The 288,358-nt window shown below is 31.0% G+C and overlaps 4 protein-coding genes and 2 pseudogenes across 7 annotated transcripts; 2 read left to right on the forward strand and 4 right to left on the reverse strand.

Moving 5' to 3' along the window:
- Positions 1-76,465: 76,465 nt before the first annotated feature.
- ath (ATP-dependent RNA helicase DHX33) lies at positions 76,466-134,562 on the reverse strand. Its single transcript, XM_075356401.1, has 13 exons — positions 134,028-134,562; positions 123,182-123,314; positions 118,850-119,015; positions 115,498-115,631; positions 113,017-113,201; positions 107,416-107,491; positions 106,942-107,135; positions 105,910-106,039; positions 99,482-99,613; positions 97,157-97,311; positions 86,037-86,208; positions 80,848-81,048; positions 76,466-76,854 (listed from the first exon to the last, which is right to left on the reverse strand). The coding sequence occupies exons 1-13, from the start codon at positions 134,216-134,218 to the stop codon at positions 76,651-76,653; spliced, it is 2,073 nt and encodes a 690-aa protein (XP_075212516.1). The 5' UTR covers positions 134,219-134,562; the 3' UTR covers positions 76,466-76,650.
- Positions 134,563-154,332: 19,770 nt separating this feature from the next.
- LOC142319296 (protein FAM234B) lies at positions 154,333-200,007 on the reverse strand. Of its 4 annotated transcripts, none has more exons than XM_075356403.1 (8): positions 199,853-199,987; positions 195,375-195,567; positions 194,133-194,397; positions 183,627-183,920; positions 176,734-177,036; positions 165,334-165,689; positions 161,676-161,865; positions 154,333-154,937 (listed from the first exon to the last, which is right to left on the reverse strand). In XM_075356403.1, the coding sequence occupies exons 3-8, from the start codon at positions 194,389-194,391 to the stop codon at positions 154,738-154,740; spliced, it is 1,602 nt and encodes a 533-aa protein (XP_075212518.1). In that variant the 5' UTR covers positions 194,392-194,397; positions 195,375-195,567; positions 199,853-199,987; the 3' UTR covers positions 154,333-154,737. The 4 variants fall into 4 exon arrangements, with proteins under 4 accessions (XP_075212518.1, XP_075212520.1, XP_075212517.1 ...); XM_075356405.1 differs by lacking the exon at positions 195,375-195,567 and adding an exon at positions 197,315-197,445; XM_075356402.1 differs by lacking the exon at positions 195,375-195,567 and having other exon boundaries at positions 199,853-200,007.
- A 480-nt stretch (positions 200,008-200,487) lies between these two features.
- Positions 200,488-233,015, forward strand: LOC142319297 (uncharacterized). The gene is made up of 7 exons (XM_075356407.1): positions 200,488-200,838; positions 203,774-203,850; positions 212,860-212,941; positions 219,766-219,955; positions 221,267-221,388; positions 222,123-222,438; positions 228,854-233,015. The coding sequence occupies exons 1-7, from the start codon at positions 200,779-200,781 to the stop codon at positions 229,426-229,428; spliced, it is 1,422 nt and encodes a 473-aa protein (XP_075212522.1). The 5' UTR covers positions 200,488-200,778; the 3' UTR covers positions 229,429-233,015.
- A 657-nt stretch (positions 233,016-233,672) lies between these two features.
- On the reverse strand, positions 233,673-234,737 carry LOC142319971 (cAMP-dependent protein kinase catalytic subunit 1-like). Its single transcript, XM_075357650.1, has one exon. The coding sequence runs from the start codon at positions 234,735-234,737 to the stop codon at positions 233,673-233,675; it is 1,065 nt and encodes a 354-aa protein (XP_075213765.1).
- A 7,252-nt stretch (positions 234,738-241,989) lies between these two features.
- Positions 241,990-261,815, reverse strand: LOC142319972 (cAMP-dependent protein kinase catalytic subunit beta pseudogene; annotated as a pseudogene).
- Positions 261,816-273,347: 11,532 nt separating this feature from the next.
- Positions 273,348-278,609, forward strand: LOC142319973 (cAMP-dependent protein kinase catalytic subunit alpha pseudogene; annotated as a pseudogene).
- Positions 278,610-288,358: the final 9,749 nt, after the last annotated feature.

Raw genomic sequence — 288,358 nt, forward strand, 5'->3', positions numbered from 1 at the left:
AGATCGACTGACATTATCTGTAATCTCTTATCCCTTGTATCACCCATCCTCTCGTTATTTTCAGAACCCATCCTTTCATCATATTAGACACCCAATAAAATTCTCCTAATTCAACCAGAAATTTTTTCTTGTTAAACAAAACTAAAAATTTTAATAAATAAAAAAAGGGTGAAATAAATAAACCCATATCTTTACAATTAACAATTAACATTAACAATTATTCTGCAAAAATTCTTCAAGTAATATTGACAAGTTTTGCGTCAGATAACAGGAAAAACTCACCAATTAGTAATATTCGAATAAGTTGGTGCCAATTATTGCGTTTTTTCTTTCTATTACACGAAGAGTACATCTTTTTCTCCTGTTTCCCATCTATCTCAATAATTTTTACATTAATTTGCAAAGAAATTATGAAAAATAGTGAGTCAAATGAATCATACTCCTTAAATCACATATTTAACTTAATTTTCGTTTTAACTTATTTAATAACAGATTCTATTTAATAATTAAAATAAAATTATATTTGATAATATTTCCAATATTGTTACACACACACACACACACACACACACACACACACACACACACACACACACACACACACACACACACACACACACACACACACACACACACACACACACACATACACACACACACACATATATATATATATACGCGCGCACACACACACACACACACACACGCGCGCGCGCGCGCGCGCGCATGCACGCACGCACGCACGCACGCACGCAACCGGTATAACCATTTTTAATAGATAATTCGCTAAGAACCTAACAACAAAAATGCCCAATAATGTGCATGTTCATTGTTTAAATTTTTTAACGTATCTCATATTCACTTGTCTACTAGGTAAATTTCAAATACTTACTTTTTGTGGATTGGAGAAAATAGCTTCAACCGTACAACGTTTAATTTCATTTATACGTACATCATGAAATCTTCCATATACACATATAAAAATGAATGTTTGTTTGTCCCGTAAGCGTTCCTATAACATTCATTCGACTGCGATGAAACTGGTGAGTTGTGCGCACGTCTGTGAAGGGTTTTAGACTAGTTTAGACTCGCTAGATGGCGATGCGGTCGAGACGCTTCGAGAAATTGTATTTATGGTCCGATTTGGCTCATATTCAGAATATGTGTTACTTATACGGAAAGAAATACCTCTGCAGAAAATGGATCCGCTAGATGGCGCTGGGGTTGAAATATTTGGAAACATTGCATATATGGTCCGATTTGGCTCATATTCAGAATATATATTAGTGACGTGGAAAGAAATATGTTTGCAAAACCTATACCCGCTAGGTGGCGCCGGTGTCAAGATGTTAACGAAACAATAAAACAATACACAAACAGACTTTCTTCTTCTATCTGTATATTTAAAAGGCAATATTCTTATGTATGTCCACTATAGACTAAAACTTACTGGACCGATTTACGCGCGGATTTTTGCAAATTGGTCCCCGTTGTCCGGAGAAGGTTTAAAGCTATTGAAATGCTCGATCTTCGACTAAATAATCAAAGAGTAGTTTGAATTAAATCCGATAGGTAGAGCTGTTTTGACAATTGAATTTATTTACATTTTGACTTATAAAGTGAAACGATAAATTTTGCGAAGTTCCGTAATGCTTTTTAATGTTTTATCGTACTTTCAATTATGTTCATTTAATCTACATATATAATCAAATATAGTAATAGAGAATCATTGTCGGGTCTGCTAGCAATTAAATAAAGGTTATATGGGCCTAAATATTTCACCAAAAGTCGTCCCATCTCCCTACAACAGTCGCGTAAATATTAACTGTAATATGGTATTTTATCTTGTTAGGTGGTTTTGTCAATTTTTAGTAGCCTATAATAGTTTTTTGAGATGTATTTTTTTATAACACCCTGTCATGTAACTACTTACTACACTATTTCTTTTTCTGTTTAGCCTTCGGAACCACCGTTAGGTATTACTTCAAAGGATGAATGAGGATATGTATGAATGTAAATGAAGTGTATTCTTGTACAGTCTCAGGTCAACAATTGCTGAGTCGTATTCTTTGAATTCTTAAAAATGTTTTAGTTTATTTAAACATATAATGATAATTTTTCAGTAAAATTTCATTATAAATTACCCCTACCCAAAAAAAAATCTTAGATAACTTTTTTCATGTTATCATTATTTTCTATTATATAAGAATAAATACCAAAGTCAGTACCAAAGAATTACAACTTTTTTGTTAGTTTTTTTCATATACAGTGACACATTATTATTTGTGATGACACTTATTATTTACGATACAAAAATATTAAAAAATTACACATTGACAATTATTAGTCATTAATTATTAAATTCCAATTTATCAATAATATTAAATCAGAAGTTTATCGTAGAAAATATGTCTAAAAATAGTCTAAGGTAAACTAAACAGAAATAATTAAGTAACCAGTATTTGTAAATTAAAGCGTAAAATGGTAATATAAAATATATTTCTTAAATTTAACTTAGCTTTTTGTTACTTAATGGAATTCTAGCTTCAAATTTAATTTAGTCAATGCGTAATTAAAATATTCATGATAACGTCCTTATTATTTTTAAAAAGGTTCAAAAATAATAAACGTTTCTTACGTCCAATTTTACGTTACTATTAGATTTAAAATATAAATGTTTTATTTCATTTGAAAATAATTCTTTACAGAATGTTTTATTAGCTCGGCCGTATGAAACACGTTCTTGTTAGTTTAAGTGTGATGTAACCTTTTATATTTTTAAAATATTTTATCATCCAAATTTTTAAAGTTTAACGCAAAATATCTCAAAAAGTTTCATAAAAGTTAAAATAATCATTTAAATCAATTTCTATTTTTAAAACATTTTAAAATAGTAAACATGCATAGAATTACCACACAAAAATCTTTAGTATTTTAGTCTTAATTATACTGTTTTTCCAACCAGTTTTTCAGCTACTGTAGGTCTGGGGGTGTGTACAGGCAAATGCAATTACTGCTAGCGGGCTTGCCAGAGCTGAAGGTGTAGTGCAATGAAAGTGTAAACCGGGTCTGTAACAGACTCAGGTCGACCACTCCTGAGACGTGTGGTTAATTGAAACCCAACCACCAAAGAACACCGGTATCCACAGTCTAGCATTGTTCAAATCTACATAAAAGCAACTGCCTTTACAAGGGCTCGAATCTTAGAACTGTTAACTTCAAAAACCAGCTGATTTTGCGACGATTAGTTTAATCACTAGGCGGGTTAATCTTAATTATATTATAAAAAAATATTATTATTACTGGAGTACTACATGACCCAGTTTTACATGGTCAGTTTTACATGGTCACAGGTACTTCCGCGCTTACCTCCATGGCATAGGGAAAGCGCCGTCCCTCCGACTGCCACTATTGCCCCGGTGTACGGGACGACGCTGAGCACACCTTTTTCAAATGAGCTCGGTGGGCGGCAGATCGAGAGACAGTAGAGGCGGATTTCGGAGCACCGAGCTCCTCACAACGTGGTTGAGATGCTGCTCTATAACCTGATCAGCTGGGAAAGTGTAGCCAGATTCGTCGCCAACATTCTCAAGACCAAAAAGGATGACCTGGATAGTCCTGAAAATTAGGTAGCGCCTTGTCAGACTAGTATAGGAGGACTCGACCGGAAGTAATGTGTTAAACGGTTCCGGGTCGAGTCCTGGCAGAGAGGGGGTGGTTTTAGTCGGTAGTCTGCTGATAGTGATTGAATAATACCATCAGCGGGAGCCCGACACTCCGTGCGTAAATGAATTTCCACCTGCCCCCGCAAAAAAAAAAAAAAAAAATTATTATTATTATTTTAAATAAAGCTAGTATAAAACATTTGTTAGTTTTCTACAAAACCATTCCAATACTCAATTTTTAGTTCAAAACAAAAACCAAGGCTTTGTTAGTTTGATTTATTTGCGCTGAAATTTTAAAGTAAGTAAAATTTTAACTAACTCACAAATTACTCAAAAATAAAAATTATTACATTTTTTTGAATAGACAGTTACTTCTATTCAACTCTCAAATCTAAACACTTCACATTTAGTGAAGAAATTTTATTTTTCTGATTTTCCTAACTGTCAGCTGACGTAATTTGATGTCATATTATTAGTAGCGTGTTGTTCTGTACAACATTAGTACCAGCTTTGTTAGTATAAACAAGTTTTTTTTTCATTTCTGACGAAGTTTGTACTTTTAATAATCAACTCAACAATAACTAAGATCTACAGTGAATTTTTATGATTTTATGTTTATAAAAGTTTACGTGAAGTTACAAGTTAAAAAAAAAAACTACTTTATAATCGGACGAACCATTCTGAAAGACCAAAAAAAATTTAGTAAATTTCTTACCGTGTATAAAATTATTTTGTAATTTATCATGTTAATAAAAACATAAGAAAGTACAGTATTCATATTTAATACACAGTACCTATCTTGCAACTTACTTTTGCTTGATCTATTATGCACACAGGCCCTTTCTACCTCTTTTAATTAGCCACTTTGCTGAATTGCCATTTTTTTTATGGAAAACTAGAATGGCCCTTAAAACAGGTTTTGTTTTAATTATTCATTGTAGTCATAAATTTTACGATTATATATTCAGTGAGGCTACATTTGTACAACCAAAATAAATTTTAAAACTTAATTTTTAATGATATATGATAAAAGCTCGTAAAAATGAACCAAAAATAGCTTGTCAAAATAGAAATTTTCATAGTTTCCTCAACTTGCTCGTTTCGTTTTATGCGTTTATTAAATTAGGGTGAATATTATAAACGGAAAAGAATAATAAAACGTCTGCACTTAACTTTCAAAACGTAGCAGGAAAGCTTTTCATGTCTTAGACGTAAACGATGATTTTATTTCTTTTTTCGATTTATTTATTTCTTTTATTACTTATAAAATTGCACATTTTTTTTAACCATGAGACTTAGAAAGTATATCCGTTTCACACAGATCATTATCTTTAATCTTATCTTAACAAATATATACTTGGTAGCACATAAATAGTAGGTTCACAATGTAGTGTTCGTATCTGCATTGTTTGAAGTGCCATTATATTAAATGCTGAGATTAACAGAGCATGCAACGTAATGCACTATATGTACCATCGGAAAGTCCCTTGATGGTTGTACCACTATACAATATGACTCATTCAGCTCATTATTAACGAGAGAATAGAACATACGGCACCTGGAGCTCTGAGTCGTGAGTCCTGTTTCCAGAGACTACATCAAAGATGCTTGTTGTCGTATATTTGTTCATATCGTGAATGTCATTAATCTCTGTCGTTTATTAACGGCCATTCGCTACGATATCACATTTTATTATTAATAGAATACACAAGGGAACATTTTCAACGCCGATGACAATGCCCATCTTTCAATGTCTCGATTAATAAAATTATTTAAGATAAATGTTGTTTTGTTCATACATACTACGAATCAAACAAACAATTACATGTTTCGTGTAGCCTTAAACTAATATTACTTATAATAGATTTGGCAACCTATCATATATATTAAAGCTGAGGGATTAATAACAACACAAAACGAACATTTTGTAGTAATAAAATATGAATAAAAATTTTACGATTCGTATCATACAGAAAAGTCACAAATTTAAAAACAATAGTTATATTAAATCGCTGCAGCGAAGACATGTTTGCTTCTGTAAACACAATGATATATCACACTGGGTCAGAACAACAGAATTAATTTTCTATAGGAAACTTTAAATAAAATATTTTATTACTTGCAATATCTTAGAAACACGTAAAGGAAACAAAGAATAATATTTAAATAATTATATATCAAAATTTCTCGTTTCTAAAAATAATTTTTCATAAAATAACTCTAAACTAAAAAAAAATCTTGCGCAGTTCTGCGCAAGAAGACAGACTTTTCAGTATTTTATTTTGTATAATATTTTTTGTAAAATTATTTTGTATAATTTTTTGCACCAGAAATACGCAAAATATAAATTAAATGAGAAAACTAAATGATACATAATTATTTTTTATTTACTGTTAAAATATATTATCTGTTTATAAGATAATTAAATTATTATAACCGCATTTTGATAAAAAGAAATTAAAAATAACGAGTAGACCCTACACACTAGCATCAAGTTTAAATTCGCTCACCACTGTTACTCCTACATAAGCCCGTATGAAAAATACACCAATACAAAGTCAACACTAACTAAAATTGAAATTATGTTTGTTGTCGATTTTAAATTGAGCGTAACTGAAGAACGACTCCACCAACCTTCATAAAATTTATACATTTACAATTTCAGATACTATACAATTACAGACTATCTAAATTTCAATGTAATTGATCTAGTAATTTTGGATATTTTAGATCCATACATTTTATACACAGACCGAAATATATATATATGGAAATTACATTTTAACTGAATAGTATTTTTGCACTCATGATACCTCAAAACTTATTCTACTTCACTTCCTAAAAAGTAAGTATGTATATATATATCTGTGGCGGAGTGGTAGCATCTCGACCCCTAATCCGAAGGTACCGGGATTGAATCCCGGTCAGGTATGGCATTTTTCATACGATACATACTTTAATTTTCACATTATCACATACAAGCTTTTTTTATAAGCTTACGTGGATTCATCAATCGATAAAAAAAATAAATAAAATGTAAAATAAATTAGAAAAAATACTATCCCTCACTGTTTTATGTTTACCTTAAAAAAGGATTAAAATTAAAAAATAAAAATTAATTAAATTGAAATATTAAACTCAATTCGTTAGTGTTTTTATAATCTGTAAATATCTTATAAAATATTTTTAAATATTATCGATAAATTTTCTCTAAACATGAAAATACTCTAGTAACAAATTCTAACTCTGAAAACAAATGAAATTTTACCTACACTCAATTTGTTTATAGGTAAAAAAAAAAATTCAACTATTCACTCATCAATTACAACTGTGTAAATTATCTCTCAAAGTCCTTGGAAAAACCGCTACTTGTATCCTCTACGATATCACCTGAGTATAATAAATAATTAGAACGCAATAAGATGACCTCCAGAAATTACATTTCTTTCTGGCAGATTATTTTATGTTATCCCACCGGGTTGGTCTAGTGGTGAACGCGTCTTCCCAAATCACTTGATTTGGAAGTCGAGAGTTCCAGCGTTCAAGTCCAGTAAAGTCAGTTATTTTTACAGGGATTTGAATACTAGATCGTGAATTCTTTGGTGGTTGGGTTTCAATTAACCACACATCTCAGGAATGGTCGAACTGAGACTGTACAAGAAAATCATTGAATGACTGAGACTGCACAAGAAAAAAAAAATAAAATCATTGAGCGTTCAAAAAATATTATTTTGTCTAATGATTTTAATTTATATTCGCATTTTTACCTTTATGGATTCTCACAGAACACCTCTTCGAATTCTTCAGTAATATTCTATGAGCGCACAATGGTTTTCTTTTTACAAATGTTGAAAATTATTTTGATTACTTATAATCACTGAAAAATTATTTTCTACTTTTTAGAGCAATTTCTTTTTAAAAGAAAACCATTATTTAATTTTTACTTTTTAGTCTCTCGCTCGCACTTGCTCATTCAAATGTCATCAATTCATATTCACATTGGTTTATAATTTTTACTCATTCTAACTCTACTAGCGCTGCGTTATTGCACGGTTTTTTTTCTACTAGCACTGCGAGCTTCTGGTGTTTCTTCTGCTCTTATTTGTAAAATATAACTACGCATAGAATGCAAGCGTGCTTCACGTTGTTCAAGAGTTTCTTCATTTAAGCGTTCGCGATCTTCATCAACGCTCGCCCGCTTTGCCTTTTCACTTTCATTCGCTCGCTTTTCATAGTATCTTTGATGCATTTTCTCCAATCGGCTTTTACGTTGTGTTGCAGTTTCTTTTCGTTTGGCATTCTTTGGTTTCATTTTTTGTTCCCGCAATAATCTTTAATATCCTTACACGAAGAAAAATGATTTTGTTAAAATAACAAAAGACGGGATGATAAATGATGTTGTCATAGCAACAAAATTCATTTACTTACGATAACAAATCGGTTTGTCGCCGTAACAAAATCAGATAACTTATAGTAACAAATCAGTAGCGATTAGTTATAGTAACAAATTCATTTTTTTATTGTAAAAAAATCGTTTCGCTGCCACAACAAACCCTTAGTTACCGAAACATATGATTTGTTCCGTATGTAAACAAAGAAATATGTTTTCACAATGTCTGCCATATTGGATTTAGAACGATATTAAATATGCTATATTATATTGTCATCAAAACCAAAACTGTGTGCAATCATTCATCTTGATTGGATAACGGGAATTTTTGTCAAATTTCAATTACTAAATTTGACCTATACATGATTTTGAACGTAAGAAAACCTTTGGAAAACAGACAGAACGCTTTTAGATGGTGCGCCGGTACAACACTGTGACATCAAATTTGCGTTTTATATCACATAAATAACAAAATAATATAATTTTTAATAGCTGTACCGACATATATTGTACCGGCATTTAACCGTTTACGATGAATTATAGATACTGGACCTCAATTTGATTTACTAGAAATTATCAACGTCTTTATGAAGTCAAATTAACGGATTACCCCAACCCGCTAGTGATATGTTTATCTCACCTCGTATCTCCCAGAATATCAGTAAAATATAAATAAATTGACGAAGGTGAGAACATACATTAAAATAAAATTAAAAAATATTTATTCAAAGGTTGTTGTAGTTAATTACTTCATTCAAAAATATATCCATATTACAATCCTTTCGCTAGATATTCTTTTTTTTATGTTTTTCAGACCAAATTTAATGCGCAGCGTATTTTAATATACTTAAATAAATTATCATTTAAGTATATTAAAAATATTTACTTTTCATCAAAATTAAAACTATTATAAAAGGATTTTTTTTAACTGTTGCATAGGTGTTCTTTTTATCAAACTGTAAAGAATTTTCAACAATTTTGCGCTGCTTCCGATCAAGGACAAAATATTACGCTCCCCGTTAATTTATTGATAATTATCACATTATTTAATCCACAAACTGATGTTTTATTTTTAAATATAAAGAGGAATAATTTACTTAATTCTACTTTAAAAATGCCTTTAGATAGTCAACTTGGTTTCGTATCATGATGTGAAAAAGTAAAGGAAATAACAAGCATTGATACTGACTTGGGATATTGATATCCCTAGAGAACAAGCAAGTTACGTACTACAAGTTCAGCAATCTTATTTTCTTTTATCAGTTCAATATTATACTGCTTCCCAGTTTCTTACAAACACAAATGTATATATATATATATATATATATGTGATTAATTTATCACATCACTTAAAGCATGTACGTAGGATTTAAGATATGGAAAAATATCATGCTTGACAGGGATTCGAAGTGAAACCGTCCATATAAAATGCCGAAATGCTAATGCTATATCACGGAGGTCGACATATATTATTTAAGTAAATATTCTTAACAAAAAATATAAATCTATTTTTGGACAAATAAGTTTCATATTCTGTAGCGAAGACTGCGTTCAACAAAAATTAAAACGAATTTGATCTGAAATCTAGTCACAAAAATACAAAAAAGGGAGAAAATTATAGTAGTAAAAAAATCTCTATAGTCTAATATATTAATTAACTACTGAGCAAACAATTCAGTAATTAAACTGATCAGCGATAACCGTTATCGACGTAGTAATGTTGGCTTGCAGTCGTGGTAAAGTCGGTTTACAGTGTTACAGCGACGAATAATTGTGGAACGTTGTTCAATATAAAATCAGATTCGATTAAACACATTCATATAATATTGATATTTATAATTAAAAATACTATCTTATAAATCCATAAAATAAAATTACCTTAAAAAAGCATTTGTTACGTACATCCTAAAATTTTATAAAAATCGAAAACTTTAACTTACGAAGTTTATGTTAGCAAATAGCTAACACAATTAAATTTTACGAGCTAGGTTTATATCTCAATAAATAGTTTAAAATAAATTAATTTTCGTTTCAAGAAAAAATAATAAAAATATTAATTAAATACCAAATACAGCTGAATGTGTACTTACATCACCTTAATGTATTTAACTTTCTCGGCCTTTCATCCGGAGGTCCCGGGTTCGAATCCCGGTCAGGCATAGCATTTTTACACACGTTACAAATCATTCATCTCATCTCTGAAGTAATATCTAACGGTGGTCTTGAATTTAAAAAAAAAAAATGTATTTATCTTAATCATTATTGTTTCAATAATTTATGATATATGCTCATCCGACAAAAAACACTAAACCTATAGCCCAGGAAAAATAGAAACAATTTAATGCGAAACTTAAATAATATTTCTAAAGAGATTTTTTAATCGGAATACATTTCATAATAAAACGTAAGAAAATTAAGAAAGTCCAGAAAATTATAAATTTGTACTTCTTTATCCGGATCTTAATATATTATAAATCAAATTATTGTTAACTTCTACATCTATAGTCCTTGTCAATTTATCTGCATACCGATTTATCTGTCTACGACGAATCTCTCATTCACTCTCTCTTTTCTCTTTCCTTTTTCATCTCATTTTTATCTATGTATTTCATCATAAACTTTGTTTAGGCGCGCATCTGTGTGCGTATGTGTATATTTGTATGTGTGCGCGTTAATTTTTATAACATTTTGAACTTCATTTATGCGGTTCAAGTTTATTGGCCAGAAAGTTTTAGTTCAAGTTCAGTTTAATTCATGATTTGTTTTAGTTCAAGTTTTCAGTTTAGGCCAGGTTTATGCGGTTCAAATTTAGTATCAGAAATCAACTAAACTATTTACCAGAAATATGTCTTCATGGAGAAAAAGGAGACGCCAAATACAACATTAAATACAGTAAAACCATTTTAACAGTATTTTCGATATTTCATACCAACAAACTATTCCTATAGTTTTTAATTCTTTTACTCAAGAATCTCAAATACTCAATAAATGGATCTAAAACTATCTCTTTTATTTTACTGACAAATGTTTAAAAGCTGTGTGTCTATTATTATGTTTTAAGTAATAACGTTCCTTTCAAAATTTTGTATTTACTAAATATTTAAAGAGACCGTTATATTTCACTCGTTAATGACAGTAGCGAAATTTCCAAATCAAAATAAATAAAATTTACAAATAGGAGTAATAAAACTTTTAAATAGGAAACTTTACATTGATAAAACCCAGATAGGTTTTCATATTAATATGAATGATACCAACAAGTGTTTCTTTAAAAAGATGTTTACCCATCTACAGATCAGTTATGATGCTTGAAGAGAAAATCTTATAGTAATCATATGAACTTTTCATAATCACAACTCGTCCATATCATATTGTCGTATCAATACGCTAAAAAAAAAACATATATATATAATAACATATAATACAGTAGTTCCCAAACTTTTCCGAGTCGTGGCGCCCTTTTTCAATAAAAAATTTTCCATGGCGCCCTAGCCTAAGTAAAAGCATGACCACTCCTAAGTAAGAGATAAAAATAAATAAAATTCGTGTATCTTCATTATTTTTTTTTTTTTTTTTTTTTTTTTTACTTTATTAACATTAAATTAATAAATTATAAATGTCTTGTTTCAATTAATTATGAAGCTTTTACAATATTTCGTAGCGCTCCTGTGAAGAGGCCGCGGCGCACAGTTTGAGAATCACTGATATACTATATTCTTTGTCGATGAGTTTAATGTTTAATAATGCGTTTCGTAATAAAGTAAAATATCAAGGTGGTCTTAAGCGGATTTCCAAAGAATTTGGAAATCGCTGCTGCGTCCGGTCATGCGTATTATACACATATGTATGTATACGATTTTTTCGTCCGCTCTACCAAATGTTAACCAATTTTGACAAAACTAGGTGGAGTGATGTAAAGGTCTATTGATTTTCAAGAGAATCGGTTCACAGTAACCTGAATTAAACTAAAAAACCGGGGTATTGGGTACATTTTCAGTATTTTTACTTCCTTGTACGAAGTAAAGGAAGTATTGTGATCGCGAAAAATTTCGGTTTTCAGATTTCAACAGAAACATCCATTTTGACCATCCCTGAATCCATTTTGACTAGTTGCAGCGTGACGTCAGTAAGCACCTACGTATGTACGTATATACGTACGTAAGTATCTCTCATATCTCAAAAACGATTAATTATAGGATGTTGATTTTTTGGATTTAGTATTGTGTAACATCTAGTTCTGCACCTCCCCTTTTTATTGCAATCGACTGAACCAAAAGTGTCCAAAAAAGCCCAAAATCCAAAAAATTTGGATTTTTGACACTTTCTTAACTGCAGTAATAAGCCCTCATTGAAAGCTTTTCAACTATATATCATAAGTAGTAATTATTTTCATTGGTTCCAGAGTTATAGCCAAATAAAATTTTATTTATTGAAATATTTGGATCTTACAAGGGGAAGCAGACAGTTCGAATCCGACTTCCATTTCCATTTTTTTTAATTTATATATTGATTTATTAATAATTTATTAACATCTGATTGAAAAAAATATGAAAAAAAATCAGAAGTTATTAGTGAAATAAAATTCTATGTATTTTTCATTTTAATTCAAAAATGTTTACAGAGGCTAATAAGTTATTAATAAATCAACATATTTAAATTAAAAAGAAACGTTAAAAAAATATACTATGTGTATGAAGTCGGATTCGAACCGATGTATGCGTGATTAAGGATCCAACTTGTTCTGACTTACACCATATAACTATTTCGGCGACGTGAAACAAATTAATATATAAACTAATATAAAATGCTGATAGGGACACCAAAAAAATGTGATGCATATGGTGTTCACTACAATGCAACTGTGTAACTGTCCACTTTAATAAAGAATTGGAGGATTCTATCTCACTTTCAAATGAAATAAGTTTAAATGAAGTGCAGCAAAAAATGTGTGTAAGTAATTTAACAGGCGAACAAGGAAGTCATGTAGTATCCACATCAGATTTTTTGGTGACAGATAACGAAGAATATCCTTTATTCGACCTTAAATTGAACGTAACTCAAGAACGACTCAATCAATCGTCATCAAATTTTTACATGCACAACTACACAGTGTTGTAGTGTTTTACATACACTACTACCGCATATCTAAATTTCAATCAAATTTATCTAGTAAGTTTTTAGATTTTCGAGCCACAAAATGTTAAACATAGATCTATGTGTATATATATACATACACGAAACCTCAATCTAAACCTCATACCTCAAAACGTAAAGAAGATTCATTTTCACACACCCCCCCTCCCACACACTTCCACCATGCTATAAAAGTAATACCGTACTTTTCTTTGAAAAGTCTATAAAAACCGCAATTACATAAAAAAAGAGCTAGTTTCACTCTAGCAATTTAATTGCGCAATAATCCAAAGGGTGATCTGGTATGAGGGAAACGCGTTGGAGTCCAAAAAAAATAATTTTGAAGTATTAATCGTAATGAATACATGATAGTAACATAACATGAAAAAAAAACACCAAAAGCAATATTATTTTCAAAAAAATTACAGCAGTGCAACATCCTTTCTTTCTTAATTAAAACTATATATTTAGTAATGAATTTCATTACTAAAATGTATCTTTTAAAACCTGATAACTAAAGAAAATACTCATTATTGCTAGTTTTTAACTCGGCTCAATTATACGCTCGCATGAAATGGGGAAAAAACGTTAACACAATTTCGTAATGAATATTTATTCTCTTATCTTTTACCATTATTCTTCCATTATCCATCCTGGGAAGGATAATGGTAAAAGAAAATGGTTCAAAAAATATGGTAACAGATATTTTTGAACCAACGGTTTTTTAGTTGTTGGTCAATTTTTTTCTGATAAATTTCAGCCGTTTCGGTCGGATATTTTCTTTTAAAATTTATTATGTACTTTTTGTTAAGCTGAAAAATAGTATGGGTACAGTAACTACAGACGACCATTAATAAGTCACCTATGAAAAATTTCTAAATAAAAAAATAATTATATATTTTACGCCATTACTGTTGATGTATTATTAATTTCAAAAGAGAATAGTAAGTCATCACTTTTTTAAAAATAGAACCGTAGAATAGTTACGAGTATACTGTCTACTTACTATGTGATCATTGCATCATTTCCTCATTACAGTTGTCGATGTGTAGCTTTTGTTTTAATAGATTTTCCCAAATAAATTTTACCGGTCATAATAATGTTTACAAATGAATTTAGCAGCAATCATCTTTACTTTTTTTTTTTTTAACAGACATTCCTTACTGAAACAGCTGTTATTTGAAAAGTGGCCAGTAACTGAGTAAATGTAGATGGATGGTCATAAAACTGCCCGTCGGAAAAAAATTAGGTACCAAGCTGTCATACAAGTACTTTTAGAATTGGCTACCTCAGTCACACGGATGCAAAACGGATAGGTTGAAAGGTATTAGAAAATGGCGCTTTTTTAGGTTTTTTTTTTAATCTTTTAATGATAAACTTCAGTCGTCTAATGAATAGTTAACAGAAACGTAACTAAAGACTAAAATACGACTACCCTTGATTATTTTATTGTAATATGAAGCGCGTTTTTAAGCCTTATTCTCACAGGCAAAAATAAATCCAGACTAATATGCGCCTTCATTTCCTATTATTTTCAATTAATATTACTACCATTTATAACAATTTTGTTTTTCATTATTGTATTTTATATTCTTGTCTCAAGAATACATTACTTAATTTATTTAAAAATATTTTTTTTTAAATAACTTTTAATTAAAATATTAGATAATAGAGAAACATGTTGTCAAAATCAACAAGCTTTTTTTTTGTAAAAACTCACAAGACCAATAAAAAATGTTTTTATAATCCTTTTTTATAATCCTACACAATTACTTTTTCAATGATTTTTACGATATTCATTTCAGTTAATAAATTTAACTTTTAATAACTAATATCGAAGCTGTACATTGTTACTGCGTGATAGATGATCAGTTTCCGTCGTTATGGACCGAAATGCAAAGAGTACCAGGTGCTAAATAATTCGTTCCATATTTTTTCACGACCTAACACCTTCTCTAAGTGGCAGATGTAGTTACTCATTATTATCTCCTTTTTTTCAAAATATTGCCTAACATTAATTAAAACTGTTGCTTTTATACTACCTCAGAAAACGTTTTTTTTTTTTTAATTTAAAAACTTTAATTCTAATAATTATATTCAATAATGGTAGTAGAATAGCAAACTGACTACAATTTGAAATGAGTCAAAATTAATCTGTAACGAGCCTTAAATTTTAGATGAGTTTAATTATAATTAGCTCATATTTATATACAATTACTAATATTCTACTTACATTTTGCAATCTTAGTATTTATTTTAACGTAAATCATATCACAGTTGTACAACAGAAACCTTTGTAATCCTAGTTTTGCCACTATATTAAAAAATGTTAAAAAAATTTTTCCCTTTTAAATACGTATTATTAGCGAGCGAGCGAGCGCGCGCGCGCGTGTGTGTATGTGTGTGCTAATAATACAGATTTAGAAGGGAATGGACTGATACAATCATTATAAGATTTAAAAAAACTTTGATTTACAAACGATAAATTATTTATCGAAAAATATTATGCCGTAGGTAATTCAGATTTAAATGGAATTGATCAGAAAGAACTCTGACTTAATTCTCAAATTAGTTTAAAAATAAACAATAATAAACACTTATTTGACAGAATTATGAATTCATGTAGTATTGTTTTAATTTACTCATTTTAATTTGGTATCTCAATATTATCGACGGGCGTCGCTAGCGCCCCCTCTAGCAAGTATAATAACTTGACAGAGAAGCAGCAACGCTACCTTAATCATTAAAACAGGGTTTCTCGACACCTTCCTACCTTCAAATTCATTTTATTAAATAAATAAGAATGATTTTGGATATATGAATTGTGTTTAAGAATACTGAATAAGAATGCAATGCGCAAAACAGTTTTTCGATTAGCATTCTTGATTTTTTATTTCGCGCCTCAAAGTCCCTTAGTAACTACTCTAAAAATATCTTTTTTTTCTGTTTAGTCTCCGAAACCACCGTAAGATATTACTTCAGAGGATGAATGAGGATGATGTGTATGAATATAAATGAGTTGTAGTCATGTACAGTCTTAGGTTGACTATTCCTGACCCACCGGTTTGATCTAGTGGTTAAACTCGTCATCGCATATCAGCTGATTTCGAAGTCGAAAGTTCTAAGTTTCAAATCCTAGTAAAAGCAGTTATTTTTATACGGATTTGAATACTAGATCGTGGATACCGGTGTTCTTTGGTGGTTATGTTCAATCATCCTCTGAATTAATACGGTGGAAGTATTACGGTGGTTCCGGAGGCTAAACAGGAAAAGAGAGAGGTTGACTATTTCTGAGGTGTGTGGTTAATTGAAACCCAACCACCAAACAACACCGGTATCGACGATCTAATATTCAAATTCCGTATAAAAGTATCTATCATTACTGGGATTTGAATCTTAGAACTCTTGACTTTGAAATCAACTGATTTGCGATGACGAGTTTATCACTAGACCAACCCGGTGGGTCACTCTAAAAATATTCAGACTTCAGAAGTGGTCCGACCGAGATCAGCTGATACTGATCGGTCAAGAACGACTCAACCAATTTTCCTCAAACTTTAACATGCATATCTAAATTTAAATGAAATTGATGTAGAAGTTTGGAGATTTTTGAGCCTCAGAATGTTACATACGGGCATATATATATAAAACACATCCCGACAAGTATTTTTCATGATTTATTTAATATTGAACACATAATATTGAACACTGTTCACACGTAGAACCACGCTTTTTCAAAACATATATTTGTCTCCGAATTTATTTTTAAAATTAGTAATCATTTAAAAAAAAAAAATTATTTAGGAGCAAGTATGACTGTATGGTCCGCACTACATGGAACTCTATGAACAATTCCATTTCAACTCCATGCAAATAATGAAATCAAAACACATTCTGTCGAAGTTAAATTTTCATTCGATCATTTTCCTACTACATGAAGTTTCTTTTATATTTCAATATAAAACATTTTTCTGCATACAACTGTATGCCTAAACATATTTATGTTCAGCTAATTGTTTTTTTGGAAACCATTTATATACTAGATCTCAACGAAAGTGATGCATTCGTATTCTTAATAGTGTTTTTTAATGAATTATTAATTTTCATCTTTATTTTTTCATTTGTATAGTTTGAATTTCATACGATAGTGAAATAAATGAAACTAAGTAGAAGGAAAATAATTGAATAAAGGTTTAAGCTTGACAGAATGTGTCAAGCTTTAATATATCATAATTTCATTCGTAATCGGATTAGATAACTTCTTCCACTAACACAAATTCAGTACCATTTTTAACTTCCAAGAAGATTGAGGCTCTATATTAGAAATGCATTCATGGAAAAAATGCTTTTTACTCGGGTAATTTAGGTTGCTCGGCATCCTGTGCATTTTAAATGGAGCAATTAGATTTGTAATAAAGAATACTTTCAAAAGATATCTCGAATTTGGTTAGACAACGTATTTTTCTTCCATTTCATGAACTGCGGCGGGACTCGAATATATCACTTTTTCTTCAAAAAGTTGGGATACGAATTGCGACGCTAGCACTTAACGGAGCCTTTAAATTTACGAATGATCTCGTACAAGAACTTGATAATGTACTTGAAATAATACAATTTAAAAGAAAATATACTACAGCTTGTTTTAATAGTAAATGCTCTATGTAAATGAAAATACTGAAGACGAAACATTTTTTTTAATTCCCATCACTTCATTAAAAAAATAATAAACGTATTAGTTTACAATAGCTGCTAATAAAACACAAAAAACATGAACAGTAGGAAAGTGTTGCAAATGTGGCAACAAAATTTTTTGCATAAAACAGAAATAAATTCGATTGATAAAATCAAATTTAATGATAAAAATCGAGGGTTGCACCTACAAAGTAATAAGTGCAATATTTTATCACTAATCTTCGATTCGTGGTCATTATACTGATTTTATTAAAAAAGGAAAAATATGGTATGAAGTAAATGATATGACTATCAACAAAGAAAATGGCCGAGAAATTAAAAAAATGTATATTTGTTTGTTCTTGAAAGGCAATAAATTTTAATAATAAATCCATAAAATAACAATCAGTAATTTATAAAAAATAAAAGAATAATCTAACAAATCGTAGTGATATCAACAAAATTATAATGAAATTGTAAACCGTACGATAAGAGTATTGCAGATATTTCTTCCACTCAAAAAACAAAAATTTCTGTAATATAAATAAAGCTGTTTTTAACAAAATGATACTGATATAAAAAAAGGTAAGACATTTCTATTTTCAAAATCTGTTATTAATTTAGAATTTTGTTTAAAAAAAATACATGTTAAATATATGCAATAGACAATATATATACAATAATAGGTAATAAACAATGTTTAAACGTTCCATATAATAAGTAAAAAATATAAAAATTTGTTACAAAACTCCTACCGGCCCGATTTCATTTTTTAAACAGTGAATAATCATAATACTTGTATTATTTCTGTAGATGTGATACGTATTACATATAAATGAAATGGGGCCGGTAAGAATGCGGCCGGAGTGTGTGTGTCTGTGTGTGTGTGTGTGTGTGTGTGTGTGTGTGTGTGTGTGTGTGTGTGTGTGTGGTTCAAATCAGAATCTGCAGGATCCTAAAACGATTAGACCTAATGGAACAAGCCATAATGATACCTGATAACACAAGTAAGAACCCAGTTCGTTTATAAGCCTGCAAAATTACAAAATAAAAATATTAAATTGCTCAAAAAATGCATAAATAAATGAAGTGTTAAAAAAAATCTGAGTAAAAGTAATATAATTATAATCATTATTAAATTTATCGTAAAAAAAATTATCAGTGCTACAGAGACATTAATTCGTACTATAACAAACATAAGATAGTTTTAATTAATTATAACGTTAATTCGTACTATATTTTATAAACGTAAAACATAAAATGATTTCATACAAAAAAATTAATGTAGTGGCTCAAATAAATAAACACAGTAGACAAATAAATAACAGATGAAATAAATAATTAAACAACAAATTTAAATAAATAAATAAATAATAGCAAAAGTAAATGAATATGGCAAATTAACAATAAAAAAATTTAAATAATAATAAATACAGGTCTGTATCATTTTTGTGGCAACCAGTAGCAGGTGTTCCGCATGCTGCATTGCTATAATGCAGCAGGCACAACTATTAATTGCTATAACTTGTAGGGAGGACCCGCCTTTAGATTTTACATATACTATAATTATGAACTAAGCCACGCAGTTTCATTGAACAAAAGAAATAAAAAAATTATTAGTAATCAGGCTAAAGTAATTTAATCCCCATTAATACTGGTAATTTAAACATTATCATCAAATGCAAAATATTTTCGGATAATATATATATATATATTTCTATATATATATTTTTTAAATTAGTTTTCATTTTTAATAATGTATTTTCATCGTATAATTTTTAAACAACTCTGATAAATAATAGAAGATTAACTCATTAACAAATTTAATATGTAGTTATTATTATCTGTATAAAAGACAGAGAAGACTAGACTAGGAGAAGACCAATTTGAATTCAGGAAAAGTATAGGGACAAGGGAAGCAATTTTAGGCCTCAGATTAATAGTACAAGGAAGATTAAAGAAAAACAAACCAACATACTTGGCGTTTATAGACCTAGAAAAGGCATTCGATAACGTAGACTGGAATAAAATATTCAGCATTTTAAAAAAATTAGGGTTCAAATACAGAGATACAAGAACAATTGCTAACATGTACAGGAACCAAACAGCAACAGTAATAATTGAAGAACATAAGAAAGATGCCGTAATAAGAAAGGGAGTCCGACAAGGATGTTCCCTATCTCTGTTACTTTTTAATCTTTACATGGAACTAGCAGTTAATGATGTTAAAGAACAATTTAGATTCGGAGTAACAGTACAAGGTGAAAAGATAAAGATGCTACGATTTGCTGATGATATAGTAATTCTAGCCGAGAGTAAAAAGGATTTAGAAGAAACAATGAATGGCATAGATGAAGTCCTACGCAAGAACTATCGCATGAAAATAAACAAGAACAAAACAAAAGTAATGAAATGTAGTAGAAATAACAAAGATGGACCACTGAATGTGAAATTAGGAGGAGAAAAGATTATGGAGGTAGAAGAATTTTGTTATTTGGGAAGTAGAATTACTAAAGATGGACGAAGCAGGAGCGATATAAAATTACGAATAGCACAAGCGAAACGAGCCTTCAGTAAGAAATATAATTAGTTTACATCAAAAATTAATTTAAATGTCAGGAAAAGATTTTTGAAAGTATATGTTTGGAGTGTCGCTTTATATGGAAGTGAAACTTGGACGATCGGAGTATCTGAGAAGAAAAGATTAGAAGCTTTTGAAATGTGGTGCTATAGGAGAATGTTAAAAATCATATGGGTGGATAAAGTGACAAATGAAGAGTATTGCGGCAAATAGATGAAGAAAGAAGCGTTTGGAAAAATATAGTTAAAAGAAGAGACAGACTTATAGGCCACATACTAAGGCATCCTGGAATAGTCGCTTTAATATTGGAAGGACAGGTAGAAGGGAAAAATTGTGTAGGCAGGCCACGTTTGGAATATGTAAAACAAATTGGTAGGGATGTAGGATGTAGAGGGTATACTGAAATGAAACGACTAGCACTAGATAGGGAATCTTGGAGAGCTGCATCAAACCAGTCAAATGACTGAAAACAAAAAAATAAAAAATAAAAAAAGATAAACTACTTAAAATTGTTCTTCAGATGGTGATAATTTCATAACAATTAATGAATGTGCTTATAAAGTAGATACAACGATTTACCCACCGGGTTGGTCTAGTGGTGAACTCGTCATCGCAAATCAGCTGATTTCGATAACGAGAACTCTTTCGATTTCAGCAGGGTCAAGAACTCTAAGGTTCAAATCCTAGTAAAGGCAGTTACTTCTATACAGAATTGAATACTAGATCGTGGATACCATCTACGATGTGGATGGGTTTCAATTAATAACCACACATCTCAGGAACGGTCAACCTGAGCTTCAGGTTGACCGTTCCCATCATTTACATTCATACATATCATCCTCACTCATCATCTGAATTAATACCTTACGGTGGTTCCGAAGGCTAAACAGAAAAAGAAAAAATATATACAAAAGACCGATCAGATTGAAATATAAATAAACAATAGGTTTTATTTATAATTATTATTATATTTGAATTATTTTGTTATTTATGATGTTACAAATAACGATTATTTGTAACCGTTCCAATAAGATATATTTTATGCGTTTGTTACAGTGCTTTTTTTGTTCCGCAGTAGTTTTTTAACGCTGAGTATTAACTTTTCAGTTAATACTCAGCAGTAAAATGAAATATGACAAAAAAGAAAGAAAATTTATCGGGAAAGAAATTTAGTTCTAAATATTTTATCGCAACTTTAAGCTTGATATTTTAACCTAAAGCAATTAAACTACTTTCTAACGATCTAATAATTTAATTTTCCTCATTAATTTAAAATACATTAAAAAGAGAAAACATAAAGATCCATTCTCACCGGTTCCACTATAGTGGATTTCGATATAAACATTGATCTAATTAGCCACTACATAGAGGAACGAGTTTTAATCATCTTTTTTCCTGTTTATCCTCCGGGAATCACCGTCAGGTATTACTTCAGAGGGTGAATGAGGATGATATGTATGAGTGATGATATGTTTGAAGTGCAGTCTTGTACAGTCTCAGGTCGACCATTTCTGAGAGGTGTAGTTAATTGAAACCCAACCACCAAAGAACACCGGTAATCACGATCTAGTATTCAAAACCGTATAAAAGTAACTGCCTGTACTAGAATTTGAAGTTGGAACTCTCAACTTCGAAATCAGCTGATTCGCGAAGACGCTTTCACCACTAGACCAACCCGTTGGGTCAAATTTTAATGACCTTAGATCATTGAAATTAACGCTTTCTTAAAAATAATCAGTTTCCAAAGAGAAAGTGAAGTTTTATTTCAATCATGAACCTTCCTTGTTTTTTTTTGTGGAAAGTCCATAAAATTCGCTATGAATCCGGCATATCTATTATTTTCATTCAGATTACATCTATTTTTCTTTTGAAGGTCTTCAACATCTTTTTTAACGGTAGCTCATACTATATAACGTTTACAAATGTAGTATAAATATCACAGCGTTTGAATTTTTAGAAACAAATTCATTTTTATAATGAGTTATGTATATTTTAAAGAAATACAAAAACCATTTTTTTTTAAATTATTTTATGAAAAGTACTTTCATGTTCAAAATATGTGAAAAAATAGGTAATTTTTCTGAACAATAAACATTCTGATATTTTATAAAAATCGTACCACGGTTGAGGAATTAAGCTTTAAAATTTGTCACAGTATACATGCCATTCCTATATTATTTAGAACTACGCTATGTAACTTTTACGTTCAACTTTAGTAGATTTACTTCATAAAAACTGAAATGAACGTCATGTTTTATATTTATTAGTAAGAAAGAGAGAAAATGTTATGAATTATTAGCTTATGAAACAGGTAGCTATTTTCTAGAAATTTTCAACCTCTAACGCTACCAGGTCAATCGATCATGCCGTGGATACGATACTACTTATACCAGAAGTTAAATGAAAATTCTGATTCAAATATTAGAGGAAACATCGATATAACTGAAAATTTCTTTTCAGATGAAAATAACCACTGAAATTCAAATATAAATTTCTATCAGTATTCTGATCAATCCTTCCCATGTTTACTCGGCTCTTTCTTTACTTCTTGAGAATTAATTTTTAGGGTAAAACATAAAGGACATTATTTGATGAAGTATAGGCTCGTGAAAACAAACACGCTATTACCTGACTTCTACGTTTTTCAAGCCTAGTTATAGTGAGGAACTAGTTATACTAACAATAAATTTTACGCATTAACTCAGTTTTTATTGTATTTTAAGGGTTATTTTTCATTTTATTGCATTCAGAGACATACGTAACAAATATGATACACGGAAAACCTTTTTATCAACATCTACGTATTATGGAAATGTGCTGAAAAACAAATTAAAGGTCAGCATAAAGTTATTATTTGGTAATTAATAGATTTAATACGGGTATTAAAGAAATAAATAGAAAAAATTATCTAACATAATACAGATTCTCTATTTTAAATTGCATAAATGGTTACAACGATTGTATCACCCTTTTTTCTACTTGAAGAACAAGAAATAAAAAATTATTGATTAAAATGAGATTACATCAAATTATTGAAACTTTTCTCAAAATGAGATTCATTTTATCTATCTTAAATACCCAAAAATAATGAAAACTCTTACATTTCTACATACATGAAAATACGCGGAAAGGTGAATTTCGTATCGTTTTAAGCCCAGTAGATGTTCATCAAAATTACTGACCTCAAATATTAATTATTTTTTAATAAATCATTAAGATTACTTAGTATCCGAGTATTTTTCACCTTTGACAATAAAAGAAATTATGAATTCGCTTATAAAACCTAATTTTATAGATAGCAGTTAAATGTACAAAAAAAGGAACTGATATTTTTGGAAAACACTGTTTTGTTTACAGATGTACAATTTCTTAAAAATTAAACTACTTAATTTACCACATCAAATCAAAGGATTTAATGCAATTTCCAACAAAAAAAAAGTAATTTTTGAGTAAACAATATCTAAAAGGTTGATCATATCTACAATAACAAAAATGTTAGAAAACGTTTTTCTAGATTGAGTCTAAAAAATGGTCCAATAATATCTTTAATTGATTTAAAACGATGTAGATTTTTCTTAAATTATTTAAATAAATTACAATTTAACTTGTAACTAGTAGAATTGCATAACATTCTATAAAACCGTATTGGTATATAGACTTCACATCGTTCTATAAATTCTTTATATTTAACTATCTTCAAATTTCCAGTCGTATGTTTATTTTTTAATTTATCATAAAAGTTAATAACAAAACTATAAATATTATATTCAAATACAAAATTACTAGTGGAAATTTGCATTTAAGAGGTTTAATTCTGTAGCTCTTCAGATTAATTCATATTATCAACTAATCACAAATTTAGGACAATGTATAATTGATGAGCTGCATCAATCATAATATTGTTATACCTGTATGGTATCTACGTATTTACGTTCATATCCCTATGACATTAATACACTAAATGACTGATCAATCGTTTGCATTAAATTCATATCGATGAAAAATTATATCGATTAATTATAATTTAAGGATAATCTCATTTCAATCCTATTATAATTTATCAAATACAGAAATAATTACTTTATCGACTAAAATTAAAACTAAACAATACATTTATGTTAACTACAATACATATACAGCACATTAAAGATGCAATCTCTATTAGTAAATAGCGTTTACATAGAAATGATAGGAAGTTATAACTCCTTTTACGGTACAGCTTCACTTCATAAAAGGAGTGATAACAACATTACCTCAGAGAAAGTGGATGCAGTAGACACATTTAGAACTGCAGCATCTGTAATACGATTATTCAGTAATAGTATTTCAAATCAAACTTTATTTAAGAGTATTTTCAAGCATAACTTTTTAACTAGTGAAAAGTAACAACCAGAAAATATTATTACCACATGGGTGGGAAGTTGGTACAAGGCTTCAAAATCATACACAAAATAGAAAGACTGAAAAGACTGAAAGACTGAAAATAGAAAGACTGAATGTAAGACTGAAAACTCACAACAAGTTTTCATGAACCATCACCAAATAGTATAACAAAAAGCTGATTAAGGTGATTCCTTAATCAATACAAAAATGATCAACTCTCAATCGTATATAAAATTAAATTAAAAATCTTAATTAAAAAAAATGTTTTTGTTGCTTAAATGAATTCTTTGAAAGTTGATTGGAATGTTCATATGATGTTAAATCAGATGGAAAAGTTACTATTTAATTATGAATATTCATGTTTCTGAACATTTATAATTATGAATTAAGATTTTAAAATTAAATTTATTTTATGTAATTTATACTTCATAAATTTCAATTTTATGTAACTGTATTATTTGTATGTATTTATATGATTATTAGTGAATTATAAAATTCTTTAGTATCAAAGTTCATATGTTCGTTTTTAAGTTTTTGTTAATTTAAAAACTTTTTACAGAATGAATTGGTATTTGGCATAAGTTATTTTAATGTATCTTGATACAGATATTCAACAGTGGTGTCTTTATTGTTTAAAAAGAGAATAAATTAAAAGATAGAAAGATAAGGATCATTTTCATTGATTATTGATTATTTAATTTAATTTAATATCTGACCAGTAAGTCTGTCTTTTTTCAACTGGCTTTTTAATTCTGGTGGTCTGCTGAGATAAAGCTTTTGAAATTCTTTTATTTTACTATAAATCTCTCATTACTACCATTTACTGAGAACTTTATAACTTTATACCACCCCTAAACTGATATCTTTATTTTCTGAATGAATCTTTCTATTAGTTAAATTTGTTAAAATTCTCTTATATTATATTACTCCAGTAATATTTATCTGCTCTAATACAATAATAAACTATACTTTGAAATCTATATTTTATTACAATGTAATTAAATTCATTACAAAATAATGTTATTATTTTTATTAATAACATTTAAGAGTGCCCAAAAGCTATTTCTATATTTTTCAGTTAGCTTCTGTAGGCACTGTAAAAAATGTACATCAAATCTGCCCCATATTTTATTAGGAGAACCGTATATTACCATTCTAATTTTCTCTTTTTTTAAATTTAATTTCAGTAAGTTCAGTGATTCAGATACAAATTCATTACTTAAATAATTAAAACATTTTTCTTCTATATTATACTTAACATAAAAAATCTACACCTTGAAATTTATATGAATTCCTACTATAAGAATAAATTCTAACAGTAATCTGTAATATAAAATTAATTTTGTTTTTTTTTTTTTTTGAATGAAACCTTCAATAACGGATAAAGTTACAATTTTCATAATATTTTATATATCCATTTGATTATCATAATTTATTTGACTGTTATTTTCAAGGTAAAGGTAAAGTCAATGTAGTTACATTACTAATACATCTATAAATTCTTATTTATTTGAAATAACTGAATACTTATATGTTAAAATTTTAAAGTACTTTAAATAAAATATTATTTTATTAGTGTTCTTAGCCACTTTGAACATTTTGTGTTAGATTTAGATCTATTAGCCTCAACATATATCCCTTTCCCTCAGTTTATTAACTGTGCATGTATTAATGCAGAAATTTTGCTTTCTATACTACAGCTAACAAAATTATTTTCCACAAACCTATTTTTTTTAAAAAGATTTTCTCAACTTTAATTCAATTTCCATTTTTTTTTATCCATTTTCCTTAAGAATGAGACTTTAATTACTGAAGGTAAAGTCAATGTAGTTACATTACTAATACATCTATAAATTCTTATTTATTTGAAATAACTGAATACTTATATGTTAAAATTTTAAAGTACTTTAAATAAAATATTATTTTATTAGTGTTCTTAGCCACTTTGAACATTTTGTGTTAGATTTAGATCTATTAGCCTCAACATATATCCCTTTCCCTCAGTTTATTAACTGTGCATGTATTAATGCAGAAATTTTGCTTTCTATACTACAGCTAACAAAATTATTTTCCACAAACCTATTTTTTTTAAAAAGATTTTCTCAACTTTAATTCAATTTCCATTTTTTTTTATCCATTTTCCTTAAGAATGAGACTTTAATTACTGAATTTACACAGATTATTACAACTAACATACTGCATTATATATTTTTGTCAGATTCTTTAATGTACAAAATGTGTTTATTGAGATATTCTCTTTTTAACCCTTCACTAATTCTGCCCCTACTGTCGGAACTTAGAGTATATGATATTCCAGTGCCTGCGATGGGATGAGGAACGCGGTGACTGTGTTGCCATAACTGGGCATCTCAAGGTCCATCGTTGGAATGAAGTTACGCAGTCTGGTGGACTTCATCACTGTGATGGATTTTGTGTCGGGAATTTACATTCATAAATATCGGGAAGCGAGGGGGTGAGGGACAGCTCCGTATGGAGCTGTCGTTCACATTGCTTGCATTGATGGGCAATGGTGATGAAGTGGAAATCTCAAGCCCCTGAGCTAAAAGACTGAGTCCCAGCAGAGACGTCCCTTCAGGGATGTTCCTTAGAGGTGAAGTACAAAGCACTAAATCCCGATTGCTGGGTGATGGAGGCCAGAAATGGGATAACCGGGCCTGGCGTTTTCCTCATCTGGCAGCTAGAGGCAAAGGCTTCTCTCAGAACCGTGTTCATGCTTAACTGGGGGTCTGGTTTCTGGAGACAGAGTAAAAAAAAACCTTTCACTAATGAAGTTGATATTTAAGGTTTACTGCCTTTATTTTTGAGGTCATTAATTTATTTGTTAAATTTATTTGAGATTTATTATTAATTCAGTTAGCTTGTGGTTGACTGGAACCAAATCATTTAACGTATTATTTATCACTAATCCAAAAAAGATGATCACATATTGTGTTACTTGTATTGTTGGTCCTTCCTTGTACTATTATAAAAATAAATTTTAGTGAATTCTTTTATTTGATTAATAAAAAATTCTACAACACTGATTAGCAATATATTTAGTTTTAAAACTGTGATCCCACCAGAATTATTTAATTTGCTTACTACATCATTGCATCTGCATCAACTGTCTGCAAAAGCAGTAATTTCATTTACTATTTTTTTTAATTTTTGGCTGTTTTTAAAAATGTTATAATTTCTAGCAGGTCATTAATATTACTGCTTAGTTTCTTTAGAGGATAATTATTTGAATTTGCTTTCAGTTTAGGTTTATGTTTAATTTTGTTCTGTTGTGTATTGTTTTTAAACACACAATTTTTTCAGTCTCCATTTGAAAATTTAAACATTTAATTTTTTTGTAGGCTTCTAACACATCTTCACCAATTTTACAGATTGTGTTTGTTATTTTACACTTTACTTCTTTTACTTACTTATTTACGAATTCTATCTTATTTTTAAGTTCGCCCTGCACTTTTATTAATTTTGTCACCTTGTTTTCTAATCTTACAACCATTGAAGGCTACCTGGGGCCGTGAATGACAAATATGTTTCAACAGTATACTACTATTTTGTTAAAAATTCATATTTCATGGTGAAATGTTTCATATTTTTTTATTACCTTTTAAACCAAGGCAATGTATTTAAACTATGTATTTGTTTAACAACAGAATTTAATGTAAAACTGAATAAATAAATTATGAAATGAATTCAGTTAACACAAAAACAGAGAGGGTGAATCAGAATATCAAACTGACATTAGGCTTATTTTACTTGAAAATAAAAATGAAAAAATGATATATTACCCTTTTAAAACTGCACAATTATTTAAACAAACCATGCATATACAAATGAACTCAGAAAACCTTTATAAAATCAGAAGCTTGATGAATCACAAATTAAATTATCACCTAGTTCAATTTGAATGTTTAATAGTGTCCTATGAACTTCATAAGACACTATTAATTATTATTTACCTAAATATAAATTATTTTTGACTATTTTCTGTTTAGATTTTAATGATATGTAATAATAAAACATTGAAATTATAAAATGGTTAAGGTAAGCCTTGTTTTGTAAATCATGTTAAACTAGGTTTTAGTAATTGTTGAAACATAAAGTGTTACATTTATTTTTTGTTGCTTTATCCTATTACATTAAATATTCACTACTACATATTATTAAAATTCAGCAGAAAGTATTATTTTAATGATAATGAGAAATTATAAAAAATCTCTCTTTTCTTTACAGTACCATGCACAAATAACTCTTGCAACATACAGTTAGATACTAGATAAACCTCTTTTAAATTTAGAAAAGATTAAAAATCTACTATTTTAACTTTTTTAAATACAACATGAATAAAATTTTTGAATACTACAACAGTACATATCAGAGACTTCAACAGGACAGGATTCTTATAAAGACTTGAAAAGTTCTGCATTGATAATAAAACTTCATTAAATTATGACCAAGCTTTCTAATATCATTAAAATAAAAGATTATTTTACTTATATTTCAGCAAATATAGATTATTCTAAAAAATAAAATAAATAACTAACAAAATTATTTTTCACAAAAAAAGTTTTTGTCAGTAGTTAACAAAATGTTTATAGTAGCATTTATAAAAACACACTTGTGAACATACACATACAGAATTATTTTAAAAAGAAAGAATAAAATTGTAATTCTAAAAATATTAGATCTGTTGCCCGTAAAGATGTTATTCAAGACAAATACTCAACAACTTTTTATACTACTAAGTACTTGTGACAAGGTGCAATTCAGATCAATGCAATATAAGAGTTGCACTCTATTGTCTTTCCCATCCTGTACTTTCCCATTCAAAGTTCAAGGCAGAAAAAACAGCTTTTATCTGACCTCGTCTCTTTATAGAGGCTTTACAAAATCATGTTTCATTGTATTTATTTTAATACTTGTTTTTTAGAAGAGCCACATTAAAAAACACCTGGATCTTCATTTTACTGAAAAATAATCTCAAAAAATGTTTAAAAATTACTAAATATCAATTTTTAAACATTTTTTAAAAGATCTATAATTGTTCTCTTTAATAAAAAAAAGGGGAAAAATATCCTGGGGGTTCACAACTCATCAGTAATTTGCTACATTTTGTATTAAAATCTAACATAATTCGTTGTTACTTTGTTACGAATTTAATAGGCATACAAGGAATTCATTTGGAGTCCACATCAGATTTTTTAGTTCGATTAATTGTCGTTTTTTTTTGTTCAATTTAATTTTTTTTTTTTTTGCAGTCGTGTTATTTAATATTTATAACTGTTTTTATCATTTTTATTTTTCAGTGGTATTATTTGCAATTTTATTATCCTTATTAATTTTTTAAATGTCATAAAAACATACACATAAAATGTACAGAAGGTTCAGCCCTCTTCATGATACAGCATCTAAAATTAGACATGTCTCTTATGAAATTTTTTAAAATTTTCCTAAGTTAGTCGCCCTAATATACAAGTTACATCAAATCGCATTATTTTAGGTTAGTTAAACATAAAACCATATAGATGTCAGATTACAGATAACCATCCAAGCTGTACAAAATGTTGTTACCAAGATGTAGTACTTTTGAATTTATGAAACAAGAATAACATATGATGCAAAATCCCGAGAATATCATGGTTTTATCGATAGTTATACGTTCATTCTGTTATATTTTATAACAGGTAGGAAAAGAGTAATTAAAAAATTTATATTAGAAATTATTTTCAGATGGGATACAAGTTAATTATTTTACCAACATAAAAAATAAATTATTAAGCAAGTTAATGAAGTTCAAAATACAGGATTTCATAAACAGATTACAATTGTTAATCAATATTTAATCTTAGCAAAACTTCATCCGGAATTCTCTGGAGAGATTTTATACAATTATATACTTTATGATTTTACTGGCAAATAAATTTTGTGGTCCTATTAAATCTTAAATATTTTTTTTAATCCTGTAATCTCTCCGCCCTGCAATAAACAGGAATATTTCCAGCAGTTTCCAGCTTAATAAATTTTTATATATTCTTACTTCCGGCGAAGGTTTTAAAAGTATAATATCATAAAAAAAGGACTGTACCGAAATATTAATTTAATCAGCTTATATCGATGAATTGATTAAAATAAAAAATTGGCAGCCTAAGTTTAAAATTTTGAATCGGTTAACAATTTTTTCTTTAATATACGATAAAGAGCATACTTGTAAGACAACAATAATATTAGAAAATACTGAATTAATAAAGAAAAATTCGAACATTATGCAGTCCCCAGTAAAATTATTCTTCAACGACCCACCAGCAATAATTATCTTAAATAAATATATAGTACAGGGTTCTAAGAAAACCGACTTAGATAAAAAATATTACGAGTACCTTATCTATATCATTCCATGCTACTCACTGATTCACATAACTGCTTTTAAGCAACGATCTACCATTTCCTGTAAATATTACAGTATAATGTGACAAAATCCAGTCTTCAAACATAAATTTTGTATATATAATTAACAAAAAAAAAACTGCATCAAAAAGAACATATGGACTAGAATTTATAGACAATAGATTGAACTAAAAAGCGAAAAACATGTATCTAAAAACTATTTTTTTAATGATAATTTTTATAAATACAAAACTTCTTTTACACTTTTCAGTTCAACCTATTATGTATAAATTCTAGTAGATATTACTTTTTGTCGTAATTAAGATTTTCATTTTTTAATTGCCTTTTTTAGTTTTTGGGAGCCCTGCGCCGCTCGCGAGCTCAACCCGACCGTGATTCCACGTTCATGGCATTGCGTCGCTGATTTAGTGCCTATCTCATGGTTAATTATATATCTTATTTATTTACTAGTCGTCAGGAGGATCCGTCCCCTGTACCTTCGTTTTGTTCATTATTCTCATGATTATGAGAATAATACTGTTATAAAATAAAAAGCAGCCTGAAAAGCTATATTTCCTCCATGTTTTCCTCGTACTTAACATAGAAGTACTGATACGGTTGTGCTGTAGACGAAACTACAGCTCAAGTCTGGGCGTAGCGCTCTCGGACAGCTGGTAACTGAGAATCACGCCCTTCATTTGTTTCAGAGGACCAAGAGGAATACTCTCGTTCTTTTAACAGACTTTCAACAATAAGAAATGTTACTTCTCTTTTTCGAAGGATATTTATTAAATAAACTGCAATTTATTATAAATTATATGGCAATTATATAAATTGTTATTATAAACAAATTTATCCAAGTCGTTTAAATGCAAAAATACGTCAGCTAAGTAATTCAACAGCAACATATACTCATTATACTGTAAAAACATTGAGATTGGTGTTTGTTTATCCTATAAAAATATTAATTCATCTTGCAATTCCAATAAACAGGTTAACACTTTTCCCCGCAATAATCATCCGACTTCTGTAAGAAAAAGAAGAGATTTTTCTTTTCTAATGGTCAACTTTTAACAATTTTACAGCTTTACACAGAATTTGTTTGAGATTTTCTGGCATATTTTTTGCGGCAAAAGCATGTCTATAAATGATGCAGTGCCTCCATTCCGCCCTTGATGTAAGACGATCTTTTCTTTTTCAGAAATCCACCGTTCTTTCTTGTTATCGTCTTTGCACCATCACTACTTACTGCAATACATTTTGTCTAGTTTATGTAACAGTTGTATGTAACTTCATAAAAAAAAACATCAAAAAAACGTTGTCCTGTTTCATGACCAGGTATTGATTTGCAAAACAACATATTTTTTTTACTGATTTGTTCCTATCGCATTCATATCTCTCAAAACATAAGAACTGAGAAATGTTTGCCACATCTGTTGATTCATCAAACTGAATATTAAAAACTTCACTTGAACTCACTTGGTGATTATCTCTTATCGCGAACATCGACAGCCTTGTCATCGATTCGCCTTGATACTGTGTCGTACGCACGATTGACAAACTAGAAACGCAATAACGGCATATGTATGAGGCATTCCAGTACATGAGCTGGTTAAAGTGTTTGAAAACAAATTGAAACGTGTGTAGTGTTGTGTTGATTATGGATGAGGTCATTTTCAACACCTTTTATAAACTATTCCAGTTATTATAATTCCGTTTCTATAAAATAATAAATTAAAAATACAAAGTAATAATTAAGAAACTTTCGTCAGTACACCTCCATAATTCCAGTGCACAGCAACTTTCCGAACGCACTGTATTAGCTTGACTTAATACTATAATAAGGTCTTGCAGGGTGGGAGAGGTGCTAGTGCAGTGAGTTTGGGAGTGGGTATATCCGAAATGCATCAACATATGATTTAGTTATGAGAAGCTGAGAAAGACTCTACTCAATACAAAAATTATGATGATCTTAGCAGAAAGTACATATATATATATATATATTATACTATATTTTATATATATATATATATATATATATAACATAAAAAAATATGTATAATCATTTTTACTGTATTACAATCTCATTATGCTGTATTAAGTGTATTAATCATCAAATTTAAAATATACTGCTGTATTACAGTAAAATGATCCAAAAAATATGCATCATTATTTATCATTGATAGAAATTAATTTATATGCAGTGACTCGCATCACAACTTTGAGTTTTTGCTTCAGTACACTGTAATTTTAACTGCTGATACACTGGAAAGCTCTTAGTTAACAAAATGCAACTTGTATTGAAAATAACCCAGTTACAGGATTGATAACTTTCAAAGTGTTATTGGATTTGTACATATACGAAGAGACTATTCATGTTGTCGACAGTGAAGATTGTTGTATAAAAAGATTAATTTTTTAATCACAAGCAAAACAGAATTTAACTTTAAAATGATATTTTCAGTGAATGCTATTACGTTTAATAAAAAATATACAGAGATACTACTTAAACAGAAAGATCTAGAGAGCTAAATTTAAATGTTTTAATGATTTTCTGAGTACATTACACCGAAACCAATAAATTTTATACAAATAAAACAACAAAAGAGATTAAAACTTTACGTATGAAGTAAGGTAATGTTTTAGGTGAAAAGTTTACCTGTGAATGGATTTACGTTGAGGGCCGGTAAATTGGCCACCTAGATCACTGGACATAACTCCCTTACATTTTTGTATGGGGATGAATGAAATGTGAGGTATACAAGCAGAAAGTAGACACACGTGATGAAATGGTCGCTCGCATTGTCAATGTTGCTGGTTTCATCAAGAAACGCGAAGATATCATTAGGTTGGTGACCGAAAATTTAAGGAAATGAAGTGATATGTGCATCGATATAAACAATGAATTTTCGAACAATTATTGTAAATTATTATGGTATAAACCACAGTGAGTAATTTTAAGTAAATTAAATGTATTTTAATTTTTCATTACTTTTTAAGGTAATTTATTGTATTAAAAAGTGCTGTTTTTAATTTCTACAAATTCATAACATTTTCTGTTAAGTTTTATTCTGTTGTATTTTTAATAATAAAGTAGATTTTTTTTAGAACCCTCTTGCCAAGAACTTTCATTTGATACCCGAACTGCGGGAATTTGAAAAAAATTTTGAGTCCGACATTTTGACGGCTAGCGTCCAACACATTGTTCACTTCGTGACGTTACCAATCCTACGTCACCTGCAATTACAAAATAAATCCAAGGATACCTCGGTTGTCAAAATCGGTTGAGCTCTTTGGGCTCTAGATTGGAATTAATGAACAACTCATACATATAGACATCTGAAAGACATTACCCTCCTCGTTGCTTTGCTGTAGTCGGGTAGAAAATAAGCAGATGGTTAAAAAAGCAAGATAGGATAATATTGTTAATATTTACTTTTTTCTTTATTTTGAAGTCTTGATCTGAAGTTATGATTCCTCCCAGAACCATATAAAAATGTAAGCATTATTTTTCTCTTTAATGAACAATATTCAATTAATATTACTTTATAATGAATATTTTCGAATAAAATTTAATGAATAAATATTGTTTAATAGTCTACAAAATGTTAAGAAAAATGATTATTTAAATTTTCCTGTTTTTATCCTAAACCAAGTACAACGGATGATTAAAAACACTTATACAATTAAGATTAAAATTAATTTGATATAGTCACAATAATTTTAATTCAGTTAAAAAATAATTTTAAAAACTAATTAGTTAATAACCAATTTTTTAATATTTATTTTCTGTTCTTCGGGATGAATTCTAATGATATTGCTTAATGTTATGTTTTATTACTTTTTGATCTACTCATGAATAAATAACCCATTGATGTAAAAAATAAATCAGTTATACTAATAATAAATAAGTACAGTGGAAGAACATAAATTCTAAGTATTCGAAGGAAATTGAATCAATTTAAGTTCAATGACAAATTATTACATAGATATTGAACCAGTTAGATATTGAACAGAACATTACAACAATACAATAAATTTCAAATCTAGTTTGGGAATGCAGTCCTTATAAACAGTGGCATGCGGTTACGCACGCGCGTACACACACACACACACACACACACACACACACACACACACACAAGCCCTCACAAATAAGTGATAGAGCCCATAATTTATATCAGGCTAATGCCTCTTTTCAAGAACATGTTATGTCATTTACTTATTGGTAACAAGTAAGATTAATTTCCATCATTAATCCTTCAGAGTAAAACAAATTTTCGGTGAGTTAAATTAAAAGCATAATAAAAAGCATCCGTAATGTGGAATTTTTTCCGTAGTTATATTTTTTTAGTCGTGTCAACCTTTACTGGTAACATTAAAAAAATAGCTTCTTCGTTGAAAGTCAATCGATCTTTTCTTTCTTCTACTGAATTATGGTCGTAAGATTAGGCAATTTTCATTACATACCTGTAGTACGACAGAATCACTTGTTGACAGGAAAGTATTTAACCCTTTATGCGGAGGTAAAAGTTTTATTCCTGTTATTAAAGAAGGTACGTTATGATGATCTCATCTTACAATCTGAAGGCCCTTTCGTAAAAATGTATTATATTTTTCTTAAAACTTTCCATAACAAAATATTAAAGCATTATAAAGCACAAAAACCAAACAATTCTTTTTTAATGAGAAATATAATTTATCTAAATGGTAACAAAGAAGTTACTGTTTTTATTAACAACAAACGTTTTTTAAACTTCTGCACGAGAAACACCACCACTCACGAATATTTAAGTGTTACAACATTACAATACTTATAAATAATTTTTAATTATTAAACTGAGCATAGTACCAGATAAATCTAATAAAATACCATTTAAACAAAGCAAAGATTAATTAACGTGTTAATTAAATCTCGTTTTAAAAAATATAATGAGATTCAATTAAACCGCCCTAAATTAAAAAAAAGAAGATTATATCATATCTTCTTTAAGTTTTGTCTTCAGAAGTCAGTCATTTTAATTTAAAAATTCATCGTCAAATTAAAAACAACCACCCACGACTTAACATTAAAATTTTAAATAATAATTAATAAAAATTAATTTTTTTATTATTTTCCTAATGTGTAAGGTACAATCTGTTCAAGTAGTGAACAATAAGTAAACTCCCCACGGCCCAGTGAGATGAGGATGACATGTATGTCATGTAGATGAAGTGTAGTCTTGTACAGACGTGTTGTTAATTGAATCCCAACTACGAAAGTACAACGGTATCCACTGTCTAGTATTCAAATTCTTACAAAACAACTAGCTTTTACTAGGACTTGAAGCTCGGAACCTTCGACTTCAAACATCAGCTGTTAGAAATTAATCTGCGACGAGTTAATCACTAAACCATTTAAAATTTTTAATTTAAAAAATATAATTTTTTTTCAATTTTTCGGTTTATTTATTTTTTTTAAATAGATAGATAGGCTTGTAAATAAATCAACTCTCTCTCTCTCTCTCTCTCTCTCTCTCTCTCACTCTCTCTCTCTCTCTCTCTCTCTCTCTCACTCTCTCTCTCTCTCTCTCTCTCTCTCTCTCTCTCTCTCTCTCTCTCTCTTTCTATCTATCTATCTATCTATCTATATGTATGTATATATATATATATATATATATATATATATATATAGTAGCATTTCTGTCACTTCTTCGCCCGCTCTATATGGTTGGTTACTTGCGTTTCCCATCTTGGTCAATTTGTTTTTTTTAATCAAGTTACCAGAGGTAGCTGCAACGAGTCGCGTCACACATACAATAACAGTGGCAGTGGTTGTGTTGGTTGAGCCACCGAGCTGTACATTACGCATTTGCAAGCCCAAATTTACTGAATATCTTTTTTAATATAATCGGAAATGGGAAAAAATTTGCATTCATTGTTCAAAATTTGCTTACCTTTCTTCACCCCTTTCAAGTCGAATTTCAAAAAATCTAGAAATTGGTTTTTAGATATTCACATGAAGATTATACATACCAAAAATAAAGTTGTTACATAGATCTGTTAACAAGAAATTCAAAAAAATTAAATTTCATTGTTACTCTATTTTAACCGTTTAAACTCGTAATTTCAAAAAATCATTTTTTGGTGTGCGCTTACACCCTAAGAACATGTATACAAATTTTCATCAATTTATCTTCTTTTTTTTGCTGGGCATTCATTATGAACGACTGACATTTTTTATATATATATATATATATATATATATATATATATATATATATATACTATCAGACCCGTCACAGCTTCGCTCGCGCTATAAGGTTATTTGCGTTTCTCGTCGCGGACAAAGGATGCTTAGCCAGTCAGGGCTCGTTTAACTCGCTCTTCCCATCTATCCAGGGGGCTCTGCTCTATACAAGTCACTGTGTATTGTAATTTCCTCACAGCAATAGTTTGGTCAGTGCTTGCCTTAACTTTTGTAGGAAATTTTGTCAGCTTCAATTTTTATGTATACAATTTTTCGCTATGAACGGTAGTTTCAGAGATGTGAGCGAAAGACTAAAAAATGTCACTTTTAAAGGCCCCCTCCCTTGAGCTCACTCCCCACCAATCAGGACATTTTATTTATACAGATTTGAATACTAGATCGTGGACACCGAAGTTCTTTGATGGTTGGGTTTCAATTAACCACACATCTCAGGAATGGTTGACCTGAGACTGTACAAGACTACATTTCATTTACATTCATACATATAATCCTCATTCATCCTCTGAAGTAATACCTTACGGTGGTTCCAGAGGCTAAACAGAAAAAAAAAGAAGGCCTTAAGTTTGAGTAATGGGTTTCAAAACAGTCGGCCTCCATCTTAAAAAGAGTAGTTATAGCTGGTTACCCATCTTTCATAACAGTAAAAATGTATTTTGCCCGATTTTTAGCGTTACCCTACAACCACTAGGCGGACCTACTTTGTTTCTCATTTTTTAAAGAATTTTTTTATTATTTTTATTTTATATTTTTTAGTCAGGTAACCAGAGATAGGTGCGGCCAGTCGCTTCGTACAAACAGTAACAGTGGCTGTATTTGATATGCGCCACGCCGTACACCGTTGCACCCTTAAAAAATTGAGATTCAAAAAAACCGAAAACGGTTTTTAGATATTTATCTGAAAAGTATTTGCAAGCCCCAATCTAGTGAATATATTGTTAGTACAATCTGAAATGGGGAAAATTTGCAATCATTTCTTTTTTTTTACCTTTTTTCACCCCTTTCAAGGTCGGATCTCAAAAAATTTAGAAATTGGATTTAGGTATTTACATGAAAATTACACACATCAAAAATCAGGTTAATACCTTCATTCGTTTCCGATAAATTAAAAAAAGCCGGTTTTCAAAAATATTTCAAACACCATTTTTTTATCGCGTTTGTAAATACCGCTATAGGTGTACTGTAAATTATTTATCACAAAATAAAAAAAGCTGACAACACATTTGTAGGACTTTCCCGCCACACGGTATTTTTCTTATGCACGGTTTACACATACAACTTAATTTAAAATATTTATCATTTTATTTAAATTATATTTTTTGTTTATTTAACTCAATGGTTCTAATTAAAGCGCGCACGCGCATACCGTATTTCATTCGTAGCGGCCACTTTATTTAAATATTATTCATTTATTTAATTCTACTGCTCACCTGTGACGTTACAACATAGCATTCGACTATGGCAGCTGTACGTCAGTGCTACACTAGTGATCTTTGTGGCGAGAGGGGTTACTAATGACACACTAACCCACTTAGTCGCTAATTTATTTAGAGTATTTTGTGGAGTGAGAGTGCGATTTTGCAATTTTTTTTTGAAATATTATTTTTTAATTGTTACAAATGAGCCTAAGAAAAATAAGACCTTTATTAGGCGAAATCTCGAAATACTGAGGGTGATCTTGCTCTACAACCTCACCCTCTTGACCTTTTCAGTTGAAAACTTAATGGCAACAATCTCCCGTATATAGAAGTAATCTGACCAAGTTTGGTCAAAATCGTCGAGTAGTTCTGAAGATATCAGGCGATTTAGGGTGCGACATCTAACACCGAACACGTACCTACGAACATCTGGAAAATTTCCATCCGGTTTTGTTTTTGGGTTCCTTAGATCTCAAAACGTAAAGATCCGGTGAAAAACGCACTGCCCAAATTGGACCGATCACCATACCATACTTTCCCTTCTAGCGCTAGGCGGGAAGGTAAAACGTTTCTCATTTGCCAAAAGCGGCATCTAATAGGTCTCATCTTCGGAAATGAATACACTATTTGTAAATAATTAAAAATTTAATTAAATTTTTGGCACCATATTTAATTTTTCATTTCTGTATTTATATTAGTTAAGTCAACAATCAGCACGTAAAAATCTCTGATGTTCTAAAATAATTCGTTTTACATATTAAAATAGTTGACTTCTAAAATGTTATGAAAAGTATCAATCTTCACTTTAATATATCAATTTCTTTGTTTTCTTTTAACAACTTCAAGCTCACGCCAAATTACAGTCGCTTATGTGAGATATATTTTTAAACGTGTGAAAAATGCCGAGTCTGACCGGGATTCAATCCCGATACATAATTATATTTTGCTATATTCTAAATTTCACATTTGCTAACATTGGCTGATTCGTCTTCTAAAGATGACTTAGTTTTATCAGTTCTTTGTATATAATTATATATAAAAAGTTTTTAGGAATTGTTTACTTTAAGATGAATATTTGTTTCAGATTATTATATACGAACATATAAGTGTGTTTTCTTTATTACCTTCTATTTTCACGTATTACCAACAATAATGCGTCTCTTTTTTATTACCTCAGTGAAAGAATAAATATAATTTTAAAAATAATAATAAATATAAACTTTATAAATAATTATTATTATCTTATAATAATAATAATAAACTTATTACTTATTCAACAACCAATCGAACCTTCATTATATTTTCGTTTTCTAAATGCGTTTTCATTTATATCCACTATTTGTCTAAGACCTCCGAGATTCTTAAACGACAGATTAACTATCTTCTTAAAAGGTCTAATTTAAAAACTATTTTTTTTTTATATAATAAATTAACGATGTAGTGAAAGGCAAACGTTACACTACCACAAAAATATATCATAAACGACATTTATAATTATACGTGATATGATTTTTATGCATACTTTGTGGTATTGATTCAGTTTTTCTTTAAATAAATTAAAATTTTCAAGAATAAATTATAAAATAACAAGGTTAATACAATATAAAGCGCTACATTTTCCATCTTGTGTTTTGCAAGAGATATAAATCTTCAAAGACAAGTTTAATCGTTCAGGATGACTGCTAGACTGCAGTTTTTCACATTGTACCAAATTTTATTAGGAACAATGAATTCCTATTCTTTTAATTATTGATTTCTAATACTCTTAAATTGTTCTCGCCTGAAAATTTATTAAATTCTAACGTTTAATAAAGTTTTAGACTTGTGATTTACGAAAAAACTGATTACACAGTTGTTTGTGATGCACGGCTTACACACACAACCTAATTAAAAATATGAATCGTTTTATTTAAATATAATATGTTTTCATTTATTTAATTCGATGATTCTAATTAAATCGCGTACGCATACCGTATTTAATTCGCGCGGGTGTGACGTTACTGGCGGCGACGGTTGGCACCAACTAAACTAATGTAGTTTCACAACTTACATAGAACAAATTTCGCTTTTATGTTCAGCAGACTGGTGTAGCCACGAGGCTTACGCACCAGGTACCGAGTCAACCGGGCGATCGAGTTCGAGAACCCAGCCAAACCGATTTACTTTTTTTCACTTTAAATATTATTCATTTATTTAATTCTACCGATCACCTGTGACGTCATAATATAGCGACGACTTCAACAGCATTTTTGGGGGTGAGGTGCGACTTTGCAAAAGTTTATTTTTTGCAAATATCGTTAACTATTAACAGATGTGCCTAAGAAACATATGACCTTAATTAGGCGATATCTCGAGATAATGAGCGTGACCTTGCTCTACAGCTTCCTTGACCTTTTACGTTTAAAATTTAGTAGCATCAATGCCTCATATATAGAAGTAATTTCACCAAGTTTGGTCAAAATCGGTCCAGTAGTTCTGGAGATACACGGTGATTTATAGGCCGATACCGAGCACACGACATACGACAACATCTGGAGAATTTCCATCCGGTTTTTGGGTTTTCTTAGGTATCAAAACGTCAAGATCCGGCGAAAACCGCATATACCCAAATTGGACCGATAACAATATTTTCCCTTCTAGAGCTATAGTTCTGCTGTAGCGCCATCTAAACGGGAAAGTAAAATGGAAAAACCATTTCCTCATCGACGTCAAGTTTACGAATAGGAGTAAAGAAATAATTCCAAATATGTTCAAATTAACATGTCTGACACGCACCGAGAATCGAACCTGAGACCAACTGATCTACAAGCGTTGTACAATGAGAGGCAGATGTCAACAGGGGAAAACTGTTTAATAGAATAAACTCAAACTGACTGATGTTTAAATTGATTCTCATTACGTAAAAAATATCAGCTGATTGAAAATAATTAAAACTATTATAAGCTATTTTAATTATTTCAAAATGTTGGCTCCGCTTGAAAAATAGCATGGAAAAATAGCGTAGTCTGATAAGATTTTTATTTTCCAAAATCGTAAAACCGGCCGAAATTTACTAAAGATGTTAATACAGTTTGGTAAAAACTATATTAAGTGAATTGAACAGTTTAAATCGGTTACAGATTTTCATTGTAGCGAAACACCTGTGGAAGTTTCGACTGACGCTTTGAGAAATCGTATTAATGATCTTATTCGCAAGGACAAATGTATAAAAATTTGGGTTATCGCTGAAATTTGTAGTGCGAATATGGGAACTGTCCATTGATTATCCATGATAAGCTGAATTACCAAAAATTGTGTTCAATGTGAATTCCGAGACGGTTGATTCAGAATCACAAAGACACTTAAATTCATATTTGTATGGAACATAAAAGATGCTTTGCATGTATTTCTTTTTTTATATCACATAATAATTTGTGATGAAACTTGAATTCATGCGTTTTGAACCGGAATCCAAACGTCAAAGTATGGATTGGAAAAATCCGAGTTCGCCCGCCACAAAAAAAAAAGTTCAAAAATTACGCGTCAGCTGCTAAAGTAATGCTAATACTCTATAAATTTTTGGGTTTTTCAAAGACCGAATTTTCTGTGATTATTTACAATTAACAGCGAGTATTATTTTGATGTACTAGCAAATAAAGAGAAATCCGCTGTAAGGAGGAAATGTCCCGATTCTCTCACAAAAGACTTAAATTCTCCACTTTAAAAATTTAAACACTTTAAATTCTCCATAATAACGCCCAATCCCATATCACTCAAAAGATACGGCAAGCTTTTCAAAAGTAGGAGTTGGAAAGTGTTGCCATATCCAACTAACAGTGCCACTCTCAAAACGCTTTTTTTTTTGTCCTCTCAGAGTTTTCAATGGAACCAAATATAACAATAATATACAAGTGAAGAATGCGAAATAAGAACAGTGCTAACAGCACCAACGTGAACAATTTTTTAGTACTAGAATAAGAAAGCTTACAGATGGGACGAGTGCCTAAATGCAGTCAGGTTGTATGCTGAAAAGTACTGTTAATTTCCTATAACACTGAATAAATAAAAATTTTTCTAGTCATTTGTCCCTTTAATTATTGAAAGACTCTCGTAAAAGTCAGAATGCTAAACCATTAATTACATCAGCTGACGGTTTAGTTTTACTTTTTATCTTGTTTTATTTGGCAAGCTTTATAAGAATCTCCATTACGGTTCCTATTGTATGTTTTAGATTCGTTTTAATCCAACATTATCTTTTGATCATATCAAAAAAAATTTATCAAACATCTGCAAGTTTCTGTTGAGCAAGTGGAGCAAGTTTCTAATAACTACTTTTTTGTTCTTTTCCCTCTTTAATGTAAAAACAAAACAGAAAGAAAGTTTGTAGTCGGTAAAAAGCGATTTAAACTTACTCACGGGCTTTTTAAAAAGTATAGTCCGTATTCAAAATACAGCTTTCTTTGAATTATTTTTCAATAAAACCTCTCTTTTATGGATTTTTATGGATTTAATTTTTATTGCTTGGAAATAAATAATTTATTCCAATTAAAGCAATTATGAAATTTTGGTTACCGTTTTTAAATATTGGTTGATATTAAAGAGAATAACAACCAGAAAGAAAAGAGAAATAAAAGGAAAAAATAGGAGGCTGCACATGATCCAAACTTTTAAAAACGTTGTAAATCTCAGAAAAAGAATTAAGGTCGCGAATATATAAAAACGAACTAGCCAAAAATATTTTTCAAATAAGCCGGAAGATTTATATCTTACTCAATCGACAACATATAATTTAAATTTTACTTTTTCATAAAGTATCATTTAAACGATTTTAGATTGTTTTGCCTAATTGTTCTACCTAATTTTGAGTGAATAATTTCATTATAAGTTAAAGTGATCACAAAGTTAACTATTGTTCAAACTTTACAAGACAAGTTGTGGACTAGGTAGACGTCTAAGTGCCAGCATTTCGTGATCTAATTAACTTCTAAAATGAAACTTATTGCTGTTTAAACAAATAAAACGCTTCATTCAATAATTATAAGTTTTTTTGTAAACAATTTATTATTTTATATATATATTTTTTTTTAATATCTTCATATTAATACAAAATTACATAAAAATATCGTGTCTTATGAGTTTTATTTGTTTAACTACGACAAATTACTGTTTTACAATTTGCAGTTTAATAATTATACAGACTATAATTATGAACGAAACATTTTCGTTCAATCAAATTAATTTTAAGTTGCAACTGCGCAATATCCTGATGATAATAAGAATTAAATTAAAACTTTTACTTAATAAAGTATAAACATTCGGGAAGTAGTATTCATATTTAGAAAATGAATCTTTAAGATTATGTACTTTAGGAATGATTAAAAAAAATCATTCATTATACCTCTGTACTATTTCTAATATAGTACATAAATACATCAAAAACAGTGAATACGAAATAGCACTGAACACTAACTAAAAGCAATTCTGGTAGGAAAAATGCACATAATTTGCCGTACTGTTTCTGCTATAAAACGTAATAACTTGCTGGTACGGTAACCTATTTTTTTCTTTTCAATGCTGTAATTTTGCAAGTTGGAGCTAACCCCAGTTTTTTCATATTAATGGAAGAATAAGCTGATAGGTTAAAATCGCCTTAATATCAGTAAATAAATAAAATTTATTGTGAGTATAAATTTTTAAATTATTAGCAGAAACTGTAACTACAGATAAAAGTAAAACATCAGTAAAAATGTTTCAAAAAAGTAAGACAACACTCAATGGTAACACAAAATGTTTTATAAACAATACCGCATCAAAACAATACGGTACCATTTTTAATAAATGTAAAAGATTTTTTTTAAACAACGATACTTTATTAAAATAATCTAAAAAAATTTAGATATAAAATTACTTAAAAATAAAACGCTAATTATAATTTTTTTTTTAAATAAATAAAATTTATGTAAAGTTGAAATAATATAGGGTACCCAATTGTGAGCATTAGTTATAAACTGCTGACAATCATCCGCCACAAAAATAACCCCATATATCAAACAAAACAATAAATATCGCAAACAGTATGCTATATCTCACTCGTTCAGGCAATATGATTTTTAGAAAATCGTTTTTAGTATGATATTTAAATTACTGTAAAAGTGTTATACAGAACTTCAGTGTTAAATTTTCACGAATCTCTGAAATTATGGAAAGCATTTATATAAAATAAATTATAATGTTTTGCACTGCTTGCTCAAAGCACAAAAAAAAAATGAAGACATCCGCAAAACTACAAAATATCAAAAGTACTGCGTAAAATCTCAAGGATAAGAGTGCTGGTTTAGTAAGGCAGACCAAATTTTTAAACTCTGAACGATTAAAAATCAAATTCTAACCTGACCATCTTATTTAAATTCATCAGTGCTTATTATCCTAGCTTTAAATTATTTTTTTACATGTAAAAATTCCTACCGAAATACCGCTACATTATTCTTTCAAAAAAGGATAATTTAAGACTGAAATCAAAATTACCAAAAAAATATCAATCAGTACCTCAGGCATTGTCAGGAAGATCCCTCTTTTTAATTCCAATCTTTTTTCACAAACTGAAAAATTTCCACATACAAGTTTCTAGTTAATAATGCTAAAAAAAAAAAAAAAAAAACATGCAATTCAACTACTACATTTTAGTTGACAGTATTTTTTAAATTAAATAATAGCAAGTTTTCCTTAGGTTAGGACAATTAACCCAAACTTACCTCAGTTATAAATCGATACAAGAAAAATATAGGCTACTCAAACAAGCAAACTGTAATAATGCTGTCTGTCATAGATATAACTTCTGAATACATACGAAATGAAGGACAACTTTACCCATCAAATTTGTTTGATTATGACTAATTTCTAATGATAACTAATAACCTTATTGTAAAAACCTTTTTAATAATTAAAAAAAATATATTATTTGGTCTAACTCAAAAGTATATTCAAAACTAGGAATTTTGTTGATCTGAATTTGTTCCTCTTAAATCAAAGTAGGCGTAGATATCCAGTAATCTACAAAGAGTTACATAGATGAACAGGAAAGATATAATTTAAAAACACGTCAAAGTCGTCGTATTTGTAAAAAAAAATAAGAAAATTTCCTTTTGATTAGAAACAAAAAATTATAATAAGTATAGACAAAATCATTTTTATTTAGAGTCCAATTTCATATATGATGGAAAACTAAAAGGGTAACATTTCAATTTTTATGCCTTGGTTAAAATATTACAATTAATTCCATATTTTACTCTTTGAATAAAAAATAAAGATTACAAGTAATTCACATAGAATACAATATGACAAACTTTTATCAAAAACCATTAAATACAAACTAAAAAAAAGCTAACACCGTTGTGGGACTTTCTCGTCGCACGGCTTTTTTCTGATGCACGGCTTGCATATACAACTTAATTTAAAATATTTATCATTTTATTTAAATATAATATTTTTTTGTTTATTTAATTCAATGATTTTAACCACAGCGCGCGCGCATACAGTATTTTATCGCGCGGATGTGGCGGTACTAGCGGCCACTTTAAATATTATTCATTTCTACCGCTCACCTGTGACGTCACAACATAGCACACGTCTAGAGGAGTAGTCCAGCCGATAAGTGGTATGTGGGGGTATGTAAGACGGGTAGCTGGGTTAAGAACCCAATTTTGATGGGGTACAATTTGTGGATCCAACGATGTGCTCACAGAAAAAACTGCAACGAAAAAGAGCCACTTTACTGCCTTCTACAAAATTTCAAAATTACTATTTTTTGGAGGGGAGATGTAATTTAGCAAAAAAATCTGTACACAAAAGATGCTTTTTTTATAACTGTTCATAAAAATATTTTTAAAAATGCAACGAAAATCACCCCTTGTACTACTGCCTTCTATAACTCTTCAAAATTAAAACCACTTTTAGGGGTGGAGGTGAAATTTAGCAAATCTTTTTTTACAAAAGTTGTATATTAATATTCATAAAATTATCAAAAAAAAATATAACCTTAATAATGCAAAATCTAGAGACGACTTCGTTTTTCCCCTGTAACCACCACCCGCTGGCCTTTTGATTTGAAAATTTAATAGCAATAATGCCCCTACTATAGAAATATTATAGCCAAGTTTGGTGAAAATTGGTCAAGTGGTTCTGGAGATATAAGAAGATTTACACAACACACACACATATATATATATATATACGCACAACATATACATGCACATGTACATACAAGTACGCACATTTTGATGCCATTTTTTCGGTTTTCACGGGTCCTTCGGGGTCAATTCGTCATACATACATCTATCGTACAACTTATTTATAAATTATAATAAAATTATAGGAAAACATTTGAAAAATGAAATAGCATTTTAACGAAATAGTCTCAAGTTTCCGACTGCATGAACTGATTTTCATTTTTGCCCATTAAAATAAAAAAAAGGTTTTTGAAATTTTTTTCTTTACGTTACGTTTGTTTATGTTACGTTTTTGTTGTTAGTGTTTTTATTTGTTGTTTTGTTTGTTTGTTACGTTTTTTTTTATTTTTCTCTATCGTGGATAAAGTACGAGAAATAAAGTTATAATAAATAATAATTATTATATATATATATATATATATATATATATATAAATTATGTAATGAAAGTGTTATACTTTTCTCTTTTATGGTCCAGAATCAATTACGTAATAACATATTAGGAAAGTGTTATCTATATTGGAAGATTATAATAAATTGGAATTGAGTCATTAATTATAATCCAAAAACATACTGTGAGGTTGATTCCTAATGAGTCTAGGCTAAATTAATCGTTAGCTAGTTTTAGAAAATTAAAAATATTACCTTTAAGACAGTTTTATATCTTTAGATTTATGGATAATTTCTATTTAAGAACAGGACGTGTTGAAGGAGATCATAATATTTTAGTGTGGTAGAAATAAGGGAAAAATTATTGTTGCCTTTCCAAAAAGAGAAAATTTCTAAAAATTGTATAATTATACGGCTCCTAAGATTTGCAACTTAATATCTGATGATATCAGGAAAGCTAGATAAGAAAAAGATCACTTTAGAATAAAATATTTGAGATGGATGAGCCAGAGCGTTTCTTCCTATTGAGTGACCAATTGTCATGCTTATGAGGTTTGATGATTTGTGACGTATTACAGGATTACTTGAGTTGTTTAACGAATATATGGTAACCGCTCTGGATTTTTATTTATTCAATATATGAGATATACAACTGGTGTGATGATATCGATTGTGATATGACATTTGTCTTCTATATTTGAATGGTTGATTGGGTACTTTTTCGTTTCTCCTCCCTCCCAAAAGTTTGCAAATCTTTCACCTACGAAAAACTCAGAATAGCAGGAAATATTGATATTAACAATATCTAGGTTGGAAAACTAACCCAATAACCCGGTAAGCACACTAACATGCTGTTTTATACCGGTCATTTTTGGTTATTAAACGAAACCTAAGCTGCTTTGCTTGCTGACCTCGACTAATTAGCAGTAATATTTTGATTATTTAAATAATAAATAATTGCAATAATATTGAATTTATTCTTTAAATAATCAAAAAATTAATGTTAATTAGTCAAGGTTAGCAAGCGAAGCGAGCGTAGGTAAATTTTGTTTAGATTATAAAGGAAATATAAATGGTTATAAAAATGGTAACATAAATGGTTATATCGGGTTATTGAGTTATTTCTGCAATCTGGTTATTATAATATCAATATTTTCTGCTATTTTGAGTTATTTCCAGCTGAAAAACTTGCAAACTTTTGGGGAGAGAAATGAAGAAGTACCGTTGATGGTTTGATTTTGATTACAGTAGTAAACGTTAATATGTTACTTGAATGAAATTTTATGTTTCTTTAATGAGAAATAGGTTATACGATAAGTTTATGGTGAATACTTCGCCTTTTTTAAGTTAGTAATTAAAGAGATGATTTACTTTTTCTCTCTTTATATTAATTTATTATATTGCTGGTAATCTGGTCAACAGTCCTACAGGCTCGATGTATGTTGCGTGACAGAGGAGATTTCACATTGAGCACATCACATGTGCTCAGTGTGAACTCCGTCCGAATATCAATTCCCTCCGAATATCCCCTCCAAATATCCCTCCGAGATTATCTCTTAGAGATACCTGATTTCCAGTAATTTGGATTATTTTTATTATTATTAATTAATTAATAAAACGTAAAATTCGTTAAGCGTTACTACATATTAATTTTTCGCTTTTTTCACGTTTTATAACTACAGCTACTTAAAAATTTATAAATAGCTACCCAAAATTTGTTTTGAGATGATACTGGAATTAGCAGTACATAAAATTTCATGATTTCATAGTAACTAATATGAAAGGAAATGAAATAAATATTTTCTGAAAGATTGCTTTTCACGCACTTAGATGTGCTGAGTGAATTCCCTTCTTAAGGGTAGCTTTCAACCTAACAGGAACAGCCATCGAAGCTTTATGTTTCCATCACTTGCAGCCTGTGCAATCTTCTTTCAGTTATTATTCCCTTTAAATGTATTTTTAAGATTAAATGTATTCAAGATAAATTTTTAATAATATTCATTATGCGTAGGAGATGGAACGTTTAGTAAGAAAATAAGTAGTTTACTACCAAAGTTGTTTCAAACTGTGTGTATGACCTTATCCCAGGTAACAAATAGCATAATTTGTTTTACTTAAAGAGGAGCGTACTCGGCTTGAAATTTCTAAATTTATAGAAACAAGGATTGTTGAAATTAACAATTAGCTTGTTAGATTAACAATAATTAGTTTGTTAAGATTAACTCCCCTCTGGAATTTTGGTAAAATATGTTATTTACCCCCTGTTTATTATATGATTACGCCCTGTTGTTTAATAATAAACGAATATACATGCCGGCACAAATGGATAAAATTGATTTGTCTATTTCATATCCGCTGAAAGGCAACAATATGAAAAAGAAATTAAATTTTAATAAGACGATAAAGGTGTTATATATACGACAAAATGTTATACAAATAATTTTTAAAATATTATTTTTTTTTTATGATTAATTCTCTATATAAGCTCGAAGCTTGGACACGGGAATATGAAATGGAGATTTTATTACGTATGAAAAGTACATGCCTGACCGGGATTACCCGAAACCTCCTGATGAAAGGCAGAGACGCTACCTAAATAAACATTATAGTTAAAAAATCCTTAAGTAAATATTAGTTTGTACAAATAACTAGTTATAATTTGCAGTAATCCAGAGGAAGTTCAATTTTTTTCTAAGTATTGTCCGAGGAGATAAAGAAAAGTTCAGATATTTTTAACAGAAATGAACTGTTTTATTTGCCCCTGGAAGTACAGAGTGGTCAACGTTAAACCGAAGCCATATGAAACCGCTACCCAACAGTATTTATGAAAGACTCGCACAACAAGCGCAACTAATGAATGTATATGTTACTACTGATCGTTGCTGCCGTTTGTCAGTGCAGGCGGTTACGTGTCAGTGCTGTATACGTTTTCTTGCAGTGTAGTATTATGAGTGCAGCTGTGTTTGTGTAAAATGCCTTATTCAATCCAGCAGAGGATAGCTGTTGTTGAGGCCTTTATTCGTTCTGGATCGTTTTAAGAATCAAGTTCAAGTATTCGTAGAAAAATTTCCGAATGCCTGTATCCCAGCGAAGAGTAGCATACACGATTTAGGACTCCAAAGACCATTGCCGATATTGAAAGGAGAATTACTGCCGGCCCAAAAAAAATCACTACGCAAGTTATCCCAGCAATCTTGTGTTAAATATACATCCTGTCGTAAAATTCTTCATGAGCTAAAATTGAAATCATAACGCGTTACAGATGTGCAACAACTGAAGGAGACAGACAAAGAGCTGTCAGCAAAAGACGGTGGCCTCCACATTTTCCAGAGTTCCTACTTGTGATTTTTTCCTTTGGGGCTACTTAAAGGAGAGAGCTTATGAATCTAATCCCCACAATATTGATGAACTGAAGGTGAACATTCAACGAGAAATCAACGCAATTGACAACGTTTTGCGTCAGACGACTCTCAATATTATCAGTCGAGCACAAAATTGTGCATCGATACCCAGGGTGTCATTTTGAACATCTTTTGTAACAATTAGGTAAATAAATACAAGATTTAAATATGTTTTATGTTTTTCTTATTTAATTTATTAGTATCATTCATAAAATTTCTTTCCAACATAACCTTCCGATTCTGCAGCGGTTACGTTATGGGTTCGGTTTTATGTTGCTTGCTCTGTATAACATACTTCAAAAATAACAGTTTAGGTTAGTAATATTTTAATTTTTGTTAAATAACAGAGGTCAGAGGGAAAATAATGGCCGTCCTTTTTGGAGCAGGGCACTTTTAAAAACATGTTTTAATTTTTGTTAAGTGAAGGTCGACTTTTATCGAAGAGGTTCGACAAAAATGAATTTTATTTTCCCGCCTATGGCGATATATGCAGCTACAGCTATAACGGAAAGTATATAGAACGATAAAAAAAAATAATTTTTAAAAGAAAGTATTTTTTTAATTTTGTGTCTCAAGAACATATCTTTTAAAAAGGAATTAACAAAAAAATATATTTAAATATATGTAAATAACCTGAAGAAAAACTTTTATTCTAGTGCTCCCAAGTCCAAAAAATCTATTTTCGTCAGACGAACATTTGTGCGTATGCACGTGTTTATGTTAATCTGTTATTTGGTCTTATAAATCTGGACCCCCCATTGACCGATTTTCTTCAAACTTGGGAGAAAGAATGTATTAATTTTTTTTTTTTAAATGGAAAAAGGGGTGTTCTGTCCGAAATAAAATTCCAAATCTTTATTGAGATATTTTAGCAAAACGTTTTTCTTACAAAAGTTTAACTTTTTTAATCAAGCTCACAAATTACCAAAAGTTTTTATTTAATACTAGCAGACCCGGCAATGCTTCTTCGCTATTGCTAGATTTGAGTATATATATACAGATTAAATGAACACAACTGAAAGTTTGATAAAACATTAATTAACAAAATGTACATTACGTAACTTCACAAAATTTAAATTTCCCTTTCACCCTTTTCCTTTTTCCCCTTTCCCCATTTTTCTTTTCCCTTTTTACCATATTCCCTTCCAATTCCCCCTTTTCTTTCTCCTTTCCCTCACCCATTTCTCTTTTCCCTATTACCCTGACCCTTCCTGTTTCCCCCTTTCCTTTTTCCTTTAATTTCTTTTCCCCTTTCCATTCCCATTTTTCCTTTTCCACGTTTTCCTCTTTTTCTTTTTTGATTTTCCCCTTCTTCACTTTTTACCTTCTTCTCTTTTACCTTTTTCGATATTTCCCTGTTCCCCGCGCGTAAATCGGTCCAGTAGTTTTTTAGTCTATAGCCAACACACAAATCGGAAACAATGAAATGGAATCGTAGAATATTTAGTATAGCGTGTGTTGCTTTTACGTCCAATAGATAGCGCTGTTTTTCAAAAAAAGCATGTTTTTACCTGTCACAAGTGTGACATGTATATAAATAGTAGATATATAAAAACACACTCGTATTTCAATCCAACGTTGTGTCAAAATTTCAAAGCAATCGGTGAAGAACTTTCGGAAATTTAAGATTTTGAACAAACGAACATTTACATTTTTATTTATGTAGATTCACCACCTCCTCAAAAAATGACTACATATTTTTCTTTTTTTAACTATATCTTGTTTCAGAAAAAGAGTTAATGAAAGTTTTTGCATCTATATTTTTAAATCAATAGACCTTCAAATAAACAACTTTTTACCATCGTACTCCAATGACCTGTGGTAACAAAAAATATTTTTTTTAATTTAAAAAAAAAATTCCTTTAGTCTAGTTTAAATTTAAAACTAACTCATAAGTTACCCGTTGCATTTAAAAATTTTAAATCTTAATTTTTTGATAGCACTTAATCTTTAGTATTTCTTGAAAAAATAAGATAAAACTTTTCACCCCTTTATAGAAAATGAAAATGTTTACTTAGATTTACGGCTGTATCTTTGTATTTTTCAAATAATTTTTAAAAAGTTATTTTTTCCTTGAGTATAACAAGCCCTAATATGAAAAAATTTCACAATTTCAGATTTTTAATGCACAAAACGTATTGTTTTAAATAATACAGTTACTAAAATAGCTTAAATACTCCTTCCCTGATGTGGAGGTCCAAGTTTAAAAAAACGAAATTAAAAAAATTATTTCTAATTTCAATTTATTTAAAATCAACTTTAAAGAGTACTTTAATCGTTAAAAAGAGCTGATGCATTAGCCCACAAATTTTCAAAAAGTAGAAAAAATATTTTTCGAAAATGGGGTGCTAATACATTAAGTTAATAATTTTGATTATTGCTTTATCCTTTTGAACATCTTGACTTCAAAAATTAAGTCAAAATCATCCTAAAATTTAGAATATTTACGAGACGAATTCAGGTCAAACCGGAAAATGTAGATTGCATAATATTGACAGCTTGCATTCTACATAATTATATTAAAAAATATGATACAAACTACATATAAAAATTCAGATGCAAACTTGAATGATATTCCGCAAGAAACAGCACTTCAAAATCTGCCTATGTAGAGGAGAAATGCAATTAAAGATGCATTTAGAGTAAGAAAATTGTTTACAGAATACTTTACATTAGAAAATGGGAGTGTACCATGGCAAGACGAAAAAATTTAAGAACTAGTTATCTTTTACTTATATTTACTACAGTGCATACTTCCTATACATTAATTTGTAATATACATAACATAAATATATATAACAAAAAAGTACTTACCTTCTAGTTTCAGTTCTTTTCCTATGCCATTCCAAATATGATTTTTAAAACGGTGTCCATATATCTTTTACGCAACAAATCAAACAGTTCAGGAAAATCAAATTAATGGATGAAAAACTAGATTAGTTTTTCATCCATTCTTTTGGTTTCAAACAACAAAGGCAACTTCCAACAACAGAATCGCATCAGTTCGTCAGTGAAAATTAACAAAAATATCGTTTACGACTTATTTAATAATCACGGCGGACACCGCAGCAGCACTGATGGTAAAAAGCGTCATTGTGTCGGACTTGTCTAAACAGGTCAGTTCAAAATAAAAGCAACAAATTTTTATTTTGACTGACACTGATATTGAACTAACACGGCACTGATGTGTGTAAGTAGACCCTAAATGTGCTTCAGTTTTTTATACAATAAAACATATTATGAAAAAATTGTATTGTATGGAATGTTTTGATAAAATCTCTTTGTTAACTGTAAACTTAATATTCCTGTATCTATTAACATGTCTTTTAACAGTGCTACTTAATAAAATTAGTGCTTACAAAACACGAGCGCGCGCACACACACACATACACAAACAAGGGTTGAGTCTATATTATCTCTATTTTTAGCTTGAATGTTACAAATATTTGTTATTTTCCGTAAATGTATAACTGATAATGTAAACATATTATTTATTTATGTGTTTTTACCAACCTCCAAATATCACAAAAATTAGTTGATTCCGTCATTTAGATGCTAAATTTAATAAGAAAATCAGTAAATTAATTACATTTTTATATTCGTTAAACTATACCGGGAGAATGCAAAAGTAGGTATACAGTTGTAAAGTTCTAGAGTTTTCTTAATAGTTGTAATATTTTGTTCATAGTGCGTTATTTATTATGAAGTAAAACAGTACCTTTAGGAAGACACGATCAGAATTACAATTACAATTAAGTAAAATCTGTGAGGTGTTCAAACTGTCGGCCTTCACCATTTACACATTCCTTCTTTTTTCTTGTTCAGCCTCCGAGAATTACCGTTCAGGTATTACTTCAGAGGATGAATGAGGATTATATGTATGAGTGAAGTGTAGTCTTGTACAGATTCAGTTCGACCATTCCTGAGATGTGTGGTTAAATGAAACCCAACCACCACAGAACACCGGTATCCACGATCTAGTTTTCAAATTCGTATAAAAGTAACTGCCGTTACTGAGACTTGAACGCTGGAACTCTCGACTTCCAAATCAGCTGATTTGGGAAGACGCGTTCACCACTCGACCAACCCGGTGGGTTATTTACACATTCCTTTCAAACTTTCTTTTTCCTGTTTGGCTTCCGGTAATTACCTTTCAAATAATACTTCAGAGGATGAATGAGAATGATATATATGAGTATTAATGAAGTATAGTCTTGTAGAGTCTCAGTTTGACCATTCTTGAGATGTGTGGGTAATTGAAACCCAACCACCAACAAAACACCGGCAGCCACGATCTAGTACTCAAATCCGTGTAAAAATTTACACATTCCTGCAGTCTAGTTTTTAAACTCGAGCACACTTTTGCACAGAGGTTTTTATACTTCTGTGAATACCTTAATTTGATATACCTATAATACCTTTTTATATAAATAATACCTATTATAATAATTATAATATAATACTATTATATTATAATAGTATTAGATTATAATACTATTATTACAATACCTATTATAATAATTAATACCTATTTATATACCTATATTTTTTATACCTTAATTTCTGGATGAAGCCAGTTGCATCAAATTTATTGCGTAATCTGTAAATTGTTAGTCTACTTGGTGGAGGTGTACCAAATTCTATAGCCCATTTTCGTCGAACCATTTCAGCATTCTCAGTCTTTCAGTATTGTTTGACTATCCACTTCCGTTGGTCGATGGTTAAATTACCAGCCTTGTGTATCTGAAAAATACTAATATGTAAGTAATTAAATAACTTACTAAATTAAGTACCTAATTAAGTAAGTAATAATTAAGTAACAAACAATAAACAAAGTTATAGCTATTATAACTGTACACCTAGTTTTGTAGCTCTCCGTATTGTAGTACCGAAACAGACAATAACGGTAGATGTAGTGCAACGACTGATTGTTTTATTCCTGTTTGGACATGTCTGTGTACACAGCAGCAACTATCTTCGCGATGCGTGCGTCTAGTAAATAAACTGCTCAGGGACAATTTTATTTACTAACATTTCCAGTCGATTGCGGCGGGCTACAACAATTTCTTAAACCCTCACTTTAAAATATCCCCTATTAGACCCAAGGTACTACATCTTTCACTTTACTTATCGTAAATTTTTGAAAAATTTAATTAAAATAAAATTAGTATAAAATCTGATGTCCATAGATTTAAAAAGTTTGTTCAAAAATAAAATTTTTCTGCTGATTTAAAATAAGCCTCAGATGTTATAACCAAACAGTAAAAACGAATTTGTAATTATAATACTTTCTCCGTAAACCTACTATTTGAACTACTTTATGAAAAATGGTACTATTTTAAAAATTTATAATCAACTTAATAACCTACATAAAATTCAATGTAACAATAATAACTTTATACTTTTTCCATATACTGCAACTTAAGTCCATTGAAATGAATTGTAAAATATTTTTCTAAGTTGTAAACGAGTTATGATACAGTTTGATAGTCTCCAGAATATCTATAGTTAGGCCTTGATCTGGTTGATTAAATATGATAGGAAAAGTAGGGCTTACACTTACACTCTCTAAAATGCAGTATAAGTTCTACTGTAAATAAATAAGCAATTTAAAAAACATTTTTTAAAAATTTTCATATTTTTGTTGTTGAGCATCCACTTGAGTTGAGCCTGTGTCTACTAAACTTCAACTTGTATAACAGGATAGTATGTGACAAACATACATATATGGCATATGGAAGGGATCTTTTTGACAAATAACAAAATTAAAAAAAATTATTTTCATTTGTTATAATTTTAAAACAAATTACCATTCAGTATCTTATTATTGTAACACTAGAAAATCTTTTACTGTCACCTGATTGGTTTAACGTATTTCTCTACTGGATGCAACTCTAATTATTTATTTATTCTAAGTGTTTGATGTCAATATGTTTGCTACTTTCTACACCTTCTGAAACTTACTTTATATATGTTGTAATTTGTCTTTTTTCCTGCCTTTCTAAAAAAACCTTTCTAAATTATATATGTAATCCTGCCATTTTGCATGTTTTTAATCCAACCCCAAGGCTTTTTCTTCTTTTTTCTTTGAATACATTTTTTTTTTTTTTTTTGTTAACTTCATCATTTGTTTTGTTTGTTAACTTCAAATTTTATAAATGTACATAATTTACAGAATTCATACATAAAAAAATTTCATTATTTTATTAATTACTAAAAGACATTCACGATTGAATTATAAAGGTTTATTCTTTTATAATTTGCTTTCCTAAGTCTTTTTATTTTTCCCTTTTTTTTGCTTTCCTAATGTTTTTGTTATAGAACTAATAGTGTTGCAATAATACTCAAATATTTTTCAATATTTCTTAACATTTTCTTTATTTTCTACTAACTTCTTTTAGAATTAAAAAAAAAAAAATGTTATTTAACACTAACCTGCTTTTGAAATGTTCCTTATTTTTATCCAATTTTGTAATTTTATTGCCTAAGTAGGAAAATTCCACAACTTCTAGTATACTATATTTCTCTTACATTGTAACACCTACCTTCGTTCTTTATCTGTTTAGCCTCTGGAACCACCGTAAGGTATTACTTCAGAGGATGATATGTATGAATGTAAATGAAGTGTAGTCTTGTACAGTCTCAGGTCAACCATTCCTGAGATGTGTGGTTAATTGAAACCCACCCACCAAAGAACACCGTTATCTAGTATTCAAATCTGTATAAAAGTAACTGGCTTTACTAGGATTTCTACCTTAGAACTCTCAACTTCAAAATCAGCTGATTTGCGATGACAAGTTCACCACTAGACCAATCCGGTGGGTTTTGAAACACCTACCTGCTGTGGCCAAAATTGTTGCATAATAAATACATATTAACTTTATAAGAAAAGAGAAGTTTTTTGTGGTTTGAAGCCAACGAGTCAGCTGATTTATAATTAAACCATACTGATACATATTAAAAAAATATTACAATAAACATGCTATAAAAGCAAATACATTTAGAAAAATTTATATATATATTTATTTATAAAAAAGGATGATCTTGTTGAAGAATTTTAAGTTAAATATTAAAAATAATTTTACTGAATATGTTTAGTAGAAAGTTATGTATTTAAGTGATAAAAATTTAATAAAAAGGATGTGCAACTATGAATGAGGTAAAAGAAATTAATTCTATATATTTAGAAAATAATTATAAGAATTAATGTTAATAAATAATTATTTAATTAAATAAGAATATTTGAGTAAACACCAGTTTGGCTTTTCTTTTAGATTAAGAGGTTACATTATATTTAATTTTTACGCACAACTTTGTTTCTAAGATGCTATGATTTACATACAAAAATTATTTAATTTCAAATTCAATTTAAAATTTGCGAACAACTTTCTCCAGAAACAAACATATTTATCTTACAGTATAATATATTTTTAATTAGAATAAATAAATAAAAATAAATTATTCCAGAAAGTTATCCATTTTTTATCATAAATTCATTTATGTCCAGCAATAAGTATGATAAGCCAAAATTACAGCATTAACAGCCTTCAAAGTGAACCATCATTCAGGACATATAAAACCAACCATGGCCTCTAAAAACATATTTTGTTTTGGAAGTTTAAAATAAAAAACTTGACGAATAAAAAAATTATTTTTAGTTTGGCATTCTATTACCTTAACAGAAATTGGCCTAATGCTGCCACAAGGTAAATAAATGTTACAAAAAATTGTATTTTAATTACTGAGTAATTCAGTAAGCAGTTGTGCGCAGACTGCAAATTTAAATTTAAAAAATTACACTAAAAATATATTTAAAAAAAGGTGGTGCTTAAGGCATACAAATAAAAATATCTTCATAATTATTAAAAAAAGAAATAAAACAAACTCGTTAGGTTTAGGTAATCATTAGGATTAGGTTAACATACTCGTATGTCACCAAAAACATTGTAAACAAAATAGTAATGAGAAACAATTCATTACAATTAAAAAAAAAAGACATCAATTGCTTTCAGTACAAAAATTTCAACTGATTAAAAGTAAAAATGATTATAGAATATGAAACCAGATAAATTACATTACAAAAAAAAAAATTGTTACAAACTTAATAAAATTTAATCTTACATTAAACAGGAGTTTTTTAATCCCCTCAGCAAACATTTTAACAAATTCAAGATTATTTATCAGTAAAATAAAACGCTATTGAAAACCTCTAAGCTCAAATTTCTCTTATGCAAAATTTAATTTGTATATTTAAGAGAAAACTTACAATGAAAGAATCATTAGTAAAGATTATTGTTCTTCATAAAATAAACAATTTTAACTAAAATATGATTAGATATTTGAATTAATGTATTATAATATTAATTAAAACGCCTTTCAATAAAACATGTGAAAAGAAATTTACAGGTAGGGTAGTAACATAATAGATGCTTTATAGCAGTCTAACTTAAAAGGAATTTTAATCTTTTGTTTAAGGCTAAGGTAATTACTGTTATTCTAAAAGTCAATGTAATTAATTATCAGAGTTTTAAAATGCTACAGAAGCAAAGATTATTTTAGCTGATAAATACATCTATTTCAAATGTAAATAAAGGAATAAATATTCAACAAAATTAATCCGCCTTACTTATTTTACACAAGACAGAGATAAATGTTCATTGAAGATAGAAAGAAATGCTTCTATTTAATGAATTAATTTGAAATTACATGAAAAGAGAATTAGAAATACAGACGGTCGATTCGTATGTGACACGACTTTCATTTTTCCAAGCATGAATCATAAATACAAGTGCACAAGAGTTGAGTTAGTGATTTGATTCAGGACAGACATGTTTGTGTTGTTCTGCTACAGAGCGTTGGGAAAGTCGCTGTGGAGTATGCTTCACAATTGTGGTGCCTTCTGCTCTTTCGGCGTTAGGTTGGTTGCCCGGTGTTCTTTGAGCATTGCTCATTATTAAACAAAGACATCAGTTGATTTGTAATTGAACGTGCTTCGTTTCGTGTTAAATTCCGTGTTTCGTGTTAAATCGTTTAGTGTTTATCGAAATCAATAGTTGCGAGAAACGTAATGGTTCTTTCAATTGAGGAACTCATTTTTCTTGTTGAACACGTCTTTCGTAAAGGTGGTGACAAGTATACTGATTTATTGAAGCACAAGTTTTCTGAAAGGTTTCCACATACTACTGGTTCTCACCGCAATGCAGTTCGAACTCTTATCGAAAAATTTCGTGCAACAGGCTCTGTTGAAGACCACCCAAACTAAACGAGCATTGATATTTAGGATACTGCGGCCGAACGTCCATCAAAGTCAGTGCGCAAGTTAACTCAGTAGCAAGATATCGTCGGACTTGCTTCCACACATAAAGCTGTAACAAAAGAACTGATAAAAGTAATGTGTCTTCTAGAACTAAAACCTACAGATCGTAAAGTCAAATTATTGTCAATGGTTTAAACATTTGACCAAAATTTCGTAGGTTTTCTCGACATTACGTTGTTTACAAATGGAAGTGTGGTTTCATCTGGAAGGGTATATTAATTCACAAAATCTGCTGCGGTAGACAACTAACCCTCATGAATTACACGAACAATCTATACACGAAACGAAAATTGGAGTCATAGTCGGTGTGAGTAGAATGCGCATTGTGGGTCCAATCTTTTTTTGAAAAATACAGCTAATAGTTATCGTTACTGTGCTGTTTTAACAAACTTCATTAGTCAGTTAACAGAAATGGAAATCAATTACAGTTGGTTACTACAAGATGGTGTCACATCAAACACAGCTAACAGGTCAATGAATCTTTACAAAATTTCTTTGGTGGAACGAATCATTTCGATGCGTTAGTGGCCTACACGATCGCCCGATCTTACTCCCCCAGATATTTTCTATGGGGAGCAGCGAACAAGTAGTGTATCGCACAGACCACGCACGATTGACAAACTAGAAATCGCAATCCAGTATACATCAGCTGATTAAAGTGTTTGAAAACAAAGGTTGAAACGTGTGCAGTATTGTATTGATGTTGCAGGTAATTTTTAACATCTTTTATAAAATATTCCAGTAATTGTAATAACTGTTTCTACAAAGTAATTAAATAAAAAGACAAAATAATAGTTAAGAAAGTTTCGTCATTACACTTCTATTCCAGTGCTCAGTAACTTTCCGAATGCACTGAACTCTCTATGTTCAGTACTTCAATACTTCTATGAAAGTATTACGTTGCTGAACTTTTGTTTTATATTAGTGTTAGAATATATTGGATCTGTACAGCTGTGGAAGAGAAAAGTCAGGTATTACATTTTTAGAATTAGTAGAAAACCAAAAACTGTTTTTGTGGGTTAAGGATTTCATTTACCTATATGGTGTCATACCCACATTTGCTGCTGGTTTATGGCATCAGTTTTTTTTCAAGAAATGTTAACTTTTTTTAATTTATTGGTCACTCAATAAATTCTATTTCATAAACTATACAATAGGTTTAACATTTATACTAATGGCCGAGTAAACATTCTGGTTAACTTGTTTATTGTTTTAAATTTATATCCTGTTTACAAATAAAGATTTAATTTTCAAATAATCTGAATAATTCTTACGATATAATACTGCTATTAGTATTATAATATTATTATACATACTAAGCAAACGCGGTTTTCATTTTTTCATTAATATGGCAGTGGATTTAAACAAGTATTTGAATACCTAGAAAAGCAAAAAGTAAAATTAAAGAAAATACGAAGCAAGTCATCCGGAAAGATATAAACATGTTAAACATAACATACTGTCTATTCTATATGAACAAAAGAAAAAGACTGAGAACCTGAATTAAAAATACAATGAACTTCGTCAAGACAAAATTACAGATGCTCTACGAAGAGAAAATAATTTAATTTTTTACGGTATGGCTGAAGAAAAGGACGATAACACCGGAAAATTAAAAGACACCATGCTAAATTTGCATAATGGGCATGTAATTAACATAAGTGGAAATTAATTAAGAATAGACGCTAAATCCAATCGGAAACGTCCAATTATGCTGTCATGTTTGTCTATTCTAAAGAAACTTACGCTTTTGCAAAACAGTGCAAAGGGCACTGAAATATTTATCGCGGACGATTGTGATAAGGAAATTCGTGATAAAAGAAAGAGAAAGGTGATCGAATTATGGTCTCATTTGTAGATTGCCGAACATAGAGTTAAAATGAAATATAACGGACTTAGGTTATGTTAACAAATTTATAGTGAATGAAAAGTTTTTATCTTGAAAACCTCGACGCGACGCTTGCTTAGATGAACTTGAAACACGTGTAAATTCGGAAAAGGAAGGAAGAAATCAGCGAAAAAGTAGAAGGCTGGTTGGTAAAACAAAGCAGACAACAGGGCGAAATATCGCAGAATTTTCGTCCCCGAAGCGCCCCCTTCCGGTAAACCGAGCTCCGTCCAGTATCTTTAAAAAGATACTGTTCTTTGGTGGTTGGGTTTCAATTAACCACACGTCTCAGGATTGGTCAAACTGAGAATGTACAAGACTACACTTCATTTACACGCATACATATCATCCTCATTCATCCTCTGAAGTATTATCTAAACGGTAGTTACCGGAGGCTAAACAGGAAAAAGAGAGTATCTTTAAAAAGATTCTGTTCATTCAGTAGATAATTTTCACCGTAATTTGAATATTATGTCACATAAGGTTTCAGGAGATACAGGCAAGGTTTATAATTCAGATTTCAAAGACTTTTTAAAAATAGTGTGATATTTTCTTACTAAATCTAAAAGGAAGTGTATCTTTTTTTGAAGGAATATTTTTTTGTAATACAACAGGAAAGTTGTTCACTCATCTCTGGTTAAATAGAATTGAAAACTGAATTGACTGTCATAATATTTTGACAGAATTTCAAGGTTTCTGGGAAATTTATTCTACTAAAGACAGTATTTTCAATCTGATAACATAATTAAAATCAAATGTAGTAATAAAATACAAAATGTGTAAGCTTTCCAGATAGACTTATCAGCAGCTTTTGACAGAATAGACGGCTACACATTTTTCTACAAATTATTTGAAATTGACATATCATCTAAACTGATAAACACAATATACTAAGAAATATTTATGACGACCCATGCAAGATTGTGGGGACATGAGGGGATGTCTGAAATTTCTGAGACTTACACAGGCATGAGTTACACAGCCCATCACTATTCTCACTTTTCATTAATGAAATTGAATACTACTTGAAGGGAGGTGTTAATATAAAAGAATTAGTTGTTAGGTTACTGGCATACGTGGACGACATTGTCCTAGCTTCTGATACTAACTGAAAATAATAACACAGAGTTTAGAGGAATATTTCAATAAATTGAATTTAATTTAAAATTAAATTCAATAAATTGAATTTAATTAAATTGGAAGTTAATTTAAACAAATTATGGCAATCAGAAACAGCAGTAGATAAAAAAGTCTGAAAAATGGTGGTTTGATGGTAAGCAAATTGAAGTAGTAAATGATGGAATAAACTTATTTATCAGACTGTCATGGGAGATTCAAGAAAACTCTTCAATAGCAAATTTAGCACTAAATACTTTTAATAATTTGCTATTGAATAATAATATTGGGTTTGATGCAAAATTGCAAACTTTTTAAGCAGTTTCTAGATCTATAATGTTATGGGTCACAAATGTGTGGAGCCAGCATATATGAAATAGTGGAGAAAATCTATTAGTTTTTCTTAAAAGAAATTAATACCAATGAATGCTTCTCATTACAACTTGTATCTTGAAACTGGTATTTTCCCTATTTTTTACAAACTTTAAAATTCCACTTCAAATTTATTCAAAAATGTCTTACCCTATCGCCTCACTGCTACCCAAATTTTCTATTAAATAAATTAGTTGAGAGGAAATTGTTTTTACACCAAGAATGAAAAAATCTTGAAAGGTATTGAAAGGTACCTTCCATGAGTTTCATGACCAGAAATGTACAAGTCAATAATTTATTAAATAAAGTCGAAAGTAAATTATGTGGATTATAAACTGAAATCAATCAACAGTCAAAGATTGGTGCATTATTATCTGAATATGTACAGGAATTACTTACAGAATAATCAGCTTTGTAATATGTTTTTTCAAAACAAGAACAGAATTAATTCATTTAAATAAACATTAGTTTCAACTGTAATGTAAAAATGATTTCCTGTGTAATATGAGGAAGGAAGATGTCACTTTTAAGTTGAATGTCCAATGCAAGCACAGAACTAAGCTAGAGATATTTCCAAAACAGAGCTCTTTTAATTAAGGTAGCATTTAAATGAAAAACAAAGTAAGATTTTAACTTGTTATTGTAAATATACTTGCAATTACCATTATAGTCTGATAGAAGAACTCAACTGCTAAAGAAAAACAATTTTTTTTGTAGATTTTTTTTCATTTTGTTTTGCTCCTTTGCTATAAATAAATTTTCTGATATTAAAGTGTAATGTATGCCAATGAACTGAAGAATTAATTCTGTTTTCTATTTTATCAAAGTAGTTTTGTGCAAATGGAAGATCATTTTAAGTAATTATTACCGTTAGGCCTGATACATTTGAAAGTAATGTGCTGGTCTGAAGAGATAAAAAGAATCTTGTTTTTAAAAATACTATACATATAATTTTTTTTTCAGTTTCTCATTTTGTTTCTTTTATTTATTTTAAGCGTAGTTTTATTTTTTCTTTTATTTTAATTATTAATTTTTATTTATATTCATTTACTTGGATTCTATATCGTTACGAGGTGGATGTTAATTCAAAATTTAAAGTATTCATTTTGTGTCCTATTTAATTGATAATACTTTTTTATGGAAAAATTCTATGTCATCATTGTAAAATACTTTGAATTACTGAGATCTAAAAAAGAGTCTGAAAAACAAAAAAAAAGGATCCCTCCTTTTTACATGTATATATTAACATATACTTCCCTGTTTTTGATTTGGTTTTTATAATTAAGTTTTTTTTTTCATTTATTTTAAACTTTGTTTGATTTTTAATTTTCTTTTATTGCTAATTTCTATTTTAAATTCTAAGTTAAGTGATTGATGCAATTTAAAATCTAAAGAATTGTTTCTGTTTTCTATTTTATTAAAAACAGTTGTACGGTCATTTTTTGTGGTAAACTCCTCCAGACACCCATCTGACCATTGATAACACAGCCTGCTATATAAGATCAATTTTGTATATAGTTTATAACAAATTTTTGGAAATGTATTTTGTTTTTTTTTGCGTTAGATTGTATATAGTTTATTCAAGAAAGGCACTATTATTATCATTACTACATGGGCACAAACATAAGATTTTTTTACTTGGTAACAAATAAGGAAATTTATAGTTTTATTAAAAAAAATTATCTACATTTTATAAGCTTGTAAAAGATAGCTTAAAGTGAAAACATAGATGCCCTTTCACAGTGCCACAGTTACGATAGTGAAGAGCATAATAAAGAACTTCATTTCACTACTAAGATTGAAGGGAGAGATGAAAGCTTTTCACTCCCTTCTTCAATCAAAGTCATTTTATAAAGTATCTAGAGTGAAATCAGTAACAGATTACATTCCTGAGTAAAGTTATCTTGTTCAAACCACTTTTTTAAAACTGTTTTAGCATTCTTAATGACTTTTTAATTAGTTTTGTATGTTGATCATACATTGTTATTAACCTACAGAATTATGAATTCTTAAAATATTAAAAGTGAAAGGATATTTATTACAGTGAATGAAAAATTAAAGAAATTTGTTACACAAAACAAAAAACTATGTAATAAAAAAAAATGAACAAAGTTTTTAATAAAACAGTTTGTACTGAAAACAAGCATGTTATATAATGTTCATTTTACGACTACTATTACTTTATTAATTAAATTTTTAAGTTAATTTAAGTAGTTTTCTTTTACATTACTTATTAAATAATACAGGTAAGTGAAAATTTCATCTAATGAAAATCTAACTAGATAAAAAAATAATAATAAATAGGAACTGTACATCGCATTATTTATGAAAAAGTTATACACCATGAAAATCATTTTACACAAAAGAATAGTTAAGACTTCTCTAAGAAAACCAACCACAATTTTAACGATTTTGATTTTTTGCACACAAGTGGTTTCATTGACAAACATGATTACCTATAATGAAATCAACATAATGTAAGAATACATGTTTATTTAATACAACGGTGAATAAAATTTAACACATTTATCAATGCTTAAAAAAAATTAGATCAAATACTTTCCTAGTTGACATTTAAACCTGCTTATTAAAAAAGACAAAGAAATATAAATAATACGCTTTAGAAAACATGAACTGTAATTTTTCAGTCCATATTTTAAATTTAAGCATTTAAACAATTTAGATTTTTTTTAAATCGATAACTTTTTTTCTTATAACTGTTCAGACTTTTAAAATAAATCATCAAATTATTTCTTAAAGAAAAACTTGCTTGAATTTTTCACTACAATCTACAGCTTCATATAAGGAATTATTTCTCCATCAGAAATTGTTATAGAATCTATAACATGAATCACTTTTTTTCTGTTATTATCACTCTTATCTTTAAGTATTTCATCTTCTTTAAATTGAATATTAATTCCTGTCTGTTCAGATCCTTTCCTTATCAACGACTTCATTTTTAATTTGGTTTCTGCTTTGTTTATCTTTACCCTAATCTTAAATTTTATGTTGCATAATGAAACATAATTAAGGTGTATCATATTGCAAGTATTACATTTAACCAAATGAGAATTAAATCTTTATGACACATTACATACTTTAAGGTAATGAAGTGATTGATGCAGTGATGCTAATGAACTATTCTGTATGTATAGTTCTTTCACTAATACTATAAAAAATTAGAAATTTCATTTTTGATAATTTGTTCAATTCACTCAATAACTTAGAATTGAACATTTCATTATCATGTCTGCTATCTTACTCTATCAGTACTGCTATCAGTACTCTAAATAGTAGCTGTAACTAATAAAAATTTGAGCCACAGTTGGAATTAGGGATTTATCATTTAACGGATAATAATCAAGATCAATATTTTGAAGAGATATATTTCTGTCTATAAAATATCTTCAACCTTGATTTCAATTATATAAATCAAATTAAAAATACTTCCAATTTTATTATTATTACTAACAATAACTAGTTAAAAAATAAATGATATTATTGCATCTAATTATACCATCCTTCAGTTATTACAAACAAATAGAATAAACAGTAACCAGATCACATAAAAAATAATATCAATATTTATTCATATTCTTTCTCACTGTAGTTAAGTCTTGAGAAATTTCACTGAACTCTTTATTAAACCTGCAATAAATAAAATCATCTCCCTATCTGCATTTCTCAATCCGTCTTCCTTTTTCTTCATATTTATTTTTCCACAAATTTTTAAGTCTTAGTTTTTAATATTTAGCAGTTGGTTAAAAGTTTTTAATAAACTGATGAAGGATCACCAATCAGTTTCTTTATCACACTTACACATAGAATGGAGCTCACTCCAGTTTTATTTAAAAGTGGGTTTTAACACTACTCTAACAAGTAATGTTGTAACAAATTATGTCTTATACTTCCACAAGGATAACTTTGTGATAGATTGCACTAACACTAACACGTATAAGTGGCTACTAAACTAGAAGGGCAGAATGTTAATAATCTGATAGGATATTGCAAACCTATTAATGTAAATCCATGATTGATGAGAATCACACTAAATTAAATTAATTCACTAATAATCAAACAACTCTATCGATTAAAGTATAACAAATCTTGTTAAACCAAATCCTGTCCTTCCAGATTACTATAATTCCTATAGATTATCCATAATTGTAACTTCACCTATAAGATGATTTTTTTTAAAACAACAAAAAACTTTATAAGTTTAATTAAGTTTTCCCAAAAATAAGATAACTAACAGAATTGATTAGGTTAGTTTCTCATAAAAGCTAGCCATTTATCTAAAAACATTTCAATTAAAGGAAATCAACTATTTAAGTTGTTTTCTTGAAAAATCATTTCAAGAATGAAATATTTCATATTATTATGTTTCATAAGTCTCTAATAAAAATTCAACACACTTTAGCTGAAAATGAAAGAAATTGTTCTGATAATGAAAATTAGCAACTTTTCTTAAAATTACCAACAAGTGGATGAGGTTCACAAAGAAATCTACTGATGTTAGTCAGACTCTAGGTGTTGTATCAGCTTTAACTTACTTTCCAAACTGCAAACGAGTATTAACAAAAATACGAGGGTTATTTTTTTTTAAGGTCCGATCAGTCATGAAATTAAAACCACAGTGAAAATTAAAAAATTTTTTATGGATAACATTATGGATTTTGCATTGAATAGGCTTATATTATCAAAATAGTAAATACAAGAGTGCAGGCCTTCAAGTTCAGCTAAAAATAATGAGTAAATTGCAAAAATTTATTAAGAAGATAAGATATAACATTTTTAAATCATTAATTTCTATAATGAAGTGTTCATTTTGTATTTTTTTAAACAATTTTATCTCTTTTCTTCCTTTATTAAATTCTATCTTGCTTTTAAACAGGCCTGAATAAATGAACTTATGTACACATAATTTATCAGATAATACAAGTATTACATAATTTAAAACATGTAAAAAATAATAATAAAATAAAAATTGAAAACCTAAAAGTAAGATAGAATAATAATCATATTTACTCACACATGTTTTTTCTTAAAAACCAACATGAAATTTATGGGTGCACATGATACATGGGGATTTCCAAATGAGGGTCCATACCTACATTTACCAATGTACTACATATTGTAGTACAACGTGCTAATATGTAGTAAAGAGTCTCGAGTGGGGTCTCAAAATCCACGGATTTTGGCTCTTTTTAGATGATAATATAAATTTGCTAGAATGTCTGAGGTTCCAGAGGGAATGGAATTAGAGGCAATATTTCAGAAGACTACAAAAATTGCCATATCCCTAGTGACTACGCCATCTACTAGTACTGCTGATCTAACTGCAAACATGAAGAAAAGTAAGGGGCTTGAGGCAAAGTCGAAAAAAGGCCCAGAGTTCCGAGTAGTGACTATAGTGAAGAGGCCAGTTCTGAGATTTATTCCCTGATGACAGAAATATGTGCATAGCAGAAGTTATGTAAAAGCTACCCCTTCAACTAAGCGGGTAATTACAGAAGATGTTAATAGGGTTTTTAGCCTAGTGAAGGATGTGTCCAAGGTCCTGGAAGAACTGTGGGAAAAGAAGGAAATGCTAGACAAATATACCCAGACTGCTAGAACGAATATGGTTACCTTTCAGGATATCCTCAAGACAGGGATCTTTGAGGAGGTTAAAGAGGTGTTATTTAATCGATGGCTCAATCAAATATTTGAGTGGACTACTGAAGAGACGGGCTTCCCAGAGGAGGAAGATACTGCAGCCAAGGTATATATTCTGGATTCAAGTTGTGACAGAACCAGCCCTTTTACAGCCCAGGTGTGTTCGACGTCCCCTGGAACTAGATTGAAGCTCAAGCAGGGTGCACTCAGCTCTGGCATGGCAGGTAAGAAATGTCTACTGTTGAGATTCTTGGAGAATGTGAGCTGTCAGATACTGGAGACACTTATGTTCTTGTTGTCAAAGGAGATGGTCCTGAGAGCTGATTGCCTTTTGCAGGAGTTGGATATGATACATCTCGCTGAGAACCGTATCTGGTATTCGCTATGACAAAGGGCAAGATTGGGAATATAGCAAGAAGGTAATCGAATTTTCAACCATCATAAGCAAATTTATTGTGCAGTATATCTCCTAGTGAAACACATGGACTTGCTGTGCGGTCACAGCCAATGTCCTCTACGGAGATAGTTAGACAGCAGAGGGTGACCTATGCCAAATTACTGCACAGTGTCAAGACGTCAATGCATGAGGATAAGGCCAAAAGCATTCCTTAAAGAGCGCATTATGACACAGAACCTACGGCTATGGTCATAAACAAAGGGCTGTCATCAAGAAGGACAATATTGCATGTAAAAGATTTGAATGCCAAAGTTACTTGTGATGAAGTCTTGCATGCTGTTAAGAAGGCCTTCGGGGGCGAATCAGCTGCTAGGGTCACCTCCCTGAGGCCAGCATATGACAAGAGTCAGAATGCCACAGTGGTGATAACATTGGCTGAAGCAAACAAAGTATGATGAACAGCAGCCCTCCATATTTTGTTTGCTTGGTGGGTTGGAATCTTGTTGAGTTGATTAAAGAAAACCGGATACTCACTGTTATAAGTACTGCGGCTTGGATGGGTTTAATCGGTGGAGATCCACTGAGCATCAGGCCAAAACTATTGTAGACACGGTGTTGCAGACAGAATTGATGCTGATGGTCCTATAATGCCTAAAGGGCTAACGGCAGCACTGAGCGAAGAGTCCTGGTGGGCTCCTGGATGAACTGGGTAAGAGACGTGTTCACTGGTGGTCGCCTGATATTGCCACTAAGAAGGCGACAGCACTGACTGCTAGGCAGAAGTTACAACGGGCCACAAGAAGAGGTGGTACAGCTGCTGGTGGAATATGGCTGTACGAGAAACATTCTTTTTTCAATGTGTAGTGGGAAGAAAGCTGCAGAGGCTAAGCCTGTGGGGACACCAACATCCATAGTCTTAAAGAATAAGACTCCCTATCGGGGTGAGAAACGTTCCGAGTGCGACAATAAAAGCAGCTAAGGTAAAAGCTTGGGAAGACCTTATTACTAATTTGGAAGCTGAACCGGTGGGGAGGGGGGCGCACAGACTGGTTATGAATAGGTTTGGTAGACCTGCTGCCTGCTCTCGCATTGTAGAACACTGGGGCGGTCTTGGAAGTCTTTCCGGTGCCTGAGTCGGAATGACAAGAGACGCACTTCATCCATACACGTACATTTACGATTGGGGAACTGGGAGATGCTGCCCGGAGGTTGCACCCTACAAGAGTCCAGGAGCTGATCTAATTCCCGGTACGATTGTCAAGACACTTGTTTCACGACACCCATGGATCATCTTAGATGTGTTTAATGCCTTGGGAGCCTGTTAGAAGGAGGCAAGAATGGTTTTAATTCCGAAGAGCGAACCACTACAAGACAGACTCTCGTATCACCCCATTTGCCTCCTTAAACATGGTTGGAAATTATTTGAATGTCTTATTGTCAATAGCCTTAAGTCAAGGAGAATGGTGGACTCTCCCCCAACCAATAGAGCTTTGTTCGGGAGAGGTCCACTACTGATGCCCTGAGGCATGTCATAGGATGGGCACCTGACCGTGCTGCCGGGACCTGGCGTCAAAGAAGGATCCCCTTAGTGGTCCTCTTAGACGTCAGGAATTGACGTGTGTGCCTTGAATTTGGTAGTGTGCCTTAGCATGTGATTAATGAAGCCCTATAAGAGAAGAATATTAATGGATATTTGTGTTGCCTAATTAATAGTTATCTCCATGACTGACAGGTTAAAACAACACAGAAGATGGAGAGGTGTTGTTTGACATGTATGGTGGGGTTCCACAGGGGTCGGCCTCCTGTGGAACCTTGCCTTTGATGGCATGTTGAAGTTGGGCTTTCATGGGGATGTTGAGTCTCAATTTTGCCAATGACCTAGCTCTCCTGGTTGCTGGCAAAACTGAGTTGGAAGTTGAAGAGGCTACTAATATAACGGTTAGGCAAATAATCTGTGATTAAAAGCAAGAGATTTGAATCTAGTTCGCTCCGGCTAAAACATTAGCGGATGCATTCATCAGGGGGAGGCGAATCAGAGACATGTCTGTTGAAATTAGAGATACTAATATACCCACATCGAGGTCTGTAAAATAACTCGGCATGTGGTTGGAAGGGAGTCACCTATACAATGAGCATATAAAGGTCACCGAGTCTGCTGAAGAGACTATTGTTAACGTGAATCGGCTCATGAGTGATCACTGCGCATCCAGAAGACGGCTTATTCTGAGAATGACCTCTTTGATTATATTTTATGTAGCCCCAGCTTGGGAAGAGGGTTTCCAGAAGAAGAAGAATGTGGATAAGATATCGGCATTACAGAGGTGTATGTTGATTAATGTAACAGCCTCCTTGTATAACAGTGTCTAGAAACGCATCTGAAGTAATTACGAGTATTCCTCCAGTGAAACTAAGGGCTCAGATGCTATCACGTGTATATAATAGGATGCCTAAGATTGAGGTTAACGTGTCTTACTTGATGAGTGGTAAGACAAGTGAAGTGTCTCTGCAATGGGAGAACGGACGAGGTGAATAATTCTATGGGTACATGAGTGGATGCAGAGAGGCTTTGGTGAGGTGGGCTTCTACCTTTCCCAGCTTTTGACTGGACATGAGGATTTTGAGGCCTACCTCCATCACTTTGGTAAGCAAGAATCCCCTGCGTGCAGGTACTGCAGTATGTTAAATACACCTGAACTGGGTTTTGTGTAATATGTGGGACATTGTCTGACTGAGTCTGGGGTTGAGCTGGCTCACCCCTAAATTGAGTTGCGAGTATATGCTTACTGGAAGGAGACAGTGGGAGTCAGTCGTGAATTTAGCAACACGCATCCTAAACTAAAGATCAGGATGCTAGGGAATGGGATGGTGTATGACAGGTAGAGACTTTGAGGGCAGCTTTGCACAGGAGAAGGCGGCTCGCTAAGGTGGGTCACCTTTGATGAGTGACTGAGGACCCCTCTTGCTCTGAGGAAATAAAACTAGTCCAGGCTGGAGCCCTCTCTCACTGGAAGGCACTAGTTAGAGGCAAGGCAATGTAAAAACCAGAGTCCTGGCTGAAGCCTCCCTCATCGGTGGGGGGCACCGGTTAGAGACATGGCAACTTAAAGGACTGAGTCCCAGCTAAGAGGGTGATCCTCCATGGGGAATGACATAGCCAGATCTCACAGGGTTACCCTAGGGGTTAGAGGCCATGGCACCTGCTGAGGCTCTCCAATGCTCTGGCATAGGACCAGCTTCAGTGATAAGGGTTGGGAAAAAATAGATTGTGTATTCAGTTTATACTTAAAAGTTTTTCAAGTTTGTATTTTAATTGAGCTAGTAAAAATTAGTTATGTAAAAAGTATGCATTTATTTACGGTCACAAAAAATTAAAAGATATTCTTTCAGCTGAGGAAATCAGTAATTGTGCAGCAGGCCGTAAACATAATATTCTGAAATTGTGTATAACAGATTGGAAAAAGAAAAAGAGAAGCTTACGGATAGTAGCAAAAGTAGAAAAGCATTTTGCGGCAGAATTTGGAAGTTTCCTCAAGTAGAATAAAAGTTATTTTCTTACATTCAAGACATTCCTTGCTCAAGCAAAGATTTGCTGTTTCAACAGAAATGGAACAATTAAAAGACATGCAAATCGTGAGGGAACTTCAAATACCAAATTCTGAACCAAGACAAGAACAGTTAAATCGTTTTATGAACAGGTATGAACACACATCTATTTGTCAATGTTTGCTGTATACCTTTGAGGAAAAATTAAACAACTGTTTATTTATTGATAATATTGTTTATTTATTTATTTAGCATATGGCACCAAAACACAACACCAATTACAGACAAAATTACAAACAAAAATATAACAGACTAATATATGCTACTGATTCTGGAGTCGCCATCAGGAAATATTCTGGATTCCCTTCATAAGCTGTCCTAGGGCAAACTTCTGTGATGTGTCCAAAAGTTTGATTTTCACCACACTCACAAAGGGGTGTCGATGTTTTACCCCATTTATACAGGAAATAGGCGCACCTACCATGCTGGGTTCATATTCTGTTTAACGTTGACCATGTCTTGCGTGGCCAGTCAAAACCCGGAAGCCTTTGAGTAATACATGGGATTTGGTTATTCTGCTTTGTGATCCATTCTTGATGCCAGGCGTCAGTTAGGTTAAATCCATCCTCGGTGGCAGCAATTGCTGTTTTGATAGGTGGCTTTCTAGATCAAAGGTGACCACGATGGGCATCCTCATGTATTGGTAGGTTTTGATTGTCCATAATCTTCTTGTACTCTCTTACAAGAACGTTCATACGGCGCAGGTTTGGGGGTGGTATGTGGCTCACTACCAGGAGCCATTCCACAGGAGTAGACCTGATAACCCTGGCAATCATTCTCATAGTGTTATTAAGTTGAGCATCAATTCTATGAACATAAGGGCTGTTACGCCACACTGGCGCACAATATTCAGCAGCCAAGAAGACCAGGTTCAGAGCCGATGTGCGCAAAGTGGAAGCCGATGCTCCCCACGTTTTTTCACAAAGCTTATGTATAATGTTGTTTCTCGCTTTCAATTTTTCTGCAGTTTTCATTAGGTGCTCCTTAAATGAAAGCGTTCTATCAAGTGTCACGCCTAGGTATTTTGGTGTCTTACTGTGAAAGAGCTATGTATTCTTGATATAATTTTAAGCTCCCTATTAGTAAACTTGTTACTCAGATGGAAGCTTGACACCTCTGTTATATTGACACCTCTGGGATTTTTCCAGTCACCACCGTTACTAATGACACATGCGCGCGTGCACACGCATGCACACACACACACACACACACACACACATATATATACCTCACAATATGTTATTTTATTTAAGAATAAAAAAATTAATCAGAAAAATAAATGTACTATTTGTAGGTGGTTTTCCTCCTTTCAGGGCTTAGAACCACAATGAAATTACAGAATTATTAATTAATAATTATACTTATCGAAAAACATTAATTGTAACATAAGTTTTTAAGAAAAAATTTAAAAAATGAATATTAGGCTACAATAATGGTATATAATTATATAGTCAAAATGCAGGAAATACATACCTTAAAGTAATCACGTCTTTCTTCTGGTAATATTGGCTGTTTGTGCCAAGTTGCACCACTGTTTTTGAAGGTCATGTTCTACTCTTGACATTATGAAATTAAATGTTTCTGGAGTCATTCTCACGTATTTTAAAAAATGGTCTTTATAATTTTTCAATTGCAGAAAAAAATGATACTCGCTGTACAATTTTCTCTCCTTATTTATGTCATTAATTCTCTTGTCCTTAAAAAACACAACTTTTTGTAAACATTTTCCATAAGAAATTCATCATCACTGTTGCTACTGAAGCTCATCTTCAAATATCGACAACTCAACGAAGATTTAGGCGCATACTCAACCACATTTACAGTACATGATTTCACTGTGCACACTCACTAACATGAATAAGTTACCTGCGACCAGTGCCGTACGCAACCTGCAACAGCAACCTGCGGCCAGCTTTGCTGTGTGCTTACTCTAATAGAATAAAAGATGACTGTTGTATTTCTGGTTGCCAAAAACTGTTTCATGACAACAGCAGTTTTTTTTCACATAATGTTGTGTGGAGCAATCACTTATTATTAGTAAGATGTCTGATTCATGTCCTACACCCAATTCACAGTTTAGAAACTCAGCGGTAATTGAGTTTAGAAACTCCAACTGTCCTCAAGAAATGCTTCAACTTTTGGCAACATTTTCAAGCTTTGTGGAAATTAAACATTTTTTATTGCAAAACAGGAACTAATCTCCTTATGTTTACATATTGTTCTTATTTATTTACATTTATTTTACATGAGGTTGCTTAAAAATTACCAAAAAATCATGGCATTTGGCAAGCTTGTATTTAAAAAAAATAAACACAATTGAAGTGCTACTTGTAATGTTACAATAAGTAGTGAAACAGTATTACAATAAACTACTTAAAAACTTACAATAAATCCAATACATAATTGAATGTTTCTTCTATCAGTTGAAACCTTCTATTTTTGCTACCACATGATAAAAATGCAGTTTGGAATGTTTATTTGCAGTAACATATCAAGTGTATTAGGATTACTTAAATAAAACTTAGTTTCAAAATCCCCCCACAAATAAAAGTCAGGATGACAAATGGTGACCACAAACTGTGAGTAATTAGGTAGTCCAAAATTGTGTAACACTGCTATTGTTGAATTTGCTGTATGGGTTGTTACTCATCTTGTTCTTTTCAATGGTGTGATTCATCACTCTAACAGTGCTACGAAGATAAAGAAGTTTCTTAATAATACTGTGACATAACTTTCTTTACAAAAGATATACAATTGATAATTCTCTAATGAGGCATGGTACACCATACCCTGACTTTCACAAATTAAAAGGCTGCTCATGAAATACATGTAATTGTGAAACTCTGACCACTCTAAAAAATAGTAAGTTAATAATTAAGGAATCAGTAGATAACCAAAAAGACAAATGGAGAATGATAGAGGAAATTGAAAATCCAAGAAAAATATAATAGAAGATATGACAAAGGACAGAATAAAATACCAACACCAATGGTAGATACCTCTTAGGACAAAGCGCCTAATGAGGATCATGAATTCAATAAGTATCTAACAAATAATTACTTTATGGAGTAAGAGAATTAAAGACAGGATAAGCTAGAGAGAAAATACAAAAATGGAACAAATATGAAAATAGAAGTACTGGTGCAAACAAAAAAAAAGTACAAATAGGAAATAATACTAATAAAAATAGAAGGGAACTAGAAGAAATACAATAGCAGTTGCAAAAAAAGACATACCCAAGAAAATAAAATATGTTTTAATTAAAATTACATTTTTATCACATAATTAAAATACAAATATTTACCGATACATGTACACCATCCTATATTTATAGAACATATTCATGACTGTAAAAAAAATAGAATTTGTACTCAGGAATGAGATTTGTTAATATCTTAGGCAACATGGTAACCTCATAAAATTCAATCTTGTGATGGATGTTTGCGATGTGGATGTAAGCGAGCATAATTGGGCATTACTTCTTCTAGCCAGTCAGGATCAATTGGTGAAACATGTTTCATATACACTCTATTAGTCTGTACTAGTTCAGCATAAAGAACACATGGAGGTAAAGAACCAAACACAGCAGATGATGGATGAATACAAACTCTCTGACTTGACCCAACCTTTAACAAAAAGTTTTAAGTAATATCAATATTTACAGTTAACATATTATAATAATAATTATTATTATTATTATTTGTTTATTTGCTTTGTTTGTGCAACAGAACAGTTACACAAAACCTTTGTATGTTGCACAATATCACATAAAATCACAAAAGAACAGCCACAAGTCAACAACCCACATATAAATTAAAAATACAATATTCAAAACACAATAATAATAATAATAACAATTATACAGTCAAATACAAAAAAAATAATAATTAGAACTTTAAAAATGGTAGCTATGGAGTGATAATAAAAACACATAGATGAAAACATTCAAAAACAAAAACACAATATTACAAATACATTCCAAATAAAACAAGTTATAAGCAATAATCCTTAAAAAACAACAATAATTTTAAAATCATGAAAGTGAGCATTACACAAAGGACAATAATCCATCGCCATGTAACCCTCTCAAATTTTTAATGAAGATCTTCCCAAAAGCTTAGCTTATCCTGGAACTCCACTGCAACACTGGTACACCACTCAATCGGAGACACGGTGGAACCAACCGGTGTCACAAATTGCCTAAAAGACCTCACTGACCTGGCCTGAATCATTTATAAAAATAATAAAAAGAAGGGGACCCAAAACAGAGCCTTGGGGCACTCCAGACTTAGCCAAGAAGGATTCCTCAGACATCTGTCCACCAAAACACACTGAAAAACGCCTGTCACGAAGATAAGGGGACAGCCAATCATTTAAACGATCGCTGAAGCCGAAGCCAAAACAACTCTTTGATAACAACAAATGATGAGGCATCTTGTCAAAAGCTTTGGTAAAATCAAAATATATCACATCTACTTGACCCCTATGCTCAATTGCATTAACTGAATCCTGCAAAAAGGCGGCCAAATTAGAAGCTGGTGAACGACCTTTAATAAATCCATGCTGAAATGACGATAACATCGGGAGAACATGGTCATAAATATGTCCAAATAGAATCCACTCAAAGACTTTGGAAAAGGTACCGAGGATAGAAATAGGCCTGAAATTATCCAGAGAAGGGACACCAGGCTTAGGTATAGGAGTAATAACTGCGTGTTTCCATATGGAAGGAAAAGAAGAAGATGACAAGCTCCAATTAAACAGGGAAGCCAGGATAGGAGAAACAATCTCATTTAAACCTTTGATAACAAACGCAGGAATCCGATCCAAGCTGACCGCCTTGGATCGGATTTAAATTTACTATTATTATAATAATAATAGTAAATTTACTCTTAAAACTTTTAACTTGCAGATCCAGTCAATCTTATTAAAACAAGAAAAATATGTATGAACTCAAAGAAAGTCAGACCAAAAGCAAGCAAATCTATACTACACAGAGACCAAATCTCAACTCTAAAGATATCCTTTCTCACATAAAAGTATTTTTATCCAAATGATGAACAGTCATTAGCAACTATTTTTCAATATTTCTTGAAGACTATGTTGAATTTTTCTTTCCAGAAAAATGTGAGAACTAAATGGTTAATAAATTAACAACAATGACAGTATGATATGTTTAAATGTATCAAATAACAGAAATAGTATGTTTTAAATCTCTTTACTTGGCAAAGGTATAATAAGGTATGTTGCAAGGTTATTACAAAACATAATGTTTTTTAGTTACAGCTCTTACATAAATCAGTTAATTAGAAATGATGGCATTTATCATAAGCAGAGATCCCTGACATATTAAGTATAGCAATTATTACTTGTAATGTAGGTACATGAAACACTGGCAATCTTTTTAAAATAAGGAAAGAATGTACTAAAAATATTTGTTAAGATATTATTTCATGATTTCCAAACTTAAAATTATCACCCGCAATTATGATCATAATTATCGTAGTATTTCAATAAAAAAAGTCTCCATTAAATGTTGAACAATGTTAAAGACACCTTAAGACTGAAATAGTACCAATGTAAAAATAACAATAATTAAACATAAAACAGAGACTTAAGTCTACTTTGTAGATTATTTTTCTTTTTTAAGGTAAAGGTTCAAATGAGAAAAAGTCTTGACATCAATTAGAAGTCAATTGATCAACTGAACTATAAAGAACAGCATAAATGGGTTGGTTAGTTTGGATTGACAATTTATTTCTAATATTTTTCCAATCTTGTTCGCAGCATAATTAATCAACATAAAATAAGCATTATCATTATATTCTATCAGTTTCAAAAGAAATCAAATAAAACATTATTGCTTGATTATTAACAATCTTAATGATATTAATGTTTGTGTTTTTACTTAAGCTGTTTAAAAGAAAAAAAAAACAAAACCTTTTAAATGAACCAGACGAAATCTCGCAGCTGTTATGAGTGGATTAATCATCGGCCGGCAATAATTACAAGCAAGTGAACATTTTTATAAGGAGATATTAATTATTCACTTGATTTCAAAAATTAATTCATTGATCTCTACTTGTAAGGTTTGTGGTAATACAGAAAGAATTCATGATATATTCAAATGGCAGCGTCACTCTAATCAGTGGCACCCAGTAGCCACTAAGCTATCCTAATTTAATGTAATCACAAATCCAATAACCCTCTCTTTTTCCTGTTTAGCCTCCGGTAACTACAGTTTAGATAATTCTTCAGAGGATGAATGAGGATGATATGTATGAGTGTAAATGACATGCAGTCTTGTACATTCTCAGTTCGACCATTCCTGAGATGTGTGGTTAATTGAAACCCAACCACCAAAGAACACCGGTATCCACGATCTAGTATTCAAATCCGTGTAAAAATAACTGGCTTTACTAGGACTTGAACGCTGTAACTCTCGACTTTCCAAATCAGCCTGATTTGGGAAGACGCATTAACCACTAGACCAACCCGATGGGATAAAAATCCAATAACCCTAGTCTTGAATGAAAATAATCTGATACACAATTGATAAAAATAAACTGACTGTCTCTAAAGATGATATACACTTTCTGTAATGTCAGTCATACGTGATACTATAGTACATTTTAAAATAAAAAAGATTAAATTAACAACACAACTAAATTAAAAATTTCTAAATAATCCATTTAAATCACCTGTGATTGGTTGGTTAACATTGGTTGGTCACAAAATTAACTGAACAGTGAAAATATGGTCCAAAAGAGCACAATTTCACTTATTTTATAATTTCATATTTCATCATAATGAAAGGTTAGGAAAACAAAAATAATTTTAAGATTAAATTCTGTTGCCTATGAAGCTAAGGAATGCCTCATCTTTGCATTACAGAATAACACTATCCCGCTAGTTAAATTTTTCCTTCATTTCTATGAAACAAAATTTTACTACATACACGTATGCTCAAGGACCAAGAATTATATTATTATTTTTTTAAATAATTTGACATGAACCTACAGGTTTTTAATTATTTGCATACCATTTTTTTCTGGTCACAAGAAAAATATTATTTATATATTTAATTATTATAATGAAAACATAAACAGTCTAAGAAGCCGGCTGAACCCTGTCATACACCAATCCAAAAGAAAGATTACAATAAACTACTAATAAAATGCAAACATAAGACTCTCCTGCAAACTAAAACTACAAATCAGTATTAAATATTGCTTTCTTTTGATGAATTTCTCATGTAAAAATCTTAAAATAGTAGGTTTCCAAATCTTGAAAATATCATGAGTTAACTATTAGACATTAATATATTTTCTTATAATCAGAATTGTTAAATAGAATAAATTTTGGGAATTTGTAACTGCTGTCTTTCCAAGCACTGTGACCTCAGTGTTAAATATTAATGATGTTAATAATCAATTTGCATAAAAAATTTCATGAAGATAGATAACAAAAAACACAATACTAGAATCGCAAAAAATTACAAGAATATTCTTGAAAAATAATAAAAAAGTCAGTGAATATACAAATCCACATTTAAAAAAATTAAGATACAAAAATTGATTTATACAAAAAATCCTTCAATAACTGGGTTGATTACTTACAGTAACATAACTTTTATCACGTTGAAGCTCAGCAAGGTTCATAAAAAGCCCAGTTAGAAACACCTTCCGTACTCTCTCCATATTATTTCCACAAGATGAAATCACCAAATTATTATTACGGCAGAGTTCAGTCAATTGTGTTCGAACCTCACTTGCATATTCCATATTCCATGAATTCATAAAATTATCAAAACACCACTTCTGAAAATGAATTAGTACAAAAATATTACATTTTAAAAAATAACTTCATACCGTATGAGTATCAAATAATTGAAACTTCTTATGAAATTTTTTACTACATGAAAATAATCTGATACACAATTGATAAAAATTAACTGATTGTCCCTAAAGACATATACTTTCTGTAATTTCAGACATAAACGGTACTATAGAAAATACAATTGGACCAAATTAAATTAAATTAAATTCTTTACTATTGAACCTTTCTAACACTCACTATATCTGGTCACATCTCTCAATTATAAAGATTACTGTACTAATAGTAAAATTAAACAAAAAAAAAAGTCAATATTATTCACCTCAATAAAAATTAAACAAGTTTTACTCTTAGCTATGAATTACAACAAACCAAATCAGTATTAAAATAAGGGTCATACTATTGAATCTCACAAGCATAATTAATTAGTACATCATGTTTTTCAAACAATCCATTTTTTTCCTATGATCTGTTGTGCAGTGAATTATAATCAAATTTCTCAACCACAAAGGTGTCTAATCCCAAAATTTTGACTCATCTCCAGACATAGTTTGGAGATGCTATCCTGACAAAAACTCGAGTGTTTGATTGGGTCAAAAAATCTTTTAGTGAGCCATGACACAGAGAACAAAAGTCACGAATAGTTATCTGCATACCAGTATCAAAGATAACAACATTCAAGCCATTAACAACTTTGAGAAAGGTGAGTGCTGCTAAAATTGAATTAGAAATGGGCATAAATGTTCGGAGTGTACATACAATGTTGACAGACACTTTTGGATACAGCAGTGTCAGTGAGATGGGTTCCATGTTTTCTCACTGAGGCACATAGAAATGTCTGAAAAGACATCTGTCAGCAGCTTCTGAATCATTTTGAGGAAGGAGAGCAAGAGAACAAGTATGGAGTGTTGGAATCATGGGGGGGGGGGGGAATTTGTTGGAATCAAGAAACACCAGAAACACTTCAATCGAGAACCAAGAAACATTTATCAACTGGAAAGTTCTGGCAACTGTGTTTTGGAACTCAAAAGGTGTCCTGCTGATTGATTTACTGCATGACTGAAGTACAGTAAATGCAGTATACTACTGCCAGTTGTTGGATGACTTCAGGTCACAACAAACAATGTCAGCAATTGATTTGCAACATCTTCCTTCTCTATGACAATGCATGGCCACATACAGCAACTCAGACTCCGATAAATTCACTAAAATTAAGAGGACACCTATTGAACACTCACAGTACAGTCCAGATTTTTCACCGCTTTTGGATTTCCACATGTTTGGTTTATGGAAAGAAGCTTTAGGAGGGGAAGATTTAAAGACAATGCCGCAGTCAAGCATTATGTGCACAACTAGTTGTTGGGGCAGCCATCCTGTTTTTTTGATAAGGGGATCAGGAAGCTATCTATCTGTTGGAGAAAATGTATTTCTGTTGAAGGAAACTATGTACAAAAATAGAGTTATTTATTTATAATTTCATATAACATAAAAAAATAAAGCTAAAGAAGACTATATAAACAAATTCTGGTTTGTGTTTGAATGACTCTTGTAAATAATATTCATAAACTAACTTCAATTTCCCGCTTAATTTACACCTTAGTTTTTCAAATTTATCTGCCATGTTTTGGTTCCCTACGTACTAAATCATACTGTATATACAAATAATTTTTCAGACATATTTCTATAACATTTATTTATTTATCTGATTGAATATGTCATAGTCATGTAATTTACAAGACAGAGACGTCATAGTTATTCATAAACACACTGTCATAAAGCAAACAAAACCCAAAAATCAAACATGTTAAAAACTGTAGATTTTTATACAATATAACAAACCTATATCAATGGGCAGTTCCCAACTTGGAAAACTAAAAAAAAATTGAAAATTTTAAAATCCACTTCACCAGAAATAATTTTCTTAATAAAATAAACAAACAGCATTCTTTCTTTATTTTTTTGTTTAGCCTCTGGAACCACAGTTAGTTATTACTTCAGAGGATGAATGAGGATGACATGTATGAATGAAGTGTAGTACTGTACAGTCTCAGGTCAACCATTCCTGAGATGTGTGGTTAATTGAAACCCAAGCACCAAAGAACACCAGTATTTGGGTGCAAGCAGAAAACTTACTAAAGCACATTACTAGTTCTAATCCTTTTTTTAACCTCACAGAGCACATCAATTGTCCAGCATCATTAGTGTAGCACGTGTTTGTCACACTTTTACTTTATGTATAATAGCAGAATGCATTGAACAATCTTACTGATAAAGTTCTGCTGTGAGTTGTGATACACAAACAGAAACAATCTGTAAGATTAAGGAGGCTTTCATGAACAAAGCACTAAGGGTTACACAGATTAAAGTGGTATAATTATTTCACAATGGCCAAACTTCAGTTAAGAATAAAAAACAAAATGTAGTTTTGTTAAAAAGTTTTTATTCAGTTTTGAATAAAAAACAAAGACTGTTAACAAAACTGAAATCCAAACAACATGCTAAGTTTGATAATGGAAAATTATCGGTTGAACATCAAAAAAATTCCAGGACACAGAAATCAGCAAAGGTTACATATAGATGATTTAGCAGATGATTTCTGGATGCAGAGAGGCCATGAAATTTGTTCCAAAACTGATTTTGCATTAACATAAAGAGATTTGTTTTTTAGACTGCATAGAATATGGGGAAGGCCAACAATGATCCTACTTCCTTAAGACCATGATAACTGAACTGGTGATGAAACTTGGGTGAAAGTTACAACCCAGAAACCAAAGCTAAGTTCTAACAATGGAAGTCACTATCAGTCCCACAGTCAAAGAAAGCAAGATAGGTGAGGAGCAAAGTGAAGGTGATGCTTGTTTTTTATACATTTTTTATTGAAGAATTATGCATCGTAATAAACAACATAAAGCCAAACTGACAAAAAACCAGTAATATAGGATGTTCTGCTTTGTCTTCATGATGTAATTTGGTATAAGAAGTGAGACATGGTAACTCATCCAAGTGGCAGTTGCATTAAAATAACTCACCTGCCCATTTATCAATTCTAATTCAGGATTTCTTAATCATGCATACAACTTCTCAGACTCACCAGGCTCCTGAGGATTTTATTATTCCCAAGGTGAAGATGCTGCTGAAAGAGACAATCTAGCCAGAATGACAAATATGACACCCAATGCAGGTAGTAGTCATTCCTAAAGAGGATTGTAGAAAATGTTTCCAGCAATGATAGAACTGCTGGTTCTATCACTGCTGGTAAGTGTGTAGAATCACAAGGGAAAAAACTGCTTCAAAAGAGATAACTGGAAGCTACTTGGTAAGATATTTTATTACACAGCCTATAGTCAAGATACAATTTGAACAAACTCATACAATGTAACATAAACAGATTAAAAAGCAAACAAATACAAGAAATAAACCAAATTTTCTATAACAAAATACCATAAATAAGAGAAAATCTAAGCCTATGCTTGTCGAATTCATGTACTGAAAATTTTATGATTTATAAAAATCTTATTTACAAAATGATTAATAATTAGTTTTAATTTTATAAGAATTCCTTCTATGAATAACAAAACTGCTCTAGGAAGAAATCTCACACATTTTTTTAAAGAATTCAATGAAATTCCCTTTTTTGAGCTGCATTGCAAGATTTGTTATTTAAAGACAAACCTGCATAAATTGGTGTGGTCTACCACACCACCAACTCTATATAATAAAATGATAGCTTTCTGCCTGTTATCTAGTAAATTCTATATTTAAACTGCAATCAGGTTTTGCATTTTTCACATGCTACAATCTTCTCTCATCACTAACTAATTAAAGTAATATACAAATTACAAAAGAGTTACTTAAGATGAATAAATCTATATAAATAAAAATGTATATGTTCGTTTGTTCAAAATCTTAAATCTCCAAAAGTTCTTCACCAATTGCTTTGAAATTTTGACACAAAGTTACATTCAAATACACACGTTTTTATATACCTACTACTTATGCACCTAAGATGGTGCATAAAACCACCAGCAGGTAAAAACATGCTTTTTTTTAAATCAGTGCTATCTATTGGACATGAAAGCAACACACGCTATTATTAAATATTTTACAATTCCATTTCAATGTTTCCAATATGTGTCCACTATAGGCTAAAAAACTACTACACCGATCTACACGGAAAAATCAGAAAAGGGAAATAAGGAAAAATCAAAAAAGGGAAATAAGGAAAAATCAAAAAAGGTAAAGGGTAGAAGGGGGAAAAAGAAGAAGGAGGAAATAGGGATTTATAGAATGAATCTCTCAGTATATTTTTCTAGGATTTTTTAAAAAAATATTATGATCATCAAAAGAATTACACTAAAAATAAAATAAATTTGGTTTAATTTTTTCATTTTTATATCTAAATGGACTTACTATGCTAAAGCATGGCATTTGTTGCCATACCAAAAAACATTACAACAAATGTAACCTGATTATATAAATATAACCAATTTTTTTTAAACATCATTAATCCACATTCTGAACAAAACAGTATCACAGACAAAACTGCATGGTGTTATTAACCCCCTTATAAACAAACAAACACACAAATTACACATATTTATAATGAAAATCACCATCATCATCATCATTATTGGTAACTTCCATGACTGGAGTTTAGTTGTTGTTGTTCTACATTCTATTAAATCTGAACTCTCTTAGTTTCTTTATATCCTTAAATCAAAATTTCTAACAGCTGTTTAATGTGTTTTCTCTTTATTCTTCCTCACTACGTTTTCTCCTGCATTTTTCCTTTTACATAAATTTTTATATTCTTAATGAGTTTATCATGTAAAACAAGTAGTGCAGAAAATAAAGCTCCTACATGCAAAACAAGTTAAATGATGACAAACAAAATCTGACACAAATAAAGAATTACACTTTAAATTGTTAAAGAATTATCACTTAAGTAAGTAAATAGATAAATAAACTGTACTTTTTTGTTCTTCATGTTGTTAAAGCAGCGGTAAATGTTTAACAAAGTTATCAAATCCCCAGAAGATGATAAAAATTTCTGCCTAGCAGCAGCTGCTTCTTCCTTTTTAGCTGGAGCAGACACAAAAACAGACTCAACTGATAGAAGTGATACAATACTCAGTACTTCTTCACTATAACAAATATAACACAATGCAATAAATCAAAAAGATTATATATATTACGTAAATTGATGTTTTAGAATAAAACTGTATTGTAAAAATTAAAAATTCCTAGCAACTTTCAAATTTTACAGATGACTTGGTTTATTGGTATATGTATTGGTAGTATTACTACACTACCAACTTGTTTCAAAACAGCCAGTTGGGAGGCGCATGATTTTGACCAATGGTGTGTAGTGATAACCATAGCATCAATCAGAATGATTGTAGTTTTGTTCAATACCATTTGCTTACACAGGCAACCAAAACTCAGCCATTGTAACAGTCTGGAAACTACAAAAGAGCATAGTTGTACATTCAGCGCAGAGCACTATCATTGAAGAAGCTAGCATTCCAGAAAGAAGAGCTAGAAGATACTGAACAAAGAGGAACTAGATCACTTCACCACATTTGACCACACTGTCAACCTCTATTGCCAACTACCTGCTGCCAACCCTCAATGGTACTTTTCAGAATCGCTTAAAGGTTGAATCAAACTTCTCAGGCAAGGCTTCAGATACAAGCTGTCAAATGCCAAACCAAGAAAATTCTTTTAGGAACCACAATGATTAGACTCCCACACTTTCTTAACTGTTATAATTGCTAACTCCAAGAACTCTCAGACCAAACAGCTCTTCAAGAATTAGGTTATTAAGGTGGATGACATCCTACCTTGACCACTACTGCTGACAGCCCTGGTAGCTTACAGAATGGCCATTTTTAGAGCCACCAACATTCACGGTATCTTTCACGTGCTATCCAATGCCAGTGAAACTTTTACCAAAGGACAATGAATTCCCATCTTCCCTGACATTTTTGTCTGTCACCCTAATTATGTTACAAGATTTTACATTTAATTTTATTTTCAGATATATCAACAGACAGGAAATGGTTATCCCAAATATTAAAATTTTAATTATTTCACTAAAGCTTTAATTAGTTCATGGTTTTAAAAAAAACTATAGAAGAGGTAAAAACCTGTCCTTGAATATTCCTTTCTCAATTTAGTTTTCCCTAATCTACACCACAAAATTCCATTTAAGACTTTGCTGATTTTCCCTGTATTAACTCTAGGACTCTTTAATTTGGAACTTCGGAACTTTTATTCTGGGTCTTTGTTTTTCCTGTAACTTTCAATAACTACTCATAATTCTGTTTGGAATTGTGATTAGAATTTTTTCCAGTTTTACAATACTTCTTTTGTTTTGCTGAAAAAATATTTTTATTACTAAATTCTTTTACTTCATTATTATTTAACTTAACTATCACTTGTCAGTTATCTAACTTAACATAAAGAATAGATAAAACTAATATTACTGTTCTTGTACTATATTGTACTAATATTACTATTCTTTAAAGAATTGAAAAAGTAACTTTTAAATCACAGAATAAAAAATTATCTTTTATCTCAAGTATAAGAATGAGTATAATCTCATTCATTAATATGTAACTATCTTGATTGCTTGAATAATTCATTTTATCTGCATATGACTGAAGACAAAAAAAAAATGCATATATACATATACATTTTTTTTTTCTTCAGTCATTTGACTGGTTTGATGCAGCTCTCCAAGATTCCCTATCTAGTGCTAGTCGTTTCATTTCAGTATACCCTCTACATCCTACATCCCTAACAATCTATTTTACATATTCCAAACGTGGTCTGCCTACACAATTTTTTCCTTCTACCTGTCCTTCCAATATTAAAGCGACTATTCCAGGATGCTTTAGTATGTGGCCTATAAGTCTGTCTCTTCTTTTAACTATATTTTTCCAAATACTTCTTTCTTCATCTATTTGCCGCAATACCTCTTCATTTGTCACTTTATCCACCCATCTGATTTTTAACATTCTCCTATAGCACCACATTTCAAAAGCTTCTAATCTTTTCTTCTCAGATACTCCGATCGTCCAAGTTTCACTTCCATATAAAGCGACACTCCAAACATATACTTTCAAAAATCTTTTCCTGACATTTAAATTAATTTTTGATGTAAACAAATTATATTTCTTACTGAAGGCTCGTTTCGCTTGTGCTATTCAGCATTTTATATCGCTCCTGCTTCGTCCATCTTTAGTAATTCTACTTCCCAAATAACAAAATTCTTCTACCTCCATAATCTTTTCTCCTCCTATTTTCACATTCAGTGTTCCATCTTTGTTATTTCTACTACATTTCATTACTTTTGTTTTGTTCTTGTTTATTTTCATGCGATAGTTCTTGCGTAGGACTTCATCTATGCCGTTCATTGTTTCTTCTAAATCCTTTTTACTCTCGGCTAGAATTACTATATCAGCAAATCGTAGCATCTTTATCTTTTCACCTTGTACTGTTACTCCGAATCTAAATTGTTCTTTAACATCATTAACTGCTAGTTCCATCTAAAGATTAAAAAGTAACGGAGATAGGGAACATCCTTGTCGGACTCCCTTTCTTATTACGACTTCTTTCTTATGTTCTTCAATTATTACTGTTGCTGTTTGGTTCCTATACATGTTAGCAATTGTTCTTCTATCTCTGTATTTGAACCCTAATCTTTTTAAAATGCTGAACATTTTATTCCAGTCTACGTTATCGAATGCCTTTTCTAGGTCTATAAACGCCAAGTATGTTGGTTTGTTTTTCTTTAATCTTCTTTCTACTATTAATCTGAGGCCTAAAATTGCTTCCCTTGTCCCTACACTTTTCCTGAAACCAAATTGGTCTTCTCCTAACACTTCTTCCACTCTCCTCTCAATTCTTCTGTATAGAATTCTAGTTAAGATTTTTGATGCATGACTAGTTAAACTAATTGTTCTGTATTCTTCACATTTATCTGCCCCTGCTTTGTTTGGTATCATGACTATAACACTTTTTTTTAAGTCTGACGGAAATTCCCCTTTTTCATAAATATTACACACCAGTTTGTATAATCTATCAATCGCTTCCTCACCTGCACTGCACAGTAATTCAGTAATTCTACAGGAATTCCTGTAGAATTACCATTTTTAAATTGGGTGTTGGCAATTACTAAATTATACTTCGTGCAAAACTCTATAACTCGGTCCCCTCTTTCATTCCTTTTGCCCAGCCCGTATTCACCCACTATATTTCCTTCCTTGCCTTTTCCAATGCTTGCATTCCAATCTCCAACTATTATTAAATTTTCATCTCTTTTTACGTGTTTAATTGCTTCATCAATCTCTTCGTATACACACTCTACCTCATCATCATCATGGGCGCTTGAAGGCATATAGACATTAACAATCGTTGTCGGTTTAGGTTTTGATTTTATCCTATTACAATGATTCTATCGCTATGCGTTTTGAAATACTCTACTCTCTTCCCTAACTTCTTGTTCATTATGAAACCTACTCCTGCCGGCCCATTATTTGAAGCTGAGTTAATTATTCTAAAATCACCTGACCAAAAGTCGTCTTCCTCTTCCCACCGAACCTCACTAATTCCTACTACATCCACATTTATCCTATCCATTTCCCTTTTTAAATTTTCTAGCCTACCAACCTTTTTTAAACATCTAACATTCCACGCTCCGACTCGTAGAATGTTATTTTTTTAATTTTCTGGTGACCCCTTCCTTAGTAGTCCCCACCCGGAGATCCGAACGGGGGACTAGTTTACCTCCGGAATATTTTACCAAGGAAGGCGCCTCCATCATTGTTATATGAAAATGCAGAGAGCCACATTTTCTTGGAAAAAAAGCAGCTGTAGTTTTCCATTGCTTTCAGCTGCGCAGTACTCAGAGGACTGAGTGATGTTGATATGGCCGTTTAAGTCATTCTGACTCACGCCCCTAACAACTACTGAAAGAGCTGCTGCCCTCTTTCAGGAATCATTCCTTAGTCTGGCTCTCAACAGATACCTCTCCGATATGGTTGCACCTTCGGTCCAGCTACTCTGTATCCCTGAGCACTCAAGCCCCCTCACCAACGGCAAGGTCTCATGATTCATAGAGGAGGACATATATATATATATATACACATTACAGTAAATTTGATTAATCTGGTGATTATGCATAAGTGCCAGTGAATTTGATTAATCATCTACAATGTTATAGAATTTTAAAAATATTAGCACTTTATGAAATATACCATTCATTTTACCTATTCTCCACATTAACATATTTTACATAGTAAAATAACAACTTAACTATAAACAGTAATTACTGAATTTATTATTTATTTAAATAATCAAAACACACTGTTAATGAGTTGAGGTTAGCAATGAAGCAAGCATAGGTTATGTTTGGTTAAAATATCATAACTTAACCAAACATAACCTACACTTGCTTCGCTCGCTAACCTCATCTAATTAACGTTAAATATATGAATCATATAAGCTATTCTCCAACACTGGAGGCGATTAATCAAATTCACTGCAACATATAATATATATATATATATATATTTTACTGAAATTAATATTTTTAAGATTCATATTATTCCTCAGTACTGTTAAATTATATTTAGATTCTATTAAATAAACCACTGTACTGTTAAATTTATATAAATTCTATTAAATAAACCACCTAGTACAAAATATTGAGATAAGACATATTTTACCTTAATTTTTCATTAAAGAAATAATGAAAATCAGCTGCAACTCTTCTAAAAAGTATACATAAAGTATTTATATACCAATATCATTGAAAACATTACTATACCCACTACTGCAATAAACATTAATTCCAGCAGACAAACCTAATAACCACATAATAAAATATTTAAGAAACAAAAATAATAAAATAAACAGACCGGAATTTATAAAATTAAATGAAATAATTGCGTTTGTATTTATATAAGAAAAACAAATACATTCTTTAAAGCTAGATTTCTTGAACAGGATAAAAATTACAAAAATAATAAATTAAGTTTATCTAATATGACAGAATATCTAATAAACATTCTATTTCTGACATTAACAAAAATTTAGGAATATTAGAAATTAAAAAAGACGACATATCTATATTAAATATATTACAAAAATTTTATGTATATAAATAACTGCAAAAGATTGCAGCACCTGTATAAGTAATATGCAATTCTCATTACTTTAGTTTTTTTTTAATATTTATTATCCAATAACAGTGTCAAATAATTTGCCACCTTGGTTTTAACACCTAGGTTGGGTTTAAATCATTCTAAAAATTATTTTATTCGCTGGTTCATTGACTTAAATAAAAGTCTAAGTTTTGATTATATCCCTAATTATTTTTATTATAGTATTCAAACTTATGCTTCATATAATGTAACATTGTTATAAATTAATTATATATGACTGTTAAATACATGTTGAGTCTCTGAAGGCTGATACTAGACTACTCTAGTATTTGATAAATGTTTGGAGTAATTGCCAACAGCCTAAGCAATTAATTTTAATTTTTTTGTAATTAGGTTTAGGCAAAGAAGTGAGTAGACATCCTATGAGAAAGTGTCTTAGAGATAGAGGTTCTGGATCTCTATGATCTACTGAAATAGCAAACATAGGATGGAAATTAAGACAGGCTTCAATTTGTGTTAAAACTTTACATAATACCTCAAAATTAAGGATCGTGTGTACACGATGCATATGAAATTTAACACTTTTGTTCACGCTTTTCCACAAACTACAAAAATGGGGTGATGAGGGAGAAATAAATGACCACGTTGTTTTTTCACATGTAGATGTTTCATTAACTGAAGCATCAGTATTAACTTCTACAATTTTCCAGCAATTCTCAAGTATAGTTGAGATTTTTATTAGTGTTACAAGCAAGAAAAGATGTTTATTAGTATTGTTGCCCTTAACTTTATTAGGAAGATGACCACAAAGTATATATCCTAATTTAGTTTCCTGAATTTTTTCTTATCTGGAATTTCAGATGAATTTCCCGAGCAAAATAAGACTCAAATAGAATTGAACTCCAATCAGTATGTCAATGTTATTTGCTATGTTGAAGTTGGGTTCTGCTAGAAACATATTACAAGGAAGATTAAGATTAGAAATGTCAAATGTGGTTGATGGAAGGCTATCTCATATATCAGATAAAACAACACATTGCACCTTGAATGAAATGTTCTTACACTGAGAGTGTAATGTAAGTGTAACACTGTATTTGGATTGAGGTAATGAGTTATTTATGCCTGAAATAGGGAAATTATTTTTAATGAGTTTTAAGTCTTTATTTTCAGGCAAATTTATATGTTTTATAATAATTTTATCAAATTTGGCTTGTTGGTATGATTATACAATAATATTAATTTATAAAAACCACTTACCAACAACCAAAAGTTGCTAGTAAGTGGTTTTTATAAATTTATGTGCAAAAATTTGCCTGGCGACCAAAATCTAATAAGATTCTACATGAATGACGATTACCATATATGTATGTCATCGGAGTTACATATGACTGTTGATAAAAATGTATTTTCATTTGACTGATTGTTAAATGAACAAGTATTATGTTCAAGCTTATTGTTATCTAAATTAGAATCATTAATTTTGTCCATGTGAACGAGTGTATTATGTTTTTAGTACAAATTGTACATAACTTTTTTGAGTAACAATCATTAATAGAATGGCCTTTATTTAAACAAACAAAACAAAAATTATTATGCCCCAAAAGTCTCTGCGTTCATTGATGGATAAATTTAAGAATGCTTTATATTGTTGTAAATGATGGTTTGACTTGCAAAACAAACATTGCTTAGAATTAATTTTTAATAAAAACTGGCATTATTTCCTTTATATTGCTTATGAGGATTTAAAGTAAAGCGTTTGGTTAAGGATTTGGTTGAATTACTATAACGCTGTCCTTTGATTTTGTTATCTCTTTTCACTTACATGTTTGAAGTGAATGAATTAATATTTTTGAGAAGTTGTCTCAAAATAAGAAATCTGATAAAATCTTTGAAGGTGGGTAAAATCTTTCATTTGACAACTTTTCCTTCCATAATCTTGAAGCATTATAATCCGCTTTTGATGTCAGAAATTGGAAGACAACAAATTCATACTTGTTTACAAGTTGCACTGCTTCAAGTGAATTCACATTTGAGGAAATTCCATTAATAAATTTGGATAAAGTATTTACGGAATCTCTTTTTATAGAATCTGATCTTAAAATGTGCTCAGCATTATGAAATGCAATTATATACTTGTAAAATCATACCTTTAATAATTCTAGAGCAATATAATTTCTGTTAGTTAATGGCAGATCTTTAATGATAGCTAAGGCTTCTTCCTTCAAAGAAGAATGCAGATAGTGTAATTTTTGAATATTAGTTAAATTATTTCTATTATGTATTAATAAATATATTAAAATAGTGCTGCCACTCTTAACATACTACCTCTGAATGCAGGTATATTAATGGGTTATAGTTGTGTTTGTTTAAATATTGTATTTGAATTAATTTCTTTATCGATGATTTTTTTATCATTATCATATCATTTATTAAGTGTTGCAATTTGCGTTCTATAATATCCAAGTCTTGCTCAACTTGTTCACAACCCAAAGATAAATCATCAACATATTCAACTTCAGTTCTGATTAAACGTCATATTTGTCTTGCAAATTAAGAAGATTCCTTAACTTAATTTGTAAATCAATTCTATCATCTTGTGAGGGTTCAAATTTGTCAGTAAAAGTGTGAATTCTCGTTATAGAGGCCTTTACTGAGCCTCTTTGTCTTATTAATTGTTTCAATTTCATACTATTAAATAAATTAAATCAACACTGTGAAATATTAACAAAGTAAATTAAATGTGAAATGAATCAATGAAATTACGTAATGATGAAACAATGTAATAATAAATTAAAAAAGATATTACGTAAATGATGATTAAGATCTAATTGTTACGATCCCTTTATTGTACTAATTTTTTGAGTATTAAGGTGTTTCAAATTTTAGATTATATCCAGTTGTGAAAGATCAAATGATGATTCTTCAAAATTGCAGACGATAATTCTTCAAAATTTTCAAATTATATCTGAGGTTATTATTATTATATCTGCAGCCGGAGGACAAAAAATTGGAATAATTTGCCACCTTGGTTTAATAGCTCGATTGAGTTTAAATTATTCTAAGTATTATTTTATTCACTGGTTCATTGAAATAAATAAAAGCCTTCGTTTTGATTATATCCCAAATTATTTTTATTATAGTATTCAAACTTATGCTTCATATATGTAACTTTGTTATAAATTAATTATACATGACTGTTAAATACATTTGAATCTCTGATGGTTGATACTAGATTGGCTATTCTAGTGGAAGCCAGCGTACAGTAAAGCTTTGCTTTTAGCATGGAGGGTGCCGAGTGCAGCCACCCGAAGCTGTATGCAGCTGTCCGAAGGACTTTTAAAATTTAAAAGTCTTTCTTTAAATAAAATTTAAATTTCCTCATTACAATAAAATTTAAAGTTCCTCATTAGAATAAAATTAAAAATTCCTCCTTTTAATAAAATTTAAAGAAGATGAAATGAAACCTGAGTCTTAACAAATGGAATTATTTCAATCGTGACTGATGGTGCAGGATCCTGCAACAGTACTTTCATGAAAAATTAAGGTAAGATATGTCTTCATCTCAATATACTGTACTACACGGTTTACTTAACAGAGTAAACTTAAATATAGTTAACTTAAATATACATATATATATATATATATATATATATATATATATATATATTATGCGCATGCACATATGCCCATGTACATACAACACACACATACACACACACATAGAGAAAGAGAATGAAAGAAAGAGAGAGAGAAAGAGAATGTTTTTCAATATGTACTGCCTAAATCTTCAGAACTAGGTTCCAGTCCAAATTCTTTTACAGTACAATATTGACACTGAAAATTTTCAGAAGTAAACACAATAAACTGGGTGAACAATATAACTTAATTTACAATATTCTTCAATTTATAGTGTCTTTTTCATATAGTGATTTTTTAACTTATTGCTTAATCACACATTAAAACACACGTACATTTCCTGCAAAAGAAATGGTGGAAGATAGTATGAATTTTCATTTGTTTTTTGAGCTATGAAAATCAAGAAAATGATTGCTTTCTCCAAGCAGTTTTACAGCTTCTGCCAGGTCTGGGTGTGTATTATAGGAAAATGAAATTACTGCTACTGGCTTTCCAGACCTGACATAGTTGCAGATGTACTGCAACATAAGTGTAAATGTACTGTACTGGTAAACATGTAATCTGGAACAGACTCAGGTCGAACATTCCAGAGACACATGGATAATTGAAACCCAACTACCAAGGAACACCGGTTTCTCCACAGTCTAGCTTTCAAATCGATATAAAAGCAATTGCTTTTACAAGGACTCGAATCTTAGAACTCTTGACTTTGAAAAGCTGATTTTGCAATGATGAGTTTCACCATTAGACTAACCCCACAAATTAAGCTAAAAATTATAAAGATGATAAAATAGAAAATGTTCTGGTTTCACATTTTTCATAGATTTATCATACTACATCTAAAAACATAAAAATATAACTTTTTTTACTGTACATTATTAAGAATACATTTTTTTCATATTTCATTGACATATTTGATGAATTTCATCAAACCAATAAAAAGAAGCAATTTGTTACATCTTTGCCTTCTTTTTTAAGAAGAACCTTTCTACACAATTTACCAACTCAATTCTTTTACAATTTTCAAGATTTTAAAATGTTAATATTGATGCTGGTTAACGTACCAACCAAATTCTAAGTAGAATTACAAAAGTTTAAAGTGCTAAATAAAATTAGTTAATATCTACAAAATGAAAAGTAACAAAAAATACGGTAAACTTTGGAAAAGTATTTTAATTGAAAATAAAGGAGACAATCTGACTATCAGTATTCTTTCTTTTATTCATAACTGCTTTGGTGAAATTAATCGCATTTAATTAAAAAGTTAGATAAGAAAGTAGTAGTTTATAAAATTAATCCTACTTTGATCATCTTAAGTTTTTTCAAAAAAAAACAGTGGAAAATAATTACAATATTTAATATTTCTTTCACGTGCAATATCCCTAAAAATAGATAACAACTTTTTATTGATTATAAAACCTTATATTCCACAAACTTACCAGTGCTTAAAATATGTTCATATTTAAAATATGTTCATTGAGAGATCTGAATGCATAACATACAAAATAAACAAGTTTTTAACCTATTTAGACAAATAAAAAAAAGTTAAAATAAAAGATCCATATTCAGTATTCATTAGTAATAAACTGATTATTTAAAACTCGAAAAAGTTTGAGAACATCACAATTCATTTATTGTCTTGTTGAAATTTAACTTTAATAAGTAATAAACAAAAATCAAAGAGGGCAACATAAAATAAACTAACCACATGAATATATGAAGTAGAAATATCAGTAAGAATGTTGAACACAAATGTTTATAAAAGAACTCTGATGCTCGAATCTGTTCCACATTCTGTTCAGATACTGACAGCGTGTTTGATAACTGCCCCTTTAAGACATTGCCAGTTTCCTTGAACTGATTAAACCACTGGAATATTGTTTTATTCATAAGCGTGGTATATTCACATCAATAATTTTACTGAACTATGATAACCAATCTTGTTTCTACAAACCAAATCACACACTGAGCTTTCTGCTCCAATGTTATATGACTGAGGGAGACTGCCGACCAGATACGTAATGAAGGTCATAGACTGATGCCAACCATGACAAATATTTGCAATGAAAAGCTTTATAATATAACGTAAATATGAAAACCAGATGCTTTTAACTGATTCCATTATTTCAATACTTTTTTTGGAACCAAAGGGTTCTTTTATAAACACCCGTATAAATATTTTTTTTAAATAAGAATTTTCATACTTTAACTATAATATTATTTATTTAAACTGCAATAATCAATCATATCACCTTAATAACTAACTACATTAAAAAATACTTACAGGCACCCAAAGTCACTGGCAGACAGAATAATTTTGGAGAATCGAGGATCAAGAGGAAATTGAGACATTTTTTTACCAAGTGCTGTTAAGTGAGGATTTTCAACACATTCAACAGCTCCAAGTTGATGTAATAAATTTATAGCTTCTACAACAGACTGCACAAAATAAATTCATTAAAATTACAGTTAAATATCAAATAATTCATATAAGGTGTCTACAGAGTTTTCGGAAAATAATTTTGTGGCTTTATTCTACCTTTCTGATAATTATTTATCAGATAAAGAGTAATCACAGATTATAAGATAACTGAACATTAAAAAAAAAATCCCTTTCGGCACACCAGAAGGCAGAGGTAGATTTCACCAGTGCTAAGTAGGGGATAAAAAAATGTCCACCTTAAAGTTAAGAAAAACTTCAAATTTAGTCAATACAACAATGGTTGCATGTGAAAAAAGTTTCACATGTTTGTCATACGACAAGCCCATCTTCTTACAATTCTACAAATATTTTGGCCATCCCTTGCTATAAGGGTTGGTCATAACAAAAATTGTTACAGATAAAAGTTTAAAACGTCCATTTTAAACTGATTCAATACTGTGGCTATTAAGGGAGGTATGACTTTTTTGTCTTTGAAACCCTATTTTTTCCACTCCCTGGCCCAATGGTTGGCACATCAAACAATTTTCTTAAATACGTTTTAGGCCCTTATCCAAAGAATAGTAGGAACTTTAAACAAATTCAATATTTTACATACTTAAGAGTTATAGCAATATTTTGTTTTTTTTTCAAAAAGCTCCCAATTTCCACCCCCATGGTCCGATTTTGCCCATTAAAAAACTCCACCAAGATTTTGGGTCATTATATACTTTATGTATCAATTTGAAAGTGATTGGTGCTAAATTAGAGCAGTTATGTCCAGAAGAAAGTGATATATATATATATATATATATATACATATATAAATTTTGAAATGATGGTGGTTTTGGGGTCTGGGGGATGTGAAATGTGAAGATGTCGAAATTTTCCATAAGTCAAATCATGGTACTCATTACAATAGGTAGCTTTCTTATGAGATCTTCTGAAAAATGACACTGGAGACTTATTTGTCACATGCATTTCAGGCTTACAAATAAATTATTATTTTATACTACCAGGCTATCAATAAGGAATTTACTCCTACTTCAAACAAGATAAGATAAAATTTATTTTATATTTAAAAATTATTTCTGTAGGCAATTTATATGGGATATGTAAACAATTGTAACTTTTTTGTTGTATTCTGAAAATCAACTTAAATTTCAAACACCAGTTTCTAAAAATCAACTGTTGCAGTTTTAAATAGTTGCCCATAAGCACACAATTTTATCTAATAAAATAGTGTATATTTACATATTTTTATGTAATAAAAGTTTCTTTGAATATTAAATTTGATTCAGTAATTTTTTTATTTAGAAAATGTACACTAATGCCCAATTATAGTTATCATCCTCATTTACAATAAGAAATAAATTTTGTTGCATGTAGAAAATACCAAGCTTTTCAAACCCAGAACCTTCCATAAACATTTTTATTTTATGTTAAAAATGTTGTGTATTTTTTGCCTATAAGTACCATTTACTTCATTTTATTTGCAAAGAGCTTTTTAAAATTAACTTTAATTTTTTATCAGCAGCATCTGCAAATAAGTTCAGTTTTTGATATGAAGATCAGTTCCATCACATTATAGGAAATAATTGGCGTAAACCCAAACCCAAAATCTGTAGATATAATGAATTAGCTTGCTTCAAGAAAGTCACATTAATTGATTAATGAGTAATACTGGTTATTAAGATTAAATTTACAGATTATAAAAAAACATTACATAGATAAATTAATGTATATTTATTCATTTAGTAAGAAATTGCATCATAATAATATCAATTTACAGTCAATATTTTGAGATGAGAGGTGGATTTTGAAGCATGCAAATAATACTATGTATAACTTTCCAACAATTTTTGTTCATTCTTTAACTAAATTTTTTTAGAATTTTTAGACATTTCAATCTTAATCAAAATTTTTGGAGAAATTTTCTAACTTTAACTTAAATATACTTAAAAATGTTGTAATTTTTAGTTACCACCAAATTTTATTTCACAAGTCTTTAAAACCAAATTTAAATGTTTGAGGATCTATGAATGAAGAAAAAAATAACAAACAAAAGCAATTATACAAATAAATGTGTTTTGAGTGGGAACTAGATTCACATATAGTTAATACACCATGTCTTATCTTTACTTAGTTTTATAAATAATAAGATATAAACTGATAAGCATAGATTCTTACTTCTTTTGGTGGTTTGTCTAGAAAATCAAAATTCAGTGGATTAATATTAATCGCTAAGAGTTGCAAAACAACACTAGATAAACTGCACCTCTGAATCTCTGGGATGGTGTTTTTCAACATTCCAGCAAACTCCTGCAAACACATACAATTTCTTTTAATTATAACACATTACTTTCTTAAGAATTCAAGTAAACAGAAATGCTATTTCATTTAACATATTAAATGAGGCTGCAATCATTTGCTGAGTGGTGCTAGCCACCATATTTGTTATGCCTTCTTTGATCTGCAATTAAATCACTCAGATTATTACATTTCAGTTAGTCTTGAATAAAAATCACAGCCAGTAATTAATGTTTGTAAATGTCTGTGTTAAAGATATTAATATCATTATTGATATGATTATATGATTATTAATGTGAGGTATGATATTGTAATAAAATAGAATAAGCATGAAAAATCCCCTATAATATTCTCTGAACATGATTTCTTTACACATTAATTATTTCCAAAATAATTGCTAATTACACTATCCTAGCTAAGATTATTATTCAGTATTAACAGAATAATCTGGTAGCATAAAAATTCCATAGAGAATAAAATTAGTAATAGTTCATCTTCTATTCAGATCACAGAGGCAAAAATCAATGTTGAAAATAACTGAAGAGTATATAAAAATGTATTATTTCTCTAATAATTAATTAACAATACAAGATGATAATTTTTAATGAAGTTTTGCATTATTTATTTAACTTCTTTTTAATTCATTTTACAAATGACTGTTGACAATTAAAAAATAAATGCCTGCTATAATAATCCTAATTACCACACAAACTGATAAATTTGGTTGTTTGGAATATAATTTCATATTATTATCATCTAAAAAGTAACTTCACCACCCCTTCCTAATTTACTTATTATAAATGGTAAATTTTCAATGGCTGGTAAGTGGTTTTTTATGTTTTAATTTCTTAGTTTTAATATCAGTGCATACTGAAGAAATGGTATCTTTTAATGAATGTAAATACTAACTATATTACAGTCTGGGCTATTAAACTTGCCTAGCAGTAGTAAGTAATTTAGTAGCACCGATCAACTAAATCCGTTGTGTACTATTTTTAAATATCTTACTTTATTTCTTGGAACTGAACAAGAAAATATAAACTCATAAATACACACAATAAAAATACACATTTTAAAAATTTATGAAAATAAACATTTTTTTACAAATATTATTTATTAGAAATAAAAATTGTTAAAACATTAATGATTGCAAAATGTGAAAGTGAATCATTACTTATCACCAATACTGTATTTAAACTCAAGTTCTCTAAAAAGTGACACAAACAAAAGGCATTATGAAAGTTTTGCAATATGACCTTCATTTTTTATAATTTATAAAATAATTTCTAATACATATTCAACACTTCTCCAACCTTTGAGACCAGTATTCAAAGAAACCCTACCATATTTCATCGGAGATTTGGGCACAATCACTGTTCCAAACCCTTAGGACATCAGCACTCATAAAAGGCTTCCCTTTCAGTCTGTTCTTCACCTGGGAGTGCAGTCCATTCCAGTTACATGGAGTCAGGTCAGAACTGTAGAGAGGATACACTCTTAACAGTTTTATTCCAGTGCTGGCCAACTAATCACAGCAAACACTGGAGCAGTGCACTAGAGTGATATAATGATGAAGAAACCATGTGTCCTTCCTTGAGTTTGGGCGCGTAGCTTCTTGAGAACTGTGGCAACTTTAGGCAGGCATTCCTCAGTATACCACTTCACTTTGTAAGCCTTTTAACATTTCCAACACAACTTCCTTTAAATTCCTCTCGCACTAAAAAATACGGCCATCATTCTCTTCTTCACTGATCTGAATTTCAAACAGCCACAAGTGTCTCCTTATTTTCAAACACCCACATTTTGTTCTGACCCTTAATCGGAACATCATTATGGTAAAGAAAAGTTTTCTCACCTGTGATAATACTGTTCACATAAGGAAATTTCCCATTTACAAAATTTTCAGCATTTCATGAAACCTCGATACATCATAACATGTCATCTGATCGTCAATCAAGTTATGCAGCACTCAAATGGTACAAAGCTTTTAAACTTGAAGTTGGTCTCGCAGAATAGCATTAACTGCTCATGAATTAATGCTCAAGGACACCTCTATTTGGTGGTAAGTCACTTGCTTGTCTGAGCATTTTTTACTAATCAGCAATGCTTCCCTTTAACAATGCTTCCCTTTAACACAAAGACAGAAAACCTGACGTTGGAGTCAAAATTTTTCACTTTCAAATTCTCTGTACAATCTAAATATTGTTGTACAATGAGGACAATCCTCTCCAAGCGCAAGAGTCTCATTTTCTCTAACTGTTAACACATATAATACACGTAAAATTGTAATCCAAAATTGCCCCCCAATAGTCAGTTTCAGTTTCTGGCATGATGACATCACTATCTGTTTTCAATAACATAGCTAAAAAGCAAATAACACTGAGAAAGTGACTAGAGTGGCTATAGTGCAGGTTGGGGGGGGGGGGGTCTGTCTAAAACAGATATTAACTTCTAACTGATCCGTTCCATCAAATTGCAAAACCTCTCTAGTGCCCTTTGTAATTTACCAGTCATTGTTTAATTTGACACAAGGTGAATATGAAAACCAACCTCCATAAAACACAATTATTCATTCTAACATTGAAATGAGAGCAGAAAAAAAAATATGTCAGAAAAGTTTAGCATATGAAAAATATTTTGTGAAATTTATCAAAGGTAAAATAAATAATAAATTTATATCATCTGTGCATTGGACACAATAAAAATATACACCAAGCAAGACATAATCAGCAAATATAATTTTCATGCTATGACAAACTCTCTCTTTTTCTGTTTATCCTCTGGAACTACTGTAAGGAATTACTTCAGAGGATGAATGAGGATGATATGTATGAATGTAAATGAACTGAGTCTTGTACAGTTTAAGGTTGACCACTCCTGAGATGTGTGGTTAATTGAAACCCAACCACCAAAGAACATTGGTATTCATAATCTAGTATTCAAATCCATATAAAAGTAGCTACCTTTACTAGGATTTGAACCTTAGAACTCTCGACTTCAAAATCAACAGATTTGCGATTATGATTTCTCCTCTAGATCAACCCCGTGGGTTATATTATGACAAATTAGAGGAATTGAAAGTGAAGCATAAGTTGCATATTTTCCTGAGCAGATATCAACATACAATAGTTAGAGTTTTTTTACATCAGTGATTGGGTCACTTCTGTTCAACTGTGGCGGTCCAACCCCTTTTCTGAAGCATGTTTCTTTGAACTGTAGAGTGCTTCTATCAAAAACAGATGATAGTTCAACAGTAACTTGCTGAAGTTGAACCACTTGACATACCAGCCGCTATCTAATCAAAATATACATGTTTAAACCTGCCTGTTTACACCAACTCTCAAATTGCTATGGCTGTGACAATCAGTTCCTTACAACTTGTTCAAATGGTCAACACAGAAAAATTCATAACACTAGTACAGGAATCCTTGTGTGACTTAACCAGTAAGGAATATTCTGAGCAGGATTTTAAAATGAATGACTGGAAAGAAGTGTATGAAAAAACTGTAATTAACTCGGGGTCAATTATCCAAGGAGGGAAAAATTGCAGAAAGTGAGTTGTTTCTTTTGTATTTTTTATTTTAAGCTACATAACAAGTACAAATTAAAAATAATTTTAAAAATCTGGTCTATTATTTTCAGCCCAACATGTGATTATTAAAACTGCACTTGGAACTATGAGTAAGTATAAGTTGTAACACATTATATTATTCTGTACTGCCAGTCAATGCGGCCATCAAGCGACATAAAATAATTTGCAAATAACTCACACTTTGCTTAAATTGCAAAGTTTCACTGGTTCAATGTCATAATAAGCATGTCATTGTAATTGTAACAATCTCTTTCACTAATGAAGTTATGTAACGCAAGCAGCTTAAGTAATTATTTCAGCAAACTCTCATCATACTAATATTGCTGTATTAACTCCATTTATTTGATAAGATTTTGAAGGCACATACAAAACAAATTGTCTAGTAGGTGTTTTGTAATTGAACACTTTACAGATTACAGTTAAACTTTTCCTGGGATAAGGTCTCATAAAGTGTTTGGCTAAGCCAAAAATTTCATCACCAACAATGACATACAGCATGGGTGGATTGGTAGTGCTGGGCTACCTTCGAATGAATGTTGATTGTTTTATAGTCTTTGTCCAAGAACAGATTATTGGAAAATCCAGCCATCTCCTTCTTCTTGACTATAAGCCCCAACATCAACTGATGTGAAACAATAGTTTGCATCAATAAACGCTAGTAATACTATAGAAAAATAATGTTTGTAATTAAAATACATTGAACCACTATTGTTGGAAGTAGTAATTCACATGTGTTTACCCCAATGCAATTTGGTAATCTGAATTATCAAAAAAAAATAACTTTGGATATTTGTCTGATCGTGTGTAGGTGTGAAAGTTCTTTATGAAGTAAATTTTTCCAAATGGCAATGCAAATAATTTTTACGATGCTGGAAATTGTTGTAATGCCAATTACGAACTAGTATCATAAAGCATGAAATGATACTCCTGTCACTAGGTACCTGTAACAAAAAGATTGAAGAAAAATAATTTCTAATACAGCAGCAATGTTTACAATTAATTTTTTATAAAATTGCAGTAATTATTAGATTACATTTAATTATAATTATTACATTATCTATGTAGTAAAATGATGCACGCTGATTTTGTTTGAGGTTACAGCCCTAACTTGAAGAGTACTTCTAATCTAAGAAATTCAGGTTTTACAAACATTTAAAAAAATGTAAATAAGCAATTATAAATAAAAATAATTTGATAAGATTCAATTACATGGAATTTATTTGCAAAATATTTAGCAATGGGACCTGCTAAGGTATGATTATTGCACTGAATTAATTATTGTAAAAAATTGTTATAACAAAAAACAACTTCTTTTTCTTGGTTTTTTTCCAGTTAAACAAATATGAACAAAATGGAAAAGCATTAAAGACAATTTCCAAAAAAGTTTTCACTTTCTAAAAACCATTAAATCAGGTACCCAGTTAAAAAAAAAATATTACTATGACCTGCTGTCTTTTCTTCTACCAGTGTTTGAAGAGTAGCCACTACCCAGTAATTTAAGTTATTCTACTTCACAAGAACTGCAAAACAAAACAACACGCCAGCCTGATAGGTTGATAGAATAGCCAGCCTGATAGGTTGATAGAATAGCCAGCCTGATAGGTTGGCTGAAAAAAACAGTCAATAATGACGACGATTCAGCAACTAAACCTCGCAAGAGTATGTTTCATTACCACAGCAATTTATAGTTTATTCACCAGAAAATATAACAAACTCAGACAACTTATTGACTTTCACTGAAATTCGATTTAAACTCAGACTTTTTACAAAATTTACCAAAAATTAATTAACTTTCAAAATTTATATCTTTTGTATTTCTGTATCTTTTCTAAATTTTTGTATTTCATTTCTGCAGGTACAATGCAATTATAACCTACTTGTAATTAGGCAATATTGTATTTTTAATTATCTTTAAATATATAAATTGATACATACCTTATAGTAACCATCAATCTTTAATGTAGCGAAATATCATTTCCTCTTCTATTCCCCTTCTTTACAATGTCAGTTCAAACAGTCATACAACTTCATTAAATGTTTTTACAGACATTCTATAATATTTGAAAAATTCATCCAGATTCTGTAATAAGTAAATCTCATTTGAAAATCTCTTATTGTCAGCCTTTTGTAAATTAAGTAACAGGTGTACCCAATATCTTCTCTTCTTCCTAACAGTAAAACAGCAGCAACGAGTTCATAGTCACTTATTTGAAACATAGTTGAACATTGTGAATATTCCATGAGTGAGCATTTGCTGCATCATAACAGCTGTGTTTTAACCGCAATTTTATAAAAGTAGTAGAAAGTAGCAGTTCTCAATGGACAGCAGTGGAAAAGCAGCAACCCAACACTGATGTAAACCAACCATTATTGTTAACTTATTTATTTTGTAGGTTTTTTAAGTGTAGAGATTACTGAATATCTGCTTGGCAAATCTTTTTATATGCTTTAATCAGCGAGACAAGAATTGAATTAACATGCTGCAAGCACTACCAGCCAATAACTAAGTTCAGCCTACTCGATATAGTATATTCCTCTTCTCACAATAACATTAACAATTCTGTAATTAACACACCCTAAAATTATAGCAACAAAAACAACAAAAATGATTATTCCATTTTATGATACAAAACCTTTCAACATATTAAAATTAATTATTTTACAAATGATCAAAATGTTCAATGAGACAAATGAGAAAATTAGTTCAAAAACTAACCAATTTAGTATATACTCTATAACAGAATCCAGCACTTTCTCTTCCAGCTCGTCCTGTTCTTTGCCAAGCCTGTGCTTGTGATACACTTTGAACACGCAGCACATCTAGACCAGTTCCAGCATGATGTGTCCTATTAAAGCAAACAAAATTAAAATATAAAAAGTGTTACAGACAATTTACAATAATAGTAATTTTATAATAATTTTATGAGCAGGAAAAAATACATCAGATTTGCATGGTTCAGAGATATAGATTAGACGTTATAAAACATTCTTTCATAATTCTTTTTTTAAAAGTAGCTTTTAAAAATCGTTAAATGAATCACTAAAGAATGTTTTAATTAATAATTTATTGTATTCAACTGGAAAATTTGTTCCATCACATTGTTGGGTTAATAGTAATGGTAATATAACCAAGAGAAATCACTATTATCTTATTATTATATAAAATGACAACCACTTCCAAGATAAATTTTTCCTGTTTAATAACATTATTAATCAACATCATGCTACAAAATAACAAAATGTAAATAAAAAATTCTCTGCAGCAAGTATGAATAATTGTTTCTTCAGACAGGTAAAATGACCTTCCTCTAAAATTGTTTCTATACCTTGAAAAGTATAATTCAGTTTGCACTTTAGCTTTAATTTAGGTAGTATTATTAGCCCAATGAATTATCAGTTAAGCACAGATTGAATATTTTTAAGAGATAAGAATTAACATTTTTATCCAAGTTATAATACAATTTAGTTACATTTTTTAACCAAGTAAGATGATTAAGTAATGAACAAAATACTGAGTAGTACTTTTAGTACTACTAAAACATGTATTGTAGTACGACTCTTCAAAATAGGCAACTAAGCCACAAATAATATACATTAAATTTCTTCAAACATTTGTTTCATACACTATGTATTTACTCAACATTAATATAAAAACTGCATTTGTGTAGCAAGGATTTTATTTAAATTAATTGACTATTTATTGAAATTTTTAGTGTTCTTAAAAAACAAAAAACTCTAAAAAAATTACCTTGCTTTAACCATTCCACTATCTATAACATACTTAATTCCAGAAATGGTAACAGAGGTTTCTGCAATATTTGTACTAAGGATTACTTTTCTTGTACCAGCAGGTGCTGGTCGAAAAACATCCAGCTGTCTGCTAGTATTAAGTGCTGCATATAAGGGGTAAACTTTCATTGGTGGTCCACTACACTGAGGATCCTAAAACAAAATTAAACAAGCCATACAAATGATATATTTTAATATCAGTAAGTTATATAAAACAATAAAAACCATAATACCAACAATAATAATACACAAGCACAATATAATAAATTAACAGTAGAATCTTTTTTAAAAATGGCTAATTCATCATATTAGGCTAAAAAAAAAAATGGGAACATGGTTTCCAACTTCCTAATATCATGAAGGTTTAGTAAGAAAAGTACTAAATTGCTGAGCAACCCTAATATATTATTAATAAAGAATTTGAAATTCTTACTTTCAATATTGAACGTATAGAACTAGACATTGATTCTATTTCTTCTTGGCCAGTAAGAAAAACCAAAATATCTTCACTGAAAATAAAAGAAAAAAGAATTAAACTTACGTAAAACTTATGAATATTTTAATTTTAGTCATCTACCTCTAGAAACACAAAATATATATATATAAATATTTTTTATTATTTATATATATATATATATATGAGTAATCAAATATAAACAGGATTTTTGTTCCTGAGCGTCTACAGTTGGTAAGAATGGGTCCGCGCTTCTAGTAAGCATGGTGGAGTCATTACAAGTGGTGGGAGGCGGCCATTCCACACTCCCAACCAATTCGTCAGTAATGCTCACGATGTCAGAACAACAGGCACACCCCTCCACTACACAATGCATAATTATAAAATTTCTTGCTCATTAAGGAGTTCAAGCAATGGAAAATTTCTGGAGATTGACTGCTCAGTTCGGGGACCAAACATTGTCAAGGATTTGTGTGTTGCCTGGCATAAAGAGTTCAAGGAAGGACAAGAACAAGTGGAAAATCAGGAACACAATCCCCATCCTTGGACCAGCATTATAAAAACATTCGCGCGGTTCAAGACATTCTTGAAGACAACTGATGGGTGAGAGTATCCAAAATTGCAGAACAGGTCGGAATAAGTCATGGGAGCTGTCAGCAATCATCACAAATGACCTACAGTTCCATAAAGAATGTGCGAGCTGGGTCCCTTGCCTTTTGACCACAGATCAAAAGTTGAGACATTTGGAGGTCTGACAAAGGCTCACAGCACGGTTTGCAAAAGAAGGTGATGCGTTTTTGTGTAAGATTATCACCTGCGATAAAACGTGGGTCCACCATTACACTGCCCAGTTGAAACAAGCCAGTATGGAGTAACGGAGGAAAGGGAAGGCAGCCCCAGTGAAAGCCATGACTTGACTGTGAGCTAGCAAGGTTCTTTCAACTGTTTTTTTCATCCGGCAAGACATTCTCCTGACTGATTTTCTGCATGAGTGACACAATCAATGATCCTTACTACTGTGAGCTGTTGAACGAGGTGAAGGCTGCATATCACCGCAAAAGACGAAATCAACCAAGTTGAGAGGCCATCATCCTCCACAATTCCAAGCCTGTACTGCAGCTCTAACAGTCTCAAAACTAGAAGAAATGCCCTGGAATCAACTTGATCATCATCCTCCCTACAGCCCGAACCTATCGCCCTGCGATTTTCATTTGTTTGGGCCACTTAAGAAGCTCTAAGAGGACAACAATTTGAAGATGACAAGGACATGGGGGGATTTGTACACAGTTGGCTTCTGACGCAATCACCTTCATTCTACAATGCTGCAATAAAAAATCTTCCTTCTCGCTGGGAAAAATGTATTTCTAAAGCAGGAAACTATGTCGAAAAATAAATTATATTTTCCTTTTATTTTTCAATAAATAACCTGTTTATATTTGATTTATATTATTTGAGATATATATATATATATATATATTAATTTATTAAAATAAATAAACTTTATTTTTGTTGTCCATATCTTCCTCTGTACTAATTAATTCCAAAAGCACAAAACAAACCTCAGCAAAATCCACCACAGTATAGAATCAATAAGAGCTCTTACCTTATTAGTACTTTTATTTTTTATATATCAAGCGCTTTCAAGGAAATTCCTCATCATCAGTTGATTAAAGTTAAAAATTAATTACACATTAAAACATTGAAACATTAATATTATTACATAATATATGCAGTCAAATAATTATTTTAATTAATTATTTGACTGCCTATATTTTGTCAAATATGTAATATTAATGTTTTAGTGTTTTATGTGTGTAATTAATTAATTTTTTAATTTTAATCAACTGATGATGAGGAATTTCCTTGAAAGCACTTTTGATATACAAAAAAGAAAATAAAAAATAAAAATAATGAACTAAGGAAAGAGCTCTTATTCAGTACTCTGATGGATTGTGTAGAGTTTTGTTTATCCTTTTGGAATATATATTTTTATTATATATATATATATATATACATATATATTATTTTACTGAAATTAATTTTTTTAAGATTCATATTATTCCTCTGCACTGAGAAATTATAATTTTAATTCTATTAATATCGACCTCCTAGTACAGAATATTGAGATTGCCTTAATTTTACCATGAAAGTACTTTTGTGGAATCCTGCATCCTCAGTCATGATTATTTTAATATTTTTAACATACAGTTTTAATTAAATATTTCAATCTTGACTGAGAATGCAGGATACTATGAAAGTACTTTCATGGTAAAATTAAGATAAGATATGCCTTATGTTATTTTGTACTAGGTAGTTTATATTAATAGAATTTAATAATAATAGCCTTTATTCTAATAATATTTATAAACAAACTTAAAATATTTGGCAAAAGACAATATAATCTTTGGTCTGTGGCCATCAGAGAAATTGTAGAAATAAGAAAAAAAAATTATTATTAAAAATTAATTTCCAAGACACTTTTTACAGTATTTACTTAGTATTGGCCAAACATTTCCATTAAGATACCTCTTCAGATCCTCCATTTCCCAAAATTCCTTGTTAAAAACTGTAGCTTTATCTCCTGTAGAATAGGAGAAAATGTCACAAAATGGGTGCCAACAACCAATATTATCTTAAGAGAGAGAGTAATTTAATTTTATTAAGATTTATATACGTTAGACGAAAGGGCATAATTCAATAAAACTATTACGTTATTTATTCCTGAAATTTGACTAACATGATATCCTAGGTTATCTGTTATTATTTTACACCAGCATGCATGGACACATATATCACTGCCATTGAACAAAATAACACTGAACCTTTAACACAACATCACTGATGTCTTTGTCTTACTAGCTTTTATTTTTATGCATAACTTAAAAGACTTTCAGTAATTTTTAAGATGTTTTTCAAATACCATCAAATGGTGTAATAAACACTAGTAATCTTGATTTTTAACTTATTATTACCCATTACTTACAATACCTAATCAAAGATCTCTAACTAATTTTAGATGTGATGCTAAAATGAAATATTGTTTTTGAACAAGCATTGCAAAAAGTTAGCAATTGTCTTCCACTGCCAATTGAGTATGTACAAGATGCAATTTTAAAAATAAGATTTAGAAAAATATATTTTAAAGGTAAAATTTAAATCCATCCATGAAGTGTTTTATTATAAAAATATGTAATCATTCATTTGTATTAGTGTACACAGACATACACATATACATACTTAAGTTCAAACTGACACAATAAATAATTAAAAGTGCATTAAGGAATTTATTCTAAAAGGAAATGTTATATTATTTTTATTAAATAATTTATAATTTTTAAATAAATATCTCACATCACATAAAATGTTTACAAAAAAATTATTAAATATTATTATTGGTTTTCAATTATAGTAGGGCCTCCCTTAACCAAGTCTCTCTGTTAAGAGAGGCTTGGTTAAGGGAGGGATACTGGTACCTCATGGTACCAGTATCTGGTCCTATTTTGTAAGAAAAGGCTATTTAACTTGATAAAAGACTGAATGGTCCAGCTACATTTTCTGCCCGGAAAGGTTGGCGGGAGAAATGTAGAAATTGTTAATTATCTGCCGATACTGACAACGCTGCTAATTTTATAAAAAAATTTTCTGCTCTTGTTCAGAAATAGAATTAAATTTGCCATCAAAAACTTTAGAATCAAGGGAAGAAGCTTCTGCACTCAGCTTTAAATTAGTAAAGGGCAAATAACCGTTCTTGTCTGCAGTAATGCTAATGGTGACAACAAAGTATCTCTTCTTGTGATTGGCAAAGCTGCTAAATCTAGGGCATTAAAAGATTCAAAATTAGATTTACTGCCTGTTAAGTATGCAAACCAAAAATCAGCATGGATGAGTGCAGACATTTTTGAGAATTGGTTTAACCACAGTTTTCTCCCACACATGAAAAATTATCTAAATAAATTGTTAAATTGTGACAGATAACAAAAGAGGTTAATGAAATCTCCAGTGATGAAGATGAACCGATTAATGAAAATGAAGAAATTAGCCACATTGAAGGGTCTATATTTTTCATAGAATGAAACGATGTTCCTTTCCTTGACTTAATGGTAGTACAAAACTGGCGTGATCACACTCCTATGGACCATGTTACTCAGTTAAGACAAAAGAAAGTGACAGACCTTTTCGTTAAGAAATGAAAATAAGTTTATGCGAGTTGATCCAAGAGTGATTAGAAGTGACTATTGATTTTATTATAATACAGTAAAGTAAAATAATGAATTATACTGTTATAATCATTTTCAATTCAGCACATGCTGCTACCAATTCAATATTAATATGGTTAGTTGCCCGAATTCAAGAACAAAACTTAAGTCTCTGTTAACCGCAGATTCCATTATCCAAACAGACAACACCCCCAATTACCTCAGTTAAGAGAGGCCATATTGCATTAGTTAATTTAATTTAAGTTATTATTAATTTATTATGAAAAACGAATCTACGAGCTAAAATAGCACAATAAATTAATTATAACTCACTGTCAGCAATATACATTCAATAATAAAACAAACAAAAAATATATTAAAAATATCAATATAAAATAATTAATTAACATATAATAACCATAAAAATAATTAAAAAATAACAAAAGCTAAATAATATGATCCTAAATAAAACATTATATAATATTTGCACTGAGCCTGTCACAAGTGCTGAAGTGAATAATTTTGCAAACTACATCCCTGACTGACATCAGGCAACAGGAACAGCAGTATGCCAAAAGGGTGCATTTATATCTGGTATAGAGCCACAGCAATAGCAATAATAAGTGAGCTTTAAATATTAACAAACACTTTAAAAAAGTAGTAACCTCTAATTAAAATTTACATTATAATATATAATGTAAATTATATATTATAGAACATAATTATAACATAAATTTACAAATTCTCCTGCTCAGTTAAATAAAAAAAAAAAAAAAATACAAAAGCATTTATTTATGTATAAATACTGTGAAAAATAGCATTTATTTTAAATTCTAGACAAAATTTTCATTTCTTAGATCAGATTTATTTATTTTATTTTTTTTTTAACCTCTGCGACCACTGTTAGGTATTGCTTCAGAGGATAAGATGACATGAATGATATGTAGCGTGTGAAAATGCCGTGCCTGACCAGGATTTGAGCATGAGACCTCCAGATGAAAGGCCGAGATGCTACCACTCATGCCCAGAGCCTGGCAGATCAAATTTATTAGGTTATTTTGTAATAAAACTAACACAAAAAAATGTTCACTGCATACAGACTATTATGTTGAGTTCTTGATTTTTACTGTGATCCCATAAAACATAGACTGCAAAGTTATTATAATACACAACTGACAAACTGCAGCATTCTATCCGTGGTAAAACACAATTATATACATTTTTTTCATTATGAGAAAAATTAATTGTAAAATTGTAAACGTAAATAATACATAGGTTAAAAAGGCAACATAACTTAAGTTTTGCTGAAAAAGAAAGAAAAGAAAAGCATTTCAATACTTCACATTTACAAATTAAATACACTGCAGATTGGCCAAAAACTCACTTTGCAGGTGCATCCTTATGTATCTGAAATATGGTAACTAGACAACTAAAGCAGTAATCATCCTGTGGTTCAACTGCATGAAAAACTTCAACAGGATATTGCCTTCCTTCCAAATACACAATGGAAGCATTGTTAAAATACTTACTAAAATGATCTACATCCATAGTAGCTGACATAATTAATACCTGAAACATAATATAATAAACAAAACAATAGACATAGTGACACAATTAAGACAGACAGACAAAGACAGAGATAATGAAATCAACACTATAACTATTTTCTGCGGCAATTTTTTTTTTTTTTGCACAGTGCAAGTTTCAATATGTGTAAACTCATTTTAAAGTTCCATAAATTTAATGGATGGGAATGACAAAACATTAATATCAATGTAACAAATTTACAAAACATAATGATACAAATTAAAATATGAATGCAACATAAACTTACTTTAACACTTTCATTTGTATTAACCCTTTCATTTTTAAACTAAAAATAATGATTTCTTAGTCAAAAACTCAAAATATTGCTTTTCATACCAATAATTACACCATTTAAAGTACATTAGAAACTTTTCACTTGGTCCAGTAGTTAATTTTTATATATTTATTTTTAAAGAGTAGCAGTTTATTGTGACCAAGATTAAGGAAATGATTAATAAATAATGTTACAGAAATAGATGTTGGCAATTCAATTAACTCGTCCTTTGTTTTATTTTTTATATTTTAAATATGATGTAGACACCACATGACTTCCTTGTATGCCTATTAAATTAGATATAACATTTTTTTAAATTGAAAAGTACATAAAATTTTATTTCACAATAACTACTGTTATTGAATTATTATTTATTGTAATTTTTTTTACAATCAAAGGTTAATAATTATTAATAAATCAATAAATTTAAATTTAAAAAAAAAGTTATAAAAAAGGAGATGAGGTCTGATTCGAACCAATGTTTCTTCCCTTGTAAGATCCAAATATTACATTAATTAAAATTTTATTTGACTATAACTCTGGAACCAATGAAAATAAGTACCAGTTTTGATATATTGTTGAAAAGCTCTCAATGAGGGCTTATTACTGCAGTTAAGAAAAAGTCCAAAATCCATATTTTTGGGGATTTTGTGCTTTTTAGGAAACTTTAGTTCAATCGATTGCAAACAAAAGGGGAAGTGCACAACTAGATGTTATAACAGTCTTAAATCCAAAATTTCAGCATCCTACGGCTAATCGTTTTTGAGTTATGCAAGATACATATATACAGACGTCATGCCAAAACTAGTCAAAATGGATTCAGGGATGGTCAAAATGGATATTTTTGTTGAAATCTGAAAACCGAAATTTTCCGCAATCACAATACTTCCTTAATTTCGTACAAGAAACTAAAAACAACTTCAATACTGATTCTAGAAGTATCCGTCAGAGCCTCATACAACTAAAATTATGAGTTCAAATATCACTTATTTGTTTACATTATAGAAATCAGTGTAAAAATTATCTTTCTATACCTAAAAATTATCTTTAGAAAGAATAACGAACTTTAAGAAAGGATACACAATATATTTTCATAAGATAAGAATATGTTTTATCAAACTGATGGTAAATTTTTTAACAATGTTTTCAATCCTGCTAAAGAATTATGAAATTTGTTCAGTGAATTTTCTTTCTTTTTTAATATATTTTTTATATTTATATTTTATTTTTTAAAATTGGAATATAATCATAAATTAAGTAAATTATGCCAGACCAAATGCTTAATAAATTATTTAAAAACATTATGTTACGCAAAAAACTAAAATTAATACACATCTGATAAAGAGACTTTTTGTTCCTTAAAGAACAAATATCAAATTGAGCTATTAATCAAAATTACTTATTACTGTTTAATAACAAATTAATAAATTTTAAAAAATTATGAAATAAATGTAATGAATAATTGTGATTAACAAATTTATTAGGACTACACTTAATCTAAGCCAAATAAAAACTGCATATACAATAAAACAATAATAGTCAGTAACTGTCTCTAAGTGAAGTCAATATAGATGACCCATTGCAGTATATTATGCTTGAATATGTTAAAAATAAAGCATTCTCCAAAATGCTTCATAACAGAAAAGATCAAATCATATTAAGAGAGAAGTCCTTCCAACTGTGATAAAATCCATACATTAAATACACTGATATAATTAAGATAAATATAATAGACAACTAACAGAGAGGAATTCCAGTGGTTAATGAAATATCACAATAAGCAACTCTTTTATATACGGGGAATGATATCACAGAACATCACATTAGTATGAGGGATTTCAATGATTTTTCAGAACATTATGTGCATGACTTTAAACTAACTTAAAACAATTACAATGCCTGAAATCACAAAATAATAAACACAGAATTCCAATATACATGAGAAACAAGCTGAAAACTAATTGTTTTTCCAGTTTTCAAAAATGAGGAAAGAACTCAACCAACCTTAAGTGGTGAAAGGTGATGTAACAAACGATATGCTTGCGCTTTTTTTACAATTCCAAAAAGAACATCAGTATGAATAGTTCTTTCATGAGCTTCATCTAACACAATAACATTATATCCCATCAAATACTCATCTATAAAAGAAAAATTAGAAATGCATCAGGAAAGTAACATAATTTTATTAAAAAAAAAAAAGAAAAGTCTAGTAGTTATCAAAAAGTAGAAGCTCTGGATATAAACATACAATAGCCAACAACATTTCACTGCTGCTCAAGTCGCAGTTATGTAAGCACTAACAAAGCTACATAGAAAATCAAATGTCAGACTAATAATATATTCATAACACACCCTTTTACACCAACCACCTTAAAGGTATTAGTAAAAACCAAATCACTGGTCTTCCAGCGTTACCTCTACAAAAGATCAGCAACTGTTAGTTCTGCCAAAAGAGATATATTCTGATCAGGATCCACATAGGAATCGTGTTCCATAGGGTTCAGTGATGGTGCCAATACTGTGGAATATCATTTACAATAAAATCCTGTCTCTCACACTTCCTCAAGCGGCAGCCCTAACCAGGTTTACTGACAACTTGGCATGTGTAGTGACAGCCAAATCGGAACAAATGGTAATGAACACTGAGAACAAGGCAATAAATATTACTGTCTCACACTTGCAGATCAGGCTTCACCTTTTGCCACAGAAGATCCAAGTGGTCATGGTCTCAAAGGTAAAAGCTAACCCTAAGCTGACCCCAATTAGGGTCAAAAACTCAATGTTTCAGAGACACATAACTGAGATATTGGAAAAGACTGAAAAAATGGCAGCCACTATCGGTAGCAAAATGACCAATATCAAAGTGAAGAGTCTTATCAGAGGTGGTGTTCTCAAAAGTGTTGTACGGACACCATTCTGTTTGTCATGCTGAATGGGAGGAAAGTCCGTATAATTCTTAGTCAGATGCACAGGGCAGTCCCCCGTCAGTTATGCTGCAATTACTGGATCATCTTAGGGATGATGCCGCCAGCGCAGTGACCAAACTTGCACCCCTGGATCTGCTACTTGGGAAGATGGTGGAGATGTACTGGAGTGGAAACTAGAAGTAAGGTACATCTGAAGGCATAACTTGTCTGCAGGTAACAAAAGAGATGGGATCAGCTGACAGAAATTAGATGACCTACACTGATCCTGGACCTCCAGAGATGACTGGACTGCAGTCCAGTCATCTCTGTTTAATCAGTTTAATCAGTCAAAGTTGCTTCAAAGCATACCTGTGCATGCGGGCATTAAGACCCTCCATGGAATGTGACTACTGCAGAATGGAGGACATTACACAACACACACTGTTTAAGTGCAATCGGTACTTGCAGCAGAGGGAAGCATGCCCGAGAAAATTTGGTGTGCTTCTCCAAATAACATCATGGGGACTATGCTGCAAACCAAACAGGCATGGCAAAAGATGTTTAAGATGTTGGTCAGGATTATCTACACAAAATGATGGAGGAAGTACAGTTATGAATTCTCCCAGATTCTCCCATGGGACTGTATTCATATTAAAATCAGGTCAGTCTCCAAAGAGAAGTAACCAAAAATAGTATTAAATTCACTAGTGCTACATTTAATCTCTTGCAAGTTTGAATCTGAACTTGAATCATTAAAAGGCATTTGCTTATTTTTGACATTTTTTATATGAATGAAAAAAAAATCAGCATTATTTAACAAAATTTTAAATAATGTTAAATCCATAACATTTACACATATTTACATTTAAAAATCAAGATTTTTCTTGGCTTTATAAAAGGCAAAATTTAATTTTTGGCATCAATTTCTTGACTTTCTAGATGATAAATATTAAAATAAAATCTCCAAATTGCTTTACCACATTATTTTCACTACTTCTGTTAATGTACTAATAAAATTGTTAGTATAGGTGATCTGTGTAATTTTGCTAGTAAAATTACTGTTGATAATAATTTTTTTTTTTATTTAATACATATTTGTTATTAACATCCTATAGTTATTTTGTTAGAGTATCATTTACATTGCATTTTACAAAAAGTAAAGTTTTTCAGCAGATGATCATTTCAATTTATATTATATCAAATTCATTAAAAAATGAGTTCAGGTTACTACATTTTATATAAGTAGTAAGGGACAGTAGGTGAATGCTGAGTTCCTCTTATTAGAATAACACTGCCACTAAAATGTCTTATGAACTGCTCTCATTAGAACAAAAACTTTCCAAGCCATTTCAATACAAATATTGAAATGGTTAGTTTAACTTAGCGATTAAATTTGAACTAAAATAACAAATCATAAAAAAAATTTTTACTGCAAAACTATCAAAATTTTATTTTTTATGAAACTGATTAACAGCTATTCCATGTTATTATTAACAGTGAAACAAAAATAATTAAAAAAACAGTACCTATGTTATCATCTACTGAACTGATAAAACTCCACTGTTATTCTGAACAATTTTCTGAATTAACTGTGGAAAATATAAATGAAATGAATAAGGATGATTGGAAACCATACTGCAAACATGTAAAAAAAAGCCGAACTGAGTATTAAAAAATAGAACCTCAACAAAATGACAGATAAATTTATCATGCATGTAGACAGTGGTAATGAAAGTGACTATTCTGATGAAGATAGAAGATGGTGAACTTGCACAGGAACCTGACATACAATTTAAATTTCAAGTGTTAATAATAATAGTAAAATCAACAATGAAAACAATCGTACAAAAAAAGAATCTGAAAATTCTAAATAATAAACAAAAAAGAATTGTACAATATTGTACATCTAATTTACTGTAATTACAGATAAGATATCCATTCAGGCACCAGCTAAGATTTTTTGTTTAAAAGTACACCTACATTAAAATTCTTGTTTTTGCAATCTTTATTTATCGAATTGTTAATACTAATTACATAATAATAAATTATAACTAATAAAACATGAAAACGGTAATAAATTAAAGATGCATAAATAAAAGTATGATTAATATATTATTATTATCCTATTAGATGGGTGTGTTTCCAGGTTTGGTATTAATGCAGTCTCGACCTTCTCAAAGACAAATTTTTATCAACATTGTATGCCTTATACCTATCTATTTGCTTCACATGTAAAAAAAAACAAAAAACAATTTTTTCTACAAAAGAAATAACATTTATAAGTAACAAAAAAATATAAAATATACATAAATCAGAAATTAATGTGAATGACTGACAGTTGCAGGTAAAAAATCAATATTCTTTTTCATTTAACTTCCATCTTAATTTTCAAAATAATAAATTCAATAAATTAAAAAAAAATAATAATAAATATAAGAAGTTGTTTATACCTAGCATAGCTTCACGTAAAAGCATTCCATCAGTTAAATATTTCAGTTTTGTAGAGGATGATGTACAATCTTCAAACCGTACACAGTAACCAACAGTACTGCCAACAACTACATCCATCTCTTGGGCCACACGTTGTGCTACTGTAACTGCTGCAACTCTACGTGGCTACAAAATATAACTCTTATGTATTAAAAGTAACAACTAAATTAGTAATTTTTTTTTTTAATCAGTTTTAAAATAATTATAAAATAAAGTACCACTTACCTTTGGGGCTCCTACTGGTGGCGAGTGGCCACGCTGCCAGAGTATGGTAGTACCACTTACCAGCTGATTTGACTTAATATACAAAAATAAATCAAATTTTTCTCTAAAAGGAATGTAAAGAAAGAAACTTGATCTTAATAAAAAATTTTTTTTTCTAAGAAAATAAATCATAAATCACACTACTACCATACAAAATAAAACCCTGAATGAAATTTAAATTTGACAGCACTGTAAAAAAAAATTAATAACGTTGAAAACACTGAAACTTTCTATAAAACTTTCAAATTAACTTATTTATTTTATAGATTAATTATAAAAATTCTTCATTTATTTTTTACCACCATGAAATCTAAAAGTCCACAGTTCCTGAACAGAGATTTTTTTAAGCATGTATGTTTTAAATAAAACAAAAAACAAATTTAACAGACTAAAAAATAATAATCAGCTGACATAAAAATTTCAAGTTTCCAATTTTCTTCTTTCTTTATTTTTTACAGTCCTCCAAAGGGCTAAATTATTAATTTCATCAAACATCTAGGGTGATTTTTGTATAAGAAACACATTCAAGATGTCTTTGGATAAAGTTCTCTTTGGATAAAGTTTGTTATCACTGGAATAGTTAGAATAACACATTATTTGATTGTAACATTTAGAATAAAAAATAAATCATGAAATCAAGTGACAGTTACTGTACATGCTACAACAAAAATTTAAGACAGGCAGTTGCCTACAGTTTACCACAGAAAGTCCAAATTCAAAATTTTTCTGCAATGGTTATAATAGCTCTGAGTTCTTCTACTACCATTCAATAATAATTTAATTAATTACTTTAATGAAATAATTCCAACAAAAGAAAAACATATTATGATCAACTAGCAAATTAGGAAAAAAAAGTACTAATTTTGAGAAATTAGGAATTTCTATGAGAAAACAGACATTGAACAAGATTAGAAGCTGTAGAATATGAAAAGTTTATAATATGAAGTGGATGATGAGAACTGTATAGTGAAGCATATAAATGATGTAGCAGTCTTCATAATTCAAATTCTGAAGGCAGTCCTGCCAACCCCTACAGCAGAGTAATATCAGCGTGTACAAAAAATATCACGGTTTTAAATTGTTATATCTATTGGATGAGATGTAGTGTTGATAAGGGCTAGAATCAAAGAGCAAGAAAGTACAGTCTACGGCGCATATGTCTGTAGACTGATTCCCTATCTTTCACCGTGACAGCATTCACTAGCATAGATGTGATCACTAAACAGAAAGCCTTTTGTGTTTTGTACTTTGTTAAATATGAATCAGTAGTTACAGTTCAATATGCATTCTGTAGAAAGTTTATTTAAGAACCTCCAAGTGATAATAACATTCGTCAATGGCATAGCAATTTGAAATCACTCGATATCTGTGTAAAGGAAAGAGTACATCCCAACTCCGTTGGGGAAGACCCACCTTGTGACGCTTCTGAAAGGAAATGAAATGTAATCCTAAAACATTTGTCAGGAAGACTAGCTGCAAACTAGCATTGCCAGTGATGACAGTATGGAATGTTTTAAAGAAAATACTTTCATATTCATTCATATCATTTACAGCTGTTACAAACTTTGAAGCCTACCGACTATGCTGTCTTAACAATGGAAAAGTTGTAGCACAAAGATTATGACTTCATGCTGCATCATTATGTTTAGTGATGAGTCAATATTCCATTTCAGTGGAAAAGTTAACACACATAATGTCCATATCTAGGGGTCAGAAAATCCTCACGAACTCTTACAATGTGAAAGATACTCCCAAAATTCAATGAAATTCTTAATTGGGGATTAAGAATTGAGAACTGGGAATCCCAACCCTTAATTGGGATTGGTTGAATGGCATTTTCCCCAACCACTGAATTGGTCAGCATAGACCCCCATGACAGAGCTTGTTTGTGGTGGCCTCCACGGTTATTCAATCTGACCCCATGTGATTTTTTTTCTTTGGGGTTTTATAACAGATCTGTGTATTTTCCTGTGCTACTAACTGATCTTCCAATTTGAAGCACAGAATTGAAGTAGTTGTCATTTCCATTACTCCAAACATGATGGTTAAAGTACGGGACGAACTCTCTTATCAGTTGGATGTGTGCCACATGATAAAAAGGTGCTCACTTTTAACACTTTTAGGGAAAAACTGCAAGAGTTACTCTTTCTTTTTATTTGTGATCTATTACTGTAAAGTTAAAAAATATTAAAAGGCTTTAAAACCTCCAATATTATTTTTTGTACACCCTGTGTAGAATGTTCTCACTTTCATCCAGAAATTTCTGAGATCACATACCAGAAATTATTTTCTTATTTTAAAAAGTGAAAAAAGTAAATATACGTTTGTTCCAAACATATCTAACATATTTTTTTCTCCAAAAGCACCTCAAAGCAAGCAGTAAAATTTAATAGAGCACAACAATGGAATCTAGTGCATATGTTTTTTTATAACCTCATAGAACACATCAATTGCTTTCCAGTAGCTAATGTGTGATGCTGTAAATGATTCTTGTCACTTATTTATTTTACGCATAATGAGTAATGCTTTGAACAACATTACTGCATCAAGTTCTGGCAAAAAACTTGGTGATCCCCACAGAAAAAAAAATGTAGGATTAAACAGGCTTTCAGGAACAGAACTAAGGAACTACTGGTTCCACAAATTAAAGTTTGGTATAACTGTCTCCAAAATGGCCAAACTTAAGTTGAATGACCTGCATACTGGTAAGCCAACAAGCCAAAATTCAAATATCAATAAAAATCAACAGTTGGAAAATCATAAACATAACACCCAAGAAATTCCATGATATTGGAATTAGTGGTGGTTTAATAAAAAAAAAATGTTAATGGATGATTAGGGCAAGCACAAAGTGACAACAAAATTTATACGTAAATTAAAGCGACCAACATTGCTTTAACTTGAATGGAAAGTTTCATTTCTAATTTATCAGAGGACATTCTGGATTTCACCAACAGTGGTCGTTATTTCCTTAAGACTGAGATAACTGATGATGAATCTTGGGTTAACAGTATAACCCAGAAAATATAGATCAGTCATCATAGTGGAAATTACAATCATCCCTGATATAGAAGAATAAAGAAAATTGAAAGTGATCCTTAATAACTTTTTCACCTCAAATACGCACCAAAAAATACAACTGTCAATAAACAGTACTTCCTTTGAAGGTTTTGCATCATCATAATGCATTTCAGCACAAAAAATCAGAACAGTGATAATCACATAACTGACCATCTACAGGATTTTTTGATCCTTTGATATCACTGATAGGGACCTGATTTGGCATCTCTCAGAAGATATGATTATCGCAACAGAGCTGGTAGCCATTCCAAAAAGAGACTAAAAAAACGAATTCCTTCCATAGGACTACTGAGTTCTGCGAGAGTCACAAAGGAACTACTTAGAAGGAGAGTACTTGGAGTGAAAGCCACTAGGTAAGGTAATTCCTTATCATGGACTAAGATTTGATACTTCTTAAACAAACTTAATATTAAACGTAACTGTTCTCAATCTACATTTGCAAGCATTAACCATTTATTACAATAATAATAATGAAATTTCACAAAGTGCAATAAGTTAAAATTAACTTATTATAAACTTATGTATTATTATAATATTATATTATTACTATTAACTTATAATATTATTATAGGTTGAAATTATCTTATAAAAGGCATCTAAGAGGTTAAAGTTCCAAATGATTGGAATCAGAATCCTCTTAAGTTACACTGAAACTAGATGGACAAATATAACTAATGTTATTTTTATACATCTCCACAAGGAAGGAGGATATGGTTTAAGCTATCCATACAAACAAAGAATAAATACATCATACTGATTCAGCAATGAAGTTCTAAAAATGCAGCTGATTTTATTGAGAGAAATTTATATCTAACAATTTGACAACACAATATGGCTCATGAAGGCACTCTACCCTCCGAATGAATAATTCAATTATAGAAAAGTGCAATCTTGATCCAAAATATCTGTGCTAACTAAAAGATCAATTAAACACAACTGTAAGTTACCTGAGTAACACCAATCATTTTGCTTCCTTCTAACTTCAAGTCGTGAATAAAATGAGGAATCTGAGTGGTTTTGCCACTACCAGTTTCTCCTATAATAATAAGGCTGGAATGTTTATCAACTTCTTCAAGCAATCTACAAAATAAAATACATAATAGAACATCAGAAACCAAAAAACTAATGATAAAAACACCATAGCCACAGTCCAACATTTTACTTTCCTGGCTATAGTAATATATGCTGCTATAACAGAAAAGTATCAGTCAAAAATATAAATCAGTCAAAAATCTCTTTTTAAGTTTTGTGCCTTAATAAGACATTTAAATAGATTTTGCAGTAATAAAAAGAAAAAAATTTATTCTAATTCTTCCAAGTCCAAAAAATCTATTTTTGTCAGACAAACGTTGGGTACATACATATGTAAATACATACATACGTATGTTGGCCTGTATTTGTTCTTTTAACTATGCATCATGTAGACAAATTTTCTTAAAACTTGGTAGACAGATACTGCCTTCAGGAGGGGGGGTATGTATTAATTTTTTCCAAAAATTGGAAAATGGGGTGGGGCTATTTTGTTTGAAATAGAATTTGATATCATTACTAGGACACCTTAGGACACCCTCTACATGGGAAAATGTTTTTCCCATGAAAGTTAAAGTTTTTTTATCAAGATCACAAACTACCAAAAATGTTTATTTAACATTCATCCCACCCATCCCCAAAAACTGACTATATTTTCTTTTATATATCTTGCTTCAGAAAAGGAGTTTTTCATCTAAATTTTATACATTAAAAGGCCTAAAAACCACCATAAAAATATTTTGATCATCCCACTCCAATGATGTGATAAAAAATATATTTTTTTAATTTAAAAAAATTTTTTTTTTAATTTTTATCCATCTCACAAGTTACCCTCTGCATTTAAAGTGTAAAATGTTAATTTTTTGATAGCCCTTACTCTTAAAATTTCTTGAAAAAAATTTGACAAAAATTTTCACCCTTTACCTAGAAAATTACAACTTTATTTATTATAAATTATGGCCATATCTTTGCATTTTTAAAACAATTTTAAAAAGTTCTTTATTTAAATTTATTACCATAACATAGGGATTATTTTATTAAAAAAACAATTTTACCTGAATTCTATCTTTCCACTGAGTATGGGAGCCCACAAAATAAAAAAAAATCCCTTTCGGCACGCTAGAAGGCAGAGGTAGATTTCACCAGTGCTAAGTAGGGGATAAAAAAATGTCCACCTTAAAGTTAAGAAAAACTTCAAATTTAGTCAATACAACAATGGTTGCAATGTGAAAAAAGTTTCACTTGTTTACCATATGACAAGCCCCATCTTACAATCCCAACAACATTTTGGTCATCCCAAAATGATTGGTTATATTAAAAATTGTTTCAGACAAAAGTTTTAGGTAATGTTTAGAGGACTAACAACCACTTTAAACCGATTCGATACTGTGCCTAATAAGGGAGGTACATTTTTTTTTTGTCTTCGAAACCTCATTTTTTCCACTACCTGGGCCAATGGTTGCTGACATCAAAAAACTTTACTTAGGTAAGTTTTAGGCCCTTATCCAAAGAATAGAAGTAACTTTAAACGAATTCGATATTTTACTTAATAAGAAATTTATGATTTTTTTTATTGTTTTTGTTTTGGTAATGTTTTTAGGTAATGTTTAGAGGGCTAACGATAACTTTAAACCGATTCGATACTCTCCCTATTAAGGTACGTATGGTTTTTTTGTCTTCGAAACCTCATTTTTTCCACCCCCTGGGCCAATGGTTGGTTATATCAAAAAACTTCACTTAGATAAGTTTTAGGCCCTTATCCAAAGTATAGTAAGAACTTTAAATGAATCCAATTTTCTTTCTTAATAAGAAAGTTATGGCGATATTTTGTTTTTTTCGAAAAATCCCCCCCCCCCCATTTCCATCCCCATGGTTCGATTCTGGCCGTTAATGAACTCGACCGAGATTTTTGTCGAGTTATTTTTAGAGAACAATTTGAAAGTGATTGGCGCAAAAAAAAAAGTGATAGGCAGTTATCGGGTTCACAAGAAAGTAAAATATATATATACATAAATGCATATATAAACTTTTGAGATGATGGTGGTTTTGGGGTCTGGGGGATGTAAAACGCGAAGATATGTCGAAATTTTCCAGAATCATGGTATCATGGTACATGGTACATTACAATAGGAATCATTGTACATTACAATAGGTAGCTTTCTTATGAAATCTAACTAAAATTAAATGAACACAAAACAATAGCCCCACAATTCAACTTTCATTAAGTCTTCCACAAGTATAAAAATAATCAGTTTCTTTTTTTCTACTTAACCGATTTTTTGCCAGTGGTGTGAAAATATTTTAGAAAAACCTTTTTCTAAAATAATTTTTTTATAAATTTCTAAATAATTTTCTTCACTTTTTACAATTTGGCCTTACTTTGTTAAGTTCTTTGATCACCCTAACATAAGTTATAATTGATTACGTTTTTATTTTTTAAGTTTAGCTGCATTCAAACTTACTGTAATTTAACATTCCGTGTAACTGATTCATTTTATAATATATTTGGATAGCAGAGTATTATTTTAATTATATCTCTAGGTTTTGTTTTTTTATTGTCAATTGATAAATATAACTTGTTTTTAAAAATCATTACAAATAGCAGTCGTTAAAGATAATGGTGCGATGACGCACATTTGGCATAATGAGTGATGTCTCGTGAGCTAGCATACATCGTAATAGGTTATGTTGGAATATTCTCACAGTATTGTGTTGCATTGTTTTGCTTATACATCGTTGTAGTTTTGTTTAGTCTTAACATTTTATTGAATTGATACAGCGTTTCCTTTTGTTATTAAATTTTGATTACGTATTCGGCATTAATTTTATAATTCATAGAAATTTACTCAAGAAATATCTCAAACAATATTACATCGTCTTTTAGTATAGTGTTTATTTACTATGTACATGCATTAGTTTTACAAGAGTCGAGTTGATTTCATTATAATTTAAGTATTTTTTAAAATGTGGAAATTTTAAAAACCGCTGACGCTTGACGAATTGCAGTCCATTTTAGATGAAGATAACAACATATCGCAAGCAACTGCTATTGACGCGACTTATATTCCACCTAAAGTTGATGAACTTACAGATGAAGAAGATTTTGATGACAATTTGCTAATCGAGAACCCTTCTACAGCAACAACTGATATAGCAGGTACGTTTGAGATTCATGTACATACAGAAAAAGACATTGATGCTGAAATATCAATTTGCAAGGATAAACCAAAAAAATCTAAAACTAAACCCAAAACAAACATTCCAAAATGGGAAAAAATTGAACCAATTTATAAAGAATTCCCAATTTCAGTAGAACATAGACAAATAGAAATTTTAGAAAATAAACTGGCAGGAAAATCACCCCTTGAAATATTTTTCCTTTATTTTGATAATGATTTGTTGAATATGATTTTAGAGTTCAGTATAAAATATGCACATGACAACAATCGGCATGATTTTTCTTTAAATAGTGCGTTACTAAAAAGATTTATTGCAATTTCGATACTGACTGGTTATCATACGTTACCTCAAACAGAAATGTATTGGAGTAAGGAGAAGATAAGGTTGTTGAAATAGTCAGAAATTCAATGAGCCGTAACACCTTTAGAGCAATAAAAAGGAACCTGCACCTTTCCGATAACAAATTGCTTGACAAGAACGATAAATTTGCAAAAGATTCGGCCATTTTTTGATGAAATAAACAAACGTAATTTACAGTTTGGCGTTTTTTCTCATAATTTATCTATTGATGAAGAAATGGTGCCATATTTTGGTAGGCATTCAGCAAAAATGTTTATAAAGGGAAAACCAATCAGATTTGGATTCAAGCTTTGGTGTTTATGTAGTTCTGATGGGTATTTGTACCAATTATACCATACGGAGGTGCTAAAAAAGAAAAACCTGAATATGGTCTGGGGACACAAGTAGTACTCGATCTGTTAAATGTTGTATCCCATCCGAACGAGCATAGAATTTATTTTGACAATTTTTTTTCGACATATGATCTATTTAAATTACTCAATGAAAAAGGATATTGCGCTACCGGCACTGTCAGAGAAAATAGGCTTCCTAATTGCCCACTAAAGAGTTCAAAAGTATTGCAGAAGATGGATAGAGGTACATTCGATTTTGCATTTGATAAAAAAACTAGTTTTGCAGTAGCTAGATGGAATGATAATGCAGTGGTGAAAGTTGCCAGTAATCACAATGGAATTTACCCATTAGCAAATACAAAAAGATATAGCAGAAAAGAAAGAAAAGATATAACTATTAGTCAGCCATTAATGGTAGCACAATACACGAAATTGATGGGTGGCGTGGATTCTCATGATAATGGCATTGAAAACTATAGAATAAAAGTGAGTGGAAAAAAGTGGTGGTGGCCATTGTTTACTAATGCTACCGATTCTGTTATAGTAAATTCGTGGAAACTATATCGGCTTGTAAACCATGATAAAATCAGTCAAATTGACTTTAGGTCGTACCTTGTATTATTGTTGATCAAAAGTGAAGAAATAAAAATACCACAGTACATCGCTGAAATTCGGAGAGATAATGTTCCTTCTCCATCATTGGCAACCAAAGGTCGGCCTTCAAAAATTAGTTTTCCGGAAAATATTCGTTTGGACAAAGTAGGACATGTTATTTCCGAACATGCAAACAAAGCTAGAAGACGATGTAAGCTGTGCAAAAACCACACAATATTTTTGTGTATAAAATTTAAAGTCCACCTGCACTCAAAATGTTTCAAAGAATTTCATTCACCGCAAAGAAAATAAATACACAATAAACTAAAAACAATTTAATGTAGTTTATTCATAGTTGTTTTTTCTAGTTTTATAAATAGTTTGGTTTCTTTTTATGTTTTTACAAAGTTAAATTTTATATTATGCTTTTGGCCAAAGGTGCGTAAACGAACCATTTTATTACTAAGCCATTACTGAATTTTTTGTTGATATGAAAATATTTCTAGCTTTATATACTTACAAATGGATGAAATAAAGTAATTAATAAAAAAAAGTAGTTTTTATTTAATTCTGGCAATTAATGGGTTAATTAACACGACTGTAAAATTTAGAAATTTTTTTACTATGATATTAACAATTTTACTTCATTGTTCGAAGTAAAGGAAGTATTGATCCTGAAAATTTTCGGTTATCTGATTTCAACGGAAATATCCATTTTGACTGGTTTCGGCGTGACGTAGGTACGTATGTACTTACATATCTCGCATAACTAAAAAACGATTAGCCATAGGATGTTGAAATTTTGGATTTACAACTGTTGCAACATCTAGTTGTGCACCTCCCCATTTGATTGCAATCGATTTAACCAAAAGTGCCCAAAATCCTAAAAAATTGGATTTTGAACTTTTTCTTTACTGCAGTAATAAGCAGCTCTCATTGAGAGATTTTTATCGCTATATCATAAGTGGTACTTATTTTCATTGGTTCCAGGGTTATAGAAATAAAATTTTAATTAATGAAATATTTGGATTTTATAAGGGAAGGCACATTGATTTGAATCAGACTTCATCTCCTTTTTTTTAATTTAATTATATTGAATTTATAATTAACCCTTGACTGTAAAAAACATTTTACAATAAATAATTATTCAATATAACAATAAAAAAAAATATGAAAAATACCATTATTTATTGGTGAAATAAAATTTTATGTACTTCTAAAAATGTGTAAAGTAATTTAATAGGTATTATTACACATGTGTACATATAACAGACTTCGTGAAACATCTGATTTTTTTATATTAATTTAAAATTATAATTTAGAATCGTATTACTTTTGGATCCTCTAGTTTAATTTCTGTTTAACTTTATTTAATTATTCTGGAATTTCTGTAAAATTTTATTTACATTAAAGTTACCTACAGAGTGACTGAAAAATAGACACTCACGAGGCATACAAGCCTGATCTTTAATAAATTGCAAAAAATTCTTATCTTTAGTTCATTACTGCTCTGATATTGTTGGACAATATTCTCCCTAAGTTGGAGTTGATCATCATTTTGTTTATTTGTTTTTTTGTTCCCAATCACTTAATCATTATTTGGTTTGATAAAATTCCTCTGATCTTAATTTGTGTACACATTCTATAGTTTTCAAATTTTCTCTCTCTTTATATTCATCATTCTCTCTTAATTTTTTTATTCTTCCCTTGTTCTTAACATTTTCTTCCTCTTCATATTCATCTTCTTGTTGTTTTTTTGAGATATATTACTTCATGTTATCTTTTTCTTCCCTGTATGATTGTTTCTTTTTAATTTTTGATTATTCACCAAATAATACAATAATAAAAACTGAATATTTTACACTGTAAGGTCAAAATTAACATTTGTAATCAGTATCCTGAAGTTCACTAAACGGACTAGTTTAATTATTATTAACTTTTATCTACACGACATACCAGAAATCTGAAACTTTTGTTAATCACCAACTCATAAAGGCACGAATAATACTGATCTAGTAATACGAATAATAAAGGGACTTTTACTCTATCCTAATTCATGTTAAGATTGTTGAATTAATAATTGTATAAATATAAAATGCTAATAAAAACTAATATTTCTGCAACTTTGTAACTGTCTACTTTATTAAAGAATTAGAGGATTGTAACTCACTTTCAAATGAAATAAGTTTAAATGAAGGGCAGCAAAAAATATGTATATGTAATTTAACAGGTGTGCAAGGAAGTCAGGTGGTGTCCACATCAGATTTTTTTAACATGATTTGGAAATAAATACTTTTACATAAAAATGTGAAAAAAAGAATTCGGTTTTGGTTATTGCTTTTTAATAAAAAGTAATCTTTTTATCATAAAGATATTAATTCATTAAATAAAGCTTAAATGATCAAATTGAAAAAACCATCATGCATCCCCTGAGTTTTTTTCAAAAATCAATTGCATAACTGACCAGCACCGGCCAGAAAGTTAGGAAATTTATTATTGGCTTTTTATTATGTGAAACAAATAGTAAAAGGTATAATAATACAAATTATTACATTGTACAATCTCCCACCACCCACTGTGTACATCAAAGAGTTTGAAAGAAAACACCAATAATAAAAGTGGTAGTAGTGAGAGACTGTCAAAAACATCGATAATTTGTTAATAGAAAAATGATTTAATGAGTTAATGATTTTTAAACAACTTACAAATAAAACTAAACTTTAATCATAAAAGTAGTAATAGAGTCACTTACGGCCTAGTTAATAAGGGTCCCATCAACCTACATCAACCCAAATTTATATTTAAAAGTGACCAATAAGTTACAAATAAGACAAAGACCCCTACAATTTTCCATTGTATTCTTAAAGCAAAAACAATACCAAAAAACCAATGGAAACTGCAAATTAAGATATGACTGCATCAAAATAATACATAAAATAATAAGTTGTCTGTCGCTTGGGCAACAAAATCTAACAATATTAGTTAGAAGGACAATAATGGTTACTCAAAAAATACTCATTGACTATAGATTACATTATTAATTTTTCTAGATGGTTTGAAATTTTGTGTTTATTAATAAAAACTGGCGATAGAAGATCTAAAATTTTTATTGAACTTAAAGTTATACTTACACTTTCATTATTTAAATCCTAAGACTAAAAAACCTTAAATCCTTAAGAAGGTAATAGACATCAAGGACAAAAACAAATGTAACAACCTACATTAGATTCATTGACAATGAAATGCAACTAATCACAATTAGTTCTCAAAGTTAATTCAATTTACATTAGTGAAGAGACTGGGGGAACATTTTATTTTTAAAAAAATATTCATAGAATCTTTCCTCATTTCCTTCATAGTTTCAGGTCTGGTAAACAGGCATCCCCAACAATAAATATTTTTTATTATTAGTTTCTAATTACCAGCTTTCTCAAAACCTAACTGAATAAAAAAATGTAATTGCAATAACTTTTCCTAATGTTTTCATTAGTTTTTCTTGATTTTTAAAAAGCAATGTCAATATTAGCAGGTATAAAATCATATAAACAACGTTAACAACAAATTATCGTATAAGTGGATTTCAAATTAAAATCAAACAAGAAATAATGTTTTAAATTTGCAAACTGCAGATCAATAAATAATAGCATTATATTCGAATTCATGATCCTCAAAACATTGACTTTAGTAAGCAACTAATATTATGTACCCTACATTAGAGGAAAACTTCCACAAATATCATTTTCATGATAGGAAGATCATTTCAAACACCTCTATAAGGTCACAAAGAATCCAACATCCAATAGTCAAATATAAACAAAGGTACATAAAACAGCATTCAGTAATGACCCTATAAAATATTAATAACCTAATCTAACACAAAGTTTAAATTTGGACAAAACAAAGGATCTAATAAGTATTAATTTTTATACAGTAAGAAGAGACCAGTAAGTAAACTGCTCTCATTTCCATCAATAAATTTTTTATAGATAAGTAAAATATTTTTGTAGTGCGAAAAAAAACAAATTTTCACCCAGAAAATCCAATGAAAATTTGTGCTATGACAATCTAGTTAGATGACTGAAGAATTCACTGCAATTTATTATTTTGTGAAAAAATTTAAATCTTATTGTAACAAAGTGGCCAAGTAATTCCATGAATTCCATAATTTTCCAAATTCATAAGGCCCCTTTTCACTAAAAATATTTTAGGAAAACAAGAAATTTCATGATGAATTTATTTTCGAAACACTTTATGCAAAATATGTTCCAACACTGAGCATCAAATTTCATAAATTTTACATGAATAAGCATTAAATTTTATGACCTCTTCATGAGATTCATAAAATTGCCTAAATTTTATGGCTTTCTTGCCTGTCAATTTATGACACTCTAATAGTTGTTTTTTCTTTATTAAAATGTTATTTTGGCTTTAATTACAGCTGACAGTATAAAATTTTTTACCAAGTAGCATATTAATGCTACTATATCAATACAAGAAACAAACAGATCAGAGCAACATTCACTGCACGGGAATATTATATTGGATAGTCTGTAATATATTTAGTACATAGAAACCACGTAATTGAAAAAATATGAACAGGATGCTTCCAGGGAAACATAGTCAATGTAGAGATAACACGAACCAAAAGAATGGGTAAACTTCATGGATTATACAAATTTTCCTAAAGTTTACACTTAAGAGATGATCTAAAACAAGATTACAGGTATTTAATTCACTTATACACCCTACATCTGCATTTCAGTGAATCTGCAAAGGTTATGAATTCTACTTAGCAGAATATATAGAGTACATTCATAAAATTCAGTTTGTCAATTAATTTTTTTTTTTTGTTAGCTTTATATTAACTAATTTCTTGGGTTTTTTGGCAGGGTCTCTGATGCCTTGGGCAGGAGTAACGGGCATTTACACCATTAACCATGAAATTTTATTGTACAAAAAAAAAGTTAATAAATGATTTACTGACAGTATAAAATACTCTAACATATTAATGTTTGTAAGTTACATTAAACTGCTTAAGGAAACTGAAAATGACACAAATTGTCATTTCTTACAACAGGACAAAATAGCTTTTAAAGCACATCTTTTATCTGCTGTAGGGATAATTCTCTTAAACTAAGTAACATAAAATACAAATTTGTAGTGACATATTCACTTCAGACTTATTCAGTAAACTTTACTGCATAGATGTGATGATGGAAAAAACAACAGTTATAGCTTAAAAGAACTGAGTATTGTAATGGATTGTACACTAAAATTTCACAAGTATATTTCTAATGTATTTCATAAATCAACTCAACTGCTGCACACTCATTTGAGAATTTATTTTTGCAAAAGGAAATAGCATAATCCAGAAGAGCTTTGTAGAAAGAAATCTGCTAGAATCTAATTTAGAACAAAGGAATAGAAAGCTTTTCTTAGAAAAAATATTTGTGTGGATTATAGCTAAAAAAAAAAAAACATAAAGACAATTTGAAAAGGAAAGAAAGTTTTAGGCAAGATAATTTAAATAATTATTCAAAAAAATGTATACACTTGGGTATCTAACCAATCATGGCCAAGCACCACGTGTCAATCAAACTGCAGGCATGACAAAGTTCAGAGCCAAGTAATATAATATAGTCCAATCGTCCTCGAATCTGGTCTGTTCCTTGATTAATTTATTTTTATAATATTTTATATTGTATTTCTCACTTGCATATACACAATGATTATGCTCAACATTGCACAATCTACTAAATTGTAAGGTTGGTGATTAAACGGATCATTTAGTACATAAACAACAAACAGATTACAGTAAATCACTGATGTTTTCACTTCCCACTTGCTGTCACTCATCTCTTACTCAATTTCAACAGCATTTACATAAAATGACAGACACATTACTTACATCACAATCCTTAACATATATATCAAACTGCTGGAATCAACAAGGCAACTTATGCATTGGTAATTAATTTATTTTTTCTTAAGACATAAAATCACTTAGGTAATCCTGCCTTTGAGGCATCTATAATATCTTTACAGATTGTAAATTTTAACAATAAAAATACTGACCACCACTATACATTATAGCAATACACAAATGAACTACAAACAAAAGTTACATACATCAAAGCACAGAATTGATTTCATTACATGAGTATAACATTAATTTACATGCTAAGAAGAAAATAAACATCACATTTGACAATATGTAATTTAGAAATTGCATATTACAAATATAATACATCTATCACTATTATAATACAAATGAAAATATAGTAAAAAATTACTTTACCTTCGTTTTACTTTGTAGACCGGAAGTAATTTACGCTGTTGTAGAATCGCTGATATAGAATAAGATTTGTCTTGTAGCTTATTTTCAACATTAGACTTTTTAGGGCTACTGTTAATATTAAAGAATATTTGTGCAGCTGGCCTCTTAATAGCCAAACCAAGTTTGTGTTTTATTTCACTGTAATTACTCATTTTATTACAATATTTCACATCAGTTATATTAATTCATTACACCAATTCATTGTATTAATTCAATCCATTTTTGCAGATATATCTGCAATGTATTGTATCTAACCTACAAAACAACAGCACATGGAACGTCACGTTATATGATAAAAAATGTTTTCGGCGAAGTTGTTATTACAATCTATACGAATCTTTAAACTCTTTCAAAATATTAAATGTTATTACAGGTTCTAAAAACACAATAATATTACAGGTTCTAAAAAACAATATTTTTAACTCATCAACTTCAGCAGCGTGCCGCAGTAACTAATCAAACGTCAGCACTGTCACTTAACAAAACCGCAAATACTGTTTTTTTCGGTTTTTTTTTAGAGAAGTTTAATAACTTTACTGCATTTATTATAAACGTCATTTATGATATAAAAAATGACTTGAAAAAGAAATATTAAAAGAAAAAGCCATATTATAATTTTTAAATATTTTATTTATACGCACTTTTTTATTTTTATTTTATTTTTTACTTTGTAAATCTATCGACAGATGAAGATTTTATAACATAACTGTACTCCGGAAATTTTATTCTTATAATAAAAATATAAATACCTCATTATTAGAAAATAAATTTCGTTAAAAGTCTATAAACATGACGGTTAAGATAAATTGATCAAAAAGCAACATCGAGATGAAAAATAGTTTATACCTTTAGCAAGTGAACCACTGACTTCGATCACAAATATTTACAGTCTAGGGAAATTTCAGGCAGTGAAACTCTTTACAAATATCCTAAATGCATTATAGTTTAATTACTATTGCCAACGAAAAATTACAGTTTGAATTGGGTGAGAGCAAATGAACTCTCAACTAACCCTATCATAATTTTCTATACATAAAATACAGAGACTACAGTTTTAAGTGGCCAAAAAGTTATATAATATTCTTCACTCGCAAACTAAAAACAATAAATATTTTTCCTATCACTTGTATGTTTTAGCATGATTCAAATGAAATATGGTCCTTGGAGATTGGCTGAAGAACTGATGATGAATAGGTTCTACCACTAAATGCTGGTTACATTTATAATGCTGAATAGGACAGAGTTCTTGTACATAGTTGTTCAGCATAACTATTAAAGCCTACTTCCATGAGTCCTTGACTTGACTGCCAGCCAATCTATGATGGCAGTTGCAATTAAATAGCAGGATGGACAAAGGTAAAAAGCAGATTCTAGACTCCTTCAAATGAAGACTTTTTGGCAACCGCAATGAAGAGGACATATTGCTGACATCCATGTATTGTAAAAATACGTATTTTGAAAACAACAGTTGTACAAGGTATTTTGGAAAAATAACCGAACCATTAAAAGAAATAAGAATATGACTGGCGATGTGGAATTTAATAACTGCATTGCAACTTAGTAGAATGAGAGAACTCTCTGATAAAACTTTTAAAGTTAGATCTATTGATAGTTAGAAGTTAGATCCAAGGTCTAAGATCTATTGTGAAGAAGAAGTGTAAGTGAAAGGAAATAAAAATATTTAAACAAAATGACTGATTTACGATAGCATTCAATTAACTTTAAAACTTACAAATATCTGAAATCACTAGACCATGTTAATAATGTTAATTTACAGAAATGCATGTTTTAAAAAATCGTATAAAAAAGGTTAAAAGTTTTTTGTTATGAAACTGTCATTGGAAGATCTGCCTTTCTAATTTTAACAGTACTTACTCTCCTTCATGTCAGAGTAAGTTAAACACAGAAGGGAAAATGGAGCTCTGCATATGAAGTAGTTACCAAAAGATAAATTTTTCTTTTGGAAGCTATTAATTTCATCACTGGTAGATAGTACATCTCAGTGACTGTTTCTGCTTGACTCAATATCAAGTGCAATTTCTGACAATTCTAATCAGTTGTAGTACAAAATTGCATAATACCAGGTGCAGCAGAATCGATTTCGAAAGTTTGCAAGATCACGTCCCACACAGAAGTGTAGGTAGTGGAGTGGGGAGAGAACCCTTTCGAACCCCCGAAAGTAAAAATGTGCCATATCTTAAACATATTCGATTTTTTTTTTATGCATCAGTTTACTACAGAGAATAAGTAAAAGAATTTTGTAATGTTTTGGTTGTTCATGTTGTTTTAAAACTTAACCTATAATATGGTATATTCTTCACTAAAAACTGCTGGAAAATCACCTGGACAAAATCTTGTCTACAAAAAGGTTATTTTAAAAGTAACTTCTTAGTTTGTTACATTAGTCCATTTTTATGCATTTAATGTCATTATAACGTCACCTCACTGAAAAACTTCAAGTATTTTTTTTTAATTTCCCATGTGTTTTAAAAAGTGGTCCAAATTTTTAAATTATGGTGTAAATAGAAATAGGTGTTTTGTTCATCCCATAACCTTAAAATATTGAACTGAAACACATATCCATACTTTTCTGATAAGTTATTAAACTTTTAAAAACTGTATTATGAGGAATTAATTTGTTTTCAGGTTCAGAAACAGGTATGCTGAGATTTTACAAGCAGGATGCTAAAAAAAGTTACAAGAAACATGAGCCAAACAATCTAGCTAAAGTTGTCAAAACAAATAAGATGTCTTTAAGGAATACTCCAGCTCTGTATGGTATTCACTATTCTGTTATTTAGTGACATGTAAAGAATAAAGATATTAAGCAATCTGGTGGTCAAACTGTCTTCAGCAAAAATGGAAGAAAATATTAATGTATATAGGCTTAAGATATGCTCAAAATAGGGGTACCCTATGGACTCAATGGATCTTCAAATGTTAAAGACTATTTAGATGTACTCACTCCTAATAGATGCGAACGATCTACTGTTTTCTAATCTAAACTGGCCAAAGTCCGAGTATGCGACGACAGATTATTCGTTCGTAAGGCCGGAGCCCGGGTATATGTCGGGCTGCTACATTTAAATGCGTTGTAAACAGTGATAGGCTTATACTAATTGCTAGGCTTCTTAGACTCCTTTAATAGTTCATTATGATTCAGTATGAATTTCAGTTCAACACACCAGGTTGGTCTAGTGGTGATCGCGTCCTCCCAAATCAGCTGAGTTGGAAATCGAGAGTTGCAGTGTTCATGTCCTAATAAAGGCAGTTACCTTTATACGAATTTGAATACTAGATCGTGGATACCGGTGTTCTTTGGTGGTTGGGTTTCAATTATCCACACGTCTCAACAACGGTCGAACTGAGACTGTACAAGACTACACCTCATTTGCACTTATCACATATTCTCTGAAGTATATACCTGAAGGTAATTCCCGGAGGCTAAACAGGAAATAGTAAGAAAAGCGTTAAGTTCAATGCAATCTAGCGAATGTTTTAGGTAATAACAATAAAAACAAACACCAACGTAAGGTTACTTGGCGTTGTTTACGTGTTTTGATTTGTGTTCTGGTTTCTTTTCTATTATTTTTTTTAGTTTAACGTTTTATATTGTATGTGGAGTGTTTTTTAATGTAAATATGTGTGATCAGCGGATAAACAAAAAATAAATCGTTCATTGTTTTACGAGATGTATCTGATCCGATATTTTAAGGTGTGATAGTGAAGGATATCAACAAAATAAAAAAATTATGAAACCCAACCCGAATATATAGGTCAGTTTGGTTTTGATTCTGGTTCAGAAAATTATGAGTCTGATGAAGATAGACCCAGACTTCGATATCAACCCGAATATTCATCTGATGATGAAGGTTAGGACTGACATTATTTCTCAGCCAGGCCCTTCCACTGCCCCGCAACCACAAATAATTAATTCTCCAAGAAAAGGGATACTAGTGCTAAGAAAAAACGAAATTGTCAGATACAGATTTAGGCTGGTTATGATGACCTACTTTACCTAATTTTGAAGAGATATGTGGAGTTACGGTACCTTCATATTAAATTTCTACATCCCTAGATGAATTCTCTATTTTTTTACAGAAAATATCGCAAAAATGATCAAACTAGAGACAAATAAATATGAAAAATCCCTTGTAGATAAACTGAATAGAACAATAAATTAAAAATATATAGTGTATGGAGCAATTAGACTGCTGTGAAAATGCATGAAATTTACTTATTTTTTTCAATTACTCTTCACATGTGTTACATGAAAAACCCCAAAATTAGAGATTACTGAGCTACTAATAGTTTTATTTTTACTCTGTTTCCAGGGTCTGTAATGTCCATAGATATATTTAAAGATATTTTATCAAATTTACATATAAATTATAGTCTTTACATACCACGAGATCAATCTAGCCATGATCCACTTCACAAAATTTGACCTTATTTAGATCATTTATTTGTTGCTTTTTCCAATTCATTCTCACCTTATAGAAATCTAACTGTTGATGAAGGTATTTGTGCGTATATAGGATTTGTTTTCGTATATAAAAAATAAACCTGATAAATATGGAATAAAACTGTTCATTGTAAATGATGTAGCAGCAACCCATATACTGAATATCAAGGTGTATAATGGTGCCTTCCTCTTTCAGAGATTACTGCAAAAGTACCTAAATAAAGGTCATTGTGTTTTTATGGATAGATTTTATTCATCTCCCACTTTCTTTGATTTCTTATGGGATAACAAAACTGCTGCTGGTGGCACCTGCATGCCAAGTAGAAGAGAGTTACCAAAAGAAAATGTAATATATAAAAAACTAAAAAAATAAATGAAATCATATTCATGAGAAGAAAACATTTATAGTGTGTAAAATGGAAGGATACAAGAGATGTTATTGTGCTTTTTACAAAACACCAAATGACAACAACTGAAATCATTTTAAAAATGAAAGGGGGAGAAATAATAAAGGCAAAGCCTGCTGCTATATTTGTAAATATAGCATATATAAATATTTGTAAAATATTTACAAAACTGATGTTGGTAGTTTTGATTAGTTTGTTTATTCAAACATAAACAGATGAAGTGGTGGAAAAAATTTTACTTTTTACTATATCTTTGACAAATGCCTATATCTTACATTGTGCCACAAGCCCACCATTTCAAAGGAATAATTAAAGGTCTTGGAGATTTTTTGTTACAAGTAGGCACTGATTTAGCAAAAAAAAGGTGCAGCTTTTCATCAGGCTGAAACTCCCGCTGCAATTACCTCAAACCAACTGTTCGGTTGCCATTTTCCAGACAAAATCTCCACAACTGAGAAGAAAAGTCAACTAACTCAAATCTGCAAAGTATGCTCAGAGAAAATAAAAGCTTCTACAGGCAAGTCTGGGAGAAAAGAAACAAGTTGGTGGTGCCCTGACTGTTCAGTACCACTGTGCTTACCTGCTTGCTTCAAATTGTACCACATTTTTTTCATTGATTATTTATGTAAGAGTACTGAAAAACGAATCAATTTCAAAAATTCGTTACTTGTTTTACATTTATTATAAATTTTTGATTTTTTGTCATTATAAAGTGTGAAATTTTATCTTTTAGACAGTATAAAATGTCATTTGTAGTGATTACAACAATTTTGTATGTTTGTTGACTAGTACTGTGCACCTTTACTGTTTTGTTTTTATGAAATTTGTAGGAGATTTAGATGGCGACTACGTTTTTTGTAAGTATTCTATTACAAATATTTTTATCTTTAATAATAGCTCATTTCTTTCTCATTCAGGTGATATAGCATATAAAGGTTACATATATGCACTAGCTTATTATAATTTTTTTTAGACGCCTCAAAAATGCTCAGGCTTCTAGTCTAGTCATGTTATTAAGGTTTAGGGCTGAAAGTGTTAAACATTTATTGGATGCAGTTGTGGTAAATGGCCCGGAAAATGTAAAAGCTGGCTTTAAAAAATGCAGGATTTGGCATCTAAATAAGGTAGAAGTATTGAAAATGCTTCCAACAGAACCTCAAGAAGATGAGGCAATTGATTCTAGTTTTGTCAAAGTTTTAAAAAGTGTGACATATGAAGGTGCCAGTAATGGAGACAATAAGGGGAAGAAATGAACAAATAAATGTGGCTCCAGGCAAAAGTATTACTGCTGATTATTCAAATTCTTCTGAATCTTCTTCTTCAGTTAGTGTTTATGACAAAGTGTCTGATGTTAATCCATTCTCAGATATGAGTGATGCTAATCATTTATGTGATGAGCTAACAGAAAATAAAGACAATCAACACGATTCTGAGAAAAATAAATTGTCTTCAGATTACCCATACATTATGAAGAAGGAGCACATATATGAAGAAGACTGGTTAGCAGTAAAAATTATTTATGCTACTACCAAAGCTGGTTCATCTCAGCAAAATAATCATTCGTACATAAGACAATTGATTACTAGTTCCCAATCTGGAGAATTTGAAGGAAAATTCCTTTGACTTAAGCCTTCCAGAGAATTTCCTGGATTCATATATGGATATCCAAATGTTAAAGACATCTGCAAGTTCACGTTTAGTCAAGTTATTGGTAAACTCAATCCTCCACATCAGGATAAAAGAGGACTGTTGAAGTTTGATATTAACATCAATGAATTTAAAAATTTCTATCAACCTTCATAAAAACTATTCTGTAGATCCCCATCTTTAAGATATAATTTTTAGTTCAAGAATTTATTTGTATTTACCTATACCTTGTATTACTTATATTAATATTCTTAATTGCTATTAATAAAGAATGGATCAAAGAACAAAAGAAACAAAAAAAGAAAAATGTGTATTTTTAAATTATATAAATAAATATATCTATCAAACAAGGCTGCTTCTATTCACCCAGCTGTGTTATGTATAGGAAAATGCATTCCTAATATTGTCCTCTATTGTCCCCATTGGAGGTTGAATAGACACAGGTAAAAAAAAATTACAACAAAAATTTTTCACTATTTGTACTGTTCTCTGAATCTACAAACCAAGACCCATGTTTTTGATTCTAAACTGAGTCTATAATGTTATTTCTTTCCAAGTTGCTGCTATAAATTGACAAAAGTGTTGCTATTCACCTCATTTTATAGTATCTGAAAGGTGAGGTCTACAAACATCAGCTCAGACCCTTGAACAACTTAAGGATACGATAATGGTATTTACTACTGCTATTCCTTGATATGTGTTGGAGAAAGTAATGCAAAACTTCCAGGAACGTCTTTGAATATGGTTTGCTTGTGACAGCTGCCATTAATTTAAAAATATATGTTAACAAAAATTCATTATATGTGCGTTTTAGAATAAAAAGTTTTTTTCATATCTTTTACTGTTTTTCATTTCTTAACCTGTGAAATATGGTACTTCTTCATTCTGGCAACACTTTGTATATTACTGTAATTTAAAAATACTCTTAATTTAAAAAACAGAATTATTTAACTAATTTTTCTTATTAAACGTGCTGTATTGAAGAAATATAATCCTGAAAGTATTGATAATTAATATTTCTGAAACCATTAACATACTGCATCAAAATTATAAATATAAATTATAAAAATTACATAAGCTTTCAATAGCATTTGTCTCCAATACACTTATAATAATTTTATTAAATGTTTTGTATAAAGCAGTTGTTTTTTAAATCGAATGATATGAATGTTTAGTATAGGTCTTGTTAAATTTGGATCAATAAAAGTATAAAAATTAAATTCTTACACTACGTATTGTTTTTGAAATAAATATATTTCACTTGTACATGATTAAATTTATAAAATATCTTGGCTTTGGCTTCTTTCAGAACAAAGAAAGTAATTATTAAAAATAGATGATGCATTAAACTATAATATTTGTTTGTAAAATTGATCACTTTCCTTGCTGAAGCAGAACATTGAGCATAGAAAAAATGACTCATCTGAGCTTTATTTAAGGCAAGTATTACTGAATTTTTTTTTTAATTGAAAGATAGTTTTACTCCCAGACATGACTATTTTAAATATATTAAAACAATGCAAGTGAGAAGAAAATATATTTGCTGTTTCTTGTATTAGAGTAAGCTATATTATATGACAAATTTGTATTCCACAAAAATAACTGTGTGAAAAAATGTAAGTCAAGGGTTAAGTTTTTAAAGTCAAAATTGTTTTAAATGAAACAAGTTTTGTTGAAGGTTAAAATTGCAAAGAAAATTTGAAAAAATTTATTATGAAGAAAATTTTACATATTACCTGGAAGGAAACACATAATTTAATTCTTATAATTTATTTATAACAGAAGGTTTATTTACACTTTTACATACTTTTCAAGTTAGGAGTGTATGAAACCATATTATTCTACCTTTAGTTTGAACTAATACTTTACAAAGTATTATTAACAACAGTTGTTTGTTTAAAGTATACTTGAACAATAATCCAATATTGGTTTAAAGACTATTTGAACCAGTACTGGCTATTAACAGCATATTAGTGATATCTTTTTATTTTACATTTGTTTTCTTCAATGTAATAAGAACAACTTATCAAAAGCCAATAGTATATGATCCAAGTTAAAGGTTAAAAGAAGAACAGGCAATTTCAGTAATGACCAGCAGCAGTTTATTTCTGTTATTTTTGTAAGCACAGATACAGTGGATTATAATTTGTTTTAATCTTATAAATTTTTTATTGTGTTATAATACCAACAGATACTCTCTTTGAATAATTTCACACCTATGATTTGACAGAAAATTAGATTAAATTGTACTCGCACTAGTATTATCAATAATAATTTTATCAACTTCATAAATTCCAGACATGAAATAAATAGCCATATGATGATTTAGTAGGTATATTGACTAGCACTATGATTAAAGCATGGATGTTTTGATCCTCACTCATTACCAGCACGGGTTAGATGTTGCTGAGAGTTACAAGGTAATCTCCAAATCCTTTTTTCTCAAAACGGATATAGATTGATACATTAAGTGGACAAAATGTATTAAAAAGAAATTAACACCAACATTTTCTGACCATCTATTGGTAATAAAGCACTGCACAACATATTGACAATAAAAGGGTTTTGTTGAATAAGAACTCATTTTTCAGTACTACTGAACAATTCTGGAAAAAGCAAAGTTTTTTTTAATGAAGTCTGAACCTGTTTTGGGTCTTTTCTGTTTTCCACCCGCAATGGTCTTTTTTACGTTACATATTAGTAATTGCTCGTGTTATAATTATATGGTATGTGGAGGTATTTACAGAGAAATTATAAGTGTAATCTAATCAAACTTAACCTATGCTCGCTTGTTAAGGTTAGCAAGCATTGGTTAAGTTTGGTTAGAGTATATTTATAATTATAAGATGAGCAATTACTAATACGTAATGAAAAAAAAATCAATTGTGGGGAAAAACAGAAAAGACTCCCTATTTTTAGGTGCTCTTCAGTATCTGAAGAGAGAAAACAATTTATTGGAGTGTATATTTACACTCTTTATTATATAAAGTGGATGAACATAAAATCAATAATGTGCCCCCCCCCCTCAGACAGTATCTTACCAACATAGAAAGACCACATAATCAGGGGTAAGGGAAGAGGTAGGTCATGAAGATGATGTAAAATGAGAAAAAATTGATCAAAAAGTGGTTGAAGGCCTTACCAGAAACTGAGTATTGACACTTGATTTGTTGGGAGATTAGGTGTCTTTAATATAATGGGAGGGCACATTATTGATTAATGATTTTATGCTGTTTCTTGTAAGGCCTTCAACCACTTCATTTTGATCAATTTTTTTCTCATTTTACAATCCCTTTGTGGGCACATCATCTTTTCTTCATGACCTACCTCTTTCCCTTACCTCTGATTATGTGATCTTTGTATGTTGGTAAGATGCTCTCTGGATTTATGCTAAAGATATGAGGACTTACAGAGTTAAAGTTTAATTGATATTTTGGTGTGATTTAATTAGGGATAATTCTGCCTTTGTACCTTCCAAACTGGACGTTATAGAAAAAGTACAACTCGGGCTGAAATAATTTTCATGTCTTCAAATTTATAATTCTCATAAATTTTTATTTCTAAATCCTATTTATGTGATTCATAAATATACATTCACTAAAAACTGTTCCATTTTGTTTATCAATTTTCTTAAGCTAGAAGAATGGCAAAGATAACTATGATAATTGTTTAATACGTTGCTATTTTAATTAATTATAATAAAGCAAATTAAATTACCATTTACAGATTAGTTTTTAATATATTATTAATTGTTGGGGGCAAATCTAATTAATTCAGGAAAATATTGAAAAAAAAAGACATTACTTGTATCATTAATTTCAGTATTTTATATTTAATTCAAATAATGAGATCATTACAATTGTTTCAGAATGTAAATCAAAGTATTAAAGAAACACAAATGAATCTGTTAAAAACAGATCAAAAAAACTAATATTATTTACAAATTAAATCTAATAAAAACTACATTTAACTAATCATTCTGTTATTCTTACATAAACAAATGTTAAAAAACTTAACAAATTTGTAATCATATTACTTTACAGAACTAAAGGTTACATATAAATAATTACAATTAATATAAAGCAAAACCAGGTTTACAAAAGTAAGATAATAGCATATAGAGCTAATATTGTACAGGATAATGTACATAGTTGATTTTTTAAAGAAATATCTATCACTAACATATAGTATGAAATGATCTGTGATAAAATATCACAGTCTAATTTAATACATATAAAATTGATATCAATATATGTTTTCTGAAAATCTGTAAATGACAATGTCAATGGTTTTAAATGTAACAAAGCTATTTTCATGTACAGTGGAACTCTGATTACTTTTCATGTAGCTTAAATTTACCATAAATCTACTGTTAAAGATTGCTAATACTAGGAAAAGTGTCCAGTTATTCTGCATTCAGCAATGGCAACAAAATAATCAGAGAAAAGATTGATAAAAATGAAATCGACAGTTTGTTGCATCAGTGGTGGAAGGAACTTTAATTCTGGAATTTAAAAAAAATTTACAGATGTTACATATTGAAAATTTTCAATATACTGATAACTGAAATTAAGTTACAGCTCAGCCATTAAAAAAGAATAAGGAACTGAAGCTCAGGCCTCAGTTTCTTATTCTTTTTTTCTAATTTAAACTATTCTTAAGTTCAAAATTCAAATTAACGCAGCATTTTATAGACTTGTATAAAAGATTTAAATGGCAGAAAGGCTCCTGGAATAGATGGAATACCTGTAGAATTACTGCGCAGTGCAGGGGAGGAGGCGATTGATAGATTATACAAACTGGTGTGTAATATTTATGAAAAAGGGGAATTTCCGTCAGACTTCAAAAAAAGTGTTATAGTAATGATACCAAAGAAATCAGGGGCAGATAAATGTGAAGAATACAGAACAATTAGTTTAACTAGTCATGCATCAAAAATCTTAACTAGAATTCTATACAGAAGAATTGAGAGGAGAGTGGAGGAAGTGTTAGGAGAAGACCAATTTGGTTTCAGGAAAAGTATAGGGACAAGGGAAGCAATTTTAGGACTCAGATTAATAGTAGAAGGAAGATTAAAGAAAAACAAACCAACATACTTGGCGTTTATAGACCTAGAAAAGGCATTCGATAACGTAGACTGGAATAAAATGTTCAGCATTTTAAAAAAATTAGGGTTCAAATACAGAGATAGAAGAACAATTGCTAACATGTACAGGAACCAAACAGCAACAGTAGCAATTGAAGAACATAAGAAAGAAGCCATAATAAGAAAGGGAGTCCGACAAGGATGTTCTCTATCTCCGTTACTTTTTAATCTTTACATGGAACTAGCAGTTAATGATGTTAAAGAACAATTTAGATTTGGAGTAACAGTACAAGGTGAAAAGATAAAGATGCTACGATTTGCTGATGATATAGTAATTCCAGCCGAGAATAAAAAGGATTTAGAAGAAACAATGAACGGCATTGATGAAGTCCTACGCAAGAACTATCGCATGAAAATAAACAAGAACAAAACAAAAGTAATGAAATGTAGTAGAAATAACAAAGATGGACCACTGAATGTGAAAATAGGAGGAGAAAAGATTATGGAGGTAGAAGAATTTTGTTATTTGGGAAGTAGAATTACTAAAGATGGACGAAGCAGGAGCGATATAAAATGCTGAATAGCACAAGCTAAACGAGCCTTCAGTAAGAAATATAAGTTGTTTACATCAAAAATTAATTTAAATGTCAGGAAAAGATTTTTGAAAGTGTATGTTTGGAGTGTCGCTTTATATGGAAGTGAAACTTGGACAATTGGAGTATCTGAGAAGAAAAGGTTAGAAGCTTTTGAAATGTGGTGCTATAGGAGAATGTTAAAAATCAGATGGGTGGATACAGTGACAAATGAAGATGTATTGCGGCAAATAGATGAAGAAAGAAGCATTTGGAAAAATATAGTTAAAAGAAGAGACAGACTTATAGGCCACATACTAAGGCATCCTGGAATAGTCGCTTTAATTTTGGAAGGACAGGTAGAAGGGAAAAATTGTGTAGGCAGGCCACGTTTGGAATATGTAAAACAAATTGTTAGGGATGTAGGATGTAGAGGGTATACTGAAATGAAACGACTAGCACTAGATAGGGAATCTTGGATAGCTGCATCAAACCAGTCAAATGACTGAAGACAAAAAAAAATAATATTTTGAATTATGAAGATAAGAACTCAATGACTGGGTAAATGTTGACAATAAAAATCATATTTTCAGAAATTGGAAACTATTTTGGACAATTTTCAAACTGAAAACATTAAAGAAGAAAATGGAACTGCAAATTAAAAATGAGCAATATTACATGAATTAGAGGGATAATTTCTAGCAGCACACAGTAATTTAATTTAACTTTCAAGATAAAAGTATAGTAAGGAACAGCATTATTTTCTAAAGAGCTTCCAGAATACTGAAAGAAAAGCTTACAGACTTTAAAAAGTTATTAATACAGTAAAAAAAGTAAATAAATAAAACAGATAATAATCATACAACTTTTATATTTCTTTTTTACAACTAATACTTAATACTGTTTTAACAGATTTATTACTTAGTATATAATAATAAATAAATTAATGTAAATTGAATGCTTATAATTAAATATTGGATGATGAATCCAAATTGGTCTTATAGTATTAAAGAAATTGTATATTTTACTTATCAGTAGTTAATTAGTGTATCTACCACTCTATCTTCTGTTTATTTATCAACACAAAGGTAAACATGTTTAAAACCTATTATTAATTATTGCCAATGTTCTAATCAGTAGAACTACCATAGTACCTCTCCATCTACATCCCAACCCCATAGGGGAAGACGCCCACCTAGTGTCGTTCCGTTCACCACACCACCCTGTTCCTAGCCTTGTTGGGCTTTAACGGGAACCTCTGTATCTACATCAAAAATACTAATATGCAATAAAATCTATTCTTCCTACTTTGGTTTTTATTTTTTTAACTGCCATTACTTGATATAATAATCAGCCACTAATGTCAATAGTATGAGTAAACTCTGCTTTGCGCTAGTAATTTTGACAATCTACAAGAACCAGTACATTGAATTTGGATTTGGCCATCAGCATTTTACCTTATCCTTTGATTTCTAGTCTGCTGTTCTAAGACATTACAGATCAATCAAATTGTAAGGAGTAACTTTTAACTTAAGCCAGTAATTGTTACTGTTTTACTTTCAAACATTGTAGCTATAAGGAACATATTGTAATAAACTCAGTATAAGGCAATTAGTACAAATATCTATATACAAATGAAACTAAAACATATGATTTAATATTTTGACCCAAAATGGTATTACTTAAAATTCAATAAATATGAAATGCGGCAAAAATTTATTTACATTTATCTGCTTTTGGAACTATGTAAAGTTGTCTTTACATAGACAATGGCATCTTATGCTATTTGAAGATTTATCAACTATTGTAACTTACATTTTTTTCTAGCACTGTAACTTAGACAGTAGGTGAATTGTAAAAATAGAGCTTAAGTAAAGTGCAGATTATAATTTTACTCTTCACCCAGGGTCTTTATTATTTCAATTTCTAAACATTTCAATCTGCTTATTCCCAACATCTGGAACAATTCAAGGAGTAACAACTTGAAAATAATAAAGCATGAAGTGAAGATTAACTCTAAACAGTCAAACTCATATCTAATTAGCCAATACTAGTATACAAAATAAAATTGAATGTAGTTTTCAACTGGCTAGGTTACAGTACAAAGTTGAGCTTTTTAAATTCATTGAACATTCAGTTCTTACCTTAGGAATCTTTTTAAAATATCACATCTTGATGACTCTGTACCAAGAACAGAAGTGAAATAATCCTGAATAAACTATTAAACTACAGTAACTATTATTTGGGATGGTAACTATAAAGTCAGTGGAATGGAAACATTTTTCAATGATGAACAATCTTTCTGTTATCACAAGTTCTAATCAGTTCACTTAATCAATTGACTACTGTACTATGTAAGATGATTTTTTTCCATACAAGGTTACTTTACAGACTTATACAAGCTCTTGTTTCATTTACTAAGCTGTATCTGTCACTACAAATCAGTTCTTAAAGATAGATTTTGACTGAATTAATTATGAAAATTGCCTATAGATGCTAAAAGTATATGGAGTGGTCCATGATTTTTTTCAGAGGTACCTAAATAAAATGGAAATAATCTGAATGTAGTTGCTCTGTTTATATTTATTTGAATGATGTATGTCTACTACTAGCATAAGTCTTTTAGAATATGACCATAATAATAGTTCAAAGTGGTCAGTTCAAACACCACTGCATATCTTAAACAGCTGTGAATTGCCCCACATGTTTTTAAAGACCTACTTAATATTTATTATATCACAGAAATTACATGATTTTATTCTTATGGTTTTAAGTATAGTCATTTATTTATCCTGGGTATGGTCTACAGTGTAACTTCAAAGGACATTAATTCTACTGGATCTGATTGGTACCTAAATATAAACATCATGTATACTACCTTCACTAAGTATTTTAGTTGTTTTCTATGTAGTCGCATTACCTACCATAAGCCTTAGTGTTTCTTCATCTCTTTCCTCTACTTTGTATACTCCTTTCTTTTCCTATCCACAACCAGGGTGGTTGAATTTTTTTTCTAAACAAAGATCTGATAAATAAAATTATGTTTTAATCTGTTGATTTGACAGGATTTAAAAAAAAATTAATTCTTTTCAAACATATATATGAATATAAACCACCAAAACACAGTGATTACTTACCATATTATATATATTTATATGAAACTAGTTCCTGTCGCACCTTCACCTGCGCTATATGATTACTTGCATTTCCTGTAGTGGTCAATCTTTTTATTTTATGTTTTTTTTGTCAAGTAACCGGAAGTAGGTGCAGCCAGTCACACATATAGTAGCAGTGGCTGTGGGTTGGGCCACAGTGCAGTATTTTGTTTTCCACGCCAAAAAAAAAATCAGAATTAAAAATCCCTAAAATGGTTTTTAAATATTTATCTAAATGCATTTGCAAGCTCAAATCTATTGAATATCTTGTTTACTAAAATCGGGGTTGGGAAAATTTACAATCATTGTTCAAATTTTTTTACCTACATCCCCTTTCAAGGTCAGATTTCAAAAGTTTAGAAATTGGTTTATTGACATTGAGATTACACTGACCAAAAATCAGGTTGATTTCTTCATTTGTTACCAAGAGATTAAAAAAATTCAAAAATCAATTTTAAACTCAAAATGAAACTCAAAAATTCTAGACTGGTTTTTAGATATTCATAATCAATCTGTTCAAACCCAGCTCACAGTTCACAATTCATTAAAGTTTGTGCTTCAATCGGCAAATCTCCAGTACTACACTATATATATATATATATATAGTCACGATAGGTCAGGTAGTTTTTTGTTTATCCCAAACAAAAAAAAAACCCTCCCTTTGTAAAATAGGATAGATAGATTAATTTATTTAATTTTATTATTATGTAACATTATTCATTCAACTGTTTTGAATCATTTAGTTCAAACTCTGTTCACAGTTCATCAATTCAATTAATTAAAGTTTTGCTTCAACCAGCACATCCCCACTACTACACACACATATATATATATATATATTTTTTTTTTTTGAGATGAAATATATCCAAAAACCTCAGTTTTACCAAGAAACATGGGTAACAATATTTTAGCGATAGATCAGGTAGTTTTTTGTTTATCTCTAACAAAATATCCTCTTCTTCTTTATACAATAGTATAGATTTAATATTTTTTTCACAATATTAATGTAAAATTTATTAATTATTATGATAAAACTGTAATGACATCTAGTAACATTTTACTTTTTTTTTTTAAGAAAACATAATAGCTAATCAAAGTGAGTTTAGTCCTCATTTATTTATTTGATTTTGTCTGTGTCATCTGTCATTTATAGAATTGTGGTATTCATTTTTCAAAATTAAATAAGCTGAAACTAATTTAAATAAGTTAGATTTGAACTGAATGTTTATTATTTTTTTAATATACAAGAATCTAATGTACAAGTATATAAAAGTAATAACTTTTTCTGAAATGAAAACAACTCAAAGAATATAAATTTATGTTATTAAATTTTTTTAGCTATTCCTGAATACAGACAACTTAAGAGCAGTTCTTAATTCACAGAATTATACTAATGTTATATGCAAGGATATTTTATCAACACACTTCTTAGATATATTTTTATATAACATATAAAATATTATAAAAATATAATTTTTCTTTTATTTATCTAAAAAAAGAATGTAAATGATTATTACTGCCCAAACATCAAATTCATTAAAGATTGTAAACTTAGTCCTAATGAAATTTTATCTTATCAAAATAGTAATAATAATAAAAATTGCTTTCAAAAATAGAAAAAGTTCAATAACATCACAAAAGGAATTGTAAAGAAACTCCATAAAAAATACTATTGATAATCAGAATTTAATAATAATTTAAATATATATACAGATAATAAAAAAAAGAAAAAGGACTAAAACGAATACATCATACTAATCTGTTTTTTAAAAGAAAAAATTTAACTGCATGCATATTTTATTTAGAACAAATTATCGCTAAAAAAGCTCTAATTTTGCATACTTATATTTGAGCTACAATACTGTATGCATAACAGGTAGATGGAACATCAAAAAATGTATCAGTTAACCTAATGTGTTCCAAATGCTAACAACAATCCAGAGGTCTCGGGTTCGAATCCCGGTCAGGCATGGCATTTTCACACACGCTACAAGTCATTCATCTCATCCTCTGAAGAATGCCTAACGGTGGATCCGGAGGTTTAAAAAAAAAAATGCTAACAACAAAAAAACAACTTCATGATGAACATCCTAACCCTGTAAGGAAGACACCTGTCTTGTGAAGCTTCCGGTCGCCACCCCTCCTGTTTATAGCCCTAATGTGCTTTAGTGGGATCGTCTTTCGCCCTCTCATTTTTTACATCTCATAGTAATAAGTCAGGCCTCAGGCCTCGTTGGTATGCCAGTAATGTAAATGCCTTTGTAGACATTTACATCAGTGTTTTATAAACTCTGCTTTTGCCTTCGTTACAGGCCTCATCCAGACATGTTGAATGTCCTACATTGTTGCCCTCTGAACTAGCTAACCAAGTTTGTGGAAATAGAAACCCCGCGCCTAGTTCTACATTTTATAGCGCTAATTTGTGTGTAAATGTCTCATAAATTTGAGGCAAATGAATAATAACATGCCACCAGAAATGTTGTTTGCAACAACAAAATTTATTCCTAGTTCCCTTAGTGAACTCAACTTCAATTCATACCCTTGACATGGTATCATTATGGACTCCGGTCTGGTCTACCAGGGAGAGGTGAACATACCTCTACTTCATGATGAACATCTCAAACAGACAATTAGATTCTAATTCTACGATCGTTTGCTCACTAAAGTTTCTTTGGGAAAACAACATCATCATTTTAAGCCATCACAGAAATTGTTCCAATTTTTTTTTTTAATTTTACCAGTAAATCAAATGGCGCATATTTTTTTTAATAGTCCATGATAATTTTCATTAGTATTCATATTTTTCCATACTAATTCAGTCAGATCCAATTTATAAATTAATGACAGTAATCACAAACGTTAATGATCACATATTTATTATACATGGAAATTCTAAAATACTCTTTCATTTTTATAGTGGTTTAAAATAAATACAATTAATACAACTTTCTAATTTTACGTTGAAATAATTTTTTGTCTAAATATCTTGATCTTCATACAACAACATGGGATATTATTAGTCACTAATATTATATTATCTGGCGAAGCATTAAGGCATTTATTTACATATAATGTGAGAACACTGTTTCCCTAGGGTATTGGGATTGATCAATTTTAATAACCATTTAGTGTAAGTTCATTAATTATTTAAATAAAAGAGGGTAAATCAAATATAAATGGGATTTTTGTTCCTGAGCATCTACAGTTGGTAGGACTGGGCTCGCGCTTCTAGTAAGCTTGGTGGAGTCATTACAAGTGGTGAGAGCTGGCCATTCCACACTCCCAACCAATTCATCAGTAATGCTCACGATGTCGGAACAACAGGCGCACCCCTTCACTACACAATGCATAATTATAAAATTTCTTGTTCATTAAGGAGTTCAAGCGAAGGAAAATTTCCGGAGATTGACTGCTCAGTTCGGGGACTAAACATTGTCAAGGATTCATGTATGTGCCTGGCAAAAAGAGTACAACGAAGTACAAGAACAAGTGGAAAATCAGGAACATGATCGCTGTCCTTGGGCCAGCATTACAGACAAAAACATTCACGTGGTTCAAGACATTCTTACAGATAATTGACGGATGAGAGTATCCGAACAGTTCGAAATAAGTTATGGGAGCTGTCAAGCAATCATCACAAACAACCTACAGTTCTGCAAAATGTATACCAGATGGGTTCCTCGCCTTTTGACTGCAGATCAGAAGTTGAGACATTTGGAGGTCTGCTTTCGCAGACCACCAAGGTCTGCGAAAGCACACCAAAGGTGAAAAGGTGATGCATTTATGAGTTAGATCATCACTTATGACAAAATATGGGTCCACCACTACACTTCCCAGTCGAAAAAAGGCAATATAGAGTGATGGTGGAAAGGGGAGGCAGCACCAGTGAAAGCCAAGACTCGACTGTCTGCTGGCAAGATTCTTTCAATTGTTTTTTTGACCGGTGAGGCATTTTGCTCATTGATTTTTTGCATGAGCAAGCACAATCAATGCTGCTTACTACTGTGAGCTGTTAAATGATGTGAGGGCTGCATATTGCTGCAAAAGATGAGACCAACCGATTCGAGAGGCCATCTTTCTTCACAACAACACCAGGGCCCATTTTGCAGCTCTAATGGTCTCAAACTAGAAGAAATGCACTGGATTCAACTTGATCATCCTCCCTACAGCCTGAACCTATCGCCCTGCAATTTTCATTTGTTTGGACTGCTTAAAGAAGCTCTAGTAGGACAACAATTTGAAAATGACGAGGGCGTGGAGGGATTTGTGCGCAATTGGCTCCTGACGCAACCAGCTTCATTCTATGATGCTGTGATAAATTTAAACCTTCCTTCTTGCTAAGAAAAATGTAGTTCTAAAGCAGGAAACTATGTAGAAAAATAAATTACATTTGCCTTTTATTTTTCAATAAATAAACTTTTTTTAAAAATAAAATCCCATTATATTTGATTTACCGTTGTATTTATGATAATATTCCAAGTTCACATTAAACAGCAAACACAAGTAAGATATTTTTACTCTTAATTCATTTTTGTTTAATGACTTATGAAGAACACAACTTTGTGGTACTTCCATTATTAGTATTAGTTTCTATATCTTATAATGTAGATTTTTTTTAAAACAATAATTTTTTTTAAGCTTTATTCATCTGTCAAAATTAATATGATAAATTTAAGTAACAAGTTAACATTAGATTATGATAATTGTAATTTTTAAACCTGTAAAAATAAAAGTGAACTGATAATTTTAAACCAATTAAACTGACACAATAATTTTTTTTCAAAGAAAATGAAACAGGTTATGACACTATGACAGGTTAAAATGAATGAAATAAAAAAAAAAAATACTATTAGAATTAGATGGTCACTTAAGTTTTATGACCACAGCTAATTAATTATAAGCATTCAAGGACTATAAAGAGGCACAATAAATTACACAAATATCTATTAATTACAAGAAGAATATTTAATTTTAATTACTAAAAACCTATTGGAATACTACTAATTAAATATTTATAACTGTGAAAAAACTAAAATAATTTTAATAGAAAAGACATTTTAAAAATGTTTTGAGTAAAAATTCTTATTCATTTATTCAGTCAGGCAGAACACTTAGTCGAAATTTGTTTTAAGAAAATTAATAAAAATAATATATTCCTTCTTTGGTAACTCAAACTTCAGAACTTTGGTACAATATTTATATTATATTAATAATAATAGACACAAAAATAATACACACAAACAGTAATCACATAATATAAATTAATTGTATGGAAATTATAAACCACAATATTCATAAATGTAATAAAAGCTATTATGAAGAAATCACAGATAATATAATCACTGATGAAGAATTGGCTCATATAATTTGGATAGCTCAGACTGTAAACGTATTACTCGTATTTTAGATTGAAGTTCCCAGTTATTTGATACAGGAGTCAGTGAAGAGATATCTGGTAAAGTTGGATCGATTCTTTTATAAGACACAGAATAAGATATAAGTTCTTGAGAACCATCATTATCCAAATCTACAATCATCACTGAAAAAAAAGTTAATACATCATTATAAAATTAAGTTACTTAAAAAAAAAGCAAACAACTTATTAAAAAACAACCAAGAGAATATAAAATTAGCATACTTCACAAACAACAAAAACAGATTTCAATTCAGTACTGCATCTGATTTGCAACTTGGTATAATTTCAAAGTTTTTAAAAAATAAGTGACTGCAGTTTGTAAAAAATTCAAATAATCTATTTTTGTATAATAACATGTCCTTACAACAGAACTAAATATTATTTTTATTACTTCTGTGAATAAAAAACTTGTTGCCTTTCTTCTAACTGAATGCTCTTGTATTTACTTAACAACTGCAATTTAATGTAGTTTATTTCCCAAAACAGTTTTTGTTGCTAATGTACTTAGTTAACCTTTTGCATAGTTTAAAATGTGGTTATTAATTTATACATTTAATTAAGTTTTTACTGAATAAACTCTAGGATAATTAGAATAATTAAAATATCTTAAGAGCACAAATTTTTTAATGATAAACTTATACAGAGTATATAATACACTTAGGCAGATAAAAGAAAGTAAAAAATCCAAGGATGGACTTCAGAAGAAAACCAATAAATTTTGAAACCAAGATATGCAGGTATATGAAATAAACAGATTTAGAATACAAAAATTTCACATTCAATAAAAAGTATTTATAAAAAAGGAACAAAGGTTACATACAATAAATTAAAAGTGTTACATCAATTATGCAAAATAAATTAACTTATGAGAGTCTTAATACTAAAAGTATAAAAAATTTTAATGTAATAGATTAATTATCAAATACAATTACTACATTTCTTAAATTTAAAGAAAAACAATTTTTTCATTAAAGAAAAACAAACCAACATACTTGGCGTTTATAGACCTAGAAAAGGCATTCGATAACGTAGACTGGAATAAAATGTTCAGCATTTTAAAAAAATTAGGGTTCAAATACAGAGATAGAAGAACAATTGCTAACATGTACAGGAACCAAACAGCAACAGTAACAATTGAAGAACATAAGAAAGAAGCCGTAATAAGAAAGGGAGTCCAACAAGAGTGTTCCCTGTCTACGTTACTTTTTAATCTTTACATGGAACTAGCAGTTAATGATGTTAAAGAACAATTTAGATTCGGAGTAACAGTACAAGGTGAAAAGATAAAGATGCTACGATTTGCTGATATAGTAATTCTAGCCGAGAGTAAAAAGGATTTAGAAGAAACAATGAACGGCATAGATGAAGTCCTACGCAAGAACTATCACATGAAAATAAACAAGAACAAAACAAAAGTAATGAAATGTAGTAGAAATAACAAAGATGGACTACTGAATGTGAAAATAGGAGGAGAAAAGATTATGGAGGTAGAAGAATTTTGTTATTTGGGAAGTAGAATTACTAAAGATGGACGAAGCAGGAGCGATATAAAATGCTGAATAGCACAAGCTAAACGAGCCTTCAGTAAGAAATATAATTTGTTTACATCAAAAATTAATTTAAATGTCAGGAAAAGATTTTTGAAAGTGTATGTTTGGAGTGTCGCTTTATATGGAAGTGAAACTTGGACAATTGGAGTATCTGAGAAGAAAAGGTTAGAAGCTTTTGAAATGTGGTGCTATAGGAGAATGTTAAAAATCAGATGGGTGGATAAAGTGACAAATGAAGATGTATTGCGGCAAATAGATGAAGAAAGAAGCATTTGGAAAAATATAGTTAAAAGAAGAGACAGACTTATAGGCCACATACTAAGGCATCCTGGAATAGTCGCTTTAATATTGGAAGGACAGGTAGAAGGGAAAAATTGTGTAGGCAGGCCACATTTGGAATATGTAAAACAAATTGTTAGGGATGTAGGATGTAGAGGGTATACTGAAATGAAACGACTAGCACTAGATAGGGAATCTTGGATAGCTGCATCAAACCAGTCAAATGACTGAAGACAAAAAAAAAAACATTTCTTAATCAGGCACTGTTTCTGCCAAGGCAAGGTAACATGTTTCAGATGTTAAGCAACAATGAAAAGGTCTGAAACTGAAGACGCATTATATATCGGCAAAGATGGTTTGAATGATTTAGAAGATGAGTTGGAATATACGACAATAAAATACTAGATGAAGCTGGAGTTGTAGGTTTTCAACTGTTAAAGACTAACCAACATACCAATGAAAATAACAAAGGAAGATGAAATTCAGCTAAACTACTGAGTTAAAGTAGTGTTTGTTTTCATAGTTATATAGTTCTAAAGAATTATATTTATTTATTTTATTCCAAATAAAACATGGTGTAACATTGGTTATGTTATTTTAGGAATTGAGTCAGCTGCTGATCTGGTTTCATTTGTGATGTCATACTGAAAACATGCTGCCAACTGCAAATATTAGAAACTGGCAAGGCAGCTATTTTATTTGCTGGGGCTCAGTGGTGTGGTGACCCCCACATTTTTCTTTCTATGGATGTGTTCAGGAACTCTTGTTTTCTATCTGAGGAATTTAAAAAATGCTAATAGATGGTAGGCTGGCGTATCTACAGGATAAAGCAAGTTTATTAATGTCTCACAAAATCTAATCCAGGTTGTTCAAGCCATCTAAGATTTTATTTATAACTATCCCTGTATTTTTATTTTTCAAGACATAAATAGGTATATTTTTGTTGTTAAATGAGCAAATATTTAGTTTAAAAATAAATATCCTTTCATCATTTTTACATTTTATTAAAACCAAACACCTTAATATAATAACTGAACTATTCTATGAGGAAATGAATTGTCAATAATAAAAAGAGTTATAATAATCTTAAAAATAATTTCTCATTTCTACTACGATCTTTTTCTCTACAAGGGCAATTCAAAAAGTAACCTCTGTTTGGGTATAAATAAAAAACCTGCATAGATAAAAATATTTTATTATGTAAAACTTAAAACCACAGCTTTTAGCTATTTTTCAACAGTCACCATTTAAACTCAAGGCATTTTGAAGTTTATTGTCGTCATTGAAGTGCTGCGACACAAATCATTTGACACAAGTCTACTGTGAAACTGAAGAAACTTAGATGAGCCATTCAGAACAAATGTTACAGTATGCTGTCATCTGGTACTGTTTTTTGCATGGCAATGCTCGTCCTCAGAGTACTCGAAGAACTCAAGAATTTCTGAATCAATCAAAATCAAGGGGACATTTTTGATCATCCCCTTACAGCCCGGACTTGGCACCAAAGTGATTTTCATCTCTATACTCACATGACAGCTTGCATCGCAGCACTTCAATGAGAACAATGAATTTCAAAACAAAATGCTGTGAGAGGTTGGCTAGGTACAGGCAGCTGAATTTTATGAAGAAGGTAATTGTAAATTATTGAAATGCTGTGACAAATGCTTGTATTTAAATGGTAACAATGTTGAAAAATAGTTAAAAGCTGTAGTTTTAAGTTGTATATAATAAAATATTTTTATCTATGCAGTTTTAGGTAGATTTCATAAGAAAGCTACCTATAGTAACAGGTCCCATGATTCGACTTCTGGAAAATTTTGACATATCTTCGTGTTTCACATCCCCCAGACACCAAAACCACAGTCGGCTCAAAAGTTTATATAAACATTTATATATATATATTTCACATTCTTGTGGACATGATAACTGCCTTAATTTTGTGCCCATCATTTTCAAATTGTTTCTTAAAAATAACTCATCCCAAACACTTGGTAAAGTTTGTTAATGGCCAAAATCGGATCATAGGGGTCTTTTTCGAAAAAAAAAAATATTGCTATAACTTTCTTATTAAGTAAAATATCAAATTTTTTTAAAGTTCTTACTATACTTTGGATAAGGGTCTAAAACTTATCTAAGTGAAGTTTTTTGATATAACCAACCATTGGCCCAGGAGGTGGAAAAGATGGGGTTTTGAAAATAAAAAAAATCATACTTCCCTTAATAGATACAGTATCAAATCGGTTTAAAGTGGTCGTTAGTCCTCTAAACATTACCTAAAACTTTTATTTGAAACAAATTTTGATATGACCAACCCTTACGGCAAGGGATGACCAAATTATTGCTGGAATTGTAAGAAGATGGGGTTGGTTGTATGCTAAACATGTGAAACTTTTTTTCATATGCAATCATTGTCGTATTGAGTAAGTTTGAAGTTTTTCTTAACTTTAAGGTGGAAATCTTTTTTATCTCATACTTAGCACTGGTGAAATATACCTTCACCCTCTGGCGTGCTGAAAGGGATTTTTTTTTATTTATAGCCAAACAGAGGTTACTTTCCAAACCGCTCTCATATTTGGAAAGTTATATATTTATTTAGCTTTTGTGGGAGATGATGTATTCTGTAAAACCTTTGTCATTTTTTGTGAATATCACCCTTATTTTAGATTGTCTAAAAAGTATTGAGCCTATGAAGGCCAAAATTCAGAATACATTTATTGGTATTGTAAAATAACATTATGAGACCACATATGCACCATTTTTATCAAGAAATTTCTGACATTTTTCTGGCAACGTTATAATCCTGTCACATAGAACTTTAGAGGTTTCTGGTCAAAAAATTGTGACAAGTGGTTTTCGCAGGACTCTTTTGAAAATAAGTTAACACCATTCAGGAAATTCTGCAGAAACAAAAACAAATGATAGTCGGATTTTATGGTGGATGCATTAAAACCTCCCAGTCAAGTACTCTCAATTTCTGATGGGTTGTTAAAAGATGTATGCAGTCTGGCATCGTCAGCATAGTATACAATTTTTTATATACAAATTTTTTGTTGACCAGTTCAGGTTGTTTTTTTTTGAATTGCTAAATGCAATCATGCTAATTGTCAACAGTACAGGTCTGAGTCTATCGTTCTGCCTGGCAGCAGCAGCTTGTGGTGCACAATGCTCTTCCAATCTCACCAAACGCATAGGATAACCTTTTTTTGGACATTAGTGTAGGCTTTACCACAGCCTGTGGAGCTTCTCTTTGTTTTGACCAAGACCTTTTTCACACACTGTTGTCATAGGTTATCTACTTTTCATTACTCATGATCAACCGCTTCAGAAATGGCTTGATTTTGTTATGTTTCAGTAGAGATTTGCAGATAAATATTAGACGATAAATTTTTCTGAGTCGGATCATGCCACATGATCTGACACGAAAAATGTCAACAAACTAGCATGAATTGGAGGTATGATCATTTTTTTCAATTCTTTTAAGTCATCTCACAAATGTTTTGAAAGCAACTTCACAATTAAACATTTCTTTCCTTTATAAAAAAATAATTTTTTCTTTTTAATTATTACACAAAAAACAAATATTTATATTATAATTATGCAAAAAACCACCAATTTTAGACATGCACCTAACCACCAAAAACAAATGTCACCTAATTACCAATGTTCATCTAACTGACAAATTAACATAAAATAATGAGCACAAAAACCAACAGCAAAGGCATCTTCATTACTACTGCACTGAACTGAGCTCCATAGTTCTGGTGGCTAAGCTAACACATTGCTTTAAGCTACACAGAGCTTGGTCTCAGTATTCATGTAGCATGTACCTTAAAAATAAGCATCAAGCCATATGCTGTACACCAAGTAGTAGCTACACCACTGTAGCTTCCATCATCATTAAATGTTCTTATTCATACTTATGTAGATCTGCAATTTGTTAGACGAATTATATACATTTTACTTTTCATTTTTCATTTCTAGAAACAAAAATAACAACATTCATTGAGAATGTTTAACAATAACAAATAATTTATAATGGGAATTGTAGTTAAAAAGGCTGTCATAACTTTTTGCCTTGAGCTTTAAAAATGAATAATATCCAAGCAATAATAATGTTTAAGGCATGAAATTTTTAAACTACAGTTATAGGCAAAAAGTTTGTTGGTGTTACTTTTATTTATAGTTTGCGTTTGATTTATTATTTATTTTCTTCTAATTCTTTTTTTTTTCCTTATATTAGTTTTTGTTACAGTTTTTTTATAAATATTTCTCTTCTTTTTTTATATTTTTCTTGTTTGTTTGTTGGTTCTTTTATATTTTGGTTATTTGAGGATGATTTTTTTTTTGTTTTGTCTTTTGATTTTAAGTTAATTCCTTTATTGTTTTTTTTTTTTTTTTTTTTTTTTTTTGTTTTATGATGTTTTAAGTTTTTTATATTTTTATTTTGGTTTAATTTATTTTTATTTTTTCAGTTCTATATGATTTTTAAGATTTTATTCTTCAGGTTTTTTTTTAAATCGGTTTTTTAGTTTTTGTTATTTTAGTTATAGACTAGTTGATTCTGGTTGGTTGGAATATTTTGTTTCAGGTGGTTTAGTTGGATTTTTTCGATGGTTAGGTTTTTTTTTTGATAGGTTTACTTTAAATATTCTTAAGTTTAAAAAAAAAAAAAAAAAAACAATAAAGGAATTAACTTAAAATCAAAAGACAAAACAAAAAAAAAATCATCCTCAAATAACCAAAATATAAAAGAACCAACAAACAAACAAGAAAAATATAAAAATTTTATATAAATTTTTTTATAGGTTATACAGTATAAGGAAAAATACTATTGTAAGCATGAAACTGGAAATACGAATGATTTCTAGTGAACTTTTGTTCAAATTTTATTATCAAAAACCTTATATAAAAACCTACACTTATTTTATCATTCTCACCACATCATGTATATAAATAATGCTAATTTAACATAATAATATAAAATAATATTTTATCATTTTTATCACATTAAGTTATGCAAAAATACACTTACTTGAATCAGTTTGTAAATTTAATTCTGGCTGACATCCTTCAGAACTGCAAATTTGCATGATATCTGTCTGACTAGCATTTACTATTTTTACAATATCATTGTATTCACCAGTTTCATTAAATGTAACCAGTATTACTCGTTCACTAATTTTTTCCAGTTTTATCTTAGTTTTATTTATCTTCCCTGGAGTCTAAAGTGAAAAAAATATTATAGGTATTTTCAAAGCTACAACAGAATTACTTACCAAAATATACACAATGCTAAACTCTTTTCGAAATACAGTTTTAGAACAAAATGCCTCATTTTCCACAGTAAAAAATATTAATGGTCAAATGAAAGATAACAGTGTCAGCAGAAGTTAGAACGTACAAAACACTACAGAACCAATAGATATAGCAGTTTTTAAGAACTGTACATAGAGGTTTTAAAGAAGCCCTCCAAAGAGTTTTGCATCTAAATGTCACAGATATACAACTAAATTAACCTTTAGGAGTTGGATCAAATAAACCTTTTTAAGTATATACCAAACACAAATAATTTTGTAAGTTGCGTACCCAACACTCCTGTGGTAGTTATATCCGTTTAGCCCTTCATATTCTAAAATCTATGTATCATTCTAAAATCTATATATATATATATATATATATATATATATATAAAACAGAATGCTTGTGGGTTCATTTGTTTTTATATTGAAGTATAGTTTCATCTTATCGTGTTGAAATTTCACATTAACAGTTTCAGACAAGAGGAAAATTATTATCGACATATCATTTTGTAAAAATACCTCCACCACCTCTTCACAACCCCTTAAGAAAAAATTTTAATGTCTAGCTTTACAGTTTTTCACGAATATTCCAAAAAAAGTAAGAAATCGATCAATAGGGGAGGTAATTTTCTGAAAACCCCAAAAAATTTTGATTTGCTCAGTTCTGAGAGCCTTCTTAGTTCTGAAGTTATTAACAATCAAAGTCGAAAATTGGTGTACAACTGTTAATTCTTTATCCTGATATGAGCGGAAGTCACCATTTCAACTGCTACCTCCTCACCCATTTTCCACCTCACTGCCGGTCTCATTTGCTCAGTGTTACACTATAAAAAACCCTGCAAGCTGAACTTCAAACAGCATCGAAACTGAAGATCAAAGAAGCGTTGAGAACTCATGCTTCACATCAAGTACGATTGTGAAACCACTAGTTATAAATAAAATATATTTTTTAGTTTTATAAGACCGTCTTACAAAATCTGCAACAGACAGCAGCACTTGTGTAAATTAATATGTAATTTTCATTATTCTAGTATTTTTACTTTTAGATTTTTATTATACAATAATAGAATTATTTTAACCATGACTGAGGATGTAGGATCTTGCAAAAGTACTTTCATGAAAAAGTAAGGTAAGATTTTTGTTATTTCAATATTTTTCACTAAGTGGTTTATTTAATAGAATTTATTAAAAAAAAATATATATAATTATATAGTTTTTTAAAGTAATAATTATTTACTTAGCTTATTATCAAACATTTTTTTAAACTAAATGATTTTCAAACAAACTTTATTTGTATTAATTTCTTACTTTAACATTTTACTTTATTTTCTTTCAAAGTTATATAGGTAGTGCATGGTCATTATCTCAAAAACAACTCTGAACTTTCAAATTCTGTTGAAATCAATAATTAGAAAATTAAAATATCTGTTGTAAATTTTTGAATTAATTAAACAAGACATTTTCATTTGTTTTTAGAAAACTCTTTTAGTTTGGAATGGTTAAAATATTATTAGTATTCAATATGTATGTTTTTTTTATTTTATTTATTTAGTCTTTACAAGTTGATTGCCTAATTATAGTTGTTATTTTTTAATTAAAAATTAATTTTATAGCATGTATGACATAATGTCAAGCTTCACTGGGACTCAAAGCCAGATATAGTTTTCAAGTTATACTAAAATTTTTCAAAAACAATTATTAATACATGCGTTGGTTTTTTATTTAAATGGTTGGAGAGGTAATGGCTAATGGTGAGAAGTAAATAATGCTGAAATAAGGAACTGTCATGATAAACTGGTTGAGAACTGTTTCATTTGACTTTTAAATCCCCAACATGACTCTTGCTATCTATCATATTTTATAAAAGAATCTGTCCAATAGCTAATGACAAAATTCAGAAAAGATAAAACTAAAGATAAAAATTCAGAAAATTAGAAAAAAAATTAAATCAAACCCTACAATAAATATATGTTCAGAACAAAACTGGGAAACTTTTTATTTATGTGTACAAGTTTTTATCATACAGACCCCTCAAATGGATTTCTTTGCAAAGGGTCCAGCTGAAAAATTAATCTACAATTATACACGGGTACTACTTGAATATGTTTTTTTTTTAAACAAACCATTGGATTAAATTAAAGGATTTATCTTTGAGAGTGATTTTATATTTTTAAATACATTCTTGGATGATCATTCAATATTATTTGTTCTAATATAAAACATACTCAAAACAGATTTACAACAATTTTATTTATTTAATGACTAACTAGGTTAAAATTATGTTAGATTTCTTAAATTGCGCAGGAAATTATTTTAAATTTGCTTTGATTATATTTTACACGAGACAAATAATATTTAATGATTGACTGAAGTATTGATAAATACAAAAGTATGCTCCAAGACAAATCCTTTACCAAAACTAATTAGCATACTTTGTTAAAAAAATATATATCTAATAATTATTTAACTATTTTGATAACTAATAATATTATTACAACATTATAATATATGGTACAACAGGGAAATCACAAACTTTTTTTATAGCAGCTCTACCAGGAATGGGAGGTTAGTCCAGTAATAGCCAAAAAAAATAATAAAGCTACTAAAAGAATATAAATTTCCTTCTAGTAACAATCTGAATGAATTATCCAACCTGGCCACTGGATAAATGTTTAATACTATCCAGTCACTTTGTTATCCAACTAATCCATGGTGGTATAGGTTCAAGTTTAGAGACAATATAATATATCATTATAAAATATCATTCACTACCTTTCATAACAAGCTATGATACTTCTGAAATTGATAAAATAATCTTCTAAGTAAAAGAATGACAGTCCATATCTTGAAGTCTTTCTCAACTTTTTGAGTGAATAACCTTGACAATTAGTATTGTACATGAGAAATAGCAATTTACTATTTTCTAGCTAAAATACTATACATACTTTTATAATGAAAAATTTACATTTTTGAAAGGATGAAGTGATTCGATTTTATGAACAGAAGTTATACTACAACATTACAGATGTAATGTTCATATTCTACAAAAATCCAAATAATACTTTTTGTAATTTACAATTACACTGTAGTTATCATGTTTACTTTTATTTTTTTTCTTATTTCATCAGAATATACTATAAAAATGTCAATTACTTGATTACTTTTCTATTAACTATAACCTCAACACATCAATTCTGTTAAAGGAAGTTTAAAGGACATATTTAGCTATACAAGAGGTAAAGTTCAGCTCCTTTAAGCTGTGAACAAAAGTCCTTGAATGAGTGAATAAAAAACATAAAAGAATAATCAACACAGACATTATAATTTTCATAACGGATTATAGCAGATGGAATATTCTTTTAATAACATAAAAAAATAGAATGTACTTACATCAGGAATGGAATGATGAGGCCACTGCCAAAATTTTAAAACAAACCCGGTAAGAGTGTGATCAAAATTAATAAGTACAGGATTCATAATATAAATATAATCTTCTTGCCATGCAAAATTGGTCGGTTCCTTTTGACCAATGTCATTACAAAATGTTATATTAAGTGATACAGAACACATCTCAGGACAATGACCAGTCCTTGACAAACTCAAACGATGTTTACCAACAGAGTACTCATTAGAAAGACCAGAACTTACATGTTGTTTCAACTTAGTCTTTTGCACAGGAGTAAATACCTTTTTTGTTGCTTCAGATACAATGTCGGTAAGGCTCTGAGATAATTCTTTGCTGTAAGCTAAAATAAAAAAGTGAATTCACATTACAGTAAGCAATTTATAAGCTTAATAAGCCCAAATAATATGTCATAGCAAAAATATTTTAATAAAATTATTTAGTTAACTAAAAATAATCCATTAATAAGTTATATAAGTTAATTATGAGAATTTACTGTTCTTGAATTAATAATTACAGGTTATAAATATCTAAATTTAACCACCATCTGATAGTCCATGAATCGTTTACCTACAAAGCAGATAAACAAGATATATTTTATAATTTTTTATTGAAAATAAAATTAAAAATGATAAATCCTTTTACCATTAATGCATTTTCATTTTTAGACTCGAGTGAAATTATATTGTAGTAGCTACACTTAAATTGTTCTATATGTATATATTCATCTTCTAAATTTTGCTCAAAATGTTCATGTTTAGTTATAAGGTAGCAAAGGAAAACAAAATAAGAAAGTGAATATACATTAACTTTTTTCTTAAAAATGTTTTATGCATTTCATTGAATGTGTGTGTGTATGTGTGTGCAAAAAGTTTTTTTTAAATTCAATAATTCATTATCATATTGATCCCTGTAGTAATAAAATTTAATATTTATTGAAATATAAATGACAGAAGAATTTACGTATTTGTCCACAATAGTTTTTAAAAAACAATTTCAACAAATTATAAATAAACTAGCACCCTGTCGCAGCTTTGCACATGACATGATATATGGTTACTTGCATTAACTGCAGCGGTCGATCTTTCAATATTTTTATTTTATGTTTTTTTAGTCAAGTAACTGGAGGTAGGTGCAGCCAGTCACATATGCAGTTACGGTGGCAGTGGCTGTGTTGGTTGAGCCATAGTGCCATATACCTTTGCAACCCTTAAAAAAAATTAAAATTCAAAAAACTCAAAATGGTTTTTAAATATTTATCTGAAGAGTATTTGCAAGCCCAAATCTACTGAATATCTCGTTTAGTATAGTCAGGATTAGAAAAAATGTACAATCATTGTTCAACAAATTTTTTTATCTTCACTCCCTTCCTAGGTTGAATTTCAAAAATCTAGAGATTGGTTTATTCACAAGAAGATTACACTCACCAAAAATTAAGTTGATTTCTTCATTTGTTAGAGAAATTAAAAAACCCAGGGTTTCAAAAAAAATTCAAAAATCTGTTTTACCCCTTTAAACTCGGAATTTAAAAAAAATCCTTTCTTAGAATCCAGTTACGTCATAAGATGAACATGTATATAAATTTTCATCAATTTATTTTCAGTAGTTTTTGCTTGGCGTTGATTATGAATCAACTCACGATATGTTATCTTCAATTTCAGTAAGACATATTGAAAATTTCTCTACTGAAAAATATTTTGGGAGTGGCTCGTAAGAAAAGAGCATGGGAATTTAGTTGCTCGCCATCTAGTGGTGTGAATGAGAAGTGCAATACCGTAATGAATTATTTATTATTTACACGTTTTAATAAATAATTTTTCATTTTTAGATAACATTTCCGAATAAACTTGATCTGTTAGATCGAGAGAGTACCTGATGCATACAAGAGTTAACCTTCAAGCTACTAACAAATACCCGTTTGAATTTTGAAAATCGAACAATTGTTTGCAGAGATGTAAGAGCGCCCCATTGCACCTGCCAAAACAGCGTCCCAGGGGCACACCGTTTGTTAATAGTTGATGGTGATGATCGGTTTAGCCTTCCAAGAGGTGCTCGCATTCCACACCACTCTAGCCTCACATGCAGTCCCCACAAGAAGCCCTTATTGTTAAACAGAAATTTTTTTAATTTATTTAATTCTATTATATCTGTAGTAATATTCATTCAATTAATTCGTATCATTCAGTTCAAACCCAGTTCACAGTTCATATTCGATTTATTAAAGTTTGTGTTTCAACCGGAAAATCACCACCACTATACATAAATATATTTTTTTTAGAGGTTTATCGAGATGAAATATATTTAAAAAGATTCTCAGTTATACCACAAAACATGGGTAAAATTTGGTTGTGATTAATCAAGTAGTTTTTTTGTTTATCTAGAAGACTAGTAGAAGTATCCACTCAAAACTTACATTTTGTTTATAGCCAATTACAATATAACTATATGTCACTAATACAATATTACTATATTATTATTATTATTGTATATATTATATAAATTATTACTATATATTGTAAAAAGCCAATAATACTATAACAGTGTTCAAAGTTAAGCCTGCGCCAATTCAAAATAACAGATAAAGGCAGAGTAAAGATTTGATTATTTTTCTGTAACAGTGCTCGCTAACACATATTCAACTGACAAGGTAAATGCAAATGAAGATCAACTGAGATGTGCTTCCACATCCTTATTTATTTACTGTCACCATAAAATTTTTATTTCTTGGTCCTTTTAAAGAAGCACTAGGCAGGGGTCTCCAAACTATGGCCCGTGGCCTAACACCAGCCCGTAAGCACCACCAATCTGGCCTGCAGACATGCCCAGTATCTGGCCTGCCATAGTTTATTTTGATTACATTGTAAAATTTACAATGTAAGCAAATCATACAAAATAATAATCAGATGTTTTTATTTAACGACCAATTAAGAAACACAATTACTGACATATATAATGAAATTGAACATTTCAACTGCAATTAATGATATGAGATTTTTCCTAAAAACTTACAAGTGACATACGTAGGTAATTTACATAATGAAATTAAACATTAAAATTATGATTAATGAGATTTATGTAGCTGTAACTTTCCACTAACATTTGTTTATAGTTTTGGATCAAATTTATTTTTTTTTCATTTTGGTGGAAATTATCAGCAATGACTTCAAATGATCATCATTTAATTTGGATCTATAAATATTTTTTGTACATTCATTTTTGAGAATGTTTTTTCAGAGATAAGTAGTGCTGAAAGCGGAAAAAAAGCCACAAGCAAATTTATGCAACTGATCAAACTGTGTGAGTGGAAGACTCTTATAAAAATCCAGCAATGATGACTAAATATTTTTCTTTAAAAGTATTGCTACACTGCAAAGCAATCATTTCCATTTGAAGTTCTGGAGCAAGGGTTTCTTTATCAGCATTAAAAGAATTTTGGAAAATCTTGATATCGTTTGCAATTGCATCAAATCTGAAAAATGAGACTCAAAATTTATTTTTAAAGCACCCAAAGCTTCAATTGCAAAATCTACCAGAAATGGAGTTTCAGTTTGCCGACTGAATGAATTAAAAGGCATGTATTAAAACATTTGAAAGATTTTTTCTTCAACTGAGATTGAAGCAAAACAATTTCTTGTCGAAAGGACTTAATATGAGTGTATAAATCAGGCAGAAGCTGGTTTTCTCCTTGTAATTTTAAATTAAGGTTATTTATATGTTTAGTTATACATATACAAGATTATAACTTCCATAACCACTCATTGTTTTATAACTCAGCCAAAGGACGATTCCTTTCATTCAAGAAAATTTTTATTATTGCTTGGAGCTCAAAAAATCACATTAGAATTTTTCCGCAGTTAAGCCAGCATACTGCAAATAAATAGTATGGGAAGTCATTTAGTCTAATCTCTTCAATAAACTTGCAGAATTGACGATGATTGAGCACATGTGATCTGATATAATTAACACCTGACATGACTGGCTTTAAAACTTCTGACATATCCAAGCATTTTCCGCACAAAGACTTCCGCTCTTCATACACTTCATAATTTCTATCTATCCCTCAAATAAAAAGTAACACCTGACCAGTATCTAAAACATCTGTTGACTCATCCAGGGCCAGAAAAAACCATTCTAAGTGTCAATTTTTGTCAGACAACTGAGTTAACATATTTTCTGCAATATCACCTACTCTTTGAGCCACAGTGTTTGTTGACAAACTGATGTCTTTAAATAAATTAGCTTTTTCTGGACATATTTCTTCTGCCTCTGCAATCCTTAATTAATTTGCTGTCAGTAAATGGTTTCCCATGTTTTGTTATTGAATGAGCCACGCGGAAAGTAGCATGAGTTGCTGCTTCTTCAGCATTTACTTTCTTAAACAACAATTGCTGAGATTTCAACCCATGTTTCAAAGATTCACATTTTTCTAACCAAAGACTTCCTGTAAATTTGGAGTAATTCTGAGAATGTTTAGTCTCATAATGACACTTCATAATGTATTCTTTGAGGTCTGATATTGTTTCATTGCAAATTATACACATTGCCTTATTACTTGACTCAATCACGAAATACTGATATCCCCATAGCTCTTTAAATGTTCAGCACTCACTATCTATCTTTCATTTCTTTCCCATATTTATACAAACCCACACAAAAGGGACATAACTTTAAATCAAAATAATGCCAATTAATACTATTAAGAGCAGTGGTTCTGAGTAAACAAAATGCACTGGATTTATCTCTAAGATACTTTTAATTAAATTAAACACTGCACTTTCACTAAGAGTTTTTATATTTTAGTCACAAAACACACTAGTCGTACTATATTTCTCGTTGTATACTTCGACTAACCAAGTACACTTGATGTTTTTGTGTAATTCTGCTGCTCCCCAAAAGATGGCCCTGTACTACTGTAGCTTTGCCATGACCTGCTCATAACTATTCTACTCTCCGCAAGATGTCAGTACTATATATTTAGTATGGTCATAAGTAGTTGTAACAATATGTATTGTGCAGCATGTGCATTGGCTATCTCCGCCACCATGAAATGTCCATGACACTTGCCCGTAAGTACCAACCAAAACTGTGAACGGAGCAGAGTCCACCCCTGCGCCCTAGATATCTCACTTGCCACCTAATTCCGAAACAAAAATATGCATGTAATTCAAAACTACAGTATGCTGGTATGATGAGCTAGCTATGTCGGCCCTTGGGACATAGTGGAGGAGTCAGTGTGGTCCTTAGGCTAAAACATTAGGAGACCCCTGCAATAGAGTATTTATAAAGAAATGGAAAAAATTAGAATTCAGATGCAAATTAGCTTCAACATTAAGACAAAGAATTCTATGTTAAAATGAAAATAAATTCCACTAAATGAGTACATTATACTAAGCGGTTTAGTATAAAAATATGACAAGTAAATCATCTTAAAGGGGTTGAATAAAGACCTATATTTTTTTATTATAAACAATAATTACATAATTAATGACTGTCCTTAATTACTGAATAGATTTCATAAATAGTAAATTAGTTAAATATTTTTTACCACTTACAACTAAGTTTTTTATTAATTGTGATTTTTTACATACTTGATTTATCTGAAATTCCTTCCCTAACCACCATTTCAAATACCTAAGAGTTTTTATTACCATACAATAATAAAACATATTCTATTAAAATGTTAAACAGTGGTTTCCAAAGTGTAACCACTTCACCCAGAGTTTACAAAAGTTTTTAAAAAATTAGAAAGTATGATGCATTTTTCTTTTTATTTTAACTGATGTATAAATGTGATTTGAGGAATATTATAAAAACTATAAAAAGTAAAAGAAAAACAAACCCAATATATTGGCTGCATCAAATTTTAAAGTATTGGTACATCAATCATCTTCCCACCAAACGATTTTCACGTAATTATTTTCCTTGTAAACAGTTTATTCACTTTTGGCTAATTTTCTAAAAATCTAAACATTATTAGTTTAAATCAGACTTTTCTGAGAAAAATCACAAGGAAAGTGTTTTAAATTTTCTTTGCAAAGAAAATTACATTAATAAAATATATTATTTTGTGATATGTTTATTTTGTAATCTAACGTGTTATGTATACAGTTAACAAAAACACTGCAAATAAATTACCAACAGAATCATAATTCAGAAATAAATAGTTAAAGAACATAATCTGGATGAATTTTAAAGCAATAATATCTTAAAGCTGCAATCTTTTATTTATTAAGTTTTTTAAAAAATATTATGTCAGTTTGTTTATTATAAAATATGTAATAAATTTTGAAGAATTTCTGTTGTATTAATAGAATATTTTGTAAATTTACTACATTTACTTATAGTTATCAATATAATTAATTGTTAAAATTAATTTAATTGTAATTTTTTTTTAAATTTCAAATTAAAAAATTAATTGTAGCAAGCATCACCTGTGTATCATAACTATATTTTATCATTAAGTATTAGTAACGATACTTATGATTATTATTAATATATTATGATCATTAACTAAACAGTAAGGTTATCTTACTGTTTACAGGTAAGTTAATTGACAAGTCCAAAATTGCAAAAGCAACAAAATTCAGAGAAAACTTATTTCCTTGAAGATAACAATAAAAGTGAATGAAGTTCTGAAAAATTATTCATTTTTCTTATGGAAATAAATAAAATGTTTAAGAATATTAAATTGAGGAGCATATTTAAAAAAGTAACAGTATTATGAAAAACTATAAACGATTAAGTATAGTTACTCAAACATAATAGGCATTGTGTTATTTTTAATATATGATATCTGTTCAAAAAATATCTGATCAAAGACCATGAAAAAGAAATAGCTTAGCTAATGGCTTCCAAATACAGTCTCCTGGAGACGACTATTCATTTAACTCGGTATAATCCCAAATACAGTCTCCTGGAGACGACTATTCATTTAACTCAGTAGTCTTTCTACTGCTGGAAACATTTTTCACATTTCTTGCGGAATGACTAAGAGAGAATGGCATATTTGTTATTATATCCCCTAAATATCAATTTGGGACCCTTTCAGAGGCATCTTCAACACTTAGACCCATGTCTGATGGTAAGAAACCTTTCAAACTGACAAAATTCTAAGTTTGAGCAAGAAATCTTGAGTTACAAATAACAAATGGAAGGGATACAACTACTGTTAGCATAATTTTCACAAGTCTGGTCTTTTGAAATACTTAACGAAGATGATGCAGAACTTCCATATACTGTTTGTTGGAAGTTTGGCTTTCAGTTATGACATATCACGATGCACAACTCTGTAGTAACTGAAAAAAACACTCAGAATCACTTTTACTTTATTTCTCTCTTGTCTTCCTTTCTTGGGAATGGTGACTATCATTGTGATGCTTACTGAGACATAACTATACACCCAAGATTCATCGTCAGCTATGATAGTCTTAAGGAAGTTACGATTCATAATCTGTATATCAAAACAAAACTCTTTCTGTGGTATACATTTTGTAACCACTCTGTGCATGCCCATACTTCTGTTAAAATCATATGTAGAGAAATTGTTAATCCCAAAATCATTTGTAATTTCCTAGAGATCAGCTGATGATTTCCCAAAACTGCACATGTTGTTAATGACATCAGGGTTTTGGTTTGTTGATAACCTACCAGTATGCTAACTAAATTTGACCCATTTTAAAACAGTTACATAACTTTACTTTGTCACCTTCATTCGCAAAAGTCTGTTTAATCTTATGAATGGTTTTGCTTTGGATATCAGTAAACTTTTGGCAATACTTGCAATAATGTAGTACAATGTGTTCCACTATTAAACACTAAATAAAAATGTGACTAACACCTGTTATACTAACAAACACAATGGGTATTGGACAATGAATGAATAGTTTGAGGTTACAAAAAAACAAAATAATAATAAGCATGCATACAACATACGAGCACTGTGCTCTATTAAGTTTTACTGCTTGTACAGTGCATTTGGAAAGTTGCTGTACACTGGAATTATGGAAGTGTAATGACAAAACTTTCTTAATTATAACTTTGTATTTTTATTTCATTATTTTATAAAAATGAAAATTACAGTAATCTGAAAATATACAATAATTTGAAAATGGCCTCCTCTGAAATCAGTACAACAATGCACATGTTTGAATTTGTTCTCAAAACTTTTAACCAGTTGATATACTGGAATGTCTTGTATGTATACAGTTATTGTGTTTTTAGTTTGTCATTTGTGCATGGTCTGCTGTGATATACTGTTTGTTACACTGCCTCCCATAGGAAGTAGTCTGGGGGAATCAGATCAGGCGATCATGCATGCCACAAATCCCTAGAAATGATTCATTCACCAAAGACATTTCCTAAAACAGTCATTGACCTGATAGCAGTGGCGCCATCTTGTTGGAACCAACTGTGTTTGATTTCAACTTCTGTTAACTAATGAAGTTTGTTAAAACAGCATAGTAATGATCGCTATTAACTGTATTTTCAAAAAAGATTGGATCCACAATGTGCATTCTACTCACACCGATCCAGACTCCAATTTTCACTTTGTGTAAAGAATGTAGGTGTTAATTCATGGGGGTTAGTTGTTGACCACAGCTGTGTACTTTGTGAATTAATATACCCTCCCAGATGAAACCACACTTCATATTTAAAAATGTAATGTCAAGGATACCTACAAAATTTTTGTCAGTAAAACATTCAAACCATTGACAATAATTTAGTGTTTTGACATGATCTGCAGGTTTCAGTTCTTGAACACACATTACTTTGTATGGGAAAAGTTTCAGTTCTTTTGTTACAGTTTTATGTGCAATAGCAAGTCTATATCTTCCTGTTGTGCTAACTTATACATTGTCTTTGATGGACTATCGACCATAGCATCCAAATCATCACGCAGCTTCTGTTCGTTTAGCTTAGGTAGTCTTCCACTTTGATCAGCATTTTTAACAAATCTTGTTACCCGAAATTTTACGTTAAGAGTTTGAACTGCATTGCAGTTAGGAAACTAGTTAGGAATGCAGTTAGGAACTGCATTGCATTATTTGGAAACTTTTCAGAAAACTTGTGCTTCACTAAATCATACTTGACACCTTCACAAAAGACATGTTCAATGAGAAAAATCTTTTCCTCTACTGAATGAACTATTATGTTTCTCGCAACTATTGATTCCAATAAATGAAACAACACAAAATGAAAAGTGTTCAGTTACAAAACAACAATTCATGTCTTGGTTTATTATTGCTCAATGAACCAATAGGGCAACCTACCTAATCCCGAAAGAACAGAATGCACCACATAATTCTAATGCATACTGCACAGTGATTTTTGAATGAACTATATTAAACATTTTACAAAAAAGAATACCATCAGATTTTTTTTTTGAACAAACCTCGTATATCAACAAATATTTACTCCAGTTTCCAGTAATAGGATGTAATTAAAATCACACCTGTTCAGTTTAAAAAAAAAATGCATTAACAAGATTATATATTCTAGGATACAAGAATCATAAATTACAGTGAACTAATAATAAATATAATGGATAATAAAAATTCAATTCTAATGTTAAATAATTTCAAGGTAATTACCACTTATATGTTTTTTACTACCGCTAAATAAAATAAAGACTTCATAAAAAAAGTTTTTTTAAATTAAAAACATAAAAATAAACTGTCTACTTTTGGAACTAGAGTATTATAATACTTTTTTAAAGAAAAAACATAATAATGATTATTTTCATTATTGTTGAAATTATTTTTCTGAAAGTTAATAACCATTTTTTTAGAAGTTAATTTTTTTGTAGTATTTGTTCACATGTGCCCATAAAAAATATGCATCTTTCTGGTAGCACAGTTTGTATATCTTTTCATACATTAATGCAAATTCACTACAGTATGGTAAATTAGAATGTTATGAAGAAAAATGTTTGTCAGATGACATTGATTAAATGATGCATTTTTTTATACAAACTATTACATTTTATGATATACAACGTAACATTTTTGAATATGTTTTCTTTTGTTTTTTAGTAATGTAACTTTTTTCATAATAAATTAATTCTTATTTTATACATAAAAATGTTGATAATATATCTAAAATTCAAAATTTTCAAGGAATAAATGTTTTCACTGCTTTTTTGAATTTTCTAAGTAATATTTGAATTAAAGAGGTATGTATTACCAGAAGTCGGCTATGTGTAGTTAACTGAGGTTTTGCAGTAAATGTATTTGTTGGTGCTCACAAACCTGAAATTATATGTTTACAAGAGCAAGTTCAAAAGTAACACAGTCAGAAACTATTAATAACTAATTATAAATTAGTCTTTCAACACTGTAGAATTAATTTATGAGTAAAGAGTAGCTATGTTAGACTGTCAATTTAATATTATCACAACAAATTATATAAGAAGAAAGATTTAGAATTCACTGCAGATAATATTAGATTAGGAATAGAATAAGTAAAGGTTTAATTTAATATCTACTTAAAAACCATTCAATGGAAACTAATACTTCAGTCTGAAAATCTAACAATAAGATCAAATAGAAATGTATAATTGAAATCATAATACATTAAAGTAATCAATGAATCCAGAAATTTTTATTCTTTCCTAATGTGTACATTGCAGTCTGTTCAACTAGTGAACAATAAGCAACCCCCCCCCCCCTTTCCAATGAGATGAGTGAGGATATGTAAATGAGGTGTAGTTTCATACAGACTCAGATGATCATTCCCAGAACTTGTGGTTAATTTTACCCTAACCAGCAAATTACACTGGTATCCACCGTCTAGTATTCAAATCCATATAAAAGTAACTAACTTTTACTAGGATTTGAACCTCAGAACCTTTAACTTAAAAAATCATATGTTAAACAACTGATTTATGATGACGAGTTAAATACTAGAACAGTCTCCTGAATAATAATTTCTAATATTTCTATTAACTGCTAAATTTCTGAATCTAGAAAGGCTGGAAAAGGGGGTTCTTTATTCTATTGGTTAGAATTTCATCTGAGGATTTGAACCAAGAGAAGAATAATTTAATTTGTTAAGTTGGCCCTACTAAAAAGGATTCTGATGAGTTTATTATCCAGTCATAACATTTATTAATTCAAGTAACAATTAACAATGATCTCATTCAAATCTGCACCTTGTCAACCTGAATTCAGCAACAGCCCTAACGCTCGCTTTTGAAGACTAACAAAAGATTAGTGTAATATCATCATACCAGTGGTTAATTACATTTTAATACTATAAAATTCATTGCTAAAATTATTTACAGCCGGAGTAACAAATAAAGAAATATTTGCATATTTCCTACCACTACATAACCTACAAACTCATAAAAAATGTAATCTTAACATAAAAATATAATCTTTTATACTTACAGTTACCAGTTTTACACGTATATGACAAAACTGAACTGTCATCATCTAATCCCAGGCCATACATATTTGAGCATGACTGATTATTAATTGGTCTACCCAAAAGATGTCCAGTTTTCCCACAAATAAGGACCAAATAATGACCTTCATTATAAACAACATCATGAAGGGTTCCATGTATCTGAGCGATTGCAATCAGATCATTGATTCCATCATTATTAACATCAGGTATTACAAGAGGAAATGTCATTTTTTCTAGGACAATACTTAACCCAAGATTTTCCCAAAACTTCCACTTTTTTATTCCTGTAAAATAAAATTTACATGTACAATTTAAAAATGAAAATCCTGATTGTAAGGGATTAAATATAAATTTATAAATAAAGTACTTGCAAATTTTTATTCATTTCTAGGTAGTTTTTTTTTTCTAGCGAGTTTTTCATTGTGCATAGTGGACGTGTTTTCAGTGCTCCGTGTCTTTTGTATAATTTAGTAGTAAAAAGTGAGTTTCCTTTTTGTTCTTGTAGGGAAAGTAATAGTATTAGGTGCGGGGAACATTTTAGTGTATGAATTATTAAAATAGGATCGTTAATTTTTAAGCCGTTTTTTTAACAATTTTCGGCCCGTTTTTTGAAGGTCGTTCCAGGAGCATGTCCGAGAAGCAGTAAGCAAGGCTAGGAAAACGGCTGATGCCCTAGGCAAGCTGATGCGGAATCGGGGTGGACCATCCACCGGAACTAGGAGACTTCTTGCTTCGGTGGCATGGTCGGTCTGCCTGTACGGGGTACCGGGTTGGGCTTGGGCTCTTAGTACTAGGCAGGCAGGGAGCTCCTGGACGGAGGCTTTGCAGATCGCACGTGCCTACAGGATGGTTTCCAGCGAGGCTGTGTTTGTCATCGCCGGAGTGCCGCCCCTGAGTCTCATGGCGGAGGAGAGGGCGATGAGAACGGGTGCTTTGCCAAGTGCTGCTCGCGATTGGCTTATCGGGCAGTGGCAAGAGAGGTGGCAGGTGTCACAGACAGGCGGATGGACAAGATCCCTCATCCCAGACATCAAGAACTGGATAGGGAGGAAGTCTGGAAACCTGTCATACGAACTCACCAACTTTCTGAGTGGCCACAGGTGCTTTGGCACTTACATGCATAGGATTGGGAAAACAGCTTCCCCTCTATGTAGGTATTGTGCAGTTGTTGACTACCTGGAACACGTGATGTTCTAGTGTGGGCGCTGGTGTGATGTGCAGCGCCCAGTAGTCGAGTAGTTCAGGGAGTTGGTGGCTGAAAGCATGATTACCAAAATGCTTGAGTCGGAGGCTGTGTGGAAAGCCACAGCTGCCATGGTGGAGGCCATTGTTTGCGATAGGGAGGCAGATGAGGGTGAGTAGAGGTTGTCTGAGCCCTGTTCATCCCCCTGCATGTTTGCTTGTGTTTGTTGCAGAGGTGGTGGCTGAGTTAAACTTAAAAGTGGGTCCAGTCTCCACCTGGTACAATTGCAAAAAAAAAAGAAAAAAGGTAAAGTTTTAAGTTTTTAGTAAAAGTATTTACGTTAAATTATACACTTAACATGAAGCATAATCTTTTGCTAGTATGGACCTGGCTTTGAAATATCAAAAATTTTGCTACTACTGCCAATGAATAAAAACAGGCAAAAATTATAGATAAACAGATAAAGTCTGAGTATAAATGGCTAGAAAAAATGGTTGATGTTTATGATGTAAGTCTTACAATGAAACAAGTTAGGTTTTCATGCAGTAATGAGGGATCCAACTAATTCTATTTTTAACTAAATTTGTTGAATGAAACCAGATATGTCAAGATTAAACTCATTTACTTGAGAAGTACAATTTATAAATATTGAACTGTTATAACAATTTGATCAGATATTGTATTTGATACTCAAAAAGAATAAAACTTTAAAAATATTTACAGTATTGAAAGAAACTTCAAAAAAAGACATGCTAGACAAGATTTTGAATAGAAAAGGATAATGAAGAGGAAGCAGAAGAAAATACTAAAACATAGCCAAAGAAAATGTCTAATATGAATTGCAAAAGATTGCAATAATAAATTACTGAGTAAATTATTTAGGAATAAACAATTTTCACTTGACAGCCAAATTACAAACTAAATTTTCTGGATATAACAAATAAATACATTTATTATTCTGATTGGTATATAATAATAAATTATACAGATCATGTCAGGCCCATAGATAAAAAAATTACTCCAGCAATTGTGTGGATAGATCAAGGAAAACTGATTAGAATATCATCACAAAATACACAATTATAAAAAAAGTAGTAAATATTATTAAAGTTCATCTTAATTATTTAGGATATAAATCACGTAGAATAATATTAAATATGTGAAGATATTAAGCGTATAAAAGAATTATAAAATAAATTGCAATTCATATGTACAGGTTAAACATGGTAAAAAAATTAAGTTAAAAATAAAAAAAAATTTAATTATTATTGTTTCTTAAAAATTCATCAGTTGAGTAATAAAAAGAGCTGGAAAAGAAATTTCCAGCTCTGAATTGATTTTACATTAGTCAGCCAATGTTCCAAAAAATATGTAAAATTTGGTGACTCATTGGAAACATATTTCAACTTGTTTATTTTTATTTCTTAGGCAATGAATACTTATATGGAAAATCTTAGTGTTGGTGTAATTAATATTTCTGGAAAGAGATATTTGAATGTGATGTATTATGAATGCCAACATAATGCATAATATTAAATTTATTGCATTTTTATAGTCACATTAATTAATGTGTCTTAGTATAATCAATGTTAATTATACCAGAGATTGTTCGAATACTGTCATGATAGGTATGTGAACAATCTATTATCTACGAAAGGATAATTTATTATCTATTTTATTTAAGAGGAGAGTTGTTTCAGACATAAAAAATCCTCCAGAATTTCCAATGATAAGACTTCACCCAGAACTTCTTTATCACCTTTATTCAAATGCAACCCATGACACATGTACAAAAGCACCACATATTTGGATTCACAAAGGAATAATGCAACATTGTAACAATATGTCTCCTTATGTGACCATCTCTTTCCTTTTGACTGCTTCATATACAAAAGTGATTAACTAGCAAAGAATGTCAATAAAAAATATAGCTAAAAACAATTTGGATTATATTATGATACTGGTTGATATGTAGAATGTTTTTTTTTTCTTTTGGAATTACGTTTCCTTATTACTGTGTCTAATAAGAAGATTCTTGTTCATTAAAATTCTATATCTATTATTTATAAATATGTATTTTATGAAGTCTAATTTTTCTTGAAAGTCATCTACATTGTAAGGAAAATTAATCATTAATTTATTAATTAAATTATTGTAAACCCCCATGTATAGTGCGATATCTGTTGGTTTACTAATTATTTGATTCATAAATTCTTAGTATATTTTATTATGATAATCAGAAGTATAATATTTTCTTTTGAGGCTTCTATAAAAAGTTAAATGAGATTTCAAAATACAAAAATTGACTATCAGATCATTGTTTGGTACTTCTGAGTATGAATCAAATAGACTAATAATAGTAAATTAAAAATATAACTTATCCAGATTTTTATACTTATGAATGTTCAACCTTTGTTAGAAAGAAAAGTTACTTATTCTTAAAATAAAAATTCAAAGATTACCTTTTACAAAAACAGTATCATTGTCAATAAATTTTTAAATAATACTAATTAAAATCTTGAACTTTCTGCATTCCATACAAATAAATATGTGGTCAAATAATTTTCTTTAATGTCTTCTGAATTGTGATTTACTCTGTAGATTTAATATTCTTTATACATTTAGTATTCTCATATAATGATTATTATTTCATGTATTTAAATTTTAAAGAATTAATGTTAGCTTTAATTATATCTAATTTTTATTTTATAATTAATTGTGCATTTTATGATGTTGCTCTGATGATGATTGATGGTTTTACCACAGCTTTCAATGATCCAAGCAAGCAAATGACAGTTCCTGTTTTTATCTCTGGAGTACCGTAGCACATTTACCTATTCATGACATTATCTATATCATTTCATGGTTCGCAGTCACCATCCAGTCTGAATAGAAATGTTTCATATGGGTTTTGAACGGCCGATTAATACAAACATCCAGTGGCTGGAGTAATGAAGTCAATCCAGTAGAAATACAAACTTTCTCAGTCTTTTGTTCACATAGTCTGTTAAATGTTCATGAAATTGTCCATCACCAACATGCCTTTCAATTTTAAAAGAGCACCAGGTTGCCGCTCCCACACATTTTACCCACTAAAACTAGCATGTTACCCATCCATCCTTTTTCTTAGCACCTAAGAATGACACCAGTAGGCAATTTTTCACCCTCTGAAAGGGTTTTTCTTTTAAATACAATGGTGGAAGTTGTTTACCGGTACTCTAAATGTACTTATACACAGCTTTTTACTTCTTTGTATGAAGTAAAGTAAGTATTGATTACGAAAAATTTCAGTTTTTTGATTATAATGGAAATATACATTTTGACCATACTTGATGGATTAATCAATTTTGACTAGTTTTGGCATGGCATCTGTACGTTCATACGTATGTATGTATCTCGCATACCTCAAAAAAATTAGTTGTAGAATGTTAAAATTTTGGAATTAGGACTGTTGTAACATCTAGTTGTGCACTTCCTTTTTTAATTGCAATCGACTGGACCAAAAGTGTTCAAAAAAGCCCAAAATATTTGGATTTTGGACTTTTTCTTAACTGAAGTAATAAGCCCTTATTGAGAGCTTTTCAACTATATATCATACGTGGTATTTATTTTCATTGGTTCCAGAGTTATAGCCAAATAAAATTTTAATTATTGAAATTTTTGGATCTTGTAAGGGGAAGGCACATCGGTTCAAATCCGATTTCATCTCCTTTTTTCTAATTTACATAAATTGATTTATTAATTTTAACCTCTGACTGTAAAAAAAATTACAATAAATAATAATTCAATGATAAAAAAAAATCATAAGTTATTAATAAAATAAAATTTTATGTACTTTTAATTAAAAAAATTGTGTATATGTAATTTAATAGCCATACAAGGGAGTCATGTGTTCACATCAGATTTTTTTCATAACCACAATGTACACAAGAACAGTTTTATCATTGACATTACTGAATCTGCTGGCATGTCAAAGTAAACTGGTGATTGATCGGCATTTCCTATCTGCCGCCCCATTAAAAAGTTATTTTCTTGTCATAATTGAATTACTTTATTTAATTAATGCAAATGTTTTACAGAATCCATTTTTACTAACTCGTTTAACGTACAAACTGGAGAAACTTAGAAGTATAAAATTAACACTCATTCTACCTTAACTTTATTAAAACAAAATGAATACTGTATTGTGTTTAGCTGAGACAACTTGCATATAAAAAATACAGAATGATGACAAATATTATAATAAATGAAAATGCTGAGATAAGCAAAAATGCTTATGACAAAAATTTATTTATAAATAGGTAATTTATGATATATAACATAACGAATATGACTCAACAATAAGTAACTGATGTGAAATCATAAGTAATTAGAATATACGCTGTGATTTGGTTAGTTACTACCGTATATTAATATATTACACTACAATATGCAATACAATGAAAAATACAGATATTGGACCTTCACCTGTAAATCTCCACACATCATAAACATCAATAAATTTCATGTTGGTTTTTCGAGAAAAAGTAAATGTTGTATGCGAGTAAATATGGTATTATTAAACAAAAATGTAAAATACAATTCTAGCCCATTCTATGATACAACCTTATGTATTAAAAATTCAGAAGTAACATAGCCAAGTCAATGTCCTTTCAAAAGTTTTAAGGTCTGCTCACCTATAACACTGTTGGCTTATTTTAAAATGTTTAAATGTGTAGTGAATAAGTGCTTACTTATTTTAGAGTTCCTAATGTTAGTGTATAATAACGATTCTAATAGGTCTGATGGAAAATATTTTCAAAATACATCACTGTAATGTACATTTCATCATAATTATGACATGGATAAAATAATTTAAGTAAACAATTTTTTATTTACCATCTCATTGCTTCTATTATATAAAGTACAAAGTGTGGTTTAGCTTTTTCCAAATAGAACAGTGTATGTCCAAAATCCATTGATAAAAGTGCTATTATAACAGTTAGGTGAATGAATGTAAGAACACTTATCACCTAACAAATTAAAACACTTTAAGAACCTACAACCGGACTGAAAAATGATGGCCAAAACACGTTTCTATTGGGATAAGCAAATTTTGGTGACAACATGTATGGAATATGAGGAGGCAATAATATGCCAATGTAAGTAGTTTATTGTGAAATGGTGAAGAAGCTCTAAAGGTCAATCAAAAAAATGCTGTCCAGGAAGATGTTTTTTGTATCATAATGAATAGCCCCCATTCTTAAGATAGCGAAAGATTTTCACTTGACAGTTGAATTGGGAAATTTTTGCCATCTCCTTACAACCAGACTTACCACTATGTACCATTTCTTCACATAAATGAAGATCTAGTTGACTACTCAGCTCTTTGAAACTTATGAAGAATTCACACTAGTAGTGAAGTTCTTTGTTAAAGGTTAAAAGTTCAAAAAAAATTGTTATATTACAATAAGTGCAAGAATGTGGAGAGATAATGTATACAATAAAAACTTTTTTGCAGTTTTTTTTTTTTAATTTTTAATAGGCAAAATGAGAATCAATATTTGAATAACTCTCATATTTAAAATCAAACTGTCAACTGTAGCAGCTGCAATTGTAATTAATAGCCATTAATCATATATATCCTTATAAATGTTATAATAATGTTACCTAACAAAATTTTACTGATTTTCTTTTTAAAATTATAGTTACCTGATTCTGGATCAATAGAAACCAAATAACCATGTTCACCTAATACAAGACAGTCATTGATTCCATCATTATTAACATCCAATATTGAACAATCCAGTTCAATAGGATTAGAGCTGAGTTTTATCCACCATGAAACATCACCAGATGATCCTGATAAGCATATAACAGCACTTCCATGTGGTGGAAACTGTTGACCTCTTACAGATGAACTACTGTTCCAAATAGCACCTCGAGCCATAACTATTAAATACATTCCGAATCTTGTTTTCACAACACTCATTTCCCCTTTCATTTCTATAAAAAGAAATAAATATAAAAAAATTAATTAAAAAACTATTTTTTACATTTACCTTAGTAAATGTAAAAAATAATTAATACAGCTGCAAAGGGCAGCTATATCAAATGCCCCATACACAGGATTCTCAGTCAGAAAGTAGAAATATGAATCAGTAAAATCTGTGTCAATCAAGTAATGTTTGCAAAGCATAATTAATGAATCAAATCCTCCAGGAATTTTGTCTGATGGGTTACCAAATTCCCAGATAAGATTACGGTCATGATTACATTAAGGAATCTGTTTTATTAGTAAAGACATGTTTCAGAATTACGAATTCCCTACAAGTATGCAGAATAATATTGCAATTATATCCACTTCCTAGGTAATTCAAAAGACCCATCTACTAACGAAGACCAAGACATGGTGCCACATGCAGCGTTATTTATTCAGCTACTTAACCTCCTATTTTTTTAATTCAAGGATGAATTATCTCTTTTATTTTCAGTAACATAATTTTTTGACATTAAAATTTAATTTTTACATTTTGAAAAAGATCATTTTTCAAAGCATAAAATAATTTATTAAAATTTAAAAAATTTTTTTTATATAAAGTGTATGTGCCAAAACAATGGCTAATTCATTGAAATTTTTTATTATTGCAGAAATGTTTTCAATTAATCTGATAATTTATGGGGTACAACAGTGAAACGATAGTGTAACAATATTATTAGTATATATACATATTGTTGCCATATAGATGCCAAGCTTCATATTGGCAAGTGCATGCTAGCTGCTCAGATGTCAGCAGAAATACAGTGTACATTTGCGCCAGCACAAGCACCACTTCCACCAAGGTAGCTGACTGTGTAACTCTCCCAACACTCACAGGCTCCTATAAAAGAGTGAACAGCAGAATGAATTTTCAGTTTGTTGCCAACCACCGCTTGGAGAAAAAGAAGAATATGAAAGAAGAAAAACAAAGTTCCCTGGTTGGTCCAATGTGGGACCTCCAAGCAGATGCCAACATCCCTGCTGGAGCAATAGGCCTGTCTGGCCTGCTAAGGGAGCCGATGGGTGCAGACCCTACCTTTCTGCTCCAGCTTGTCGGGCCCAGTGTGGGTTTGCTAGGGAAGAACCGCCTCAGCTGTGCTGGTGGAAGATGACCAATGCTGACCCAACACTGTGGGATTCAGGGAGCCACCACTGCCACGCAGTAGTGGGACCAAACTGCTGCTGAGGAGAAGCTCAGTTTGATTCCAATGGATGAGCTGTAACTCCCCAACTACAGTCAAACCAACATCGCCAGAGACCAACTTCCTAACCCAACAATCTTTCTTAGGGCTAAGATACACAAAGGAGCCTTTTCTGGGCCATTACTCCGGGGCTACCATGAGGTTTTAAAGTGCTACTGTCAAATACATTTGGTGACAAGTGGCACCCAACATGGGGTGAAGATCATCTGGACAAGAAGACTTGACCTAGCGACGCCAATGACACCACATGTTAGTCAACAAACTAACACAGAAGGTGCCCAAGAATATTGACTGCCCAGTTGCAAGCATTTCTGCCGGTGATAACAACAACGTATAGTGGCCTGCCACATGAGGACCCAGAACCTCTCTTGTGTACAAACTCAGCTACAAGAGCAGAATGCCTGTTGAACAATGAGCCATGTATGCTGAAAGGAAAGGCTCTGTTCTGGGTCAGGCAATACAAAGACCTACAGCTCAATTGGCCCAAGTTCATAGACTGATTTCGACATCAATATAACCACCCACAGACTGTTGCCTCAACTTTATGGTCGTACACAAGGGATAATAAATCAGCAAAGCTTTTCCTGTTCCAGAAGGAGAAACTCATTCACCGACTAGCTCCCAGTAGTATTGGTAGGAAGTCGCCTTCCTACCAATACTGCTATTGCAGCTTATACCTCAGATTCAAATTCATTTTGCAGCGAATGGCAGCCATCCATGATATTGACTACCTGCTGCTTCCGGCCATCATCACTGAAATGGATGAGCAGGAGATCCCAAGATTCTCAGAGCTTTCTGCACCGCAGACTGAGCTGTTGTGGGAGAAACACTGGAAATAAACAGGCACTGCACAGCAAGCCTTTGAAGCTGTTCGGCAGGCCTTCAGCCAACTGTTGAAGTTATCTTGGCTGGATCCAGAGCTTCCTACAATTTTGCAAACAAACGCCAACCAGCTAGGACTGGTAGCAGTACTTTACCTGCAAGCCAAAACCAGGGAGCGAAGAGTCATCAAATACGCTAGCATGAAGCTCTCAGAGGCAGAGAAGAACTATCATTCAAATGAGCTTGAATGCCTTGCCCTAGTGTGGGCAATCAAATGCTATCACCATACCTCGAAAACCAAACTTTCATCTTGGAATGGACAAGGCTTTGGCATGGCTAAGGCAGGCCACTTAGCAGAAAACAAAATTTGCTCACTGGACCTTATTGGTTCAAAGTTTCGAGATTACATTAGAGCACTGTCCTGGCCAGGATAATGAACTACCAGACCTGTTAACAGAACCAGCGGAAGAAGAAAAGACTAAAATGGTGCGGGATGAAAATAGACTACAACCGACTGAACGTGGCTAAGAAGAGAGAGGAGTGGTTACACCTTGACTGCAAGAAGTCGTCGCCACTTCTCCATTTCAACAGGTGCGGAAGCACCTGCTGAATGGACAGCTGAATATCCTGCTGTATGGACAGCAGGATATAGCACCAATACCCCAGCCTGTGGGAGTGTACAACTCACCTGGCAGTCATACAATACTACAAAACTCCAAAAGCCAGTCACCCCTCACCGCGAAGCAGAACGAGTGATCTGCCAATACTATGATGGCAGGGCTGAACGTCCTTCATAAAGACGTTCAGCAGTACATACAGCAGTGCCACACCTGTGCGTAACAAATGAGAGCCAAACCCTTCACCAGACAATCAGAGAGTTGGAGGCCTACAACTTGGAAGCATGATTGACTTAATGGGTCCATCATGTCCATTAATGGAACAAGGCAACAGGTTCCTAGTGGTGGCAACTGACCTGTTTTCCCACTGAGTAGAGACTAGGCCCGTTCCTTCAGCTGACATGGATTCAATCTTCAGCTGTTTGGAGAAGGAAGTGTTTTGCTGCTGTAGCTATCTAGCTGCTCTGCTGACAGATAACAGGACTGCACTCACAAGTCAGAAGTGGAAGAAGTTATGCTACACACACTACACACTGGACAACACCCATATACCATCCACGGGTGAATCCCATGGACCGTTGTAATGAGGTGAAGAAGTCATTGAGGATAGCTCTCAAAGAGGATGTTCAACATCTAACCTGGGATAACAGTGTGTCAAGAGTGGTATTCACATTAAGAAATTGACCCTACACCACAACTGGCATGCTTCCAAGTGAACTACTCATTGGAAGATAGTTAAAGAGACCCTGTGATTGGCAGCACCCAAAAGCAGAGGAACCCCCTCAACCCATTGAGGAAAGAGAGGAGAAGGCAGCACCTCACCAGGTCTACTGTCAGAAGCACGCCAAACCTGCTCGTGATGGCCGACATGTAGGATTCGAGGCTCCATGGGAAGGCCCGTACATCATCCTTCAATATACAGGACAAGTTTATGAAATCAACCAGAAAGGCACCCGGCTAAAGATACACGTCTCCAGGCTCAAACCTGCACACCATGCCCTGACAACAAAACTACAGTGAGACCTATATGTGCCTGCCTAGACAGGGAGTTGTTGCCAAGTACATTCCAAGCTTCACATTGGCGAGACCACTCTAGCCGCTCAGATGTCAACGGGAGTACAGTATATGTACGCGCCTGCACAAGCACCTCTTTCACCAAAGTAGCTGAATGTGAAACTCTCCTACCACAGCGGTCCCAACACTCACAGGCTCCTATAAAAGAGTGAATGACAACAAATTTTCAATTTGTCGCCGACCACTGCCTGGAGAACAAGGTGGAAGAAGTTCTCTGGCCAGTTCAATGTGGTACCCCTCGGCGGATGCCAACATCCTCACCGAAGATGATCCGGATCGTCAGCTCCTCGCTGGATCCCCAGCAGGCCTGGCTGGCCTGCCAAGGGAGCTGCTGGGCGTGGACACTACCTTTCCACTCCAGCTTAAAGTATCCAGGCTGGTGAGCCCAGGGTGGGATCACTCAGGGAGAACTGCCTCAGCCGCACCAGCAGAAGATGAACAGTGCTGACCCGACAGTGTGGGGCTTAGGGAGCCACCACTGCCACTGTAGTGGCCCAACTGCTGCTGAGAGGAAGCTTGGTCCAATTACAATGGACAAGCCACAACTTTCAACTACAGCTGAGTCATCGCCAGACGACAACCTTCCAGACCCAACAGCCCTTCTCAGGGCTACCTCACAAAATGCACAAATGGCCTTTTCAGGACCATCACTCCAAAAACCTCAAATGTTCTTTTCAGGGCTACCTCAAGGTTTTAAAGTGCCACGTGCTGTCGAAGCCATTCGGCGACAATATATATATATATATATATATATACACTTCTGAATATGCCTAGGTTTCATGCTTTCTTGTATACATTTCAAGTGAATCTTCTTCTTTATTATAATGTGTCCAAAAATTTCCAGATAATCTCTGAATTTTCTTATGGTAACTATTGTATTTTGTGATGTACCAAGTAGATAACTTATGTATCAACTATGAAAAACTAATAACACTTGCTCATGATTTTTATGGAAAACTTTTGGATAAAAAGATCTTTTATTTAATCAAGATGACAAGCAATGCCACAGGAGTTCTTAAATGATTTTTTTATATGATTAATTGAATTAAGATTACTTAAGATTTACTGGTCCTAAAGAATGAAAAAATCTTCCCCTCGAGGAAAGCTGAAATTATCAACATGAAAGAAAAAATCCGATAAACACGGAGAATTACAGATAATCTTATTGAATTCAAAAGAACTAAATAGATTGATTTTAAATCATTAGAAAAAAAATTCCAGTGGTAAGTCAATTTACACAATACTTCTTATAATAGTCACTATGTTACTATTATTATGGAAACATGATGTTATAAAACTTCAGAAAGTACAGATAATCATTGGTAGCACACTCATGGATTTGTTCAAAGTTGTTAAAAGTTTATACTACAATTGTAAACCATAATAAATGCTATTATTAGAAAGATGTGGAGAAAAACTGTTTTGGAATACATTTAAAGCGAATGCAGTTTATTTGATGAGGGTCCAGTCTCTTCAGTACAAGATGCAAAAGTAGTAAAAAATTAATAATAATGAACTTAATAATACAGCATGAGAAGGAATAGAAGGGAAAATATAGGGGATTGTGGTAACAGAAATGAAGAGAAATAAATCATTCTGAATTTTGCAAGAAAACAAGCTAGTAATATATCCACTATTTTCAAAAGTTGTAAAAATGTAACAAAATGGATGATACCAAAATAGATGATAACCAATTGACTATACGATTAGGTATAAATATCAAATTTACAAAATGGATGTAAATGTATCCAGCAGCAAACATGGATAATGACCACATGATTTAATCATAATAAATGTAGATTGAAGTTTACAAAGCAACAGAAAGTATAAAGTACAGAAAGAAAAAGAGAAAACACATAAAACTGAAGGTTTGAAAAATGCACATATTATAAATTACGTCTAAAGTAGATTCTGTTTAAATGAATGAAAACATTGAAAATAATTAACGCTAAAAGATGACTTAAATAATAAGTAACAACTTGGCCTACCGACTTGGGCACGGACATTATGTCTGTAAAAAAAGGTAGAGGCAGTGAACTTGAGGTTAAGCTGTTGGGGAAGGAGGTCTCCAAAAACTTAAAAGATAAATTAGCCACAGCCATGAATGTTATTGCTGTAGACAAGGGACCTGGATCCAAGAGGATAATCTTGCATGTTACAGATCCAGTCATCAATGCTAAAAAGAGGAGGTGGTGGAGACCATCAGGAAAGCATTGAAGAGAGATGTAGAAATGAAAATAACGTCTCTACGTCCTGCACATGGAAGCTGCCAGAATGCAACAATTATCCTACTAGGTAAGGATGCCAGTCAGCTCTTGGCTCTGGGCCGAGTAGTTATTGGGTGGCATTCCTGTAGAATTGAAGTGATCAATCTGGACTCCAGTTGCTTTAGGTGCCTGGTCATATGTCGTCACTTTGTACAGGCCCAGAACGCACGAACTGCGGTGGGTTCAGGCATAGAAGGGCAGAATGTAAGGCTCCTCAGAAGTATGTGGCTTGTGGAACTGTTGGACAGTGGATAGGGGCCCTGAGTCTGTATGAAATTTCAAGGATGAATATCATCCTATTGAATGTAAACAGGAGATGGGCTGCGCACAACCTTGTGCGAAAGATGGCTAACAAGTGTAACAGGGATTTCCTCATCATCGTAAAGCTGAATAAAGGTTGGTTGTCCGCTAATCTGTGATGGATAGATAAGGACTCAGATGTGGTGATTATGAATGTCTCAGGGCAGTTTGCTGTGGAGCGAGTCACCTCTTATGATAACTTCATCATGGTTGAACTTACTCACTCTATTGTGGTGGATGGATACACCTCCCCGAACTGGGAACAGTCAGTTTTCAACAAATTCCTTGACGACATGGAGGTCTATGTCAGGAGACAGAAAAAGTCGGTTATTGTAGCCGGGGATTTTAATCCCAAACGCCTAGAAGTTGGTGAACTCCAGGACACAAGAAGGGGCTTTCAGTTCATAATGATGTTAGCTACCATGGGCTTTGTGGTCATTGGCGAGCCGGCAGTACCCACCTTTACAAGGGGAAGGGACAGATATGTCCTAAATGTAGTTGCAGTCTTAGTGAGAGTACAAAACTGGGTAGAAGACGGTAAGGTGCTTGACAAAGACCATTGCAGCAATCACAAGGCTGTTCCATTCCTGCTAGGACATCATGAACCTAGTGGTGGCTCACACAAGATAGAAACACATTAAGAGACAGATTCAACAGATCCTCCGGGTCATCAGAAGCTCCTGCAGGAGTGTAAGAGTACTACAGAGGATGTGGGGTAGACAGTTGGATGATATTGACTTAGCTGAGGAGGAGTATAAAATGCCAGGAAGAAACTAAGCGCTTTGATTAAAAGAGCAAAATCAGATTCTTGGAATAAATTAATTTCTGACTTGGACTCCGATCCCTGGGGAAGACGCTTCCAGATAGCAACTAAGAAGCTGTGAAGATGTCTCCCCTGCTTGTCTAGGGAGCAGACAAAGAGGGCGATCGATATTAACCCTTTTCTGTGTTGCGGAAAAGGAGTGGACTGAGATTCTCAGTGATGAGGTACACAGGTTCCCTCTGGAGGAGTTACAGTTGGCGACAAAAAAGATCAATAAAAAGAAACACCCAGGTCTGGATGGGGTGCCGGGGTCAGTAATAAGAAGATTGGCAGAGTGGCATTCCTGGGCCCTATTGGAGGAACTGAACGTGGCAGTTGGAAGGGGAGACTTCCCATACAACTGTCAAGTTGCAAGGTTAGTTCTGGTCCCTAAAGTTGGATACAGGAGAGTAAAAATTATATAGACTTACATATCTTATTAATTCAATAGGAAAACTGTACAAACAGATGATTGCTAGATGGATACTGGAGGAGATAGAGCTCTCTGGTGATTTCTCAGACAACCAGTACGGCTTCATCCTGGGGGGTGCTCTACTATTGATGCTATTAACTAAGTGATGCGATGAGCTGTGAACAAGGAGGAAGAGACAGATTCCTCTGTTAATTTTCCTGAACATAAGGAATGCATTTAAAAGCATTCTGTAGTGTGTGTTGTTGGATGTGCTGCAGGCAAAAGGGGTCCAGATGCTTATTGACTCTTATCAAAAGGTATCTGCACGAACGAACTCTACTGGTGGATACAGAGGAAGGCTGGGAAGAGTTTAATATGTTCAGTGGTGTTCCACAGGTATCAGTCCTCAGGCCAATACTTTGGAATGTGGTGTACAACAACCTTCTGTGCATGGAGTTACCAGGGGCGGGCTCCGAGATGGTTGCAAACGCCAATGATTTGACCCTGTTGGTGGCTGCAGATACAGAGGACTGTGATGAACAGTTGGCCAATGAAGTTGCAAGAGGAGTCAGTGGCTGGCTCAGAGAAAGGGGGAAGCTGGCTCCTAATAAGATGGTGGTGTTGCTGATGGTTGGCCGACGGAACTTGAGGGATATGGTTGTTGTAGTAGATGGACAAATAATAAAGGAGGATAGGGTAGTTACATAGTTAGGGGTATACTTGGAGAGATCCAGGAAATTTGCTACCCATGCCAGGGAGACTGTTACAAAGGCTGAGAGGTCCATGATTGTTCTACAGAAACTGAGTGCCCAGAAAGTCTGAACCCAGAGTTGGTGTAAGGAAGCTTATTTTATCAGTAGCAACATCTGTACTGTTATATGTGGCCCTGGCTTGGAGGTCAGTTCAAGAAACAAAGAGGAGCTGTGGGCTTTTACAGTCATTCCAGCATAGACTGGCAATCACGTCAGCTATGGCATAACGAACAATATCCAGGGAAGTGGTCAGAGTTCTGCTACCGATCAGTTTCATAATTAATTTGATTTCCAGGATTCATGATGGGGTTCCCAAGAAACAGGCAAACCAAATACTGCTGGAAGAATGACAGGCATGCTGGGAAGCCTCAACTAAAGGAGTGTGGACCAGGCGCTGATTTCCAGACTTGAACCTTGGTCCAGAGGAGATATGGAGGGTGCCATACTTCATCACACAGTTTCTTTCGAGCCACAGGGGATTTGGGGCATACCTAAACAGGTTCAAAAGAAGATCCTCACCTGACTGCACATATTGTGGAGAGGAAGATACTCCAGAACACGTGTTCTTTGTTTGTGACAGATGGAATTATTTTAGGGTCTCGCCTAAACTAGCCAACTTGACTCTGGAAAATATGAAGAATTTATGTTGACAGAAACTAGACAATAGTAACTGGTATCAAGTATGGTAACAAATATTTTCAGTATAAAAGAAATAGAAGAGAGAACTAGAATGCTGACTGACTGAGCTCGGTAGGATTTCTACAGTGCTGCTAGCGAAATAATAATATCTGGGAAAAGTCCTCTGAGAGAGGCAGAAGAGCACAACTAGAGGATAAAGGGAAGGACAGCTCCCTGCTGAGCTGTCACTGGTCTGTGCTTGCGTGGATCAGCGACAGTGATGACGCATCGGGACTCTAAATCCCCTGAGTCTGAAGGCAACCACCAGGGCCAAGGTAATGTTTCAATGCCAGTCTGGCCCTGGACAGAGTGAGTTGGTGGGAAGGGGGTTTAGATTTAGTCGGTAGGGTGCAGAAACACATATGCACTTTAATTATCTCCTTACAGAACCTGTGGTAAGTCTGACACTGACTTTTATGAGGCGTATGTAACTGGTATTCCCCCTCCTCACAAAAAAAATAATAAAAAAGTACATGTAGTTTGCTTTGGTCACACTAACTTTAAAAAGTACAATCACCAAGTTACAGCATGTTTACGCAGATAAATGCTTCTCTATGGAATTCTGGAATCCAAAAAGATGCAATTTTACTAAATGAAAATGTTCAAAATAAGAAATATCAACATTAAAACCGAATTCTGTTACCTACAAAATGTCATTTACGTTGTTTTAAATTTTATTTTACAATATAAATCAGATTGAATTGAACACAAGTTAGAAATTTGATTACAAATTTTGATAAAAACGAAGCAACAAAATAAACAAAAAAAATTGTGTAATTTATTATAACTGCTTAATGTATGCATATTATGATAATTCTTAGTATCTTTTCTTTGCTTCACTCATGCTATTTTTTTTTACAGTTTCACCAGGTAATTAAAACCCAATTCTCTTGGAAAATAATTTTTTTTATATTGGTTTACACTTTTTTTTTTTATTTTGCATTATTAATTTTTATATTTTTACTGTAAAAAATAAAACAGTTTTATTACTATTTAAGCAATTTGTGTAAAAAATTTTAATAGCTGAATGTATTATAATAATCATTATTATTAGTTGGACTGTTTCAGAATACAAAGTTCATTTAACTCAATCTGGAAGATCAATTTTTATATAAGAACACTGTTTATGGCAGTAATAAATGCATACACTCTATAACAATCTATAGGAAGTTCATGCTCTATAGCATCCTCTAAATGTAATTATTACAAAATCCATATATTTAGCATAATAGTCATATATAAATAGATTTACCTAGACCATACAATGTTTTGTCCCAGCCTAACTGTTTAATATTAGAAGGACATGTTGACCATTCACAAGGTATAACCCACAAGAAGACAGAAATAGTCATAAAACACAGTATCAGTGATGTAACAAAAGCCATTTTTCGTAATGGCGACCATGGCTTCTTATAATACAAATCTTGTTTAGCAGATGAGACATTTGTTCTACGATGCATAGCAGTTCCATCTTGTTCACCATCTGATCTCAAAGGCTGATAGTCCCCCATTTTGTTCTGAAACATACAAAAAATTCCACTCTTTGTTTTGAGTCATTCAGTACCTTAATAATCTAGATCAGCATTTCTTAACTTTTCAGTATTTGTGATCCAATTTTCAATCATGATTTTCATCGTGTCCTTCTCTCATACAATAATAATGTATTTTGATGCTAAAGCTAAACTATGTTCTTAATTACAAACCTTACAAATTACCAAGAATAAGTAAATTTGTTGATATTTGACAATACCGATCCACTGTATTGACAAAACAGAATTGAAGCCTCTCTATTCCTCTCTGTTTTATGTCTACCATATTGGATATTCTCATGGCTTAGTTCTGATTTGTCTCAAACATTCTGGAACATCTGCGCAAACGTGTATAAATGCTGCACCTCGTTCAATTCCAGCCAGTCTCAGTCGAGTCGATCCTTCTATTGCTATCAAATCTATCGTGAATGTGTATGTTGTAATTTGTACATTAACTGCAATTCAGAGTATTAAATATTCACGGCAGTAGATTTATACAGAATCATGGATAGATTTTTAAGTGGGCATAAGTGTGCGTTAGATGATAGTGAAGCATCAACAAGTACACAGACAAGCGTGGTTCCGAAAACAAAATCAAGAAAATATTCTCAAGAGTACTTAAATTTTTGAGTTTACTAGTACTGAAGTAAATGAAAACGAATGTCCCCATTGTGTCATTTGCTCCAAAATTTTCACATCAGACAGCATGAAACCTAATAAACTTAAACAATATTTGGAAATGCTTCTTAGTGAGTATGTTAACAAACCCCAAGAATTCTTTGAATAAAATTAAAATCTTCTCTTTGTGAATGAAAAAGATTTATTTGCCTCTTACAAAGTTTCATATAAAATAGGCAGATGTAAAAAGCCTCACACCATTGGTAAAGAGCTTATTTTGCCAGCTGCAATTGAGATTGTAAAAACTATGTTTGGAGATAATTTTGCCAAACAACTGCAGTCCATACCTCTATCAAATGATATTGTTGCCTGTTGAATTGGTGATATAGATGAAAATGTACAGCATCAGCCTTTTGGGAAGCTGGGTGACAAATTGTTTTCAATTCAGCTTGATGAGGCAGTAGATAGCAATAAAGATGCTCATTTCATTGTCTATGTTCGATTCTGTGAAGGTGTATCAGCAGTAGAAGAACTACTTTTCTGCAAACCAATAGAACTCAAAACAACAGCACTAACATTCTTTGTTATTTTAAATGATTTTATAAACAAAGCAAACATAAAGTGGAAAAGTTGTGTTGGAAAATGCACCGATGGTACTCATTCAATGTCTTTAGGTTTCCAAAGTATATACAAGCACTTGTGAAACAAAAATCTCCACAGTGTGTCTGGGCACATAGCATGTTCCACAGAGAAGTTCTGGCATCCAATGAAATGAGTCCTAATCTGAATATTGTGCTAACGACGGTTGTAAATTATAAGGATGAAGTAAATAATGAGGTTGCTGTGTACAATCGTAGTAAATTATATAAAAATGAGAGCCCTAAAATTATGAATCTTTTCTGCACTTTGTAAAGACATGGGTGCAGTACATTCAGTGTTACTATTTTATAGTGAGGCAGATGGTTATTAGTGGGAAATGTTTGCAACGTGTCTATGAATTAAGAGATGAAAGTGCCATTTTTCTAGACGAGGAAAACCGACTAAAAACCGAGAAATTTGAGATATTAAATATCTTGAGTCTTCAACTCCAAGGTGCAAATACACATATGTTGGATATGAAAAATTTTTTGTACAAAATTGGAATTGTAGAGCAGTAATTTAAAGCAAAAAAACATAGAAATGTTTGCAAATGTGGATGAATGTGTTAAAACTTACAAGGCTGAAGCACAACATGTGAAAGTTGTTTTTGTAACCACTAAAAATCATTTAGCCATGCCGGCAAAGGATTCTAAAAATTATTTTCTAGCTGCTGACAACTTAGTAGCAAGTTACAAGTGGGTTAGTGATGTACTTAAAAATATTCCCGAAGGACTCTCAGCTGTCGAAAAAGAAATCTTCATGAACTTCACAGCAAGTAGCGTAATCAAAAGACAATATAGTAATAAATATTTAGTAATGATATTTAGTAAAGTCAGCTATTTTTACACGGATTTGAATACTAGATCGTGGATACCGGTGTTCTTTGGTGGTTGGGTTTTAATTAACCACACATCTCAGGAATGGTCGAACTGAGAATGTACAAGACTACACTTCATTTACACTCATACATATCATCCTCATTCATCCTCTGAAGTATTATCTAAACGGTAGTTACCGGAGGCTAAACAGGAAAAAGAAAGAAAGAAAGAAAGAAAGGCTGTAACTGTGGTGACACTTTAAAATTATTAAAAAATGATATAATTTCAAATTAATGTATTGTTTTCTTCTAAAACCCTTCTAAACTTAATTATTTGTCCTTCTTCAGTTGAACAGACATACTGCAGAAAGCACTAGTAACATAGTTACAGTTACAAAAATTGCCACAGATGAACTAATGCAAAAGGGTTCATTTAATCATTTATAGGAGTTCGCCAGCTCATGCGCTATAAATCAACATTCACTTCTTTCTGGACTACCTGTGTACTGTACAATGGCAATATAATTAAGACAGCATATCTTCTTTATGCTCATTGAAAATTACCGTACAAGTAAGACACTTATTCAGAATAATATAATTATCATACAAAGGAAAATATGCAGCTCTGTGATACCTCTCATATCAAATAATACACATGCACACACACACACACACACACAACTACACTGAAAAATCAATATAAACATTACATTACATAAAATACACAACACAATAAAAGACAGCTTGTCAGAAAATACATAAACAACCATATATCAACAAAAGAATTACGTAAAAGCACAAAATTACCACTACAATAAAATAAATTCTAACCAATCAAAATTCACTAATCTTAATCAATTGTAAGGATGAATATTCCTGACCAATCAGAATGCATCATATTAAACCAATTACAAAACTTAATTCTTCAACCAACCACGGTGCAGAGCAGTTTTAACACATATCTATACATAAAACAACAATTAGCAAAATTCAATCATTTACAAAAAAAAGATTAGCTTAACCATTAGTAATTAAAAATGAGTTTGATTAGGATGAATAACATTTTTGGGTGTTTATAGCTGAACATAACAAAACCTTTTTTATCATTTTGTTTATCTAATAAGAAATAAATTTAAAACAAGAAAGAATGCAGCTGTATCAATTTATTACTTTTTGTAAGTTACAAACAAGATGATAATTTAGAGGGCTTCGTAAGCTAATGCTTATTTATTATTACCTAGTAATGCAAGTAACAAATTAAATTTCTTCAAATTATAACAGTGTTTGATTTCCATTAAAAATTTATGTTTTTTGTGTAAAAAAATTACTGTTTTTCATTTCATGAACCTCACAAACTTAATGGTATATGGTTTTTTAATTTCATCTCATCCACCTGAAATGAAAGTTATAAGCTACAGATTGTCAATGATTGTCAACTTAACAATAGGTTTTTTCTGGGCGAATTTATTCACTAGATTTAAATAATGTACTTGTAACAACTATAAAAAACAGGTTAGCAAAAATGCAGGGATTTCTCATACAGATTACAATTTATTACAATTTGATAAATGAGACTGAATATAAATTCCTTATTTTGGTGTAATGAAAAACATATATCAGATTATTCAAAAATGGAAATAAGTGAGTAGGTAAAAAAAAAAGTTGTACATCAGATACAAATGAACGAACACACACAAAAACACACATGTAACCAAATTATAAAAGGCTTTAGTTATGCCCTAAAAAAGAAACCACTTGTAGCAAAATGAATGCAAAAACTCTTCAACACTTTCAATTGTATCTAAAATTATACCACAGAATATTTGTCACCCGGTTGTGAAAGAAAACATGTTAGCATTCTTGACATATATACATACGTTACAGGTATATAAATACATTCAAGTAGGTTATGAAACAATTTTCATGAATTACTTTGATTGTATTAGATACTTATATATTCAAGCAGTATAAGTGTAATAATCTACTTATTGCTAGCAACTAACAAAACTAAACGTTTAGCAATTTTATTTCTCACTCAATTTTATTTTTTACTGGTTTTAACAGTATAAAATAATTTAGGTAATTCAAAATAAGTAATCTGCTGATGCTGTTTTTCACTTATTTTCTTCTAGTCATCAGTGATTAGTTTTATTTATTGTTTGGAAAAAAAAGACCAGTATTTTAAAATTTTAACACAATTAAAATATAGCTTGCGTAAAAATAATACTTTCATTCAGTTTATGCTTTACTATTTACAAAATAATGCAGAAATCTGGGTAAATTTACAACTAAACTTTCAATAATAATATCTGTTGAAAGAACAGTTTAAACTGATCTAATGGTTCTTGTGCTTTATGCAAACATCTCAACAGACTTACTAAACAAATATATTGGAGGATTCAAATGAAAATTTAAAACAGTGAATATATCTGGTTGATTGCATACATAATTACCAACAGACAGTAAGGCATGTACAAAGCATTATGTACAACAAAAGGGCAAATCTTTATAAATCACATCATAGAGACAGAATAGTAATACACAGATATTAATCATACACATTCAAATTTTAAGAATAGCAAATAAATACGATCTAACACATTTGAATAATATGAAATTGTGTACTAAATCTGACAAAAACAACTTATTAAATGTGCAAGTACAACACAGATGATGACACTGAATGTATACACTTAAGAGATTTCCAAACCATTTTAAAACAAATTACACTGACAAAGAAACTGCTAATTAATTTTGGAAAAATCTCGTAACGTTAACTGACAAAGCTTGTCATTTCTTTATCGAAAGTTTGAAAAAAAGTTACATTTTGTCATGCACATCAACAAAGAAGTTTCTTTGTAAAACAGTACAAAAAACCTGATAAAAGGGAGAGATGAATTATTTCAACTAGAATTACAATAATTTTGTTTATTTAATCACTACTAAAAGTCAGAATTATTTTTTGCAGAAATATTTATTAAATAAATCTCAATTAAAATTCCAACAAACATCAAAATTCCTGTAATGACTGCAACAGGACTGTTCACATTAACTATTTATGTAAAGCCATCTGATATCGTCTTATAACTGTAAAAAAAGAAGGAATAACACTGGAAAAGATTTACTAAACCCTTTACTAATACGACAATAAAACAATACTTATTCTAATATATATATATAAAAAAAAAAAACATTTATTAAAATATCATCAAATTTGTTTATTATTTTCATTTGGTTTTTGTATACTACAACTATTTTTCTTTAATACTTTGAAACAAGTACTAAAATGAAGAAATCTAAAAAATCTATCTCAAGTGTCATGAAAAGATTAAGAGGACATAACATTATAAATAAAAGAAAAATATGTACTTTAAAGCATATTAAAAACGACTAATTCACTAAACAAAACACTTCACATTCCGTCAGAAATTAGTTATGTTAATAATTCGAATTACAAATGTAATCAATCCCTCACATCAGCTGTCATAAATTAATTTCAGCTGAAAACTATAGTATTACAAAAATCACTTAAAACGTTTATATTTATAACATGCAAACAAATAAATTATTGATAATTATACAAATATTTTACTAGAAAAAATGAAAAATATGTTAGAAATAATTATAATTAGAAGTAATTATAATTTACTGCATGCTAATTATTTTTACAGCTTATTGAATTAAAGTATTTAGTTGACAGCTGAAAATATTTCGTTTTTTAAAATAATTTTGCAACATTTTTTTCTAATAAATTCAATAAACAGGCATTATATCTATATTATAACTAATAAAACTGTTAAAACATCTATACTTTCATGATGCTGGAGTAAATTTTAATTTAAATATTTGTGAGCAAAAATTATGCAATTTACATTTATATTATGATTTGTTTTGGAATTCAACCCGTACTAAATGTTCTCTTTGCTTTCTTAATCACTATCATCAGACGAAGCTATATAATAGTTGTTATATCTCGTTGCTAAATTGGTCTAGCTTACCATTATAAAGCGCTAACTAAATGCGAACTAATGCGTTCCTCTGTGTTTCTGAGAGGTGTCGTTTCGGTTGGGTGAAATGTCTGCTTTTGAAGCGGGTTTTTGCTAATTTTTCCTTAGCGATTCGTTGATGTATTTTTGCATTTAATTGTTAGTGTAATTTTAAGATTAATTGTACGTATATTGTCTTTTGTGACATTATCCTGTTGTACATTGTGTAAGGTTGTGGAACTTACATGAACCTCAACGAGAGCTTATCGTACCAGTATTATTAAAAGAGTTAGAATATTTTCTTCCAATATGTCAGTTGCATTTGTTCCACGAGGAAGACCACCTCCTAGCCCAGCACAAATTCAGAAGGTAAAAACGATTAATTCTATCTTAAGTTGTGTAATTTGCCTTTTTGTCAGCACCCGTTACACGGTATTACGATATACTGTACTTTTTTGGGAAATTTAATACAGCGGTCAATTATTTGTTTTATTACTCAGGTTTATTTGTAGGCTAGTTAGTTTTATTTTAATAAAAATATTAATTCCATTGGGTTTACAATAAAGTTCGGTAAAACTAAATGCAGATTTATCAGAATATGTGTGGGATCTAAGTAGATTTTAAAAATATTTAATGTTATGGTCCGAGGTGATTGTTTTAAGAAAACGTAATTTGTGTACGAGTGTACTACTTGCTTTTAAAAGTGTAAAATAAATTAAACTTATATTAATTGATCTCCATTAACTAGATTGTTCTTGGTCACAAATATATTTATTGGCTTGCAGTAGGCAAATGCAATTAGTTATTCCATTACAATTAGATATACCTTAAAATTAAACCCTTCTCATAAAGATATTCTTGAAAATATTTATTTTTTAACATTCTTAATGTCCATTATATAGTTAAAGCATATTATCAATAAACTTTAATTTATAAGTATACCATATCCTAAGTAGATGCATTATAGATTGATTGTGTTTAATGAAAAAAAAAATTATATATATATTTATTAAAAAATAAACAAATGAACATAATATAATAATAATTTGTAACACTAAGTACTCCAGTAACACTGGTAATCAAATATGCTTTGAGTATTGCAGTCAGCAGATAACATTACAAATTGCGCTATCTTGTACAGACATACCAGACTCCTCTATCTCTTATTAATTTTGTTAACTATCTTAACATAATAATTACAAATAATAAAGCAAAAAAAAGATTAACCTTCTAACTGAAGCCAAAAATAATATACAGATATAAAGCAATAAAAATTCCTGTAGAAACAAAGATTAGAAAGATCAAAATAATGCTTTAAGCCAAAAATAAAATTTATGGAATGGATAATCAGATTTATAGTCAATATTAAATATGCAGATCAATCTATGGTTTGCAGTATTTTAATGGTTAAGTGGAAATAAGCCTTCCCAAAATATGTAATATTTTTAATCCTCTTTTGTATGATTGGAACAGCAATGTGTTTTGTCATGAAAGAAAAGTTTGCGTTAATTTGTTTTATGTTATCTGTCCCAGTCTTTCCTATGGATCTTATAAAAGTGAAACACCTGATGATATTAATGATGTTCCTGTAATAATCAGAGTGTCACTTGGAAAGAATATTACCCACATTTTGGTAGACTTTGGATGATTTGATATAGTAGACTCAGATTGCTGAGAAAGACTAAGAAAAAATGCCACTTTCCTTTGTGACATAGTATGGGGGGGGGGGGGTTGTGCTTGTTATTTTTGAGAATGGCTATGTTGTTTTGAAGAGTGATATATTATTAATGTTGCCCAGTTATAATTATAACCACTGTGAAGGTTAACATAACATGCATATTGTTGTGGGCTTGACAGATACACAGAAAATACGTATTGTATCATCCTCTTCTTTTCAGTTGTTAAATTACTAATTTGTTTGGTTACTTTTTTCATGATAACATTAGTTGTATTAACAAGTTAAGTGCTAGTGGGGTATCAAGAAACCGATCAATGTGACTGATTTTTTTTTTAATTCATATCTTTAAGACCGATACCAATATTTAATTTTTTTTAATTTACAATAATTTTTTGGCCAGAAATTGACAAAATATTTAAGGCGCTGTAGTGATGTTGCTCGCCACAGAATACAGACCTAATGCATCATTTGTTCTGCTATACAGTCTGCTGTTATTTGTAAATAATGAAATATTTATTGCATCTAAATAATTTATATTCTTTATCTAAATATAGGCTTGTTTATATTTAAGTATAAATTTTTGTGTTATGGGCTATTTCGTAAAACATAACATAGCAAACAGAATGATTATTGTCATATATTTTCATTAATTTTATTCATACTGTACAATGTACAGTAATAGAAGCATGTTAGATATTATAAACTTTATAGATGAAACATAGTCTATGTAAAGTGTTTGTTATACTTGGTGAGACATAAAATAAAAACACAAATATCAGAATTGATAATTATTAATTTTATTATAATAATCGGTACTTACGTATTAACGCCACCGCAGCTACAGCTTTATTTAAAAACAAAGTAGTCAATCTGATTTTGGTGGAAAATGAACAGTCTCTTTATTAATTTTAATAAATGGTTATTTATATTTATTTATTTTATAAATATAATTTAACCAAACTTAACCTACATTCGCTTCGCTCGCTAACCTTGACTAATTAAAACTGTCATATTACATTAACCTTCAAATTTTTGTTTTCCCAATTGTTGCTGATATCCTCTATCCTCTGCTATCCTCCCAGTTTTTTGACATATATAAATACATCATATGTATCTCAACATACATAAATGTCATTTATATTATATTTATTGCTCCATCTGTAAAGGATTATATTAAAAAAAATGTATAATTAAAGTTAATTTTCATTTTAAATTAGTTTTTTAATGTAAAGTAACAATCTTAAGAATTTTTAAATATTTTTCCCAAAATGCTAGTGCAGTTAACTGCCGTAAATATGCATAAAATAAATGGGAAAAGGAAAATGGAGCTCAACCCAATCAAGATAGAAAAAAAAATTCTTTACAAATAAATAATATTATTCTTGTTTCCTAACTTTTGATGTCTTATGGATGGTGTTATAAAATTTCACTTAATAATAATTTTTTACTGATAAGGTGTACTAGTTATCGTGCAAATAATTAAGCTTACAGTAATGGAAAGTGACTTGTTGGTTATTTTTACATCATAGTAGTTAAACAAGATGGAGAGTGTGTAAATATGTTATTTCTTTATTGCTAAATTTTATTTTAATCAAATTATCATGGGGTTTGTTGTTTTTCTTTTAGATGCTGGATGAAAATAGTCAGTTAATACAAACTATCCAAGAATATCAGAATAAGGGAAAAGCACAAGAATGCATTCAGTAAGTAAACAGAATGTATGATCTCAAAAAGCATCTTATTGAATTCTCCAATTATTAAGAATAAAGAAACGTAAATTACCTTGGTATATGTTTAATGCAATTTTTATTAAACACAGATGGTCCACATTTCATTTTTCTCTTGAGTTCTAATAAAAATTAATGTTCCCCAAAAGATGAGAAATATGGGTTGCTCTTGAAATTAACTTCAGTTCCTTTCTCAAAATTTATTTAAGAGCTTCATCAATACCTCAGGCTGTTCATTGTTAATTTTATATGCTGTTGATGAAATATTATTTGTGTGTAGGTAGGACTGTATCTTTATAAAAAAATTATGACTCAACAAGATCATAAAATGTTATTTGTTATTCAAAAAATCAATGTTATAGTTTAACCACCCAACTTTGAATTAGGATAAAATTTCTGAGTAAGAAGCTGTATCCCTCTTAGTCAGACATATCATTGCCAATCTGATGCACTGTGTTACATTTATTTATTTATAAAGTAACAGCAGGCTAGTATTAAGTTGCCTTTTTTTGAATATATTTTTATGTGATGAAAAATGAATATACCTTTTTAAAAATGCCAGCCAAAACTACAGGATTAAACCCATAACTTCCTGAAAGAAAGACAGAGATGCTACTCCTTGCTCAGGAGGCTAGCATCTAGGAAAGCATGACAGTAGTAAAGAATTATTGTTTTTTTGGTTATTATCATGAATTTATTGCATGTGTTAAGAAATAATCACAAGATCTTTAAAAAACCTGTGGAGTTGCAAGGAACTGATAAATTTTGATTTATCATCCGAAGTTGTTAATTGGTTTCTCATAAGTTTTAAAACAGTTTGCATAAAGTTTGAGTGTTTAATCAGGTTTTATATTGAAGGTTCCAAATTGTTGATATTCAGCTGAGAAAAAGGCATATCTCTATAAACATTTTCAATGTGTAGAGGTTGATCAAAAACTTAAGTCATTATGTTGTATTTAGTTCTAATGCTGTTTCTGTTGTTTCATTGGAGTAGTTTTTTTACAGAAACTAATTATTTCCTACTTATTGCTTAATCCTTACTGCTTTCTCTTTTTCATGTTAATTGCTTTTGAAGAGTTCTCTTTTTCATGTTAATTGCTTTTGAAGAGATCTGGGTCGTCAGAATGTACAAAATTATTTGCATTAAATTAAAAGCATACTTAGAAAGATTCAAATATAGAGAAATGTATTTACTATCTCCGTCGCTGAAGTAAAATGAGCTATTCTGTTGCTGATACAGTCTAAAGCATGTAGTGGAACTATTATTTATTGGATTTAAATGAATATATTTTAAATCTAAAATTTAATTTTAGTTCTAACCCAAGTGTTCACTTTTTCTTTAACATAATAATGATAATTTTCGCAGGAATTAAGTATTTTACTTTGTTTTAGATTCCATTGCACAGAATGGATGTTTCCTTTCATTGTCTATGTATTTTTCCTTGCCTTTCCGCTGTTAAAAAACCACAGTATAGAATTCAATATATGCTTTAAACTTTCTGGACTTTTTGTTGAGTCGTAGTTTAATAATAAGTTGTCAAACAAGACTTGGCCATCTTCTTTCTATTGCACAAGAAGAGTTGTACCCTAAATTTTACTGCAGGTCTGTAAGCAAACTTATGAATTCTACTTCAATAAGGACATTTAAACTGCCATTATTACTATAGTTATTTTTAGGGTCTCATTCCCTTAAGGAATATAATTTTCCTCAGAAGGAAAATTAATAAATAAGATTTTTTAAAATATACTGTTTGAGTTACTTTCAGAAGCAAATTCATGGTTTTGTCACAATCTGATTGTAAACTTATAAAACCCCTAACCAAGCTACATTTTATTTGCAGTGAAATTTTTTTTTCTTCACCTTTTCTTTGAGGGTGAATAGTTTAAAAAAAAACATTGTAACAAGCTTTTACATGTGAGTGTGTAATGATTATTCATGGAAAGGATGAGAATTTTCACTACTATTTATACGGCTTTTTTGTATCCATCCAGGAAATATTTCATCATGTAAGCAAAGAATGATCCAACACCTTAATCACATTTTCATCAACTAATGGTCAGTGCCAGAAATAATACTTTGTGTATTTTTCATTATGAAAAACATGTAGTTATATTATCTGGTCTTTCAATTCACGAATGTCAGTGCAACCTTTTTGAAATCCTCTCAACTATTAACAGCCTACAACAATCTAAGAGAATAAATTTCTAAGAGATTTTGTGTGTAAATGCAAGTTAATTGCTCTTTCCTGACCTAAGAACTTACATAGATAACATTAAAGTTCAGTCTATGTTTGTCTAATGCTGTATAATCCCAGCCTCATAACATTTTTGTGATAGAAGTCTCCAGACAGGGTACACAACTGAAAACATTCTTCTGTCATACTTTTATTCATGAGTAAATTTCTACATTAAACATGCTTCATCTTTGAGAGACTATATAACTATTGTAACACAAAGGAAAAAATATTAAAATGTTACCAGTGCATAAGGTTATTTCAGCTGTGTTGTCCAACTAACCTTGTAGGTGGTGGTGTAATCTGATAAATTTGCCTATGGACAAGTAATTACATGTATTGTAATCATTTAACAAGTTTTATATAAGTCATGTATAAATGTTATCATTTAAAATTTGCCTTACACAAATTAATTTCATTCTAAGGGTAGTGTCCTTTTTGAGAAATCATTACTGCGCACAACTAAGAAATTCACATAGTTTTGTAGCTAACCTTGTCTTGTTTACCCAGTTTTTCCTTTTGGTTTATAATAGCTTCCGTTATCAATTTTTATTTTTTTTTAAATATCCATGTTCAGTGATTATAATACTAATGATTGTATTTATTTAAGGTAATTGTTGATGGGTGGATGTTGCTATTTTCTATTGTTAGGTTATCCTTAAATAATTTAACAAAATCTATTTATAGTAAAGTAATTGATTTATGGAACACACTTTTTTAAATTAAGTTTCAAAAAGTATCTCTTTATATAAGGAGTTCAATAAGTGTAATTAATAATCAACAACATGTTCTTCTTGCCCTGTAGACTTCTGGGTTACTTGATGTTCCCAATGTGGCTAATTTTAGTAGGACATCACCTGAAGTGTTGAACAACATGAAATATTTCTTCCATACCTTTTGATTTGGCAGACATCTTTTTTAAATTGGTGGTTTTGTAATCTTCAACTGATGTTATGTTAATATTATGATGTTTTGTCTTCATATTGATTGCCAATAAATGCCCGTTGATTTATGCTGGAATCAAACCATTGTGCTCTGTAATCAATGAAAATTTGTAACAAGACAACTTTGCTAAAATATCTGAACAGAATTGTTCAAGTATTTCCTGACCCTTCTATGTCATCCTTTTAAATGTTCTGTTTCTGAAAAAATTAAATGTACAGGAATCCACTTTTTTGTAAAGATATTTTGTCATGCTTAGAATCATTAACTACTTGATAGAATTTTTTCTGCCATTTCTGAAGAAACTACTTATAGATAATATTTTTAAATTATTCAGTTATAGCACTTTTGGAAGATTTTCATTGACAAGTTCCTGCAAGCAATTCTAATTTTGGGAAGTATATTTAGTTTTCTCATGTAGGTGATCTAATCAAACTTAAACTTGTATATTGCGTTCATAAAGACTTGATAAAAATAAAATTGCACATCAGTAATTTTATTAGATATGAATGCATTAGAGAGGAAGTATTGGTTTGTTGTTGCTTATGAATAAAAGTTTTCTGATGATATAAGATCTAAGGATTTTGGTAGATTATTAAAATCTGATGTAAAGAACATACATAAATTGTATGACAAAACCATCAGCCAGAATTTAATTTAAAAAATAAATTGTGTATATTTTTGATGGTAATCTAATGAAAACATCTCACAGATGGTCATGGAAATAGCGATTTGGTGAACAGTGGTATTTTTAGTGTTCTTTCAATTCATGACGTGTGGTTATTAAGTGTAACTCATTGCTGAAGTAAGTTCATTGAGAAATAATCAGTTTACTTATTTTAAGTTAAAGTTTTCTGATGATATAAGATCTAAGGATTTTGGTAGATTATTAAAATCTGATGTAAAGAACATACATAAATTGTATGACAAAACCATCAGCCAGAATTTAATTTAAAAAATAAATTGTGTATATTTTTGATGGTAATCTAATGAAAACATCTCACAGATGGTCATGGAAATAGCGATTTGGTGAACAGTGGTATTTTTAGTGTAGATTTTTCTTTCAATTCATGACGTGTGGTTATTAAGTGTAACTCATTGCTGAAGTAAGTTCATTGAGAAATAATCAGTTTACTTATTTTAAGTTTGAATATATCTGTTGGCTGATTGCCAGTAATTTGCCTGCTTTAGATCCTAAATGAATATTATCTTGTTTAGATTTAATTTACTGAGCACTTGGCATCGTATTTATACAGTTGTATGAATTAACAGGAAGTGATTTCAAATTTTTAAAACATTGGGGTTTAGCACTTTTCCCTATAACCAGAAGTTTTTTTTTTTATCAGTTCTAGTCATATTTGTAGTAATTAGTACTTTTATGTCTTTCTTTTGATAATTTTCCCCCCGAACACATTTCGCCTTTAAACTGAAGGGTTCTTTCTGGTGTCAATTTTTTTAAAAAAAGACCGGATTCATCAGCATTATAGATTTATTGTCTGAATAGCTCTCTTTTAATTTTGGCCAAATGGTGTTTAGCCATTTTTCTGACACACCAGTTGGAGCTGCTGCGGCTTCATCACTTATTCTCCCCAACACAGTATTGTGTTGCGATGGAACTGTTGAATCCAAGCTGAAGTTATTTCATATGATATTGAATTATAATATACTGCATTTTTCAGAAAAATCATACACCTTAGTTTGCAATATAGGGCCGCTAATAGGGATATCACTAGCCCTTTGGTATTTAAACCATTTTAACAGCGCTTGGTCTACATCATAATGTTAGAATTTGTTAAACAAATTTTCTTAATTTTTTCATAGTTCTTCTGTACCACAATATTGTCGAATGATCTAGGCCTAATTCTTGGGCAGTGTTCTTATTAGTTTCACCATTCTCTAACTGCCAGATAATGTTCGCCTTTTTCTCTTATTATAAATGTTTTTTGCGAAGTCATAATTAAATTACTATTAAATGAATTACATAGGTTACTTAAAATAAAACACTGACCACCGCATGATATGATACACTCACAGCAAAAGATTAATAACAACTGAATGTGGCTACTTTAGTTTTTACAATAATCTGGTACAGGAAGAAGATAAGAAAAACAAGAACCATATTACATATGCAGGTAAAAAGGAAAAGGTGGGTCATTTTAACTGTCAAAATATTACTGCAGCATCAATGCAGGTATACTACGTTACTGACAAGTCACTTCCGTCTCTCATAATAAGCGATAAAATGTTGCATTGAAGTAGAAAAAATAAGTCATAATAACTGATCTGTCACTACAAGCGATGTAATTATAAACAGTATACATACTGTATTTACCAAACCAACCAAGAGAGAAGTTTTTGGTCACTATATCTGAACGATACTTACTGTATGTATGTATGTGTACTACTGTATGTATACACACATATCTGTGTTTATGTTTGCATGGATGTATAGTTTAATTTTCAATAACAAATGTTCTACAATAAATAAACAAAATTATAGACTAAGAAGGAAATTGATTGAGTTGATGACAGCTTTGTAGGCTGTAAAAATAAATTAAGCCTTTTTGAGTATGGTATGACAAGCATTTAACAATTATAATTGGTCTAAGGATTTACAAATCGAAACTAAAAGTAAGTTTATTTGTAGTTAAGTAGAGTTTGACTTGAGCCAAATATCACATCTATTAATTTATTGTTTGAGTAATGAGTATTGTTTGAGTATTTATAGTTTATTGTTATTCATAGTAATCAGTTTGAAAAAAGAAAATGTTGTGTTCAACTGAAATTTCAGTTTGTTTTCATAATAATATGATATTGGTGTTATTAAGTCACTGTTTTTACTAGTCGGCTAAAAAAAAAATTGTATTTTAAGCAAACTGAAATAAGCCTACTTTAATGACTACGTAATCTGATGGACCATGACATTGTTGTCCTCATGTTATCTAACTTTGGGATAAGTATAGAATAGTTGAAGTGTATTTACATTGTATATGTCACAGTGGAATCGCAGTCTTGTGAATTGTAAATTGACTTTCTTGACATTAAAGTTGTGTCTGTAGAGAATAACTGCAGTATGCTGGTAGGTCATTGCAACCAGCTGAAAGTAAAGAAATTGATACTGGGCTTGTATTATATAAGCTGGTAATCAGTGTCTGTACACATTTATAATTTGGAAACTTCTGATGCTAATGTACATATTTTAAACTTGTATTAAGTAGATATAAACAATTCTATTTTTAATTAGACTCAAAAGCTCATTTGGCAGAGATAGGCAATTTTATATGAAAAAAATTTGTACAAAGGCATATGATGTCAAAAAGAGATTTATTATTCTGGTATTTATATTAAATACCAGAATAATAAATATATTATTGGTATAGAAATAATATATTAGTGGTATATAATAATATATTAGTGGTATAGAAATAATTGTCTTCTTATGATCAAGTCTGAGAGCTCTCCTGTATTAACAACATAATCATTTTCTGCTTTTCAGCAGTTAAGATTAAGATTTATGAATAATTTAGTAGATAATCAGGGATGAAGGTAATGTTACTAAGATGCATCTGAAACAGCCTTATTAAAAATTTAGAGTAGCAAAAAACTTGGAAAATAAATTAGGAAATGAAAAAAATTCATCTGAATTTTTTTTATTTTATCAAAGAGTCCATCTTTAGCAGTCAATAGCAGATAATTTAAAATTCTCTATTAATAGTGTAAAGTTTCATCAAGCTCTAGGTATTCATTTTATGTTTATTGTTTTTCAAAATCTAAATTGTTTTAATTCATAGTTCAATTTGGATTTTTATAGGTTTTTCAAATTCTAATGTAAATTGTTTCTATGAAGCCCTGACCTGTTGCAAAATACATCACATTTTTCCCCCTAAGGAATTTTGGTGTATTTTTGCTAGTACTGCTGTAAAAGAGAAAACACATATATGCAAGTGGTGGGCTAATGTTTCTCATAAACACTAAAACTTGAAAAAGCATGTTTTTTTATAAGAATGATCTCATTTATTTAAAAATGTCTAAGAGTGTAATTTGTTATTTGTTCTTGTTTATATCTTATTTGAAATTTTAGAGGACATTATTAATTACTGGTGTGGTATTAAATTTTATAGGAGTTGATTTAAATTCTTGAGTGGGATCATTTAACAGCTGATAATTGTACTTGTGAAAAGTAAATTATGTTATGTATCTGTGTAGAGGTAATTCTTTTGACTTGATTGTGAACAGCCAAAATAAAGGTTAGTTAGTTATAGTAGAGTGTGGGAATGGTTGCATTTAATGGACACACTTGCTTATTGTATTGCCGTCTCATAGATCTCTAACATTTCTAGTACTATGAATTTACTTTGGGAAAATTTACATAGCACACAGGTTATAAATGAATTTTCTGCTATTAATATATTTGAAGAGCTTACCTTATGGGAGTGGTGAGTTTATTGATTCCCCAAATCTCATCTTCCTTGATATATATTTTTATCTGATCTGTAATTCTTTTCAATCAATGTCAGCTGTATTTTTTTTTTCTATGAATTGCTGTTACCAATCAGAGAAAATTATTGTAATAAATATTAAAATGTGGTAGATATAGTTATTCACTGCTGAGCATCTTTCCCAGATAAATGTTATAAATTTATAATGATTACTTTGGGAATCAGAAGTTTTCTAATTAATATTTGGTGTCAGTTTCTAATGTTAAAAACAATTTTAAGTTCCTAGGTGGATTACTTCAAGTTCTTAGGTACTGCCATTGAGAATTCCTTACAATAGGATAGGCCTAATGAGGTGTTTGAAGATAAGCTCTCTGAGGAGATTATTGCTCTAAGCAGATTATGCAGGTACTGCCTGCTAAGAGTTTTCTGATTTAAAAATTGTATATCATATATTTTTTTCATTAAATATGTGCTGTGGTTCAAATTTTCTTTGGAAGGAGGAATATTAACTGAAAACTTAAAATTGTTAGTTCTACAATACTGAGACTTTTCGTCCTTTGTTTACTGAATTAATTGGTCCTACAAATTTACATATAATGAGAATGATTTTACTGGCTAGACATTATAATTCTCCCCAATTCTTTGTTGCACAACATAACACTTTGTATAAGGACAAAATTCACATAATGTAGAGCATTGATTTGCAGTTTTTAAAACATCCTCTAATGCTAGTTTGCAAATATCTCAATATAATACTGCGTACATTTTTTTCTATCTACTAAAATATTTTTAGTAGATATATTTTTAGTATATATTTTTTACATTTTTTTCTACTACAGAACTAAAATATTTACTTAATATTTACGCAGTATAAAATTGATTTTATACAATAAATATGATACTTTGAAAACCCAATCAATTCCCTGACATAATACTGAATATTATTGGTTTTTAAATTAAAAATTGTAGTTAATAGTGTATAAAGCAAAATTTTAACTCATTGTTTGTTAGCTTTTAGTGTGCAAGTCATAAGTAATGTCTATTTGCAGGTACAAGGATTTTGTAGCCTATTTCTATTGTATTCTTGCTGCACATGTTTAAAATAGTTGTAAATGTGTAATGTCATTAAATGAAACACATATTACATTTATTTCTTCAAGTGTACTTTTATTATGATGTATTTACTTATTATATTTACTATATATTTATGAAATTAGGTGAATTCATCTTCATCAGAATGTGGTATTTGTCATATCAGGTTGAATGAAGAGATTATTTATTTACTATAGTTACATATTAGTTATATCAATGTTTTATGAACATTTTAAAATTATAATGCAGAAAAGACTTATTTTTATTTATTATTCCAGGTACCAGCACATTTTACATCGAAATTTAGTTTATCTTACTTCAATAGCTGATGCTAATCAAAACATACAGTCATTACTACCGGTAAGAAAAAAATTGAAGGTTTTTTCAACATATTATATTTCTTCTACTTAAGAGTGTGGCAGTGTACATGAGCCTCTAACTCATGTTGTACATTAAGTGTGGTTTTATTTGTTGCATTGTTTCCTGTAAAAAGGGGCATGTTATTTTCATTATTTTCCCTGTTGTTATTTTTTAAATTAGTTATACAAAAGTAGCCTTTAATAATGAAAAAAGTAAATGACTTACATAGAGTTGTATACCGGTACAGAGCATGCTCAGTATTTTTTATGGTTTCATGAATCCAGATCAGGTACTACCTACCATCTGGAGACAATTGATGACTAAATATTGCAAGCAATCACCTCAAAGGCAGTCTGTTATTGCATGGTGCAATTCTTTCACTGAAACAGGTTATGTATCACATAGGATGCCAGGTGAGAGTAGACCTTTAGTTTCTGAAATGGCAATCGAACAAGTGCAGCAGACATTCATTTGTAATCCAGGTAAATCAATGGGATGCACCACCTTAGAATTGAATATTCCTAGGGTTACAGTACATTGCGTTTTAAACCCTTCAAATGACAGCTACATAAACATGTAGCTGTCCCTTCAACATAAACATGTTAAACAAAATTAAGACTGAAGATAAATTATCTTAATAAAATTGTGTTCACTGACAAAGCAACCTTCCATACTAGTGATAAAGTTAAATGATAATGTTCGGATATGGGATGAGCAAAATCCAAATCACACAATTGAACATATACGGAACTCGCCTAAGGTAAGTATTTTATATGCTGTAAGCTGTCACAGAATTTACAGTCCTTTCTCTTTGCTGAGTCAGTTGTAACTGGGATATCATGTCTGGACATGCTTGAATATTAGACAGTTACAAGGCATATCCACAGTTACAACAGGATAGAGTTCATTTTCCAGAAAGATATGTCATTAGCAAAGTGCCAACTTGGATTTGATGTGATGGAACTACTTCCTGGCCATCTTGATCGCCTGATTTAACTGTGGACTTATCTGTATGCGCTTATGTTAAAGACAAAGTGTTTGTTCCTTTGTGTAGTTGCAATGTCGATGCCACACCCTTGGTTAACAGCATTGCGGTAAGATTTTAGAGCGAAGGTGGACTGTATGTGTTCATAGGTGATGAATGAAGACAACACCTTGTTGATTATTGAAGGATTGTTTAATTGTACGCTGTCTTGGCGGTTTAAAATAATTTTGTAACATAACACTTGTAACTTATAAGTTAGCGTTAAAGATAGCAAACATAAACTAAATAAAACTTAAAGTAATGTTCATTCAAACAAGAATTGAGAGAGTCCATCCGGACATGACTGCCTTAGGTCAGGTATGAGTGCAGGCTGGTATAAGACGATATGTATAGTGCTCGAGGGAGTAGCTAGTGACGTAGAGTGGTGTGATGGTCTGACGACCATAGTTTGCTGTGGGCACCCTAGCCACTGCTAGGTTTTAGCACCCGACGGCAAGAGGGGGTAAAAACAAAACACACCACCTACCAAATTATAATTATAATTTTTATAAAAATTACAATGAAATGACGTTAAAAGAAAAAAAAACATTGATTGGCTTTAGAATGATTCATATCATCCTAATCATCTAAATTTGGAATAATAATCAGTTTATTAATGGCTCGTTTTATGTTGGTGTTATTTATTTTTACATTTACTCTTCTATTGAGTCCATTCTTACCTGGATGCACTTGAACTATTACTCCTAATCTCCACATTTCCTTTACTATACATTTTCCAAAAAATTGAAAAATTGAAAAATGTCCAGGAGTGAGTGGGATCAGAGGTAAATATAATGGCCTTGAATTTAAACATGCCTCTATGTGGATTAACAGGGTAGATAATTCTTTGTAGTTGAGAATAGAATTTTTCATGACTCTTCGCAGGTGAAACTCCATGCTCTTCACAGTGGCTTCCCACCACTCCAACTACAAATCTAGGGCAGCTTTATCGCTGCCTTACAAAGATTTGTAGGGCAGCCGAAAAAGTTTTCTGTTGATAAATCAGGAGTCAGCAGTTCAAGGTGTACATACGAACAATGCGATGTAAGCATTAATAGTCAAAGATTGGTAGATTGAGCTCACCCTGATGGATAAGTATTGGGCCAGCATAATCAACACCAATTGACTGGAATGGTCTGGATATTGTCTCTTTCTTTTGGCAGTTGACCAAGTAACTGACTGTGGGGTTGAGCTCTAAAGCAAAAACAAGTTAAACATTCATGTGTGATTGACTGACTTCCTCTATGAATCATGAGACCTTGCCATTGGTGAGGGAGCTTGAGTGCTCAGTGATACAGATTAGCTGGACCGAAGGTGCAACCATGTTGGAGAGGTATCTGTTGAGAGCCAGGCTAAGGAATGATTCCTGAAAATGGGCAACAGCTCTTTCAGTAGTTGTTAAGGGCGTAGGTAAGACAACTTAAAATACCATATCAACATCACTCAGTCCTCTGAGTACTGCACAGCTGAAAGCAATGGACAACTACAGCTGCTTTTTTCCACAAAAATGTAGCTCTCTGCATTTTCATATAGCAATGATAGAGGTGCCTTCCTTTGTAAAATATTCCGGAGATAAACTAGTCCTGGTTCAGATCTCCGGGTGGGGGACTACTAAGGAACGGGGTCACCAGAAAGTTAAAAAATAACATTCTACAAGTTGGAGCGTGGAATGTTTAAAGTCTAAAAAAGGTGGGTAGATTAGAAAATTTAAAGAGGGAAATGGAGATAAATGTAGGTGTAATAGGAATTAGCGAGGTTCGGTGGGAAGAGGAAAACAACTTTTGGTCAGGTGATTTTAGAATGATTAACTTAGCTTCAAATAATGGGCAGGCGGGATTAGGTTTCGTAAACAAAAAGATAGGGAAGAGATAGAGTATTTCAAAATGCATAGCGACAGAATCATTGTAATAAGGATAAAATCGAAACCTAAACTGACAACGATTGTTAACGTCTATGCATACAAGCGCCGATGCATACAAGCGCCGATGGTGATGATGATGATGAGGTAGAGTGTGTATGTGAAGAAATTGATGAAGCAATTAAACACATAAAAGGAGATGATAATTTAATAATAGTTGGAGATTGGAACGCAAGCATTGGAAAAGGCAAGGAAGGAAATATAATGGGTGAATATGGGCTGGGCAAAAGGAATGAAAAAGGGGACCGACTTATAGAGTTTTCCATGGAGTATAATTTAGTAAATGGCAACACCCAGTCTAAAAATCATAATAGTAGAATATACACATGGAAAAAGCCAGGCAATTCTGCAAGCTATCAGATAGATTATGTCATGGTTAAGCAAAGATTAGAAATCAGCTCATCGACTGCAAAACTTACCCTGGAGCAGATATAGATAGCGACCATAATTTAATGATAATGAAATGTAGATTGTGTTTAAAAACCTGATTGAGGATGCTTGATGAAGAGGGGGTAAAGAAGATTTTTGAGGAGGACATCGCAAGAGGAAGTAGAAAATGTAGAAGAAGAATGGGAGAACGTTAAAAAGGAAATTCTTAAATCTGCAGAAGCAAACTTAGGCAGAACAAAGAGAACTGGTAGAAAACCTTGGATTTCAGACGATATATTGCAGCTGATGGATGATGCAGCTGATGGATGAACATTGAAAATATAAGAATGCTTGAATAATATGTGATAAAGAATGATGAAGAAAGTAGACTATAGACTATAAAGAAATACTATAGACTAATAAGAACTAATATAGACTAAGAACTAATATAGACTAATACTATAGGAACTATAGACAATTAAGAAATACTATAAACAGGAAGTGCAAACTAGCGAAAGAAAAGTGTTCAGAAGTGGAAAGAAATGAACAGAGGATACAGTAAAGTTGAGGAAAATTTTGGGGTACATAAATTAAAATCTAATAATGTGTTAAACAAAGATGGTACACCAATTTATAATACGAAAGGCAAAGTCAATAGGTGGGTGGAAATATTGAAGAGTTATTCGGAGGAAATGAATTAGAATATGGTGTTATAGAGGAAGTTGAAGAGGATGAAAGGGAAAAACAATACTGAGATCTGAATTTAAGAGAGCATTAAAAGATTTGAATGGCAGAAAGGCTCCTGGAATAGACGGAATACCTATAGAATTACTGCGCAGTACAGGTGAGGAAGCGATTGATAGATTATACAAACTGGTGTGTGATATTTATGAAAAATGGGAAGTTCCTTCAGACTTCAAAAAGTGTGTTATAGTCATGATTCCAAAGAAAGCAGGACAGATAAATGTGAAGGATACAGAACAATTAGCTAAACTAGCCTTGCATAAAAAATCTTAACTAGAATTCTGTATAGAAGAATTAAGAGAAGAGTGGTAGGAGAAAACCACTTTCGTTTCAGAAAAAGTATAGGGACAAGGGAAGCAATTTTAGGCCTCAGATTAATAGTAGAAGGAAGATTAAAGAAAAACAAACCAACATACTTGGCATTTATAGACCTAGAAAAGGCATACGATAACGTAAACTGGAATAAAATGTTCAGCATTTAAAAAAAATTATGGTCCAAATACAGAAATAAAAGAATGATTGCTAACATTTACAGGAACCAAACAGCAACAGTAATGATTGAAGAACATAAGAAAGAAGCCGTAATAAGAAAGGGAGTCAAACAAGGATGTTCCCTATCAACGTTAATTTTTAATCTTTACATAGAACCAGCAGTTAATAATGTTAAAGAACAATTTAGATCCGGAGTAACAGTACAAGGTGAAAAGATAAACATGCTACGATTTGCTGATGATATAGTAATTCTAGCTGAGAGTAAAAAGGATTTAGAAGAAACAATGAGCAGCATGGATGAGGATACAAAAAAACGTTTGATGGAGCGAATTATGATTTTGGAATTGACAATCCAATATTTGTCTGAGATAAGAATGCAATTGTAATGCTCCACAGGTTAATCTTAAATGCTCATGATAAATAATGAATCGAGTTAGATGACTATGAGGACTTAAAATCATAGGATGCTTAGCATTTAGAGACAATTTTGAAAAACTTAAACGACCTCCTATGCGAATAATATACCATTTTAATCCGAAAATGAGTTGAGAGAAATTGATTTGCTTTTTCTGAATACAGTAAAATTTTTTCTTAAAATATTTTTGGCAAAATATAATTCTTGAGTTGGCGAACAAGAATTTCTAACGTGGAACTGGTTTCTTGTGGAGAAAGATCTGACATTATATGACTGTTTTTATTTTTCAAATTGTGGATGAATCGACAATATGAAAATATGTTTACTGTTCGTGTAAACGAAGAAAATTGTCTTGAAAGTTCTGTAGCTTGAAGAGCAGCTGAAAACATTAGTTTTGCTAGAATTCTCTTCCTTGAGCGAATCTGGCGGAATCATAGAAATAACAGAAAAGGTTAATGCATCCAGCACGCAACCATGTGACATGATGTCTACCGGCTTATCCCTTGGAAGTAACGTGCTTCCATAAGTAGATCTTGAATTTCGCACTCTATTTGTGACGAATACCTTCCATCGATAGGTGGCGATGACAACCAGTAAAGTATGACTTGAGGATCAACGAAAGGTGGTTTGAATGAAACTATACATAAAATACGCGCTTAACTTTATTGAATAGACGAGATAATAGAAGAGCCACATTCAGCTCTAACCGAGGAATAGAGATTTGATTGACTGGAGCAACTCTAGATTTTGAACACAATAAGTGGGTTTCAATGTGTTCATTGCTATCAACAGATGTGATGAAAAGACATGCGCCGCTACTTGCATCATTGCTATCAACAGATGTGATGAAAAGACATGCGCTGCTACTTGCATCACAAATGATGAATCTTACTAAAACTAATTTTAAGTAATCTAGAAAAAAAAATTTCATTTTTCTGCTAACAGAGTGGGAAGAACTTCATCCCAGTGAATGGTGGCACTTCGTAACTCTTGTATGAGCATTTTAAACTGAACGATTATAGGTGCAAGTAGTCCTAAAGGATCGAACAATGAAGAAATGATTGACAAAACGGAACGCTTGCTGGTCTGATGACCATAGTTTGCTAGTGGGCTAGGGTGCCCACAAGTTTCAGCACCCAACGGCAAGAGGGGGTGAAAACGTAACACTCTGTTTCCAGGAAATGTCATCAATACATACTTAATATGATTTGGCAGGGAATTGATTGCATATGGGACCTCTGCTGTTCAGTATTGTATCATTTTTGTAAAACTAATTTAGAAATACCTGTACAACACCAATCAGACTGAAGGTGTTGGTTATAGGATTAAGTATTAACTAATTTCAATGGGCTTGGTATGCTGATAAGCAGCAGTATAATTTGTTTTTACTGCTTTGTTTTCACTTTCCCTGGTACACTTGGTATGGTATAATGTTATTCTTTAGAATAGGTTTGTTATTTTTATGAATGATCGGTTTCTCATACAGTTATGTGGTTGTGGGTACCTAATGTGCATAATAGATTGACTGCAGATTACAACTTCTTTTACTACAGGTAATATTCCAGGAGTGCTTTGTTTCAGTATTAACTACCTGCATTAACTTCGATCATTGATTACTATCTATTTTATACTTTCTATTTTATATTACAGATTGAAAAATAGGTGATAATAAAAAAACTTTTCTTTTGAGAACATTGTTAATATTAAGTTAAACCAATGCAATGTTTATTTTCTTTCTGTTTTAACTAGCCTGATTATATAAATATAATTGCTAATATTTTTAAAACTGCTAAAATCAAATATAATTTTCTTATCTGTATATGTAATAGTGATTAATTAGGTTTTATTTTTGTTCATTACAGCCTCCTCAAGGTGTGCCTGGTCATCAAATGGCTATGATGGGATCATCAGGTCCTGGAGGCCCTGGTTCAGCTAACGTTCCCTCTGGTGAAGTCCCTCCTAATTCTCAGGGTCCACCTGGTGTTAATAATTTTGGGCAGCAAGCTGGTTATCGTGGTCAGGTTATGCCTGGACAGCAGAATATACCTCAAAGTAAACTATTACTAATTATTTTGTCACAGTTTTATTTTAAAATTTTAAATAATTTGACTTCATTTATTAAAAATAATTGAATGGAGGATTTCCAAAAAAAAGATCAATTAAAAATAAATAAGATTTTAATGTTACAACTAATTTAATTGCAAATCAAAGTTAGTTTCTATTGGTCTTTTCATCATAGTTTTTAGTGTTGTTCTTAAATGTAAGCAATTTTTAGGTCCTTATTGCACTCATTTTTGTGATGAGATTTTTATATAAGTAAATAATTAAAATTAAAATATTAAAAGTGTTTGATGTGCAATTTTAATTATTGATGTGCAATTTTAATTATGCTCAAGAAATTAGAAATTTAATAGAAAAAATAAAAGTTCTTATCTACTTATTCTGGGCAGTTTTTCTTGTGTAGCATTGTTACTTATTTAGTTATATTGTAATATCCTAAATATTTCTTATGTAATATATACATTGTTGCCTAATGACTTCGACAGCATGTGGCACTTGCAAAGGACAAAGCACAAAGGACTGTTTTTGTCATTGATTGGCTTTGACGGTTTGTTGTAATTTCTAACCTTGTGGTAGCCCTGCAAAGGGTCATTTTTTGCATTAGCTCTGAGAACAGCTGTTTGGTCTGGAAGCTGGACTCCGGTGAAGTCAACTTGGCTGTAGTCAGGGAGTCGCGGTTCGTCCATTGAAATCAGACCAGGCTTCCCTTCAGTGGCAGTTGGTGGCTTCCCTTCAGAGCCCCACAGTGTTGGTGTTGGTTGTCTTTTGCCGGCACGGTTGAGGCAGTTCTCCCCAAGTGATCCCACGCTGGGCTGGCCCTCCTGCTGCTTAGTCCGTTGGCCAGGGCGATTGAAGCTTGTCAAGCTGGAGCAGGAAGGGAGCATTCGTGTCCAGTGGCTTCCTTGGCAGGCTAGCCAGGCCTGCTGCTCTGGCATCCGCTGTGAGGTCCCACGTTGAGGCAGTCAAGGACCTTTTTCTGTTTTTGTCCATCTTCGTCTTCTTGGTCTTTTCCAGGTGATCAATAATGAATTAAAAATTCACTCTCATGCACACCCTTTTATTAGAGCCTGAGAGTGGTGGGCCACAGCACTGCTATGGTGGGAGAACTGCATGGTCATCTGCGCGGCAGGAGTGATGCTTGTGCAAGCGGATACATGTGGGTACTGTACTCTCGCTGACATCTGAGCTGCTACTGTTGCTATCTGCTGATATTAAATTAGGCATATATGTGGTATCAATATAATGTGATTGATATATTTTTTTATTTATTGTTTAATTTATTTTTTATAAAATGTTTTCCAGGACCTCAATCAAATACAGGACCTGGTCAGTACAGAGGAGGGCCCCAAGGATATCCACAGTCAAGCCCTCAACAACCGTATTCTGCTTCACAATATCCTGGTCAAGCCCAAGTTTCTTCCCAGGTAAGTTTTTTGATCCATTCTACATGGATCTCTAGAGTTAGATTCATTAAGAAAAAAGATATTATTTAAATGTTGAGTGTTCGATCTTGCATTATAAATCTTATGAAAAAAGTATTATTAAAATTCTGTAATTTAAGAAATAATCAAATGTGTGGAGAGAGAGTTGAATTTACTTTCAAATTCGAGTTATATAATTGCTTTATAAGTGTTTTACGTTTACATTATTATTCTTTTAAATAATGTAATATAAAATGTACTTAATATTAAATATAAGTAACTTTAAATATCTTACATACATTAAATAATGAGTTAGATATACATTGTTACAGAATTGTTTGGAAAAATAAGGAAATGTAGGACACCTTCATTGGTCTAGTATAATAGATATTTTTGAACACCAAGTACTGGGCGATTCAAAACTATAAATATTCAAAAAGTGATTAAAAGACATATCAATTCTAAAGAAAAGTTGTACCGTATGGGAACAATGAATGGCCTCCAAAATAGATGATTCATAACTGTAGCAGCAACATTATCACTAGACATACCAGAAGTTGTGCTTATGAGATAGTATCATCTCAAAAATAAAACTGTTATAAAAATCTTATTGTGTGAAGTAGTGTATAATTTCCTGTGTGTTATATATAATCTTCTGTAATTCATTAAATTTAAAATTTTGTAATCATAGATATTTCATATAATATATTTTTATAATTATTTTTGTTTAATGATAGACCTTCTCTACACCATCTGGAAATCAGCAGGGTGGTTACCCACCAAACAGCCAAGGAGGTCCTGCTGGATATGGTGGCCCTCCTCCTCAAGGTCAGCCTCCACAGCAGGGTTATGGACCTCCTCAAGGTGGTGGATCTTATGGTCCACCACCTACCACATCTGGTCAACAACAGCCAGGAGGCTACTCTGGAGGCCCACCAGGATCTGGGTATCCTCCTCCAAGCTCTCAGCAAGGTACTTATGGTGGACCGGGATACAACCAGCCATCTGGTTATGGTGGCCCGGGTCAGAATACCAGTCAGCCTACACAGACAGGTAAGTTTATTTAACATCTGTCAGTTATACAATTATAATTATAACCTTCCTATTTTTTTAAATGCCTTCTTATTTTTGTTAAATGCAAAAATATATATTTCTTTACTACATTACAGTATTCATTAAAGTTTATTCTTTTATTTTATTTTTACAATAAGAATCATGTAACAATGAATCATTGTTAATAAGAATCATTTATTACTATGTAATAAATGAGGAATTTTTTTTAAGTACCATTTTTTATGAAAAATAACAAGTAAATTAAAAAAAAAAAATTATATTCACCTGAAAGCCTGGTGGATCTTAAACTACAATTTTACATAATTTCCACCTACATTAAGGCACTTGTATCAGATCAGCTTCTGCATTTCAGCTTCATAGAAATCCTGCCATTTGAGAAAACAATCATTGCTGTCGAATGGCTGTTTTGACATTGCCATCGTCATTGTTGTGCTGATTGCTGAGTTGCTCCTTTAAATGTAGGAGTTCTTGTGTATGATGAACCACATGTGGCCGATCATTGTTTTGAAGTACTGAACATGTCATGCCTTTTTTTTTTTTTTTTACCACATGTGGCCGATCATTGTTTTGAAGTACTGAACATGTCATGCCTTTTTTTTTTTTTTTGATTGCATGACACAGTTCAATTAGGTCTCACAAAATGTCTTGACATTTATTGTTTCACCCCAAAGAAAATCAACACAAAGCCCTGTCTTATCCCCTGGTTATCCAGACCCATGATTTTCCAGGCTGACGTTTCCTTTTTACTTTCATGTTTTGATTCCGCTGTAATGTGAGACACATGTACTAACATCATGTTGTAACTTAATTAGTTACAAGTTACAAGTTAGGTTGTAACTTAATAAATTTATACTTTATATGTATATATACATACTTAGATATTCCTTTATATTTTACACACACACACACTCTCACTCACTCACTCATGAAATTTGGTATGTATTAACTGGAAAATATTGAATTTCAGATTTCTATCATTAACCACTTTGTTTTTAGAGCTCTTTGCTGGAAAATGACAAATTTTGACTTGTGGCAATAATGTTAGGTCAAAACCACTTTGTTTTTAGAGCTCTTTGCTGGAAAATGACAAATTTTGACTTGTGGCAATAATGTTAGGTCAACATAACTTTGCTATTTGTTAAGGTAGAATGATAAGTTTATTTGATGCTCTTTCTTATGATATACTAGCCTATGTTTACGTAAATCTTTATTTTAAAGTCACTGCCTCTGACTTTTGAGGCATCAATTTTTTACGAAAAATATATTTTATTCATCATATTATAAAATAGCTGTGGAAATTTGAAACTGCAATTGCATTGGAATCAAAAGAAAGAAAAAGTATGTCAGTGTTTTAACAAAATGTTGTGGGATTTTGAAGTGCTAAAAACTTAATTTTTTGTTGGCTGAACTTGCAAAAAGAAACTAAAAGTAGTGAGATAATAAATATGTTGCCAAAGTTTAGAAAGTGATTGGATTTGTAAAAAGATGTGTTACTTTTTATTAGTAATAAAGAAAAAGAAGCAGATCCAAATTATGGATTAGGTAGGCTCATGGAGTCTAGTGAGTATTGGGGAATCACCTGTAAAATGAAAAAGATTGCAAACATTGAGTGATCAACGAGATGTTGCTAGTCATCAAACAGATGAGCAATCAAATATATAATGTTGCTAGTAAAAACTCAGTTCATCTCAAGTTAAACCCGATAGTGAAATCTTGGTACAGTTGAAAGAAAAATTTAATTGTGAAAATTTAAAAAGAAACTCTTACAGGTATTAAAAATTGGGTTTTCTACCTTTGCTGCTTTACGTACTAAAAATTGTGTTTTAGCAGATGGCAGTGGAACTCATAGTGTACGTGTGTGTGTTTTATCCATCAGAATGTGAAATTAATGTTTAAAGGATGTAAATTAAATTTAACAAAAGGATGCAGCAATCATTTCACTTATTAAGCACAGTGTGGCACAAATTATTTGTAATCCACCTTGAGAGATTTGTATCTTGGTGAGAAGCAATTGGCAATTTTAAAAGCATTTTAGATTCAGTGGATAGAATTTGATTTTGTTAGAAATTTTGTGGACAAAATAAATTTTAAACAATGGATATAAACTGATCGATCAAGTTTAGATAGAAACAGTAGAGAACACAGAAGATTTATTGAGATGTTTATTGGTTTACCATTTATTCGTTGCTTTTCAGCAGTCAGACTTCTTAAAAAATGTAAAAAACTGAAACTGGATTCTTTATCTCATTATGTGACTTTGCTGAAAATTATTCGTGCTACAAGATGAAGTACAAGGGGTCTCGTCTCACTCCATCAACAGGCTACACAATTCATCCTTTCACTATTTATCATTAATTTTAAATGATAATTTAGTTATGTCTGACTGCCTTAAAAGCATGACACAATATCATTTCACCTTTTACTGAAAAAACTAATTCATTTTTAAAAAAATAAAAGCATTTAATAAATAAAAGCATATCATTTTTTACAAAATAAAAGTATTTTAAAAAATAAAAGCATAATTGTGATAAACTAATTTTATAGCTCAGCAGCACAATATAAAAATCGTAAAGTTTAGTGAATCATAAGGATGACTTTGGTACAGAGGCTGAGTGGCACTTGTTTGCGGCAACATGGTGATACAAATAAAATTTTGGCATCAAAAGCAAGTTTACTAACGCCAGTTTCAACAAATTTCAAGATCAAATAATTTCGGTCATTAAGTTATGATTAGGTTTGGTCAAATATTAAAAATATGAATCTCATATATGTTTCAAATGAAGAATATCAGAAAAAAGAAAAGTATTATTTAGCACATCGTAAAAAGTATTATTAGCAAAAGCAGTGGCAACCCCAGGTACTTAAAAGTTTGATGCTTTTTTTATCATTCAAGGAAGGATATCTTTCAAAAATTATTTCTGAAAATGAATTTCAAAAATTATTTCTGAAAATGAAGAATGTGAACAACACAGTAGTGGTTTTCCTGAAATTTCTGATATAAGATTTTGTGACATACATTTATAATGGTGCTTGGTGGCTGGGTTGTGTATTACATACAGTGTATTACCTACAAATGAATTTATAGAAGAAGTGGAAGTAAGTTTCCTTTACCCTCAAGGTCCATCTCCAGCTCACAGTGATTACCTCAACAGGAAGTACTAACAAAAGTTAATCCGAAAACCGCTACTGGATGTACATATATATTCTGCAATAATTGAATTTCAATTTTCCAGCAAATTTGTAGGGCACTATGATAGAGATCAGAAATTGAGTATTATCTCATTGTTGGGTAAAGTTAACAAAAAAACACAGCTCGTATTTGCCAAAAGAATTGCCAAAAGAAATGATTTAACTTTATTAGAAAGAGAACAAATGAACTTAAGTTAAATCAAAACCTTAAAAACTAAAAAGAAATTATGAAAATAACATAAATTAATGATACATAATATCAACTGAAATCAGCATAACAATAATATTAAATGAAAAAAAATACATGAATATACACTTTTAAATACAGATTTTGACAATATACATTTTTGACAAAGCCTGAAAAACAAGAGAACATGAAAATTTAGAAAAAATGTAACTGGCAAACAGTTGTACTACTGACATATACTATAATGTGACAAATAGCAATGAACAGATGTCATTAACTTAGATCCTGAAAAACAAGAGAACATGAAAATTTAGAAAAAATGTAACTGGCAAACAGTTGTACTACTGACATATACTATAATGTGACAAATAGCAATGAACAGATGTCATTAACTTAGATAAACGAATTACAATAAATCTTAATTGGCACTGGCCTTTTCTGAATTAAAAACATCAACAAACTTAACATTAAATAATTAATACATGTAATAAAAACATCAACAAACTTAACATTAAATAATTAATACATGTAATTCTAGTTTAGTGTAGAAAAAAAAAAGGCCACAATGATATTCTAGTACAAAGTTAATAACAATAATCAAATTGTGATAAGTAAACATAAAAATAAAGGAGTTAATTACAATGAAATTAATTGAGCATGTAAAATAGGTTGCAGCTGAACAATGACAACCTTATGTAAATAACCTGTCGGGGCTGTACTTAAGTGAAGTTGAAACTTGAAAGGCATAGGTATGATGCCTTAACCGTTAACATAACGGTTTAATGTAATAAGTAATGAAAAACTGAACTTACCTGTAGCACACAAATATTAGTAAGAGGCGAACTCGTGAATGAAGGTAAAACGAATACATACAGTAAATTCCTGGGCGTAGTCCTCCGTGGTGTATCAGGAATACAGTGGTGAGAATGTGGCATCGAGGTTGAGCAAGACTGGGCGTCTAAAATGTGTAGCAACGAGTTTGAAGAAATTCTGCTTCGCTGAAATTGTAATAAGAAGCTGGAGAAAATTTCGGCGTCGACAGAATTGACAGCTTGTAGTAATTGAAGCACTTTCCACAGAGAAGTAATGTAGATGAGAATAACTTAACGAAGAAACAAGGCTGGACGAACATAGAAAACTGAAATCACGAAAAACTGACAAGTAGAATTAGAAAATATTTTAACAGAGAAATACCGCAACGTTTATAAGTGCAAGGACGACGAAAGTATTAAGATTAAGTGAAAGAAAGAATACATCGAAGCCTGGCCCTCCAAGAGGACCAGGATCCGCAGAACGTGAAAGTCCGATAGAATGAATAAGGCTGGCGTGGTGAGAAGTAGGGGAAGCGAACAAAGCAATGGACAGAGTGTGTGTGTGTGTGTGTGTGTGTGTGTGTGTGTGTGTGTGTGTGTTGACAACAAGAGTAGTATCTTAGTGTTAGTATGAGAATGATTAGAGAAACGGTGTGGAATTCGGGAACGAAGATAACAAAAATAATTTAAGCGAGCAGTCCACTAAAGAATTACGTAAGACTGATAATAATTTAAATAATTTCTGAATACGCAAGTTGAAGAAATGACATCAGGGCAGACAAAGAGAAATATACTTCTAGGAACTATGACAATTATGACAATATTGAAATTGGTTGAGAATAAAAAAACACTAAGCCTTAATATATACACATTATGACTAAACAGCAATGAAATAAACACCAATACGATGATGCAATAGTCAGACAAACTGGAGCCTGAGAGAAATTGATATCAAAAATAAATCCAAATAACCTATTTAAAAATACACGTAGATAAGCCAAGCAAAATAAATTACCAAGCCTGTAAACTACAAGACTCTACCATAACCTTGAATAAAACGACTTTCGCCAAAAACTGGGATTTCATGAAAATCCCAGTTAGTCAGATTGTGGGCCTTGTTGATTAAATACGGAATGACTTCTTGGCCAAGAGATATCATATACCCTCATGAGGAATCAGTGTGAAAAGGTCTACTACAGAAAATTTATATATTCTAGTGGTCAAATTTATATATGTGTGGTCACCACCCATTTGTATATTGAAACCATAAATGATCAGTATCCACATTCAGTATTAACAATTAAAGAATGAAGAAGTCTAAATCACTAATATTAGTTTCAGCAAATTCTGATCATTCTAAAAAAAAAAAAACCCAATAATTCTGAAGGAAGAAGCTATTATACTACACAGTGATATGGCACTGTGTAAGGGCTTGATGTTTGTACATGCAGGTTTTTATATAAGCATATCACTGAATGATTTGGAAATCATTCAGCAATATAGCAAATTCATCTCTATAACAAAAAATTGGTACTTCATAACCAAAAGAATCTACATTATCTAGAGTGCAATAATACATGTGAGACTGCACTATGCAAGTCAAAATACTCTTACCACATCTAATATATTCAGTAAAATAGTTAAATAGAATTTATGGTAATATAATGTAGTTAATCCATAATATGTATTCTTCAGAGTTTTGATATAATGTATAATAATGGTTTGGGTATTTTCTGCATAATAAATTGACTTTTCTCAATAAGATATTACTGGACTATCTTGGCTTTTTGGATAGTTAAATAAATATATTACTGCAAAAGCATTTTCTAACTTTCTCAGTTAAATAAATATATTACTGCAAAAACATTTTCTAACTTTCTCAACATTGTAAATGGAACATTATTATTCACAATTCCCCTTGTAACAAAATATTTTGTTAAATGATGTAGAAAACAAAATATGTACTTTTATAATGTAACTAGGCACTGCAATGGCTCGTTGCATTACTGTGTATTGCAAATTTTGTAACTACATTCCATTTGCTGCAGAATATTTTGTTCTTTCAAATTGGTTGAGTGATCTATGTGCTTACTTATTTCAAATCAGTTTATTAGCTTATTTTATTGGCAGCATGTTTAACAAACTTAATTTAATGTGTCTTCAATAATTTCTTTATATAATTTTCTTTCATAAACTGTTGCTCTAGGTAATTACAGTAATTCTTCTGGTAGCAATTACCCTGGTAGTGGCTATGGTGGTAATCAGCAGAGCAACTATCCATCACCAACTACGCAGACACAGAATCAGGGTGGCCCGCCACCACCACAGAGTGGATTTAATAGTGCCCAGCCAGGACCTGGACCTGGTGGATATGGAGTTCCTGCAACAGCAGCATCACCAAGTCCCCAGAATTCTTATTCTCAGACAACTATCGCTCCTTCAGCATCTACTCAGACGTATCCTCCTAGTAGTGCCACCCAAAATTACCCACCATCGACCACAAGCCAGACTCCTCCTAATTCCAATTTCCAACCCCCTCCAGGTCCCCCGCAAAGTTCAGGTTATGGACCTTCACCTCCTGTATCTACTCAGACATACCCTCCAGGTCAATATCCACAGAGTTATCCACAAGGTTATTCACAGTCTTATCCTCCAGCTCCTGGACAAGGACCTACTTCTTATCCACAGTATCCACGACCACCTGGACCACAGCCTCCTGCTGGTGGTCCTAATCAACAACCTCAGTATCCTGGTTACAATTATCAACCTAATCCTCAGTAAATCCTTGAAAAATTACTGATTTTAATTACTGGATTAAGCATAAGCATAAGCAGCATAAGCATAACAACAACGAAAATAATTAAAATAGAAAGTTTGATTGTGTGTTTGTTAGTTAATGAATTAATGAATGTATGAAAGTAGTTAAATTATAAAATTATTATTAATGATGGTAGATAAGTGTAAAAAGTAGTGTAATGTTTATTTCTGTTTTATGTGTTATATTTCAGCTAGAACATGAAAACATCAGTGTGAGGTTTAAATAAGTTTCTTGATGAAGTCTAAGGTTTTTAAATAAGTTTCTTGATGAAGTCGGTTTGGTACTGAAAAGTGTTAGAAAGTAACAGTAAAAATGTTCCACTATTGCCATTGATGCATAGAAATAGATTTAAAAGATCAGAAAATAATTTTCTTTAGCTCTTTTAATGTTTATTTTAAAAGAAGATTCTATTTTTTAGTGTTAATTGTAAGCTGCTTTAAAGCTTTGCAGCAGATTATATAATTTATTTTATTACCTCACTATTATGTGCTCTTTTTCAAAAGTTTATTACTGATTTTTTACCCTGCACCCTGCACATTATCATTTTGTTTATGGTATACTTACTCTTACTCCCAGGGCCATCTATATCCAGGTGCGACATCTAGCCCCACCAACATCCCCTCTGAGGTGAGGGATGTGGGAGACTGGCCCAGTTAGGCCAGTCTCTCCCTCCGCATCAGCAGCCTAACCTCCAACCCTCACCTAATTTTCCATCAGTAGGAAAATTTTTCCTTCAGTAGTATCCATCATCATCCTCCTTCAGCAAACATCCTCCTTCCCTTTTAGTACATCCTTCCCTTTTAGTACATGTCCAGCCCAACAGACTTGGCTCCATATAGCAACACTGGGAAGATTGTTTTGTGCAGTCTAATTTGAATGTCCTTCATATTCTTATTTATAATTTACTCCAAGGAACTTTTAAATTGGTCAACTTCCTCAAATTAATGTCCCATTTGGGTTTAATGTCATGCATGGGTTTTTTGTTAAATAGCCGCCCTTTTAAGGGATTCTAAGGAGTGAGTGAAACTATTGTTTCCTGCTATTCAGTTGGCATTTCCTCCTACTTTTCCTGATTTTCAATATAATTTCCCACCTATTACATCACCTCCCTTCAATACTTCCGCTGTCACTCCTTTTCCAGGAGCTTTGTTGTGTTTTAGTGCCTACCAATTCTGTGGTTGGTTCTACATCAGGTTGCACATGCACAATAGCATCTCATCCCTCAGTACATTGTACGGAAGTACGTCATCCCAGAACTTGATTTTCTTCGGTTCTCTGTTTTTCACCCTATACTTATAACCTGTGGGATAAATAAACTATGAATAAAAGTAAACTCGCTCAAGTGTTGTAAATTGTCCCAATTGTCCTAAGTTAAAAATTGCTCGCTTTCCTGGTTTTTGTGTTCATTTTTTTTTTGTGTTCATTTTCTTCTTTTTACCTCACATGTCTGTTTTCAAGTTTGCCTCAGCCTCAGCCACATGGTTTGCAATGCTTTCATCCTTTCTTACTTATCTTGATTGCTATTTTTTGGATCCTTGATTTGATTTAGAACCAGTGAATGCAGTCACACGCCTCTCACACTTCTAACATACTGCGCTGTTGAGTCATATACCATTGCAAAGCTCACCAGTCAAGTTCTGTTGATTTCTGGACCCATTCTCTTATTTAAAATAGCTGGCCTCCAGATCCAATTTCATCTCCTAAGATAATTTGGTCCACCAGTTCAAGTTAGTGCAAAAAGACTGATTAACCAGATCCAATTTCATCTCCTAAGATAATTTGGTCCACCAGTTCAAGTTAGTGCAAAAAGGCTGATTAACATGTGGATCACACAGCCTCTGATAATTTTCTCTGTCAAAGTACTGAACTACTGCCCGTATGGCAGTAAAAAGAATAAACAATAGTTCTAACAATCATTGCTGTTGTGCCAAAAGTCACTTAACTGCACTTGGTTTCACTAGTTTTTCAAAAATTCAAGAACAAATTGAACTTCAAGAACAAATAACGTAAAACAATTTTAGTACTAGTAATCAAATTGTACTAAAAATTATTAAATTCTTTTGAAATTGTACTCACAATTCTATTTCATTGCTGCCTACCATTCATTTCAATTGGAAATTACAACTGCCTACCATTCATTTCAATTGGAAATTACAACAAACACTACTGCCACGATTAAATCTACAGCTACAGAGTAATTAAGAAAAATGAATGAGGTTTAATAATGGTATTGTAACGAAGATGTCAGCTGATCAAAGCAAATATTTTTATGCCAACTTTGCATTTGACTTTTGGCACAACTGTAAATATAGTTATTTATTTTGTTACCTACATGTAAAATTATTTTATCAAAATAAATTTGCTTTTATAATTTGTACTTTTTTTACATGTGAACTGAAAGAAGTATTGGTGAAACAAGATGTACTTGAAATTTAAAAAAAATAAATACATTTTTATAAATAAACTTAGTTGTATTTAATCATTGTAAAATTAGTATTTAGTATTAATTAAAAACTACCTTTTAAAAAAAGAGAAATTAACTTTCTCTTGCAACATGGTATATTGTTTAAATCGGAAGGAATGTGTCCCTTGAACTTATGCATTGTTTATAGTATAGGAACTGTACTATATATATGACATGTTAAGAGTGCATGCAAAAACAAACTTGTAAACAAACTGTACTTTTTTCTTTCCCTTGGCAATACATCCCAACTACTTTCATGAATTTAATGAAACTCATTTAAGATTAAAATATGCTTAAAAATACTTTATGCTAGCATATTGTTCACCTACAGCTTTATTGTTCACTGACAGCATATTGTCACTTTAGCTGTAGGTGAACAGACAGTATGCTAAATCAGGATTGAAGAAATAAAACGGACAAAATAAAATAGTCTTTATATGTTTTATGGCATGCAGTGGTTCCAGAGGCTTAAGGGAACTGTTAAAAAAATAAATTCACCCAATTCGTTAAAAAAATGATAAAAAATGCTAAATAAAGAATTACAACAGTGCTTAAGGTAAATCATTGCCACCTTGCTATCCAAATTTTAACCCAATTAAATTTATTTGAAATCTAGTTAAACATAACTGAGCAGTTGCATTTAATGGTATATGGTAAAATACTGGAAAACATCAGTGACCAAAGTTGAGATCAGAAGTGAAGATGAATTCGAAATCAGAAATCAAGGGTTGTTAGCAATCACATAAGATAGTTCTACAGAAACTGGGTACACATGCAAATCTTTGTCAACAATGCCTTAGGAATAATAGATTAACAGCCACCTATCACCAGAATTATGTGTGGAAATACATTAGAACTGTGATTTTTGTTAACATTGTTTTCACATATTGCCGTAATAATTGTAAAAGAAAAACTTGGATCTGTGAAAGATCCAAGTAGCAATGAAATAGCTACTTGCAGTATTTTCTGTAATGCATTGTAATATTCATTTACTGTCAAAACAGTAATATATAATATTGTTTTAGGAACAAATTTGTGTATTATCCATTTTTTTTTTAATCCATATAAAGTGTCAAAATTACCCCAGATTATTCCTGAAAAATGTTTAGAAATGGTTATGAATTCAAGAGGATTAGCAAGTGAAGCTACTATATTTTGCTGAAGCTACTTTTTTAGTTACATTTCTGCAGAACTAGACTTCATTTTTCATCATTTGTTTAGAAAAATGGCATTTTTGTAAATTTATTAATTTCATTTAATAACCTCAATCTGAAAATTCAATTGTGTTCATCTTTGAGAACAAAGATGAAACAAACACTCAAAAAATAAAAGACCAAAGAAATATAAAATCATTTTTATTTTTGTAGTAATAAGGTAAATTATAGTAACAAAAAATTGTATATAGATTTTTAATCTACTAAGCTGGACAAATAATTTAAACTTCTAATTGTAATTCGAGAATCTTTGTTGAATTTTATGTTAATAAAGAAAAAGATTTTTACTTAATTTTTAATTAAGTGTAATAGCAAATTAAAACTGTAAACAATTTTTAATTATTAAAGCAATTTTTACTTCAGTAAATTTTCTGTTTAGTCTAATTACAAATTTCACAAACAAGAATTATGGCTACTCGCATTCCCAGATTTTCATATTTTTAACATCACTGAAAGCTTAAGTTCACAGTACATCATACAGATTTTAAGACCACTAAACCAACATGCAATATAAATAGAACAAATGATATTAAAAATTTGCAAATTCTTTAGCATAACGATCTGTAGCAGAGATACGTAGTGGTTCTTCATTGTATTTTTCAAACTGACTGGTGTCTTTGGGACCTTTAACTGCTGGTTTATATGGTGGTTCAAGTTTTTTGTTTAGCAAAGCCACCCAGTTAATCTGTTTGAACCACCTGTGTTCTCTGATATCATCAGCTCCATTTTTTAAATTTCCAAACCTTTTACTTAGATCAGTTTGTAAAAGATTCTTTATTAAATCTCTCAAACCAATACTAAAGTGTTGTGGTGTCTTGTACTTTCCTGCTGCAATTTTATCATACAGTCTCATTGGATCCTTGTCTGTAAATGGAGCATAACCGCAGTTCATTTCATACACTAATATTCCAAATGACCACCAATCAACAGCTGTACTATAGCCTCTACTGAGTACAATCTCTGGTGCAATGTACTCTGGTGTTCCGCACAAAGTATATGTTCTGCCTTTCACCAATTTACAGAATCCAAAATCAGTTATCTTCAAGTAACCAGAGGAATCTATCAATATGTTTTCTGGTTTTAAATCTCTGTATACTAGATCTAAATAATGAAGATAATCCAGACCCATACACACTTGTGCTGCATAAAATTTTGACTGGTTTTCATCAAATTGTGTCATTTTCTTAAGCAAGTTGAACATTTCACCACCCATAATGAATGGTAAAACAAAGTATAGATTACTATTATCATAGAAACAAAAGTCCATATGAACTAAAAAGGGAAAGTTTATAGATTGCAGAATCTTTTTTTCATACAAAGTATGTTCAACTTGCTCCAATGCAATAACTTTTTTTTTGTCCAACACTTTTAAGGCATAATAATTCTCTGAACCTTTATGTTTAATGAGCATAACTCTACCATAGGTACCAGCTCCTAGTGTTGTTAATCTATCAAAGTCATCAAGCTTCACAGAGTATGTAATTTTTTCATTAAAAAATTTGTCAAATCTTGGTTTATCTTTTTTTAAGAAAGCCTTATAATCTGGTATTCCTTCAACAGATGCCCTGGGAAATAGGGATTTTGGAGCTGCCATTTTAATATACTATTTATGTCAGGTCTATAAAATCTAAAATATTACTTAGTTACCTTTGATAATTTATGTAGCACTTTTTGATTGAAGAATAAGTCACTGAAGTTTATAAACAATATTAAATTTCCTTTCAAACTAGTAACACCAGAGAAAAAAAAAATGTGACAGAATATAAGAAAAGAGATAGTTAAGTTGATGACACACTTGGTTTATTTTTAAAAACTGCTAACAAAAACATTGTTGAAAAGACATATGTTTTATTATTGCCTGATTACAGATCAAGTTAAAACAATTTTCTTATTGGCTATAGTATATACATTTATATATATTTTTTTAATTTGAATAAATAATTTTTTGTTTTCTCAACTGTAAAATAATTTCTGTTTTTAATAAAAACGTTCAGTAAAATTTGTTACAATAATAAAATCAATTTATTTTTTGGTGATTAATAAAAATATTTTTCACTGGTATACCTATCTTCATATATCTTTTCAATGATATTCTTATCCTCCTTTTGGAGATTGATAAAAATAATCTACCAAAAAATATAATTAATTAAAAAGTATTTATTCATAAAAAGAAATTAATATCAAGCATAATTTCACCTTTAGTAATTATGCATCTTTGACCAAATATTTATATATTTAAGTGGAATTCCTATATTTTAATTTAGTGACTGTTTCAGCATTTCAATATTAATGCTTGTAAAGTTTGTCCGAAAATAAAGTGGGCTTTCCAATAAATACACATTTTTTTATAATAAAAAGCTCTATTATCAACAAAACCATTTAGGCTGGTTGCCTGTTATATAATTGTGCTTATTTTCTTATTACCAATTTTAATTTCATTAAATGCAGAACACTCAAGCACAACATTACAAATAAGATTCATTTTAATATGTTTTTCATTTGTTATGTAGTGTATTTCTTTCACTTAATTTGTATATTTGGTGTTATGATTGCATGAAATCCTCTTGACCATTATTACAGTCTAAATAAACATGCTATATTATGTTAATTAAAAAAGCAACAAGATTCTTTCATTATGTTTACTATTTTTCTTTTTTTGTTCATCATTATTTGAGTGTGTCATAGTATTCTGGACCACAAATTATACTTTTTTGTTCTGCAAAAACTGTGCTTCCTGTATTGTGATCTTCAATATTTTCTTGTTTATGTCTAAATCACACACTCACACACATTAATAGTTATAGTTACATTTCTTTTATAGGCCAATTTATTATTGAGATTGAATAAAACCATTCATCAGTTGATATGTGTAATTCTATGCCATTGGAAATTTAAGTAAATTGTACCTCTTGTTCACAGTCAATTTTACATTTTCCTTTTTATTTTATAACTTTCATTGGTATCATAATTTACAAAGTTTTTTTTGTTTTTACTTATTTTTTCATTATTTTATTATATTCAACTACATGCATTGATTATATTGTTTATTATCTAGTAATTTAGAAAAAAATAAGTTTTCAATCATCATAATTATTATAATAAGCAAACTTTTTGGTATACATTTGTGAACAATCAAGTAAGTAATTTTTCTGATAAAACAGATGCAATTTTGTAGAAATTGCAGATCTTTAGAGGATGAAAGGACAATTTTTGTTTTTAGAAGTACAGAAAAATGAAGTAATAATCAATGAAAGTGAATCAGTGCAGTTACTAGGAAAAGATAGTCAAGATCATGAACTGATTACCAGTTTTTCTTTGGAAAGGATAAAAAAATGCTTCGGACATGTAGTCAAACTGAAATCTATTAATATATACTCTGGATTGACTAGAGCTGCCACAAATACTTAAAGTCATTTCATCCATCCTAACATATATCACTGTAGATGATTGATGATATTATATCCCAAATTATATATTGATGAAGAGATCAAAAATATTCAAAGTATATTTTGAAAGGAAGTAGGATTATAAGAATAACATGTGAAAAGAAATTATAGTTTCGGGTTCACTCTTATATTAAGTATACCAAAAACTGATAGGGATTAAGAAGCAACTACTATTTTTAAATATTACAGCGGATAAAGTCTAATTTTGAGTATACCAAATGTGTTCTTTCTATTCAACCAGTGGCAAAACAAAGCAATGACTTTGTCTTTATTGTTTAGAAAATTAAGCATTGCTGGAATTGGTTCAGAATCTATTTTTGCTGCCAATAGCACTGACAAAGAAAAAAGTATAACAGTTTTGATACATTTAGCATTGTTGCTCTTTAAAGGCCTTACTGGGATTTGAACCTTAGAATTCTTGACTTCAAAATCAGCCGATTTGTGATGACGAGTTCATCACTAGACCAATCGGGTGGGTTAGTGGATTTGCAACTGCAAATCAGTGATATGAGTCAAAATGCTGCATTATTGATACAAGGAAAAATATTTTTTATTCAGAGAAAGGATCAGTTTCATGGCAACAAAAATAGGCATACCTATAAACACTACTAAGATTATTACAAACTTAGAAATTGCATTTCCTTTGTAACTTCACCCTACACATTATCAATTATTCATGAGTTGCTGTGCTCTTTTAATTTAAAATTATGTTTAGGTGTCTGTTGTTCAAGTAGAGCTCAGTTAGACAGTGTTCTACTACATTTAGACAGTAAAAATTTTGTAACTTAATGATTTTTATTTACTGCTCTTTCATATTTTAGATTATTGTCTTTAGATGGTAAATAGATTCTTACTACTGAAGTGAATACTTTGTAAATGTAGACGAACATCTACTGGAGCATTTTCAGAGTATAGATTTCTTATATTAGGACTTAACACACTTGATTTACAGTTTATATTGAAGACACTGTTAAGCAAGTTGAAGATATTTTAATAAATCTTAAGGATGAGTGATCTGGTCTGAATTTTGATGAACTTAAGCAAGAACTTTAAAAGCAATAAAACTAAACATAGTTAAACTCTTAACTAGTTTAATCTATACTATTATGTAAAGATGAAGAGGGGTTTTTTGCTTGGGATAAAAAAAAAATTACCAACCTATCCCTACTAAATTTTTACCCATTTTCTTAGCATAAGTGAGAAGGTTTTTAAATATATTTAATCTTTAAAAAAAATATTTATATATATATATATATATATATATAAAATGTAGTGGAGATTTGCCTGTTGAAGCAAATTCATTAAAGGCTGAACTTTAATTAATTGTGAACTGTGTGTCATCATTGTGAGCTGAGTTTGAATAGACTGATTATGAACATCTAACAACCAATTTCTAGATTTTTCGAGTTTCAAGGGTTAAAATTGATTTTTGAGTTTTTAAACCCTATTATTTTTTTTAAATTTATTTGTAACAAATAAAGAAGTCAACCTGATTTTTGGTCAGGGTAATCTTCATGTCAATAAACCAGTTTCTAGATTTTTGAAATTCGACCTTGAAAGGGGATGAAGAAAGGTAAAAAATTTTTGAACAATGATTGTAAATTTTCCCAACCCTAACTATAATAAACTATATATTCAGTAGATTTAGGCTTGCAAATACCCTTCAGATAAATATTTTAAAACTGTTGTGGGGTTTTTTAATTCTGATTTTTTGAAGGGGTGTAAAGGTATACAGCAGTATAGCTCAACCAACACTGCCATCTTTACTATTGTATGACTGGCTGCACCTGCTTCTGATTGCTTGACTAAAAAACATAAACTAAAAAGATTGACTGCTATAGGAAATGCAAGTAACCGTATAGCACGGACGAAGATGCGACAGAGAACAAGTTTTAGTATAAATGCAGGCAAGTTTCCAAATATATACAAAACATTATTGTCTATCCAATCCCTAAATTGTTAAATGATGAGCTAGGTAAAACAGACACATATTCTTAAGTAACATAGCTTAAGTAATTGAAAAAGTAGTCAAATATTTAGAGCTTATTTAGAAGAAACCATTCATGTCAATTTGTTTTAGGGAAAGCAGGTTTTTGGCCAGTTTCACTTGATACATAACTGATTGTCTTGATAATAAACACTAATATACTGCTGTATTTGTTAATCTGTCCAAGGCAATGGATCTGCTATAAAAAATATAATTTTGTTTAGTTTTATTTTATTTTGCACAATAGAACAGCTATTTAAGTCTTTGTATATTGTACAGTCATCACAGGTAACACAAGACATTTATGTACACATAACGTTAATATGTATACACAAGTCTGTTGTATATAAACACAGTCTGTTACTCAAATGTTAAATTATGTATAAATTATTTCTGTCATGTGCATATGCAGAAAGAGAGAGTGGGAGGATTTTTGAGAGAATTATGTAAACTAAAAAACCAGTAGAGTTAAAACCATTCACCATTTATATCACTGACTGCTCCTAAATTTGGTGGGAAGAAATCCAGTGAGAGTCCTAGAAGTGAATCTTCATTGACATGTTGCAGCCAATTTTTTGATTAAATTTTAAAAGATCATCCAATATTTCTTTGGAATTTTTGGATTTATGGTTTCCTAAGAAATTATGGAAAATGCTGTTAAAAGACTACTTCTTAATTGAGGTGGAGAAATGCAGCTTTCTCCACCTCATTTAATGTACTATCAAAGTTGTCATCTTTAGGTAGAACTCTAATTTGAGGTTCTACTAAGGTTCCTTCTTTGAGTTTTGCTTCACTGATCTTTGGAAACTTATTCTTTAAGCAAACCTGAGCCCGCTTCAATATATTACTTTCATAAAGTTTTTTATAAGCCCCCAGCTTTATATGGAGTGGAGTTAAATAAATTTTTTTTGAATCAACAAGTAGTGCATTAACAACATTATTCTTTCCTGGAGTTAATGCTGTTTGGTTTGGCCACTCCTGCATGTAATGATTTTTTTGGTATGTGCTGTCGCATTCGCAAAGAACACAACAGTATTTAGTGAAGCCAGGTTGAAAACAGAGCAATTATCTTCAAGTCACCACAGATATTTCACTGAAATTCTTTATACTTTATTTTATCTAGCAGAAGTTTCATGTTCACATAAGTTTTTTTCAGTTCCATAGCATAAGATAATGGCACTGATGGAAACTCGTTCCCAATGTTTAGAAGCACGGCTTGTAGACTGACTTTAGATGAATCAATAAACAAATGCCACTCCTTTGTTTTGTACTCATGACCAAATGATTTCATTATAGACATTATTACAAAAAAACAAATCCATTGTATCTTCAAATACAAAGAAAGTCTTTTTTGAAGTCATTATGCCTACTTCTAAAAACACACTTCTGTTTCGTAGTGGAGGAAGTGCCAACCTTGTAATCATGAACCTAAATGTTCTGCTTCCTTTTTTGATAAATTCAGATCTTGTACAAGGTCCCTTGTGCTAGTAAATGTGATTCACCAGACGAACATGAAGCTTCATTGTTTGGATCAACCCTTTCATTGTCATTATCCTCTACCAATTCTTTATGTTGTTGATCTTCACTAAGTATGATATTTTCTGCTGTTTTAGGCACTGGCAGTTGTTCACTGTGAGCCTCAGGCCTCATGGCAGATGGTAAATTAGGGTATGAAAAAGTCTGCTTTTATTTTTAACTAATGCCCACAATATTAGACAAAAGTAACAATCAGTGGCATGATCTTTTGGTTCCTGCCAAATCATTGGAACAGCAAAGTTCATGTGCTGAGAACCCTTTGACACGCTTGTAAGGAGGAGTCTGACACAAGTAGTACAACAAATGTGAGGACCCCACTGTTGGTCTTGGTTATCAACTTTGCAGTCAAAATAAATCTCATAACATTTTTTTTGAAGAGAGGAATAAAAGTACATTACTGAAATTTAAATGTTACATCAACACAAATGTAGTAAAAGCTGTCTGGGGGGGGGTGGTTTACACAATTTCTAGGTATTTTGCAAAATCACACAACATACAAACACTACAAAAAATATAATCACTAAAAGTCTTGAACTCAAGAGATGAAATGTAAATTTAGAATACTTTGTAACTGAGAAACGTTTACACTGAAGTATATTACATCAGCACATACACACTAAAGATGTCAGATGTTAAGATGGAACACTGTATACAGACTGGGTATGGCTTGAACCAGTATCTCAGACATTATAATCAAAACAGATACTGCTTGTGATAGCACTTTGACAAACAGTGATGACTAAGTTTGTAAGAAAGCCATCTTTTGACTAATTTTAGAATTGCATTATCTAGCAGTTTTGACTGAATGTATTGTTCTATGCCATTGCAGACATTCTTTTATAACAAATTAATCATTTTTAGATGCTTAATCAATACATTATTGTTCATTTGTGTATTATAAATGCATAATACCATAACATATTTACATAATTTCTATAATGTAACTTGAAAATAAATAAATAGGGTGTTACTTGAAAACAAAGGGTAACAGAAAAATTCTGTTTAAATTTTTGAATTCAAGGGGGAAAATACATATAGAAACCACTTCTACATGCTCTGGAACAAAATTGTATATTTTTGTAATCATTCAAAAAGGTGCTAGAAGAGTTTTGTGTTCAGATACTCCTGACATATGTAATTAAATATATTTTCTCTGTTGAAATGCAGCCCAAGCATGTAGATAAAAGTGTGTTATCAAGGGGAAGGGTGAACTGTTACTGTTTAAAATTCAATATTTTTTTCATTATCTTATTTAACTTTTAGCTTGAAATATTTTGATAGAATGCATCTTCATGGAACAAATGAAAAAACTTGTTTCACTTGAAATCTGGTGGAAATTTAATTATTGGATTCAATTTTTTTTTATATTAATTTTTACATAATATAAATCGAAATTCATATTCAGAATGTACCGATGTTCACTTTTTTTTATGAGATGGGGAATACCATTTATGTACGCCCCCAAGGGGGCAGTGTTGGATTTGCAACAGGTTCTGCTAGATGTTATTAAAGTGCGTATGTATACCTGCGTCCTAACAACTAAGCTTAACCACCTCACCAGCTCCCCCCTCCCGGCAGAGCCAGACCTGCGATTAAACATTCACAGCCCTGAAAGGTACTTTCAAGCTCAGGGGTTCCAGAGTCCTTGGGTATCATCACTGTTGCCCATTCAAGAAAAAGTGGACAAACGACAGCTCTGCAGGAGGTTGTCCTTCACCCCTTCTCACTTTCTTCACCTGTCTCACAGGATTTTTAACAAGCACTCTGAATTCCTGTTGTTTAGGTGGAGCTCTGGTTTACTGGTAGTGCGTCCTGGGGTTCTAGTACTCAGACAGTATCCACTGCCATGTGTCTACTATCTTGAGTGGAACTTCTATTTAATTTGCATTCCATTCACACAGCTCTGCTTCTTTCTTCATAAGGATTTCGGAAGCAAACTGTTCAGCAGAGGCCTGGGCCTTCTTGCTTGATAGTATAAAGCTGACAATATTTTCTGGGGAGAATATCCAGTGCCAATCTTTCTCTATTTTTTGTCCACCAGGTGCACCTGAAGAAGGTGTGTTCACATGTGTCAACCTCGTTGCAATAAAGCAATTAGATGAGGCCCTTCTTTTAAACCTGAATAAATATTCATTATATTTTCTATGTCCAATTAACAATTGTGTCAGGAAGAAGCCTGTCTTATCATGTTTTCTATTTATCCATGGCTCAAGGTGGGGAATTAACCTTTTAGTTCATAGGCGTTTTTGCAAGGCTTCCCAACATGTCTACCATTCTTGAATCGTAGTTGTTACTGCCTTTTCTTTTTTCATACAATTATACTGATGTTCACTTAAAACTTAAGAACTGTTAGTCTTAATCAACTAATTTAACCATAACTTAATAATTACTGCTTAATCATTACTTTACCAATGTTCTTATTGAGAATTACAGGATAGACAGCAAGCACATAACTCCATTACTGGATGAGCATTTACGCTTAAACATTGTACATATTGTATTTTTTGAGAATTCATATTTTGAGTTGAAAATCGGTAAATGGTGCCTGCAAGTGTAATTTAGAAAATAAAGATTATTTTATTTCATTTGATGTATATAAACACGATATATTGCAGATGTTTCACGGGTTGATTTTGGAGATAATTTTTCCTAGCAAGTCTGTTGATTTATTTTTAATTAAAGATAAGCAAAAGTTTACAAAGAGAGTAAGGCAAAGGGATTTTCATTCAATGGCTTTGTTTATTCCAGTCTTTGCTCATCTTGATTTGTGTCTGTTTTACTGTTAGTACATTAAGCATTCATGACATAACCTGCTTTAAGGAACCTTAAAGAATGAACTTATTTTTCTCTAGCAACAGCAATTTGCATGAAATCCTCGGCAATGTCTGCTGACCCTTTTACCTTTTTGGTAAAACTTGTACTCATATTTGTGCTTAGGTTGTATTTTTTGTATGTTAGGTAAATTAAAGCAAACAATTTTCTATATAACTTTCACAGAAAATTTTGTTTACACTTCAAATTTCGGTTTTCCCCCCTATCTTACAGGATAACTTTTTTTGTGATTTATACAGTTTGGATGAATTTTTGCAATGATTTCCACAGAATGGAGGGGTCAGAGGTTAAGGCAAATAAAATCTGAAGCAATATTACAGCAAAATATTTTATGAAATTTTGAATGTGATTTTCCTTCCAGATATAAATTATTATTACTTGGGTTTATTCTTATAATTACTTTAAAATAAATTCAGCTGTATTTCGTAATGTCTGGAGAAATAGATACAAATTGAAGAATGGTTTGATTTGCTTCAGTTTTACATGAAAGGCAAATTTTTTTCTGAAAACAGGATTCCTAACAATAGGCAAAACTTAAGTTCTGTATACTTATATATATGAATATGTAACACTGGTGGTGATGAAGATGATGCACCATCATCAAAGAGTCGGAGGACTAGGGAAAGAGATAAAAATAAGAACAGTTTGTAGCAATATTTACATTTAAATATGTATGTTATTTATTTTGAAAACTTATTATTTTTATTATTGTATCTCAGTGTTTTGGACATAATTTTTTAATTGTAGCTGAATTTATTATTGTTAGGCTATATGATAGGTGTTTTTATTTTGTTTTTAAGTAGTTATGGTGAAGTTTATAACTGGAGAGAGAGTTATGTCGATAGAAAAAGTAAATATAGTGCGATGAAATTATAGAAATAAAGAAGAAAATACTTGATGGGTGTGTTTGTGTTGTTTTATGAGAGGGGAAGTAGAAGTTAAGAAAAGGACAAACCAGTTGTACATAGGATAAATTAAACACAAAAAGTTGTTTTTTTTTTTTAATGGTTGAGTGAGGTGTATCACAATTTCCTCTTTTTGTTTTTCCTTGATTTATTTTTTTTTTTCTTTATTTTTCCTTGATATACCTTGTATTTGAGTATGTCTTTGTTCTTCATACTGCGCATGACATCATATTTGTAGCGACAGGCAATTTTACTCTTTGTCACCATTTCTTTATATTTTTTTAATACCAATCAGCTTGTGATGATGATCGTGGCTTGGAGTGATGATTCAGGTCACATTATTATTATTATATAATTAGGATAAAGCATTACCCTTGTGAGCCTTAGACAAGCAAATGTACAAAAAAAAATACATTATATCAAACAAAGAAAAAAAAAATCAATACGCTAATGAGAATTCAAAAGTCAATAAAATCACTTAGGAGTCACAGCTATTTTATTCCTTATAATTCCAGCCTGAGAGTGATAGTGCAAACGTATAGTTTTTTGCCATATACACATTTCATATAAACTAATTTTTAGCTTATAACCCCAGAGGCTTTTATTATCTAGTTAAAGTAATATGTGTTTGCTAAACTTTGTTACATGTAATAAAGTAACATGTAATAAGTAACATATGTTTGCTAAACGTTTATTCACTTTTAATCTTATTTTAATAATTATATTTTTATAGTAATTTGTTATAAATATTTTGATTTAATATGAAATAATAATTATTCAAGTTACCTTTCAGAAGAAGTTTCTTTAATTTCTTAATTAAATACACTTTTGTAGTATTGTATTCGTTACCTTTGTTATATCCTAAAGTTCTTTTTTATGCAATACTTCAAAGTTCGGTAGTTTTACAAAACTAAATCTTGTATTCTCATATTATTCAAAAATTAACTAATAGAAAAAATATTATAACATGAAATTAATGTTAATAAGGTTATCCATAGTGAACCACTTGGTTACAATTTTGGCTTTTTATACAGATGCTGACCAGGAACTCCTGGGGCAATTCATAAGCAGATCTATTCTTACAATAACCAATACATAGCGCCTCTAAAGATGTCATCTCCTGAATGATGTACTGAGTGTTTAACCAAACCCACAGAACCAGAACATGATTGGGAAGGAAGGTATAAAAGATTAGGATTACATAAAAAGTTTAATACCAAGAAAGAGATGTTCTCTCCTTAAAATAATGTAAGAGAAAAATCACCCACTACTAATCAATGACTTGTTAGGATTTGTTAAAATTTAATTTGCTAACTTACTTAGTTTCATGAATACTCTGTGAATAAATAATATAAGAAAAGATTTCTTCCATAAAATACAAAAACAGTTTATTCTTTGATATATTAATTTTTTTTTGGATTTGGTTCTGTTTTTTCAGGTCCCCGAATTTGAGTCATTGGAATGGGGTCAACGGCTAGTATATGGTCGTTTGACAGATAATATCTACAATGTTGAATGCTCAGAATCAATTAAAGACACTGACAGAGTTTGAGCTTTGCCTTCGATCACCTGGTAGCAAGATATGTATGTTGGCCTGCGCTGCTTTGGTTGTGAAAGTGAACATGCTAGAACTTGCTGGATTACTGTCATGCAATTCACTAAGATGCATTTTTTTTACTTTGTGGTTTTCTTAAATATAGTGTATTTTTTATTTATTAACATGTATTAAATACCAGTGTATCTGTTTAATTTTTCTGGTTTCTGGTGTCATTATTGATAGTTTTAATGATGAGAGTTGTGTTGGAAAATTTTCATTTGATCATGGAGAAAAGTTGGTTTTACATTCATTGCTGTCAAGCCCCATTTTGCGGCTCTCATCAATGATACAGTGGATGAGCTATTTGTATCACATTGGTTTTGACTTGTGAATAACTGGTGCATTGTTTGCTAATGTATGATGTGATGGCGAGGTAATGAGTTAAAATCGGCTAATAGAAAACAATGGCTAAAATATTGATATAACTAATACAGCAACTATGCATAAAATTTTTATATTTTCTGATTATAGATATTGAAAATATAATCAGGTAAGTATAACTGATCTCATCAACTTTAATCACTTCTTGGTATGGTTTGTCAATCAGCTCAAATAGCTTTCTGGTGCAAAAAGGGTGTAAAACCCTGAGGTTGTTTGTTGTATTGATAGATTTTAAAATCATATTTTCTTATCAAAGCAAAGCTTGAAGGTCTCGCTAGATTTTTTAAACAGTGATTCCAAGACATAGTCATTGAAGATTTTCATCAGATGAGAAATTGTGATGAAAAAATCAGACATCAACCAAGAATAAAATATGGGTCTTGACATTATTAGTTGGCTGATTAGTTAGCTAAGGTAAATTACCTTAGCTTTCAAGATGGTTATCACAAAAAGTAAAAAATCTTTATTTGCAAACCCCTTTTTCAATTTTTTATTTTTGTAAAATGAGTTTAAAATTTTATATAAATATAGTTTAAACTAATTTCTTTATTAATATATATATATATATATAAATATATATAAATAAATATATATATATATATATATATATATATAATTATTGATTTCTACACTTTAAATATTTTTTTATAAAAAAAAAAATTAACATACAAATTCAATGATATTTCATTTAATCATGACCAGACGAACACTCTGTTAGTCTGTACCCCTGATAAGGAAATATATAATATATGGAAGAAAAAAAAATTAACAGTTTAAAATGAAATAATAATGCATTAATATTAACAATTAGATAATTGTAATTTTTAAGTTTATCTTTATACAACTCTCCTGAAGGAAGTCTTAACAAAGGTAAGACTTTTATCTGTTTTTGTTTATAACATGCATTATTGTGTTTTTTAATTTTTAATTTATATATATCTAAATACAACTATGTATTAAAAATACAAAGAGGCTTAAACAGTTTATACATATAGTAATACAATGCATTAATATAAAAAAATATTTGGATAACGAAGAATAATCTTGCGCGCAAGATATGATTATAAAATATTTCACATTAAACATATATTATTTTGACTTTGTATAAAGGATTTTCTCTGTGATGAACATCTGCATCGGAAAATTTTTAGAATGATATGACTAGGACATTCTGTTTGATGTTCATTTTGCATTTATTTATTTAACTTTACTTATTATTCATTTATTTATTATTATATTTTTTACTTTGTTTTTGGTATTTTGCTTTTTTTTACTTTGTGACATATATTCTGTCCCAGTAGATTCCATTTGAAAGTAGTTTCTCTGAGATGAACACCTGTAATAATCGCCAAGGAAATTAACCTCGTTCATTTGCATTGGAGTTCTATGAAAGATTGTTCATAAAGATTGCAATTATTTACTTCCTAATTGTGCTGTTAATATTGTTCAATATTTAATTTTTTTTTTCATTAGTAAATTTTGTTATTTTTTTACTTTGATTTTGGTATTTTGCATTTGTTAGCTCGAAAACAGATTGGCGGATCTGATCGGTCTTTTTAAATGTTGCAATTTTGTTTCATATAGATTTTTACGTAACAAACTGTTGTAGTGTTTTTATCTAAAGCTAAAATTACTGCATTATATATAGGGGATGTACAAAAATAAATATGAAAGATTGTTAATTAAAAATAGATTTTCTCTTTAAAGTTGTATCTCTATGATTGTTTATTTCCATTATTTCTTTACTTATAGAATGTCAGACGATAAAAAGAAATTATCTGATAGCCAGTTCAGGAAACAAAGACTAAAGATGCAAGCAAATATGAAAGGAGAACATGCGGGGGGGTGCAAGCAAAGATTAGAAATATTAACCATCGTGTTTTTTTTATACCACGTGGTAGCCACTCCCTTAACCTGGTGGTAAATGATATGGTCAAATCATCATTACAAGGAGGAAACTTCTTTAATATTATCCAAAAATTTTACTTATTTTTTTCTTTATTGGCTTTCACATGGGCCATTTTTCTAAGCATTTTGAAGAACTAACCTTAAAATCTCTCAGTGACACCAGGTGGGAAAGTTGAATTGATGCTATAAAGCCGCTGAAGTATCAAATCGGTCAAATACATGATGTATTGCTTAGAATTTACAAGAACAAAGATATAGATAGTTCAATAAGAGATGAAGCATCTGGGCTACTTATGGAAATACAAAAATACAAATTTCTTTGTTCTGTTGTGATATGGTTTGAGGTATAAAATCATGTCCATCCCATAAGCAAACTTATTCAGGGGAAAAATTATGATATTGAATTGCCAATAAAACTTTTAGAAAGTTCCAGTCTTTTTTTTTAGGAATTTGAAATTGGACAATCACTTTAGTGCTATCCTTGTGTTGGTAAAATGACATCTGAAATAGATGCAGATAAAAATTTTGAATCAATACCTAGACATCGAGTTCATTGGTGAAAAAGACAATTTGATTATGAAAATCAGAATGAACCCGTAATTGATGCACAGGAAAAATACAAAATTGAATTCTTTTACTACCTGACTTTCAATCAATTCCTCAGAACAAAGATTTTCTCAGCTGCAACATCACAACAGTTTTTTCTGTTTTTTCTATCATATATTTGAACTAAAAGATGTTAGTTCTGTAATGTTGGCCAATTGGAAGGATTTGGAAACCATTTTAACAAATGGAGAATCAAAAAATGAATTCTGCTCCAAACTTGAGCATTGCTGTAAGAATTTTACTAACTCTTCCAAGTGCTGCTTCTGGGGAACATAGTTTTTCCAAACTAAAAATAATCAAGAACTATTTGCAAACAACAACATCTCAAACAAGATTGTCAGACTTTATAATAAGAACTGAGTATGAACACAGTAACAATTTAGATGTTTCTGAATTAATTAGAGAATTCTCTTAACTAAAAGTCATAAAAATGATTTGTCTGAATTATACTCCTGTTATTGTTTTTTTAAATGAAGTATTTTAAGTGAAAAGTTATTATAAGTATTTGTGTCAATTACTGAGTTACATTGTTGTTTTTTGGATGTTCGCTAAAAAATGTAAAACAAACCATATATATATTTTTTTTTAGAATGCTTACATATAGATCCATAGGGGTGCAATTTTTTACTTTTGCAAGGAGGGGTTCAAAGGCTAAATCCTTCTCTGATTTAATAAACATAAAAAGCTAGTCAATCAATGATCTAAAAGCATTTATACAAACAAATTAATCCTCAAATATTTATACAGACATTAGATGCAACAATTTTTAATATTTTCTTACTAGTGACATAGTAATTTTCTGATGACAAAGTAAAGAACTGAAAATATATATCTTACTGGAACATTTCTTTTATTGTCTTAACAAATTTCATCTAGAAGTTAGCGATAAATTTATTTAAGGATTCTCTGACAACTAATATAGCATGCTGAATCTGGATTCATAGGCAGTAACATCTCTACGTTGATAAGCGATTGCACTTGACAGACCTATAGCTTATTAAAGCTATAGGTATACAATCTGTAGTTTTGGCAATTTGTGGCTTTATTATATACTGATGATGTTACTACTACTTCTACTGCTGATGATGTAGTAACATCAGACAATTGACAATTTGTGGCATTTGTAGTAGTAACATCATTAGTTATATTAAACTCAACAACTTATTTTTGGTTGAAAGACATTGTCTAGGAGCCTATAGCTTTGAAATATAACTTGTCTATTATCTACCTTCCATACAGGAAGGCAGGAATTAATTTTCTTTACCACTACAACACAAATTTTTAATGAGTACGATATACCTCTTTTGTTGTTAATTAAATTGACAATTATGACAATTTTTCAGTTGCCAAAATATTCTTTCTTTAAAACATTGTTACTATTAACTGTGATAACAGTAAAATGTTTAAAAAAATCTTTATAATTTACTCATTTCATTTTTTGTTTACGCTGATACGAAACTTTCAGGGTCCTTAATAGTTTTTGTTGATAATGGTTAACAGTATGTATTGATTAAAGTTGGGGAAGTTACTGTCTGGTGCTACTGGACCAGACATCTGATGAGAGCAAAATTAGTACACACCTTTTAGTCACTGATTACAAAACAAGTGCTGTACCAATTTCATATTTTATTGGTAAAATTTTGAGTAAGATTCTGGTTTTGAATTACTTCTATTTACTTTTTAATCATGTTTAGATTTTATATACATGTAAGAATTTTTATTGATACAGATATTTTATAGTTATAAAGGAAATGAATGTGTTAAAATAATGATTATCTTTAAATTTCATTTTTTTAATCAGGTTTTGGTTATCTTTATTAAATATTTTATCAAAGTGCACACAATTAACAGAATAACTATTATAAAGTTTCACTATTTTGCAGTTGTGCTTTAGTATATGCTATTTTATCAGACATGGTTTGGTATAACTAAGAAGTTCTTTACTAATAATTTAAAATTTATTTTAAAACTACTGAGTGCTAACATGGTGAATCATTTTGATTTTAAATTACCCTTTAAATTATGTTTGATTGAAAATTTAAAGCAAATTACTTTTACATTATTGATTAGTTTTGCAAAAGGAAAATAATTTTATTTAAAATATGTATAAAGTAAAAGTGTTCTTCTTTAAAATAAAACAAAATCTATCAATAAAAAGGTGGTAGAAGGAAATTTAAGGTATTTTAAATAAATACAGAAAAATGGTAAGCTGAATGCAATCTTTTTATATAACTTACTTGCTATTCTTTTTCACTATTTCAACTGAAACATTCATGATCCCTGTAAATTTAATAAAAATAAAGATTTCTGTTTAAGACATAGCACTTTCATTTTAAACATAGCTGTTTAGAATTAAAGGTCTTATTGTGCTTTTCATTCAGAAGACTCAATCTTCCAAATTGCAATAAAGTTCAACATTTTTCACTCTTAACAAAGATTTGCTACATATTCCTGTGTATGAGTATACATAAGCTTCAAACTTATGTATAATCAAATTTAAATCATCTTAGAAGATTAATTATATATTTAAATCCATTTCTGATACACATCTGGAATTTTTGGATATACTGGTATAATTTTGAGGTTTACTATATCAAAAAATGGTCTTAATTGCTAATTTTTTTTCATCAGATTGTGAATATAATTTATAGACATAACTACAGATGAAAGTGGAAAAATGTATTTGACTGATGACTTATTATTGTAAACCAATAAAGAAATTATGACAGTTAAAAAAAAAGAGAAAAGTATACATTTTCTGATTTTTTATTAAGTTCCACAATAAAAACTGACATAGGACACAGTCAGGTACAGATTAATATCAGATTTAATTTTGGATTTGAATGCTGGACTTTTGATTTAGCAGTCAACAACTTCGATGGGTTATTTATATGTCTTGATTATTAAATAAGAATTCTGTTAACAAATTCATTCAATAAGTTTATATTGTTAACGGTTTTTTTTCAACCTCCTTTTTCAGCTAAAAATCTTATCGTGCTTTGGAATTTTTCTCAGTTAGAGGTAGAAGTAAAGGTAAAACTGTAGCTGTTACATATCCACTAATTTCAACTATATATTTTTTAAAATTTGTTTAATATGATAAATACTTCAGTTAACATAGTTGAGCTACTGTAATGTGAACATATTCTATATGTATTTATTTTTCTGATTTAGTTTGTGTTATTTTTATTTAATGTTTACCATTTTTAATTTTTGTAGCTTATAATTCTGTTCACAGTATGGTAAGAGCTGAAAGAGATCTATAGGGAATTCAAAAATAAACAGATTGAGAACATGAGTCCATGTGAATATAACAGTTATCCTCTATCAAATGTAAATCTTCCCACTTAATAAGTATGATGTACATACTTATTCATGTCCTTTATGATAAATTCACTTGTGCAAGATTAATATTCAAAATGTTATTGTGCTGTAATCAGAATCCTGTATGGTTCACAGGTAGTCCTCCTCAAATAACAATAAGGTTGGCTTTACAGGTTACAGCAACCTCGGCATGGACCTATTTGGCCAGACTGACACGGAATCCAAAATAAGGATGAAGGAATCAGTGATAAGAAAAAGGTAAAGGTGGTGTGAAGGGACTGTCAATCTCTATAAAACTCAGTATGAGACAAATACTATGAAATAAGGGCATTTTTAATTGGACAGAAGGAGTACATTACTGATGAATGATTCTATATTGACTGGTTTAAATATATACTTCAAAAAAAGATTTATTTTCCTCCGGAAGTTTTGATTCACCCAGTAGAGAACAGGGTTGCTAAACAAAGAATCTCATCCATCCATAGAGCGTATGTGTAGAAGTACCCAAACAAAGTATTCTGCTTAATCCTCTCATTGGGGGTTACAGTAAGAGGTTACATATTATATTTTTTTTTATTTTTTATTTAAGGTTTTCATTGTATTAATATTTATTTCTTGACTCTGAATTTTATTCATTCATTGTCAAACTGATTTTATACAGGTGTTTGAAAAGTTGCTATTCACTGGAGTTGTGGAAGTATGACAAAATTTTTTAAATTATTACTTTGTATTTTTATTTCATTATTTTATATAAATTGATATTAAAATAACTGTTATATTTTATTTAAGTTGGTGAAAATGACCTCCTCCAACATCAATACAACATTGCACACATATCAATTTGTTTTCAAACACTTTAACCAGCTGATGTATTGGAATGTCTTGTATGTATGCCATTATTGCAGTTTTTAGTTTATCAATTGTGCTTGCTCTGTTGTGTTACATTGCTTGTTTCACTGCCCCATAGAAAGTAATCTTGGGGAATCAGATCAGGTGATTGTGCAGGCCACAAACCCCTTGAAATGATTTGTTCACCAAACACATTTCATAAAAAAGTCATGATCTAGTAGCTGTGTGTACCGTGTGCCATCTTATTGGAACAAACTGCGATTGACTTCTACTTCTGTTAACTGACTAATGAAGTTTGTTAAAACAGCACAATAATGATCACTATTAACTGTATTTTCAAAAAGATTGGCCCCCACAATGTGTATTCTACTTACATTGACTCAGACTCCAATTTTCGCTTCGTATAAAGATTGTTTGTGTAATTCATTGGGGATTAGTTGTCAATCAAAGTTGTGTATTTTGTGAATAATTATACTCTTCTAGCTTCATCTGTAAAAAAAAATGTAATGTCGGGGATTCTATGGAATTTCAGTTAATGAAACATTTAAACCATTGACAGTAATTTAGTCTTTTGGCATGATCTGTAGGGTTCAATTCTTTAACACACATTACTTTGTACGGGAAAAGTATCTGTTTCTTTTCTTACAGCTTTATGTGTGGTAGCAAGTCTGATATCTTGCTGCTGAGCTAACTTACACATTGACTTTGATGGACTTTCTGCCATAGCATCCAAAATATCAAGCAGCTTCTGTTTGTTTACTTTAGGTGGTTTTCCACTTCGATCAACATCTTCAATACAGCATGTTGTCAAAAATTTTTCAATAAGGGTTCAAACTATATTCAGTTGAGGAACAAGGGCATTTGGAAACTTTCCATAAAACTTGTGCTTCACTAAAGACCTTCACAAAAGATCTATTGAAAGAACATTTCACACAACTATTGATTCTGATAAACAAAACAACATATGTTCTATCACAACTCAAAAACTGATGTCTTGGTTTATTAGTGACCAATACCCAAAAAACCCACAGGACAACCAACCTAATGTTGAAAGAACAGTGTGCACTACATAATTTTAGAACACACTGCACAGTGAATTTCTGAACACATTATATATGTTTATCAACAATTTTTTTTTCAAAATGGTAACTCATCCTTACAGTGCGATGGATTCATACTACCAAACACTTGTTGAGTTGGATCTTTGATGTATAAAAGGCAGTAAAGTAACAATAATTCAAGGCACATGTGATAAATTCCTTTAGATATTATACTTAATATAAGCACTGTTGTCGAGTTACAACAGTATATATTGTTAATTTTTTTTTTGCTAATGATTGTAACAGCCAATGTTCTCTATTGCATTTATTAAAGTCAAATTATTGCAGACACTAATGTTATTTGATACCTGTAAAGTTTTGCCCTATGTAAGATGGCTAACATTCACAAAATATAATTCTATAGATCTATCCACAAACTACTTTTTTCTGTATCATGTTTCTTTAAAAATGGGTGGGTTTACAATTGATTTTTAATTCATAGATAAATAACTAAGGAACCATTGTTAATTGTAGATATTTAAAATGCTGTCCACAGTCTTCATATCTCCTTTATCTGGCATGTAGCTGACTGATTTCTTTTGCAGTCTAAAAACTATAAATTCTGTTTTAGTTTTAAAGTCAGTCTTGGTTATAAAAAATAAATTGTGAAAAACTCTTTGCAAACTTTAGTTATACAACATTTGCCAACTTAAGAACTAAAATTTCAAGATGTTTAATTAAAACTAAAGTATGTTTTACTATTATTAAACTAAATTATGAGTACATAGATGATATATGCTTTAATAATATATCATTTATTTGCTGTGCACATGAAAATATAACTAAATGAAATTTAATTGTAACTTTTACTTTTTGGAGTTCTCATTTTTACAAATTTTATTATACTTTATTTAAAGCAGTTGAAGTTTGGAAATGAAAACATTAACAACTTAAATATACACACATTACATTACTATTTAATCATTCTCTTATTTCATATTTTATCTTATTTGTAAATTTACAGGAAAATGTATGACCTAGGGTGGCTACAGATTTCACTGGGAGTGTTGGATGAATTGTTGAAGATCCAAAAGAAGCAAAAGCGATTGTGTGTTATTGAGGGTTACAGTTTGAAAAGAAATACTGCAGTGGTTCAAGGACTTGAATCAGGTGTTCATATAATACAACTTTGATTTCAGAATGCTATGTCGAGAAGATACCAGGTGATAGCATTAGTCACTAGACATGTTACCGTTGATGGGTATGTGTTATCATAATAATGAATATTATATAATCTTGTAATTAATTTATAAATTGTAATTTTTTTTTAACAGTTTTTTAATATTGTTCTCTAGTAAAACCATATTTTGTTTCAATTTTGGAATAATGTGGTTGTAGTGGGCCTTCTCTGATTTTGATTAAACATGCTTTTGTATGTCAATGTCATAATAAAACAATAAAAGTAAAAAATTACTTATCATAAAAGCATTAAGGCTTAGGTTATCTTTACAAAGCTTCCTTCAAGTTTAATCATATCTCTGATGCAACTTATAAGGAATGATGTATATTATGGTGTGCTCCAAGATAAGGCAAAAGGGAAAATCATTGTGAGTGAGTTTTTCTTCAACAACAAGAAGGAACTGGAAGCTACACATTTAGTTGTAATCCAATTAAAACTATATTTCAGTCATAATTTACAGTAGAAAAAAAAAGAAATTACGTGGAATTTTCTTGACTATAAGGAAGCCAAGAAGATAAGAAACAGGTTTTTCAAATATGAGGTCTGATAATAAATTTCATGAACACATGCATTAGCAGAAACTGTAATCATTACATAATCTCCTCAGAGCAGCATAATATACACAAAACAACAGTATCATGTTGTTTCTGAATGATGTCTGTTATTTTCTATGCTTTAGTATACTACAAGAACATCACTGTTAGAATTAACTACACTTTTCATCAAACTTGATAAAAGTGGAAGTGAAATAATGGAGATGTTGAACAAGTTTATAGGAATAATGCTGTTGCTATGAAGTTTTATGAGTAAAATGATATTAGTTTTCTGAGGAAAGTGAAAGTGTTGCTGATAAAGAGGTAGGATTTTCATGAATGAGCAGAACAGTACAAAAGTTTGTAAGTTTGTGCATGAGGAGTGTTACCTGTCAGTTAAAAGCATATCAGTATAAGTGAACATAGAGAAACAGTTAAGAAAACCTTAATATATGTGCAAGAATATCACACTGAAAGAGGTCACTGGTAAGTAGAAGCAAGGAAAACCTGAAATTTTTCAAGATCTTTTGGAGAGCCAAGATAAAATTTTGAGCTATATCATCAAAAGTGGCAATTGATAGATAAAAAAATATGACTGTTAAATGAAGTGACAAAGTAAACAATGAAATGGTAATTCTCCATTCTTCAAGAATAGAATGGAGAATTCCCATTCTTTCATTGATAAAGCAGTTTTATTGATTAAAAAGCTGTCTTTCATTTGATAAAGCTGTTTTAACCACAGCTACATCAAATACTCTAGTCAAAACACAGTATTTGACTAGTACTCTATATATATTTATTTAGTACTATATATATATATATTTTACTGAAATTAATCTTCTTAAGATTCATATTATTTCTCTGTAATGTTAAATTATATTTAAATTCTATTAAAATAAACCACCAAGTACAGAATATTGAGATAAGACTTATCTTACCTCAATTTTACCATGACTACTTTCATGGGATCTCGGATTCTCAATTACGATTGAAATAATTCATTTACTGAATAAAAAAAAAATGTTTAATAAAAATGCTAAAATAATTAAAATTTTATATTAATTTATTCAAATGCTGCTATCTGTTGCAGTTTTTATAAGATTCCATCAAACACTGTCTGAAGTTTTATCAAATTGAAATTTTGTTTGCATTTATATATGTGTAATATTTTTCTAATATATTTCATTTTATGTTATCTTTATTAATTTCTAATTTTATGTTAATATCAGAAATATAATGTTTATTGTTTAATAGTTGGTCTGTCATACTGGGTAAACCTAATTTATTATTTTTATAAATATTGTTCCAAGAAATCTAGTTTTAAAGGATCTATTTGCTTTTCCTATATAAATACAATCACAATCATTACATTTAATTTTATAAATTCCAAAGAAATAATAACAACCAGAATGAAAAAACCTCAATCTAAACAAGAACAATAAACTAGCTAAAGCATATAAATTTTTTATAACGTATACCTACAGAAAAAAAATGTCTACCCATAAATACAAAAATAAGACACTATAAGTTATAAAACCAGAAGTCCTGTTCCACCTGAATGTACAATCAAAGACAAACAGACTCCAGAAAATCGAAAGAAGATTGAAAGAACCTGCATCAACAAAAAGTACCAGAAAAAACCTCCAATCCACCTCTGCTCCATTCCAGGAGGTTGGGCAGAGGTGGATTGAGCCCAACAGTCATGTTCAAAGAATTAAAAACAATCACTGATACAGTGCATAACAGGAGACTAGGATTCTTTGGACACATCATGAGGATGCAAGACTTCAGATCGAGAATTCGGATGGTATAAATACAATCTTGACTCAAAAAACATCCAAGATAGGATGCAGGTGGATCAGAGAAGTAAGAGAGGATCTGAAGATTGGTTTTAACCAGAAGTTATCACAGACAAGATAAAATTAAACTAAAAAATCAAGGATAAAAACACTCACTCAACACTCACAACATGAACATTTTCAACACCAGAAAAGGCACAGAGATCGGAATGTTTGAAAAAGTACTGGGAGGGCTGCAAGGCCCGAACAGTCCCTTCAAAGAAATTTAACAAGGGACTAACTAAAGTGATCCTATGTGGTGATAAAAAATAAAAGAATAAAAAATTGTACTACTGTGTAAATCAGACCTAGTATGTGGAATTGGCAAAACAGCTAAATAAAAAGGAGAACAAAATATATACAAAAATTTGGCCAATAATTCATGGATTTTGTGTCATGACAATGCACTTACTACACATTATTGTCTGTTGAGAACTTTTAGCAATTAAATAAATCATAATGTTTGAATACCCACCACATTCACCAGATTTTTTTATATAAAGGAAACATTAAAAGGATGCATTTTGGCAACACTTAAGACATCAAGGAAATATTGTGTCAGCTCTGAAAGCAATTCCACAAAACCAGTTCAAAGGCTATTTTGAAGAATGAACTAAGAGATTTCAATGAGTTTACTTTAAAAAGGACCATGGGGAAATACAATATTAGGTATATACAAATGTGATTGCAAGGGGTATACAAACTTTATTGTCAGACTTCTTATAATGCTATAAAGGAATGTTTAATATTGAAATAGATAAAATTCAAAATCAAGAGATAAAAATGTCTTAATTATAAAAAGAGACGTACCTTGAAATAAGAAAATCACTAAATGAATATTATAATGCTAGGTTAAGTATCATATCTTAAAATACCTAGGATTGATAAATTTATTCAGTAATAAGTGAAAATAAATAATAATTGGAATACAGAATAAAAAACATGTAGGAAGAGAAACATTAAATAAGAAGGATGTAGTAAATATTCTGAGATTAGCACAGAAAAGTAATGAAGAGTTGCAACAATTTATCATCAAACAACTGAGTGACCTGAAATAACATCCAACCAACCAACCAATTAAGTTTTTATGTATAAATTGACACAAGAATAATTGACCATATAATATTTATTACATTGTTGTTGAATGCTTTCAAAAACAAAGATTTGATGTGATAAAAAGATGAATAATTAATTTAAAAACATTATTTATTTAAATGTGAAAACCCTATCACAAAATATAACAAAATTAAAAAAATATTACTTTCCTCAATTGTTTTAAATAAAAAGGGTATATCAATACCAGTTAATTTGTACAGGTTTTTCTACAGCTACATGTAGTTACATAAGTTCATATTTTATTTTAACATACAAAATTTTGACCAAAATTAGTAATCATTTTTATTATGTAATAATATTGAACTTAATAATTTATTAAAATAAATAAAATCAACCTATATACACTCATATGAAAAATCTATTTGACTATAGTTATTAATTCATAACTAAAATAATAATAATTTTAGTCTTTTTTATTTCTGTAAAACAGATTTAATTAATTTATTGGATTTAAGGAAGTAAACTAACTATAATATTATAAAAAACATAAATTTCATAAATGAAAACAAGTAATTCAAATGAATCATTTAATTAAAAAAATCAATGTTAAGACTACGATTATATAAAATAATAAATAATTTAAAAAAAAAAAAAAAACAAATGATGTGTGATAAAATAACAAGTTTACAATAACAAATTTGCTTTCAAAAACAAAGATTTGATGTGATAAAAAGATGAATAATTAATTTAAAAACATTATTTATTTAAATGTGAAAACCCTATCACAAAATATAACAAAATTAAAAAAATATTACTTTCCTCAATTGTTTTAAATAAAAAGGGTATATCAATACCAGTTAATTTGTACAGGTTTTTCTACAGCTACATGTAGTTACATAAGTTCATATTTTATTTTAACATACAAAATTTTGACCAAAATTAGTAATCATTTTTATTATGTAATAATATTGAACTTAATAATTTATTAAAATAAATAAAATCAACCTATATACACTCATATGAAAAATCTATTTGACTATAGTTATTAATTCATAACTAAAATAATAATAATTTTAGTCTTTTTTATTTCTGTAAAACAGATTTAATTAATTTATTGGATTTAAGGAAGTAAACTAACTATAATATTATAAAAAACATAAATTTCATAAATGAAAACAAGTAATTCAAATGAATCATTTAATTAAAAAAATCAATGTTAAGACTACGATTATATAAAATAATAAATAATTTAAAAAAAAAAAAATAAAACAAATGATGTGTGATAAAATAACAAGTTTACAATAACAAATTTACTGTATGAGTTTTTATGGTTCCATCTCTTTACAATATTTACATAAACCAATGTGTGTATTCTTGTATGAAATACATGTACATAGACACATGCATGTGTGTTTGTTACTATGGAGCACTCTGTAATTACTTACAGATTATTTTGATTTATTTTACATAAGATGCAACACAATATAAAATAATTAAATTTAACATATGAAAACTTATTTACTGACCTAAAAATATAATCCATTAATAATAATAAAAAGAATAATTAATAATAAAGGAATAGATAAGATCAAAAGTTAAATAACAATTTTCTAAAATATTATAAATACAATAATAATTGGATAAGTATGCACATTAATTGTGTAAGTGTATAAACAAGGCATAGTTGCAGGCATGATTAGGAGACTATAACTCTGGAAAATTTTTCAATATTTTCATAATGTTTCATTAAGTAGCACTGAAGAAAATATTTCATAGAAGTTACAGTTTTTTTCAGCCTTGTAGCATTCAAAGCTTTAAATTCCTGATGTTTAAGGATCCTTCTGAAAGGGCTGTTGCTCTGTCAGGAACGATTTTTATCTGACCTCATTAAATGCCCATAATTTGTGGTGGGACTTCATCAATCGAATATAAATACCTGCTTTTCAGAGACATAGATGTTTCCTCATTAACAGCAAGGTCTTATGATTCCTGAAAATAGATGTCCTTAACAAGTGTATCGTAATCAACAACATTCTTTAATTGTAATAATTGGGTTAAATAACTTCAAAAAATCATTCAAAATTATTTTAAACTTACAGAATAGTAAAGCCTCTGCTTTTCTTTTTGAAAAATTCTATATTGAATTCCAATCAGGATAGCATTTCTCATATGGCTCAAAATTTTCAAACTCCCTTGTGTATAGAAACGTGATGTATTTCATACCATATTTCCATACACAAGGTTTAAGTTTATGTTGTAAATTAATCAACTGTAAAAAAAAGATTGTAGTTGTCTTCATACCAACATTATGCTACTAATTTCACATTACACATTTATAATATTTTCTACTGCTGATACATCATTTTTGGGTTTGAAAACAGTTATGTTCTAACTTAAACAGTTGTCTGGAAGAAAAAAAATTTCTTTAGTCAAATTTAATGGATCGTATTTTGTATAAATTTTATAAACTGAATAATCAATGATACATTTACAAAATGTATCATTGATTATATAAATCATATTTCTTATCAGTTAAAAATCAGCAAATTCTTTTGAAAAATGATCAGTAAGTGAAATACGAAGCGGCTCATCAGGTCCACTTATAGAGCTGGAGAAACTGGACATTTCAGTTTTTTCTGGTTTATAGGGGGGCTCTACTTTTTTATTCAGAATTGAATCCCATTCAGTTTGCCTAAACCATCTATGTTGTTTAATGTCATTTGCGCCTCCAGCCAAATTTCCCAATCTCTTAGACAAATCAACTTGTAAGACGTTTCTCAATAAATCCCTTAAACTGATGCTGAAGTACCGTGGTACTTTGTATTTTCCTGAAGCTATTTTATCGTACAAGTCCATGGGATCTTTACCCATAAATGGAGCATTACCACAATTCATTTCATAAATTAATACTCCAAATGACCACCAATCTGCACCAAGTCCATAGCCCCTAGTAAGCACTACTTCAGGGGCTAAGTATTCTGGAGTTCCACATAGAGTATATGTTCTACCTTTTATGAGTTTACAAAACCCAAAATCAGCTATTTTAAGATAGCCACCATCATCAATTAACAAATTTTCTGGTTTTAAGTCTCTATATACAAGGTCAAGACAATGAAGATACTCTAGTCCTAAACATACCTGTGCAGCAAAAAATCTTGATAAATCTTCATCAAACATTTTCATTTTTTTAAGCAACTTAAACATTTCACCGCCTGTAATAAAAGGTAACACAAAATAGATGTAACTGAAGTCACTAAAGTAATAAGTCATGTAGATTAAAAATGGGTGATTTAATGCCTGAAGTATTTTTTTCTCATAAAGTGTATGTTCTACTTGATCCAGAGCAACACATTTTTTTTTGTCCAGGATTTTTAATGCGTATAACTTATTAGTTGCTATATGATTAACAAGCACAACTTTTCCAAATGATCCTGCTCCCAGTGGTTGAAGTCTCTGAAAATCTTCAAGGCAAGCATTAGGCTCAGACTTTTTATTATAATATACTGGAAATCGTAACTTTTCTGCTTTCAAAAATTCTTTAAGATCTTTAACAGTTTGTTTAGAAGCTCTATTAAAAGTTTCATGTTCACTCATGATTAATGTAGTTTATTTATGCTTACTTGTTTGATGATGAACTTAAATGCTGAAACATTTGTCTTGTGTAATTTTATGTACTATTTTTGATAAATTATTAATTGTAATCATTGTAATCATCAGTTTTTTTATTAATAAAATTATAAAATATATATTTTCAATGTTTTCTTAAAATACTTACAAAACAGATTTAACAATGATTGAAATCATATGATTTCTTTTATTTTAAATTTCTTATATTTTTAAAATTTATTAGAAAAATATAAAATTTTGTGTGTTTCTTCATTAATAGTTTCTTTAATTTTAGAAAATCTTTTGGCAAAAATAATTCAAAACAAGCGATTCTGTTTGTTATTTTGAGTCAAAAAATTAAACAGTCCCAACAGTATGCTATTTCAATATATATTTTTTGTTTGATAGATATAACCTAAAAATTCTGTAGTAAAACATTTATAAACTATTAAATGATTTTAGGTAATCCGTATAAGCTGGCAGCATAAATAAGTGGAACCCCAGAAAGAATTTATTTCTTGTACCTGATTAAATAGCTTTTTATCCAAATATATAACTAGAAAAACTTGTAATTGTGTATGAAAGTATGTGTGTGAAAATATCATTAGTATGTTATTTCCTGATGATTGATGTAGCTTAAAAGGCCCTACTTAGTACACTTAGGGGAGTATCAACCTTGATATTTAAAAAAAAAAAAAAAACAGTTTTTTCATAGATTTTCGTACTTTATTATGTTCTTAATGTTGTGGGAAGATTAATTTGTTAAATTATAACATTTAAAGGACAAAAAAATAATTACTATTCAGCGACAGTCGAAAAATCTGGAAAAAACACAGATTTTTGAAACTTACATTGCTGGGCTCTAAGATAAGACAGCTGGTTCAATCAGGAACCATTTTTTTAAGAACGTTTATTTCTGAATAGCATTCAGCCACTGTGCTGAATCAGAGTTTGTTTACTGTATTCCATAGGAAATGTTACCAACATAATATTAATTTTGTGTCGAAAATGGCAAAATTTCTCGTCTTATTGCAAATGTTATATGTTTCCTGGTTTCATTAATTATTTTACAAGTATATTGTGTAATTCGTGGTCAATTATTAGTGCAATCATGGTAGTAAGTTATTATAAAAAGTTAGTCAATTAGGTTGTTTTGTTTTTGTTCCTGGTTTGTTTTCAGATGTGATTGCCAACCACAGTTACTAACTAAATATTCGTGGGAGTCTATTTACAGATTATTTAGGTTTTCGTCAGTTCATACTAGTAGGTTTTTCACAGTAGTATGTAGTTACTCTTTCATTATGGGTAAAAAACAATCAACCAAAAAAAAGAAACCTATACTTATAATTCTAAGAAAAATAAATCTAAACTGGCTTTTAAAAACGGTGGAACTTGCATAAATCATCCCAATCAACTGTTTCTATTTGTGATAATCATTACAATAAAAGTCAGGTTAGCAAGTCAGCTATTAAAAAAAAAAAATTAGGTACAGTCGGACATTGTGTATGAGGATGCTCCAGATTACTCATTTATTGACACAAAATTTTTAAAATAATTAATAATTACACTGGCTTGCCCTAAATGTTTAACTAGTAGTAACATTGAACTTTAATTAAAGACAGATTGAGCTTTGCGCAAAACTTTGTTGTTCAGTATAAACATTGGGACGAATTTGAGTTCTGCTCATTTACTTCTCCAAAAATTAAAAATTTAGGTGATTCACGTGAAAATAAACGAGCAAGACATGCATTTTTGTCAATTGGGAGAGGCCACAGTGATGTAGAGAAATTTGATCAAATAATGAACATGAATCCCCTTTCCCACCAAACGTTTTACAAACAATCACGTGTAATTTATTCAGCTTTTAAATCTAATTCGATCCAGTCTTTGTCCCGAGCTCGCCAGCTTGTTCGAAATTATTATAAACTGCTTAATTCGTCACTAGCAGGGAATGAAACTTTAGACATTGCTGTTAGCTATGATGATACATGGCATATGAGAGAGAGCATACATCAAATTACGGAGTTGGATGTGTAATTAGTGTTGATACCGGCTTGGTAATATATTATGCTATGCTATCAAAATATTGTCAAAGTTGTGCCGTAACTAAAATCCAGTTAGGAGAAAACAGTTTTGAGTTTTTCTTTTGGTGTAAGGGGCATCAGCTTGAATGTAGCCAAAATTATGACGGGTCATTCCCCAATGTGGAAATCGTCGCTGCAGAGATTCGGTGGAAGCGGTCTCTTTCCTTTAAGTTACGGTATTTCACTGTTGTTGGCGATGGTGACTAGTGTTTTTACTCATCTTCATAGTTTGAATGTGCATGGTAGCAAAACTAAACTTAAAAAAACAGGAATGTATAAACAACGTAGCCAAACGCCTGGGTGCAGCCCTGAGAAAACTAGTAAAAACCTGTCCCACTCAAAAAGTAACATTAAGTAGTAAAACCTATGGGAGTAAAAGAAAGTACTATTATTTAATTAACAAGATATTATATTAATGCAATTCATCAGTAGGGACATTGAGCCAGTGAAATAAGGAATAATGGCTACCTTATACCACTGCCTCTCCACTGACCAAGAACCAAAGCACACCAATTGTCGTGTAGGCAATGAGAGTTGGTGTTTATACCAGAGAGCCTTGGCTAATTGTGACAAACCTGGAAATCATAACGACAATATCCACGTACCACTCAACATAATAGTTTTAATAATGTTACCCCAATATATCAGAGATTAGTCGATCATTCATTATTGGAACTGTGAACCCAAGGGAGCATACAAAGTGTCAACGAAAGTTTGCATAGTTACATTTGTGAAAAATGTAAAAATGTATCCAAAATATTGGTTGAAATCAGTGTTGCTGAAGCAGTGACTTCAATTTTGAAAATATTGCCACAATTAAATCCACGAAGAAATCTGGTCTATTGCTTGGTAGAAATACAGTCGCTGTAGAAAGGAAGAGAGGTAATAAACGGAAGTTGAGAATGAAATGAGCAAGATATTCTGAGTACCAAAAAAGAAGAAGAATGTTGAGGTTTAAAAATCTGAAGGAAAAAGAAAAAAAAAGAAGTAGAAGGTGTAACATAAAAAGCAGGAGAATTTAAAAAGATATTGCTAGATGAGTTCTGTATTTGTCGTTGTATACTTTAACGCTTGTTTTCTGAAAATTATGATTTTTTCGCGTTTCAAAATATATCTTTGTTCGTAGATAAATCCATGAATCGTTTTGAAAAATTTTCATGAAAATTCACTCTACAAATTCTAGTATTGATATTTCGTTCCCGATTATAAAAGTTTAAAAATAAAATGTAGAATTTAGTAACGTAGGTACTAGTTTTCATTTTTTATGTAATTTTTTTTTAATACAGATAGTAGGAATTAAAAAAGTATACTACAGTTTATACATTAATTTATTCTTTAAATTAGGCGCCAAGGCAGTGTCGGACTTCCTAACAGGTTCCGCAAGATGGTATTAAGTGCGTATGTGTGCTTGCGTATTACCGACTAAACCTCCATCCCTGGCTAACCACCCCTCCTGGAAACCGATGATGTGTCATTACTCCCGGAGGGGGGGGGGTACCCTTACATAAATAATACGGCCCTGATTGATCTAGCCCGCTAGACAAATAAATTAATAAGAATTGCCAATAAACAGTGAAAATGTACTTACACTGAAAATAGGGTAGGACTATTGTTTTGAGCAATTCCGTTTGGCATATACATAAATAAGTCTTATTGTCCAAAGCCTGCAAAACACTTATATCCAACTCCAATCCCTTATATCACTGAAATATTTAAAACGGTACTGGTAATTAATGTGATGACCACGTACGAATGACGAGTCATTCGTTCACTTTTTTCATAAATTTCTTCGCCGGTTAGTGCTACCTCGAACCGTGATAAATTGTTTGTTTAACTTTGTGTGTGACTAGTTTTTTTTTGTGTAAATCATTTGTCTTTAAATCTGTGCTCAACAGGTCTTTGCTCCACATTTTTGAAGCTGGTTTAAAAATGGGTTAGGAAAAGAAACTCCGTATGGTGAAACTTCAAAACGATAGTAGTAAGAAAATTACTGACTTAGTTCGAGAACAAGGCCTAATAGGACACACCTTATAAGGAAGGATGAATGGATTTTCCGAGTGGTACTCAAACACCTAAATTATTCAATCCCAGTAGATGTTATCAGGGAGGACATTGAGAGCCATGGACACAGGGTCCGAAGTATTGTAAACGCCAGAAATCGAATGACGAAATAGTCTCTGCCAACCTTCTTTATCAACCTTGAACCGCAGCAGAACAACAGAGAGATCTTCGACTTAAAGTATATTGCAGACTATAGTGTCCACTTTGAAACACCACAGAGGTCTCCTGGAATAGCACAATATCTTCGATATCAGCAGCGTGGGCATATAAGGAACAATTGAATGCGGTCATACAGATGCGTACGCTGCACAGGTGGACATAGAACAGTGGACTGTGCCAAGAAAGATAATACTATTCCGATCCCATGTGCGCTTTGCCATTCCGGTCATCCTGCAAGTTATAAGGGATGTAGGGTGTACAAGAAAATCTTAGTACCGATGAAAAGGCAAAGAGTCACTTACATGAGGAAAATACTTCTCCTACAGGAGTGCAAACAGGAACATTTGACATCAGTAAAAGTAACTTAATTTCTTTATATCGGAGGTCGCAAGAGGACTCGAAAGGTCGTTCTTTTGATGTTCCCCGACTTTATGCTGTGGTTACAGACAACGACTTTGGAGATTCTATTGTCAAAGATAAAATAGATAACCTAGCAACGAAATTGAATTCTTAGTACAACAAATTGGTAATCTGATAAGCCTACTGACAAAAGTTGTTACCAAGATTGTTTTAATGGCAAGATCTTCAGGAATTACGGCCTGGAAGCCTAATGAATCGAAGAAAGGAAGTGGAGGCAATGATAGTTACGGAATTTTTAAACATCATACTTATTTCCGAAACGCACTTTACTGACCGTAACTATTTCTGTTTGAGGTTACAAGTTCTACACCACTAATCACACAGATGGTGATTACACTTCCAGTCTCTCCGGCTCGGTACTCCGGTAGAATCGGCATGTGCAAAGAACGGATGCACAATCTCTGGAGTGACTCCAGCCTCCTACTCATTCAAGCTTTCAGGGCCCTCATGCACCGACACACACGGGCACCTTACTACATGCTTGCAATCGCGGAAGAAATATGAACAACGGAGGTTCTTTATCAGCTGCTATCTCATCTTCTCCGGCCTTCACATCGCCAGCTTTAAAGGTAGTGTAAGTCCATTTCCACAATTGCTTTCAATTGTGCATATCCTGCAGGTAGCCAGAAAGTCCAGTCCTTAGAGTGTTAAAAACAGTCAGGGGCGGTACGTATTTTTTCAGTCAAACTTTTTTGAATTCCAATTGGTAAGTTTTATACGGACCTTATGATTTGTTAAAAAAAATGGGTTAGGATTAATTGGTATTTACTGCCTAATAATAAATCGCTCGTTTGAAAATTGTGATTGGTGTGACGTAGTGACTCTTTGGTTGGTTAATCGTATTCGTACTTATTATTGGTTAGGAAAATACGGTATTCTGATTGGATAGTTATTAAAGTAATGTGAGGGGGCGGTGAAAATTAAGTATATACACGAAAGAAAGTGTATTGTCACAGGTTTGTTTTTATCGGGTTTGCTTTAGGAGGATTAGAATCGTGTTTGGGTCATATTTCATTCTTTTTACGGACGGTAGGTGTGACTGTTATGAAGGGGCAAAAGTTAAATAGATTTTTACCAAATTGCACTAATATTAAAAACTAGTGAACGTCGGTGTATTGATCTTTAAAAATGTTTTACATTAGCCTCTGCCCTTATGAAATCTCATAGTTAAATTGCTAACTTTAAACGCATGTAATTTTACTTATTACAAGTAAAATATACTGAATTTGAAAAGAAAATTTTTATAACAGGTCGTGAAACATAAGTTGTTTGTAAATTCTAAAAAGATTAAATTTTTCCTGTAGAATATCATTATTTTTGCAAAAGTTTTATTTAAATATTACATCAATTAAAATCATATGATGACTTTCGAAATATACCGTCCAATTCGTTATCAGGTTTTTTTTATATAAAAATTATAACATTTGCAAACTGATTTGTTATTTTTAAACAAAAAATTATAGGTAGTGTTTCTGTATTTAAAAATATGTCCATGTGTGTTAATTAATAAAAAGTAATATTAGTTCGTATTAATATATAAATAAAATAAACTTTTGTATGCTTGTCTTTATGTGAATGCAATGATGTAGGCTTAACTCTTCTGCCGTGTGACTGTTTTTTTTTTCAAGATAATCTCCACAAAACGTTTCTGATGGGGCAGACGAATAAATTATGCAGATTTCTGGTATAATTAGGGTGCAGTAGAACATAAAAAGTGAAATGAATGTTATATTACAGCATGATATTCTCGGATAAAAAAAAATTACAAAAGAAAGTAGACATTTTAACATTTTTATTTACTACAATGTTGACAATTTTCTTACAAGATACATTATAATTTCCTATTAGTGACTGAAAAAAGGTAAACTGATATTTTAATACCGATTGATATACACATATTTCTAGACAAATTCATTTATAAAAAATTTCATATTCTAGGAAAACGAATGTGCTGAATTATTTTCAAAATGCAACAAGTTTTCTAATAAAACAATCAGTTTCCTTATAATATATAAATTGTTACTGACCATTCACGAAGTAAGACAATATATCTCCTTTTTGGTCCTGTTTTATAAACGTATACCAAGGCTAGTGATCATTCAGTCGTGCTTTGTTTGGGGCCAGAATGCAAATAGTCCATTTCGTACCTCTAGCGATTCATTGGTAAAAACTAAATAAAATGAACGATGGCGTTTCCGTAAACGTTTTCCTTTTAGATGAGAACGAAAACATCATTCCCATCAAGGTCTGTTGTGCTGAAAAACATGATCATTTCAATCTTTTGCTGCTAGTTGACGGCGACCACCATCATTTCTGTTTCATTTCCGATTTCGAAAGGTTGATCAGTTCCCAACTTACAAAGAATGAGCATAGAATAAACATTTGTAAGAGGTGCTTCACTTACTACAAAAATGACAAAGATTGCGCGAGAAATATGGCGGATCATCTAGAAAGGCGCAGCAGTAACCCACCTGCAAGAGTAGTTCTCCCCGAATTTCAGGATGACGGCTTTCAACTTATTGCACAGCAATAATTTGAAAGCTAAGAATTTTTATCACTTGTTTCCAGTTCCTATAGTAAGTTACGCAGATTTTGAATGTATCTTAAAACTGGTCCCAACATACTATCCCAACCCCAACAGTTTATACTCAGTTTCCACGGAGCAGCACATCCCCATGAGCTATTGCGCTTATTTCGTAGTTCATCCTTCCACGCCGGAAGCCGTTCGAAACGTGATTCCATCAGATTCTATCCTTTACAGAGAAAAAGAAACGCCACGTTCGTTAATGGAACTCCTTCATGACGTAGCCGCCCATGTCGGTGAAGTCCTAAAAATGTACAAAGAAATTGAATTTTTCGAAGAAGACAAAGTTTCCTTCGAATCAACTGTCATGTGTCAGATGTGTAACGTAAAATTCATCCCAGAGGTGCTACGATAGCATCACAGGAAAATATCGCGCAGCTCTATGTTCCAAATGCAACCTGAAACAAGTTAGTCGGGCCTTCATCCCCGTCAAAGAACTAGTCTGTGACCCCGAATTCTACTGAAAAATACATCTCCTTTCGAAGAGTATCAACGACCGTATTTCCGTTCGCTTCATCGACACCTACCGATTCATGGCCCCCAGCCTAGATTACCTTGTAAAAACCCTTCCCACCGATAAATTTAACCATACCAGAAAGGTTTTTAACCAATCGGTTATGCCCCTTGTGACCAGAAAAGGAGTCTACCCATACGAGTACACCATCTCGTGGGAAACGCTAGAAGAGACCGCTCTTTCCCCCGATAGAGAAATTCTACATCAGTCTCACGGGATCGGGTATATCCAAAAAATACTATGAACATGCGAAAAGATGTGTGACTATTTCAAAATATACGTACTAGGCCAATATAGCAATCTTTACCTTAAGTGCTACATGATGCTCTGGCGTATTCGAAAATTCAGATCCTTGGCCTTAGGGAATGTGGTCTAGACTGTGCGCATTACTTCACCCTATTTGGTTTCTCATTCGATGCGATGTTGTACGAAATGAATATCCAACTCGAGCTGATCACAGACTACGACATGTACATGTTCCTAGAAAATGGCATCCGCGGTGGTATTTCAGTCTGTGTCAAAAAAATATACGGAAGACAACAATCGCTGTTTCCTAGAAGCGTACGATCCCCATCAACCAGTCAAATACCTCATGTACCTTGACGCCAACAACTTATATGGTGTAAGAGTGAAGCCCGAAGAACAAGACTCCGTATTGGTGAACTTCAAGTAGATACCGGACGATGTTCCAATCGGATATATTCTGGGAGTAGATGTCGAAAATCCCCTCTACACCTCCATGATTCGCATAGTGACTTTCCCTTTTTGCCCACGAATGAGACCCCCCCCCCCCCGATCACTAAGTATCCGAAACTTATACCATCGTTAGGAACAAGTCGAAATATATCTGTCACTTCTCCATACTAAAACAGGCCATCAAAAACTGGCCTTGAGTGACCAAAATCTACAAGATGTTGCAGTTCACACAGTCTACGTGGTTGAAGGGATATATCGAACTTAAACACGCTTAATCGCCAGGCGGCCCGCAACAAATTCGAAAAATACCTCTTTAAACTGATGAGTAACGCCGTGTTTGGAAAATGCATGGAGAACGTCAGAAAGAGGATCAACGTCGAATTGGTTTCATCTGAAAGAAGATATATGAAACTAATCAGTAAACCGACTTCCCAGGACTGGATTACATATAATAAAACGCTATGCACCGTCCAGTGTGCGAAGAAAAAGGTATATTTAGACGAGCCTATTTAAGTTGGCCTTTGCGTGGTCAAGTTGGGCAAGACGCTTATGTATAACTTCCATACTTTTCCATGATGTCATGAAAAGAAAGTACAGACCGAAAATCAAGCTATTGTACATGGACACGGACAATTTTTTCCACGAAGTGGGAACGTACGACTTTTATCAAGCCTACGAGAAAGTGGGAGAGGTAAGCGGCGAGGGGAAGCGGTAAGGGTGAGGTGCTGAGGTAGTGGGGGCATGGGGACGGAGTTTGATTGAGTTACATATATCTAAGACGTTTTTCTTAAAACAATTTTCTTAAGTAGGGGGGGGGGGGGGTTGTATTGTGACGTTACAAGATTGTGATAGGTACTAAGAGAGTAATTTCACACCACAATTTATGTATAACAGATTTCACTTATTATATCTGGGAGCCGCTGCAGCCGATGATTTAAGGCGTCAGTCAGTCGCATCCAGTATTCAACCGGTCGATGATAACGAGTTCGAAACCTAGTCAGACCAGTTATATTTTTCATTTTAAATATCCCTCTTCAGGAAACAGACAAGACAGTTCGAAGCAACGCGATTAGTGAAAAGAGGTTGAAAACAAGCCTTCTTTTCCGCACTATCAGCGCGCTCATTGCCTGGAATCTCAATATGGCTGAGGATACAGCAGAAGCTCACAGTTGTATTATGGTGGCTTATTTGCGAAATAACATGCTGAATCTGACAGACAACAGGGTGTTTGGAGTACACAACACTAATTGTCTGTAAGGTACTCATGGAATCAGAGCAAACAAATACATTTTAAATGTTTTGCTAATTATATTTATGCCTTTATCGAAGAGCTTGGCGATGAAAATGCTAGCAATGCTGGGGCGACCAAACATGTATGATCTGTTACCAACCACAAAAGCAAGCGCACAATGTTTTTATAGCCAACTGTATAAACTGCAGCATCAGGATTAAGACTATTTATAATGTTATAAAATCTGTTTCGCAAAATAACCGGGTTTGTGTTATATTTAGCATACTGACAAAGATCAAAGCAATAGTAATTAATGAGAGAAGGCCACTAAGGCAAGTAATAACATGGGGCAACAGTAAGGACTACAGATAATTGTATATTTAGAGCTGAGAATAGTCTGTGAGCTCTGTTGCCTAGAGCAGTAGATCTCAGTTGTTCTTGGTATTAAATCAGATGTTGATTAGAGAACACCACATCAAAGTTGAATGATTTCGTTACATTTTAATACGAGCAATGCAGATCACTTGATTCTGTCTATTTGAAAGGGATTGCTCACCACTTTCCATCAGTACCTTTACCACAGGGCCTGAACAAAATGCACCTGTAGCATGACAGATGAATGAATGATGGACTGCATGTAGAATTCTAAGAGCGGTGGACTAAGCAGATGAGTAAGCCACACAGCCGTAGTCTAAGCAGGAACGGACTAGAGCTCGATTGAAGCACAAACATGCATACTTGATCAGCTCCCCATCAAGCATTAGATAAAAGTTTCAGCATGTTCTCTATTTTACCTTCAGGTTCTTTAAATGTGTTACCCACATTAGTCGTTGGTCAAACCACATTCCTAAAAATCTAAACCATGTGCTTGCTTCAACTGGTTCACGTAAAAACACTTGAGAGTGTTAAAAGCAGATGTATTTTGTTTTCTCCAAAGAAAACGTGAATCCAGTTGTTTTTACACTACGATTCTAAACAGGTTCTATTTTGGAGCAGCCTCTCACTAGTCGCTTAAATTCTAAATGTTATGTAAATTGAGAAATCATCAACAAATAAAGAATACATTGGTTTTTGCTCTCAGTTTGTTATACTATTTATGGCTACGGCAAATATGGTAACATTTAGGACACTTTCCTGTGGTATTCCATTTCTAGTGTGAAACTTTCAGATATTGTCGTTTCAACTCAACTCGAAAGGACAGACTGCTGGGGAAACCCCATAATAAATGCAAGGAGGTTTCCTTGTATAGTCCATTCATGCAGTTTATTTAGGATTCCTCTCCTCCAAGCTGTGTCATACGCCTTTTACATATCAAAAAGTACCGCAACCTGGGGTGAGCGAAGTAGGAAGATTCTAGGATTTTTTTTATTAAGATTTTTTCCAAATGATAATTTTACACACATAAGATAAGCCAATATGAAATATTAAATATTACTGAAACATAATTACAACTTTTTTTTTTTAGTTATGTAAATATTGTGATGTGCATTAAAACAATACAAAAATTTGAAGTGGTTATGAATCATAAATGGTTTTTTAGTAGTAATATTTGTTGTAACTTATTATATTATTTCAAACATCCTAAACATAATGATTAGGATAAAAGCTTCCAAAATTGTTAATGCGAGGTAATACGTACAGTATAAAAAAGTGTTATATACTTTGTTTTTGAGATCTCTCTCAAATTTTTTGCAACTGAAAGCTGATGTCGGCTGGGTAGTTGTTATACTTACCTTTCTGATGTAGCCGGACAGCTGGGCGGAGCCTGAAGATGACTCAGCTTTCAGTTTTGTCAGATTTGAGAGGGATTTCAAAAAAACAAAGTATGTAATACTTTTTACAATATACATATTATATCCCATTAACAGTTTCGTATATATTTTATATATATATTATATTATCTATATATATTGTATATTTTTATATTTTATACTTCAATAAAATTATTTTCTACCTCAAAAAGTTGGTGTTTGATGAGGCAGATTGCCTTCCTGATAAAAACTCCCCAAATTAACTGGAATTATTGAAAATGATGTTGACACTATAATCAATGTTATGTTTGACTCAGCATCAAGATATATTCCCCCAGAACATTTTCAGAAACTGAAGAAGCCACCTCTGTTCCATGGTGTAATAAGTGAAGCAATGAAAAGGAAGAAAAATAGTATAACGCTTTCAAAGAACAACTATTATCAGAAACCCAATTGCCTTCAAAACACACAGGGCGTATGCAAAAAGAATTAGACTCAAAAAACAATCTTGGTAACAATACATGTCATCATTAGCAGAAATAAGACTGTAGCAAATGTTTGAAAGAATGTAAAGACCATTTGCAGGCATACAAACTTTATTTGCCTTCAATATGAAGATAGTCTAATAGATTTTCCAAACAAAATTGTTGAATTATTAGACAATCAATTTTAAGGAGCCAGTAAGATGGCTGATTATGATGAATGTCCTCCTCTATGAATCATGAGACCTTGCCGTTGGTGAGGGGGCTTGAGTGCTCAGGGCTACAGAGTAGCTGGACCGAAGGTGCAACCATATCGGAGAGGTATCTGTTGAGAGACAGACTATGGAATGATTCCTGAAAGAGGGCAGCAGCTCTTTCAGTAGTTGTTAGGGGCGTGAGTCAGAATGACTTAAACGGCCATATCAACATCACTCAGTCCTCTCAGTACTGCGCAGCTGAAAGCAATGGAAAACTATAGCTGCTTTTTTTCCAAGAAAATGTGGCTCTCTGCATTTTCATATAGCAATGATGGAGGCGCCTTCCTTGGTAAAATATTCCGGAGGTAAACTAGTCCCCCGTTCGGATCTCCGGGTGGGGACTACTAAGGAAGGAGTCACCAGAAAATTAAAAAATAACATTCTACAAATCGGAGTGTGGAATATTAGAAGTTTAAAAAAGGTTGGTAGGCTAGAAAATTTAAAAAGGGAAATGGATAGGATAAATGTGGATGTAGTAGGAATTAGTGAGGTTCGGTGGGAAGAGGAAGGCGACTTTTGGTCAGGTGATTTTAGAATAATTAACTCAGCTTCAAATAATGGACAGGCAGGAGTAGGTTTCATAATGAACAAGAAGATAGGGAAGAGAGTAGAGTATTTCAAAACGCATAGCGATAGAATCATTGTAATAAGGATAAAATCAAAACCTAAACCGACAAGGATTATTAACGTCTATATGCCTACAAGCGCCCATGATGATGATGAGGTAGAGTGTGTATACGAAGAGATTGATGAAGCAATTAAACGCGTAAAAGGAGATGAAAATTTAATAATAGTTGGAGATTGGAATGCAAGCATTGAAAAAGGCAAGGAAGGAAATATAGTGGGTGAATACGGGCTGGGCAAAAGGAATGAAAGAGGGGACCGACTTATAGAGTTTTGCACGAGGTATAATTTAGTAATTGCCAACACCCAATTTAAAAATCATAATAGAAGAATATACACTTGGAAAAAGCCAGGAGATGTAGTTGAGGAAACTCAACTACAAAACTATCAAGATATTTATTGATAACCTTATAAATAAAGAATATATTGTGTACTATTCCCACATCTTTAAAAAGAAATGCCATACAAGAGGCTCTCTCAATCAAAGATCATTGGTGTAATGCAGACTCCTTTGAGATTAGATCAATTTTAATAGTTATCCGTTCTAAGGTCCAGAACGGTAGAACAATAACACCTAACACAGGTCTGATAATGGTTTTATGTTATCGCGAACAATCTGTGTGAAATATTCTTTTGGCCCTAAGAAGTAATTATTCCTGGGTCTTAGACTACCTTATGGACGAGATCAGTAAATAATAATCTGTGATCGAAATACACTTCTCCTCAGTCTCAGACACTAGTTTCCGGTTTATTTCTCATATCTGCAGTATTGAAGCAATATCTTTATGTCAGATTTTCTAATCATGACTCGTACTTTACCCTGGTTTGGTTACAGTTGTTATTAATAAACTATATAGATTTAGTCGATATCATTCTGGAGAACATTCTTCCTTATCACTTTTTAAGCCGAAATTCGTAATACAGTATATGGTAAAAAAATACATTAGATTTAATATTCTAGGTTACATCGTTGCTGAATGAAATAAGAATAAAATTCCAGATAAGCATGTGGAACTCCAGACGTAGCATTGTATTTATTGGAAATATCACCAATCATCATGAAATTTTCTCTCGCTAAAACAAATGATTTTAGGTTTTTATATCATTCCTGATACTTCATATCGAGAAAGTTTGTTTATCATGATGATCTGTAATGCAGAACCAAAACGCTTGCAAAAATAAAAATAAATGTTATCAACTTGCTTTATTGTTAACTGCAGAGGCAATAAACGACGGCATGCGGTACCTGTTAGACGGCGTCAATCTTTTTCACAAATATATGTTGCCGAGAAACAATATATCCACTAATTACCGCATAAAGCTACTTATAGATAACTTTCTCAAACATTTATTCTTAAATCGGTTGCAATTACCAATGTTATGTAGGTCGCCCTGTTTAGGAACAAGAAAACTCTTCAAAGAAAAAAAAAATTTTTAAGTGTCGGCATGCAGTATATATCTTTTGGCGGCTTCAATTACACGGTTTGTGAAAAACTTAAATGACTGCCATTTTGGTTAGGGTTGTCGTATCTCGATGTTTTTTCTATCAAAACAGATTTAGATATAATTATCAAATTGCCACTGGTAATATATGCAGATACATACATTAAACAAATTAACTAGGATTAATAAATGAAATTAATTAGAAATGTAGTATTTTGATAGTTTGTTTTTTGAGATCATGTAAATATATGTCACAATCCCGAAAACATTTATACATTTTGAATTATCCTTCCCCAAAGGGGCTCACGGAATTATGGTCTGATAACGAAAAACAGATTGTTGCGAGTTATAAATCTTTGCCAAATTTCAATTTTCTGTGTGAAGGTTATACCTCGAAAGAATCTGTTTTCAGTATCAGACTACGTTTCCCCATGCCTCTTTGGGGAAGGCAATTAGTCTATGTATGTGTGTATCTGTGTCCACGTGCGTGCGTGTGTGTGTTTCCATTAAACAGTTAACTTGGAGATCTACATGTATTACCAGTGATAATTAGATAATTAGTTATTACTGTCATCAATAATTGATTAAGAAATTGTAATAAAATAAATTTTACTTTAGTACCCAGACACAGTGAAAAAAATTAACAAATTAAATTTACATTAACTGCACAGGAATTATGATGTAGATGTATTTGATAAACATGTGAATTATGTTTTGCTCCAACATGTGTATCAAATATAAATATATATTTTGTGAATCTAAAGTAGTAGAAAATACTTTTATTTATTTATTATTTTTTTTTTAATTAACCAAAATGTAAAAAAGTAATTTTTTAAGCCATTAAAATAATTAAGCCTACATTTTTCAACAAATGTCAAAGCCCTCTCACTATTTTTATTGATGAGTGCCACAAGCATTTAATTTTAGTCACATAAAACTAACATTATTTTTTCATCTTAAAAAAATTACATTTTAATTTTAGAGCATTCGTTAATCAGATTTCTTTTGAAAGAAATTTGTATATATATAAAACAATTTCTTTATTATATAAATATATTAATGATAATGTAATAAGAAGTAAACTAAATTAAAAATCATATGATATTTACACAATCAGCTTTTTTAAATTGACAGTTTGTTGTGATGTAATGTTGTGACAGTAATGTTCAAATATTAGAATTAATTGTAAGTTTTGGGCTAGTGGAGTATCTGCAATTATTTAATTAATCATGCTATGGAAAGAAGTTTTTTTTTGTCAGCAGGATTGATTTTCAAGTGTGCAGTAATAAATTAATACATTACAGTGAATTTTGCTAATAGTCATTCCCAAATTTTAAACATTTATATCTTTTTATCAATACAGTGTAGTAGAAATAAAATTATGATAAAGAATGATGACAAAAATATTAAAAAATCAGAATTAAAAATAAGATCGGAAATAATAGAAGAAATAACAAATTTTGAAGAGTACTTGCAAAATGAAAAAGAAAATTTTATTAAAAACTATAATAACAAGATTGTGTATCCTGGCTCAGAAAATGATTTTCAACCTGTAGTAACTCTGGGTGTAGGATCTTTTGGAACAGTTTTTCTGGTACGTCAGAAACAAACTGGAGATTATTTTGCCATGAAATTATTAATAAAAAGTTATATTGTTAGGGCTAGACAGATAGAACACACCCTCAATGAGAAACGCATTCTTCAGAACGTAAGATTTCGTTTTACAGTCTGTTTAAATTATTTTTATATTAATAACAATTATTTATACTTTATTTTACCTTTTGTACAAGGTGGAGATATGTTTAATCTTCTTCGGATGTTTAGAACATTTCCGGAACACCAAGCAAAGTTTTATGCAGCTCAAGTTCTTCTTGGTTTGGAATATCTACACTATTTAGACCTGGTCTACAGAGATTTGAAACCAGAAAACTTAATGATAGATTCAAATGGTAATACAAAGATAACAGATTTTGGGTTTTGTAAGATTATAAAGGAACGAACTTACACACTGTGTGGAACACCTGATTACATAGCTCCAGAAATCATTCTTAGTAAAGGTTATGGTAAATCAGTTGATTATTGGTCATTTGGAGTTTTAATTTATGAAATGGTTAGTGGTTTTGCTCCCTTTGTGGCCCCAGATCCAATAAGGCTTTATGAAAAAATCGCTACAGCAGACTATTATTGTCCAGATTTCTTTACAAAAGAACTGAAACATCTTATACAAAATATCTTGCAGATTGATCTAAGTAGAAGGTATGGGGTCTTAAAAAATGGTATTAACGATATAAAATACCACAGCTGGTTTAGGGAAATTGATTGGAATGCCATGTTAAATTTTAAAATGACACCTCCGCATAAACCAGACATAGAGGGCCCAGAAGATATTCAAAATTTTGATTTACCTTATATCCCCATTACAGAATTTAAAGTGTCGAAAAATGATCATTATATGAAATACTTTAAAGAGTTTTAGCATTAATAAAATTTTTAAACGTTCATGTTAAGTATACAAAATAAATCATTTTGTTATACATAATAATTATAGCATGAGTTATTCATTATCTAAAATGATTAATATAAAAATATCTGTGTGTGTAATTCTTTCTAATACTCATAAACTTTGTCAAGTTAAATGTCAAAATTCAGTAATTCAGTTTTAGCAGACCAATTTTAGTAAGACCAATTTTAGTAAGACCAATTTTAGCACACTTTAATGATATTAATACATTAATGAATGTATACAATGTTAAGTTTGGCACCTCATGTTGTACATGTTCATTACCTGTAAAACGTATTAAAACATATAGCTTTTTCTCAGTATTTTTATTAATCCATAAACTGGTTTATTCCTGTTAAACCAGCCAAACAAGTAATTTTCTCAACAGCATAAGATTGCCTAGTTTTCAATAAAAAGAGTAATCTTCAATAAGGAGAGGTTGCTAACTGCTGCCAAATTATATTTGAGTATTTTTATTTTTTTTTTATTTACTTGTGCAACCAAAAAACATTTAATTTCTTGAAATGCTTGGTAACTTATTAAGTGAATAAGGGCACATATGTTTGAAAAAGACAATTACGTATCATGTCCAGGCATTAATGTAAGGTTTACATCAAAAGCTACTGCTGCTACAGTTGGACCATTTGTGAAGTAAATCTGCATAATAAAAAATAGGCACACTGGATTGTGTTGTAATGCTTTTTTTGCTAACTCTTAAAGAATTGCTATTCTGTGAGAATGTCTGATTTCAATTAAAAATAAAAAGAATACAGACATAAAAAGTATAGTTTGTTATCACTAATAAGTTGACAGTATCTAATTTAAAATAAATTGTATAATGATTAGGTAGAGATTTCAGAACTAAATGATGAAGTATAAAATACAGACATTGATTCTGACCAAAAAGGTGTAGATAGTAAAAAAAACTTTTTAAAATCTGATGTGGACACTTCCATTTACGCCTATGATGAAGTCCACATCATGGAAGTCCATGATGTGGACTTCCATTTACGCCTATTAAATTACATATACACATTTATTACTGCACTTCATTTAAACTTACTTCTTATGAAAGTGAGATACGAACTTCCAATTTTTTAATAAAGTGGACAGTTACACAATTGCTGAAATATTAGTTTTTATATCAAATATTTATACAATTATTAATTCAACAATCTTACATGAAATATTAGGATAATATTATAGTAATATAAAGTAATAGTATATGTAATAGTATAGTATAATAATAATAAATGATTATAATAATTAATAGTAATAGTATAGTAATATTATGAGTAATAAAGTCCCTTTATTACTCATATTACTAGATCAGTATTATTCATATCTTTGTGAGTTGCTGATTAACAAAAGTTTCAGATTTCTGGTGTGTTATATAAATAAAAGTTAGTAATAATTAAACTATTCTGTTTAATGAACTGCTGTATACTGGTTACAAACGCTAATTTTGACTTAATGGTGTAAAATATTCAGTTTTTATTATTGGATTATTTGATGATTAATCAAAAATGAAAAAGAAACAATCATGTAGGAAAAAGAAAGATAACATGAAGAAATGTATCTCAAAAATGACAAGATGAATATGAAGAGGAATAAAATGTTAATAACATGGGAAGAATAAAAAAATTAAGAGGATCATAAATATAAAAAGGAAGAAAATGTTAAAACCAAAGAAAGAATAAAAAGATTAAGAGAAGGTGATAGATATAACGAGGAAGAAAATGTTAAGATCAAGGAAAGAATAAAAAGATTAAGAGAGGATGATGAATATAGAGAAAGAGAAAATTTGAAAACTAGAGAACGTGTACACAAATTAAGATCAGAAGAATTATATCAAACCAAAGAACGATTGAATGATTGGCAACAAAAAACAAATAAATGAAATGATCAGATTCGACTTAGGGAGATTATTATCTGACAATATCAGAGGAGTAATGAACTAAAAGAAAATAATTTTTTGCAATTTATTAAAGATCAGGCATGTCTGCCTCAGTGTGTATGTTGTTCTTGTGAGGGTCTATTTTTCTGTCACTCTGTAGTTAACTTTAATGTAGATAAAATTAAACAGAAATTAAACTAGAAAATCTAAAAATTAATATGATTCTAAATTATAATTTTCAGTTAATATTAAATAAACAGATGTTTCACCCAATCCATTACATATTCACATATGTAGTAATGCCTTTAATTATATATACACATTTTTAAAAGTACATAAAATTTTATTTCACTAATAACTTCTGATTTTTTTGTCGTTTTATATTTTTTATTTCTTTTTTTATTATTATTATTGAATTATTTATTGTGAAACTTTTTTTACTGTCATGGGTTAATAATTATTAATAAACCAATATATTGAAATTAAAAAAAAAGTTAAAAAAAAATAAATTAAAAAGAAAAGTTTAAAAAAAAAGAAAAGGAGATGAAGTCTGATTCGAACTGATGTGCCTTCCCTTGTAAGATCCATATATTTCATTAATTAAAATTTTATTTGGTTTTATAACTCCGAAACCAATAAAAATAAGTAACACTTATGATATATCATTGAAAAGCTCTCAATGAGGGCTTATTACTGCAGTTAAGAAAAAGTCCAAAATTCAATTTTTTGGGGATTTTAAGCTTTTTTGGACACTTTTGGTTCAGTCGATTGCAATCAAAAGAAGAAGAGCACAACTAGATGTACAACATTTCTAAATCCAAAATTCAGCATCCTATGGCAAATCGTTTTTGAGTTAACGTGAGATATGTACAAACGTACAGACGTCACCCTGAAACTAGTCAAAATGGATTCAGGGATGGTCAAAATGGATATTTCCGTTGAAATCTCAAAAACTGAAATTTTTCACCATCACAATACTTTTGTATTACTTTGTACAAGGAAGTAAAAAAAGCTGATGGAAAGAAATAAGATACTGGTAGACTAAAAGAGAATATGGGCTTAAATCTTGATTACAGGTGTCAAGCGACATGTCAGTGATGAGATTAAGTAATTATTACAAATATAAATTTGATAGAAAACAGAAAGGCATGAAACTACAGTCCCTTTTTACAAGTTAAATTAATAGAAAGTACAGAGTAGCAATTTAAAATTATTAAAAGCGAAATATAATAAACAAAAAAAAAAACTAAAGAGGTGCGCTAGATGCAGTGTACTTTATTCTCAGAGGGGAAACCCATTTATTATAATTTCTTAGGGCCATCTGTTTATATTCAAATATTTGATTTTAGTGTACTTCATCTATTTCTGCCATTTGCTGTATAACAAATACGAGTAATAATTTTATTATTTTAATTGAGATTATTAATGTGATATATCTTTATATTTTTATTTCACTTTTAACAAATGTTACAGGATTTTGTTTTTAAGATGTACGTTTACGTTACTGGGTTTTAGTTTTTAATTAATTTCTAATTGTAAATTTTTAACATTTATTTATTTATAAGAAAAATATTGTGTCCAGGTGCTGACACTTTGTTTCGTTGTGCGCCCAATAAAAAAAATAATAAAAAAAATTGGTTTCTGTCTTTTGCTTAGGCTTGTCTCGTTCATGGCCTTGGTCTTTTTCTTGGTCTTGGTCTGGGGGGAGTTCTAAGGTTCAAATTCTAGTAAAGGCAGTTACTTTTATATGGATTTGAATACTAATTGTGGATACTGGTGTTCTCTGGTGGTTGGGTTTCAATGAACCATTCATCTCAGGAATGTTTGACCTGAAACTGTACAAGACTACACTTCAGTTACAGTTATATATATCATTCTCATTTATCCTCTGAAGTAATACCTTACGATGGTTCCAGAGGCTAGATAGAAAAAGAAAGGTCTGGGAATTTTGGTCTCAGTCTGTGTATTGGTCTAGGTTTGGTATTTTTCCTGGTCTTTGGTCTCCGTCTCAAATCTCGGTTTTCCTCTCACTTTGCGAATTCTTGATCCGATCTCTGTAACTGTGTTTGTGTTTGTCTCTTTCACTATTTCTGTCCCTGTTTCTTTCTTTATCACATTCCCTGTCACTGTCTTTGTTTGAGGCCTTGTCTTGTTTTGGTCTGTGTCTTTGTCTTCGTCCTGAAGTTGGTTTTCGTCTCTGCTGTTGACCTCCGCTTTTTCCTTCGTCTTGGTGTTGGTCTCAATCTCAGTCTTGGACTCAGTCTTCGTCTCAGCTGTTTTTTTAGTTTCGGTCTTAGTCTTGGTATTGAGCTTAATCATGGTTATAGTCTTTGGCTTTGCCTAAATCTTAGTTTTAGGCTTTGTCTTCTTTTCTTTGCCTTCGTCTGGATCTCCTTCTGGGTCTATGTCTTTGCCATTGATGCTGTCTCTGTCTCTTTCTCTGTGATTGTATCTGTGTTGAGATGTATCTGTGTTGTATCTGTTGAGAGAGCCCCTTGCTCTCTCACTCTCTCTCTCTCTCTCTCCCTCTCGCCCACTCTCCCTCTCACCCTCTCACCCTCTCTCCCTCTCACCATCTCACCCTCTCTCCCTCCCACCCACACTCTCTCCCTCTCTCCCTCTCTCCCTCCCACCCACACTCTCTCCCTCACTCTCTCTTTCCCCCTCACTCTCTCTTTCCCCCTCACTCTCTCTCTCCCCCTCACCCTCTCTCTCTCTCTCTCTCTCTCTCTCTCTCTCTCTCTCTGTCACGGTCTTGATATACGGTCTTGGCATACATTGTTTTCCATTCTAAATGGTCATCAGGCTAAGTAATAAATAAAACTCAAGAATTACTATGCTTTGAACTATGTTATAGTAGTTTAACTGAGAAACACTTGGCTTTTTTTAAAGGTTTACAGGTGTAGCCTATTAATGCAAGTTAATTTTTATCAGGCCCAGTCTCTCAAACACTAATTGTTGTCAGGTTCTAATTAACAACACATCTGACCTGTTACTCTTAGTGTTACCACAGCTAAAATGAACAAGAGCCATCCCTTTATTTCATTGGGATCAATTCGAATGAAATTAAGCTGTATCTAACACTGAGATTTTCAGATAATCAATACAACTTATTTCATCACTCATTAACATGCTTTAGGTTTACACCTATTTAAAACACAAGATAACACTACAAAAGACATCTATTTTCTTGAGATAGAACAGAGAATAAGTGCGGCTTAAGAATTTTATCTGTAATACTTGAAAGACAACCTAGAATTTCATCAGACTTAGTCTAATGTTACGTAGACAACAAGGAAGCAGGGAGCAAGGAGCTGCATTCTCTTATTTCATAGAGAGTGGTAGATGATGAGGTTGTGGGCTTGTCTTTAGGAGCTGGCAAGGGAGATGCTTTGAGAAGTAGGAGCTCGTGAAGCAATCTACAATCTATTTGCAGCTACATGTGTTTTCATTGACCTGGCGACCAGCACTAAGGATTGCTACGTGCAAAAAAGGCCTTCAGCAGTATCCTGGCTCTGCTACTTGAGGGGGGTCAGGTTCTTGTGGGCAGACCTGCCACCTGGTTCTTCGCAGGTGATGCAGTGGAAGTCACACTTCATCAGACTTTTGCGGTTTTTACAGATTCCAAGGGTGGTGAAGAATTGGCCATCAGGGAGGTGCAGAAGCAGCGCTCTAAAATCATGGAGATGTTGAGTATGACTAGACTGGGTATTGAAATCCGACGAACTTCATTAGATGGGAGGAAGAATTAAAGGGCTTTAATGCTGGAATACGAGCCACCTTGCCTCTTAAGTCTAAGGGTCCTGACTGCTCGAATTAAAAGCACAGAAGGCCACATAACGTCTTGAATGCAAAGAAGCATAAAGATGAGCATTCTGTGAAACTACCAGTCATAGGACTGGTAATAAAAAGTATAATTAAAATAGGAAATTAAGTCCTCCAAATCAATTCAAACACGAGCCGGAGGTTCTACGACGGAAGACGAGGTCGCAAGACGGGAAAAGGCCGACTTTATGCTTTGCAGCGAGCCAGATATAGCATTGGCCACTGAGAGCCATTAGTTCTGTCATGCTGACAACACTACCACCGTTATTAAAGTCTCTGGTACCTTGCCACTCGCTCCAGAAATGGCCCCAGGTTATGTCTAGCGAGAGACTTTGACAGGGCTGTTATTAACTTCTATATCTCGTCCTATCTGTTCATTCAGTGCTTTCAAGCATTGCCTGGACGGTTTAACAGTAGACAATAAAAAAAAAAAAAACAACTTTGTAGAAGGCAATTTCAATGCTAAAAACTCTGTAGGGTGGAACGATGAGTGAGCATTCTCTGTGAGGTGATGGCCAAGGCGGGATTCACCTACCTGAATCTTGCCGATATGACTACTTTTAAAAGGGAAACGTCTGCCTCCTACATTGGTCTAACATTCTTGAGACCCACGGGACCAATTGTGGGAACCTATGAGTGGAAATCATTAACCATGTGTGGGATGCCCTGGTGATGAGACGCTGTCAGTTCACAACGCGAAAATGTCCCGTAGTCAGTCAGGAGGTTTCCTTCCGGGCCAAATTCCTGGCGCGCCTCAACGATATAGAACTCAAGGATCCTGAGAGTCTCTCAGACATCATAGCTGATACCTTCAAGGGGACTCGCAAAACTTTCAAGCATGCTACAATGGGAAATGAGCCTATTGATGGACTGCTGAGGTCAGTAGGCTAAGACCATCTTGCATGAACGCCAGGCGAAGACTACAGAGGGTCAATAGGAGGGATGATATCGAACTCCGTACCTATAGGCGAGAAAGCTCAAAAGGACAGCTCAAAAGCTAGGCAGGATCAAGTACGAGATCTCCAGAACCAAACAGAAATGGAGGGAATTCGGCGTTGCCCTCGACGAGTATCTCACGAGAGACGGCTACAAAGTTGTTACCAAAAAATCTGGTTGGCATCTTTCGTCCTGTACAAGGTATTCTATTAAGTTGCGTGGAGACTCTCTCTCCTCGATGTGGTGAAACGAACCACAAGGAAATAGCTGTTGTTGATATCCCCTATCACCACAGAAAAGCTTGTGGTGGCTAGCTCAAATGAAGTAAGAATTCTGGCTTGGACCATGTGCTCTGGAGGCGGTCAAGATTGTTATAAAACTCCTTCCGTGTTTTTTTTTGATTTGATTTATGTGAGTATGAAAGATTCTTTTCTTACTTAATCGGTTTCATCACCGATGGAAATGCCTTTTGAGGCATTTGCATCAATTTCATCTTTATAGAGACCATATTGATGACTGAAATATGTAATCAGGTATTGAGGTCTTCAGATGACCTCCAGTAAAGTTCAGCAGGACTAGGAACGGATGGGTTAGTGTGGCGATCGGGATTGTCACAAGGCAGTTGTCTTCCCCTATGGGGGTCAGGATGGGTGGTGTGTGATTGATGCATTCATCTAAGTCATTACCCACGAATTGTTCTTAGAATCCAGGAAGTCCACCGGCTTGTCCTTCTCAGGAAGGAAGGGAGGCAAGGCAGCGACCCAGCATCCTTTAAACCAATCTGCTTGCTAAATTATCTTTAAGTCTTTTTAGAGGGTTCTGGTTAACAGGCACAACTAAAAGCTGGAGGCAACTACCGGTCTTAGCGACCTCCAGTTTGGCTTCCGTAACTGCAGGTTAACTGTAGATGTCATTTCTAGTCATGACCAACGTCTGGAGGCCAGATACGGCTCAAGGGATATACGCTTTTGATTTTGTGGGTGATTCTGTTTGTTATGAAAAACGGATTCATCAGTATACCGTGGAGCACGATATTCTGCGTACTGAAGAGTCGTGGCGTCAGTACATGCCTGAGGTGTTACCTCTCCGACAGGTCGATGGCGGGTAGTTCCGCTGAGGTAGAGGTACAAATCAGGATGAGTTACGGTATTCCATAGGTTCAGTGTGGGGTCATCACTGTGGAATATCGCGTATGATGAAATCCTGTTCGATTTGCTTCCTGTTGGGAACCGGGTTCGCTGACGATTGGCACTTGTGGTAATGGTGAGGTTGGAACGGGCGGTAATGGTGACTGGGAACAAGGCGATAAACATTATTGTTTCATGCCAGCAGAAGATTGAGCTTCAGTTTTTGCTGGAGAAGGCCCAAGTGGTTGTAGTCTGGTAGGTGTAAGCGGACAGCGATTGTGTGTAAGCGGACAGCGATTGTGATACCAATAAATTTGGTATCACGATAGTCCACCCTAGTCCTGCTGTGAAATATCTCAGGGTGTGGATAGACAAAGAACGCCATGATCCAAAGGCACGTGAAGGTCAGTCAAAACCGAAAAAACGGTTGCCGCCATTGGTCGAATAATGATCAATATCGGGTGTCGTTGCATGTTGAAGCGAAGAGTCTTGTCTCATGTGGTTCTCTAGAACATTTTTTTGGTGGGGGGACGCAAAACGAAGGTTCGTTATTAGCGCTGAAAGTAATGAATGATCTTAACAATATATAAACTAATTTTTAACACATATCCGGCTGTAAGAAATAATAACATCCTAATATTTAATATTCTATAACATCCTCAGATTGTTTCCAAGAACATCTCGGATGGTGCCTCCTAATTTAAATTTCCGACGCAACGCCTCATACACACACAGACCACATGGATGTTGTGTATTAGTTGGCAGTTGCAGCGAACACAAACGAGTGCATCGGTCTGATTCATTAGTTGTTCATGTGTAAGATTAGTATGCCCTATTCACATACTGCAAATAATTTACCTTCTCTCGACGGTTATTTCGAATTGAAGAGTTCTTTGGCAGCACAATATTATCAATGTATCGAAGTTTATCTACTGTAGCAGTCAGTACCTTAACTTCTTCCTCGAAGAGTTTTATAACAGAATTAATAAAAAGGTAGAAGTAACACGAGTGGTGAAAGATGGTTTTGGCTACATGCGTCTTCAGCAGCGGAATCCGCACGTTTATTACTCGGGATTCCCACATGGCTAGGGATCCAGCAAAAACTCACTTGTGTGTTACTACGATTCAACTCAGCAATTGCATTATGAATTATGTGTCCAGATAGACGGACCATATGTAGGTTTTATCATTTACAACAAAAACGCATCCAGCGGTATCATTCTGTTTTGACTCATCTGTGTATATATATAATATACATATATATATATATATATATATATATATATATATATATATATAGAGAGAGAGAGAGAGAGAGAGAGAGAGAGAGAGAGAGAGAGAGAGTTTAAATGAACACAATTAAAAATTTGATAAAAAAATTAAAAAACTGAACTTCACAAATTTTACCTTTCACTTATTCTCCTTCCCCTTTTCTCTTTCCAACTTCCTTTCACCCTTCTTCCTCACCCCTCTGTTTTCTTTTTACCCTTTCCCGTTTTCTCTTTCCACCTTTTCTCCTTTTCCCCGTTTTCCATTAACCCCTTTTTCCCTTTTGCCCGCGCGTAAATCGGTCCATTAGTTTTTTGGTCTTTAGCGGACACACATACAACACATGCCTTTTATATATATATATATAGAATAAAAAAATCTGTTTGTATATTTGTTTCGTAAATATCTCGACATCGGCTCCACCTAGCGGGTATAATTTTTGCAAAAATATTTCTTTTCACCTAACTAATATTCATATTCTGAATATGAACCAAATCAGTCCATAAATATATTTTTTCTAAATATCTCAACCCCAGCGCCATCTAGCGGGTTCATTTTTTGCAGAGATAATTCTTTCCATGTAAGTAACACGTATTCTGAATATGAGGCAAATCAGACCATAAATACAATTTTTCGAAATATCTCGACGCCAGCGCCACCTAGCGGGTCCA

Source organism: Lycorma delicatula, chromosome 2 (genome assembly GCF_047948215.1).
Source record: "Lycorma delicatula isolate Av1 chromosome 2, ASM4794821v1, whole genome shotgun sequence".
Classification (NCBI taxonomy): domain Eukaryota; kingdom Metazoa; phylum Arthropoda; class Insecta; order Hemiptera; family Fulgoridae; genus Lycorma; species Lycorma delicatula.

Excerpts from the sequence above, each read along its gene's own strand:
- ath (XM_075356401.1), bottom strand. The coding sequence starts at position 134,218 with ATGAGTAATTACAGTGAAATAAAACACAAACTTGGTTTGGCTATTAAG. Across the intron at positions 107,492-113,016 it reads CATAAGGATGCACCTGCAAA|TGAAGATATTTTGGTTTTTC; the intron begins GTGAGTTTTTGG and ends TTTTATTTTCAG. Across the intron at positions 76,855-80,847 it reads GTGATAAAAGTTATGTTACT|GTTGGGTCAAGTCAGAGAGT; the intron begins GTAAGTAATCAA and ends TTTTTGTTAAAG.
- LOC142319296 (XM_075356402.1), bottom strand. The coding sequence starts at position 194,391 with ATGGGGGACTATCAGCCTTTGAGATCAGATGGTGAACAAGATGGAACT. Across the intron at positions 183,921-194,132 it reads CAAAACATTGTATGGTCTAG|AAATGAAAGGGGAAATGAGT; the intron begins GTAAATCTATTT and ends TTCTTTTTATAG. Across the intron at positions 177,037-183,626 it reads TTCTATTGATCCAGAATCAG|GAATAAAAAAGTGGAAGTTT; the intron begins GTAACTATAATT and ends TTTATTTTACAG.
- LOC142319297 (XM_075356407.1), top strand. The coding sequence starts at position 200,779 with ATGTCAGTTGCATTTGTTCCACGAGGAAGACCACCTCCTAGCCCAGCA. Across the intron at positions 200,839-203,773 it reads GCCCAGCACAAATTCAGAAG|ATGCTGGATGAAAATAGTCA; the intron begins GTAAAAACGATT and ends TTTTTCTTTTAG. Across the intron at positions 221,389-222,122 it reads AAGCCCAAGTTTCTTCCCAG|ACCTTCTCTACACCATCTGG; the intron begins GTAAGTTTTTTG and ends GTTTAATGATAG.
- LOC142319971 (XM_075357650.1), bottom strand. The coding sequence starts at position 234,737 with ATGGCAGCTCCAAAATCCCTATTTCCCAGGGCATCTGTTGAAGGAATA.